The 278,584-nt window shown below is 39.2% G+C and overlaps 2 protein-coding genes across 7 annotated transcripts in view; both read left to right on the top strand.

Moving 5' to 3' along the window:
• The first annotated feature begins 109,286 nt into the window (after positions 1-109,286).
• Positions 109,287-224,165, top strand: pld2 (phospholipase D2). 3 transcript variants are annotated; one of them, XM_039747224.1, is made up of 25 exons: positions 109,288-109,869; positions 158,797-158,955; positions 173,705-173,832; positions 174,126-174,268; positions 175,038-175,131; positions 180,045-180,110; positions 180,211-180,269; positions 181,117-181,209; positions 181,376-181,528; positions 184,542-184,691; positions 184,891-184,974; positions 185,144-185,222; positions 190,369-190,479; positions 193,730-193,933; positions 197,156-197,297; positions 197,389-197,507; positions 197,917-198,030; positions 202,579-202,683; positions 202,790-202,878; positions 203,389-203,502; positions 211,672-211,721; positions 212,095-212,229; positions 214,817-214,970; positions 216,981-217,098; positions 221,282-224,165. In XM_039747224.1, exons 2-25 carry the CDS (start codon positions 158,835-158,837, stop codon positions 221,504-221,506), a joined length of 2,850 nt encoding a protein of 949 aa, XP_039603158.1. In that variant the 5' UTR covers positions 109,288-109,869; positions 158,797-158,834; the 3' UTR covers positions 221,507-224,165. The 3 variants fall into 3 exon arrangements, with proteins under 3 accessions (XP_039603160.1, XP_039603158.1, XP_039603159.1); XM_039747226.1 differs by lacking the exons at positions 216,981-217,098; positions 221,282-224,165 and having other exon boundaries at positions 109,287-109,869; positions 212,100-212,229; positions 214,817-214,918; XM_039747225.1 differs by lacking the exons at positions 109,288-109,869; positions 158,797-158,955; positions 173,705-173,832; positions 174,126-174,268 and adding an exon at positions 174,290-174,645.
• Positions 224,166-251,190: 27,025 nt separating this feature from the next.
• The window catches only part of mink1 (misshapen-like kinase 1), a 232,261-nt gene continuing 204,867 nt past the window's right edge, over positions 251,191-278,584 (top strand). For all 4 annotated transcript variants that reach the window (XM_039747227.1, XM_039747228.1, XM_039747229.1 and 1 more), the window contains exon 1: positions 251,191-251,783. In XM_039747227.1, coding sequence (XP_039603161.1) covers positions 251,727-251,783 — 57 coding nt within the window. In that variant the 5' untranslated portion in view covers positions 251,191-251,726. The remainder of the gene's footprint in view (positions 251,784-278,584) is intronic.

Consider the following 278,584-nt stretch of genomic DNA (forward strand, 5'->3'; position numbering starts at 1 on the left):
ATAAATTAAAGTCAGCGGCTCGTGCCACTGCCTCACGGCTCCAGTATCATGGGTTCGAATCCCAGGTAAGTCATGATCTGTGTGGAGTTGACATGTTTTTGTCTCACATGCCCCAAGGCTCACAGGTTTGGTTAACTATGGATGTGCACGAATGTACCTCACAGTTCACTTGCACCCTGCCCAGAGTGGGATACTGCCAAATGACCAGAGTGGTCAGGAAAGGCTCAGCGGCATGAGACCCTGAATTGGATGAGCAGGTTAGAAAATGGATACATGACAGCTAAAGGTTAGCAATTGAAAATTATGCACAAAAGAAGAGCAGTCACCTTTCTGGACTTTCAGCTTTAAAAGCTTAAAAAATGCAAAATTTGTAAAGAAAAAGAGAATGTTTCCCTGTTAATTGTGATTCTATCCACATTACCTATCAAAGACAGGTAATAGAATAAATTTAAAAATATTTCATATCTCTTGCCCTGTGTATACCTTGTGTACCTCGTGTGTCTGAACCTCTTTTGACTGGCATGCCATCTGTCGATCGTGTTCCTTTAAACCCTGCTTCTTAGACTCTGTCATTCTGAGATGCCTTGCTCAGCTCCTGTCCTGTTTTACACTTTCATCTTTGAAGGTGACTCTCAGCGTGCTTCCTGCACCTTTACTCCATCTCGTGTGTCTGTCACTTGCACTTCCTCTTTTGAGTACATCACCAAAGCCAAACTGACCAATCACAGCAAAGTCAAACTGACCAAGAAAATTTCTCAGAAGAACCAGAAAACATAGCGACCTTAGTGTTTTATTATATAATTGATTGCAAAAGCCAGGGCTGTTTCTGGGTATAGGCTGTCCAGGCAATGACCTAGGGCTCCCTCTAGTGGTCAGGACACATTACTGCAACACTCTGTAGAGATTCCTATCTTTATTTTGTTTAGAAAATTTTGTCCAGACTGGACCAGAGAACAAAGAAATGTTTATGTTGTGTGCCTCAGCAGCACCTGCTTTGTCTGTACTTTGCACAGCACAATCTAGTACAGGTAGTGTGCCAGGCATCTCGTGCGACCAGCTTCCTCGCTACCTGAGTGCCAAACACATGACAGTGACGTAGAGCCACTTCATCTTTGGCAGTTAGCTGCTGCCAGGAGCAGGAGTCAGGACTCTCCCTGTGTGGAGTTTGCAAGTTCTCCCCGTGTCTGCATGGGTTTCCTCCTGGTGCTCCGGTTTCCTCCCACAGTCCAAAGACATGCAGGTTAGGTGCATTGGCGATTCTAAATTGTCCCTAGTGGATATGTGTGTGTGTGTGTGTGTGTGTGCCCTGCGGTGGGCTGGCACCCTGCCTGGGGTTTGTTTCCTGCCTTGTGCCCTGTGTTGGCTGAGATTGGCTCCAGCAGACCCCCGTGACCCTGTAATTAAGATATAGCAGATTGGATAATGGATGGATGAAAGTTGAATAAATCGAACACTGCATTTGCATGAATAAAATGTAAAGTACCACTTCCCGTTAGTGGAAATAGCACAAAAGTTCATGGAAATCTATGTTTTGTACTTAATACTTGTATTGAAAATTTGGTTGACCGAAGTGAAAGCGTACTCAGGTTATAATGTTTACATTCACACAGACACATGCCCACCCACACGCTCACACATACCCACACACACAGACATAATTCCAAAAATGGTATTTTTGGACTCAGGGAAGTCTAAAACATCAAAATCGTAAAATGTAATTTTTGGAGGATTCCAATACTTTCCCTATACTTCGTATTTGAAAAATTCAGGGATGGTCTAAAATATCTAGATTCTTCAAAATCTCAATATCTAGTCTTTGGGCAATTACAATACTTTCCCTGTACGTTTTATACGAGAAAGTAAAAAAAGAGAGACTAACTATGTGAAAGGGTCAGTAACAGTTGGATGACTGCCACTACTGAGGCAAGCTAACTATCAGAGGTTTTCTAAGTTGAAGTGCCCAACCAGCAGCCCTGGCAAAGGCACACTATACTAAGGTTACGGGTCTAAACGTTGAGTCTGGATTTAAATTTGGAGACTGAGACATCCCTTATATTAGCCTGAAGAGCCTTTCATTGTTCTCTAGCTAAAGTCTTCATCTGCTGTGACATTTATTTTTTATCTTTGGAATTTCCTTCCATATCCCAGAGATGTACAAGTTAGGGAAATTGGTGACTCTAAACTTGCTTTGTGTGGATTTTGACTTCATTTTCTTTGTTTTCTTCTACTAGATTTTCTGAATACTAGCACTTGTTCCATCCCAAGACCACGGCACCTTATATTATGGCAGTAGGGATTACTGCTATAAAAAACCCCTCTGGTCCCAAATGGGACTAAAAGATGAGTAGTAATGCAGATGTGAGTGCTGATGCTAAGTAGCCAGTTGTCCTACAAATCTATCTGGAATTTCCAAGATCTTGCAACATTAATGTTGGTTTTCTCCAGATATTTTTGTTTCCTCACACATCCCAGTGAAATACATGCTAGCATAACGGAAACTCTTGGCCAAAGACTGAAATGTACACGAGTGTACCCTGTCCTTAGGATAATTGGCAATTCTGAATAGACCTTGTGAGATTGTCAGTGGGCCCCCAATCCAATGCTAGCCTCTGCCTTGTCAATGAGGCTCCCAGAGCATTAACTAGCTCCCTTCAACTCTTGACTGGAAAAGCGGATTGAATGGATGATAACTATTCGACCCCAGTTACACACCATTTGGGAAGGCTTTTGCCAGGGCTGTGTCTGACCTATTTGGTGCCCTAGGTAAGAAAAGCTGCCAACCACCTTACACCCCTTACACAAACACACACACACAATATATTATTACCACACACTTTAATCACTTACTTAATTAAAATTAAATAAATGTAAATAGAACTCTTTTGCATTTAAATTGCGTATGTACCAAAAAATAAAAAACTTACATAAAACAATAAAATAGAAGCACTTTCCATGTTAATAACTTATTTAACAGACTCTGCAAACTTTATTTAGAAAAAGGAAGCACAACAAATAAATAATATTAGAAACATGGTTGGTAAATGGAGGGACTTAACATTGCAAATAAAAGTCTTCTTAAAATCGGACACACATTTTGCAAAGTCATTTATAATATGATATAAATAAACTTTACTTTTATAATTATTGTTCAATATATTATTAATTTGATTTGATTTGTTGTTGATTTTTTTTTTAATGTACATAATATAAAAATATAATCATTCTCTTGCAGTTTACTCCTCAAATATCCATCCCCATTATGAGTATAAGAGAAAGTCTAGGGCAAACAACTCCCGATCTTTTAATAATGATATGTAATAAGACATCATAATGATGACATGTCATAATGATAAATGTTTGGCATAAAATGTGGCAACACCGTGCCATCATGTGATTTATGGACTCCTACATGTGACTAGAAGAGGAAAGTCAGGCCAGCTGAATTTTGATTTTGCTTTTGGTAAAAAATGACAGAACTACCAGAGGTTTAACTACATAACAAGCATTTTTTTAAATTTTCGCTACCATCATGAAAATCAGCCATATGTTCTTTTAACAAGATAACTGTTATTTGTCAGCAAAAGCGCATTAGTGTGTATTATATATGCATAAGGCTAAATGATACAAGGTTGGATACATATCTGCCAGTGCTTAGAATGTGTCAAATAGTGTAAGTATTTTAATAAAAAATATCTTCTACTAAAATGGCTGAACTATCTATCTGTCTCATATAGTGTCTTTCAATCCACTGTAATAGGAGTTGGCATTAAACTGAGGTTCTGGCAGGGATGGATGGTGTTTGTCTTTCCAGACAGGACTATAAAATGAGTGATGGCCATCTAAGACTGTATACTCTCCCATAAGTTAGGTGTCAACTTCCCTGGACTTGTGCTCCCAAACACCTATAGGGTATGTTGTGAACTATAGTTTCATTGGGCACTCCTGTTGGGTGCAATGGGTGCAACCAGAAGGAAATGTAAGAGAGAGTTATTCCTGCTTTGAGGTCCTTCCACGTGACCTGACAATGCTTCTGCAGTGCAATACTGTGGCACCCAAAGTACAACAACAACAATTTATTTCTTGTATAGCCCAAAGTTATACAAGGAATGCCTCAATGGGATTTAACAGGGCCTTTTTTTGAGGTCCACACCCACCTGATTTAACTCCGAAAGAAGACAAGGAAAAAAAAAACCCTTTTTGGGAGAAAAAGAGGAACCAGTGATACAAGACTAGCTCTTTAAAAATTGGTGTAGCAGAAGAAGTAATTATGTTTGATTTAAATAATTTGTTTAGGTTAGGAAAACACATCCAAATGTGTTTATAGAGTCACTCAATGCATGCCATGACCACTTGGAATGAAAGTGTGATTGTACTCAAACAGTGTAGGTGACTCAAGCTCTATCGTGGCCAACAAATGTGTGGGTTTTGCTTGAGCTGAGATTGAAAGCATGAATCTATCTATCTATCTATCTATCTATCTATCTATCTATCTATCTATCTATCTATCTATCTATCTATCTATCTATCTATCTATCTATCTATCTTTTTGTCTTCCAATTAGTGTGGTCTGAAGTGGGTGTTTCTGTGGTTTGGTGGTGGTCGGCTGGATGCTGCATATTATCTCTTATAAATTCTGCATTTCTTTTTTTCTTCATTTTCATTGTTTGTTAAGGTTACACAAAGATTTTGTGATCAGAGAGGACACAATAATAGCCAAGCCACTATGGCGGAACCTTAAAGTACACTGGTTTATCACCACAAACGAAGACATGCAGTAATGTTACTGGTTGAACCCGCCATTTCTGTTGAAATGTGTATCATGGAAGTCGAAAGGGCGGTGGGGTGTAAAAATGTGAGATTTGCTTCCAGAATGAATGAGGCAGTAGTGGTGTTCTTGGACAATGAAGCATTATGGCCCAGACTGATAGATCAGGGGCTTGTAATTAATGGCACTTTAAAATTTCTTTTGTTGTTATCGGCCACTGCTTGTAGAGTTATTATTTCAAATGTCCTACCTTTTCTTAGTAATAAAATTTCACTTTACAAACTGTGCAGATATGATGAAGTGATGTCAGACGTTGTTATGATTTCTCTTGAGTGTCAATCTCCCGACTTGAAGCACGTCATCTCGTTCAGGAGACAGCTTTATATGATTCTAAATGGCTCTAACGATGAGATTAACGTGGTGTTATGATTTAAAGTTGAAGGTTTGGAGTACGCGGTGTTTGAATCCTCTGAGAGCAAGAAATGTTTTAATTGTGGTAAAGTGGACCATATAGCTGTTGATTGCAAAAAAGACAATGTTTATTTATATGAAGATGAAGATAACAGTCGCTCTTTCTCTCCTAGGACATGAAGCAGAAGTGAAAATGGAAAATGGCCAACTGAAAGATGCAGCACATTGTTGAAGAACACCGGACACTTGAGAGTTGGATTCAGCAACTCCTAGCAGGTATGTATGATGTATTTGTTATTGGGGATTCAGTTGTACACAAGCTCAATATTTCTTGCCCGAAACAAATCTTTTGTTTCATGTTTGCCCGTTGCACAAGAGCAGTGTGCTGACAATCTTCAAGAAGCAACACAAAGACAGGGCTGTTGGACCCATCATACTACATGCCGGTGTAAGCGACATTTGATTTTGACAATCAGAAGGTCTAAAGATGGACTTCACACCAGTAATTGAAGCCATGATGGAGAGGACCCCGGCTGTGAGAATCATCATTTTAGGTCCCCTGCTTCTGGCTAGGAAGTTGGATGAATGTTATAGTTGACTGCTGGCCTTGAACAACTGGTTGAGTGGCTTTTGCAAAAAACAAAGCATCAGTTTTGTGGACAAATTATTTGTTAGTTTTGATTGTACTTTGGAGATCCATGATATTGTATATGGTGTACCACAAGGATCTATTCTGGGTCCACTGCTCTTTTCAATTTACATGCTTCCATTTGGTCAGATTAACTGAAAGCACAAGGTAAGCTACCATAATTATGCAGATGACACACAACTTTACTTATCTATAGCGCCTGATGACCCTGACGCTCTTGGCTCTCTGATCCAATGTCTTACTGAAACAGAAATCTTAGTGATTGGCAAATGTAGATATAGAGATGGTATTAGAAATAAACTTGATCTGTTAGGATTAAAAGTCAACATGGAGATAAAGAATTTAGGGGTAATCAATGACTCTAACCTAAACTTTAAATCGCATATTAAGCAAATTACAAGGACTGCTTTTTTCATTTAAGGAATATAGCAAACGTTAAACCTCTAATAACTTTACAAGACACTGAAAAATTAATTCACACTTTTGTTTTTAATCAGCTAGATCACTGTAATGCACTCCTAAAAGGACTATCTAAGAAGGACATCAATCAACGGCAATCAGTGCAGAATGCAGCAGCCAGGATCTTAACTAGGAAAACTAAATCTGAGCACATCTCACCAGTTTTAATATTGTTACATTAGTTACCCATGTTGTTCAGAATTGACTTTACAATGCTACTAATGAGTTTATAAAGCCTTAAATAATCTTGCTCCGTTCTATGTTCTGAAATTCCTGTCCCCCTACACCCCAAGTCATAACCTCAGATCTTCAAATGGAGGTCTGCTTATATTTCCAAGAGCCAGGCTTAAAGAAGTGGTGCTGTTATGCACATACAATCTGGAATACCAAAAGAAATTCACAAGGCTAATACTAAGGAATATTTAAAAAAACTGCTAAAACTCCATTATTTTAATTTTTCTTTTCCATAGACTATATCAGCCTAGACTTAGCATATTCCTCAGGGATCTGCAATCTGTACTAATCTCTACTATTCTTTGCTGTCTTTTCTGGTTCTTCTGTGGTGGTGACCTGTGCCACCACCACCACCACCTGATCAAGGCACCATGCAGTCTCTAAGGATGGCATGAAGGCGGGTATCTCAGCTGTCCACAAGACCAGCATCATCAAATCCTATCATGTGAAGCATGAAATCAAAAAGGACTGATATAAGAACTTTAATGTTAGGTAGAATGCCCAGTGGTGTCTGGGTGGTCGTTTTGGCCTTGGAACCCCTGCAGATTTTGTTTTGTTTTCTGCAGCCTAACTGGAATTTTTTTTTTTTTTTTTCTGTTTTCCTCTTCATCTGACCTTACCTTTTTTTAAACTTATTATTTAATATTATTGCATAATATTAATTATTTTTCCTTTCATTTACAGTAACTTTCTTTTTGTCATCTTGTAAAGCACTTTGAACCGCATTTTTTGTATGAAAATGTGCCACATAAATAAATGTTGTTGTTCTTGAAGAGAATGGTGTTCTGAATGACAGCGAGGGTGATTTGGGTAGTAAAGGCACTGAGGGGCGAATGGAGTCTGCTGGATCCTCTAAAACAATGACTGCTGATGAGGTTCAAATCAATTATCAAGTTAAAGAGAATGACAGTGTGGAGCTATGGCCGGCAATCCACGTGTGACTAGCACTCAGAGTAGAGTCACCTCCATCCTTAGTGAAGGGCAAACAGAAGAGACTTTGGAGGTACCAGCAACTGAAAGTGCTGACATCTGCAGCGATCAGGCAAACAGTGCAGTTCATTTGATTAAAAAAGAAATGAGCAGCAACAGTAGATATGGCAGAAGACACTCAAGAGTCGAGTCTTAACCTTAGATCCTCTAATGGTGGTCTGCTTATAATTCCATTATTTAGTGTTTTGTTTAATTTTTTGTAGCATTTTGTGATGTCTTTTTTTACAATACATTCATCTATTTATTAGTTTGGAATGTTGACGATTCAAAAATATAACATTATGTTTTCTTTTTATGATGATATGAAACAGTACAAAATATTTCAACAACATTTGGTTTGCCCTGGGATGCCACCATTTTGTGTGTGTTTGTTGTGGTGGTTGCTGTGGCACAGCTATGGGAGATGTCCAGGGTCAGGCTGTGCCTATCATTGGGGGTCATCTGCATACACTTCCAGGTGGATAAAAATGGTGTTGATGTGTGATTGTTGTGATGAAACTTTTTCCCTGGTTAATGAATTTGCTTATGGAATTTAGGTCTTTGACATTTGGTTTACATTACAACTTTTGATGACCAAATACTTAGACTTTTGGTTGTGACCTTGGCTTGAGTTTTGAACTGTTTCATCTTCTGATCCTCTTCAACAAAATTCTCACTGTCTCAGTACATGGCAATGTTACCTTAATAATAATAAAACTCATACATAATGTAAACTAATTAACTCCAGGCAAGCAACAATATGGGTTAATTAAAATGTATAATGTGGTGAAAGGTAGCAGTACAGTGGCACATGATGTCATTATGACCAGTCATTCCTTTGTGTCACTGTGTATGCATAACATAGCATGAACGTCAAAAACCTGCTTAATGCAATTTAGGACTGTCAAGCATGATTGACCACTTAATTACACACCACATCTGGATCTTATATTTATGTGCTTAGCCAACAGGAAAATATGGAGGCGCAATTAGTGTTGTGCCAATTATTCTTCTTTCTTCTTTGTCTATTTTTGACTATTGGATGTCACATCTAGACCCTAAACCCCTACGGGGGGAAAACAGGTAATTAGACACTAAACAATACATTAAAAAGAGAATGCCTACAGAAAAAATGCTACAAGAAACCTTCCTTAGGATGTGCCATCTCTGACATAGATAGATAGATAGATAGATAGGAAATGCACTACATCGTAAATAATACAGCTTCAGACATATGCAACTCTGACTAAGTAAATGAGCCTGTAAGTGCATAAGTGTAGAAATACTTTACCCACTGAACTTCACATTTGTATTTTGTGAGTTCATTTGGAGAAAAGTGTTAGATAATAAATACAAACAAATTAGCATCTGATGGGAGGAAAAAACTCAAGGTTTAATTATTTTTCTTAAAACAATTCTATGAAATTCTGCTTTCCCACAGTTGAAATTAAGTGTAAGATCCTGTTTACTGCCATGTGTACAGAGTACATTAAACTCTTTACATACATGTCTGACCAGCTTGCAATACATCACCACTCTGTGGCGACATGATCTGCAGGTATTATTAGTCAAATGCAAACTTTAATTATGACAATCTGTGTTTATTGCATGTTTAGCAGAGAAAATAGCCTGTTAAAAAGATATACAGTAATAGCTAAAATAATGTACAAGTGCAAAGCTATTCTTCTTGTGGCAGGGTGAAGTGAATGAAAAGGACCACATCCTGCCTCACTAATAGACTTCAATCGTTATCTTCTGAAAAAAACAGTGATGTTTTTGAGAACATGGTGTTTCACCTTCCCTGGTAGCTTTGCCCTCTAAGCAAGTGGTAAGAAAAGAACTATTGAACAGCAGCGCTTAGCATTGCTGCTTTTCAGGACCCACATCCTGGCCAAGAATATTGCACCGACCCTGTGTTTGTCTGGAGTTTGCACAGACTCTCAAAATGTCCATATAGGTTTTCTTCCAGTACTTCTGCTCCATCCACAGACTTAGAGGTTGGATTGACAAGCACTCCCAAATGTTCCTTATGTGAGAACGGCTTTGCGCATCAAGGACTGACAACCTCTCCAGGGCTGTTTGCTGCCTTGCGACCAATGTTGATGGAATAAAGTCCAGCCCCCCATAACTCTGAATTACACTAAGCAGGTATAATAATATTAAGTTATATACAGACAGGGCAGGCCAAGTACCAGATTACTTGTACTGTAGCATCCTGCCTCTAAATAATGCACAGAGCAGTGTTCCTCCATCAGACTAATAATTCCAGAGCCAAGAAATATTGAGCAACCATCAAGCAAGTTGAAAGATAACATGCAAAAGTACAAAATGAAAAAAAAAACATGTAAAGTATTTTTAACTTTATAAAAATAATAAAAATAATTTAAGTGTAAATAAATGATCACAGTAAGGTGACCAGAGAGTTTTCATGTTCTCCCTTTATCTGTGTGGGTTTCCTCTGGGTGCTCTGGTTTCCTCCCACAGTCCAAAGACTTGCAGGTTAAGTGAATTGGTGATTCTAAATTAGCCCTAGTTTGTAGTTGGTGTGTGTGTGTGTGGGGGCGAGTGGGGGTGTGGGTGTTCGCCTTATGATAGACTGGACCCTTGTCCAGGGTTTGTTCCTGTCTTGCACCCTTTGTTGACTGAAACAGGCTCCAGCACTTCCTGTGACCCTGTTTGGGACTAAACAGTTTAGAAAATGGCATGACTGATGGAATTGTAAAGTAATTGCATTAATATTTAATTAATTCAATATAAATTGTTTAAGTTAATTAATAGATTTACAAACAAAAAGTCATATTTAATACTGACAAAGTAATAATTATTGATATATAATATGTACATGAGGGTCAGTACCCAACTTGAGCCAAATGCTACCCGAGATAAGCACCAGCTCCCCGCAGGAGAAAACTAGAAAGCGAAAAGCAGTTTTACATCTGAAGGCCAGTGCAATGCAAGTCCTGTTGGATGCTGGACTTTTTAGATGATGGTTTGGAAGAGCCATCTGTCTATGGAGGCTACATCTGCAAGAGATGCCAGCTGATCCAGCACCTCAAGCTCAGGGTCGCTGAACTGGAGGAGGAATTGGCTGACCTGTGTTGTAATAGAGAATTGGTGGACTTGGCCCAGGTGTCCTTTAGAGAGATAGTCTGCACCCCCAAGGTGACGCTGGAGGAGATTCCAGACCAGACAGGTAGGAATAGGTAGGTCACGGTCACAAGGCATGCACACTGAAAGGCATGCGTAAAGGGTGCATACTGTCCGGGGGCATCAACCCCAGAATTAGAAGTGTCTAACCGTTATCATGTCTTTGCGGAGCTGGACGGCGACTCTGATAATTCCGAGGTGGTAGGCAGGGTTGAGGAGCCCCAGTGGGCCACCTCAAAACCAGTTCCCAAAAAGAGAGAGGTAGTGATAGGTGGTGACTCAATCATTGGGGGATTGAAGCGCAGGTGTGCTACAGAGAGAGAGAGTCTCACACGGTGTGTTACCTTCAGGGAGCACAGGTGGGAGATGTCCCTGGAAGGGTGGATAGGCTCTTGGCCAGAGCGGGGGTGGATCCAGTTGTCATTGTCCATGTTGGAACAAATGATATACATAAGGGTAGTCTGTCAGTTCTACGATCCAAATTCAAAGTGTTAGGTGCCAAGCTGAGGAGCAGAACTGACAAGGTAGTCTTCTCCGAAGTTCTGCCTGTCCAGGTAAGATTGAGGAGATTAGAAGGCTTAACGCGTGGCTCAAATCTTAGTACAGGGTAGAAGGGTATAGGTTTATGGAGCATTGGGACTCCTTTTGGAACAGATGGGAGCTGTTCCGCCATGACAGGTTACATCTGAACTGGAGGGGCACCAATGTATTGGAGAGGCGTATGTGTAGGCTAGTCGAGGATGGTTTAAACTGGGGAATGGGAGGGCAGGGAGTTTAGGACAGGCCAGATTTAGATCTATACATGGAAGAACAAACATGGAAATAAAAATGCATAGTAATGTAAATATCAAAAAGGCAAGTTTACAGGGGGATATTATAGTCATGGGGGACTTTAATTATCCAAACATTAACTGGGATAACCTTGCAGATGGAGTTTTTAGAAGTAATCAGCAACTGTTTTTTAACACAGCATGTTAAAGCACCAACACGAGGCGAAGCCTGTCTGGATTTAGTATTTTGTAATAATCAGGATAGAATTGAGGGTGTAGAGGTGATTGAACCACTAGGGTCACGTGACCATAATGTAATACAATTCTCAGTATTTTGTAAGAGTACAGATGCAAAGACTAAAATTGTTAAGTTGAGCTTTGGTAGGGCTAATTTTGAGCAGAGAGATAAAGTAATTGAATTGAGTATCTGAACAGAAGAATTTCTTGCAGACAGTATCAGGCAGGAAGAATAAACTCACTAATGCTTGCCCCCACACAGATCCAATAGAAGGTCCTCACCTCTTTTCTTTTGACTTGTTCTTTGCTGCTGCTACCAAGTTAGTGCAACATAAAAGCATGTGAAATCTTCAGTTTTTCCTGTTTGCATCACAGGCATAGCACTTTGGTTAACACCATTAAAGGGGTAGGCTCACATATTATACACACTTCACATACCGTTAGAAGTGAATTTCTGGGATCAGTGTGGCCTTCCATTTGAGCAGGAAATAGTAAACTTGAAACCCCTATTGTGTCTCTTATCACCATTACATCAATTAGACCTGACACTATATGTTTGGGCCTGCAAATCATCTACTCCAACTGTGTACCATCTAGTGGTCGGGTGGCATTGCCACCTTTTGCATATTGGGGTCTCTCTCTCTCTCTCTCTCTCCTCCCTCTCTCTCTCTCTCTCTCTATTTAGCCAGAGGACCAGGCAACCCATTATCAGCTCTTCTGCCTGTTGTCTAGCCTACTGGGAAAGCATTGCACACTTCCACTCAGCCTACATCCCTCACCCACACATGCTGCTGCCCTTGCCTCTTGCCCATCTGGGGTGCACAGCATACATAGTAAAAGTGCTGTTCCCTAGCATCCCCTGCATTCCACCACTGGAATTCAGTAGAACACTTCTGCTGACAGTCCAAAAGGACTTAATACTAAGTGGGCAAGGAAGTTGGCCTGTAAGAAGCAACCTCTGAAAAGTATTTAAAGGGTTATATTATGCTGATATTAAGTTGTATTACAACAATTGTTGATTACAAATGCAGGAACATTCTGCTCAATCTGTATAATGCACAAGTAAGACTGCAGTTGGAGTCTTGGGTGCAGTTCTGGGGCCTCATATATAACGCCGTGCGTAGAACTCGCACTATAACTTGGCGTAAGCACAAATGCCGAAATGTGTTTACGCACAGAAAAATCCAGATGCAGGAATCTGTGCGTACTCCAACTTCCACGTTCTTCCGCTACATAAATCCCGATCAGCGTGAAAACTAACGCCGCACGCCGCATTATGTAACGCCCCAAATCCTCCCAGAATTACGTCTATTTGAATATGCAAATCAATATAAATCGCCCTTAAGCGCAGCCTTCTGTGAAAAGACAATGGGTAAAGCACGGGGGAAAATATAAGAATTTCAGCGAATACCAAGTGGAAGCAAATGAAAAACATACTATTTGTTCAAATAAACCGTGGTATAATCAACAAAAGGAAGTTGATCGAGTGACATAGCGTGTTGGAGAAACACGAAAGCTCACATTCACAAATCGCACAGTGCCGGAAATAAAAAAGAAGTCACATATCAAAGTTGCCGTGAAAAGCCGAGTTGTAGCTCACTGTCTGAGTGTCATATGAAAGCTTATTAGGGTACAGAGAAAAAAGGCACACAGTGAGGAAAAAGCACGAAATGTCAACTTCAATCTCGACATTTCCACTTTAATCACGTAGTTTATTTTGTCATTAAAGTAGAACATCATAAACTTCATCTTAAAATCGTTTAATTAACCAGTTTCTCAAATCACATCGTAATTAAAGTAGCACGTTAAATGCTTTGTTTTGTATTTGATCTTCTATGTGCTCTATGTGTGTGAATCACTACTTGCTTCTTAAACCGACTCTTCCTCCAACTGGACACAGAATCCATTACATTCGTGATATTACAGTTCTCTGAATAACTAAAACACTGAGATGTATACGTGATGTCATTTTCATGATGATAGGAGTTAAAGCACATTATTAAACATGTTTCACTTCGATTAAATAATTTATTGCAGCAGTACAATCAGGGGCGGCTCTAGGCTTGTGGTGGCACTGGGCAGAGGAAGAATCGGTGGCTCCTTCGCCCGCCCGTCAGTAAGGTAGCTTATGCACAGTGGATGGCTATGTCCGTTGCAGACACTGGATAGGGGCCACTTGCTCATGACACAAGCATTTAACTTTTGCCGAAATTTGTCGCTGCGTTTTTAGCTGTGTTGTTATTTTCTCTTTCTGTTTTATATTCAATATATACTGGCGTAGCCGTCACTGCAGTCAGTGCTTTTCTTTTGCCAAGTAACCGATCGCCATACAATCAGCTCTGTAATAGAAGTTAAGCCATCTGTAAGCTTAGCGCCGATTTTTCAAAACGTTTAAAGAACATTGAAATATCTTCGTAGTACATGTTTAATTATTCTATCCTTAACGACACTCCCAGTGAAGAATATAGATTATTTAAATGAAGTTAAAGTTTTATCTGTATAATTTAATAAACATATTTTGCTGAATTTCACCTTATAAATGATATCGTTTCTGTTTCTGAACCGCGAGGTCCATACAGGAAAGGCTTTAAAACATTTTGCAGTGGCTGAGACAGCGTGTCCTTGAAGCTGTATACCGATAATTCCCTTTCCGATCAGCTGCTGCTGTGATTCACACTCAGATACAGTGATATAAATACTCTGAGTGGTGCAGTGAGAGAAATATTGAAAAAGATGATCCACTGTGGCAACTCCTAACAAGAGGAGCTGAAAGAAGAAGAAGAAGAATAAGAAGTGAGAGTAACAACGCTAAAGCAGTTATGGTATGTGGAATACTATGGCTGTTCCCTGGACCATTATATTGTTACAGGTTAATTACAATCAGATGCATTACACTACACAGGAACAGTAGCACTGCTTTGACGCTGGGTGCCGCCAGTCTGCAAACCCGAGCGGAGAACTTGCGTACGACAAGGTATGAGGTACCGTGGAAAAGTGCGTGGATTTACGGCAAGTGTAGGTTTTATACATCGCGATTTGAACGTGGAAAAGTTCTTACGCAACATTTCTGTGCGTACGCACCGTTTATACATGAGGCCACTGGTCACCACAATACAGTAGCAGTAGCCATAGAGAAGAACAACGAAGAGCATTTATGAGCTACAGAGGAGGACATACTGTGACAGGTTACAACAACAACAACAACAACATTTATTTATATAGCACATTTTCATACAAAAAAATGTAGTAAGAAAATAAAATAAGTCAACATTAATTAACATAGAATAAGTAAGGTCCGATGGCCAGGGTGGACAGAAAAAACAAACAAAAAAAAAACTCCAGACGGCTTAGGTTAGGGTTAGGTTAGGTTAGGCTTAGGTTAGGGGAATTAAATCTCATTTGCCTTCAACAGTCACCTATAGTGCCTATAAAAAGTATTCACTATTCACTAATATGAAAAGTATTCATATTTTTTTATTATACTAGCCATGATACCTGTAAAACTAGGCCATAGTCTGATGGCCTAAATGCTCAGTTTTGGCTTCATCTAACCATAGAACCATCTTGCAGAGTCTCTCATGTGCTTTCTGCCATTGATGTCATATGCATTTTTTTAAACTGTGGTTTTCTCCTCGCCGCTCTCCCTCAAAGCTGTGATTAATGAAGCAAAAGGGCAATAGATGTTATCTCTCCAATCTTGTCCACTGTACCTTGCAACTCCTTTAGAGTTCTCAGAGATTTCTTGGTGGCCTCCGTCACTAGCCTTCTTCTTGCATGATTACTCAGTTATGGACAGCCTGCTTTAGGTAGATTTACAGCTATGTCATACTCTTCAGTTCATTAAAGTTTGACTTAAGTAGACGGTAGTCTTCTTGTCTACATCCCTTGACTTGTGCTTTTCAATCACACCTACAGGGTCCTACAGGATCGATATGGTGCTTCAATGGTTGATGAGTGCTTCAATGTGGTGAAACAATTCATCAAACTTAAATGCTGACATACAAATGTATTTGTGGTGCTTCTCTTCATCTATTTCTTGCATAGGCAATACAAGCATTGCATGTTCCCCATCTTAATGATGCAATGAATTTTAAAGGTCTCACATACCATCTTCTGTGCTGTCATTTTTTTTGGCACCTACGCAACAGCATCAGACTGTACAGAAGCATATTTGAGCCATAGAGAAAAACAAAATAGGGACACAGTGATGAAAAAAATGGTCTATTTTGTGATTAAGGTGGAAATTTTGATTTTAATCTCATACTTTATTTTGTCATTAAAGTAGAACATCATAAACGTCATCTTAAAACCAACCCAGTTGTTAATCGCTATGTGCTTCTGGGGCTTACTCCTGCATTGACAACAGCGGCAGGCAGCGATTGCCTCATAGAACACATATAATTTATGATATTCCACCTCTCTGCAGTTAGAATCATTAGATTTATACTTGATGTCACTTTCATGAAGAAATGTGTTAAAGCATGTGTTTTATATTTTAAAGATAAGTCGTTAACTTCACTTAATTAATATTGTTAATAATTACACATGTGGAGGAGGCATGGTAGTGGAGCAGTAGTGCAGCTGCCTTACAGTAGAGATTCACACCCCTGGTGTTCCCTGCCTGGAGTTTGCATTTTTTCCTGGTGGGTTTCCACAATGTGTTCCGCTTTCCTTCTAAGGACATGCAGGTTTGGGGATATGGTGACTCTAAAATGATGCTAATTTGGACCCGTCCAAGGATTGTTTCTGCCTTGTGCCCAACACTTGCTGGAATGGGCACATCCCTGGATTGCTTGATGTAATCTATAATAATAATAATAATAATAATCCATCCATCCATCCATTTTCTAACCCGTTGAATCCGAATACAGGGTCACGGGGGTCTGCTGGAGCCAATCCCAGCCAACACAGGGCACAAGGCAGGAACCAATCCTGGGCAGGGTGCCAACCCACCGCAGGACATAATAATAATAATAATAATTATAATTCATTGCATTTATATAGCACTCTCTTCTCACTACTCAAAGCGCTACCACATGGGGAAGACCTGGGACGCAAACCCAAGATCTCTTTACTGCAAGGCAGTAGTGCTTCCTTTGCGCCACCTGTGTGGTTATAAGTCCATCCTTTTCAGAGATATTTTGGCAAGGTGCAAGGTGTTTTGGGCAATTCACAAAACAGTGAAGTGAAAAGTTGTTTGCTCACCATGATGATATCTCTGCCACCTGGTTGAATCCTCCAGATTTACATAAAGTACACACACAAGTATAAACAGTACACTGCTTGTGTAGCAGTGGTGTCCACAGGCGCACGCATTGCATCGTATGAAGTATAAACCTGGCCTAACACAGAGGAATTTCACCAAATAGTTATTTAGTAGAAGTGTGTCAAGAAACACCACTGGGGCTAAAATGTCAATATACATTTTGTCATACATATGCACCTAGGAACCATCTTCAGGGCACTGATGAGGTAAGCAATACCACTCCATGCCGAGAGGGGGTGCTGGTGCTAACTGCATCTTCGATTTCCCTGTAGTTCCAAGAAGACGCTCAATGAGGATTCCTAGCCTCGCCCACAGTGCCCAGAGATTGTTCTGCCCATTTTGCCTGGACACCATAAAAACAGGCAGTCCTTTATTTTTGACCAAGCAGTTATCGAGAACAGAGCTCCCATCGTTGCAATGTTTTTGCTGTTTGAAGCTGTCTTTGTTTTACAGCAAGAGCACATTTCTTTGTTAATTTTATTTGTGCTGATTAAATGGGGTAGCTCCAGCTACTACCTAAACAATTTCCCTGGCATCCCTTGCTCTGTTCATCTGGTCATACTTTATAATGTCTCTCTATGACACTCTTTTATCATTAGCAATGTCAGACATTTACCATTTTTTTGGAATTCTTGTGTGTTTGAGGAGAGTTATACAGTATTTGTTTGTTATAATATTTTTGAGCTTCTGTAAAAAGTTAAATTTTCCCCTTTGGACAAATACATTACTATCTATCTATCAATTCTAAAACAAACCTTCTTGAGCTCCTTTAAAACAAATTTGAATCTAAATCCAACTTTAAGTTCCTAAAGATGGCACCATTTTGGGACGGAACCCTAAAAATGAATCACTGCTTTATATTATTCCAGTCAGACATTCTGGTATCTGAGGGCAATCAAGTATCTGTGCTCACCAGCAGTGACAGGGTTAACAGAATGGTGACTTCCAAGGCAAATCAATTTGTCAATCAGTGGAAGTACCCAACTGTGACAGATGTGTCTATGAAGCTGGTGGACAGCTAACCAGCTGGGCAGCCCTGACGTCGCCAACAAAAAGCTCTGGAACATTCCAATATTTACGATTGAACTGACCCTCCTTTTTAATTGGAAATGACTCAGCCTTTAATTAAAGAGTATGAATTTATGCATTGTTTCAGTTAGTCTTGGTTTGGCTTTTTCTGTCCCTGTGTCTGTTATCACTGATATTAAGATGTATCACAATGGCCAACATTAAAGCATAAACCATAAGAGAAACTCTGGCAATCAAGCTACAGGCAACACTTGGAGACTCTGTTTACACCTTTCTATCTCTTAATGCCACTGTGGAGCTACAGTGGTCAAACAGGCTCAAGGGTGTGATCTAGCAGACCATAAAAGAGGATTGTAAAGCTGTAAACTACAGAGAAATGACAATAAACAGTGAGATGATACAATATTTATTGTCACACTTAATATAGAGACATGTCTTCTAACAGCTTTTGTTACAATGGTCAGGCCTAGGATAACCACAGTCCATCACAAACCAGTGTTGCAACGGAGTGATGGAGCTTATGCTGTAAGTGTAGGAGTGTACTGTTCAGCTTTTCTGATGTTTTAAAAGACAGCCTTACACTCCAAAATGTTAGCCTGGATTTTCATGAAGAACATAAATTTTTGAGACCTTCAACAAAATCCCCAGATTGAAGCCAAATCAACGTTTGTACCTGTCCCCGATGCGCGTTAGGTATAAGCAGTACAGAGACACATTCTAATTCACCCACAAATGTCATGATATTTTCAGGCAAGTTTGAAATGATTGTCAGAAAGTCTTGTGTTAGAGCATCTGTGTGGCAAGTAGTGAGAACAACATTGAGCAAGAGTCAATAAAATCATGAGAAAGAACCAGGAGGATTAGGTTCGAAGAACTATAAAACGCTTGAGAGAATGCTCTCCATGGCCTACTTGGACCCATAAAATGGAGAGGAAGCCGGTAGAACACTAACAAAATCACAAATCCTTACTTGAAAATTATCTTCCTGCTCCATTTTGACAAAGCCACATGTAAGGAAACAATCCCTTTTCATGTGTGTTTTGATTCCTCCAGGGAAAATATCTGAAATCTCATCTACAGTATAATTCACTGTATATTGTGGCATCACTGCATCGACAACACATCTGATCATGAGAAAGAATGATGTGTAATGTGAGCAGTACAGCAATTCTAGGATTTTAAATGTTGTGTAGTGGGAGTTTTCCCTTATTCTAATGGGGAAGGACCCTTAAGGCTTTACCCTGCACTACTGTCCTCACCTGGGATGTCATTTATAAAGCTTGCATATGGACAAAAATATGCCCAAAATGTGCCTATGGAACTTTCCACGTGAACGTTCAGATTTATAAAAAAAAAAATCTATATTTTTGGAAACTATGACACAACATTTTGGTGAAACTGGGAAATGATGACACCCTCGATAAAGTAGTAAAATACAGCCAAACCAGCTAAATGATTACTCATGCATATAATCTTCTTATATGATACGCTACTGTGGCTGTCCGTTTGTCTGTCCAGGATTTTAAATCACCTGTAGCTCACAAACCGTTTGACCTATTGACCTGAAATTTGGTACACATATGTATACTACGTGACATCTACTATCCACTTTCGGGGTGATGATTGACCTCCAAGGTTATTCCTCTTTTTATTGTTATTTTATTTTATTGCAGATTCAACTCTCGGCAGCAGGCAGCAGGGCCGCTGTGTGGCACATGCGTACAGGCGCCGTTTTCATCCCTACCACCTTCGCCGTCACTTCCCCTACCTCTTCGTATCTTAAATTATTCTTGAAGCAGATTGAAGACTTAAGTGCCAGCTTAAGTTAAAAATTAAAGAAAACATATTAAGTAATTGCAACACAAACACTGACTTAAGCAGTTTTAACGTGAAAAGATGATGACGAAAGAAGAGAAGAAGCGGGCTGCTAGGGTGAAGAAAAGAAGAGCTGAACAGGAAGCAGCAAGCACATCAACCTCTAAACAAACAAATGCTAATGTACAGTGGTGCCTCTGGTCACGACCATAATTTGTTCCAAAACTCTGGACGCGACCCGATTTGGTCATGACCCGAACGTAACTTCCCCATAAGATTGTATGTAAATACAATTAATCCATTCCAGACTGTACGAACTGCATGTAAATATATATATTTTAAGCACAAAAATAGTTAGTTATACCAATGCACAGTGTAATAGTTAACTAAATGTAAGAGCATTGAATAACACTGAGAAAACCATGATCAACAGAGAAAACTAACATTGTAAGAGTTAGCGCTAGACCTTTACGAACCACTCGCTGTAAACACTTTTTTATGAGTTTTAAGCAGAGGGAAAAAAAATGAAATGCCACTTCTCTTGCGAAACATTTCAAACCATCCTCTAGTGCTTTTAAATTCCTTACCTTCGCCACTCGAAGAAGGATTTTTTTTTCAGCAAATCGCCATGAACCCTCCTGGCTTTCTCGCATATGATCGCCTCACTTACGCTATCCCCTGCAAGTTGCTTCTCGTTCAACCACACTAGAAACAGTTTTTCCACCTCTTCCAGCACTTGAGGCCTCTGCTTGGTTAACATTGTAACTCCTTTTGCAACATCAGCTGCTTTGTTGGGCCCTGTATACGCAAACAAAAGAAAATGGGAAATAGAGAATAGGAGATCATTGGCGCGTACGAACGCGCATAAGAAAAGTGGCCGCCAATGTTTTTGTTTGCGTGTGGTCATGAACGGATGCAAAATTTTGGCAAATGTTTTGATCGTAACCCGATTTGTACGTGTTCAGAAGCGTTCGTGACCAGAGGTTCTACTGTACAGAGAAAGAGTATGAAAACTATGAATGCTCATATCAAGTGTATTCACTGAGTGTCATTGTGCAGTGTGCCGTTAATGGTAATTCATATTATCGAGTCGTCATTATAATGTGCATAATGCATAAATCATTCAAGATGAGATGAGAAAACATTGTGTCTCCGTTGGCCTGGTTCAACCTGTGATTCACTTATTTTACGGCAAAGTAGCTTTGGCAGACATGATGGCTGAACACTCAGTGTTTCATATAGCTTGTTCTATTCATTGTATCTGAAATCATGTCATTATATGTGCTAGGTGTTAATGGTTTCCCACTCTGATGCTGGAACCTTACACCGACCCCCAGTATGTGGAGAAGAGGCCCAATAATGCCTCACATGCTTTTGCATGCTTAGTTGAGAAGCACAACCAAATGCTCTTGATTGAAGGTGATGGGGTCATTATGCATCAGGAAGAAGCTGCTCTAGCAGCTAAAGAATGTCTACATCGTGATTGTATGAGGTTGACTAGCATCAAGGCGCAATCACAAATGCACATTTGCTAGATGATTGTGATTTATAAAGGTAAACTGTGTAGAAATTTGGCAAGTTTCATAAATCTGATTTTTTTTTTTAGTGTACATTTTTTCCTGGTTTTTGGTGTGTGTATATTTTCATGCTCCAATCCATGCAAAGTTTTCTAAATTAGGCCTGAGCAATTGAACCATCTCTTAGAGGAGAAAAATGTTAATTTCTTTTAAGAAAATTGCAGTGACTGTGATTAAAGAAATCAACTTTTCATGAAATAAAGACCATGCTGTTTTTAATTGTTTTTCATAACTGGTAGAGGTAAGAAAGCAACACTGAAATTGTAATTGTAAGACAGGCCAGAGTCTTCTTAAAACAGTTATGGAAGCAAAAATCAAATCCAGAAATCCTAAATAAAATAATTAATCTGTAATCCTTTAGATTAGCAGTGGCTCTGAGGCTAGGGGTCTGCGCCAGCAATCAGAAGGTTGCCAGTTAGAATCCTATAAATACCAGAAGTGATTCCACTCTGTTGGGCCCTTGACTAAGGCCCTTAACCTGGAATTGCTCCGTCCTGGGTGGTATGATGTTAGCCAGCATCCAGTTCTGCAAGCAGGTACTCCATCTTGGAGGGAAATCCTGCAGTTGGTGGCAGTGTTGGCACTCCAACAACTATAAAAAAAACCTCACACTGCTCCATTCTATTTCTACTGGTGTGCTGCTGATGTGTTGCATGGCACTTGGGTCCAACTTTGAGATCCTGAGGTGGTTCGTTGTGTGACGGGTGCGGCAACACGCTGTATCAGTACACGCTCCCAACCCCTACTCTCCTCTTTTAGATTTAAATTGTTTTCCCTTTATTTTTATATAAATAAGAAAGTGTTCATTAGTTTCCTTGGAAAACAAGTGACATAAAAACAAAGTGACACCATCAAGGAAGTGACAAAAAATGAATTGAATAAGTAAAATAATTTTCCTGACTTAAAAACTCAGTTTTTTTCAAATGGATGAAAAAGTACATTTGATCTGCAGAAGACCATAACAAAAAAGAAAAATTAGAGACAGAGATAATCTATAGTATTTCTAGTACAGAGTATGGATCCAGGGCAGGGACCACCTAGGCACGGGTCCTGGCTGCATTTATGCTATCATTACAATTGAGCCAGTGATTCTACTGCAGTTGAGTCTGCAGTGAAACTTAATGGCATGTCACATCACAAAACTTTTCATTATCATAATCGTAGTGAGATGGAGGCAGCCAGAGACAGTGTGCTCCCCTGAAGTCAGTCGCCTAATGTGACATTTCCAGAATCAGACAAGTTTGATTTTGTCTTTAGTCGTGGGGGTGGGCTCTGTGTGTACATGAGGCTGATAACCAATGAGTGCTCAACCAGAAGTACAATACATAGAATGCAGTGCTGAGGAAAAGGAATCTACATGTTTTGGACCTCACAAACAGAAGAAAAGGTCATATGTCTTATATCTGGTGGTTTATGTACCAAGAAAGAACAGAAAAAATGCATCTGAACCTATGAACCCTTCGTTATTGTCTAACAGAAAAACAAGTGTCCATGACTGTGCTGAAAGGACCATAAATGTGACACAGGCAGCAATTATTAGGCATTTAAATTGACACAGTCCAGCGACAAGATCACCAACTGCAGCTGATGTGTCTGACATGCCCCACAACTATCTAGCTATAAAAACGTTTTCCTCTTTAAACTTTAATCTGTGACACTATAGGGCGTTGTCGCTCCTCAAACCCCACAGACAAACGTCCAAGACAACAAGTAAAAGCACCAAGAATATTTTTCATTTCTTCTTTCTTTGATATTGTGCTACAGTGCACCACAATCAACCCCAATAAACAATAAATCAATAACCACAATAATCACAATATTCCTCCTCTCCCCCCAGCAGCTCTTTCACACTCCCTCCCAACTCCGGCTCTTCTGCTGGGTCTGCACCAGTCTTTTAAATAGTCCTTGACCCGGAACTGCTCCTGACCTTCTGTCCATGTGATTCAATAGCACTTCCAGGTCAGATGAAGACTTGTATTTTTCTTCAGCCCGGAGATACTTCTGTCTTTCCGTCTCCATGACTTGGGAGTACTTCCGAGCTATAGGGAAAATAAAAATCCCTGCATCTCCTTACAGTGTCACACGGTGGCACCCACAGTACCCAGCAGGGTTCTGAATTCTAACTACATTTCCCATTATGCCCTGCAGGAATCCGAGGAACCTCTATGCTGCAGGGAAGCCGCCATCTAGAAGCCTGAATGTGTTGGCCGTGATGAGCTGCCGGCCGTCCACCACAAATCTCATCTGTAACTTTGTAAACATGTTGACTACAATTACCATCAGGCAGGAGTGCATTGGGGATGATGGAATAGCACCTTGATCAATGGGCACAAAAATTAAATAGCAAAAGCATTTCATTGCCCCACTGGATTAAAGCTTTCATCTAAGAGTACATCTGTTTATCTGATTGGGGGTCGGATTTAGCCATGTTGCATTTCCAAAAGTCCGTTTTATCAGGACCCTTTTGTGACATATTTACTGGTCCAAAAGTTGTGTACAGTGTGACAAACCCTTAGGAAGATATATTCTTTTTTTGAAAAAAAAAAAAACAAACTTCTTTTTAGTAAGTGTTATGATTGCAGAACTGTGTGCAAAATACAATTTAGTTACACAAACAAACTGTAAGTGAATGATTATTGGATGCTTTACCCTTCACTATCTGCTACATTTTACATGGAGTAAGATATGGGCCTTGCCACAGTGGCGGTGCAGTGTGTGTTGGTCAAGCATGCAAATAGGAATGTCATTATAATGTGTATATGAGACACTAAATCTCAAAATCATTGATTACACTCTATGTTTTTACTATTCTGAGGAAATGAAAGAAAAATAATTATTTTATGGAGCTAAGCCATGATGAAACAGTGCGATTTCTTTCATTGCACATGCTGTGTCAGTCTTGTTTGGTAGATGGTAGAAAATAATGATCGGGGACTGAGTTTTCGAGTGAGTAAAAATAATTTGTAACTTTTACATTTCTTATTGGCAGAAATTTATTCAAATTCATTTTTTGATGAACCATTTCTAATTTTAAGCATTCATGCCAACACAGAGTTGTGATTTGTAGAAATTTTAAATCAACTTTGAATAGTGTTTATACAAGTACCGAATACTGCTATTGGTGTTGCATACTGTAACATGGGGTCTTACAGCAATCTCTGTGTACCTTGCTATGCCCCCATTCCCTTAATTAACCCCCAGCTGCCACACGCTGCAGATACTTTTAGCAGTCCAAGATTTTTAACAGAATATTCTTCAAACTGGATAACCTCAGTGATTCTTTGTGCTAAGCATTGACGTTAACGCTGAACCTCTCAGTTATCCAGTAGATATGTCATGAGGCAAAAAAGAACTTGGACCCTCTTCATTAACATTTCATATTTTTTTTATCTTAACAGCCTTCTTCAATTCAGTTCATGTAGTCTCATAAACATTTTACTACAGACAATGAATAAAGCATTTGCCCAGATTTCTGAATACAGAACAGCAGCCGTTTAATATTTACATTCATAAGCACACTTTCAGCCACTTTTTAAATGAATAGTAATAGAGAGATCCATAAATATTTGCAAAACGTAATTGAATTTAAGCTAACAGAAGGGCTGGCTAACAAGTTATTAGTTCGTCTGGCACAGTTCTTTGCAGCTGAGGCCATTTCAGCTTTGGCAGCACCAGTGTGAGCTGCAGGCCCTTTTGAGAGCTCGACAGCACAGATTTGACTTCCACATAGTCAAACAATGAAGAGCGAGGTGTTTGACCCATACCTACATAAGGATCAGTTAGGCACTTTAAAAAGTTGACAGCCTAGCCAGGCATGTCAAATTGCACCTTGGCACCTAAGAAAATGCCATGCACAGCACTATGAGATCACTCCTCTTGTCAGGTTACAATATTACCTGTGAATGCCCCAGGGTAGAATTTGCTAAATTTAAATTACAGGGTAGCAGAGTGTTTACTATTGCTCGTAGCTCCAGAGTTCATTAGCTAACTGCTGTGGCATCCTTCATTACCACATCTTTATTCTATTTATTCTTCCAGATAATAGAGAAAAGAAAATAAGGAGAGCTACACATTGGAGTTATGGTTTTTTATGGATCTAATAGACCAGGTTTCAGGCTCACACTTAGTCACTGGCTATGTACAACTTGTATCTTCTTTTGATATCTGGTGGAGCTTTCTTTTGGGCATTTGGATTTTCCTTTCATGTCCTAAAGATGTGCATTAGGTTAATTGACTACTAATAATGTCAATACAAAGAGTCTAAATGGCATACAGTATGCAGCTTATGAAATAGAAGAATGGACAGAAGTTGGCTCCTTGTAGGTGTCTGAATGAGTGTATCTTGTACTGTGATAACACAATCCAGGGTATTGGCTGCTGCCTTTCTCTGTTCATGCAGTTAGAGGCTCTGGCCTTGCAGCTCTGAATTAGAAGATCTGAGGATGGATGGAAAATCGCAATATTCAATGTCACCTTTCATGGGGACCAGAGTCTTTGAAAAACTAATATCAACACTGTATGGAGGTGAGCACAGGTGTAGGGGGAAAGGGGGCAGTTGGGGGGTTGTGGGGAGCTCAGTCTCAGATCTCACACATTAAAGCACTCGGCATGAAGCTTAGAAGCTGCACCTTGGACTACATTGGTAATTCTCTTATTCCTCTCCACTATGCAAGAAGATTCTTTGCAGCTTAGTAACCCAAACATTGCTAGTTCATGTTGGAGGGGTAACAATCAGCCAGTGGTTGCCAGAGTATGAATTCTTGGACTGAGAAATGCAACAACTTACATATCCTTCACGGGGGAAGCCTTTTGGAATATAGGAAATTAAGGAGTTTGACAAAACAGAGGAGACCATTTTGTCCGTCAAGCTTGTTTGTTTAGCCAAAACCTAAGTGGTCCCAATATCTCAATCAGCCACTTCTTCCCACAACTTTCTCAGTACTGTTTGGGTTAGGTGATATAGTCAGGATCCATCAATGATAGAACAATTTGGGAGGATATGGACCTGGGATTGGACATACAGACAGACAGACAGATAGATAGATAGATAGATAGATAGATAGATAGATAGATAGATAGATAGATAGATAGATAGATAGATAATGTGTGCACATGCGCATAGGAGAAGTTTAAGGGCTCTGGTGATGGTAATTCTAAATGATAGAATTTTATGTGTCCCTAGGAGGAATACTGACTTTCTCCAGAAGCTCTCTAAAAAAAGGAATACAATTTATTTTTATGTAGTGTCTTTTATGCTGCTTGAATGTTAATGCTATGGTGAACTCCAGTGGTCTCATTGATGGGGTGGACATGTATCTGAATTTTTACAGTCACAGCCAATCAACTATAAGATGATAGATAGATAGATACTTTATTAATCCCAAGGGGAAATTCACAGAATATTATAATATATAGTTTATAATATAAACATAGGAAGAGAAAACAGAGCAAGACATTGTGAGGTGTTGGGGTCTCCCCAAGATCCCCTTTTATTAACTGCAAAGCTAATAAAGTAATGAAGAAAGGGAGAAAAACAAAATAACAGTCTAGCCAATCAAGGCTACATTTAGATATTTTCTATAGTTCTTTTGCAGGCTGATGAGGACCCAGCAGTCATAGGTCCAAACTTGAATGCTGACTTCTGATTGTTCCAGTACTTACAGTATATGGATTTCTGGAAGCCTCTGGAGTTGTCTTCAGTGCTTCATATAGGACTCCTCCTCCATTCTAAACCTGGAAGAGGAAGAGCAGTTATTACATGCGCTGTCTAACAACTCTTTCCACTTTGTGTCCTACGTCCCCAACACAATCCCTCAATACACATTTGTGACAATACATATGCATATATATAAACTGCTCAAAAAAATTAAAGGAACACTTTGAAAACACATCAGATCTCAATGGGAAAAAGAAATCCTCCTGGATATCTATACTGATATAGACTGGGTAATGTGTTAGGAACGAAAGGATGCCACATCGTTTGATGGAAATGAAAATGATCAACCTACAGAGCCCTGAATTCAAAGACGCCCCAAAAATCAGAGTGAAAAAATTATGTGGCAGGCTAGTCCATTTTGCCAAAATTTAATTGCAGCAACTCAAAATTGTACGCAACACTTTGTATGGCCCCTGTGTTCTTGTATACATGCCTGACAACATCGGTGCATGCTTCTAATGAGATGACAGATGGTGTTGTGGGGGATCTCCTCCCAGATCTGGACCAGGGCATCACTGAACTCCTGGACAGTCTGAGGTGCAACCTGGTGGCATTGGATGGACCAAAACATAATGTCCCAGAGGTGTTCTATTGGATTTAGGTCAGGAAAGTGTGGTGGCCAGTCAATGGTATCAATTCCTTCATCCTCCAGGAACTGCCTGCATACTCTCACCACATGAGGCCAGGAATTGTCGTGCACCAGGAGCCACTGTACCAGCATAGGGTCTGACAATGGGTCCAAGGATTTCATCCTGATGCCTAATGGCAGCCAAGGTGCCTTTGTCAAGCCTGTAGCGGTCTGTGTGACCCTCCATGGATATGCCTCCCCAGACAATCATTAACCCACCACCAAACTGCTCATGTTGAATGATGTTACAGGCAGCAGAATGTTCTCCATGGCTTCTCCAGACCCTTTCACTTCTGTCACGTGCTCAGGGTGAACCTGCTCTCATCTGTAAAAAGCACAGGGCACCAGTGGTGCATCTGCCAATTCTGGTATTCTATGGCGAATGCCAATCAAGCTGCATGCTGCTGGGCAGTGAGCTCAGGGCCCATTAGAGGACATGGGGCCCTTGGGTCACCCTCATGAAGTCTTTCTGGTTGTTTGGTCAGAGACATTCACACCAGTGGCCTGCTGGAGGTCATTTTGTAGGGCTCTGGCAGTGCTCATCCTGTTCCTCCTTGCCCCAAGGAGCAGATACTGGTCCTGCTGACGGGTTATGGACCTTCTATGGCCCTCTCCAGCTCTCCTAGAGTAACTGCTTGTCTCCTAGAATCTCCTCCATGCCCTTGAGACTGTGCTGGGAGACACAGCAAACCTTCTGGCAATGACACGTATTGATGTGCCATCCTGGAGAAGTTGGACTACCTGTGCAACCTCTGTAGCGTCCAGGTATCACCTCGTGCTACCAGTAGTGACACTGACTGTAGCCAAATGCAAAACTAGTGAAGAAACAGTCAGAAAAGATGAGGAGGGAAAAATGTCAGTGGCCTCCACCTGTTAAACCATTCCTGTTTTGGGGGTCATCTCATTGTTGCCCCTCTAGTGCATCTGTTGTTAATTTCATTGACACCACAGCAGCTGAAACTGATTAACAACCCCCTCTGCTACTTAACTGACCAGATTAATATCCCATAAGTTTCATTGACTTTATGCTATACTCTGATTAAAAAGTGTTCCTTTAATTCTTTTGAGCAGTATATATATATAGGATATTTTTTATTAGAGAGGTCAACTGGCTCTTGATATATGGAAGTGATGCCCTGCTGTAATAATGATGACATTTGAACATTTGATTGTTCATCATCAGAAATCTGTCACATATTCTCTTCTTGGTCCACTACAGTTTGCTTATTGTGCCAGCAGGTCATTTGAGGAAGCAGCAAACATGGCACTCTACTACATCTGGCAGTACTTAGACACCTCAGCTACTTATGTCAGGATCCTGTTTGTGGATTTCAGTTCTGCATTTAATACAGTCATGCCAGTGCTTCTCCATAGCAAATATCACAGTATAAATGTGGACTATGTCACCTGTCTCAGGATCTCTGACCTTTTAAATAACAGAAATCAGACAGTGGAGATGGGTGATTATCAGTCAGGGCTCCTGGCCCTGAGCACAGGGTCCCTTCAAGGTTGTGTTCTGTCCCCTCTCTTTTTATTTCTGTACAGCAATGATGGCACATCAGGGTCCAACAATGATAGAGCAATTTTGGAGGATTTGGAGCTGGGATTGGACAGTCAGATAGATAGATAGATAGATAGATAGATAGATAGATAGATAGATAGATAGATAGATAGATAGATAGATAGATAGATAGATAGACAGTGCCACCATTAGTGAGCATTTCTGATCTCCAAGGCCTGGACACAACTGAAGCACCACAGTCATGGGTTCAGATAAAGTGCTTTAATTTACAGATGTACAGTACCGTAACATTAATTGGCTTCTTCTCACTTAGTTCAGCACCACACAGCCCAACAGACAGATAGTGTCACACACATGTTCTGGGAAGACAACTCCAGAGCTCATCTAAAGATAGTTACACTGTGAGTCGAGGGTCGGTGCTGTCACCAAATACTCCTATCATCTCTCCTGCATCATCGCTGGGTTTCAGTCCAGTGACCCCACCACTTCCACCACTCTGGCCTCTTAGCAGGCTCCACCTTCATCTTGCCTCAGCCTTTTTTATGACTTGCCTCTGAAAAATTGTTACAGTATTGTATTTTTTTGTATCAAACAGCTTTATTGCTTTTTAGCCAATTATTGTGCTTGGTGTGTGGGTGTGTTTGTGGGTGTCCTGCGGTGGGTTGGCACCCTGCCCAGGATTGGTTCCTGCCTTGTGCCCTGTGTTGGTTGGGATTGGCTTCAGCAGACCCCCGTGACCCTGTGTTCGGATTCAGCAGGTTGGAAAATGGATGGATGGATGGATACTGGGAAAACCAGCTGGTGACCCAACTTTTTATGATCTCTGTTTATTTGAATGGAATGGAATGGTGGCAGGGACAGAAGTAGCAGGCATGTGGTTTACTGTACAAAGACATACACATAAATGGGAAATGTGTAATGATAGATAGATAGATAGATAGATAGATAGATAGATAGATAGATAGATAGATAGATAGATAGATAGATAGATAGATAGATAGTCTGAACACTCTACAGAATGACAAAATGGAAAGAAAATTAAGAAAATGAAAATGCGTCTACATCCAACTCTTTTTCTATGTAGCCCCAACGCAAATCCTTGTTCAAGTTCATATTTATTGATATGTGTACAGAGTTTCGCGAAATGCTTATTTACATGTCTATGCAACATGCACCATAACATGTCACCACTCTCTTGGGCCACTGTCACTCCAAAGCAACAGACCAATTTCACACTTCCGGGTTCATAAACACAGACATGTTCACTTGCTGGGGTCTGGTATATCTGGATAGATTACAGCAATGTATGAAACTAAGTTTGAGAGTTTCTGTAGTGTTCCTTTTCATTCTAATTTGTAACATAAACAACCATAAAGGTGATAAGAAGAAATCGACTCACACAATAAGACGCAAAGAAGGTTCATGCTTCATGTTAATAGAGATAGTTGTTTTATATGTAGAATTTTACTGAGAGTGACTACCTTCCATCTGTACAACGTAAGAGTCTCAAAATTGGCATGGCACACGAAGCAAAGAGCTGACTGTGAGGTGATTTTCAGCATGTTGTTTCTGATTTGCCACTTGAAACACAAGAGATGGACATGGAGAAAGTGCGTGACATTGAATATGTTGACAGACCACGATTATACACATCCTTCTTCATCAGGTATGCTAATGTGTTTTGATATAATGATTTTTATTAAAACTCCACTGTACCACTTTGTGACTAACAAACAATCAGCAATCAACAGCTAATGTAAACCTAATACTTATATTCAATACTTGTACTCAGTAACAGAAATGATTTCTTATCATTTTGTGCACTAACTGTGTGCAACTGTACTATTCAATATTTGAACAACTTGGCAAATTTCATCACAATTTTATAAAGTGTGGCATGCAGAGGGCGTTCCTGCCGCTCAAACCCGACACAGACAGAAGCAAGACACAAGTTTAGCACACACCTTTTTATTTTTTTTTTACCTTTTTCCTTGTGGGAAACGCCTTCCCCATTTCCCACCTACTCAGCACAGTTTCAAAACATAAACACACAGCACATGCTTTTCTTTTTCTTTCTTACTTCTTCTTCCTCTTAATCCACCTCCACTCCTCCTGGCAAGCTTCATCTCCCCTCCTCTCAATTCTGGATGACAGATTCCTTATACAGGGCACACAGAAGTGCTCCAGGTGCTCGACGACCTTTTGCAGCAGCACTTCCGGGTGGCGCCCATGGAACCCAACAGGGCTGCAACAAACTCCATCTCCATTGGAACTCTGTGGGAGTCTGAGGCACCACTGCAGCCCAGTGGGGCTTCCATCTATTGCTCTGGGGAAGGCAATGCTCTGAATATGTTCTCTCCCTTGGTCTTTCCAGTATAGGAGCATCCCAGCTGGGTAAGGGGCAACAGATAGGCAATATATATTCATAATATTAAGAATAATTAAAATACTGATTGCGACTTTAAATTATTTAATGAAATTGTCTTTGGTTATTTTTTTAATTAGTATGTGTGAGTTCATTTTAAACATATAGAACGTTTGTTTTTAACAAGGTGCACTAGATGCTGCTGCCCTTAAACTACAGGACCTGCAGCAAATTATCAACAACCTGGAAACAGAACTGGCAAAACTGAGTATCACCATTGCAGATCAACAGATTTTGTGCGCCTGATGTGGACTTTCAGTTTTACACACGTATTCCTTCTGAGAGGGTCTTCAGAGTGTTTTGGCATGCAGTTGAACCATCTGCTACCAATATAGTGTATTGGTCAAAAGCACAGAAGAAAGGATTAACTGAAAGCCAACACAGCTCCAAGCCCAAACCGCAAGCTGCAGCTCATTGATGAGGTTTTTTTATGTTGTTGTCAGGTTGCAGCAGAACTGAAAGAGAATGTCCTGGCAGGAGTTTTTCAAAAAAGTATGTCTAGTGTTAGCTGTATTATTATCACATGGGCCAATTACCTTTACCTTGTCTTGGATTCAATGCCATTTTGGAAGACTAGAGAGCAGGTGCAAAATACAATGCCCACCACATTTCTGCAGTTTTGCCTCTAAGGTGAAGATGATAATAGATTTTACAGAGCTAAGATGTCAGAGGCCAACAGTGCTCTCAACAACAATCTGAGGCATTCTCTTCATACAACAACAACAACAACAACATTTATTTATATAGCACATTTTCATACAAAAAAATGTAGTTCAAAGTGCTTTACATAATGAAGAATAGAAAAATAAAAGACACAGTAAGACAATAAAATAAGTCAACATTAATTAACATAGAATAAGAGTAAGGTCCGATGGCCTGGGTGGACAGAAAAAACAAAAAAAAAAACTCCAGATGGCCGGAGAAAAAAAAAAAATCTGCAGGGATTCCAGACCATGAGACCGACCAAGAACACCACCACCTTCAAAGGAATGATTGGAGTTTCACAATGTGGAGCTATTACCTTTGTTTCTAAGTTGTACACAGGATCCATTTCTGATACAGAAATATTCAAACAATCAGGAATCCTGGACGTTCTAGAGCCTAGAATGTCAGACAAAGGGTTCACACTTGTGCATGACCTACTTGAATGTGAGCCAAACTAATCATTCCCTGATTCAGAACAGCACCTCAATTCAGCAGAGAAGAGGTAGATAGAGCAATAGTTATAGCTCACCTTTGGATCCTGGTAAAACGGGCAATCAAGAGAATGAAGGGAAACAGAGCAGTTCCTCTCACTCTGACAGGTACAATATGGAGCAACTGCTATTTGCTAGCTAACTTTCAAGGGCCACTTAATGTGAAAGGACACAAAGCTGCATGAGGACTCTCTTAAAGCTCCCGTTATACCAGGAGCCATAACACATCTAGATTTTTAAAGCATGTTAAATAAATTACACTTTTGACTGTCACTTTAATGTATTTCATTAAATATATGATATTCTTTACTGAAAATCTTGCCTCACTTTTTAAAATTTTGACAAAGTTAAAAGTGCTAATATCAGCCTCCACTTTAAAACCTTTCAAAACATGTTTAGCTAAATATCCTTTGAAATGGAATGTTTAATTTAACAGAATATTTTATTTTTTGTAAGAAAATACATTTGAAATTTACCACACAAAATATTTGTATTCAAATAATTATAGAAGCAGTCATGAGAAAAAAGTAATGGCACTAGAGTTTTGGCCCCGGATTCATCTTGATATTGTAGAAAAAGAAACAATCTTTTCAATGTTCTTAAGCAAATAGCTACAGCAAAGTTATTTATTTTTAAATATTCTTCCATGTAGACACCAAAGTAGTACAGGTTCAGCTGATCTTTCATTTTAGAGATCATGTCATCATCCCTCCAAAATCTCTTTACAGAGGCGTCTGTAATCAAGTCACACCAGCTCAGTCTGGTTATGGTCAGCTGACCCTGCACATGCCAGAAGTACTTATGAATTTTTTAAGTGTAGCTTGACCTTTGATAGGCTTTATGTGTGCTGCTTCAGAAACACACTCAACACCTGTATGTTTCATTTCATCAAGCCCAAAGTATGGATTTTCAGAAGGATCAAACACTTTTGCACCGAGGCTGTGTGGTAAAGTGAGGTCTGTGGCCTTTTGCCATTTTTAAATAAATAATCGCCACTCTTGCATCTTTGTGTAGGGTGGCATCATAATGAGCGGTTCCCATGTGCAATGCGGGAGTGGACTGCCCTGCACTTAGTGCACAGGTGTAGGATTGTAGGACCCTAATTGACGCCGGGAGCTGCTCATTACCATAGTTGTGTCACATCCCCAGTTTAAAAGGAAAGTGCAAGTGTGGGAAGGGAGGAATTAAGAAAGGAAAACAAGAAGAAAAAATTGAGATTAAAGGTGAGCGAGCAGAAAAGAGCAGGCTCGAGGGAAAGAAAGCAAGTGACTGGGAAGTGAGCCCCAAAAAGTAGTGCGTGACCGAAACTTGGGGGGCGGGGCAGTTGAAATGGGTCACTCCGGCTGAGCTGCAACGGGAGGGGGGTGACTGTGAGTTTAGACGGCTCACTGCAGATGACTGGGAAGGCAGTAGGGATTGAGGCTTGAGGTTTTGGAGGATAGCCCCAGTGTGAGTGCCCTGACCGCTGGGGAGCCAATTCGAGGTCGGGAGAGGGAGCCTTTCCATAGCCATGGGACGGCAGGTACCTGGACCTGAGGAAGGGCAGCTGTGTCTGCTATTAGGGCGACCCCTCTGCTGCAAGGCCCGCACGGGATAAGTCCAAATGGGGTGGTGTAATCAGCTAGCTTCAACAGTTTGCCAGAGGGATCACTGGAGGTGCCATCACTGATGTACACAAATACAAGGAGAGGGGGCAGAACACAACCTTGAGGGGACTCTGTCCTTAGGGCCAGGAGTCCTGACTTATACTCACCCATGTCTACTGTCTGGCTGTCCACATCAGCCTACAAAAGGGCTATAGAAAATATCTAAAATGTAGCCATGCTTGGCTAGACTGTCATGAGACCCCTGGAGTTCAGCATAGCATTAACATTAAAGAAACTACCAAGACATGTAGTTGAAGCAGAAACCCTGACAGCCATTAAGAAGTGTCAGATTGAGATATTGGGACCACTTGACAAAATGGTCTCCTCTGTTTTGTCCAACTCCTTAATTTCCTATATTCCAAAGGGCTTCCCCTGTGAAGAATATTTAAGTTGTTGCATTTCTCAGTCCAAAAATCCATACTCTGGCAACCACTGGCTGATTGTTACCCCTCCAATATGAACTAGCAATGTTTGGATTACTAAGCTGCAAAGAATCTTCTTGCATAGTGGAGTGGATTAAGAGAATTTCCATTATAGTCCAAGGTGCAGCTTCTAAGCTTCATACTGAGTGCTTTAATGTGTGAGATCTGAGGGTGAGCTCCCCCTACCCTCCAACTGCCCCCTTTCCCCCTATACCTGTGCTCACCTCCATGCAGTGTTGATATTAGTTTTTCAAAGACTCTGGTCCCCATGAAAGGTGACATTGAATATTACGATTCTCCATCCATCCTCAGACCTTCTAATTCAGAGTTGCAAGGCCAGAGGCTCTAACTGCATGAACAGAGAAAGGCAGCAGCCAATACCCTGGATTGTGTTATCACAGTACAAGGTACACTCATTCAGACACCTACATGGAGCCAACTTCTGTCCATTCGTCTATTTCATAAGCTGCATACTGTATGCCATTCAGACTCTTTATATGGACATTATTAGCAGAATATTAACCTAAAATGCGCATCTTTAGGATATGAAAGGAAAATCCAACTTCCCAAAAGAAAACAGTAACATTAAAGCAACATAAAAGACATGGTACATAAAAATACATTTTTAAAAGAGCTTCTGTAAAAAGGAAAGATTTCCCCCTAGGGGCAAATAAAGATCTATCTATCTATCTATCTATCTATCTATCTATCTATCTATCTATCTATCTATCTATCTATCTATCTATCTATCAGATGCAGCAGGAGTTTTCATTCCATCCACTCCTCAATCCTTTAGGATAAGTAGAGTGCATAAGGCAAATGTGGAACCAGCACACAAAACAGTGCAGAATTGATAAATATTATTGAAATAAATCATTCCACAATGTCTGGAATTTGCAAAGCCCCAGGGCCCTCATGTGTCATAGCTTGAACCTCAACAATGATTGTCAGCCACTGAATGCTTAGATTTGGATGAAGGCTAAAGTAGGAAATTTGCAGTATTAATTGTGTGTATATGCCCAAACTGCTTGATGACTAATCCCTTGGCACTAAAGGTCACTTCCTTTCAAAAATGAAACGCGCCTGCAGAGTTTACTAAATAGAGTGAATTGGATTACTGTCGCCATCCTGCGGAAATACAATTAGCAAGGACAACTTGCTCTCCTGTTGCTGATTCAAGATTCTAGAAAAAAAGGTGACACCGAGCACCTTCTGATTGTCTTATGTCTCTCCATCCCATGATTTTCTATTTCTTTTGATAGATTGTTACACTCTCTCTCCATGGACAGACTTTGGGAGTCAATATGCCTTGAAGCATGGCAAAGATGTAAACTGAGTTTCGTTTCATTATGCCTGAGGCTCTGAGGCTAGGGATCTGCACTGGCAATCGAAAGGTTGCCGGTTCGAATCCTGTAAATGCCAAAAGGGACTCTGCTCTGTTGGGCTCTTGAGCAAGGCCCTTAACCTGCAATTGCTGAGCGTTTTGAGTAGTGAGAAAAGCGCTATATAAATGCAAAGAATTACTGTATTATTATTACGCCCAACATAACAGGGACATTCTCTTTGGACTGCCTAGTCTTGTCCTTGGAGATGAACAAAGAGCCTTAGATTTCCTAAGCGATATCAGAACATGACACAATGCAGTCATAATCACACAGGATTCACAAAATGCTGCTGTCAGTTGACTTCACCTTAGCATATGGTGACAGAAAGGATCTGATGCATAATTTGTTACATGCCATGGCACGTGGGACCTCTGAAATGAATCAAGCATCCATTAATTGAAAGAAAATCTTCGATTCAAGTGTAATATTGAATTCTTTTTATGTTTTTGATAAAGCATGAAAATTGCTTTGGCTATTATAGGCAGCTAGAATGATGGGTCAGGAGATGGGGCTGTTAATGCCAGCCTGCATGAAAATGCACTGTTGTTCTTGTGAAATTTCTTGTGTTTAGCTGAGATTTGGCAATTTAGTTTATTAGATTAGATATTCAAGAGAAGTAATGTCCTGTACATGTGCACACTGTATACTTTAATTCATTCTTGTGTATGATGGCACTAGAGAGTGACAACGTGTTGCATGTTAGTGGGACAAACAAATATGAACTTTACTGTACTCTGTACACATAGCAATATTACTACTGCTGCTTATTTGACACTCTTGCTGTCCCACATCATTGGCTGCTCAATCTGTGATTCCACCATTTGTACCTAAGGCCAGGATCTTGGGGATTTAGGATCTGCTCCTACATTTTTTCACAGTATTTCAGTCACGCATTTTTCTTTGTTGAAGGTTTTGGCTTTGCCTTGTTTAATGCTAGCATCCTGCTTCAACTCTTATTGTAGGTTTTGTTTTCCAGTTTTTAGTTCTTATTTATACTGATATAACTACAATTATTAGTCAAATTATTTTATTAAAGCATATATACTATTGTCCCAGTGGCACAGTGGGTAGCACTGCCACCCCATTAAAAATGGCACCCAGCTATTACCCACCTGGAGTTGTAGTGTTCTTTCTGTGCTAGTTTTCCACTCACATCTAACAAATATTTGCTGGGTACCTTGATCGTTGGTTTCAAATTAATACTGGGCTGAGTGCATGAGGGGGCACTGTTATGTTCATTGCTGTTTCCTGCCCAGCACTTTATGATGTTGTGCCCAGTAGGGAGTGTTGCAGCACCGCAAACTCCAGACACAACCTCAAAGACACAATTACTGGCTCTATAAAAAGGTTTATTTTATCCAAAACCTTACCAAAGCCATTTCAATAGGGTTTCCACAACCAGCACTTCTCTTCTCTCTCTTTTGTTTCATCCTAGGTAAAGCAGAGCAGTCTCCTTTATATGGGACTGCAGCTAAGAATCTCTGACCATACTTGATTTTATTCTGATTTGCCCAGAGGTATATAATTCTTCAGTCTCTGCCTAGATCAACATGTCGATTGGTTAAACAAGGTACGTACCAATATGCTTTTCTTAACAATAGGTTAAGCACATTTTCATTGATTAAACAACTGTACTGTTGCTAACTCCTTCTTATTAAACAGTTTGTCCAGAGCAAATGGTCTGATTGGAACATCCTAAAAGACGCCGGTATTTTACAGCGCCCGAAATATATACATCGCGGGTCAGGTCGCCGCCACCGCCGGGGTGCGAATGAAAAGACAACCGGCAGCATTTGCTCAGGAATAAGCATTCCTTCTCATGGCCCTGGAAATACAAGTGTCAGTGTGCCAAATTTACATTGTGTGGAAATAAACCCTGATCACAGCTCTGTGCAAAAAGATGCCTCATTGACTAACATTGCTCTGTTTAACTCAAGATCTCTTAATGGCAAAGCATTGGTGCTGTCAGAACTCATCACTGACACCAAACTTGATATACTGTGTTTAACGGAGACTTGGCAAAAACCAAACAAATTGACGTCTCTCACGGAGGCGACTCCACCTAGTTTCACTTTCCATACAGAACCTCGCAGCTCTAGACAAGGAGGCAGGCTAGCGGTAATTATCAGAGCAGACTTAAATATCAAACGAATCCCAATTGACTGTCCACTGTCTTTTGAGTGCCTGGCTCTTAAACTAATAACGGAAACAGGTCCTGTCTCACTCATTGTTCTTTATCGTCCCCCAAAATACAATGCATCCTTCTTATCTGATCTGATTGAACTTTTAACCCACCTAAGCTCTTACTCTCAGAGAATTATCCTTCTTGGTGATTTCAACATCCATATTGACATTACTACATCTAAACTGAGAAATGAATTCCTATCCTTACTGGACTGTTTTGACTTGACACAACATGTTGATTTTCCCACCCACTCTGGTGGTCATATATTGGATCTGATCTGCACTTCTGGACTATCTGTTGCCAATATTTACAGCACTGATTTGGGACTCTCTGACCATAAAGCAGTATTTTTTACTGTCTCACTGCCTTTACCTCCTCTTACCTGTAAATGACAAATTTCTTACAGAAACCTTAAAAATATCTGTCCCTCTATCCTTTCTGGATCCATTTCTGATCTTTTACTGTCTGCACCTATTCCGTCAACACTAGATAGTCTTGTTGACCACTATAACTCAGCCCTTCATTCAGCATTAGATAAAACAGCTCCTTTAAAACATAAGGAGGTTTCCTTTAAACGTTCAGCTCCTTGGTATCTCAGAATTGCGATCTATGAAAGCAGCTGGCTGACGCCTTGAGAGAATGTCACATAAGACTGGCCTCACTGTGCACATCCAGGCTTTCTCTGACCACCAAAGAGCTTACAGAGAAGCACTAACTGCTGCTAAGAACACCCACTATGGCAGAATAATAGAAAGTGGCCACGATAACCCAAGGGTTTTGTTTTCTGTAGTTAATAAACTACTCGAACCTGCATCTGGCCCAACTACCTCTTCTACTGAAGTCTGTGAGGATTTCCTCCACTTTTCCGTAACAAAATTAAAGATCTAAATAATTCAACTAACATAAATACATCATCTGTTTATATCTCTCCCTGTTTTCCCACTCCATCCAGCTCCTTCTCTAAGTTCTCACCAGTCACATCTGCGTTTGTTAATAACCTGCTCTGTAAGATGAGGCCAACTACTTGTATACTGGACCCCATCCCCAGCACACTACTTAAATCCTGCCTTCATGCCATAATCCCGACTGTTACAACAATAATAAACTCATCCCTTGACACTGGCTCTGTGCGCTCACTTTTAAAATCGCTTCTGTAACCCCAATGTTAAAAAGTCTGGTCTTGATGCTGACAATCTTAACAATTTCCGCCTATTTCCCACTTACCTTTCCTGTCAAAAGCTCTTGAGCGTGTTGTAGCTTCCCAGCTCACCAATTACTTAACGTCTAATAATTTGATGGAACCCTTTCAGTCTGGTTTCAGGGTGCAGCACAGCTGTGAAACTGCTCTGCTACGGGTAACCAATGATTGCTTATGGCAGCAGACTCTGGACAAACCAGCATATTAATTCTGTTAGACCTCAGTGCAGCATTTGACACTGTCAGACATGACATTCTACTGTCAGAATGGAGAACATGCTGGGTATCTCTGGCACTGCCCTCCAGTGGTTCAAGTCCTATCTGACTGATAGGCAAGAGTTTGTTAGTCTTGGCAACAGCAGATCCAGCTCGCGCCAGTCACACAAGGAGTTCCTCAGGGCTCTGTCCTGGCCCTCTTCTCTTCTGTATTTATATGCTTCCCTTGGCCATATTATTGTAGCTATGGACTGGGCTATCATTTTATGCAGATGATACTCAACTCTACTTCAATGTTAAAAGTGGAACTTCATCAGAGCTTTCTCAGCTCACAACCTGCCTTAGTGAAATTAAAACCTGGATGGAGCAGAACTCTTTAAAATTAAACTGCAACAAAACTGAACTCCTGCAAATTGGGACTAAAATGCAACTTAATAAAATGAGCTCCTTCCCAGTCCATCTTGGTGGTGATCTCATCAGACCTGCCTCTACTGCAAAGAATCTTGGTGTCATTTTTGATTCCTCCCTTTCTTACTCCACCACATAAATCACATTAAGAAACTTTCTTACTTTCACCTCCGTAACATATCCCGCGTCCGCTCCTTCCTTTCCTTTTCTAATGCTGAGAAACTTGTCCATGCTTTTATCACATCCCGCATCGATTATTGTAACTCGCTGCTGGCAGGTGCCCCTTCTAATCTTATATCACAGCTCCAGCTTATTCAAAACTCAGCTGCAAGAGTCCTTACTCGAACCAGCAGCAGCGAGCACATCACACCCATCCTGCTCCGTCTTCACTGGCTCCCTGTGTCTTACAGAATCGAATATAAAATCCTACTAATAACCTACAAAGCCTTAAATAACCTCGCCAAACTACATCAGTGACCTTTTCCATCACAATGTGCCTGCCCACCCACTAAGGTCCTCTGATTCTGGCAATCTTGTTGTGCCCCACACTAATCTTCACTCCATGGGTGACAGGGCCTTCAGCTGTATAGCGCCCAGACTCTGGAATGACCTACCGAAATTAATCAGGTCAGCTGACTCCATGAATTCTTTTAAAAAACAACTTAAAACTCATCTGTTCAGGAAGGCTTTTAGCTCTATTTGACTTCATTCCCCTTCTCTCAGTTTACCTCTCGTTCAAGATGCTCATGTAACCTGTATGTGTGTGCTAGACCATCAGTTCTGTTGTCTGTTAGGCTTTCTCTGAGTTTACTGTCTTAATCTTCTTATTTATTTATTTGCTTTGTACTATGCTATATACTGTATACCCTGCCGTTCTTTCTTATATTCTGTAAGTGCCTTGAGCATGGGAAAGGCGCTATATAAATAAAATGTATTATTATTATTATTAACTATCAAGAAGTACAGATACCACTGCATGTTGACAAGAGACCAATGTCACCAGTGCATGTCAAATCTCAAAACTAGTAAAGACAAACTGTTATCACAGCGCTGTATGCTGATGAGACACCAACCTAAGCAACTTGATCTTCAAAGCAGGTGATTCTTTTACTAGACAGGAAAATGTCTGTCTCCTGTAGACAGCTATCAACAATAACCTGTAACAGGAAATTTGGCGCTTCACTTATCATCCCAGTCTCAATCAAATGCGAACTATTGCCCCTTTATCTGTAGGCTTTTACATTTGCTATTTACATTTTTTTTCCTAAAAGCAACACACATAAATGTCCTTTTTTTAAACACAGCTTTTTAGCCTGTTTTATCATGTAAGGCCCTGTGGTGACCCTATTTTCCCCTTTTATACTCTTGATTGTGTAGACCTTACTGTAATAAAATGTCTTAAATCCTATACAGTTAACACTCTGTGGTCAAGTACTTTAGCACATCCTCCCATCTTCCCTTCTATACCTGTAACCTCAGGCAATTAGACAGAGTAAATAAACAGGCAGGAGTTAAGTTACACACTTAATAACGTACTTTATCATTGATATAATATGCAAAAGTTATAATGAAGCAGAAAGTAATGTGAATACTTACAAACCACACCCTTGCAGCCTAAATAACAGTGCTTCTTGCGTCCATAGGCGGTTCTCAGCTTATTTTTAGTCTAGCTTGCTTTACTAATTCATGGCCATTATTGTAAATGGAGTATTGAAACAGGCCACATACATGTCTCAGTACAGCTATCTTCATCATGGTCTTCTTTTCATGTCCAGATGGTGAGAGAGAGAGAGAGTGCTAAAGGCAAGGTGACCAAGTTTAGACCATTCTTACCACAAAACACAAACCAATGGGCCGTTGTAGTACAGAATGGCCTCCAGTTCAAAACCGATCATAAACAGCCATACTTTAGACCAATAGAATTAATTTTCCTCTTGCTTTCTGACCATTTCCTGACCAGTTAAAAATGAAAGTGATCAGGTACAACATATACGCCAGTTGCTTTGTTTAGGCATAAAGGCCTTCCTGTGGTGGGTGGCTTATAGACTCTGCGTCCAAAAACAGTCAACCTTGACAAGCTGGTCTGATGCTCCATCCCCCTAATTTTACACCCTAAATATTAGGGTTTTCTTTAGGTGAACATTAACATTGTTCCGTGAATTTTTTTCTAATTGATGATGGTTTGATGCCAGGTTCTTAATAACTAAGATAAGATTAATTACTCTTGTTTTCTGTTTTTGGTTTAGAGCTGTTCACTTGTAATTATTAATTTTATAACCCTGTTGTGCAACACTTCTTTCAAAACAGTCCCAAGACTGATGTTAATTAGCTATGTTGACCTCTTTTGTAGGTTACTTGGATAAAAGCATCTTCTAAGTTAGTAAATCCATCCATCCATTATCCAACCCATAATATCCTAACGACAGGGTCACGGGGGTTTGCTGGAGCCAATCCCAGCCAACACAGGAAACAAACCCCAGACAGGGCGCCAACCCACTGCAGGGCACACACACCCACACACCAAGTACACACTAGGGACAATTTTGAATCACCAGTCCACCTAACCTGCATGTCTTTGGACTGTGGGAGGAAACCCATGCAGACATGGAGAGAACATGCAAACTCCACGCAGGGAGGACCCAGGAAGCGAACCCAGGTCTCCCTACTGCGAGGCAACAGCGCTACCCACTGTGCCACCCCAAGTTAATATAAATGGAAATTAACTACAGGTATTTCACAATTAATTCAGAACAAATAAGAGTTTGTCTTATAACCAAAATTTTGCCAAAAAAAGAAATTGGCTTAGACATGTACCTGTTTTAGATGTAGATGGCACATTTGACCTGAACTGATCTAAAGGAGCTGCCTATCAGGCTCCAAAACCTTTTAAGTGAACTTAAAGCCTCTTTTTTTATATTAATCCCAAAGGAAATTACTTGGTTTTTTGCATACCCCTTGGGTTTAGGGTGCAGGGTCAGCCATTGTACAGCTCCCCTGGAGCCATTGAAGGTTAAGGGCCTTGCTCAAGGGCCGAGAAGAGTAGGATCTCCTTTAGCAGTAACAGGGATTTGAACCGGCAACCATAGGGATACCAGCACAGATCCTTAGCCTCAGAGCCACCACTCCACCCCTTGGCTGTTAAATGGCAATAATGAAAGGTACATCAGTCAGAAGACTAATGAACTAGCACAGGCTTAAGTGTTCAAGATCTGCCATTAACCTTTAATATCAGGTCAGGTTGGGGAGCATGCACTGGTACAGTGTGTTACTGCACCCACCACACAATAAAACACCTCGAGATCCTGGTTGGCAAGTCCAGTCCTACCCTCCAGAAATGACCCTCTATCTGCTACAGCCAGGTGTCACATGGACAATCCCCTTGGCCTGGTCCGGCCACGCGGGACCTCAACTTTGAGAATTCTGTGTGCCAGTTCACCCTTATGGAATTGTGCCATATGGCCGTAGTGCCACAACTGAAGCTCCTTCACAGTACAGGTAATGTGCCTCATTTGGGACTTGGTGAGCAAAATCGACAAAGTCAAACCAGCGGTACCGAAGAAATTCTCTAAAGAGACACGGTACCGAAGGAGTCCAATCTTCATCTCAGATCATTGGATAGCATTGGTGTCTTGAAAGATATATAACAAGACAAGAAGCACCGGGACTCTAAAGACTTGGACCTTCGTCCTTTTGCAAAGATGTCGAGAGCACCACACACTCCTTTCCAGCCACCTCATGACCTCCCATGCTCTCCTTATCTGTCTACTAACTTCAGAGGAAGAATCACCAGAGACATGAATGAGGATTTGTAAATTCCAAACTTCTTGTTTGTGAATTAGAACTGTTTACTACTCAATGACTCTAAGTAGGTTACTCCAATTGTGCTCATACTCCTAGTCAAGTGAGACCTCAAGTGGCTGCAGGTTTTTGTTACAACCAGCTTTGGAATCAGCAAGTCATTTTACATCAAATTGATGAGTGTCATTTTTACATTTATAAGACAAATAAAATATTGATATGTTTTCTCTAGGTTTAAATTATCTACTTTGCTAATAATTTGCCTTTGTTGTGTGTAATTTAATCATTAGTGTAAATCTGATAATGACAATTAACAATGAGCAGATGCATGTTCTCCTGTGTCTGCGTGGGTTTCCTCCTACAGTCTAAAGACATGCATGATGGTGAATTGACGATGCTAAGTTGGCCCCAGTGTGTGTTTGTTGTGTGTGTGTGTATGTCTTCCCTGGGATGGACGTTCCCTGTACAGGGTTTGGTACTGCCTTGCTCCCCATGTTAGCTGAGATAGGCTCCAGCATCCCCTGTGACCACGGTCTGGATTAAGCCAGTTAGAAGATGACATGACTTGAAATTTAATTAAATGTATTCATGAATCTGCATATGGAAACAGCAGACACTGGGGCAAATGACACTGAATGCTAAAAGGCAACAACTACATCAGCGAACATCTTGAAAATCATGATGACATTGAAAATCTTAAAAACCAACATAAAATAAATGCTAAATTATCTCCATGTAACAAGCATAAATGCTTGGTACATTCTATAAAAAATGATCAAACTCACATTGAGTCCAAAACACAGAAACTAGAAAAAAGCAACTTGCCTAATTATGTCCAAATACAAACAGAAAATTGGCTGGAATAAAAACCTGGAGCCATATGGGGTCCCCACTGGGTTAACAAATATTGTTATGTTATTATTATTATTATTATTATTAGTGGAGTCCAAGCACCATCTAAAGGCGACAGAGGAGATTGCGGCATAATGAGGTTTGAACAGAATGGCAAATTACAAATGTGAAAGAAGAAAAATACTCTTCCATGTAATTCAGTTTATTTTTATACAGTACACCCTCTATTTTCTGTGTTCAGATTTACAAAAACAGCATGCAGAAATAAAAAAGACAAGTGTAATTAATCACATACTGTACATATTTTTTACCATTTTGCTGTCTTTCAGGTTTTGAAGGTTTGAAAATAGTGTGTGTGTGTGTTCTGTTAACTTCAGTAATAATCAGAGATTTTGGAAATTTCTTCCTACCAATCTACTCTGTTCGTGTTTTTCAACCGGATCTTTATCCAGTCCCCAAATCAGACTCCATTTCAGCTTTTATCTATGAGCAGGAGACAGACGTAGCTAGAGGGAACCGATAAAATGTCTTTTAAAAGCTCAACAGTTAGAAGGACAAGTTGAAAGTCATTCCATTCCTTAAATCTGTCAATGGCATTCATCTTTTGTGTCACCTCCTGGAAGGGGCCCTAGCAGTGACTTTCATTCTGTGCCATATATTATAAGTTTTAGATAGATAGAACTTTATTTGTCTGAAGGAGGAAATTTGGCTTTTTACAGCTCTTTAAATAATTAAATACATAAATAGGTCTCTCTATTATAAACAAAAATCTTGGGATGAGACGAGACTTTTCTTCCTGCGACGAGACGTGACCTTTTGAAGAGAGACAGAGAAGAGAGACAGAGCACTTTCACGTCCCACAAGATGATCAAGTCACGCCCTACTTACAACCATTTTCAAACAAGACCACGGTCATCTAATCTCTAATTTGGTCTGATCACACGCCAGAACAATTAAAAAGCAGGAAAATTAAAAAAGAAGCTAAAATTCTGACTCGACAGTCCCAGTCTCAGTGAGTCATTATAAAGGTGTGTTGCTGTTGGTATAAAGGATCCCCAGTTGTGTTTCTTGACACATTTCTGCTGAATAATTTGTTGGTTGAAAGTCCACAGTGTTAGTGTGTCAGAGAGAGGATGTGCGGCATTGCTCATAATGGCACTTGGTTTTGTTTTAATTCTCTTCTTTAGTACTACCTCCAGGGTGATAAATGTCAATGTTAGTAAAATTGTGACATTCGTTAGTCTTAGGACCCACCTAACCCTGTTCACTCTCATGACCTATATATTGACTGTGGCCATAAATTTTATCTTGCCTCATACAACCTTCCATAGTATGCCAGCCAGAGAGTGTTATTCTTAGAGAGGTAGCAGCACATCAACCAAGCACACATGTACAAAGTTTCACAGACCATCACAGGAGTAGAAACATAAGACTAAGAAATGTGAAAGCAGACATGACTCATGCATATGAGGCACTTGTAGGTTTATTGCAGCTACCATGATAGATAGGTCATCATTAATTCTTTTAGATGTTCTATAGAAAGCTTGCTGACTGTCATCATCACTGTGTGATGTGGTAAAGGGTCTAAAAAGCCATTGGAAAGTCATTTAAGAAAATCACAAAAGCTGACTTATCTGTAATTGGTTAGAATTTGGCATCTGTATTATAGGTTAGTGGTCAGTATGATAGAATGCAATAATTATTCAAGGCACAAAAAAAATGGAGGACATAAATTGTTTCTGAACATGATTGTGTGTTTGGGTTTACTGAAATCCTTAATGATGGGATAGGCTTTATTTACACAGCACTCTGACTTGATCTCTTTGACTGTTGGCAAGTCTACTGAGCAGCTATTGTAATTAATTATAAAGTATATAAGTCACACAGGATATTCTGTTATATTTATAGACTACCCCTTAAATCCTTACACATTTTTCATAGCAAAGCAATTTAAATATATAGGTCATATTTATTAGTGTGAAACATAATACATTTCATAAAAAATATATAAGCTTTTTTAACTAGATATAACGCTTGCAAAGTTACATTGACATCTTTCAAGACTCATTAAGAACAGATTAATATTAAGGATAATAATAGCATAATGAATAACGTTATTATAAACTATTAATAGCTGCTTATAATATCATTTTCTAACTGTCTTTGTCCAGACGAGGGTCACAGGGGGTACTGGAAACTATCTTAGCCCTCCACAAGATGCCAGTCCACCCCATAGCAAACACACACCATCACCAGTTCACCTAACCTTAATGATTTTGGAGAGTGGGAGGACCAGGAGCAAACCCACACAGTCACAGAGAGAACATGCAAGCTCCACACAGGGGAGACCCGGGACACAGACATGGGTCATACTGCAAGGTAGCAGCGCTACCACTGCACCATTGTGCCACTGTTGCTTATAATGGATATGTCAAATAAAGTGTTACTCATTTTTTCATTGCAGGCAGGCCACATGGAGTCACGGCTAAGACACTGTAATGTAGCCAATATTAAAGTATGTGACTTTGATCTGTAAAGTTTATTTCATTGTATCTGATTCATATGAACAGACACCAGGCACATTTAGGTAAGACAGCCGACATGAAAAAGACATGTGTCTCTCAAATAACACACAAGGCAGGGAATTGAGACGAGTCAAGTGTGACACAGTGCTGATGTGTCCATTTTCGGCCAGGATCATCAGGGTCGATAGCTATTTCAAGGGTTCCCAAGCAAGCAACCTCTTCATTCAGCAAACCAATTGTACCTATGTTTGGAGGTTGCATGTTTAAAGAGAAGGTATAAAAATCGAACAACTGTATGAAACTCCAGAACTCACCTACAGACGGATGGAAGACGTCGTTACCGCCCGTGCCCAGGACGCAATGCTTTCCCGTGCTCTCTGTCTAAGACTGGACAAGCACCGACCACCAGAAACCTCAACTGCATCATTCTTTCGTCAAATATAGCTCTCCGTTGACTATTGTTTCAAACTGAGTGTTACGTTGATAATAATCTGAAGCTAAATATAATCTCCCTTTAGTGTTACTGATTCTTTCTTCTTTTGAAATCACTGCCATACCACTAGTGAATTATACAATACTTTATTTTATATATTGTTATGTATATTAGTGGTATAGTAAAGGCTACAATCTCTAACGAACGTCTTTCTAGGGGCATGCGCCCCCTGGTGGATGCAGACACTGGATTTGATCTCTCCTGCATCGGAGTCAGTTTGCGTCACCGATCAAGTCACCTCAACTGCCCCTGCTAAAACTAAAAAAAAAAAATGTGTAAATAATTTTATGATTTCTAAGGATGCTATCTAAGATAAGGGTTGTTTGTATGTAGTTATAATCAAGCCAAATACAGTAGGTGCAAAACTTTAGCATGCAGCATTTACACTGTTGCACATTCACCAGGCATGTAGCACATATTGTAATGTCTACAATGTAACAACTTAAACTTCGCTATCTATAGAGCATAACTTCTATTTGTTTGCAGTTCATGTTGTAAATGAAGCAGAGAACAAGTCATTAAAAGCTGGAGCACTTAGGTGAACGCCTTAAATTGGATATTGTATATATATTAAAAAAATCGGATTAACTCGGATTAAACGTTTGATCTGTCATCTACGTTCTATTACAAATAAAATATTGACATTTGCGCTGGTATGGTACCTTGCAGTATGACCCATCTCCACATCATTGCATTCAGTTTTTATTCACAATTTGTTTAGTCTCCCAACTTTTTTGGAATCCGGTTTGTATTTATTTCTTTACATTTCTTTATCATCTTTACATTTACAACAAACTTTGACAATAATACCTGGCAATGCTGGGAAAGAGAACTACGGAGAAATGATGCCTCAGAGGAGAGGTTGTGATGGGAATGTAATGGTTAACAAACTTCCTTTTCAACCATGCAATCCAGGATTAAATCCAGACCTTTAACTTAATATGTAATCAAGCATTCCCCCCACTATTGTTGCGGCCTCTAAGTTGTTCTGGGTAGGACCATATTGTCACCAGAGCTGTTTATTGCAATTTGGGGTTTATTGCACCAGAAGGAAAAACTAAGAATATAGTATCATTGTATACAAAGAAGCTTTACATTATTACCAATATATATGCTTTAATGTGCAGCAAGTTAAAGGATAATAAAGTTTGCTAATATATATTCTATAATTGCTTGTTATCTTCCCACCTTTCCTTTTTCTCATCTGAGAAATACAGATAAATTCAGTTAGTAATACATATGTTTAAATTGATACATAAACATTTATATATGAGGAATAGGAATAATTTGACCCTATAAAATTAAATAATACTTTTTAATATTAATAAACAGTACTAATACTGGTTAGTACTGGTTAGTTTCACCAGATCAATGGAGTTGCAGTGGGTACTAGAGTGGAATCAAGCAATGCCAACATCTTTGTCAGTTGGGTAGAGAAGTGTTTATTTTCTTCCTACCTTGGCTTTGTACCAGACTGGTACAAAAATATTTCAACAATTGTGCTGGCCCCGGATCTTACTTCAGAAGCCAGTTACAAGAATTAATTAATAAATGTATTAGTTTCTGACCATCTCTCAGATTTACAGTTGATGTTTCCACCAGACCCCTGCCATTTTTAGTTATCAGTTTTTCTATCAGTTTTCCAGGATAATACAGTAAAACCTCTGTCAACAGGTCAACTGGCTCACAAAATTAACTTCTCTACAGCTCCTTCCATCCCTGGCATACTAAGTACGTCTCTATGGTTTCTCAGACTCGGCCACCTCTGCACATTCGCCTGATATCCATAGCGATCATTTACCATAATAAAGCTTGCCTTTCACTTCTGTTATTTCCCAGCATTTGCCATGACTAAATGGTTTTCCAAGTCCCATTTTATGAAAACTGAAATAGGTAGGCTCAATGAGCAAAGAAGAAATTAATTGCAAATGTTATTTATTTACTGCAGTGGGCTGGCACTCTGCCCGGGGTTTGTTTCCTGCCTTGTGCTCTGTGTTGGCTGGAATTGGCTCCAGCAAACCTCATTGACCCTGTAGTAAGGTTGGATGATGGATGGATGGATGAATGTTATTTATTTAGGTTATGTTTGTTCCCAACTTCAAATTGTCACTATGTGTGTGTAAGAGAAAGTGGTCCTTGTGATGAACTAGAGTCCTACCCAGGCCTGTTTTCACCCTTTTGGCCAATCCTAGTGAGATCACCTTTACCCCCCAAAACTGTGAAATGAACTGAGAAGGTTGTAGAACCCACATGCTGAACTCAGTCCTATGAAGGCTGCTGTCAATGCACAGTCCTCAAACACACCTGAATGTTACGCCATGTGTGTGTTTTCTAAGTTCTTTTTCTTAGCAGATGAACACTGACATAGCCCTACACTAATTTTAATACTCGTTTGGCCAGGTTCCTTCTTTTTTTCATTATAAAGCTGAACTCTAAAGATGTTTTTACTTGTACAGTACATTTGTTAGATTAAATGTATTTACTTACATACCATTGAAGACAATATGGGGGAAATTTCCATAGCTGCAATATGTGCTTGTGCAGATTTTTATTCTCTTACTTTAGTTTTTAGTCTTTTCTCAGTACTGTATTATACAACACATTGTAGGATTGATCTGGGAACTGAATTTCCTGATTTTTGTTGTGTTATATCTACTTTTAGTGTTATTTCTCCTTTCCTTTTTACTTGTTATGAATTTCCATTTGAGTTGTTTGTAAGTGTAATTATTATCTTGTAATTACCACCTTGTAGTCAATCATACTGTAATTGCTTTGCCATGTTTTCTGCTCTCTTGTTCACATGTTACTGATTTGTGTTTCTTAATGTTCATTTACATCATTTGCATATATCAGACTTCATTTACATCTTTGGTTGACATCTTAATTCAAAATTTTTGTTAAAAGTTTGTTACATGTCTTTTGGTTTCCCAATTGGAGCACAGGTAGGTCAATTGACTTACTCAGGTCACAGTGTCAGTAATAGGTTTTGAACTCACAATCTCAGGTTTTGTAGTCCAGCACCTTAACCGATAGACCACACTCAGTTTGTGCCACCTGATCCTGTGGATTTGATGGCATTTGAGGCCCAATTTAAGAGATCTTCGTGAGGTATTGAGTCCTGTCTTCTTTAAATTGCCTCCATTTCTCTTCCCTTTTTGTGAGTGTATTTGTTATCATTTGCTACAGCTTGGGTTGGTCTCTGTTTATAAAAACGTTTGCTTTGAGAATATTGGTTTTGGTTTAGATACTGGGATTTTCCCTCCATGATATTACTTTTATAGCAATACTCTATAAAGGATGTTTGATTGTGTTGAGACCTCCAATCTTGTGTTTTCTTTTGTGAATTGTTCTTTTATTTCTGCAAGTTTTATTTCTTTTTGTGGAGCCTTTTTTGTGCCTTGGGTATGACGTTAAACTGCATCTAGCCCTGCAAGCGGTCCTCTAACTTGCAGGAAAACTTGGGGGTTGGACTCCAGCCACTGTAAAAACTTCACGCAGTTCTGGAATGGAACACAGGACTCCTTTCTACTCTCTGCGGGAGCAGCTCTGGTGCAGTTGCCCATAGGAAGGCTGTTCGCATTTTGAAGGGGATGCGGGAAAGTCCTCAGGAGTCAAAACTGTCAACCTGTTGGGGAACAGAACTGGTGTGGTGCTGAGGCGTCACCCACTATGCAGCAGAACTTGGGTCCTAATTTGAGGCGGCCCATCCAGATAGGTAGGCGGATCATCTTGTCTCTCCAGCATGATGACCACATTCCTCTGCTGTTAGAGGAACTTTATAAACTCTGTATTTCAGTGGTGGCACTCTCTGAGGTGCACAGGCCTGGGACTGGCCAGATCTCTGTAGGTGGGTACAGGGTCTTTTATTGGTTTGGTCACTCTGGTGGCTGTCATATCCAGGGAGTAGCTTTTGCTGTGGCGGATTGGCTCCTTCTGTCCAATGTAACTCCTTTCAACAAGCGTATTATGAGGCTCAGGTTAAGCACTTAAGTCAAGCACTTGGTGCCACTGCCCTACTACCAAGTTGTTTTCCTGCCTATGGAAAAGTCATCTCTGTTAGAGGAGCACTGGAACCATCAAGTTCTTTCATCAGACTGGCTTGCCCAGCTCTGGCTCAGCTGTGGAATGGCCAGCACGGAGGAGGCAGCTTGTTGGCCAAGGTCTCCAGGACTCCAGGAGCCCAGAACAAATCTGAATCCTCTTATGTGATATAAACTACTACTAGCATTTTGCTCTGTACTTGTACTATTATGGTTGTACCATTGTATTTATATTCCTGGGATGACAATGATAGGTTGGCAATCTAGATCTGTGAAGAGGATTAGTTGTGTCCTGTTCAGTGGATTGTATTGTATTTACTCAATTTTTTGACACACCCAACCTACCTGGAAAAGGATTTCTCTCTGAACTGCCTTTCCCAAAATTTCTTCCATTTTCTTCTACACAGGTTTTATTGGGGGTTTCTTTTTGTCTTCTTAGGGAGTCAAGGCTGGGAGGCTGACAAAAAACAGAGCCTGTTAAAGCCCAATGTGGCACTCCTTATACAAAATAATAAATTGTTGCTGTTGTTGTTATCCATGATCTCTTGCTAACCTACATCTAAGAAGTCTACCATCAACGCATCCTGGCACTGAAGGTTCACATAAAGCGTAAAAGTGAATATCAGCAGAGTTTCTTTGCAGCCTTTGTCCATTTTTGAAAAGCATTCAACTTAGTTGATTGAGCTGCCCTGTGGAACATCCTGAGACTTCGCGGGATACTACCGATGTTGCTGGATATCTTGGCCGGCCTGTACAGTGGAGTGGAGGCAGGTTGAGTGGAGGCAGATCCTTTGTGTTTTCCCCAGTTGATTCTGGGGTTCATTGGGCTGTGTTTTTGCTTTCTTCAAACAGGTGGTGCAGTGGTAGCGCTCTGACTCTCAGTAAGGAAATCATGGTTTCACGTCCTGCACCATTCCTATGTGCAGAGCACTTTGAGTAGTGAGAAACACACTATACAAATGTAAAGAATTATTATGATTATACCCTGTTCAATGCTTACATGGACTGGGTTTTGGGCAAGGTTGTGAGGTTCAGGAGCTGTGGGGCATCTGTTGATGAAGAAAGATTCACTAATCACTCCCAACATCGTTGCAAAAGTACAAAGGTACTAGACTTTACAGTCCTGGGGCCTCATGTATAAAGCTGTGCGCAGAACTCACACTATAACATGGCGAAAGCATAAAGCGGCAATGTGCGTACACAAACTTCCACATTCTTCCGCTACATAAACCCCGATCAGTGTGAAAAGTAATGCATGTGCACGCGCCTGCTGTTCCACCCCAATTCCTACCAGAATTAGGCCTCTTTGAATATGTAAATCAATATAAATAGCCCTTAAGCTCAGCGTTCTGTGAAAAGACAATGGCAAAACCACAAGGAAAAATAGAACAATTTCAGCAAATACCAAGTGGAGGCAAGGAAAAACATACTATTTGTTGGTTTAAACGGTGTTATAAACAAGAAGAGGAAGTTGATCGACTGACATAGCGTGTCAGAGAAACACGAAAGCTCAAGTTCACAAAGTCGCACAGTGCCCGCAATAAAAAAGAAGTTGTCACATATCAAAGTTGCTGTGAAAAGGAGAGTCGTAGCCCACCATCTGAGTGTCATATGAAAGCTTATTAGGGTACAGAGAAAAAAAGGCACACAGTGGGGAAAAAGCACGAAATGTCAACTTTAATCTTGAAAATTTCACTTTAATCACGTGGTTTATTTTGTCATTAAAGTAGAACATCATAAACTTAATCTTAAAATCATTTAATTTACTAGTTTCTCAAATCCCACTGTAACTAAAGTAGCACGTTAAATGCTTTGTTTTGTATTTGATCTTCTATCTGCTCTATGTGTGTGAATCACTACGTGCTTCTTACACCGGCTTTCTCTACCTCCGACAGGACACAGAATCCATTACATTTCTGATATTACAGCTCTCTGAATAACTAAAATACTGAGATGTATATGTGATATCATTTTCATGATGATAGTAGTTAAAGCATGTTATTAAACATGGGAACACGGTGGTGCAGTGATTGCGCGCGACCTTCGATAAAATAATTTATTGCAGCAGTACTGTCTCTTTCAGATGTACTAACCCTACTAATTCCTGTCCTTCCTTTTCTTTTTCCACGTAACCAATCGCCACACAATCAGCTCTGTAATAGACGTTAAGCCATCTGTAAGCTTATAATGCCGATTCTTCAGAACTTTTAAGGAACATTGAAATATCTTCGTAGTACATGTTTAATTATTCTATCCTTCAAGCCAGTCCCAGTGAAGCACACAGTGCGAGGCATGCAGGAACAATCTGTGAATGGAGCACCAGATCCTTGCTAGCGTAGCAACACCATGTCCTTTAATTATTAACTATACAGTATAGATTATTTAAATGAAGTTAAAGTTTTATATGTATAATATAATAAACATATTTTGCTGCATTTCATCTTAAAAATGATATCGTCATCATATGTAAATACGCGCTTTATAAAGTGGCTCAGGTTGTGGAATATTATAACTGTATCGGAAGTTTACACTGAGGTAATTGTACTTATAAGTACAAACAGTTCTACAAGGAACACTTGATGGACTGATTGATTGCGTTTAGAGCTCTTGGGATGAAACTCTTTCTGAACCGCGAGGTCCGTACAGGAAAGGTTTTGAAGCATTTGCCATGTGAGAGCAGTTCAAATAGAAAGCATGGCTGAGGCAGCATGTGCTTGATGCTGTATACCGATAATTCTCTTTCCGATCAGCTCCTCCGAGTGGTGAAGTGAGAATAATATGGAAAAAGATAATCTGCTGTGGAAACCCCTAACGGGAGCAGCGGAAAGAAGAAGAAGAAGGTGCAGTGAGAGTAATAAAGCAGCTATGGTATTTAGAATAGTTTGACCATTCTGTGGACCATTATATCGTTACAGGTTAATTACAATCACATGCATTAAACTAATAAACAATATGTGGTTAATTTCAGTGTATTTATAAAGCCGCTTCAGGGATGAGGATCTGAAAAAGAAAGATAAACCACACAGGAACAGTAGCACTGCTTTGACATTGGGTGCCGTTAGTCTGCAAAACTGAGCAGAGAACTTGCGTATGACAGGGTATGAGGTACCGTGAAAATGTGCATGGCTTTACGCCAAGTTTAGGTTATATACATCGTGATTTGAACGTGGAAACTTTCGTACGCAACATTTTTGTGGGTATGCCGCGTTTATACATGAAGCCCCTGGTGCTTCCTGTTTTTCTATATGGTTTCGAGACATGGACTATATTCTGTGACCTGAGATGAAGATTGGACTCCTTTAGTACTGTGTCTCTTTGGAGAATCCTTGGATATTGCTAGTTGTCAAACAAGCAGTTGCTCAAGGAGTTCTGAATGAGGCACATGACCTGCAATGTGAAGGGAGCATCAGTTACAGCACTATGCCATTTGGCGTGATTCCCTGAGGGTGATCTGCCTCACAGGATCCTCATTGTTAAGGACCCGAGTGGCTGGAGAAGGCCAAGAGGATGCCCTCAGAAAACAGCTGGCTGTGGTAGATAAATGGTTATTTTCAGAGGGTGGGACTCGAATGCGTCTGCCTGGGAGGCTGCCAATTGAGATCTCGAGGTGTTTCAACCTGGCTTGACCTGACTTTTTTTTATCTTGACCATTGTTAATTTTACAGTTGTTATTTTTACAGTTTGCTGGCCTAATTTATTTCCTTCGGGATGCTTCCTTTTTTATTAATGAGCTCATTTATTGCACTTGTGCTTGATAATTAAGTAATAACTGAGCAAAAAAATGCTTACTTTGTAATATTCCACAGTCTTTTCCTTCCTTTTTAACACTTTGATCATAACAGTGCACAAGACTAGCTTTTTCTAGATTGTTTTACATTTGCCTCTATATTTTCTTGTTAAGGACTGACATTCCCCAGTCTCATTCACTGTCTTCATGCCAAACTGTCTACACTTGATCTACACTCCTGTGCCTCAGTGACTTAATTTTGCATGTAAAAAATAATTGTACAAAGTCAATGAAATCTATGAAGAAAAGCCAAACAATGACCAGCACTGAACCACAGCTTCACTGAAGATGACACCTTGTCATGGGTTCAACATATGAAACAGAAACCAAGTGCTATTGAAATGTCATGGGCAGGTGCAGAAATTTAATTTAAAAGGTTTGTGCAAATAAATAAGGAACAAGACTTTGCATTAAGAAAAGAGAGGCCAAGTATAAAGAACAACAGCTCTTAATTTCTTTGTCAGCTGTACTCAAAAGTTTAGGGGAGTGAATTAGTTACTTTCTTAGTAATGCATATATCTACCACTAGTGACCCATGATGTAATTTTTGAATTATTTGATGCAGCTTTGATTCAGTCTCTCAGATATACCTCATACTTTTCATCCATCTCAATTTAGCAGCAAAAAAATATGGAATGTCTTTATTGAGAAATCCAGGACTAACTATATGGTTAATGCTTATGTCACAACTGATGAACAGCTTATTCCATGTGGCATCTCAACATTTTATGTTATACAATGATTGGCCATGAAAGCAGTCAGCACTCCACTAGTCTGACTGAATCAGCAGTGAAGACATTAGTACCATTACAAATGCCTAACTAGCTGGTGCTTTGCTCCTAAAAAGAATCACACTTTGAGAACAGTGTGCAGAAACAAACCTGAAGTTCTGAACCTGAAGGAGCTCCAGGGTCAAGGCTGTTTGGTTTTTGCCAAAAGATGGCAATAGTGTCTTATGTGCCAAAGAAAAGCAAGGCAGTTGTTCTGCTGTCAACTCTACATGAAAAGAAGGAGACTGAAGTATATGGAAAACCTGTCATGATCATTGACTATAATAAGATAAAAGGTGCTGTGAACTGTGTAGACCAATTATGCCACAGCTACAGCACTCAAACAAAAATAAAGCGTTGGCCTTTGGCTTATTTTCTTGTCCAAACCTTGCAAGTATAAATGCACTTGCTATTTTCAAGGCAAAGTTTCCAGACTGGCAAACTACACTGACACACAAATGATGCATTTTCCTGGAGAACCTAGGCCTTTAGCTTCTGAGACCTAGTATTGAGGGAGACCTTTGACAAAACAACTCAATTAGACAACAAGTGCAAAAGATGCGACATACGCCCATCATCATCAGACTGCAGATGATCAATAAAAATTTGGTTTGCGGTTATTGTGTTGTGTTGGTTATAGTTATTGTTTATATATATATGTATATATATATATATGTGTGTGTGTGTGTGTGTGTGTAAATACCACATATATAAACTGTTTTTAGGCTAGGCTAGGAAAATATAAAAAATTTATACAGTAGTGCCTTGCACATCAAATGATTCAGTGTGCATTAAAGACACATTCAATAAATGTTTTTAGTGTCATGGCTATTTGTGGCTTAATTCTTTTGATTTATGATATATGCCGGGTCTCAAAAGCCCCAGATATGTAATAGTGCTTGGTAAATGACCCATGCACACAAGGATAAGCAGGTTTGACAGACATAATTTGTCTAATTATAAGTCAATCTCTGAACTCCCATTGTTTATTTTTAAAATTCCAGAAAAAGTAGTTGCACACTAGCTGAATGAATTATTACAACGAAATATGTTTTTCAGTCTGGTTTTAGGTCAGTATAATAGCACTGAGGAAGTATTAATCAAAGTAGTAAATAATTTACTACTAGCTAATGATTTGACTTTATTTCCTAGTTAGTTTTATGAGGTTTAAGTGCAGCTTTCAATATAGTTAATCACACCTTTCTTTTGGTCAGAATGGAAAATGGGCATCTGTGGTCAGGTTCTTGATTGTTTTAGATCACATTGAAGGAAAGGCTTCTGTTTGTTTTTGTTAATAATAACTGCCTAGGGAGGATTAAAACTCAGTATGGTGATTATCGATGGTGATTATTAGAATCTCTTCTTTTCTCTATATGGGAGTATCAACCAAAAAAATGGAGTACAATTCCCCACTGCTATGTGGATGATGCACAACTGGCATCTGTCTTTTAAGGCTGATGAACAATATTTATTTTCTAGAACTAATGATTGTATATTTCATATTAAATCTTGGTTTTACCAGATGTTCTCCTTCTCATTGTTGGTAAAATGTAGATATTATTGATTGGTTCTAAGAACATTAAAAGTAAATTCAGCAGTTTTACTGTTGGCCTTGATGGCTTTTCTGTTGTTTCAAACAACACTGTAGTACTAGGTTGTTGTACCGTGTTAGCCATTATGAATGTAGAGAAAAGCCAAGCAAAATGACACCTTTTATTGGCTAACTAAAAAGATTACAATATGCAAGCTTTCGAGGCAACTCAGGCCCCTTCTTCAGGCAAGATCTCTAGCCAAACAACACTGTTAAAAACTGAGATTTGTAAAATCGAGTATGTTGTCAGTAATGATGCTTTCATTTGTTTTAGACTTAATTACTGTAACGCACTGCTGAATGGATGCTCTACTAATGTACTTATAAGACTAAAAAAATTGCTAATGAATTTTAAGGCAGTTCCATTCCAGGCTCCTAGCTATTTAACACTTTAAACTCAGCCTCATTTTTGTCAGTTTCCTGCTACTTTGATTTAATTGGCTAAATCATCCTTCACTCAATATTCATGTTCTACCCCTCAAAATAAAGGTCAGACATTTCTCTTTTAAAATACTTTGAGAATACACAATTAATTATGTTATACACAAATGTGGTAGTAGAATAAGTTGCAAAATTAAGCAACATTTTACCAAAAGATACACTTTAAATCATATTCTTATTTCCATGCATTTTGGAATAAGCTTCCAAACACTATAAACGTGTCAGTGAATGTGTCGACGAAGACACGGGAAAAAATTGTTTTCAAATATCTACCAGTGATATGTCTAGTTTTACTGTTTTGAAGCAGTACTAAAAACAAGACTAAGCACTTAGGCATAGGGAAACCACAGATAGTCAGGACCTCAGTTTTACGTCTCATCTGAAGGATGGCGCCATATTTACACCATAGTGTCCCTATCACTGCACTGGAGCATTGGGTTCCACACAGACCACAGGGTGAGCACCCCCTGCTGGCCTCACCAACACCTCTTCCAGTAGCAACCCAGGCTTTTCCCTAGGTGGTCCCCCATCCTGACTGGGACTACAGTAAACATGCTTAGTTTCATTTATGATTGAAGACCAATGGCATTGTATCATTTTGAAGGGCAGATTACCGAGTATGGTGGCACAGTGGTAGCGCTGCTGCCTCGCAGTTAGGAGACCTGGGTTTGCTTCCCGGGTCCTCCCTGCATGGAGTTTGCATGTTCTCCCCATTTCTGTGTGGGTTTCCTCACACAGTCCAAAAACATGCAGGTTAGGTGCATCGGTGATTCAAAATTGTCCCTTGTGTGTGTGTGGCTGGCCCTGTGTTAGGATATAGCGGGCTGGATAATAGATGGATGGATTATAGAGAATATGTAGTTAGTAAATAAATCATATTGTGTATCCAAATTGCAACATGAATAGTTGCAAGTTGCAAAATTCTGAAATATAGAAAGTGGATTATGGTGTCATTTGAAAGATGAAGCACCCCTCTCATTTAGTAGATAACAGTATGTCCAGGTGGCATGGTGGCACAGTGGTAGCGCAGCTGCCTTGCAGTAAGGAGACCTGGGTTTGCTTCCTGGGTTCTCACTGCATGGAGTTTGCATGTTCTCCCCGTGTCTGTGTGGGTTTCCTCCCACGGTCCAAAGACATGCAGGTTAGGTGCATTGGCAATCCTAAATTGTCCCTAGTGTGTGCTTGGTGTGTGTGTGTGCGCTGTGGTAGGCTGGCACCCTGCCCAGGGTTTGTTCCTGCCTTGCGCCCTGTGCTGGCTGGGATTGGCTCCAGCAGACCCCCGTTACCCTGTGTTAGGATAAAGCGGGTTGTATGATGGATGGATAGATAGTATGTCCATCATATTGTCACAAATCGAGTAAGGACGTTCAAGAAAGCCATTAAGGGGCTTGCGGTCAGGTGTTGCTGTAACACAGCAATTTGGTCATCTTTGAGGGGAAAAAGAAAAACGTGGTAGCAGAGCTTGCAATACTGCATTTTTTTTTTTTTAATTTTTATTTATTAATTTTATTACAATCAATACATAGCAATCAAGTTTTTACAAAAAAAAAGAATTATGCTAAGAACAGATCGATCCCCACCCTTGAGAGAGAGAGCAAGCTAAACGGTGTAAAATTTAAGGCTTGTAAAAATACCTAAATTAATAAGTTCTCTGTGCTTCATGAACTTATTTTAAAATATTACTGATTAGATCCTGCCATGTTTTGAAAAAAGTCTGTACAGATCCTCTAACTGAGTATTTGATTTTTTCCAATTTTAAATAATACTGCATTTTAACAGCAAAATCTTATGCTTTAATTATAGCAATGAGGAAATTAATGATTTTATGCAGTTTTTTTAAAACTGTTGCATCATTGTTTGGTCCTCCTGCCAAATCCAAAACAATGGGGCTGAGTATAAAGGATGAATTAATTTAATAAGCTTTTATTAGCCTTCTCAGCCATTAAGATCACTGAGTGCTGGCCTGTTAATTGTGCCACAAGTAAAAAACAAATCTCATCTGGTGAAACAGCACTGGCACACAGAGCTGGAATAGCTTATCACCTTTGGCTCATAATGCTGAAACTGCTAGTTATCTTTTAATTAGTATTTTGTTTGCCTGTTTTCATCTTCAAAGCTGCCTTAAATAACATTAGTTATGAAATATGCTTGATAAATAACGATGCCTTGTCTTGCCTTGAATAAAATAATAAACTCATAAGTACAAGCAGTGAAGATACAGCTCCTACATTTGATGTAAAAGTGCATAATCAAGATGTAAATGTAAATCCTCAGGAGGTATTCCCAGAGGGGCAGCAATCCATTTATTTTCATTGCTTTTATTTTGTATTCTTGTGAATAAATCAGAAATAGACTAAATGAAAGGCTAGGGCTTTAATGTCCATGTTGTATTTAGTAAAAGAAAGCAAAAAAAAACTTGAAAATGTCAGCATTCATTGGCAAATTCAATGGCCCTTGTAGCCTGAGAATAGCTTCTGAAGGAGCTGAGGTTCGTCCTGTTTGCCAGGCTGCGTTCCCAATGAATGCCAAAATCATTGTGGGGAAGGAAATGGAAGTGGCAGATCTGGCAACGTCTGGGCCAGAAGTGATGCCAGTAGCCTTCTCCTCCACTCTAAAGTAAATGGAAACTGTATTACATCATGTCACATCATGTCACCTTCCCTGTATTTGTAGTTGACCCAACACCTGTAATACAATTCTGACGTTCTTGCATGTGACACTGTGTGTTGCTTCAGGTGCATACCCTTCCGTTATATAATAAATACACCTGTTTTTGTATTCCTTAGTTTCTTTTTTTCTGGTCTGACTCAAGGATGTGCATAGTGGTCACAATTTACTTATATATTGTATTTGGTAAAGACAGAAATTACATTTTTTTAAAGAGTATGTACATACTGTTGTACTAGGCTGTGTTTACCATGTGTGACAGCCCCTCCTTAAAAGTTTTGTACTTTCCTGCCTCCAAATCCTCTGTTCTATCTGTGCCCATATTTATGTTGTGCTCTTCGGTGTTAACCACAGACTAAATCTACCCTTGACTCTTCGCTTCTATCATTTTCTTTGAAGGACAGTGCAGAAAGAAAATAAATATTACAGGAAAAAACCCAAGGGCATCTTGGGGTGATGTTTACACTGCCTGTTAGGCATTCCACAGGGGAATTTAAATACTATTCCTGGACAAAGTGAACTCTGGCCAGAGCAGCTCAGTCAGTTATCACTATGACCTTGAAAAGGACAAATTGACACACAAGATGAGATCATCTAAGCCATGCACCTCCGCTTCAGAGCATAAACTCATAAGAAATACAGTACTTCAACCACAACTTCATATGAGGCAACAATAACTATACACTGGATGACAGTAGTAAGCATTTTATAGAAAGCAGAGCAGCTCCAAAAGTCCAGCACTTAAGCCAAAGCACAGTGCTGTTGCCTTGCATGATCCCCAATGCATCAGCCACTGCAGCAAATAAAGTATTCAAGCAATTAGAAGAACGCACCCCTGACGAACCCCAGAATCAACTGGGAAAAACACAGAGGTTCTCTGTCTCCACTCTGCTCAACACTCACAGTACCAGTGTATAGGCCGGCCATGATATCCAACAACTTTGAGGGGATCCTGCGAACCCTCAGGATGTCCCACAGGGCAGCTCAATCAACTGAATCAAACACTTTACAAAAATCGACAAAGGCTGCAAAGAAACTCTGCTGATATTCGCGTTTTCACTCAGTGCCAGGATGCGGTCGAAGGTAGACTTCTTAGGCATAAAACCAGACTGTTCTGGTCACTGGCAGGTGAGCAAGTGATCACGGATCCCATTGAGGACGACCCTAGCAAGGACCTTACCCGGCACCGAGAGCAGTGTTATCCCCCTGTAGTTGCTGCAATCCAGGTGATCACTCTTCCCTTTCCAGATAGGGACAAGTCCCATTTTCCAGTCAGTTGGAATGATGCCAGTCTCCCAAATGGAAGAAAAGATTGCTTGCAATGTCAGGAAAGTAGCCTTACCATCTGCCTGGAGAAGTTCACCCCAGATACCACAGATCCCTGCAGCCTTTCCTCCCCTCAGCTGGTTCACCACCTGTGCAATCTCAGTGAGATTGGGTGGTTCACAGCTAATTGGAGGATCAGCCTCAGGAACCGTGGACTCAGAGATATCCAACATCCTAGCTAAAGGATCAGCTTTGAACAACTGCTCAAAGCAGCCAGTCCAGCTGGCCACAACTGCAGTGTCAACCGTAAGGACCGTTTCATCAGCTGCCCTGACTACGACTCTCAGAGGAACAGATTCAGATGTGCGTAATGCTTCGATTCCTCCGTAAGCAGGATGTAGGTTGCTAGACCACAGTTGGTGTGTCACTTGCTCACAGACTCCTCTAACAAACGCCACTTTATCTGCCCTCAGAGACCTCACAGCCATCCTTCTCTGTTCCCGGTGCAGACCAGAGTTGCCATTGAGCCATGCGCTGCAACTCCTCTCGATGATATCCAGGGTGCCCTGCGAGATGAAACACCTCCTTCTGGGAACACTTTAACACCAACACAACCCTCAGCAACCTTGAGGATCTTTTCATAGAAGGTTTCCTACATCACATTAGGATTGGCAGTCACACCAAAATCTATAGGTTCCTCACACAAACTGCATGCAGACTCATTAGAAACAGCCTGGTCTTAAAGTCTGGTCAAGTCCAGGCTCATTTTTCCTAGTAGGTGGTAACCTACTGGACCTAAGCTGGATCCTAAGAGTAGCAACAAGTCTGTGGTCAGAATTCACAAACTGGGTACTTCTGTAGACCCTGCAGTTTTGCAAGAGCCTCCAGCATCTGCCCATGAGGATGTGATCGATCTCCTTCACCGCACCACCAGTATTGGAGTACCAAGTCCAACAATGCGGTTCTGGGTGCTGGAACCAGGATCCAGCGATTCGCAGCCCCTTACCTTTTTGTCAAGGAAGATGGAGCCACTTTCACCACGGTCACCAGACCCTTGGGGATGGAGATATACTCATAGCCAGCCCTGTCAGTGCCAGTGGTTGCATTGAAGTCACCCATGACCAGAGGAGTGTCACCTCGCAGGCACCCATCAACCACCGAGCAAAGCTGTGAATAAAATGTCTCCCTCGCCGAGACGTCACTCACCATGGTCGGAGTATACACTGAGACAACAGACAAGGCAACCAGGTAGTGGCGTAATCTGAGTCTCATAATACGCTCATTGAAAGGAGTGACATCGGACACCATCGGAAGAAGCCAATCCACTACAGCAACAACCACTCCCCAAGTATGACAGCCATCAGAGCAATAAGACCGATAAAAGGTGTATCCACCCACAGAGATCGGGCCAGTCCCCGGTCTGCGCACTTCAGAGAGTGCCACTGAAATGCGGAGTTTACACAGCTCCTACGACAGCAGAGAAAGATGATCATCTTACCGGAGAGACAAGACATTCCATGCGTATACCCTTATGGGCCACCTCAAAATGGGACCCAAGTGCTGCCGTGCAACGGGCAATGCCTCAGCACCACACCAGTTCCAATCCCCAACAGACCTGACCCCATTGGCTCTCCAACAGTTTCGACTCTTCCGGGGTGGGACTCCTGAGGGCTTTCCTCCATCCCCTTCATGATGTGAGAAGCCTTCTTATAGGCGGCTGCAGCAGAGCTACTTCCGCGGAGAGAAAAAAAGAGTCCTTTCTGTCGTCTCTGAGCTGTGTGAGGTTTTTTTACGGTGGCTGGAGTGCCAATCCTGCCACCAACCCCCATGATTTCCGTGCAAGTTGGAGGACCGCTTGCAGGGCTCGATGCAGTTTAACGTCATACCCAGGACGTATGTGACATAGGGAATAAATCCTGGCTACAACATAACAGAATTGCATCAGTGTCAAGTGATTTGTCAACAACAACATTCTATTCAAGTGAATAAGTGTATTAAAGTACAGTTTCTTTTTCGAAAAGGATTTCACACTACTGTACAAAGTGACAGTTAAGTTGTTAACAAAATGAGAAGTAAGCGGAATTATTTTTCACTCTGCTATCTATAATGTGTAGTTAAGAACAGATCAACTCAACTCAATTCTTCTTTTTGTAAAAACTTGATTGCTTTGTATGGATTGTAATAAAATTAATAAAAAAATTAAAAAAATATAATGTGTAAAGGTTTCGTTTACCAGAACATTTCAACTTTGATCTGTTGAATTACACCTTGATATCCAATAAGTGCACAGGATGCCAGCCGCTCATTGTAACTGACATCAGAGCACAAGAGCACCCTGGAATTTGGTTTCAGTGTGTGCTTCTGGATGAGTTGCTGTTGGGCTTAGTTGCAGTTGTGTGCTGTCACTTATACACAGATCCAAATTCCATAAGGGACCACTTGTACCTGATACATCTGCCTTGTACCCTGGAGATCAAGTATGTCAGGGGCTCATATTTTGAATATCATAAGATTTATACCCTTAGAAATTTATTGGGTCATTTACTTATGAAATATTATTATAGTTTTAATTTTGACTTGTGATTTGAGCCATTCTGGCAGCCCTATTGTAGATTACCATTGCTAGGACTGTCCTGGAGTGTGCATGTTCTCAGAGGTCATGGCCTGTCAGTTATGTCACAATGGGTGAAAAGGTCATCCAGAGGTATGCACCCCCATCTGACTAGACCAATTTCAAAAAACCTTCAAACCTTTTTTTAAAACAATTCAGTGTTTTGTGTCTTTGGTTTTTGAACTCTCTGAACTCCTTCTGACTGATTTGGTCTCACAATTATTGACTTAGGTTACAATTCTTCTCCTGGTTGTGACCCTCGCTATATTTATTTGACTACATCCTTGTCTCCCAGTCACCCTTTGAATGTTCGTGCCTGCTGGGCATAATAAAGTGAATAGCAACTATGAGACTGCCCAGAACTCCTCCTCTTACACAATGCAGATTCAAAAGTGTTGTTAATTTACCATTTTTACAAAATTAATACTTTTATATGCTTCACTATCACTAATCTAATGCTGTCACTGTCCATCTCTGAAGAACGGTTATGATTATAATATAACAAATTGCTTTTATTTTCACATGCTTTACAGTCTGAAATTCTGTATTCATCAATCTCTGCTTCCACTAATGCTGTTCCACCAGCCACCTTACATCACTAGCTGAAGTCCACTTTAAACAAGGATTGTCTCGAGTTATGGGGTGAGTGTGGCTAGTGGTGGACGAGTGATCCCAATGATAATTGAAAATGAGTTAAAGAGGACATAATCACATAGTCTACCACCTAAAATATTTAATTTTAAACAGAAAAAAAGAACAAATAGTGTGTTTTTTTCATACATCTTGATTATTCTTCAAGACCTTGTTTTCCCATGAGGGTCCTGGGCTGCAACCCAGTTGAGCTCATGCATAAGTTCAGCCGTGGGCAGAGTTGGAGGCTGTTCAGAAGTTTTGAGTTCAGCTACATTCTCGTCCTGTCTTTTTTGCTTCTTCCATTCTGTTGTGGATTGACAAACACAAGCCAGACACATCTCTTTTCTGTTTTCATGGTCCAAAACACCTGTTTTCCCTTTTTCCTTGTATCCATATTATATGCCTTGTGCCTTTTGAGTGCCTATTGGTTGTCAGCTCTTACAAATGCAGGGACCCACCATTATGACTTAAGACAAAATCAATCCTGGCTCATCACAGACATGGCTTCTAAGATGGACTTTTGTATTTTAAACAATGCTGCTGCTTTGCAGGAAGGAGATTGTGGATTCGCTTCCTGGGTCCTCCCTGAGTGAAGAGAGCTTTGAGTAGTGAGAAAAGCGCTATATAATGTAAGGAATTATTATTACTATTTTGCCTTGTTCTTTTCTTTCCTTGTTCAACTAATTTTAAATTCTTTTTAAAACAATTAGCCGATTGTTTGAATCTTTGGCTATTTAGAGCTATGACATATCACAGTACAAGTCTGGCAATCATGAGTGTGGCTGTGACTGTCCCTGAATTGCTAAGATTATGTTATTAATCCAATGACTGAAAAATGCTGGAAAAGTTGTGCGGTGTGACAAGTGTTATAAAAGGAGATTCCAGTCTTATGTTTCTGAGTCATGTTCCTAAGATCGACTTTCGTATTTTGCTGTTTAGTTGTCCTTGTTCATTTCTTTCCTTGTTCAATTAATTATAAGTTGTTTTTCATGTAATCAGCTAGTTGTTTGAATTTCAGGCTATTTAGCAATAATCATTTTGAGTTTCCCAAGTCCTATTCTTTTGGTTTCAGGTCCTGTTAGCTTGTTATGGCATGTTGTAAGAGTCAGTCTTAAAAAGTAATGTTTAAAGTTAAATTCATGTAAGTGTTTACTTAATTTCAGTAGAATATCAGTTCTTATAGCCACCTACAATGTGGTATAGTCTTTTACCCTCTGTAAGTTAACATGAAATAGAACATTAATTTATCTGTAAAACTGAGTGTTCACTAGGCCAGTTAGGAAATTGCCTCATTGCTATTAAATAAGTATGCGAATAAGTATGGCCGTTTTTAATATGAATTTTCCACATGTAATTTGACTGTATGACTAAACTTAGAGAGAAATGAAGCAAGATAAGTAAGCCTTAAACCAAACTTTCTTTAAACAAGAACTTTTCTTTTCTTTTCTTTGCAATACCAATTTTTTCTCTGTTGTTTGTGTGAAGGGTGGCACGGTGGCGCAGTGGTAGCGCTGCTGCCTCGCAGTTAGGAGCCCGGGTTTGCTTCCCGGGTCCTCCCTGCGTGGAGTTTGCATGTTCTCCCCGTGTCTGCGTGGGTTTCCTCCCACAATCCAAAGACATGCAGGTTAGGTGGATTGGCGATTCTAAATTGGGCGTGGTGTGTTTGTGTGTGTCCTGCGGTGGGTTGGCACCCTGCCCTGTGTTGGCTGGGATTGGCTCCAGCAGACCCCTGTGACCCTGTATTTGGATTCAGCGGGTTAGAAATGTTTGTGTGAACTGTTTTGATTTGCATTTTACTAAAACTTTTAAAACAAAGATACATTATTTGGTCTGTGGAATTATTTAAAAACATGTCAGACTATGGCCAGAACTGTCCTTTGAAGCAAACTAAAAGCTGCAGTCCTTTCGTAATTTTGGACGAACTGAGCTATACATGTCCTCCATCTTGTTTCTGAGTGCAGGTGCATCACAGGGCTGTGTGCTGAGCTGCCTCCTCTTCACCCATGACTGTGTCCCTGTTAACAAATCTAACTTGATCCTTAAATTTGTGGATGACACCACTGTGGTGGGCATAATTTCCAATAACAGTGAAATGGTTTACAGAGAGGCGGTTAAGCAGCTAGTGGCATTCAGCACAAATTATAATCTAACTCTAAGCCTCTCAAAAACCAAGGAACTGATGGTCTTGGACTTTAGGAAATCCAACAATTGTAAACCCACCTACCTCTACATTAACAGAGCTGAAGTAGAACAGATGTCTGGTGTTAAGTTCCTTGGCTCTTGCAATGCAGACAATCTAACATGGACAATTAATACCTCCTCTATGGCAAACAAGGCCTAACAATGCCCTCCTTTCCGAAGAAGACAGAAAAAGGCCCATCTGTCCTTTCAACTGCTTATCAATGTTTACCAAGGCATAGTAGAGAGCATCCCAAACTGTAAGGTTCGGCAGCTGCATGTTCACTGACCAAAAGACCATGCAAAGAATTGTGAAAACCACAGAATGATTAACATCCCACTTCCAGCTGTGACGTGTATCTGCACAAAGTGTCGCTTACGTAAAGGAATCCATATAACCCGTGATCCCACTCAATCCAGCTCTTACTGCTTTCACTGTTTCCTTCACAAAGGTGTTACAGGTGTCTCCAGGCCCAAGTTTCTAGACTCAGAACCAGCTTCTTTCCCAGGACTATGACATTGTTAAATTCTTAACCTCATGCTCTGAAATTCTAAACTGTCATTACACTACATGTTTTGACCAATATGAGGCATTGCAGAACACCAAACCCCACTTGTAACTACACAACAAAAGTCTCAGATTCAAATGACTTGGTTTTATTTGACAAACAAAGTGCAATTTGTTGTGTTATCCTTCTTTCTGCCTCCAATCCAACCAGGCAAGTGTTCTCCTCCTCCTCCTCTTCCTCTTCTGACTACCTAGGCACTGTGAAGAGCTGATTTTTAAACCCAACCTGGGAGTACTTCCAATGGCAAGCCATTGTCTCCTGGAAGCACATCTGGTTCAGGCAGAACCACCATGGAACAAGGCTTCACCTGCCGTCAGCATCCCCCTGGAGGCACCCACAGAACCCAACAAGGAGCCTTATAGAACCACAATTCCCAAGCTAACCTGCATGTGTCCAAGCACAAGCTCATCGAATGGGATGTTGCCACTCAGTGTACTAGGGGATGACCTGAGCATGGGAGGCAGTTTCTCACTGTCCCTCATTTCTTCTGGAATTGGTAACCATTTTGATTGGGACGCTCCTCATTTCAGGTTGTCCATCTACTATGCTGCTCTCCCATTTAGATAGATGATTTCAGTCCATTGGTGCTGAGACACCAGTCCCAGTGTACCACCTGCCACAGTCACCCTCTATGCCTGGGATAGGGAATGCCATGTCTGTCCTCTTGATCATTCATTATACTAGTTTCTCTGCCAGATAAGGGAATTTGGTCCACCTCAGCTGCAATGCCAGTCCACCCATTACAATGCACAGTTTTGCATGTTTTTTTTTTTTGTTGTTTCTTCTCTCATGATTGTCTACTTTGCCAGGTTCATACATTATAGTTTTCTTTTATATTTTACTAGCCAAAGTACGCAGCATTGCTGAGGAATATCTGTAGAATGGATTAAGAAAAGAAAGCAATGGTTTTATGTGTTTTTAAAATGGTGACCCTGTTGTTATTGCTAGCTATCCCATCTGTCATCCAAACTGCCTCTCTATTAATGTCTCTGCTGTTGTGAGTTGAGTTGTTTTTTTTAGGTCAGATTGGATTCCACAATTGCTGGAATTATTCTCTAGGTTGTAATCATGAATGCTGTCATGGCTGACTTGTCCTCTTAGTTCAAGGTCAATAGTTCATAGTCCTTAAGGTATGAAGAAAAGCTGAGAAAACAGGAGTTTAACTACAACCCTTCGATTCTCCATTGTGTGTGCTGCACTTCCAGTCTTGATCAAGCCTCACCCAGCACTGCCCTGCAAAAGTACACAATACTCCTTTTTATATTACAGTAGATAGACGCAGCATGTGGCATTGCCCATGTAACTAAAGTTAAGCTCTGGTCATTAAGTTAGCTGGTCTGGCATCAGTCTGTTTGGATGTTGCAGTCACTCTAAGCCAGCAGGTGGCACTTGTGTGCAAACTGTAACACACAGGGAAACAAAATCCCACTGGGACCCCAAGGGTCAAAATTTTGGGTTCCAAAGTAGTCTGTCTTGCCCATATAGTCTTACAGAGTAACAATGTAAAATTTGGTATAGACCAGTCAAAGGATGTAGGATTTTATATAATGAACATATATAAAATATATATATATATATTGTCACGCACAAGAACATGGGGAGCAGCTTAAGGACCCAACGTGCACCAAGACAAGTTTGTGCCAGGGGACGATGGCGGGGTACTAAACTCTCTTTTTTTTTCCTCAGACAGAACAAAGCACCGCCGCCGTAATTTCGCCCAGACAATTAAAGAACCGTATCGCTTCCAGGTTCCTTTTTTACCCTCTGGTCTCTGCTTGATGACATCAGTATCCATCCACCACCACAATTTTCCCAGCATTGCACTGTTTTCATTTCCGGTCTGACCCTATAAGTTGTCCATCTGCCAACTCTTTTTTGTCTGATGATTTTGTTTGAAAATATCTGGTCATTTGTTGCAGTATACTGGACTAAAAAACCCAACCCTTTGTGCTTGTGTTTGTGCTTTATTACATTGGCATAGTCAGCAGGATTGAGGCCCGAGAAAATGTCAGAAGGGGAAAACCTGAACGCAGTGCTCACAACTTTGGCTAACGAGCTCCAGGCTGTCAAGAGGGAGCAGGCAGCCATGAAGGCGGAGCTGGCGGAGACCCAAAGACGGCTGGCGGCAGCGGAAGCGGTAAAGCCAGAGCCCGCATGGCCTCCACCACCACCTATCGTCCCTCTCTCTGAGTCAGACGACATAGAGTCCTATTTGTTGGTTTTCGAGAGGACTGCCTCTTGGAACCAGTGGCCCAGGGCGGAATGGGCGTCCATACTGGCGCCGTACTTGAAGGGCCTTGCGCAGCAGGCCTATCACGATTTTCCTGAGGAGGAAGCCGCTAATTATGACCTCCTGAGGGCTGAAATCTTTAAGCACTATGGCGTAACCTCGGGCCAGCAGGTGAGGGAATGGCGGCAGTGGAAATTTTACCCGATCGCCTGGCTAGAGCCCAGGCGTTCGAGTTCTGGGGCAAGCTCAGGTGCTGGCTAAGGTCAGATGACAACCAGGCTCGCCAGGGGGTCGAGCAAGTAGCCTGTGAGGGGTTGGTAAATGCCATGCCGGACATACCTTTAAAGACATGAACGGCCTTCTGGAGTTCTTAGAGTGCGAACTGGTGGAAACCCAACTCAGGGCGTTGGAAAAGCCGGCTCACAGGATCCGACAGGGACGTATTGCCAGCCCAGAGCCCTCCTGTCACGCTGCAGAGGCTACGGTGAAGCTGAGAGACAGACTGCCCACCCCGCCGTGCTGTTTCAAGTGTGGTGAGGTGGGGCATATCCTCACCACCTGCCTCCTTAACATCGAACCGATGGACTGCAGCTGGGCCAAGGGAAATAGGTACTGTGCTCTGTTGAATCCTCTGACGGTCACAAATATGGGAGTGGCATTGATAAATGAGCTCGGTTGTGGCATTGTTTGACTCCGGGAGTAACATTACCATTGTTGCTCGCCGTTATGTTCTATCGCAACAGTGGGTGACTCAAAGAATGAGCATAACTTGTGTGCATGGGGAGACCAGGTCTTACAGGTCCGCAAAGTGCTTCATAACCTGGAAGAGGAATCCAAAACAACTGCTTGTCTCCGTGTTGCCCAAGCCGCCCTTTCTGGTTATACTGGGACAAGACAGGTCAGAAAGTAAAGCGGTAGTGCAGCGACCACTCCTAAGCCTAGGTTGGGTCTGATTATGGATGGTCAAGGGGCTCTCCCAGCTGCTCCCATGCTGTGCCCCTCGGTAACTATAGATGACATGGACGGTTAGGGGGAGCCCTCTTCAGGAACAGACCTCAAACCGGAAGTACAACCGGATGAGGTTCCAGGTTGGATGGATGCGTCCCCGGACTAGACACCTGATCCGCTCGCCGGCATGCACTATTTCAATCTACGCCGGCGACCTTTAAAAAAGAACAGTGGAATGATGATTCCCTGAAGTTTGCCCGGAATGACATTGTGTCCGTTGACGACATATCGTTGGTAGATTGCCCTCCTCCAGGACCCTATTTTGTCATGGAAAATGATCTGCTATATCAAGTTGCGGAACATGAAGGTGAGGTATGGAAGTTGTTGTTAGTCCCGCTGACTTACCTGCGAAAGTGCTGCAAGCTAGCCCATGCCCACCTCTTAGGGACCCACCTCAGGGCCAAGAAAACTTTGGAGTGAGTGAAGCTCCGGTTCTATTGGCCCGGGATCAATAAGGAGGTCTGACGTTTCTGCCAGTCTTGCCCAGTCTGTCAGCTACGTCAGATACCCAGGAGGGAGCATGCTCCTCTAATCCCAATTCCCCTTATCGATGTTCCCTTTGAGAGGATCGGTGTCGATATGGTAGGACCCATAGAACCTTCAGTGAGAGGCCATAAATACATATTAGTTATGGTCGATTACGCAACTTGGTATCCAGAAGCGGTTCCCCTGCGAGCCACTAATACAAATAAATATCGCGCAGGAATTAGTAGGGCTTTTTTCCGCGAGTGGGCATACCCAAAGAAGTCCTTACAGACCAAGGTATGCCCTTTACTTTGGATACGTTCAGGGAGGTTGCCAAGTTACAACGCATTAAGCATCTCAAAATGTAGGTCTAGCATCCTCAGACGGATGGGTTGTTCTAAAGATTAACAAGACCCTCAAACAGATGCTCCGCAAGGTAGTCAGCACGGACAGTAGGAACTGGGACCAACTTTTACCCTTAGTGCTTTTCGCTTACCAGGAGGTGCCACAAGCCTCCACAAGATTTTCCCCTTTTGAACTTCTGTGCGGATGCCAACCCCTGGGCATTTTGGATGTGCTAAAAGAAGGTTGGGAAGGGGAGGCACTTCCCTCAACCAACATCCTAGAGTATATCGCGCAGTTACACGATAGATTAGAGAAAATTCGACCTCTGCTTAAAGAACACATGTCTAGGGCTCAAGCAGCGCAGGTCCGGAATCACAACAGAAACACCTCCCTGCGCGAGTTTCAGCCAGGAGACCGTGTAATAGTGCTTGTGCCCACTTCTCACTCGAAATTGTTGGCCTATTGGTAAGGCCCATATGAGGTAAAAGAAAGAAAAGGGCTCATTGACTATTTGGTGAGTCAACCAAATCATCGGCCGAGTGAGCGGATATATCATATTAACTTATTGAAGCCGTGGACGGACAGGGAAGAGCGCCCTCTACCCAGCCCTACCCTTTCCCTTTTCTCAGAAAAAAACAAACTTAACCTTGGCCACAATTTGACTTACCTCCTGCGACAGGAGCTTGAAAGGGTTATCCTGTCTGTCCCAGAAGTGGTCAGTGAAGTATTGGGCCAGACCTTGCTGATTCAGCACGACATAGTGATGGACCCGGGGGTGGTAGTCAGGAAATGTCCCTATCATCTTCCGGAGGTGAAACGTGCTGAGGTGGAGCTAGAGGTTCAACAGATGTTGGACATGGACATCACAAAAGAAAGCCATAGTCCATGGTCCAGTCCCATCATCCTCGTATCTAAGCCTGATGGATTGTGGAGATTCTGTAACGACTTTAGATGTCTTAATCAGGTCTCCAAATTTGATGCCTACCCCATGCCCCGAGTAGAAGAGCTCCTCGAGAGGCTGGGGATGGCCGGTTACTTGACCACTCTTGACACGACGAAGAGATACTGGCAAGTTCCCTTAATGGCATCTGCAAGAGAAAAAAACGGCATTTAGCACCCCTAGTGGACACTGGCAATACAAGGTCCTTCCATTCGGGCTACATGGGGCACCAGCAACCTTCCAGCATCTGGTAGACAGAGTGCTAAGGCCCCACCAGTCCTATTGTGGCGCCTACCTCGATGACATTGTCATCTTTTCCGACACCTGGGAGGAGCATGTACTGCAGGTTTACGCCGTCTTTCTGATGCTAGCGAGGGCCAGGCTATGTATCAATCTCCAGAAATGTTACTTCGGATTGAACAAAGCCAAATATTTGGGACGGACCATGCTGCCCTCCAATGGATGGCCCTTCACAGGGACTCAAATCCTCGGGTCACTAGGTGGTTTTTGGACTTGCAGCCAAACAAGTTCACAGTCACTTATCGCCGAGGTAACCTTCAGGCCAATGCTGACGCTCTCTCAAGCATTCACAACCTCTCGGTTCAGGCCGCCCAACCGGATCGGTCTGGGCTGAAGGAGGTCATGTCATGCACAAGCGCATGGGAAGCTGCTCAAGGACCCAATGTGCACTGAGAAAAGTCATGCCAGGGAACAAAGGCGGGGTACTAACCTCTCTTTTTGTTTCCTCAGAAAGAACGAAGCACCGCTGACGTAATTTCGCCCGGACGACTAAAGAACCGCATCGCTTCCAGGTTCCTTTCTACCCTTTGGTTCCTGCTTGATGACGTCAGTACCCATCCCCCACCACGATTTCCCAGCATCGTACTATTTTCATTTCCGGTCCGGCCCTATAAGTTTTCCATCTGCCAACCCTTTTTTGTCTGATGATTTTGTTTGAAAATATCTGACCTTTTGTTGCAGTATACGGGACTAAAAACCCCAACCCTTTATGCTTGTGCTTTATTACTATATATCTTTCAGTTGTGAGAAGCAGATCATAGAATGGTTGAAATAGTTTTACTGTCAAATAATGCAAAGAGTACGCAACACGTGTTTCATCCTAATTCTGGGCTCATCAGGCATACACACTCACTGCACCCCCTCTCGGGAATTGAACCTTGGACGTCAGTGCTAGAGGCGAAGCTCCTTGTGTTGCACCACAGCGTGTGGTTCATTTATTTGACAGTATGTAAATAGGGGTAATTACATTCAAGGCATTCGTAGTCTGAATCACAATCTGATTGTATGGGTGGTTACCTACCAGGTAACGCTTGTGGTTTTACAGCAAGTCGACTAACATCTGTCACGGTGCCCTCTTTCAGTTGCAAGAAGCAGATCATAGAATGGTTGAAATAGTTTTACTGTAATGTAATTACCCCGATCTACATACTGTCAAATAAACGAACCACACACCGTGGCGCAATGCAAGAGGCTTTGCCTCTAGCGCTGACGTCTGAGGCTTGATTCCCGAGAGGGGGTGCAGTGAGTATGTACCCCTGATGAGCCCAGAATTAGGATGAAACACATGTTGTGTATTATTTGACAGTAAAACTATTTCAACCATATATAAATATATTAGTTTTTATTGTTTGGTGCTATCATTTTGGCTCTTTTCAGCACAAACTACTTTTCATTGTACATATGCTCAGGCTAAGTACAGTGACAATTGTAACGTTCAATTGAATTGCATTGAAATATTCCTTTTTACCTCATGTATTCTGGATTGTTTTCTCAGTTTTTAATGTAAGGGAGGCCCTGAAGCCAGACCCGGCCTGGTTGGCTTTGTCTCCTCCAGTACATTAGATGGCAGCCATCACAGGCTGGGATCCCTGCACGGATGCTCACAAGGCATGCCAAGTATTATAGTCCTGAGGGACAGCCCTTTTGGGTCCCGTGGGGTCTGCCAGAGGCAGCTATGGGATTTGGGAGTCTCTACTCCATAGCGCTCCAACCTCACCTGGATGTGCCTCAGAGCTGCAGCTTCCTATAACCATAAGTACTTCCAGGGATTGGATAAAAGGGGCTATAACTCAGTGAGCCAGAGTTGGGAGGAAGAAGGACAACACTTGCATGGAGACGTGATAAAGAGAGAGAGGGAAGACAGAGAAAAGTAGTGTTGTTTTGCTTGCTGGATGTATTTTACTTGTGGCTGTGGTGGGAAACACTTACCTGAAGAATTTCCCAAAATAAAACTCTTTTGTTCCTTTTATACTTGTGTCCAAGCTATTATGTCAGGTGTTTGGGGAGATGGAACGCCCCTTTTGTGCCCATACTAAATAATAGCTGATTATTGTGTGTGTGGACTTCTGTTTAGAGATTTTAATAATTCATGACTACCTCTAATTTTCAATGATTTATCCAGAGCTTACACCTTCAGGATTCTCTTGAACCATAGCCAGTGAAAGATGGACAGAATAATCTGCTTTCATTTGTCTACGTTTTCTGTTCTTTTGTTCTTAAATGAAAGCAGGAGTCACCAAAAATAAGACACAGGTTTTATGCCTGAAGGCAAATTACTCTGGAGCTCTTCTGGCTACCTGGTCCTTCAAGTATGACAGGGACAAAAAGCATAGTGTACATATTGGTCCTTGAGAGGTGATATTCCATGGTTGCCATTACAGTTTATGTGTATCCTCGCAACAACACAAGTGACTCTGTGTTGGGGCATATAGTATATACCAGTAGCAGTTGGACAACTTTGCTTTTTGCTTAAAAACCAGCTTGATGGACTAAATGGTCTCCTGTTGTTTGTCAAATTTCTAATGTTCTTATTTTTTTTATTTTGTGAGGGTAAGGGCACCTAGTGCCTGCACTTGTTGGTATTTATGTGTTTTACACAATTGTTTCCATTAAGTCTGAATGGGTATATCAAAGAGTACAGTCCCACATGTTCCAGCTGGTTTGCAAGTGACCACAGTGACCTACTAAAAACTGCAACTGAACAGAGCAGACAAGGCCATGCTGAACATATTTAATAATCTCCACTGCTGCTCCCCTCCCTTCTAAAGTCTGACTTGAGTGCTCACATTTTTTGAAAGATTGTGTACATGACTCAGCTGCAAAAACCACAAGCACTTACAAAACAGTCTGCATAGTTGTGATCCTCACCACAGAACCCTGCCTCTCTGGTTCACAGCTCAACTGTGATCTATTCTGTCACAAATCAGATGAAGAGTAAAAGAAAGTCAAAGAGATGGCAACAGTTTGACATTTGTCGAATAAACTGCTCATCTCTCCTGTTCTTGGAGCATGTTGTTGTAGATTTAATTTTAAATAGACACGTTTGCCATTTTTGTTCATTAATCTACATTCAATAACTTTGAGAAAGGTTTGCAAAATTATTAAAGTTAAACAACTTAAATCTCTCATTTATATAAGTATTCAAACCTTTTGTGTGGCACTCCAAAGGTGCTCAGGTGCATCATGTTTGCTTTAATTATCCTTGAGATGTTTCTAGAACTTGACTGGAGTAGAAAAGTGGCAAATAAAATTGATTGCACATTTGTGTAGAAAGACACACAACTACGCATAGAAGATCGCACGATTCAAACTGCATGTCAGTGATGTCCAAGGAACTCTCTGTAGACTTTCATGATCAAATTGTGATGAAGCACAAATCAGGGCAAGGGTATAAAGCCATTTCTAAAACTTTAGCTGTCCCCAGGACCACAGTGGCCTCAGTAATTGTGAAATGGTGGAATCTTGGAACCACCAGAGATCTTCCTTGAGTTTGCTCTCTGGCCAAACTGAATAACTGGACAAGAAGGGCTTTGGTCAGGGAGGTGACCAAGAACCTACTGATCACTCTAACAGGGCTTAATAAGTTCTTTGCTGAGAATGGAGAACCTGTCAGAAGGATGACCATATCAGCAGCACTCCATCAATCAAGTGTTTATGGTGGCGTGGCTAGATGGAAACCACTCTTGAGTAAAAGGAGTATGACAGACTGCTAGGATTTTGCCAAACATAATTTAAAGGACTCTGGTCTGATAAGGGAAAAAGGGAACTCTTTAGGCAGAATTCCAAGTACTATGTCTGGGGAAGACCAGGCACTGTTCATCATAGTTCATCCATCCCTACCATGAATTATAGTGATGGTAGCATCATGCAATGGGGCACTTCTCAGCATCAGGGACAGATAGACTGGTCAGAATTTAGCAAAGGATGAATGCAGCCAAATACAGAGATGTCTTTGAATCAAATCTGCTCCAAAGTGCATGAAGCCTCAGATTAGGGCGATGGTTCACCTTCAGTATAAAATGACTTAAAGTGTACAGCCAAGACAATCCTGAGGTGGCTTTGGGACAAGTCTCTAACTGTTATTGAGAGGCCCAGCCAATGTTCAGGTACAAACCCCATAGAACATCTGTGGAGACATCTGAAGATGTCAGTTTATAGATGCTTCCCATCCACTCAAACACTGCTTGAGAGGATCTGTCAGGAAGAATGGGATAAACTGCCCAAATCCAGGTGTGCAAAGCTTGTACAGGCTTCCCTCAAGAAAACTGAAAGCTGTGTTTGCTGCCAAAAGGGCTTCTACAAAGTCCCTAAAGAATAGGTTTGGTATTTTTCAAGTCTAAGTTTTTCCTTCACATAAAATTGTGTTCTGAAAAGTTTTTTATACATTTTAAAAATGTCTTGTCTATTTGTGCAGCTTACAATGGGATTAATGTATGCATGAGTCCATAGGTGAATTAAAAAATCTTAAAACGTACCAAATATGTCCTCTATGAAGCAGCAAAGTTTTCAATTTAGGGAAATGTCTTTCGCATTTATGAGGCATCCAAAAGGAAACTAGAAGTGTTTTTATTTTATCACAGATTCTTGGTCATATTTTTCTTGGGGTAGGAAAACATTTCCTTTTCGCTTGGCAGCTCACAGCTTCTGTCATGGGGGAAGTCAAAAACATTCAACAAGCCCCCTGTGCCAAGCTATAAGCTGCTTAATATCCTAGTTTTGTCCCTGTAATTCAATTTTTTCAACATTTATGTTCTGCAATGGGTTGTAATAACAGACAAATGCACGCTCATTTCATGATTATTTTTTTCTAACCAACACTTACTTTTCACCCATTACATTCTGAGCTATTGTTTTACAGAGCAAGATTCACAGAGTACTTTGCACTTTGTATGAAAACTATCAATGTGTAATTACACAGAGCGAATGCACAAAACTGCATACCGCAGATGCTGGCATAAAATGAGCTATGCATGCAATGACAGCAATGGCAGTGGTGATGGCTCTATTAGCTGTATCTTGCATGACAGATTACTAGTACAGTTTGCATATTTGGTAGAAAAATGCTGACTGAAATTATGCTCCTGATGCATAGCTGCAGACAAGGAACCCGGTGGAAAGACCCTGGGTGAATGGAATGAGGTGATAGTACGCGTCACTGCATGTAGGAAGCGACTTCTGAAATAATTAAATATGCTTCACTAATAGTGAAGGAATATAAATGATCATAAGGGTGCCTTTTCAGTTATTACTACCTAGTTGTCTACAGAACGGAGACATCAATTCACATCTGGGCATCAACACTGAGTGTACATAACTGCGCTTGGGGATGACTTTCTGAGCTGAATCCACAACCCTGGCCATGAAAGGTGCCACAGAAGAAGATGAGCGGTGGAGTAAAGTGCACAGTCTCCTTTTAAAATGTTTTGCTTTGTGCTTTTTCTCCTTCTTTAAATGATATCGATACACTGTTTTGCAATATGTGTGCAATATCACGACACGGGACAATACTTGATTTAATTTTTGGCTTAAAAAGTCAACATGCTTGGTATGTTTAATGGCTTTTTCATTCACCTATGGAGCCGTGAATCCATGAGCACCATTGTAAGCTGAAGGAACAGACAAGGAATTCTTTAAATTTATAAAAAATGCTTCACTTTATAAGGTCAGTTTATGTGGCAAAATACTATACTGTAAAATACAATTGTGAAGGAACAACTTCAACTTGAAAAATAACAAACGTATCCATTAATTAAGGGTCGGAATACTTAAATGAAGAAGATATTTCACTTTTGATTTTTAAAAAAATTGTAAACCTTACTGAAAATATGATTTCACTTTGTCATTATGGGTTATGGAGTATAGATTGATGGGCAGAAATGAAAAATATAACCATTTAAAATTAAATCTTCAACACAATAAAAGTGTGCACAACGTGAGTTGGTCTGAATACTTTCTGAATCCACTGTATATGTAGAAATTTGAACAGTTTATGCCCTTAGTAAGAGGAATTAAAAAGCACAAGGTACGTTTTGGTTTTCCATACTTTTAAGGGTGGAGTGGTGGCTCTGAGGCTAAGGGCCTGTGCTGGTATCCAGAAGACTGCCGGCTTGAATCCCAGTTACTGACAAAAAAGATCCTACTCTGCTGGGCCCTTGAGCAAGGCCCTTAACCTGTAATTGCTCCAGGAGCACTGTACAATGGCAGACCCTGTGCTCTGACCCCAAGGGGTATGTGAAAACTAACAAATTCCTAATACAAAGAAATTCTATTAGGTGAAATAAAGAACAAAAAAAAAAAAGTTGATGGCTCCTAAGAACTGACCCAGAATGGACCACCAGACCATCACAGACCACAATCCTGCCTACATTCATTTACTAATATGAGGCACCAGTTAACCTAACATGCATGTGTTTGGGATGTGGGAGAAAAAAACAAATGGATAAAATATTATGTCAGACTTTGTGTGAATATGCCCACCAAGCAGTTTACTGCACCTTCTCACTCTGTGTCAGGGTGATGGGAAACCAGAAGGAATCTTGAGCACAGCGCCACAAGAATCAGGCATGAATGGGTTGTTGCTTTATCACAGAAAGCACTCTGTCATACACTCACAGTGGACCAATTTAGTACCCTGCATGCAAACAAACACTTTAGGGCAAGAAATTAAAGTCTCTGACAATGCATGCAAATACAAGGAAGAAAAGGCAAACACAACAGGATTTTCCATGTAGCAACTGGACTAGGGTCCATTTCTGTGAGGTTACAAGGTTGCGTCTCCTTTGCTATGCAAAATTCTCTTGCTCAAACAGGCTGCTCACACATGCATCCTTTTTGCAAGGAAACACAAAGTATATGAGATTACCAGTGCTCATCCTGAAGGCCTACTGTTAAGATTAGCAGAAGTTCATGAGTTTGTGTAGTTATTTTAGCGTGGCATCATCTAATTGCCTGATAAACATTGCTGTCAATATTTGTATGCTGCTTGTTGATAAAATTAGTAAAAGAAATGACTGTCACTTCTGAATGATTGTTAACAAATAATATGGAATGGGGTCTTTATTCATTATTGGGGACAATATGAGAAACTGGGAGTGGAAATCCAATCAAGATGTGTCTCTGCCTTTAAAATTAGATGTTTGCATATACTGATGTTGACCAAATGTCACTGAACAGCTGCACTGAGGTGTCCATCTACTTCACTACTTAGAATTGTAAAACAGCATTTTTTTCCCCCCTGCCGAGTCATTTTATTTTACAGTCATTAACAGATAAATAACTAAAACTCAAAGGTAACACTCAAACATATAATTACCACATATCACATGACAGGTCATAACAATATCTTTATATATAATACCCTACCGTGGCTGATCATTTATCTGTCCAGGATTGTAAATCACCTGTAGCTCGCAAACCGTTTGAACTATTGACCTGAAATGTGGTACACCTATACTACATGATGTCTGCTATCCGCTTTTAGGGTGAAGATTGACCTCCAAGGTCATTCCTCTTTTTATTTTTATTTTATTTTATTGCAGAATCAACTCTTGGCAGTGGCCAGCAGGGCGGCCATGCGGAGCATGCGTACGGGAGCCATTCTCATCCCTACCACCTTTGCCATCACTTCCTCTACCTCTTCATATCTTAAATCATTCTAGCAGGAAAGATTGAAGACTAAAGTTCCACCTTAAATAAAAAATTAAAGAAAACGTACTAAGTAATTGCAACACAATCACTAGCCCTAATCAGTTTTAACGCAAAAAGATGCCGATGAAAGAAGAAGCAGACTGCTACGGTGGAGAAAAGAAGAGCTGCTCAGGAAGCAGCAAGCGCATCAACCTCTGAGCAAATGAACGCTAAACGTACAAAGAAAGAGTATGAAAACTATGAATGTTCAAGTCATGTGTAACGTGCAGTGCGCCAGTACTGGTGAGGAATAATTCACCAAGTATGTTAAGAAACAGTTATACTTTGGGATGCTTTAGAACTAATTTGGAGGATATTCTCCAGTAAAGACGTGAACAGACATTGACAAGCTGCATATGGTGTGAAAGCCTGCTCTGGACAAAATTGTTCTTGTTGTGCAGGAGTGGCCAACTCCAGTTGCTTGATTAGAAATCAATCCTCACCAATAACAGATCTTACTTAATTTTCTGGCTTGTTGGTGTTTTATCTCTACCATGTCATTTTATTCTTAAAGATTTTTTTTTCCTTTGTAACCATACATATATCATCCAAGTGATTTGAAACCTAAATCGGATCAGTAATTTTCTGTTCTTCACTTTCTTTTCAGTTTCCTTCTGAGTATTAAACCAAATAGAGAATGATGAATACATAAAGATGAAAATGGAGACAAGCTGGATGTAGAACTGCTGGTTCCTTTGTCACTTGCATTTTATTGCTAATAAGGAGCAGTTAAAACAATGAATACAGCTGTTTAGGACTAAAACAATCAATTAAGGGTTCAAAATCTTAACAAATGAGACAACTAACATGAACCACTTGAGCAATATGTGCGTCATCAGCAATGAATGATTTCTGATGAAGCAATTGGGTTGAAATAAAAACCTGAAGCCACTGCAGCCCTCCAGGACCAGCGTTGCTTAGCTCTGATTTAAAGAGTCTGAGTCTTAAATAGCAAATAAATTAAATGAAGTTAATTAGTAGTAAAACAGTCACTAATTGAGAAAATGGTTAAAATGAAAACCCGTAGACACTGTAGCTCTACCCTGGTATAGTGTTCTTAAACCATCCACAAACAGGAGATTTCATGCCCTCTGCCATTTCCCTAAGCAACACAAGGTGGTGTAATTGCTCTCATTATTTTCATTACTAAGTCTGATTCATCTCCTTTTTCTTGTGTGGCAAGTATGCTTATAATAAAGTATATCTATCTATCTATCTATCTATCTATCTATCTATCTATCTATCTATCTATCTATCTATCTATCTATCTATCTATCCCCTGTCTGACTCAACTTCCTTCTGGATTTCTTACACTCATCCATATCAAATTCCAGCACATGGAGTGCCAGTGAACACTTCCCTAAATAAGACAGTCCACGTAGGCCATCTTACAGCTCATATTTCAGAATGAGAGTGCTGCTTCTTCTCTCTTGTTAGTGGTGCTGTTTGAATTAAGCACAGACGTACAGAAATGAAGAAGCAGAGGCAGAGGGCTCTGCAGTAGTGCTGTACTACTATCTTCTGTCCCTGTTGAGAAAATCCTGTAAAGTCTAGTTTGCAGTACTGGGCAATCAAACTCTTTGAGTGATTATGTGCTTTTATGAAGTATGTTGACAAGTAACCACATCAAAAAGAGCTTTCACTGTTAAATCTGCATTTTAACTTAAATTCAAGTACAATAAATGACTAAATAAAGTTACCTGCTGAACTGTAAATGCCAAACTGAACAGGTTAGAAATTGTATGCATATGTGCATCTGTGGACTTAGTTAATGTCATTATAATAAAATCCCAAACCAGTAATATTCAAAGCCAGAAAATTACACACAGTCCAAAAGCCTTCTGGTTCTATGTTTTACTTTTTTATTTAAAGATAATAAACAGCCGTGCTTGGTCCTTGGAGTGTGCTGCTAGTCCTGGCCTCAAAGACATTTTTACTTTGTGCAACCACCATAATATATTGTCAATGGGGGAAGAGCAACAGATTTAGATTCATTAAAAATTTTGATTTCCAGTTTATGACAGATCTCAACATTTTAGGGTCCCTAGATACCAAAGGCAGCATGGTGGTGCAGTGAGTAGCGCTGCTGCCTTGCAGTTAGGAGACCCGGGTTTGCTTCCCAGGTCCTCCCTGCGTGGAGTTTGCATGTTCTCCCCGTGTCTACGTGGATTTCCTCCGGGTACTTTGACTTCCTGTAAAAATGCCTCTAAAACACTCTTTAGTCTTATTTTACCAGTGTTTTTTGAGATTAAACTTAATATTGATTTAAATAGAGCACACTGAAAATGCTCAAAAACTGTTGTGTGCAGGAGTTTTATAATCTGTTTGCTGCTAAAACACTTAGTTGTGAATAGTGTTACTGAAAATAAAGGCAAGAGGATTCAGAGCTTTCTAGTTAAGTGCTAAAGTGCTAGAAAAACACTTAGATGTAAACAGGTCCTTAGTGCCATATGCTACATGTTAGAATAATGGCTGAAGATTTTATTGCAGGGTAGACATAATTTTGTGGCAAAATCTGTTCTCATGCCATTTTACTCTGCTGTGTATAACTACCTGGAACACATTAAGTGCCATCATGGCAGAGCAGGAATTTACTGACATTCACTCTGGAGCGCCAGAGTCCTCCTATAACGTAAAAGCATGTAAAATTTGACAAAAAATTAACTTTGTTTTGGAGTAAGTGAGGGTGTTTGTAACATTTTTATGGGCTGGCACCTCTTGCAAGGCTGCTTTGTACACTTTGATGTTGGAATTGTCAACAGCTGACTGTATACTGAATAAATAGAACAGTAAGCGTGTCAGATGTTGCAAGGGTTTCAGGAATGCTTCATTTGTATTTGCAGGGGTAGACATGCTAAATTAAGCAATTTTAATGTGAAAATGGACATTTTCAAGAATTTTTTTTTGTTAATATGCTAAACACAATAGGGTTTTGCCAGACTGTCAATGGCCCAATTCATTGTTGTAACAACATAAAATAGATCTAATTATAATTTGCAAATAAACTGAAATACTAAATAGGTTGAAATACAAAATTGAATTATTACTCCATTAAATAAAATTATCTATAGGGGTGGGGGTTGATTTGTTTTCAATCCTGTTTTTTGTAAAAAATGATCTATTTGTATGGAATGATTACAATAAAATCAATAAAATAAAAAATAAATAAATAAAAATAAAATTATCTATGATTATTATATGGTATAGTTTTACTCGTGCCATTGCAGATTAAAACAAGGACGGTACGACATCTGGACTATAACTGTACATACAATACGTCATATGTAGGTATTTTGAGAAACTCAAGTATAATTATAGAAAACTATTTAGATCAGCTGGCATCTAATTATAATGTTACTTTGAAAGAAGTATTGCACAAAAGTAATTCAAGCACATTGAAACTCACCCTGATTTGATGGGACTACTCATGCTCTAAAACTAGACTGCTGAAAACTCAGTGGACAGCAACAAAGCTGCAAGTTTTCTGAAATTTATAGACAGAAAGCATTGAATGCCATGAAAAAGCTCTCTTTGTGGCCCACCTGGACTACTCTTGTAGATTAATAAATGATAACAGATGTAATACTCATGTACTATTTAAAACAGCTGATAAAAGTGTCAGTTATCACAATGTTTCTGAAAAAGTCAGTACAAGACTCAGATACGCTTGGACAATTTTTGAAAATATTTCAGATTTACCTTTACTTTCTAAAATATTTCACAAAGCAGTTGACATGCAGCTTCATTCTCACTTTACACACTACAATTTATTTAAAAAATTCCAGTATGGCTACTGCACAAGCCATAGTACAGAAATGGCATTAACACATGTTGTAAAGGTCATTATAATATCATCAGATAATGTAAAGTACACAGTAAATGTGTTGTTAGATTTAAGTGCAGCATTTGACACCACTGACCATTCTATTTTATTACATAAACTGAAAAATGGCATTAGACTCTTGGGCACAGCCCTAAAATGGTTTAGTTCTTATTTATCAAGTTGATTACAATACATCCAGAAATGTGCTGACAATACTCCCTATACTCAGAAGTTAAATATGGTGTCCTACAGGGTCAAAAAATCTATAATAAAATCAGACCTGACTTATACACCCGATCAAAAGTGCGACACTTACATTTTTTTTTTTGCATCTTCTTGCCTCCTCCAATCTTGCGTCAGTTTCACAGATGCATCGAATTTTGTTGCAGCAGAGCAGTTACCAATTTCTTTCGCTACTTCAATGACGTTTAATTTAATACCAGCTTCATATTTTCTTCTGATTAAATGCTCCATTGTAGATAAGAGATATTCTTATGATAAAGGTGTATGAAGGTGTGAGAATCAAAAAACACAAATCAGTGCAAACGTTGCTTTGGAATAGTTTGGGTATTACCACATGGTCACGTAGGCACAATAGAGATAGAGAGAGAGAGGTTAGGAGCATGCATTGATACAGCGTATTGCCGCACCCACATAGAAAAAAAAAGGCAGTGTGCTCCGTGGTTACTCTCTCAGGTGGGCGTTACCATACCATAATCCCTTGTACCAATAGCATTAGTTTTCCACATTCAACTTATACGACCAACATTATAAAATACCAGAAATTATACTGTAAAATTAAGTCCCGACTTATACGCGGGAGGACTTATCTCTGAATACAGAAAAATCAGAAATGTTATTTATTAGGGGGAAGTGATGCAAAAAAATATTCTGCCACTTTTACACTCAGTTGGTCTAAACATTGGTTTTACTGAGTTAGTATGCAAGGTGTTATTTGTACTTAGTTGTTATACCATCATGTCTTTTAAAACACCCATTCTAAACTTATCTAAAACCTGTTTTCTCTACCTTACAAATAAAGAAAAAAAGGAAAATGAAGAGAGTTTCTATATATGGAAGATACTAAGAAATTAATTCATGCATTTTTTCTATTTGGATTAATTCCTGCAATATATTATTTACTGGCAATTCATTCTTTATTCTTCTTTCAATTAATTCAAAATGCTGCTGCGAAAATCATTACACAAACTAGAAAGTACACTGTGTGGACCCAACCCGGACACAGACAGGCGGACATGTTGTTTTCATATTTACAAATATTGGTCACTCAGACCCAGTCCAAATAGTGCACAAAACCCCAATACTCAGTCCTGGCCTCACAATGCCTTTCTTCGGGCCGCCTCCACACCTCTCTCGTGCCTTGTCCTGCTTCCACCCGACTCCAGCTTTGAATGAAGGGAGACGGCCCCTTTTATCCTCTCCCAGACGAGCTCCAGGTCGCTCCCGGCATTCCCTCCTTGGCCATGCCCCAGTGTGGCGGAAGTGCCGGCTGTTCTCCCGGCAGCTCTCCGAGTGCCCTTTTAATTCTTCCCCCCAGCACTTCCTGGTGTGGCGGAAGTGCTGAGGGAACAGGTCCCCAAGGCATTGGGGTGCCTCCTGGCGGTGACCACGGGCCCCTGCAAGGTGGGGCTTCCATGCCCTTAACCCGTGGCCCCCAAAGCAACCAGGAAGGCGGCCCCCACATGATACAGGGTGGGCGCAGACCCACATCCGGTCCCTCACGGTGTCCCGGCCGGGTCGTTGCCCCTGGCATCCCTGACAACTGTCATAACTCCAGTTCTCAAGTCCTTACACTGGCTTCCAGCTAAACATAGAGCTGATTTTAAAAGTCCTCCTTCTTACATATAAAACCTTAAATGGCTAAGGTACTGCTTTCAAATACTACTTAAAAACCAAAGTACACATTAAGAAGTGAACATGTCAGCCTATTAAAGATTCCACAGATTAACAAGATAATGATGGGAGGTCAAGCTTTAAGTTATAGGGCCCCAAGGCTGTGGAAAGGTCTGCCTGCTTATATAACAGATGCCCTTTCAGACTCAGCTTTTAAATATAGACTTAAGACTCACTTAAGACTCACTACTTTAGTCTAGCATACCCTGACTAGAGCTGCTGATTAACTGAGCATACTACATCTTTGTTTGTTGTTCATTTATATAAGTAATGTAATAATTTTAAACCACTATTAACATCTATTCTATTGTTATTCTCAGTGTCCTGCTGTGACATTTAGCACCACTGCTCTACTATCAAACTGTTTTACTATCCATGGAAAAGACAACTGAAAGCATTGAAATAAACAAATGAAAAGATGTTGTCATCAGATTAGATGGCCCACCACAGACTGTACTGTAGAATTCCTAAAAGGGCGTGAGCAGCCCATTAACCAGGGTCTTCTAGGACTTTGACTGTATCTAACTTTATCTTTTATTTTCTTTCACATAAACGACTTTGGACCCCCAGAGGTTTATTTTCTTCTGAATGGAGTTTTTGTTTACCTCAATTCTCAATTATCAGCAGGGCCATAGTTCAACAGTCAATTAATGGCCAGATATTGTTAGGTTACAGTTATATTAATCACTTCCAAGCTAATTTGTTTTAACAAATTTAACATATCTGTGCCTTTACTTGTATTCATTATCTAGTTAGGAAATTTTAAAGTTTGTAATTGCATTCACCTGTGAACTTGTTACAGCATTCTAAGCCTTGCACTCAGGGAAGATTCCTAAACAAAAATAAACTGAATTAAATTGAATTCAATAAGCACATCTCTTCACAAAAGTGAAAGTCCCACTTTAGAGATGAAAGTATTTAATTTTCAGCTTTTATTTTGAGTTGGCATGTTTCTTTGTTAATTGTCAGGAGGAGAAGATTAACAGTGCAAAGATTACTTTACACACCTTTACTCAGTGTGTCTGAGTTTGTGCCCCATTCAAGGTTTGTTCCTTCTTTACACCTGATGCTACAGGTGATGCTTCAGCCCGCCATGTTATGTCAAGAAATAGATAAAGGAGTGAAGGTGGCAACCCTTTATAGTGTGCCATCAGTGTAAGTCAGGCAAATAATAATGGTGAAGGTGATGGGTGAATGGAAAGTAGGAGCCAGATCAGGATAAGAAAAGCAGGCCGCTATAAAAATAACAAAAAAGCAAATGAAATGATTGCACTACAGGGCTTATTGGGTTGGTCATTCTTTTACAAAATTACACTATACTAAGATTTGCATTCTGGGCACTGCTCTTGATAGGGCATTGTACAATTGTTTTAAATTTCCAGCTCTATGTACTATGTGTGGAGGTGGATGACTCACAAGGGCCCATTCTATACACACAATTGCATTTGGGGGCTGCACTAAGTGGGCTATTGTATATCACACATGGCGACACACTGTAATAATAATTACATTTAGGGAGCTGAAGTAGGGGAGCCTCTGATAACTCTGTTGAACACCTGCACCAAACTAAGAATTCTTATCAGATGGATCTTACTTGTTTTGTGTATTGTATTTACCCCATTTTTGTACACCCATTGCGTGCCCAACCTACCTGAATTGAAAGATTATTTTCCCAACATGTCTTTTGGGGAGTCTTTTCTTGTCGCCTTACGCAGTCAAGGTTGGGAAGCTGTGAAAAAAGGACATGTAAGCCCATTCAGGCATTCCTTATGTGAGTTTAAGCTATACAAAAAATAAATTGTTGTTGATGTCGTCTGCAGTAAAATGGGTATTGTATAACTCTTTAAAAGACTCATATTTTATCATAAATTATGCTTAGAGGCTACACAATTTGGACCACTCTATAACTCCTAAAGTTACAAACTATGCTTAGAATTATATTTATTTTAGGTTGTAGCCCGTTGTGCAACTTTTAATGATCCATACTGTGCGGTTACTATTTGCTGTTCTTCATTAGCATCACACTGACTGAATCACATCATTTCTTTGTCAAAACTCTTTGTGTTGGTACCCACTTTAAACAGATAGATAGATAGATAGATAGATAGATAGATAGATAGATAGATAGATAGATAGATAGATAGATAGATAGATAGATAGATAGATAGAAAACACTTTATTTGTCCTAACACTTCATAATCTCAAAGATATTTTGACTTTATCAAAATTTCTCGTGAGAAGTCAAGTAAAATGACACCATTTGTTGGCTAAACAAAAAAGATTACAATATGCAGGCTTTCGAGGCAACTCAGGCCCCTTCTTCGGTCAAGATATTTTGTCGAAATGTGAAAAATCTTTCCACATTATGCCAAATTTGTCTATCAGTATTAAATTAAATTCATCTGCCTTTTTTCTTTTACCATATTACTCACACGCAGATATGCAATGCTATAAACTCTCTCTGTTCCCTACCGCCAGAATGTCAGCAGTTTTGAGGAAACCTGCTAAACAACATTTGTGAAATATTTCAAACATCAAAGGCGTGAATCATTTCAAGTTCTGATCTACATGTGACCTCTCAAAAGTGAAATGTAAATGAAGAGCTAAAGGACAGAGCACATTGGCTGTGTTGGCATATTAAATAGTAACTTTAAAAATCTACAAGCTGCCTGTAGTTCTGCAGTTTCCAGGCTGGTTGGTGGTAATGATAAACACTTAAATCAATATTGTATGTCTTTCAGATTTGCTGTACAGTTTCACTATGACTTCAAATGATTCCTCTTTTTAGAGCATTATTTGAAATCTTTTATCAAATAGAAAAAGAAAATACTGACATTCAGGACCCAAACTGGCTGAGGCAGCAACAAAAAAAAAAACACTGGATGATTACTCTTTTTTTAGAATAAGTCTCTTCCTCTTGGTTCTTCTGATTAAAATGACAATTGTGAAGTTGGCAAATTTCTTAACAGAAACGATACTAATAATTCTCGAAGAACCTGACGGCTCACAGGTGAAAGCTGTGTTTAGTGCTGTACAGAATAGCTATAGCAGTTTTAATGATTATCTACTCTGCTATATTTGATGTTACTTGCCACTTTGAGTCGTCATTTCACTTTTAGGCTACCCTTTGTGTCCCTAACTTGAGGAATAGCAACAGAGACAACAGATTGGCTCTTTTGATATTTTAGGAATAATGTCTTTCTTTTTAACAAACCATCCATTTTCCAAAACTGTTTTTTTCTCTTCTGACATCAAAAAGAAACAAAGACTTTCCCATCATCATCAGAGACCAGGAAGAAACACTCCTGCACATGCACTAGCACTCCCTAGCTCACATCAGACCAATTTATGGTTACCAGTTACATTAGCTGAGAATCGGTAGGAGGAACATGGGGATAAGCAAACTAGAAAAAAATTAAACCAAAGACTTTGGAGCTGTGAGTGTCACTGCAGGGGTTTATTCCAGTGTTTCACCTTTTTCATGCCCTGAATATTTTTTAAATAACCTTACAAATGCAAGGAAAATGTGAAGATTAGACAAAGTGGGTTTCCTTTTGTGGTGTCATGATGGTGCTGTGGTCTTGCTGCTTGACATGTATTGCAACAACATGAAGCCTTTATTTTCTAGCAGCGTGTCAAAAAATGCAGTGACCTTCTGGTGTAATATAAAATCCAAAGTCAAAAGGAGAAGTGTTTTTTATGCAAGTTGTCAGAGGTCACTGAGTATACAAACCTGCTACATAATGGTGAAGCTGCCTTTGTGCGCATTGAAGAAATTAAACTGAAGGCCTCTGCAAATGGCTTGACTTTTTGATACTAAAAGAAAAACCTTGGACGTATTGCAACTGACTTGAGAGTAGGATAAAATAATTTGCACATTTTAAAATTTAAAATTTGTCTTAAGGGAATGAATTGGGATTTGACAGTGTGAGTCCTCCACTGTAAATCATTTCCTTGGATTTACAAGCTGTTAGGGGGGCAGAAAATAGCAATGCACAATGAGTACCATTTGGAATCTAAAGCTCAAATAAAAAGTAGTGCCTTTCTGAAGTGAGTATCTCACCAAACTACTTTATAATCTCAAATATAATAGTCCATACACATAATTAATATCCATATAAGAAATATAAGTTCAATTTAATTTTTAGTTTTAAAAGCTACTGTTTAATATGCTGACACAGCCAATATTCTCTTTCCATTAGCTCCTCATTTAAATTTAGCTCTTGAGACGTCACATGTAGATCAAAACTGGATCTGCAGACATTCTGGCAAGGAAAGTAGACAACAGAAAGAGTTTATAATGAAACTGCATATCTGTGAATCAGTAAAGTGGTAAAGGAAATAAGGAGGATACATTTTACTTAATACTGATAGATAAAGCAGATGTGACACAATGTCAAAAATTATTCACAGTTGAAGAAAAACATGAAACAGTCTGAAAATCTCCGAAAGTGTGAAGTACTTTCAAAGTCAGCAATAACACAAAGAATGTTGGGCAAAAAAGAAATGAATACATACATGACTAGGACAGCATGCTGCTAATAAAGAAGAGCAAATAGTAACAGCACAGTGTGAATCCTTAAGAGTTGCACATTAGGCAACAACCTCCTAAATGAAATTCTAAGCATAGTTTGGAACTTTAAGAGTCACAGAGCAAACTTATGAGACTTTTAATCAACATTTAAACAAATTCCAGAAATGAACACAATTTTACAAAATGGTATAAGCAGAATATATACAATATGATATGCATGTGAACCGACTTGTTGTAAAGAATGGGAGTAGGAGGGCAAAAATCATATAAGATGTAGATATAAATCCTGCAATGATATCCATCCATTATCCAACCCTATTTCCTAACTACAGGGTCACAGGAGCCAATCCCAGCCAACATAGGGCACAAGGCAGGAAACAAACCCCAGGCAGGGCGCCAGCCCACACACAGGACAATTTAGGATTATCAATGCTCCTAACCTGCATGTCTTTGGACTGTGGGAGGAAACCCACACAGTCATGGGGAGAACATGCAAACTCCATGCAAGGTGGACCTGGGAAGCGAACCCAGGTCTCTGAACTGCAAGGCAGCAGCACTACCCACCGTGCCACTATGCCACCTCCTGCAATAATATTCAAGATAATAATCCTCAAACTGGGATAGAATGGGAGATACAGACATGACAAAGCCAATTAAACAGGACTGTACCTTTCAACTGTAGCCTTGAAATGTGCTGCTAAAGACAGATTTAGTTCAAAGTATAAGCATCTCTCAGATAGGCTTAAATTAAAGCTTATGTAATAACCCTGCAAATCACATCCTATTTTTCAGCATCTTCAGTGACTTAAAGGTTATAATCTTCACATTCGTGCCTTCTCCTGCCACACTAAAAAAATCTCCATAGCTAAGAAAACTGACATCAACCATTCATTAGATAATAACATTTCATTATTTGAATACATTAGCAATGATAGGGTAAAGAGGAGCCATGGGTAAATGTAAGAAATAATTATTTTTTGATGTTAATAGACTAATCAATTTAGTTGAAGGGCTGAGATATACCAGTTTATGGGTCTGGGAAGTTAAATAAATAAAATATAAAAAGTGTCACACACATGAACATGGGAGATGGTTTACAGGCTCAAATAGTATTGTTTTTCAGCCAAACCAGGGATTGGCATAGTCATCTGATCCTTTTTCCTTTTGTCCCTCTGCAATCCAACCAAAGACCAGGCCTCTCAGTGACATCACTACCGGTCCACCGACAGGTGATGTCACTTCTGGTAGCATGTGATGATGTCACATGAACTACCTGCTACAACAGTTCCTGTTCCAGCCTGCTTGACATATTTATAGCCCAGACTCATCATGTTAGTCAGTTCTGTCTTGAACTTATATTTGTGAAGACGTATTTTTCATTTTTGTCTGCCTTTTTTCAAGTAAATGAGGTGGCTATCCCCAAACCTTTTTCTGTCTACTGTCGATTTTATTACAATGTATATATCTCACAATGCTATTATCACAATTATTTTAAGCCATCTTGCATGCTAATTGGTTAAATACCAAATTACCTGAACTCCTAAATTCTTGTATCAGTCAAGCATAATTTACTATGCATAATTTTTACAGAAATATTATATACAAAAAAACAAAACAATTTTTACATGTTTTCCACACTGTCATATATGAAATGTGTAATTTTCTGAGATACAGCTTTGGTAGTGACAATTCCATTAAAAGCATCTTTACACCCTGTCCATTGTGTGCAGATGTCCTGGGCAGTAAACTGTTTGAAGCCAGTATGTAGCTGTTATTCATATTTATAAGGCTTGCACCTGAATGATGAATTATTTTTTATTAATGTTGCAGATTCAGGAAAGATATTAGGAAAATGAAAGCCAATACCATGGAGTGGCATATGGCTTTGAAATACGCATGTGCCATTTTGATTCTCGGACACTTGCAATGTGCTGAACTATGTTATACCAAATTTGAAACTTTTAATAATAAAAATGATTAATTTTTATATTTAAAGGGTGTATAGGAATAAGGAACTGAATGTGTGTGTAATTCTTAAAGTTCATACCTAACTTTTTTGCATTTTTATTTCGTATTGTTAAAAAAAATGGTTATATGAAAATGCTGCTCTGATTAAAGTGCTGCCAGAGGCTATTGCATCATCGCCTCACCCCACATGCAAACCCTATCTTTGTCATTCTAATAGATGGGGCATCACAAACATTAACACTGCTTTTATGAAACCCATACCAAATGGCATCTAACAGAGATGTATGCATTGCATGGTGTGCTGCAAATGTTAACACTTAGGTCTGGGTTGATTACTTAGATTTCAACCCAGGTAGCACAGGGAGGTATCCTGATTCACTCAACATACACTGCAAGTTAGACATAGCAACTGAGTTAGCATTCTTGTGGTTTACAGTCTAATACAGTAGATTAAACAATAGGGTGTTTTTGGAAAGGTCAGGACTAAGGAATGCACAGACTAGAAGAATAACACTTAAAATCTACAATAAAGAATCAGCAACCAAAATAATAATTAGAAACAAGGATACCATGAGGTACTTACAGTATGACAAACTAAGTCAACTGCTGACTGCTGATGAAATGGTAAAGGTATACAGTAGCTATGGTAAAGTGAGGTCCTTAGTGTACAGGTTTAGGCTCGTCCGTGACCCTAATTGTTGCTTATTGCCCCAGCTGTGCCACGTCCCCATTTTAAAAGGGAAGTGCAAGTGTGAGAGGTAGGAATCGAGAAAAGAAAAAAGAAGAAAAGACGGAGGTTAAAAGGAGAAAGAAAGAGAGAGGACAGGAGGCAGAAGGAGCTGGTGCAAGCGAGCTGTAAGGAGCAGGCTTGAGGGGGAGAAGGCAGGCAGCTGGTGAGGAGAGCCCCTTGAGCAGCGTGATTGCCTGATGCTTGAGTGGGACTGAAGGAGTAATCCCTCTTGCTGACCAACTCAGGGAGCCAGAGCGATGTGCACTTAAAGTAGTGGCTAGACGTGGAAGATTGGGAAGGCAATAGGGGTCAAGGAAGCTTGGGAGAAGAGCTCCAATGTGAGTGCCATGGTTGTTGGGTTCCCAAGCCTAGGTCCGGAGAAAGAGCCAGGCTGTAGCCATAGGACGTCAGGGACCCAGACCTGTGAAAAGTGAGCTGCATATATCAGTAGGGCGACTCCTCTGCTGCAAGGCCCATATGGGATAAGCAGGGGAGCCACCAGTGAGGAAGAAGGTACCGGAATTTTTAGTTAAGACAGTTTCCTAAATTCCTCCCAGTTGATTTTAACCTCGTTTTTAATTGATTTATTTTTATTTTAACCTCCACCTCACCTTTGTTTTAATTAGATTATTTATTTATTGGCAGTATTGAAGCACTGCACCATTTATTTTTGGACACCTTGTTTTGAGAATTTCGTATTAATAAAAGCACTGATTCACTTTTACACCATCCCTTTGCTCCAAGTGTGGCTTGTCTTCATCTGAAACGCTCATCTTGGTGTCGGGTTCAAGAGGCTCCCAAAAGCAGAAGGGAGCAAGGAGCCGACACACACCATTACAACAGCTTGGCATCAAAGTTACTACAGTGATAGAAAATGTCACCAAGACATTTATTTTCTATTGAAAATTAATCAACCTCACATGTGCAAAATATCATACCAGTTACACAAACTATGAGTTAAAGTACACTAACTCAACAGAGGCACAGAAACGGGAGTGCATGCAGCTCTTCCACCTGACACCATCTTTCCAGTAAGTAGAAAATGACTGGGGAAATGATGTGCAATACACTAATCCATTAAGTGCAGTTGACTATGAGCACCAAAGTTATTTACCATGTTGAGCAAGCCAGTAATAAAGCAGGTATATCAATGGAAGTAAAAATGGTTTACTTTAACAAGCCTCTTATTCAACAGACTTCCACAAGGCAGGCAAGGGGTCATAAAAAACAGAAAAAGAAGCAGCAGTAAGAAGAAGCAGTACATTATAGTGGCCAAATCCCCAGATTCAGACAGAGCAAAAAGCTTAACAGTATCTAATAACAGACAAATACAAGAAATGAAGGCTAATAGGTCAATAGGTCAAAGGTCAATGAGCATTAAAGACTAAAGTAAGTAACACAAACCACTAAATACGAGTACTCAGATGGGCTGATGCAGAGGTATGAACCACAGTTTCTGAGCAAAGCTCCATTCAGACACACCCTTTTTAGGTTTTTTGCCTCTGTATGATGGCACTGCTTTCTATTATACTGTATGTTGCAAAGTTAGCATAGATCAGGGATCATGAGGTATACAAAAGGGAGGCTATGGACAAAGCCTAAGCCAATCCCAAACATTAAGGGTGGACTCAGGTAGATCATAATACTTTCTTTGATACTATACATGGAGAAACTAAATGTTTATAATAATAATAACAATAGGAAAAGTAAAAATGAAAAATAATGTATAAAGTAAGTATTGTCCTGTTCAAAGATAACTGTTACTCAAGTGTCATAGGACAGTTTGTTTAAAAGAGTATCAGAGATCAGATAGCACTTCATTTTTGGAGTAAGTAGAAAATAGGCAAGTCATTTGCAAAGGTAGGTAGAAGCAAACATTAAACTTGAGCTACACTAAACTTGAAGCCACAGAGCCAATCCAAACCAGAATCTGAATCTAAGATATTTTTGTTACTTGAGCTAAAGCCTCTCATTAAAGTCCAAGTGCTGTTTAATGTGCTTGGGCATTTTTTATTACAGCATTTCTCAACCTTATTTGTGACCCGAGTTTTCATAACAGTTGTAATCCTTTTTTGAAAGGAGTCCACTAATACCAATTTGTTCTTTTTTAATTAATGATATATCATAGATGCATATTTTATTATACCTACTTAACTTTTGCCAACATTTACCTAACTCTATATTTATTTTTCTAGTATCAGAATGTAGTTTAAGTTAATTTGTTTTGGTTTCAATAGATGTATTTTTCATATTTTCGATTCTTGTTTTCTTTTTTTCACATCTTCAAGCCCCCTTTTTGTTACTTCACGCCCCCCTAGGGGAGCCCGTCCCACAGTTTGAGAGCTGTTGTGAGACTGTTTTATTATGTGACCTTTACTGTTGTGTTACCGGCAGGGCATTTTTCTGATGTTTATGTTATTTTTAATTAGTATTTTTTATATTTTAATGTGATTTTTGTTAGGTTTGTTTAGGATTTAACATTTCTGTACTGTTTCTTTAAATGTTGTGATGCCATTCCATGTGGTTTGTGGATGGAACCTCAAGAGGCAGGTCCAGCCTGCCTGCACTACTGCTACTATATAAATGTTATGTGGCTTGAGAGTCCCAAATCACATAAGTCCTGAAAAGTTACAAAAAATGCCAACTAGAGGGGGAAATCCCATAAAAAACCAGCTGGTAACACAGTGGGCTACATAGAATCTTTATGAAATAAAATATTTATTTTACAAAAATGTTTTAACTCAGAAGAGCATAAAAGGCATACAATACCTGCAAAAGGCCTTTCCAAAAACCACCAAAACCTCAAAACAGAATCCAGAAAATTGTCAGAAAACAGAGCAAAAAAATCAGGAATCCAGAAATAAATATCAAAACATCACAAGAATCCTCAGCACACTCTAGTGGATTCAAGATGAACCACCAGGTAACTTCACCCCTATAAGGCTAAGGTCATTCCCTGGCAGCGATGGCACACAAGGCAAAAGCATTATACACATAACAAAAATCATATAAACATAAGTAAAAATAATACAAACAAAAAAATTTAAAATGAACAAAGAAGATATAAAATAAAAATGTGAGCACCAGCCAGGAGAGGGACCCTAACTGAAATACATCAATAAGTCAGCCAGAAAGAGAACCCAGTACTGGAGCATTGAGTTTACACAGGAGAGTGTGAGATTATGACTATTGTTTTCTTTTTTGGACTTTTTTTATTTTGATATATGTTATTAAACTGTCTTTTTGCATGACCTTTGGATTTTGGAGCATGTTTTAGAGTCTTGCTCAAGGGCCCAATGGAGTAGGATCCCTTCTGGTAGTAATGAAATTTGAACCAGCAACCTTTCAGACACTGTTTTCTGTGAAATTTCTGCTTTTATTCTTGGATTATTGCTTTTGAATAGTGGATTGGACTTACATGACTTTTTAGGTATATTCATTTTGCAGTATTAATCATTTTGCTAATGAACTCTAAATTTGTAAAGATTCATGTTTGCCCTTTTTCTTACAGACAAGAGTTTTAATGGTTTATCTTCCTTGTTGAGCATTTCAGATATTTGTAGTATTTTTAGGATTGTAGAGTATAAGCCAAAGACTTTATTACAAAGTGGTGCCTTTTTGTACTCCTGTTATTAGGACCGCTCCCACATTGTTAGGGATGTATCTTTGAAAGTTATGACACATTGCTTACGATGCAACAGAATAAAAAAGTTACTTTTTGCTCACTTCTCTATCGAAGATCATGGATTCCTAAAAGTTTTATTTTGAAAATCTCTTTTTGATCTTTTGGTTTTGGTTGCTGTGCTTTTGATTTTCCGGTATTTGACCCTTTTCTGTTCTTTAGCTTCATCTTTTCTTCCAGTTACTTAATAAATATGAACATGCTTCCAGCATGTCCTAACAACCAAAATATCTGCACCTATGAAAAGAAACACAGAAAACAGAGATGAGTTGACATCACCAACATAATAATAAAAAAACTAAGAAAATGTCCTAACATGCTGCAGACAATACACAACCATAATTAAAACCTTACTAATACATTCCTGACTCAGATACAGAAGATTAATGCATTGAGGTAGAACTTTTAGCCTTAAAGATAGATGCAAGGAGATGCATACAAGCAGTAAAACACAGGTTCTGCTATTTTTCAGTTTGCTTCCTTTATAAATGATTGTATTAGGTCAATTATCATATGTTAAAAGTTTTAGGTAGCTTTCTCTGAGCTATACAGTTCCTACACCACAACTGCAAATTTAAGTGACACCCCTGCACTCGGTTTGTGTGAATGTTGCAAATTTTTAGGCTTTTTCAAGTTAATGATTGCTTTAAAAGTTCACTATCTGAAGGCTGGCTGATTGAATTTTTGTGCAGCAGTCTAACTATTGTAAGGCAAAGACTAAAGCTTCAAAAGCCATGTTAACCAATATCAGGCATTGAATGCGGAAAAAAACAGCCGTCCAATATGCAACCAGTTTCTTTCTGCAGGTAAAACACAAGAGCTTTGTTATCAGGTGGAAAATGATTGCATTTAATTTTAAGATTAAAACAAAGAGAGAAATTATGAATACTTTCCTGGGTTGCCTCAATTATGGTCTGACAGATTGGTGTAAGAAAGTTTGTTATGTCTGCAATTTTATAATTCACTGCAATATCCTTCTGCTATAGGTCTTACAACATTTTTAAAGCATGTTAATGAAAACAAGAAGTAACCAGTGCCAACATTTAAAGTCAATAACCTACTTACATTGAATATTAAATATTCTTTTCAGTAATCACTTTAGAATTCCCCTTAGCCAGTAAAGTAAAAAAAATACATAGACATAATCAAATAATAATGTAAAATAAAGCAATATGAAAAAGTAAATAAATAAAGATGCACAGAGGACTTGCGGTGATTAAAAATGGATAGCAATTACTTTGACTACTTTAAGAAAACTGCTAGACAAGGATACAACTGTTGAAGGGCTGCCCTATACTGAAAACTAAAATGCTTCCATGAAGAGTTGCTTCATGGTGATCAATTGAGCTAATAACCAAAAGACAAACTCAAATCAAAAATTAACAGTTGTGACGTGCAGCCTCGGCCATTACCCAGCCGGGATGGCACCTGGATGGAAGGACCAGGGGAGACAGCATCTGTGAGGCACTACCTCCCCTGGGATGCTAGAGGGCAGCCCTCCTGGATGGATGGGATGTGGCACCACAAATTCCGTAGGGTATGCTGGGCCTTGGAGTTTGGTGCTGCCCTGTTGGGTTCTGAGGGGGCAGCCATGGGAAGCAGCAGAACCATTGAATGGATTTCTACCACACCTGGGAATGATTCCGGGTAATCCTGATGAACCACCTGGAGCACTCGCAGGTGCTGAATAAAAGGGGCCACCTCACTCCATTCAAGGAGTCAGAGTCGGGAGGAGGTGGGCAAAGCTTGCTGGGAGAGGAGTGGAGGCGGCAGAGAAAGAGAGCAGGAAGAAGAGGACTGAGCATTTTCTGCTTTCTGATTGATGTACTGTATTGAGATGGGGAGCGAAGGAAAAGCACTCCTCTGGGAAATAAACGTGTTGCTTTGGACCTGTGCCTCTGAGCCTGTCTGCCCCCGGTATTCCACACAGTCTGTTTTTAACTAGGTGGATACCAAAATGTTCTGTTAATTCTTCCTTGCTATGCAGCGCTCTTGTTCTTAACAATCACACTGTTTTCCTTTGTTATCATGCAAAGTTAAGATGCTGCACTGTCAGCTTTCATAATGGTAGCAGGTTATGTAGCCAAAAATATACATGAATAGCATTTAAACAAAATGGAAGAGGTATTGACATTACAAAAGTAGCAATAAAATAAATAATAATTTTAATTGCAATATTAATTAATAATAATAACGTTCAGTCCAGTAATTAACTTGATCCTGACAAAATTTTGATTCAGACCCATCACATACCAAGTAGTAAAATTCAGTAGGCATCTGGACATACAGTATCTTGTTCTGTATTTATGAGAGACTGTTGACACTGAGATTTGGTTTGTCTTTTCATTATTGAAATTTGTTTGGTTACCATTAACAAGTACCAATTTTTCCTGCTCAGACCACACAGTAGAAGAAAAAGAACAACCCAAAGTAGGTTCTCAAAGAGGAAACAGCATACTGTAAATTGAAAGATTTTCTGTCTGCTAACTCCTCTGGACACCAATGTATCAAAGCAAGTCAAGCCTTCTCACATGAGGCATTGGCCGTGCCCTCTGATATGCCCCACAGTAACATGCCAGAAGCAGTACCAATCTCTTTCATAACGATGTTCTACAATATTCCAGAAAATAAAAATCAAGTAGCACTATGGGCCATGTCATGTCATTTTCTAACCCACTGAATCCAGACCAGGGTAGTGGTGGGTGTTGGAGCCTATTGCAGCTAGCATAGGGAGAAAGACTGGAACAAACCCTTAATAGGGCACCAGCCCATTACATGTAAGCATTATACTTGATTCCGTTATATTTAGTATTCTTAGCTATGTTGCATTAAGAAAAACAGTTGAAAAGAAAGAGGGTAATTAAGATAAACATAGTAAAAGTAAGGCTTAACTAAATAGTAATGATACTAATAATAAAATAAATTACTGAAACATTGACATAAATATTATAAGTATATTCATAATAAAGGTGTAATAATCTTCTTATATAATACGTTACCATGGATGTTTGTTTGTATGTCCAGGATTTTAAATCACCTGTAACTCACAAACCGTTTGACCGGTTGACCTGAAATTTGGTACACATATACTACGTGACGTCTACTATTCGCTATCGGGGTGATGCTTTTTATTACTCTTTTTATTTTTATTTTATTTTAATATAGAATCAACTCTCTGCAACGCGCAGCAGGGCGGCCGTGCGGCGCATGTGTATGGACGTCGTTCTCATTCCCTACCACCTTCGCTAACCTTTCTTGAGGCAGATTAAAGACTAAAGTGAAAAATTAAAGAAAATGTACTAAGTAATTGCAACACAAAAACTAACTTAATCAGTTTTAACGCGAAAAGATGCCGACGAAAGAAGAGAAGCAGCGTGCCGTTAGGGTGGAGAAAAGAAGAACTGCTCAGGAAGCAGCAAGCACATCAACCTCTGAGCAAATGAATGCTAAACGTACAGAGAAAGAGTCTGAAAACCAGGAATGCTCAAGTCAAGTGTATTCAGTGCACGTTATCGTGCAGTACGCCGTTACTGGTAATAGCATAAAAATTGAAAAGACCTGCAGACATGTATTTAGCAATGTATTTTTTTTATAATATGCATAGGTGTATAATCTGTACATGCCCTGACCCTTCAATGTTTGCCTGTACAGTATGGTTTTTACGTGACAGTATTACACACCCTTGTTTATTAGATACCACCACTCCCTGATAAATTACGTGCAGCAAATACTTGTAGGTGTACTTCCCTACAATAGTCAAGTCAAAGGTGCAGCCCTGCTTTGTGCCATTCAGTAACAGTGTGCGATTTCACTGCTGGAATCCTACTGTAAAAGCAAATAAATGTATGTGTAGTCATCAGCAAATACCTAACATATCCTCTCCCTTGCACACTTTGATAGTAACTAACAAAAAAGCTGGCTCACAATCTATCTTAGACAGATAACACACACTGCATGACCACCTAGTTTCTGCCTGGTACTTGAACTCCACTATGTCACTGCCATGGAATCCAGATTCATTCAGGGCTTTACTGTCCATTGCTCAGATGTATTTACTATGCAGAGATATAATCGACTCTGACCAACAACTGAACTGCTGACTCCAGCTGAGAGTTTAAACAAACAATACAAGCACTTCACTGATGACTGCATATAGTCTGATACTGTGATGCTGCCTTGTCTGCACTCTACAGTAACTTTTCCGACATATGGTACAAGTGCCACATTATAAAATAAACCCTGATTTACAAAATACTGCTACTGGAGTCCTTTCAGATACAAAACCCAAAGACAATAGCACTTTGGTTCATTTCTGAATCTTCTTTGACACCATATTGTGCATCTTCAAAACTCAGAAGAATCTTGTCAGTCTGTGTAACAAGCTAAAAGACTTGAACATCTCTGAGCTGAAGACTCGTTCTGCTTTCTATGACCCACTTTCTTGAAATGTCTCCACAAATCAGTCTTCACCTTATTTTCTGTACATTTTAAATGGTTCTTAAATTTTTAGGTCAAGGAGATTCCAATTATATTATACCAGAATCAAGTGATCCTGCAGGCTAATTTAGAGACAACATCTTGCCTACAATGCCGATTCCCATCATTGAGTTGGAAATCAGTGTTCCCAGGGAAAAACCTACAAAGACAACACTGAAATAATTTGAAAACTGCACCCAGATAGGTTGGTAATTGAGCCCATGTCCCTGGAGTTGGTGGTAATAGCTTCTGAACCAATACAAAATTCCTATCCTGATATTTTCATTCTCAAGCTGCTTCATCACTTGAGTCTTCTTGTGTTGTATATCTCTTTTGCTCTTATTTTGCTGAAACGCTGACTTTGCACTCTCTAAGTAATTACTTTTTCTAAATTGTTTTGTCTTGCCTAAATCTTCTTGTATTCTGAGTGTTATGCTTTTAGACACTGTAGACCTCACTACAATCCAGGTACTAGATATAAAGTCTTTATAAAACTGAACATCTGCTAGTGTCTCGTTATTTTTTTCATTTTTTGTCCAATTCTGACACCCCAGTGGCGATTAATTATCATACTTTTCTGTCTATACCAACATCTTTCAATATCCATCCCATACCATCCATTGTGTTTTATGCATCATTTTATTTCATTTTTTCAGGTTTCTGTGGCTTATCTAAGAAACCTTATTTTTCAATTATATGACCAAAAAAATTGAATTCTACAGATTATTACAGTAGACAATTATGTCCAATGTGATCAAAAAGTGAAAAATGTCTTGCAGCAATCTTTTCAAGTACCATAGTTCAAAGTATAATGTTTGTTAGTTATGCTTTCTAAAAAACTGTTCTGTTATTGGAAAGACCATTGATTTAACTCATATTAAGTCTACTATAAAGGTAGCATTTGTGGATGTCTTCATCCAATCTTGATACTCATAGTTGGTCGGATCTTCATATGTATTATGTCATTGACTATCCTTTCATGCTCAACACCTCCTGTTAATTCTGTTATCTTTATTTTGAGTATTTGACAAGTGTTTTCTTTTTCTTTCATATTCCTCATACTGTGCTTTAAAAAAATCTTTCTCACTTTTGGTTTGAATCCTACCTGGCTGGTAGAAAATTCTTTGTCAGTTGTGGTAATCACATCTCAAAGACACATGATATCCGATATGGTGTTCCACAAGGCTCTATCCTGGGTCCGCTGCTCTTCTCAATCTACATGCTTCCGTTAGGTCAGATTATCTCAGGTTACAACGTGAGTTACCACAGCTATGCTGATGACACACAGCTGTACTTATCTATAGCACCTGATGACTCCGACTCTTTCGATACACTAACACAATGTCTTACTGGTATTTCTGAATGGATGAAAAGTAATTTTCTCAAACTAAATAAAGAGAAAACTGAAATTTTAGTAATTGGCAATAATGGATTCAATGAGTTTATCAGAAATAAACTTGATGCATTAGGATTAAAAGTTAAGACGGAAGTAAAAAACTTAGGGGTAACTGTTGACTGTAATCTGAATTTTAAATCGCATATTAATCAGATCACTAAGACAGCATTTTTTCACTTAAGAAACATAGCAAAAGTTAGACCTCTTATATAATTGAAAGATGCTGAGAAATTAATTCATGCTTTTCTTTTCAGTAGACTAGATTACTGTAACGCACTCCTCTCAGGACTACCCAAAAAAGACATAAATCACTTGCAACGAGTGCAGAATGCAGCTGCTAGAATCCTAACCAGGAAAAGAAAATCCAAACACATTTCTCCAGTTTTGATGTCACTACACTGGTTGCCTGTGTCATTCAGGATTGACTTTAAAATACTGCTTATGGTTTATAAAACCTTGAGTAATCTCGCTCCATCTTATATATCGGAATGTCTGACACCTTATATTCCAAATCGTAACCTTAGATCTTCAAATGAGTGTCTCCTTATAATTCCAAAAGCTAAACTTAAAAGAAGTGGTGAGGCGGCCTTCTGCTGTTATGCACCTAAAATCTGGAATAGCCTGCCAATAGGAATTCGCCAGGCAAATACAGTGGAGCACTTTAAAACACTGCTGAAAACACATTACTTTAACATGGCCTTTTTATAACTTCACTTTAACTTAATACTGATACTCTGTATGTTCAATTCTTCATAATAACTATTCACAGTGGCTCCAAAATCCATACTGACCCCTACTCTCTTCTGTTTCTTTTCCGGTTTTTTGTGGTGGCGGCCTGCACCACCACCACCTACTCAAAGCATCATGATGCACCAACATTGATGGACTGAAAACCAGAAGTCTACGTGACCATCATCATCAGGTCCTTCCATGAAAACCGTGGTCTGGAACCCCTACAGATTTTATTTTTTTTTTCTCCAGTCTTTGGAGTTTTTTTTTTGTTTTTTCTGTCCACCCTGGCCATCGGACCTTACTTATTCTATGCTAATTAATGTTGACTTATTTTTATTTTTTATTGTGTCTTCTATTTTTCTGTTCATTTTGTAAAGCACTTTGAGCTGCATTTTTTTGTATGGAAATGTGCTATATAAATAAATGTTGATTGATTGATTGACTTTTAGTAATTAGAGTGGTGCCATTTGCATGTCTCAGCTTATTATTAACTTATGCTTGACTCTGATTCAAGATTCAAACATTTTCCAAGCCAGCCTTCCTTGTGATATATTTGTTGCAAAAGTTAAACAGTAAAACAAATTTGTACCACCCCTGCTACAAATCAATGTCCTCCTAATCTTGTAGAGAATACAAGTGATTTAAACCCTAATGGCTTTTTATTGGCGTGAAAGGTGGATATCAACATTCTACTCTTTACACAGATTCACTCCATATTTTTTTCTTTTACAATAAATACGGTTACAAAATACACCTTTGGAACACAGCTTATTTATTGTAATTTTGTATATATATATATTGTGACAGATAGGGGTCGCTGTCGTCCCCTTGAACCCTCAGACTAGACACCAGACACCAGGTAAAAGTCCAATTATTATTTTTATTTGGACAAATACGTACACAAAGCACCCTCCTCTCCACAATACTCATAAATTACAATACACAATACAGTAATCAATAATCCTCCACTCCCAAACGCGTTGCCACCCTGCCACCCAGCTCAGCTCAACTCTGGGATCTCCCACAGTCCTTTATATAGTCTGTGACCTGGAAATGCTTCTGAACCCTTGTCCATGTGACTTCCTAGCACTTCTGGTTCAGATGAAAAGTCTTCTTTTCATCCCGGAAGTATGTCATCCCTCCTGTCGCTGTGACTAAGACGTACTTCTGGGTTATAGGGCATGTAACAGTCCTTGGGCCTCCCTGCAGCGTCCTCTAGGGGCCCCTGTGATATCCAGCAGGTCTGTGGATGAAAACTCCATTATCCATAATTCGTCTGCTGGAATTTACCTCCATGCTGGAGGCCTGGGGGTATTGGCCAAGATGACTGGCTGGCCATAGTCCACAATATATATATATTGTGACCAGTGTCGCTGCCAAAATGTGGTGAACGTCGCTCATGTGCAGTTCAGTAGTTCCCCTGCTCTATTTTTCCTTCCTCATAGCACCACCAGCTGCATGCTCTTACAATTTTCAATGCAAGCTGTCTCTCTGTTAAACAGCAAACCTATGGCAAAGAAACAGCTGCCTTGCAGACGTTCCCTCTCAAACAGTATTTCAATGAGAAACAAACACACTCCGACCCATCCCTCTTTGTGGGATAATAATCCCTTTCTGAATAAAGTCTTGTGCCTGTACCTGCCAGTTCAGTAATAAGGATTTTGTAACTTGGAAACCTGAGGCAATCTGTGCAACTCTGTGATCCAAACTTGACAATCTACTCTATATATATAAAATCCTAAGCTTAAAAGTGCAATGCTTTTATGTGATGTTTTTATGTTACTTTTTTTTGTCACTCTTTAAATCTGGCTTATTTTAAAACCTACATATATATGTTTGGTATTATTCTTCTTAGAATTTATCAAACTTTAATGTGATGTTGTTTGATTTTTGAATTCTTATTCTGTTTTTAAATTATAAACTAAAAAATATCAAGAACTCATGTCCCACGAAACAAGGCTTAACCAAGACTGCCAAGAGATTTAACCACGCCCGGGGCCAGAAATAAAAGACAAAGAGTAGACAGCTGCTGTACAGGCTTTTACATTTTCGAAGCACTGCACGAAGTGCAGATCATGTAGCATGGCAGCAGCAGCAGCAGCAAGCCAGCAGCTGATCGAGCAAAGAGGAGGTAAAAAAAAAACCTGTATTTGTATCCCATTGTATCTCCATTTAAGAGGGGGCTTTGGAGGAGCGACTGGGTCTCCTTGGGGTGTGTTTAGCCCCCCTCCTAACAATGTGAGTGGCAGACTGGCTGCAACTGGGGATCGGGCGCCAGGGGGCTTGCCCACCTAGTATATACATACTCATACACACACACACACACACACACACACACACATATATATATATATATATTGTAAGCCACTAGGGGGCGTACTGCCACCCTAACCCCCGACACAGACAGGCAGTACACATCTTCAACTCACTACCCGCATTTATTTATAATCAAAACTGCACAAAACACCAGCACCACACCAATATACAGTTCATTCCCTTCCTTGCTGCCAATCCATCCGCCTCCACTCTTCCTCAGGCTTTGCCCACTCCTTCCTCCTGAATCTGGCTCTCTTATGAACTGAGGTGGCTCCTTTTTATACCTTACTGACATTGGCCGACGAAGGAGCCACCGATTCTTCCTCTGCCCAGTGCCACCACAAGCCTAGAGCCCCTGAGTACTGCTGCAATAAATTATTTCATCGAAGGTCACACACAATCACTGCGCCGTGAAACCCATGTTTAATAACGTGCTTTAACTCCTAACATCATGAAAATTATATCACGTATACATCTCAGTATTTTAGTTATTCAGAGAGCTGTAATATCACGAATGTAATGGATTCTGTGTCCAGTCGGAGGAAGAGAGCCAGTGTAAGAAGCAAGTAGTGATTCACACACATAGAGCACATAGAAGATCAAATACAAAACAAAGCATTTAACGTGCTACTTTAATTATGATGTGATTTGAGAAACTGGTTAATTAAACGATTTTAAGATGAAGTTTATGATGTTCTATTTTAATGACAAAATAAACTACGTGATTAAAGTGGAAATGTCGAGATTGAAGTTGACATTTCATGCTTTTTCCCCACTGTGTGCCTTTTTTTTCTATACCCTAATAAGCTTTCATATGACACTCAGACAGTGGGCTTACAACTCGGCTTTTCATGGCGACTTTGATATGTGACTTCTTTTTTATTTCCGCCACTGTGCGATTTTGTGAACGTGAGCTTTCAAGTTTCTCCAACACGCTATGTCACTCGATCAGCTTCCTTTTGTTGATTATATCACGTTTATTTGAACAAATAGTATGTTTTTCCTTTGCCTCCACTTGGTATTCGCTGAAATTCTTATATTTTCCCCCGTGCTTTTCCCATTGCCTTTTCACAGAAGGCTGAGCTTAAGGCGATTTATATTGATTTGCATATTCAAAGAGGCGTAATTCTGGGAGGAGTTGGGGCGTTACATAAAGTGCACGAGCGTTACTTTTCACGCTGACCGGGATTTATGTAGCGGAAGAACGTGGAAGTTGGAGTACGCACAGATTCCTGCATCTGGATTTTTCTGTGCTTTTGTGCTTACGTCATGTTATAGTGCGAGTTCTATGCACGGCGTTATACATGAGGCCCCAGGTGAAGTCAGGGGGTACAGCTTTGAATTTTTGTCTTTTGCATGGAAGAGTATTTTCTCAATAAGTAATTTTACTTGCTTAATAATTTTAATAATCAAAAGCTATAAACAAAAGATATCAGAAACATTCAATACATATAAACCTGCCAAGATGCACATTTTGATTTCTACAGTTACTGTATGTGTGGTAGGTGCTATAACTTTTATCAAAGCAGTCATCTAATACTTCAGCAGCGTAAATTGATTAGGCATAATATTGAATTTTGGTGCCAATGAAGTGTAGTGGGAAATACTGCTGCCACACCACTTCAAGGACATTGGGTTTAAATCTGCACCAGTTAAAAACATTTGTAAGTCTGAACACTTTCCCTTGATCTGTGTACTTTTTCCCTCCTACATTCCAAACAGTGAGTGTGTGTATATGTATTAAGTGTGTCCTAAGAGGAACTGCTGAGTTTATGGCTGGCTCCCATCTTTCAACCAAGGCTCAAGAATTGCATTAAGCAGAATCAATAACTTATGGACGTTTTAGTTTAAAATCTTACTGGACAGATGACATTACTAATTTAGAGTTGCACCCCTTACCATCCCTAATACAATATAGCACAGTTTTGTGGTTCATTATCATTCACATTGCGTCAGTGCACTTTATCTGTAAGCCGCAATTCAAAAAAGAGGTTTCAATCAGGCTTTTGGCTTACTTTCAAGATGTGCAGATTTATGTTTCTCTGTGTAGCTTTCAAAGCAAAAGGCCGCCCATTAGTAAATGAGGAACAGAAGAATGAAGAAACATAAAGAAACAAAAAAGAGAAGCGAGTGAAAGAGAGAGAGAGAGAGAGAGAGAGAAAGGGAGACGCGTACAGAATGAGTAACAGAGACAGAGAGAGAGAGAGAGAGAGAGAGAGAGAGAGAGAGAGAGAGAGAGAGAGAGATATTACTTTGACTAAACAGAAAGATCCGCCCCGTGCTTTCCGTCGGAAAAGCTTGGTAAGGCTGGGCAAACCTTGCCCAAATATGATTTGGCACCCTGCCCCTGGTCGCCCCACCCACTGCGAGACGCAGTAAAGGCCTCTTTTTTATCTCCTACGGCACGTTTTTGGCATACTTTCTCAGCAACAGCAAGTTTCGCATTTCAGTTCTGGATGATGTTTCATTTCTCTTGTTGTTCTACTCCTTTGGGACCTTTCCACAAACCTTTCTGACTGGGCTCCTCGGCGAGAGTGACGCCGTTACTTTTAGGAGAAATACGGTGGGCGGGATCCGGAGGTGATCGAATTGTGCTTGGTTGTCAGACAGGCCGCCGGCACTGTACATGTCCACGTTGTCCTTCTTTAATCAACCAGGCGTTTATTCTGCACATATCTATGAGACATAACAAAAGCAACTTTGGGAAATATACTTAAGAGAAGCACACCCTTCATTCAGACAGTCCTACTTTTCTCATCTCTCAGGTGGACAGAGGCCAAGAGCCGGACACTTTACAGGCACTTCAACTTCAGTTTCATCTCCGTGCTGGTAAGTAAAGCATCGGACAGTTGGATGTTCTCCGCGTGACAGCACGGTGTTACGAATAAAATAGACGCGAGAGATGTAAAAAAACACGCAAACTACCGAGCTAAAGTTACTTTGTCGAAAACGCTGGGAATGTCAAGCATTTTAGACCTGCGTGACGAATAGACTGTGTGGTGGCACCTTTTTGCGATTCAGTTGTTTTCATTGCCCATGTAGTTTACACCGTATTTCTTGGACCATCGTTACCATATCTGACAGAGACACTGCCATTGTGTCGTTTCACGTGTCTGTCCTGCTTCGAGACGCCCCTTTGCTGTCACCTCACGGCACCGGTACGGCAAACTGCCAGAGTTGACTAAATTGGCGTGGCGCAGTAAAACTGATGTTTTCGGGACTGTTAATGATCAAAAACAAAACAGTGGTGTTTTATATATATATATTTTAATTTTAATCGCGAACATGAAAGTTAGTGTTCTCCTTTTTTCTTTACTCAGGTACACATTATAAAGCCACGAAGTCTAACGCACATACAGTTTCCAGGCGCCTGCTTCTGTGTATATACAGTAACTACTGTTACAGTGGTTAGCTTTTCAAGGTTTAGATACCTGATAGAGTTTAAGTTTTCTACCAAAGCGTATCGTTTCTTTGAAGCATTTTTCTGTAGTGAACACCATTCCCAGGTGTTTTACAAATAAAAAGATGTAGTACAATTGGTCTTTTTTTACTTACAGTCGGGATATTGGCAATCAAGTAATTTACTCAGGGTCACACAGCAAGTGTTAAATGTGAAATTAACTGACATCCTTGGTGTTTAAAGCCTAAAGCCTGAGCCTCTAGACCACACTGCCTTTTCATTTTCTGACTCATCTTAAAGATGTGCATCTTGGATTCATTAACATCTGGTCCATTGTGAGTGTGAGTGAACATGAAGGTGTACAGTATGACTGAATGGGGTGTGAAGCGACCTCATTGCATAAAACGTCAATGCAAAAATTAAAAGAAAAAAATAAAACTTGAAACAGTAGTTCTGATTTTATTTAGCCAAAAAAAGCCAAATTTAAGCACAATTTATTTGACAGTTCTTACAATAAGCTAAATAATCATAAATACAAATTTATTGATAAATCAATGCATCTCACAATAAGGAAAACAAAATTTAATGGCTTGATGTAAAAACTTTTCAGATGCATACATTTACTTTTCTGCATCCTATCTGTCTTGCCTTTGTACTCAGTGCTCAAACCTTTGTGGCCCAAGTGAATTGGAAAATGGATGTATGAATAAATATAAATGCTGAGAGCAGTACTGAATTGGTGACACTATTTGAATGTTTAGACTGTAGAGGCAGGAAGAGAAAGGAGGCTGGCTGGTGTCAGAGGATTACTTGTCACATACGTTCATGTTGAAGGTCATTTTAAACCAGACATCAGTCAAGGTTTAGTAAGATGAAAGTTTTTGTGGTCATTATATTTTATCCGTGGCAATAGCAAGACAGCAGAATGTTCTGTTTATATACAGGAATTGTTTCTTCTGAATAATCTAACAGCAGCTGATACTGAAATAGTTAAAAGGATCGGTAATGAAGACTTAAACCCTGTAGTTTGTGTCTATGTTCCCACAAGCAGCAGCTGTGTTTTTGTGGTGTTTGATCTGTTTGCAGCATTAGCAAACATTCAGGATTTGATGACATCAAGGCATGTTGCAATCTTATTCATAACTTAAGTGGTTTTAGCGTGCTTGTCTTGTATTCAGTTCAACAAGCATTTTCTTTAAACTCTTCTCTAGTCATTTAGAAGTAAGTCAAGCTAAAGAGTATTTCAGGATTTACAAGCCTAAGGTTCCTTGTGAAGCTCTTTTGTATCATTCCAGATGCGTTCAATTCAAGCAGTTTTTCCTGGAAATATGTATTTTTTCCAAATGTGAACAATGAACCTTTTTGGAAAAAGAGTTATTTATGGAATCTCTGTAGAACTGGCCATTTTGGTCATATCTTCATTAGCAGATTTAGGTTTGTGAATTCATGATTGCCACATGTACAGAGTACAGTGAAATTCTCACTTGCGTATGCTAATCAACTTTCCAGCATGTTTCCACTCTGGCGAAATGATTAGTGAGTAAATCTATGCATTTCTGTCTTACTTAACTTCATCTCAGAACACATTTGTCACATACTGGTCTCAGGAAGAAATTAGAACTTTATGACTAAGGAAAAAAACAAGAAAGGCTGAAGTGGTGGCTTAGATTAGTAACTTGACATTGCTATCCATTCATCCATTATCCAACCCGCTATAGGATAAGTTAAAAAGTGTGTGTTTCCAGAAAGAAATTTCCACAATGTCATTTTTCCAGTTAAAATGCTATTATAGGAAATTGAGAGGCAAAGAAAATAGGTGGTGTTAAACATTATTGTGCTGTGCCAGTAGAAATAAACTGTAGCACACCAGAGTTACAGTCACAGAAAAGTGTAATGTTTTGTATTATTGAGCAGAAAATGTATGTTGTAATAAGTCTATGTGATAGCCATAGTTGTGAAAACTATCAATTAATTTAAAGTCATAAAGCAAATAATAATTATAGTGAGAAAATTAAACAAAAAATTAAATCTGATGCCCATTTCAGTCTAGTTTGACCAGGCAGACTGTGCGATATAGTTGTTAAGGTACTTGACTGTATGCCTGACTGTTCAGTCTCAAGTGTATCACTTAATATTGCCACTCCTGCAACTATAAAAATATGAAACCAATTTTTCTATTGTTGTGAATTGTTCACTTATTTCATTGAACACATGAAGCAAATAAATACAGTACATGTAAATAAATAAAATCCCTATTAAGGGGAGGAAGAATAACTTTAGCAGAATTATAATATTAGATAATTTTTTGAAAAAGAATTGGAAACATTTACTTTGTCAGGGATGCCAGGGGCAACGACCCGGCCGGGACGCCGTGAGGGACCGGAAGAGGGTCAAAGCCCACCCTGGATCACGTTGGGGCCGCCTTCCTGGTTGCTCTGGGGGCCACGGGTACAGGGCATGGAAGCTCCACCCTGTAGGGGCCCCAGTGCCTTGGGGACCTGTTACCCCAGCACTTCCGCCACACCAGGAAGTGCTGGGGGGAAGATTTAGGACGGCACCCGGAGAGCTGCCGGAAGGACAGCCAGCACTTCTGCCACGCTGGGGCGTGGCCAAGGGAGGAATGCCGGGAACACCTGGTGCTCATCCGGGGACTGCATAAAAGGGGCCATCTCCCTTCATTCAGCGCTAGAGTCGGGTGGAAGGAGGACAAGGCAGAAGAGGTGTGGAGGCGGCCCGAAGTAGGCATTTGTGGCCAGGACTGAGAGATTGGTGGGGTTTGTGCACGGGACTGGGTCTTAGTGACCATCGTTATTGTAAATATTGTAAATAATAAACGTATGGTGGTGATTAAGAACATGTCCGCCTGTCTGTGTCTGTGTTGGCTCCACAACTTGTAATAATTGTATGTATCCATAAGTCTTGAAATCATGACATTGTCTTTATCTAGTTTACATAGGAAAGATGCAGGTACTTCCTGCAAGTACTCTGGTATTGACAGAGATGGAGATAATGATCTTTTTGCAGGCTGTGTGGCCTAATGGCTAAATAGCTGAACTGAACAAACCAATGCTGCATGTTCAAAACCAAATTACGGACGTACTGGGTGACCCCGGCAAAGTCACTTTGTCACTTTGAGTTCTAATAATTGTTTGAAAATGTAGCTCAGTATAAACTGTTGCAAAACCTGCTGTATGGTAATAAAGACAACTAGCTAACCCGCGGCGTACCATACGCCGCATAATCAGGCCGGTTTTTAAATGATTTTTAAGCACAGGGAGAAAATTAACATTTGTAATAAATCAGCAAGAAAAGCAACATTGTAACAATGCACGAAACAAACCAACACACAATCGTCCGTGACTGAAAACTGGCGGATCCCCATTGCGCCTTCTCCTGCCAGACGGAAGGATGCGAGTGCACTGCACTCAGGTGCAGAGTGTGGAACGGCAGAAGAGGAGAAGGACGTCCACTCAGCTCCCTCCGTTATGCTAGTCTGCTGATTTCTTGTTCAATATGCACTGCCCTTTCATGTGCCCACCTCCAACTCGTCACTTGAGTTGTTGTCGTCTTTACACAGTCAATTTGCACCTGTGACTCACATAGACTTTTCATTGCTCTGTGCGGTTTTGGCTGCTTTTCTATATATAATCCACCAAGACACCCGACCACGGTAGTAGCAAGGTAGGAGGGGGGTGTGTACAAAGGGTAGGGACGCAACCAGTGGGAGCGTATGAGTCGCACTTAGTGGGAATTCCACGGTTTGCAGCCCGAATGGGGTTCAACGGCTTACCCACGCCTCTCTGCGCCTGGTAGACACACGGTCAATCTCATGCATAATTATTTATTGAATGCTAAACACTTCTGGAAAGACACGGTTGTCTAAAACGGGTTGGTGTGAGAATACAACAGTAAGTGAATGAAAAGATGGAACTCTGGAGAGAGCAAAATATAACACAATAGTGAACAAACAAATAGCATAACAAACGCCGCATAATTATTTATTGATGGTTGAACACTTCCGGAAAGACACAGTTGTCTAAAAAGGGAGAGTTTGAGGATACAACAGAAAGTGAATGAAAAGATGGAACTCTGGAGAGAGCAACATATAATTGTCCATGAGTGAAGAAGACGCATGTTTGTTGCGGATGCTAATTGCTTATGTAGTGTGTAAAACAGTTTGCTATGGTGCATGCGGTCGTGCGTCGTAACCGAAAACTCGGTTTTTAAAGACTGCTTACTTCATTGTGTTTTAACCTCAGTTGTAAAAGATTGTTTTAAGGATCCCATGGGATACCCCTCGCAAACTGTTTTACACGCTGCATATGGCGACTCACCTCCACGAGAAACATGCCTCTATGAAAAGTCAAGGTGGCTCGGAGGTACATGAGGCCTCTACGACAGACGAATATAAATGACGCCGTTCTTTCTGTGTCGTCGCGTCCGAGTTGGTGGGTGTGGCTCTGCGAGCTGTTGTCGTATCCAATGGTCTTGGAGTTGGTGGGCGTGGCTCCTCCCTGCGTGCGCCATAGGTGTCTTACTTGTCGGCGACTTAGTGTATCCACGCCCCTTCCGGCGTGCTTTCCATGGGTGTTTTGCCTTAGCGAATTATATATATAGATAATAGATTCTGTGTAGCTAATAGTTAGATAAAGGTATATGTTTACATTCATCCATCCATTTTGTAATCTACTCATCCAGTTTAGTGCTTACTCTATCAACCTTGTATGGGGCACGGTACTAGTCCATTAAGGGGTACATACAGTTAAGATAACACATAAACATTTGTGATGCTAAAATCTCATGCTTAAACCCACTTAATCCAGTTCAGGGAATTAGGGAGCTGGAAACGGGGCAACATAGAACCAACTGTGCATGGGGTGCCTATTCATGCCAGTACCCTTGATGCAAGTTTACTTTACATGCTAGTCTTTAGGACGTGCAAGGGAAACTAGTGTATCAGACGAAGGCACATGAACAACAACAACAATATTTATTTATATAGCACATTTTCATACAAATAATGTAGCTCAAAGTGCTTTACATGATGAAGAAAAGAGAAAAAATAAAGAATGTGAAACCTCCATATAAACATTTCCTAGACTAAGCTAACCAGTGTACAACCTATATATTTTTAGAACAAAATATTGATAAATGAAAAAACAGATGTCTTTTTCAGAAAGGTATTATAACTCGCTGTATTTACCTACAGAGGACCAGTATACAGCTGGTGCAATGGAGCCTCATTAGCCATCCATTCACTCACTTTACAGCCATGTTAATTATTCCAGTGGGTATCACTATTGTTGACTGATTACTGATATAATTTCCAGTGCACGCTACACATCTATTTACATAGCACCATTATCCTATTGCTTTTAATCTAATTTGCACTTCCACAATTACTAATCTAAATGTATTTCTGATAATAAAATATTGGCCAAAGTTAGTGGTAGCTGGTGACATTTTTTTTAAAGAGGCATAATAGAATGGCAGACGGAAGATGCAACACCCACCCACTAAAGAAAATGATTTTATTCTAGTTGACTTTTTTGCTTCACACGAAATCGATCATTGGAGCTAGAATAACAATTAAGTTAAAATGCAATTAGGGTAAGCTGAACAGTCTTCTACAGCAAGCTCTGTCTTATGTTTGCATTTCTATATTGAGCCAATGTCTTTGACCTTGGTGTGACCCTGTCATCCCTCTGTTTTTTTCCCCTACTTCTTCCTTAAAGAGTCATATGACACTTTTGTTGTTGGTTACAAGAGCACATCTCCTGCTTTGAGTTTTAAGTGTGGGGAGTCAACAGAAGAGTATTTGTTATTGGGTCAAGGGTAGATTAAGCTCTAATTACCTGTATGTCTGGCTGTAGCTTTTACGGCTAAAAACAGAGTTAATTCCGCAGTGTATGGTATATCCTTGATCCTTCTGCACACAGCATGCTTAATTATTCAAATATATGCTCTGGGAATCATGTCCATATGTCAGACATTGAATGCTATATGTGCTGCATCTGCAATACAAGTGTTAGCAGACTTTCTAAAATTCCCAGTAATATGTCATATTTTACTTTGTGCCTCACAGCTGTAGGAAACAGGGTTGGAATAACAGCCTGAGCACTGTTTGTTTGGAATTTGTACCTTCTTCCTGTTTTTGTGATGCTTTTCATAGAAAATTCAGGTGTTTTCCTCTGTCCCAAAAATGTGCTCAGTACATTAATTGGAAAGTATAAATTGGCAAAGAATAAGTGGGTATATGCGTATGTGCTTGAGATGTGCTTGTTTGTACCTGTGGATGAAATTGGCACCCTCCTGCCAACTACTCAAAATTTGATCGTGTAGAATAGAAAATGAATGGGTAGATGAATGGAGTTATTGCAAATGGGATGTACTGTAGGCGTTGGGCCATTGACTTAGTACCCTCTGTGAATGAGATGTCTCAGGTATTAATATTACCAGTTTAGATGATTCTCACACCTAAGGTGCAACTTAATGACCAAATGGTTAGCATTTTCTCTGTACCACTGGTTAGCATTTTCTCTGTGCTGGCATGGTATTTGTCAGGGTATTGCCTTTTCCTACTGCATCCCAAAGATTTACAAGTCAGTCCTACATTTTAGCCCATTGTGTGGGTGACAGTGTCGGTGTGGCTTGAGAAGGACTGAAGTTCCACTAGCTATTGCTTTCTTCTTTGCAGCCATTGTCGGGTTAATTTTCAGATTTCTTTGACACTGTAAAAAGGAAAATATAAAAATGATTGAAAGAATGAAACAACCATGTGTTCATTGTGTGTATGCAGGTAAAGTCTGAATAATGATTGTTTATATATCAGCCTGCCTTAATTTAAGGCAATTTTAAATGAAGATTTCCACCCATTTGTTAATTTTCTAAGTTGTTTAATCCAATTCATGGTTATGGAAAGGCAGAACTTAAACTTGCCAGTCCAATGTATAGAGTCAGTCCGTTGCATGGTGCACTCTTTTGCAATGTGGCAATTTGGAGTTGCCAGTTAGTTTAACACGTTTGTCATTAGTACAGTATGTTGCAGGTACAACCTGTATAAACACTGGAATCTGGAGCTTTTAGATATCAGCACTAACCACTGTGCCACCATATCACCTCAGCCTAGATGTTAAGAGCTACAATCAAATAAAGTGCATCATTATTTATTGAATAAATAAACATTATTTAATCAATATACTTAAGGCTATTGAAAGTCAGAAATTATAAACAAGAAAAGACCACTGTAATCCATCAAAATAATTTGACTTTGCTGATTGATCCAGCTAAATTATATTTTCTGGTTGACTTAGTATGTTTGTTTCATTTTCTCAAAAATAATTACAACAAAGATCAATATTATTTCAATTATTTTCCTGTTTATTTACTTCTTACATATGCCTATCATTTCTCTTGAGACAGTTGTAGAAAAAGGCAGGATTTTAAGATGATTATGGTTGTGTCCCTTCATAATTCCTATTGCTAACATTAAGTTCTCTCTCTTTCCAAAATGTAATTAAATAATATGTGTATTCAAACCAACAGCATTTCTCCCTAATATACTTGAATATTCATAGACAGAGTGATTACGGCATGTGTGGTACATCATACCTATGTTCTTATGTCACCTATCAGGTTGTATTTCTCATATAACTCCTATTAAGAAAGCATGACAAAAGGAAACAATTAAGAGTATAACTTCCTTTAATGGCAGATTTAAACAATTTGTAATACTTTAACTCCAACAGAATTTAAATATCACCCTTTCATCTTTCATCCCATGGTAGTTTTTAAAAAATGCATGGACCAAGCCTTTTCCAAATCACCATCCATCATTCATTGGCTGTCTTTGACACCATGTGACACTGTATTGGAAAAAGCAAACTTGTAAAATAAAAGAATGAACAAATAGGTATATATTACTGGTTTTATTCTTCATAAGTCAGTAGTCTAATAGGTTTGTGATACCACAGTATTCTATAAGACATAGGCTAATTAAAATAGACTACACGTAATTTCCTTATTGAACCTACAGAAAATGTACATTTTTTCTTCTTTTCTGTCAAGCATTTGGTATGCCATTTCAGAATTTGGACATAAGTAAATAGCACCATCCAGAGACTATTCTAACCTGTATCATTATATTGGAGTGGCAGATCTGATGGAGGTCAAGATATGTCAATTCTGACCAGAGTGCTAAAGACACAGGCCTCATTGAGCTTGTAGGTCGTGTGAAGGTTTGTAATACAAACAAGTAAAAATTAGAAGCTATGATATCATATACGTCAGAGAGCTGCTGATTAATCTGGCAGGTTTTGCACTATTTCCCTTTATTATTGTGCATGGACAAAACTTGAAATTAAGTTCTTCTGTTTTAGCTATTTTACCTACAGTTTGCAGTAATGTTACTCTGATGGAAATGAACGTGAAAAGAGCACTATAAATGACAATGTTATGATTTATAAGGTGCTTGCTGCTAACTTCACATATGAAGGGCTGTATTCTATACAGAACATGGACCTTTGTGCTGGTTTGCCAGCTGGACCCAGTTCTTAGATTGATCACTGCCTAACTGATTATATAGAGAGCCAGCAATGTCTTCAGATCAGATAAGCTAGTCCTCACTGGAGCTCCATTTTGTAGAAAAGTTCAACTGTATTTTACTTTCTGTGAATTCATTATCCTTTGTTCACCAATTTCCTAGTTTCCAAGTAGGAAAGATTTAATTGTATACAATTTTTTTCTGCAGACTTTGAACTAGTAAGTTAATTTTATTTTATTCAAACCAGGAAACAACCTTGAATTGTTAGCAGTTCATATCAGGATCAGCTTCCACATACACACATATTCAGTATGTTATACTCATATAGGGCCATTTTGGAATTGCCAATTAACATAACACAGGATGCCTGGTGGAAAATACATGGAAACTGTGCAGACTCCAAATGAACAATTGACAGGTGACAGATTCAAAAATGCCCTATGAGGCAGCAGTGCTAAACGTTGTGCCGTCATACCACATTGGTTTAAAGTAAATAGATAAAAGTATAGTCAGCAATTTTCCAACCTGCTATATCCTAACACAGGGTCACGTGGGTCTGCTGGAGCCAATCCCAGCCAACACAGGGTACAAGGCAGGAACAAACCCCGGGCAGGACACGAGCTCACTGCAGGGCACACACACACACACACCAAGCACACACTATGGACAATTTAGGACACCAATGCACCTAACCTCCTTGTCTTTGGACTCTGGGAGGAAACCCACGCAGACACGGGGTGAACATGCAAACTCCATGAGGGAGGACCGTGGAAGTGAGCCCAGGTCTCCTTACTGCGAGGCAGCAGCGCTACCACTGCACCACCATGCCGCCCGATAAACAGACATGATAATTTGAAGTATATTATTATTACACATGGGGAAGCTGAAAAGAACTTACTGCAGTTGAGTTAGGATCAATAGAGTTTGAAAAGAAGTGTCAAAATACAGAATAACATTATAAGTGAAGCTAAGTAAAATGCAAGCCACAAATATATAAGATGGTTCATGCTTTAATTTGGACCACTATTGAAGGTTCATTAATGATCTATACAAGGAAATAAAATAAAAATTATGAATGGTGCATTTGTTAAGAATCATGAAGTGCTGCACAAGACAATCAGGCAATCAAGACAATTCCTGTATTGCATTATGTGTACATAAACAAACATCACAAAGCATCCGTCCATTTTCGTAACCAACTTTGTCCAATACGCTGTCTTGGTAGTTTTATAAATTAATAGGCTTTAAGTTTATGTATCAGAATTCCTAGTGAACATTTTTTAAAAACACAACAGAATGTTCTTCACACCATATGTACAGAAATAGCAATTACATTCTGTACAACCATCTGCACAGCCTGCCTAAGCTGTAGGGATACAATATACACTCACTGAGCAAATTCTTGGGAGCACTAGTAATACTGGATAAGCCCATCTTTTCCTCTCAAAGCAGCCTCAATTCTGTATGACATGGATTTCACAAGATGTTGGAAACATTCCTTTGAGACTCTGGTCCATGTTGAATGATTGCATCATGCAATTTCTGCAGATTAATCAGCAGCACCTTCATGTTGCAAATCTCCCATTCTACCACAGCCCAAAGATGTTCTATTGGATGAAGATCTGGTGACAGGAAAGACCACTGAAGTCCGTGAGCTCTTTTTCATGTTCTTGAAACAAGTTTGAGACAAATTTTACTTTGTGAAATTGTGCATTATCTTGCTGGAAATAGACATTAGAAAATGGATAAATTTTGGCCTTGAAGGAATGCACATGTTTAGCAACAGTACTGGATTCATGCTGTAGACACCTACCACCTGTGTGCCTCAGCAGAAATCGAGATTCATTAGACCAGGCTATGTTTTCATCTGTCCAGTTATCAGGGACCTGTGCACACTGTCTTGATGTCCGATTGTGTTGTACATTCTGAGATGCTTTTCTGCTCACCACAGATGCACAGAGTGTTTGTTTATAGTGGTTATCCGAATTACTGTAGCCTTTGTCAGTTTGATCTAGTCAGGCCATTCGCCTCTGACTTCGCTCAGAACTGCCACTCACGGAACGTTTTTTGTTTATCGCACCATTCTGACTAAACTCTAAAGACTGTTGTGTTTGAAAATCTAAATAACAGAAGGTCACCGATTACAGAAATACTTAAACCAGTCCATATGATACCAACTGTCTTGCCACGTTCAAAATCGCTGAGATCACATTTTATCCCCATTCTGGTGTTTGATATAAGCATTAATGAAGACTTCTGACCTGCATCTGCATGATTTTATGCACTGTACTGCTGCTACAGGATGATTAGATAAATGCATGAATAAGCAGGTGTACAGGTGTTCCTAATAATTTGTTCTATGATTGTATACAGTATATATGCAGATATCAGCCAGGGCAGAATAAACACTCCTCAGCCTTCATGTGAAGTAGGAAAGAATTCACAAAATGACCCCAAGGATAGCTGTAGGTTTTTATGGAATTCGATACAAGTGTTAGTGTTCTTGGGTGCAGGACTCCACCCTGTTCTTTGATGTTGTATTCTTCTGAGTGGAGTCTGGTTAACTTAGAGCAGCTATTTTGGAATATAGAAATGTCATTTTACATTAGTATAACTCACACTGAACTATGGCTTTGGTGAGTTTGCTAAACCGGTATGAAATATGCCATGAAACATACCCTTGTAAATTATGGGGTCATTATGGGAGCCAATTTAGACACTCAAATAGAAATGTGAAGCCACTTGTCTGAAACCACGACCAGAACGCCTAGAACTAGTTATAGTAGATCATTTTTGACCTCATATACTGTGCATTGTAAGATGAGTATAAAGAGCAATAAAGGTGAAGGGCAGTTGTGTGTTTTTTGTTGTTAAGGGTTGAAGTTGTGAGGTGTTTGATTACCAGTACTAATTTTTTTTTTGTTTTTTTGTATATACTGCAATTTATGACAGTCTCTCCTAAGATTTACAACTAGCTCACTAGCTGGAACATCAGATTTTGAAAATCAGAATGATGTTTCTAATTCTCTAAAACCTCTCTTTTAGGTGATTATGTGTTTTCACCAGTGAAGCGTGGTTAAACATTCTTAGCTTAATAATTTATGTTACCTCTTTTTATTATTTAACATACATTTGGGGTAGCATTGTGGTACAGTGGTTAGTGCTGTTGGCCAGAAATTTTAATATTTTCATTCTGAGTTAAAAGCCAAGGTATTACATATATGGAGTTTGCCCCCTTCCTCATGTCAGTTTGAAATTTTCTCCATGTTCTTATGTTTTCTCCCACAACTCAGATGTGTATGTGTTAGTTTAATTGGCTGCTCTAATTTGGTCGAAAGTGAGTGGGTAGCAGTAGTAGGCGTAGTATTGTCACAAGTACAGTACAGTGAAAATCTTACTTGTATGTCTGACCAACAAGCAACATGTTATGAATGAGTATGCCTTGTGACTGAAATCCCATTTAGTTTTCTGCCCTGAGTATATTGCTGTCGGAATAGGGTTTTGCTACCTGAAATTTTAAACTGTTCTGGTAATAGAAAAATAAATGACAGATAATTTAATAGATGACAAATAGATAATTTTATTCACAGTGACTTAAAAATTTTAATTGGAGAAGTGGTTTCTTATTTCTGTTTGTGGAGTGCTGGTAGTTTCATTCTCATCATGAAACAGAAATAGGGGATTTAACAGGCAGCTTAGGTTTATAGCTCAACACAAGGACAAATTGTGATATGATATATATGATCATTAACATACCCAGTGCCCTCTAACACATTTTTTTATTTATATAGCACATTGATAGCACTTTCACTGAAAGGGACAGAAACTGTGTTTTCTAGCCCATAGCCATAGCCATTTTATGAACATACTCCAAGAAATGTGCAATTTTCATGTGGTTTCCTTGAAAACCGTTTTGTTAACTACCGGTAATCTTTTCCAGCAAAGGGTTGGAGAAAGGCAGAGCTTATCCCAGCAACATTGGGTACAGGCCAGAAAACCAGTCCTGGGCTGGGTGCCATTCCATCACAGGTTCCACCCATTTCCATAGTTACCAGTCAACTAAACCTGCACAAAACAGTAACTACGCCTGTAACAATGCTCATCGTAGTGCCACTGCGGACAATCATCCATTGAAATCCAGTGAAGGAAAGTGAAACAAACAAGGCAATATAATTTTTGTATGTGCTTTACTATAACTTATGTCACTAGGAAAGCAATGAGTTCATAAAAAGGAAGAATTAAAGTATTTGAAAATGCATCACTGAAGAAACAAAGTAAGATTTGTGGTTTTGTCCTGCAGACAGGTTGTCACTGGCAACATTCTTATTTAGAAACAAGTTTAAAAATTACTTTCTGTGAAATGTGTGCATCAGCCCTCTCCCAGGCACTGATAAAGAATTGTTACCCTTTTGTATGAGTGCTGTCCCTGTTTGGCTACTTATGATGATGATGGCAGCAGCCAAGTTAGTGTTGCTGGAATGCTGAGGCCATTAGGGCTTTGAGACTAGGTTATTGAAAGCCGTACATCTACTTTCTTTTGTATTAGCTTGTTAACTTGTTTTTATTGTTGTGCAGCTGGACCTGTCATTTTGTGTTGGAATCTAATGTAATAGGCTGATTATATGGGGCTCCACATAGCATTATTTAACTTTGTAACTGTGTTTCCCCAAATAGGGTTATGTTAGCTCTAAGTGAGATTCCAAAGAAAAGCTAGGAAGAAATATATGACTTTGCTTTAAGGACTCATTCATTAGTGTGATTTGTACTGTGGCTGAAATCGCTTGCCAATAAGTGGAGAACATGTAAACTTCATAAACTAAGCTGGAGGGGTCATGGGCTAATTGAAGATTATTTCTATGTAACCCTCTTTATTTGCCTCTCTCAGAATGCCTTGCTTATTCTAAATAGTCTTACTTTTATATAGCATCTTTCATCTGCTGTTACCTAAAGTTTAGGTACCCTGGATCATGTCCTCAATTGCTACCCAAATATCCTGGGTGTTGGTTGGTATTGGTGGTGCAATAATCAGGTTCTGATAGCAGTACTTGAGTTTATCTGCAGCGTCATCATCCAGAGCAAGAACTATCACTTAATAAGGCATTCCAGCACCTTTGTGAGAACAGGGGAGATGCCACAGCCTTAGTCCTAAAAGCCTAGTGGGACAACTAAGAACTGGCAGCTAAAGAAGGACTTAGTGAAAAAGCTCAAATTACCAGAAAACATCTCTGTGACCACACTCAGTACAGATATCAGTCTTGTGATGTCGGAAGTCCTGAAACACTTGATTACCCCAGGTAATATCACTGATATTGTGTCCAAGTGCTTTTAAGGATTTATGTAAGAACAGAATTACTTGCACATAGTAAGAGTAGTGTGATAATGTTAGTTTGTGTAGTTATTCAAATGACTCATACATATTGTCAATCTGAAGGTCTCTAAAGGTGATGATGGTCATGTGTGGGGGTTATTAGCATTAACCTTTGGTCTTAAGTATCTCCTATGAAGGTACCATTTTTCTGAGAGAGTAATAAATCATAATTAAATTGATGATAATTAATAATGTCAGCACCATATAAAAATCATACAGAGAAGAGTTTGAGCAAGATTTCCTTTATGGCTAGCCAAGCAGGTACAGTTTTATTCATTCCTGCCTTCCTTGATGATCTTAAAAGTATTTATTATGTATTCACAGTTCCATAATAATATTGGAAGTTATGTAGTGCTCTAGTATGTAGTATTTCTGTATTTGCAAAATTATCTTTTAGATGTGTTGTTTTAATTTTGCTTTCCAGATTTTGTTTTTTTTATTTATTAAAACAGTTTTTAAGCATGCTTATCTGAATTTCACACGAGAGCTGGATTTGGTCTTACTAACATATGTGTCTAACCATAAAGTCCCTTGCTATAAACTCAAAAGTTTTTTCCAACCTAACCAAGATTATTAGGAGTTGTAATTGCTTATTCATGTTACGTTAGAATATTGTGTCAATGTAAAACATGTAACTACAGTGGTGTGAAAAACTGTTTGTCCCCTTCCTGATTTCTTATTCTTTTGCATGTTTGTCACACAAAATGTTTCTGATCATCAAACACATTTAACCATTAGTCAAATATAACACAAGTAAACACAAAATGCAGTTTTTAAATGATGGTTTTATTATTTAGGGAGAAAAAATCCAAACCTACATGGCCCTGTGTGAAAACGTAATTGCCCCCTTGTTAAAAAATAACTTAACCCCTTATCAAGCGGGGTCATTTTTGCTAAATCGCTTGTAATTTGACCTCTCCAAATTAGAATCATTGCTGTTATTGAACTATCTGGAGTATAAACACGTTTGGTCTCTTTGTAAAGGTAGCATTCTCTAGTTTCACCCTTAGGAGTCAGAATCACTGTAGGTGTGACTGATCAAAAGTTATGCACATTAGAACTCACAGAAAAAATTAATTTTTTTGTTCTCGCCTAAGTTTTTTGTGAAAATAAAGGCCTCTATAGCTGCAGTAGGTAGGTGGGGACAGAAACACACTATGTACCAACAGAATAACTTGTTGACTACTCACATTTCAAATTTGAAAAGAATACCTGTAAAAATGACATTTTACAGCAGTGTTTATGTGGGCATGTCCATGACCATGACCTATGGTTTATCCATTATCCACATTTTGGAACGTATGGAAAAAGTGTAATAACTTTTGAATGCTTCAACCCACATATATCAATGAGGGCTCTACTGAAAGCTTACACCTAAAGGAATCTATATCTACATACAGTGTCATTCTATTAGTTATGGAAATTCATATTCCATAATAAAACAATAAAAAATACACATTTCAATATAAAATAGTCAAAACAAGTCTTATGGGCTAAAAATATATATATATATTTTATTTTTTACTTTTTTTTTAATAAAATGCACACAAACTATATACATTTTTTTACAAACTGTTACAACACAGCTCAGCGTTTTTCCACGTGCCACTGATTGTAGCAATCCCACCAGGCAGAAAGCACAAGGGCGTGTCACATGTCGCTCTCTGCCATTAGACGTCTCCTGGTACGATCGATCACTGTCACGCCGCGTACATGCCTCTATTACTTAATCGAGAGTGTATTTACATTTATCTGTACTTTTATCCATATTTAAAATGCGAAAAAACTAGGTGAAATCACAATAAACAACCACGCACCAACTCTGCAGACTGGCACAAATGCCAGCTTCGCGCAGCTCCGATCGGTTTTGTTTACAAGTTGGTATGGCAAGTTACATATCGGCATGCTCAGCTGCTCATTGGCTGTACGTTTGGAGTGTCACTCACAGCGTCCAATCAAACTGGTAGATTCTACCAGGGTTTGGAGTTGTGCGTCATCGTTCAGCTGTCTGTGACACTCATTGGCTATACGAGGTGCCAGTCACCCCCAGACCCATCGTAATTGGCCAACTTAGGTGTCAATCAGAAGCTAACACTTCCGTGTAACATGCTTTAGCATGGTTATTGCCGACAGAAACAAATTACGCCTGATATGACCAATAGAAATGAAAAAATGTCGGAGCTAGTCTCGAGTTAAAAAACGTTTTCTGGAGTTTTTGTCCCTTTGAGGATCTATCGTGTGTTAGCTGCCTGACACAGAGAAGTAGACCAAAAGCACCTCAAAAGCTAGACATCATGCCAAGATCCAAAGAAATTCAGGAAAAAATGAGAACAGAAGTAATTGAGATCTATCAGTCTGGTAAAGGTTATAAAGCCATTTCTAAAGCTTTGGGACTCCAGCGAACCACAGTGAGAGCCATTATCCACAAGTGGCAAAAACATGGAACAGTGGTGAACCTTCCCAGGAGTGGCCGGTCACCAAAATTACCCCAAGAGCGCAGAGACGACTCATCCGAGAGGTCACAAAAGACCCCAGGACAACGTCTAAAGAACCGCAGGCCTCACTTGCCTCAATTAAGGTCAGTGTTCACGACTCCACCATAAGAAAGAGACTGGGCAAAAACGGCCAGCATGGCAGATTTCCAAGACGCAAACCACTGTTAAGCAAAAAGAACATTAGGGCTCGTCTCAATTTTGCTAAGAAACATCTCAATGATTGCCAAGACTTTTGGGAAAATACCTTGTAGACTGATGAGACAAAAGTTGAACTTTTTGGAAGGCAAATGTCCTGTTACATCTGGCGTAAAAGGAACACAGCATTTCAGAAAAAGAACATCATACCAACAGTAAAATATGGTGGTAGTAGTGTGATGGTCTGGGGTTGTTTTGCTGCTTCAGGACCTGGAAGGCTTGCTGTGATAGATGGAACCATGAATTCTACTGTCTACCAAAAATCCTGAAGGAGAATGTCCGCCATCTGTTCATCAACTCAAGCTGAAGCGATCTTGGGTGCTGCAACAGGACAATGACCCAAAACACACCAGCAAATCCACCTCTGAATGGCTGAAGAAAAACAAAATGAAGACTTTGGAGTGGCCTAGTCAAAGTCCTGACCTGAATTGAGATGCTACGGCATGACCTTAAAAAGGCGGTTCATGCTAGAAAACCCTCAAATAAAGCTGAATTACAACAATTCTGCAAAGATGAGTGGGCCAAAATTCCTCCAGAGCGCTGTAAAAGACTCATTCCAAGTTATTGCAAACGCTTGATTGCAGTTATTGCTGCTAAGGGTGGCCCAACCAGTTATTAGGTTCAGGGGGCAGTTACTTTTTCACACAGGGCCATGTAGGTTTGGATTTTTTTTTCTCCCTAAATAATAAAAACCATCATTTAAAAACTGCATTTTGTGTTTACTTGTGTTACATTTGACTAATGGTTAAATGTGTTTGATGATCAGAAACATTTTGTGTGACAAAGATGCAAAAGAACAAGAAATCAGGAAGGGGGCAAATAGTTTTTCACACCACTGTATATTCATAGTTTCCTCAGTTCAGTTATCTTGTATTTGTAATTAATCATTTCCACATATTTTTTAAAATTGCCTGTCTTTCTAAATCATTTTTGCTTCATCCTGATTGTTTACTATCCTCTCCGTTTTGGCATCTTCTGAAAGCTTACTTAACTACATTTAAACCTGTAGTATTAGTTTAGGTACAGATTCCTGAAGGACACCACTGATGATCTTGCTGGGACTATCTAATGGTATTTGTACATTTGGTATCCTGTTGTTTTATCCAGTTCACAGTCCAGATGCCAAATACTGTAGGTACTATTTCTTACAACAGAAACATATTGCTGGCTTTTGAAAAATCTAAAATATTTATCATGCTTTTCTTTTGTGCACTAGTATAGTTTCCTGTTTAAGAAGTCTTTAATTTCTTTTACAGTATAACACTCTTTAAAATCAATTTTGGCTGTTAACTTACAATGCTGTCTTCAAATATTTGGTCTTCTAGTTTAATTCCAATAACTCCCTTATGTGAAAGAATTAAGGACTATTGGACTCTAAATACTTGCACTAATTTTGTCTCTATTTCTGTGGACTAGAATAATGCTTCCATCTTTCCTCTCATCAGGCACTTGCAACATATAAAGTGATTGCTGGAATATGTTTATTAAAAGATAAAACTTGCTATGGGAACTGTGCACTTTCTCTCATTTCCCAAACCTCCCAGAAGGAAGTGCCATCCTACTTTATGTGCTGTTAGCCTATTTGTGGTGCAAAACCAAGTTTTAAAAGATTGCGACTGAGGAACTGAGATTTAGTGCACATTAGGTGTGTCCTGTTCTTAACTGAGATTTGAATATATTTGAATTTGTACAACATTTTGAATATTTAAAATTTACATTCTAATTTGCATACAGCATAATTACATTTTTGGTTGTGTTAGCATTGTGATTAATGAAAAGGACAGCTATTTCCTTTTGTCTGAAGGACCAATTCCAAGTTGGTGGTTTGGGGCTCTCTAATTTTTAAACGTTATTTGACAGGAAGGGTGCCACCTGAAAGCCAATGTATACTTTATTTGGAGATAAGGTTCAGGTGCTCCATGTGCACAAACTGACATAATCAGTCTGAAGCAGAGAAGCATGTACTTCATGCTATTGCTTCCAACCTATTATAGTACACAGTGTGGCTTACAGAAACTTTGCACATATAAACCCCTAACCAATAATCAGATCCATTATATTCATATAATAATCTATTTTTGTTGCTTCCAGCTACTTGTCTCACTAGTGGTCAGAGAATGCATTGTCAGTCTATCTGTTGTAAGTGGAAGCACTGTGAATCTGTGAAGAAATGGTTAATTATTAACTTTATTGAAAGTTTTCATAATTTTCTCATTATTTAACAGGTAATTTATATATACAACAGGCATTGTAACTTATACATTTAAGTTAGGGTTAGGGTTAGCAGGAAATTATAAAGTTCACTAAAACAAAGCAAATATTTAAACTACAATGCTGTGGATGGAGATCACATGGCACAATGAGATTGAAGGCACTTTAGGATTTGGAATTCTAACAGCCTACATTTTTCAACACATTCAGTTTTATACTTTTCACTGCTGAATATCCTATTTGAGTGTTCTTAGACTTCACTACCTACTCTGAAGTAGAGGATACGTAGCCGTTAGAACCCATTCAGAAGCCTTTGACTTGCCATATTTCAGCTTATGTATTTGTAGGAAGTGTGAGAGAGGTCCAGGTGGTTTTGATTACCATAATGCTGCTCCACTATGAACAAAACTGTACCTTTCAATACTTTTTTCATTTCTGTTGGGTATAATAATCGCTGATTTCTTTTTGCCCATGGAATATTTAGAACGTTTTAGGCCTAAATTCTGTGATTCACCATTCATTCTGTCTTAGTCTTCTTGACTGCTGATGAATTGATATCTAAAGATTTAAAAACTTGTTTAAAGCAAGTGCAGAACATTTTGAATAGACTCTGACAGCATAACTTTTAGTCAAATTAGAGAAATTTTAATTTCTCAAAGAACAGATCATATTTCTAGGATACGAAATCTGGCCTACAGGTTTAACTATGGACAATGCCAAAATCAAGGCCAATATAGATTGGTCCCCTCTCTCTATCATCAAGCAAGTTCAAAGGTTCATGGTATTTTCAAATTAGTACAGGAGATTTATAATGGATTTCAGTTCAGTTATTGCCCCCATCACCTCCCCTACAATGACTTTTTTTGAACTAAAGAAGCTAATGAATTGGAGCCATAATTTCTCCTGCAGTGAATAACCTTTGTGTTCAGTCCTGGAAGCCAAGGTGAGTGTGTGCAATCTGACAGAATACAAACAGGTTGTTTATATGTTCATGTTTAGTCACCCATGCGTATGGTAGAACCTTTCTTTATTAAAGCCTCATTTTAGGTGGGTAGGCTTCCAAAATGATGCTCAGGAATACACTGCAGTTTGTGAGGTGCACTGCAGAGCTAAATCCCAGTCTATTGTCCCATTTGGGCTTCCCGTTCTTTTTCGTCCTTGAGTGCACATTTTGATCAATTTTTATAACTGATCAAACACCATCTGTGGAGTGTAATACAATAAAAGTCATAGTGGATCAATTTTCTAAATATACTTATTTCTGTTCTCTGAAAGGACTTAATTCAACTAAAGTCCTCACAGATGTATTCCTGGATAAAACTATCAAGTTTGCATTAATTTACTTCTTCCATCATGTTTGACTGGGGCCACACTTCATGCCCTGATTTTGGAATGTGTTCTGTTCCCAGTTTGGGTGCACTGTTAACCTCACGTCTGGTTATCACCCAGAGGCTAAGAGACAAACCGAGAGAATAAACCAGGATTTGGAAACGTACCAAAGATACAATATGTAAGGAATCCCAGTAAGGGCAATTGGGTTGAATTGGTGTCTCTAGTAAAATTCCCAAGAAATGTTTTAATGCACTCATCTTTATGCAGGTCACCCTTTGAATGTCTTTATGGGTTTCAGCCTTGCTTACTGGAGCCATCCTCGTTCCCCTCAGCCTTATACAGTTCAACTTAAGAAAAAGTGGAACCCTTAGGCTAAAGTCTAACAAAAAAAAAAAGCAGGTCTCTTAGCCAGAGAGTTCACCAATCAAAGACAGAAACTGGCCTCTATTTATAATAGTGGGTCAAAAAGTTTGGATAGCTATGAGAGACATTGGATGGTGAATGCCCTCATCACAATTCATTGTCCTGTACAGTATTTTATGAGGAAACTTATGGATGTTGTTTCTTATGCTTTGCCACTACAGGCATGTTTTAAAATCCATTCAACTTTCCATGTTTCTCGTCTCAGACGTGTTCACTGTTGTCCTTACTGCAGTCCTTCCACTCATTTCCTGGCATGAGGATGAAGTTGGCTATTAATTCAAAAGCTACTTATTCGGATTTTCTGTTCCACCTTAAAATTAGCGATATTGGACATATTTTGCTAAAAAAAAGTGGTACGGATGAGTTTGAGATTAGTGATATTTTGGATTCACGTAGACATGAATCTTATGTGGAATATCTACTGAACTGGAAAGGTTATGGACATGAAGACAGGTGTTGGGTGTGCTACACTGCATTATATGCTTCTCAGTTATTGAACCAGCGACCATGCCACTGAGAGGGGGTTATGTCAGTGTCTCCTGTTCTTTGCATCTGTTGAGGGTTTTATACCCTAAGGAATCCATTGATTTAATTTACTTTTGAATTGCTTTTTATTTTTGATTTATGCCATTATTTTGGCGCCATTTCGATGGCACTATTTTTGGTTCCTGTTGTTAGGCAACATAAAGGTCATCTAGGGATATCCTTACTCATCCAACTATGCGGGTTCCAAAACTCTTCAAACCTTTTTTGAAACTTTTCTTAGTTTTATTTCTCTAGTTTTTGAAGTCTCAGCAATCCTTCTGACTTAATTGTCTTTCTTGCCTTCCAGTCACCCTCTTAAATCTCTCGCCTGCTGGAGTAACAATAGGATTTCAATCAAGACTAAGATCAAGATTCTATCCCTAATAGTTTCCAAGTAATCAAATGACAGATGAACAGACATTAACACATATATAAGTGTGTGTGCGTATGTCTGTGTGTTGAAAAAGAGCTGTGTGATACTCCGCCAAATAGACTGTCGAGGGACTGATTGCAGAGCAAAGGTAGAATTTTATAGCTAAGGTAAAGGAAGAGACGGGTCATCTGGGGGAGAAGTGAAAGTGAGGTTGTCAAGAAATGTGGTCTGAAGCCGGAAGAGGAACAGGACTAGGTCTTACTAGTCCTGTAAGAATGGGGGAAGAGGCATTAGCACACCTGATTACCCCCTGTACCTGTGTTTCAGCATTAGCTAGACCCCTCTGCTGCCTCCCATGTGCAAATGTACATTTGTTTCTTTTTATATATTGTGTATATTATGTGTGTCCTTATGATTCGTAGTTTTCAGCAATCCTATCAGTGGAGAGCGTGCTAGCCTAAAAATTTGATTTTTTAGTTCCAAGTTCACGAAGATGAAGTCCAGGAAAATATTCTTTTAATTTCAGTTATTTGTTTTTTACACTGGTAAGGAACTTAAATTAAACATATCATTGTTATTATGTACTTTTTTTTTTAAATCAGACTGCCTTCAAGCAGTTAACTTATTTGTAAATATACTTAGTCATAAACTGCAAAGTCAAATTTACGCTAATTTATCTTAAATCTGTAGTATACTGCTAGCTTTCTTTGGCATCATTTATCAAGAACTATGAAATTCAAAACAAATACAGTATACTGTATATATTTAGTCCATGGTGGTGCAATGTTAATGCTGCTGCCATACAATAACGAGACCAGGATTTGGGTACCAGGTCCTCCCTATGTGGAGCTTTCATTTTCCCCCCAAGTCTGTGCGGCTGTTCTACAGGTGTACTAGTTTCCTCCCACTGTCCAAAGACATGCAAGTTTGACAATGCTGTGTTTGCCCTGTGATGAACTGGCACCCTGTCCAGGGTTTGTTTCTGCCTTGTGGTCTATGCTACCTAGAATAGGCCCCAGCACCCCCTGCAACCCTGGTATGGATTAAGCCAGTTAGAAGATGAAATGACTTGACATTTAATCCACATTAAATGCATTCATGAATGTGAATATTGAAATCAGTTTTAACATCTATTTAAACAAGCATATTATAAACAAAATGTTACATAGGTGAAACAAATTTAAAGTTGAAAATAGCAGTAATCCTACATTTCTACATTTTAACAGAAAAAGTCATATAATTCTTATGGGGGTGCCTTTTATAGCTTCAACTAGTACATCAAAAATAACTTTAAATAAAGTTGGCCCATACAAGGCTTCTTTTCTCTCATTTATACTTGTTTTTGCTTAACTTTCTGTGTAGCTGTGGACTTACGTTTTTAGGATAAATTATTAAAATGTTCACTCAGGGAGTGTTTTTCCCACTCAAACTGTTCCCTTTGTAACATATTTAAACATATCCATTTAATAAATAGTTTTTGTCTTATAACTCTATAACCCCTTGATCAATTCAGTAAGCCATACATAATCATAAATGGTAATGAAAAGCATTAAGTTAAAATTTAAAGCGTTAGGGTTGACTTAAATGCAATGCTGTTGTAAAGGGCAGCGATTTAGATCCATTCCACCTTCTGGGGCTAAGCCTAGTAAACTCTTAGCCCAATGTCTCCTAATGGTGACTACATCAAGTGCTACCACTAATAACACAAAGCAAATTAATAAGCAGTTTTTAAATTGTTCTGTCGGTTTTTCTGCAGTGTCCAATACATCCCCACAAACTACTATTTTTTTTCTAGACTACTGGAATATATCCTGCCACTCTGAAGAGGAAGCTTTGCATTTGGGCACCCTTACAACAGTGGAAGACTCAAAGGAAGCTCCATGATTCATGAATAGGCCTGTGGGATGAATGGCATTCCCCTAGTACTTATATCAAACCTTTGGAATGCAATTTTCTCTTTCTATCTTTCATTTGCTTAACTCCTCCATTTCCTTTTGTTATTGTAACCCTCTGCTGTTAAACTTGTTAAAACCCAGCTGAGTACCAGAGTTTCAGACCATTGTCCTTAACAAATTCAGATGCTAAACCCTTTGATGAAACTTTGTCTCATCAACTGCAATCTGTTAATTGTAAACTGGTACACTCAAATAAGTATGGTTAGATCTGCTTCTGTTTAGCCCTGGATAATCACCCTGGACCCTTTCATTGATGCAGCCTCTTCCTCCACACCCTGCAGCATTGTTTTAAGTGAATGCTGAAAAATAATTTGATGATAGATCCTTGGCATTCCTTAGGTGGGATTTGGACAGGATGGCCCTTATTACAAAGTTTGTGGGCATGTTTAAAATATCAAACTCCTGTATCTCAGTAGTATTGTACACAAATTCAGACGCCTCTCAACCCCTTCTCACTAAGAAGGGTATTCTGACAGAACAGTCCACTGTCCCCTCTACTTTGGCTGAGGCTATCAGCACATCAAAGAAATTCACCTCTATTTCACTGCATAATATGAACATCACAATCTCTCTTTATGATGCATCTGTCTGTATTTAGGCAAGACTCCTAAGGATCCCCTACTTGTTTTCAAAACATTTCAAATTATATCAGTAATTAAAATTAACTAGTAACACTTAGTTCTCTGGTAATCGAAGTAAGGTGGTGCATAAGTCTCTCACAAAACATAGCACCCCGGATCATAATGCCAAGATTGCTGCAATGCTTTTCACTGTCATCCTTTGTTGCTGCATCTCCTTTCCCAAAAGACATATCTTGTGATTGACAGACCCAAAAGCCATTAATATGGTGTAGGAAGCCTGTTCCTCCAACTCTTTAATTGTATATGACTTTCCGTCAGATGCTTCTGTGCTGTTTCCCATGGCACATGTCCAGGTTGGTGATTACCCTGAGGCACACAGTATATCCGTGCAACTGCCTGCTTAGGGAAGGACCCAAAGCCATAGTGCATGCCTGCGTCACAAGCTGTAGATTGAGACCAAAGTCAAGCCTCATGGGTCAGGGTGCATGTGTTTTGTATGTCAGACACACAAACCTTAGCATTTTATATATAGATTTCTTTTTTTTTTATTTTATTAATTTTATTGCAATCATTCCATACAAATCAATCAATTTATACAAAAAGTAGGATTAAGAACAGGTCGACCCCCACCCCGAGAGAGAGAGCAAGGCCAACGGAGTAAAATTTAAGGCTTGTAAACATACCTAAATTGATAAGTTTGATAAGCCAATAGAAATGAATGGAGAATAAAAAGAAATGCAGAAATAATTGCTTCCTCTGTGCTTTAAGAGCTTACTCTAAAATATTACTGATTCGATCCTGCGTGTTTTGAAAAAAATCTGTACAGATCCTCTAACTGAGTATTTATTTTTTTCCTATTTCAAATAGTATAAAACATTGGTTTCCCACTGACTTAAAAGAGGTGAGTTAGGATTCTTCCAGTTTAGCAAAATCAGTCTGCCTGCCAAAAGTGTAGTGAATGCAATCACAGTTTATTTGTCCTTCTCTGCTTTAAACCCATCTGGAAGAACCCCAAACACAGCTGTTAATGGGTTAGGAGGGATTGTGACACCAAGGCTGTCTGAAAGGTAATTAAAAATTTTGGTCCAGAATGATGTTAATTTGGTGGGGGCCAAGAATATGTGCCCCAGTGAGGCTGGGACTTGATTGCAGCGTTCGCAGGTTGGATCTTGCCCTGGAAACATTTTGGAGAGTTTTAGGCAAGATAGATGTGCTCAATATAAAATTTTGAGTTGAATAATTGTATGCTTTGCGCATATGGAGCTTGAGTGAATTCTCTGCATTTCTACTTTCCACTCCTTTTCAGATATATTGATTGAGAGATCTTTTTCCCATTGTCCTCTTGGATCTTTGAAAGAGAGGGACTGTAAAATAATTTTATATATTGCAGAGATGGTGTCTGAGTCCTTGAGATTGAGCAATATTTTTTCCAGCATGGACAAGGGTGCAAGATAAGGAAAATCAGGCAGGTTCAGTTTAACAAAGTTCCTAATCTGAAGGTAGTGAAAGAAATGTGTGGCTGGAATGTTAAATTTGGAATGTAATTGTTGATAGGATGCAAAGACGTTGTCTATAAAAAGATCTATAAGCAAGTTAATTCCAAATTTTTTCCAGATATTGAAAACTGTGTATGTTTACGAAGGTTGAAAGAGGTGGTTCTCTTGCAGAGATGCCACAGATAAAAGCTTCTCCATCTTAAAATGCTTTCTATATTGGTTCCATTTTCTGAGTGAGTGAAGCACAATTGGGTTATTAGTACTGTATATTGCCGATAACTTGTATTTATTATGACACAGAGCAGGGAATATAAAGAAGTACTGCAGGATTTTACTTCTATTGCGGACCAGGGGCCTCATGTATAACGCCGTGTGTAGAACTCGCACTATAACATGACGTAAGCACAAAAGCAGAAATGTGCTTACGCACAGAAAATCCAGATGCAGGAATCTGTGCGCATCCAACTTCCACGTTCTTCCACTACATAAATCCCGATCAGCATGAAAACTAACGCTCGTGCACGCGCTTTATGTAACGCCCCAACTCCTCCCAGAATTAAGCCTCTTTGAATATGCAAATCAATATAAATCACCCTTAAGCGCAGCCTTCTGTGAAAAGACAATGGGAAAAGCACGGGGGAAAATATAAGAATTTCAGCGAATACCAAGTGGAGGCAAAGTAAAAACATACTATTTGTTCAAATAAACCGTGATATAATCAACAAAAGGAAGTTGATCGAGTGACATAGCGTGTTGGAGAAACTTAAATGCTCACGTTCACAAAATCGCACAGTGCCGGAAATAAAAAAGAAGTCACATATCAAAGTCGCCGTGAAAAGCCGAGTTGTAAGCCCACTGTCTGAGTGTCATATGAAAGCTTATTAGGGTACAGAGAAAAAAGGTACACAGTGGGGTGATTGTACTTATAAGTACACACAGTTATACAAGGTGCAATTGATTGAATGCATTTAAAGTTCTTGGGATGAAACTGTTTCTGAACCGCGAGGTACGTACAGGAAAGGCTTTTAAAATGTTTTGCAGTGGCTGAGACAGCGTGTCCTTGAAGCTGTATATCGATAATTCCCTTTCCGATCAGCTGCTGCTGTGATTCACACTCAGATACAGTGATATAAATACTCCGAGTGGTGCAGTGAGAGAAATATGGAAAAAGATGATCCGCTGTGGCAACTCCTAACGGGAGGAGTTGAAAGAAGAAGAAGAAGAAGTGAGAGTAACAACGCTAAAGCAGTTATGGTATTTGGAATACTATGGCTATTCCCTGGACCATTATATTGTTACAAGTTAATTACAATCAGATGCATTACACTAATAGACAATATGGTTAGTTTCAGTGTATTTATAAAGCCGCGTCAGGAAAATAAGGTGTAACCACACAGGAACAGTAGCACTGCTTTGACGCTGGGTGCCGCCAGTCTGCAAAACCGAGCGAAGAAACTGCATACGACAAGGCATGAGGTACCGTGGAAAAGTGCGTGGCTTTACGCCAAGTGTAGGTTTTATGCATCGCTATTTGAACGTGGAAAAGTTCTTATGCAACATTTCTGTGCGTACGCACCGTTTATACATGAGGCCCCAGGCCTGTGTATGTTCATCTATTTGTGTCCAGGATTTTATAGCTTGTATGTTTGCTGCCCAGTAATAAAACTGGAAGTTAGGTAGAGCCATGCCACCTTCTGCCTTTTGTCTTTGTAGGGTCGCTCTTTGGATACGTGGATGTTTTGAGTTCCAAATAAATGAGGTTATTGTTGAATCTAATTGCTTAAAAAATGATTTATTGATGTATATTGGAATGTTTTGAAATAAAAAGGGAGCTTAGGAAGAATATTCATCTTAACAGTGTTAATTCTTCCAGCCAGAGTAAGATGAAGGGTTGACCATCTATGCAAGTATTGCTTAATTTTTTTCATGCAGACGGCAAACTTTACTTGATAAAGAGCTTTATGTCTACTTGTGATGTTTACCCTAGGTATTTAAACTGTTCTGCAATGATAAAAGGTAGGGTGTCTAATCTAATATTATATGCTTGAGAATTCACTGGAAAGAGTACACTTTTATTCAGATTAATTCTGAGACCAGAGATCTTTTGAAATTCTGTGAGTGCTGTTAAGACTGCAGGCACAGAATTTTGTGGGTCTGATATATACAGTACCATATCATCTGCATATAGAGAAATTTTCTGTTCCAGTCCTTCTCTGATAATCCCCTTTATCTGATCAGTATTTCGACAGTGTATTGCCAGTGGTTCAATGGCGATTGCAAACAGCAGCGTGACAAGGGCATCCTTGTCTGGTACCACGCTCTAGTTTAAAGTAGTCTGAACAAATGTTGTTGATACAAACTGAAGCTTCTGGATTGGTATACAGTAATTTGATCCATGCACAAATGTTCGGGCCAAACCCAAATTTCTCCAATGTAGTAAAAAGGTATTTCCATTCAATCATGTCAAATGCTTTTTCTGCATCCAATGATAATAATATTTCTGGGGTGTTTGACTTAGTTGGTGAGTATATTACATTAAACAGTCGTGAAAGATTTGAAGATAAGTGTCGACACTTGATAAATCCAGTTTGATCTTGTGATATTACCGAGGGAGCACTTTCTCCATCCTTCTAGCTATGATTTTGAGAGTATTTTAACGTCATTATTCAAAGTGAAATTGGTCTGTATGATGCACATTGTAATAAGTCCTTATTTTGTTTAGGAAAAATGGTGATTAATGCTTGGCGAAAAGTTTGAGGAAGAGTTTGATTGTCTCTGGCTTCTGTAAATGTTGCTAATAGGAGGGGAGCTAGCTGAGGAGAATTTCTTATAAAATTCTGCAGGGTAGCCATCAGGGCCTGCTGCTTTCCGCCTTGAAGTGACTTTATAGCATCTAGTAATTCTGATAAGCCAGAGGTTTATCAGTTCCTCCACACTAAAAGTATCTATTTGTGGTATCAGAAATGCATTAGATTGTGTGTTGTCTTCTTTAAACTGAGTAGAATATAAGGATTTATAGTAGTCTCTAAATGTGTGCATTATATTTTTGTGGTCCATGATTTTGTCTCCGTTCGTGTTGGTGATTACTGGGATTGCATTGCAGACTTCTTGCTTGTGAATTTGTTGAGCTAAAAGCTTATTAGCTTTCTCTCCATGTTCATAGTAATGATGTCTGGATTTATAAATTAGTTGTTCAGTTTCTTTAGTTGTCAAGAGGTTTAGTTCTGAATGCAGAGCCTGCCTTTTCCTATGTAGAGCCTCGCTTGGAAGCCTGGCATGTTCTTCATCTATTCTAGTAATTTCGCTTTTAGCTCTGCTACTTTCTTGGTTTCTAATTTATTTCTGTGGGAAAGATATGAGATAATCTGTCCTCTTAAGAAGGCCTTAAGAGTTTCCCAGAGTATTCCTGCAGAAATCTCTGAGGATGTATTTGTCTCTAGGAAGAAACTGATTTGTTTGGATATAAATTCTGTACAATTCTCCTCTGCTAATAGAAGCGGATTGAGACGCCATCTGCGAAATGAGTGTGTGGGATATAGTGACTTTAGCTCCAAGATCAGAGGTGCATGGTCAGAAATAACAGTAGCATCGTATTTGCAAGATTTAATCGTAGGCAAGAAATTATTATCTATAAAGAAATAATCAATTCTTGAGTAGCAATGATGTACTGGTGAGTAGAAAGAATATGTTCTTGAGTTTGGGTTTGAAAACATCCAGGGGTCTGATAAGTTGTGATCAGTTATAAATTTTGTAATTATCTTTGCAGTGTTAGATGTCGTCCCCCCTGTGATAGAAGTCCAATCTAAGAGTGGATTTAAAACACAATTAAAGTCCCCAGCCATTATAATTTTATGAGTGTTCACATTGGGAATGGATGCAAATAAATTTTGTATAAATTCCTTATCATCAACATTAGGTGCATAAGCATTTATCAAAATCATTTTACAGTTAGATAAGTCTCCCATGACCATCACATATCTCCCTTCAGGATCCAATACTACATCTGATGCTACAAATGAGACTGTTCTATGTATGAGAATTCCCACACCTCTAGTTTTCTTTGTAAAGCTAGAATGGAACATTTGGCCAGTCCAGTCCTTTTGCAGCGGAACTGATCCTTGCTTAGTAAGTAAGTCTCCTGTAAAAATACTATTTTAGTGTTTAAACCTGTTAGATGAGAGAGTACTTTCTTTCTTTTAATTCGTGATTCAGGCCTTTAACATTCCAGCTCACAAAGTTAACTGTCCCATCATGGAGACATTGATTCTGAATTTTTGATGACATTTTGTATTCTTAACTGTAAGTGAGACAGCCTTAACCTTAATTTCCTATTTCCCCAAAAGTTATTGCCATGCAGCCTATTGTTATGTTAGTAGTTACAATTATAAAGATTAAAAGGATAGATTAGATATAGATAGTCTGCTCTCTTTCTCTTCCCCCTTAACCCTCCCACCCTCCCATTTACCTCCCCATGTGAGGCTGGACCTCACTTCACACAGTCCCGGTCCTCTGACATACCCAGAGACAGAGCACGTCGAAAGCAAAACAAGCCCCCACGCAGTGGCGTTTTAGGATTAAAAATAGAGATATCTATTGCCAATATAGTCTAAATACTATATGCCTAAAATATAATCATTGACAAACTATGAACCTAAAATGAATATAATCTTCAGCAATCCTAATGTATTACGATAATAAACCAGGATAATAAACCCGGGGAATGGTGTTAGAAAGTGGTCCAGAATAAGCATAGTAAGTCTTAATGCAGTAATAACAATAACAATAAACCAAGGGTATGATTTTAAACAGTCTCCTTTAGGGTAGAGAAAAAATAAATAAATAAGATAAAAAAAATAAAAACAAAAAAAAATTGAAATTAAAAAAAAGAAAAGAAATTAAGCAGAAACGTCTATAACTGTAATTGAAACATAAACAGATAGCGTCCAAGTAATAAAGAGGATATATAATTATAAAATCCTGTATCTTTACAAATAGATCAGACAGTAGGTTATATATCCTTGCCATGTCATAACAGGCTACGACTCACTATTGTGTTTCAGAATAGTGTCGGGATCAGCTTTCTTAATAATTGACCTTGCAATTCCACTTTCAGTTTGGCAGGATACAAGAGGCTGTATTTGATATTGGCTTGCCGTAACCGCTGTTTGATGTTATAGAAGGCTGCACGTTTAACAGCTGTTGCTGGAGAGAAATCAGGGAAGATACAGATCTGGTTATTTTCATATATAATCTCTTGCTTGTGTCTGAGGAGTGCCATCACCTCTAGCTTAAATAATAATCTCTCGAAGCAAATAATAAAAGATCTAGGTCTAACGGTATTTGATCCGCGTATGCCATAAGCCGCTGCTATCTCAGAATCTGCTTTAAAGTCCTCTCCAGTTATTTTAGAAAATAGTTCAGCTGCGAATTTCACTGGGTTTGGACTTTCTCGATTCTCAGGTAGACCTTTGATTCTAATATTATTCCTTCTGCTTCCATCTTCCAAAGCAGCAAGTCTGTCTCCGAGTTTTTTGCATTCGGAGTTGGCAGTTGTTGCTTTTTCTTCAGCACTGGCAGCCAGATTTTCGGCTGTTTCAGTCTGAGTTGTCAATGTCTCCTTGACATCCTCCAGTTGTTTAGCAAGTGTGCTCAGTTTAAGCGAGGTTTCCTGAATGTGCTCTTCAAATTTACCCAGCACCTGTCGCAACTCCTGATGCAGCTCCAGTCGCAGCTTCTCATTTGCCTTTTCCCTTGCCTTCTCATTTGCCTTCTCGCTTTTCTTTATATCTTTCTTTATCTCTTTCATAAGCTTAGCGATCATCACCTTCAGTTCAGACAGATCAATTCTGCTTTTGTGCACCATAGGTGAGGCAGCGGGCTCTATTGTAGCCGGTGTTCCCAGTGTTCCCGGCTTGCGTCTAGTAATTGAAAGCGCGTACTGCAAGGCCTTTTCCTGTTTCAGATGATCTTCTCCAATCAGCGAGCAATCGTTACCTGCATCGCTCACACTCGTACATTCGCTCCCCATTTCGCTCTCAGCCGGAGACGATGTAGCAGACTATGGTCCCGAGGAGTCTGGGCTTTCGCCCATCTGATCCAGGTCAGTCTCTGAAAGGCCGTACCTTGAGCTTGAACTTGGGCTTGCCGATCTGAGTTTGAATGTAGCTTTAGTTTTCATTTCTTTCATTTCTTTCTGAACCCCTTTCTTGTTGGCCATGTTAATATACACTCACCTAAAGGATTATTAGGAACACCTGTTCAATTTCTCATTAATGCAATTATCTAATCAACCAATCACATGGCAGTTGCTTCAATGCATTTTGGGGTGTGGTCCTGGTCAAGACAGTCTGCCATTTTTATAATGTTTAGACATTTGGACATTGACATATGAGACTACTACTTCAAATTTCCATCATGTCTTTATTAATATCAAGTCAATGATCCAATCATGTTTGAATAGTCCTTTATTTTTTTCAGTCCCACCTAGCCATTGTCAAGATGAATGCTTTTCCCAGATGAAGGTATGTAGGTTCAGTCATTCCCTTGGATCCTCTTCCTCCTTCTTCTCCTTCTTCCTGATCACAGGTTCGGTCTCTGACGATTTATTTTGAAAGACAAGAGACCCAAACTCCTGTTCTAATTCAGGACTGGTGTTATGCAGGTGTCTTACTTCCAAGTCAGGAATTGTATCAGTGGCCTTTGTGCTATATCTTTCTATAGTGGATAAGCTCTTCTATCACTTTATAGTGGATAAGCTCTTCTATCACTTCTGCATGGCTGTCTGTGCCAGTTGGAATTAGAAAAAATATAACCTTCACCACAGGCTGATTATAGCATATTCTGTCATAATATGGTGTAAAACAGACAGGCAGTTAGGCTGTATAGCCAAATGGTACATTTGCCCATACTTAGTAACCATGCATTATGAATACCCCTGCCTTCCGTTTGGTTTCAGCATCATTCAGTTGGGTGATCCATTTAGTTGTTTCCAAAATCATTCCATAATTTTCAATCTCTATTTCAAGTTCTTTCCTGTACTTTTCTTTTTGCAACTTTGTTCAGCATTAAGCGCCTGTGAGGTTTCAGTCACATCTCCCCTACTAAGTTATTCCTTTACAAGCTCTTTCTCTCCTTTCAGAAACCATGTTTGTATTATTTCTCCTTGTAACATAGATTCTTCTTTAAATCATTTCTCTTCTGTCAGCGGTCTGGGATTTCTACCTTACCTTCACTTTTTTGATGGGATATCATTTTCAGAAATTATAAATGTTTCTCAAAGAAAACTAAACAGCAGTTTAATCAGTTTAAACATGTGTATAGGATTTTCTGACTTTTTGCAGACATTACTCAATGGGACTTTACTTGGTTTCCTCTATGCAATCATTGCCCCATTGCTGTTCCCAGCATAAGTTTTGGTCTTGTTCATGTTATGATATGGAGTCTTTCAGCAAAGGCAAAATATGTGAGGCCTTCAAAGGAAGCCAAAGAGCAGGTTAGAAACGTACTGTGTTTGCCCTGCAGAGGTAATCTTGACTTCAGAAAGACCCTTAATGCACCTACTGGCTTTAGCTGAAACAGGCGAAAAAAATGGGGTCTGGAAAAAACAACTATAATTTTTGCAAAACTAAACCAAAAGCCCTAGAAGGAGGAGGGCCCCTTTCAACCTCTGGGTCCTCCAAAAAAAAAGACAACGAAGAATCTTTATAAATCAGATTTTTCAACTAAAAGAGATGGCAATAAAACACAAAAGCTCAACAGAGCAAAATTTGAGACAAAAAGGGCAATCCACAACAAACAAGTCCTAATTCACTGTCCAAAGAGAAATTCTGAGAAAATGAGGCAATAAATAAATAAAAAACAGTAATTCCAAACAGCAAAAGTGATACTTAGAAATACCCAACCATAAATGAATAATTCCCACTCACAGGCCTTTACAGTCAATTAAAACTGCCTGAGGGAGGACCCAGTAGCTGTGATGTCAGGGTGGTCTCGCCTCTTGGTGCTCCACCCACAAACAACAACAATGTATTTCTTGTATAGCCCACAATCACACAAGGAATGCCTCAATGGGCTTTAACAAGTCCTGTTTTTGACAGCCTCACAGTCTTGACTCTCTAAGAAGACAAGAAAAAACTCCCAAAAACCTTCTAGGGGAAAAAATAAAAATCGAAGCAATCCTGGGAAAGGCAACTTAGAGAAAGAACCCCTTCCAGGTAGGTTGTGTGTGCAATGGCTGTTAGCAGTAGAATCCCTAAAGCTTATGAAAAAAGTTGTAATCCCAGGGCACCTTAAAATCCTTTGCACCTCTCCATCAGCATCTTTGTTTTGCAAATGTGTCAATCAGCACAAGCAGCCTGCTATTCCATCCCCCCATCGACGCAGCTGAAGTTCTCTCAGCTCAAGGCTGTTTATCTGGGTGTGAGGTGCCTGGAGTTGTACTGTATATACTGTTATTTGGAACACATACACTTCATGTTTGTTCCGTGTCTACAATGATCTGTGTAAATGTAGGATGACAGGAAATGCAAGGCAAGAAATGTTGAACACATAACTAAAACAAAATTTTTTTTCATGTTATAATAATGAAAAAATGCTGATGTGAAATGTGTAATTTGTGAAGACTGAAGTCCAAATATCAAATAAACACTTTCAGAAAAGGTATAACAAAACAAGTACGCCTTTATTCAAAAATATAACTGAAGATAAAGAAATTATTCAATTTACATGTTGCTGAAAATATATAAAAACTGAAGCCCAAATAGCAGATGTATGGCTGGTATAGAGGTAAGAACAACTACCTCTGAATCAAGAGATTCCGGGTCTTCCCCACATTTTCCATTTTGAGTAGTGAGCAAAAAGAACAATGAAGGGAACTACATTGAAAGGAGCATTACAGAATCATCACATAACATATTAATCAGCAAAAATAGCATTTATACATGGAAAATACCTTAATTTGAACATAAATAACAATAAATCATGAAATACATATAACTTCATCAATATATATATAACTTCAACATAAGTCTTCCTGTTCTTGCTTTCTTCTTTAAAATTTCTTGCTCATTTTCTTTGATGTTATCAGTTATAATTCATCATTTAGCACAGATTATTAATTTCCTAATTTCTGGCCTCCCTATGCAGTGTAGGTTCACCTGCATGGCCACAGCAGTTCCTTGCTTCCGCATGAAAGACTCAGCCTAATCACTTTGAAGAATTGCTTGCCCTCTTTTTATAAATTAATCTATCTAGAACTATCTGTAACCCAAATAACAAGAACTCAGTGACTTTCTTCAGAATTCCTGCTTACCTGGAAAAATCCTTTATTAGCATACGTTTGTGATGCAGTGGTGAGTGTGGCATTGTGGTGAGCTGGAATCATCGCTGCTGCAAGACTTTTGATGTGGAAAGGAGGTGCTGGGCACTGTTGTTTTGTTATTTCATATCATATCTATGCACATGTGTTTCTGCCTTACACTAATATGAACCTGATTACAAAAATATTAACGTAAAACACCAAAAAACTTACATTCTGTGTGGAGGCAATTCACCTTTTTTAAATAACTTGAACTAATATATAGTTCATCAATATAGCAGTTTTAATGGAGAAATTATTAAGGAACAGTTGGTAGGTTGACAAGCATTTCTGATCAGTTCATCAAAGACACTTTCATTTTATAGATTATGTAACTTGAAGAAGAAAATGAAAAAAAACACTTCTCTAAAATCTCCAGCAGGAAAGACACTACTCATTTCTGAAAAATTATCAGCTAATCAAGGGACTTAAATGTTTACAGCATAGCCTTTCTCTGACCTTACATCCTCTTCTATTCTTAGCAGACATCTGTGTAAGCACATTTAACATTAGCAGTTCCAGAAAGCATTGCATACTTTCTTGTCATGACTTTAGTCAGCTTTTAACCAAATGCAGGTAGGTTCAACATCTTGCAATAATGAGAAAAAACATTTTTTCTTCCACAGCTGTCTCCCACACCAAACAGGTTTAATTTTTGTCTTAAGTTATAAGGAGGGGCTGTGTGTGTGTGAAAACTGACAACCAATGTGCGCTCACCCCGTAGTACAATATGTAGAATGCAGCTGCAAGGAATAAGTAACACGGAGGTATTGGACTGCACAAACAGAATAGATGCTCATCTGTCTGATACTTTATATCTGACTGAGATTGTTGCTGATTTCACCATACCTGGAAAATATTTGTACAGGCACTGGCGCTGCCAGGAACCACATTAATTGCGTATTAAGATGTGGTGAGCTCAAAGTACCTTGGAAATATCGAAAGTGCAGTGGAAAGTCAGAATGGAATTGTATAATTTTCCGTCCTCTGTGATTCTTAGTCATGTAATCTGACATCCTCAATGTGGTAAGATCCAGCAACTGTCATCAAGTTTGATATCTCCTCTGACTACTAATCATGTAAAGTTCTACCGGCTTAACTTATATTAGGGATCTTCTTGCCATCAAGAAAGGCAATCATATGATTTAAAGAGGAAAATATATAAAATATACAAGCTGAAGTGACCTTTCTGGAGGTATTATTGAAATAGTAAACTAATCTATAATAGAGAAACATTCTGTGCAAATTCAGTTTTAAGATAGGAGTTATAAAATTTGCCAATGCTTTTCAATTGAAGAGTTTGGAATTTCTAAAACAGATCTCTATTCAAGATATCAACAAAAATTAAACTACCATGAAAAATTACATTGAAGAATGAGTTTAGCAAATTTCAACAAAAGTGGTTCACTGGGAATCTAATTGTTTCATGCTGACAGTAGGACTGCAACTAATGATTATTTTGGTAGTCGACTAATCGTTCAATTTTTTTTATCGATTAGTCATGATTATTTCATGCCTGACTATTTTGATGCCTGAGACCTGTGGTTGCACATCCTGTTCTGGGCTCCAGTGCATGTCTTACCTCATCTGGTCACGTCTGTCCACCTGTGAACGTCACGCAGATGTCTCTGCATTGACACGATTAAAATTAATAATAATCAAATTAAAATAACAACCACTGAAACATATGAATTTAAAAATAATCAGATGTTTTGATATTAGTGTGACCATTACAATAAAAAAGAAATACATTTAAACAATACAAACTAAAGTGCACATAGTCTTTAAACAAAAAAAGTGCATTTAACTTAACCAAAAATGGCCACTGGTATGTCTTAAAGTTCAAAAGTTTAAATAAAGCTTCAATTCAAATAAAATAAAACAATAATGTACAGTTTATAAAAGATTCAATTCATATATGCCTGATTGCAGTGCAGGAACGTGAGCATTTTGACATGCTCTGGTGTGAGACTGGCTCTCTTCTTTGAGACAATGTGCACAGCTGCTGAGAAGAGACGCTCAGAGGGAGTAGAGGTAGCAGGAATACACAAGAATGATTTTGCAGACAGAGAAGGATGTTTTAATCATCACACTCTGAAGGAAAAGTGTTGTAGTTTATCACATCATGTACTATATTATGAAAAAATAAAAAAATAATGGACTAAAATATGTAACAAACTAATTACTGATATACTACAAAACACACCATACCCAACGTTAGTTAGAGATGGTTTACTATTCATATGAACTCAAATATTACACGAAAAAAGAAAAAAAAAAACTAGGACGGCTTTGCTACTCCTATTCACTCGTTTACTATAGCTCCAAACACGTTAGCAAACATAACTGAAAGTATATTCACTTAACCCTTAAACCGAATGCAATTTGCCAGCATGCCGGAGCCGAGTATATTCGAAAAAGTACATTCTTTGAATGCCACAACCGGCTAGAGTCGGTTTCCAGTGCAATTTGGAAGCACACCGGAGCCGAGTATATGCGGTGACATACATTCGGCGACATACATTCGTTGAACTCCGCAACCGGCTAAAGTTGTTTCTCAGTGCAATTTGCCAGCATGCCAGAGCCGAGTATATTCGGCGATATATATTCATTGAATGCTGCAACCGGCTGTAGTCGTGTCTCAGTGCAATTTGCCAGCATGCAGGGGGCGAGTATATTTGGCAACGTACATTCATTGAACCCCTCAACCGGCTTTATTTGCTTTACAGTGCAATTTGGCAGCGTGCCGGAGCTGATCAGTCACTGCCGTACATTCATTGAGCAGCCAGCTCATGAGCACTGCTGGCCACGGCAGAATTGCAGCACCACTGTCTCTGGGATTGAGCCGCTGCACTAGACGAGCCTGCAAGCATCAGCGCTTACCTCTGTGTGTTTGCATGCAACCAGTTCAAGCGCAGTTGGCTTGGTGATTTACGGAATTTCATCAATGGCTTCAGTTGCACCTTGAACATATAATAATAGATTGTTGCAGTAGTTTTTTATTTTATAGTTTTTACAGTTCATTTGCAGTGTGTAAATTGGTTAGTGTTGCAGTAATTGTGATGCTCTTTGCATGAAAAAAAATATGTGTTCCATTTTTTTCACATTTTCTTTGTGAATTGTGGCGTTTACTTAAAAAGTCCAGGAGTGCATTAACCCCCAAGTATGTGTCGGTTTAAGGGTTAACTATCATTGTCGAAATCTTGATATACACATTATAGTAGAAACATCAATGTTAACACGTGACACTAACTTTAACTGCTAAAACTTACCTCTCAAGAGACGGTGGCATCACAGCTCCAGGATGCTTGCGTTTCAGATGCTCATGCGGTGGTGCTGCCATGAAAAGAAAGCTCTGCTTTGCATAATCTGCATTCAACATTTTTTTCCTTTTTGGTGAAGTGCTCCCTCACTTTAGAAAGTTTCTGTCTCAATTTTTTTCCATCTCCGTTCCCCTCTTCTATCCGACTCAGCATTGCAACCATGTTTATTTTCATTCATTGGTAGTCTTGACAAACAATAACAAACGATACTGCCCCCAGACGTTCATGTAGTGCATTGCAGTTACAAAAACCAATGTGGTTCTTTGTGACTGGAGCCTCTATTGAAGGTTCTGTTTATGATGCGTCGACGATTTTTTCTAGTCGACGTCGTCGATTACGTTGACTAATCGTTGCAGCCCTAGCTGACAGACAGACATGCCAATTGCAGTAACTGCATTTGTATCATGTATGAACACACCTAAAAAGCAGGCTGCATACTTTTGCAAAACAAGGTGAAACTTAAGGTGTTCCAGCATTGCAACTTTTTTCGTATGCTTCAGGGATTCTAGTGTTAAGGAAAAAATAGAGTAAGTCATGACACGAACATGTTTTTTTTTAGTGAAAAGTCAACATGGGTTTAGACAAGAAGGATTTTGTTTAACTAATATGCCTGATTGATAAAAAAATAACTTTGATATTGAATGGCACTGTAGATTCTTTAAGACGGGTGCAAACTTGGCTTAAATACAGTAAGCAAAAGTTTATGATGCAGGGAACTTTTCACAATTTGGTGACACTAAAAGTTGTGTTCTTCAGGGATTAGTGTTGCTCTTTTTATATATATGTGTTTATATATGCATGTATGTAATATCTATTTATATAATTCACTAAGGCAAGACAACCATGGAAAGCACGCCGGAAGGGGCGTGGATTCACTGAGCCGCCGACAAGACACCGATGGCGCACGCAGGAAGGAGCCACGCCCACCAACTCCAAGACCATTGGATAAAACGATAACTCGCAGAGCCACGCCCACCAACTCAGACACGACGACACAGAAGAAACGGCGTCATTTATATTCGTCTGTCGTAGAGGCCACATGCACCTGCATGTTGACTGTTCATAGAGGCATGTTTCTCGCGGAGGTAAATCACCATATGCAGCGTGTAAAACGGTTTGCGAGGGGTATCCCATGGGATCTTTAAAACAATCCTTTACAAATGAGGTTAAAACACAATGAAGTAAGCAGTCTTTAAAAACCGAGTTTTCGGTTACGACACACGACTGCATGCACCATAGCAAACTGTTTTACACGCTACATACAGCAATTCGTATCCGCGACAAACATGCGTCTTCTTAGATGCTCCTGCAGAAATACGGAAGACGTTTCCCTGCCCTTCCCTACTCCTTTTTCACTGGCCCGCTTCTACCCTCGCTCTCTAGGCATTCACACTGCCTGCCCATGTGCCCGGATGCAAAAACTCACCGACCACCCAGTTAGCCCCTTTCGTCTGTGCTAGGAGTCCACATGCACGCCTAAGCCACGTTGACTGTTCATTATTCTTTTCGGTTTCGACACCCGACCGCGTCCACCATGAAAAACCATGCGAAAGGAACAACAAAGCCCCGCCCAGAAACTCTACCCCTCCTCCCACGTGCTCAGGAACGCACCTCAGACCACTGCCCGCCAAATCAAACAGCTCATCAAACACATACTCGCTCACTTTGGTCTGTGCTGCGGTCCAAACCCAGCTGTGAGCCACATTGACTATTCTTTTGCCCTCCATGGCTACCGCTTCAAATGTATTTCATGGAAACAACACTTCTTTCAATGTTATAGAAATTTCTGCTTCAGGTAACTGTTTCTGTCAGTTGGGTTTTTTGGAGAAATGTCATTGACAAAACTGTTACTCTCAAACTTCGTAACATGGCTGTTAGCTTTGTTTGCCAACATTGGGATAACTTCGGTGACGTGGTGTCTGTTGTTCTTAGTCACAGAGGCATTGTTATACAGTCTGCAGTCAACAATACGCTGATTACATGAATACGTCTGGAGTCTATGGTGGCGAGGCAGAAATTGTGGCAATGTCCCAAATCCTTCCAGCTACTATAAGCATTTACTTCCAAGAACGTCCTCATGCCTCTCCTCGAGTTTACAATCAGGCCCAGCGTCTCTTCATATCCCTGCTCTTTAGCGGTACTTTGGATCATGTGCATTACGAGGTTCTCATGCCTCTCAAATACCCATGTGATTACCTTCTGGTGACATCTTTTGACTCTGTCGGTATGTGCACACAGCGTGCACACCCACTTGCTTGCCACACTAATGTGACGTCACCTGCCCTCTCTCCTCTTCCTGAAAAACATTTAAAGACACCCCCTGAACACACGCATTCCACACAGGACTTTCAATGCACCTTTTGTTCCAAAAGCTTCAGAGTGCACAGATATCTGAACGCACATTTGAAAAAACACAACACTAACCGAATGATGCAATGTGAACATTGCCAACAATGCTTCAAGACAACTAGCGCTCTCAAAAAACACTTACGAACTCATTCCACTCTCACCTTCAATTGCACATTTTGTAACGAGGACTTCACAGGTGAGATGGATCTCCACAACCATATGCAGATCCATTCAACTCAAAGATTTGTATGCAAAATTTGCGACAAACACTTTCACGCACGCAGATACCTCACTAACCATCTCAAAACACATTCCCTGGTGAATTCTTTTCAGTGTCAACACTGCTCCAAAACCTTCACATGCCAGAAATATCTCAAAGCAAATTTACACACCACTCCACTGAACGAACGCATTCCAAAAAGATCTTTGAATGCACGATTTGTTCAAAAACGTTCCGAGTGCAGAGATTTCTCAACATGCATTTAAAAACACACTCCACTGAACGAATTATGCAATGTGAACATTGCCAGCAATGCTTCGACACAACTCATTCCAATTCCCTTCAGTGTCAACACAGCACTAAATCGTTCATGCACAAACATCGCATTCACTTTTCTGCAGCTTTTCAAGAAGATACCGCCTTTCATGTCCAAGAACATAACATTGGCCTACCTACCGCACTATGTGCTTCTTGCAATGCTTTTCATTGGCCAGCAGAGGTCAACAAATCCGGACATTACACTAAGTGTTGTCATGCCGGCAAAGTGTCTTTGCCACCGCTATCTAAGCCCCCTCTTTTATTGGAAGACCTCTTGACTGGCAAGAACCCGCTGTCCCGAAATTACTGTGATCATATCAGGGAATAAAACTCTACTTTAGTTTTCGCGTCAATGGGCGCACACATCGCTCAACCATCTGGACAAGGACCGTATGCTTTCAGAATCCACGGTCAAATTTATTACCAGGGGCCTCATGTATAACGCCGTGCGTAGAACTCGCACTATAACATGGCGTAAGCACAAAGGCTGAAATGTGCTTACGCACAGAAAAATCCTGATGCAGGAATCTGTGCGTACTCCAACTTCCACGTTCTTCCGCTACATAAATCCCGATCAGAGTGAAAACTAACGCTCGTGCACGCCGCATTATGTAACGCCCAAATCCTCCCAGAATTACGCCTATTTGAATATGCAAATCAATATAAATCGCCCTTAAGCTCAGCCTTCTGTGAAAAGACAATGGGAAAAGCACGGGGGAAAATATAAAAATTTCAGCGAATACCAAGTGGAGGCAAAGGAAAAAAAAAAGAAGTCACATATCAAAGTCGCCGTGGAAAGCCCAGTTGTAAGCCCACTGTCTGAGTGTCATATGAAAGCTTATTAGGGTACAGAGAAAAAAGGCACACGGTGGGAAAAAAAGCACGAAATGTCAACTTCGATCTCAACATTTCCACTTTAATCACAAAGTTTATTTTGTCATTAAAGTACATCATAAACTTTATCTTAAAATCGTTTAATTAACCAGTTTCTCAAATCACATCGTAATTAAAGTAGCACGTTAAATGCTTTGTTTTGTATTTGATTTTCAATGTGCTCTATGTGTGTGAATCACTACTTGCTTCTTAAACCGACTCTCTTCCTCCAACTGGACACAGAGTCCATTACAATTCATGATATTACAGCTCTCTGAATAACTAAAATACTGAGATGTATACGTGATGTCATTTTCATGATGGTAGGAGTTAAAGCACGTTATTAAACATGTTTCACTTCGATGAAATAATTTATTGCAGCAGTACTCAGGGGCGGCTCTAAGCTTGTGGTGGCACTGGGCAGAGGAAGAATCGGTGGCTCCTTCGCCGCCAATGTCATGCACGGTGGATGGCCACGTCCGTTGCAGACACTGCATAGCCGCCTCGTGCTCATGACACAAGCATTTAACTTTTGCCGAAATTTGTCACTGCGTTTTTTGCTGTGTTGTTATTTTCTCTTTCTGCTTTATATTCAACATATATTGGCGTAGCTGTCACTGTAGTCAGTGCTTTTCTTTCCCCAAGTAACCGATCGCCATACAATCAGCTCTGTAATAGACGTTAAGCCATCTGTAAGCTTAGCGCCGATTCTTCAAAACGTTTAAAGAACATTGAAATATATTCGTAGTACATGTTTAATTATTCTATCCTTAACGACACTCCCAGTGAAGAATATAGATTATTTAAATGAAGTTAAAGTTTTATCTGTATAATTTAACAAACATATTTTGCTGCATTTCACCTTAAAAATTATATCGTCATCATATGTAAATAAGCGCTTTATAAAGTGGCTCAGGTTGTGTAATATTATAACTGTAGTATAAGTACACACAGTTCTACAAGGAGCACTTGATTGACTGCATTTAAAGTTCTTGGGATGAAACTGTTTCTGAACCGCGAGGTCCGTACAGGAAAGGCTTTAAAACGTTTTGCAGTGGCCGAGACAGCGTGTGTTTGAAGCTGTATACCGGTAACTCTCTTTCCGATCAGCTGCTACAACAACAACAACAACAACAACATTTATTTATATAGCACATTTTCATACAAACAGTAGCTCAAAGTGCTTTACATATTAAAGAATAGAAAAATGAAAGACATAATTATAAAAAATAAATCAACATTAACATCGAATAAGAGTAAGGTTCAATGGCCAGGGGACAGAAAAACAAAAAACTCCAGACGGCTGGAGAAAAAATAAAATCTGTAGGGATTCCAGACCATGAGACCGCCCAGTCCCCTCTGGGCATTCTACCTAACATAAATGAAACAGTCCTCTTTGGATTTAGGGTTCTCACGGAAGGGCTTGATGATGATGATGGTCACGTAGACTTCTTCCTTTTAATCCGTCCATCATTGTTGGAGCATCATGAAGCTTTGAGTAGGTGGAGGTGGCGCAGGCCACCACCACAAAGAAACCGGAAAAGAAACAGAAAAGAGAGTAGGGGTCAGTACCGATTTTAGAGCCACCATGAATAGTTGTTATGATGAATTGAACATACAGAGTATCAGGATTAAGTTAAATTACGATTAAAATGAAGTTATAAAAGGCCATGTTAAAGTAATGTGTTTTCAGCAGTGTTTTAAAGTGCTCTACTGTATCAGCCTGGCGAATTCCTATTGGCAGGCTATTCCAGATTTTAGGTGCATAACAGCAGAAGGCCGCCTCACCACTTCTTTTAAGTTTTGTTCTTGGAATTCTAAAGGAGACACTCATTTGAGGATCTGAGGTTACGATTTGGAATATAAGGTGTCAGACATTCCGATATATAAGATGGGGCGAGATTATTCAAGGCTTTATAAACCATAAGCAGAATTTTAAAGTCAATTCTGAATGACACAGGTAACCAGTGTAGTGACATCAAAACTGGAGAAATGTGTTCGGATTTTCTTTTCCTAGTTAGGATTCTAGCAGCTGCATTCTGCACTAGTTGCAAACGATTTATATCTTTTTTGGGTAGTCCTGAGAGGAGTGCGTTACAGTAATCTAGTCGACTGAAAACAAACGCGTGAACTAATTTCTCAGCATCTTTCAGTGATAAAGAGGTCTAACTTTACTTATGTTTCTTAAGTGAAAAAATGCTGTCCTAATGATCTGATTAATATGTGATTTAAAATTCAGATTACAGTCAACAATCACCCCTAAGCTTTTTACCTCCGTCTTGACTTTTAATCCTAATGTATCCAGTTTATTTCTAATAGCTTCATTGTATCCATTATTGCTGATCACTAAAATTTCAGTTTTCTTTATTTAACTTGAGAAAATTACTATTCATCCATTCTGAGATACAAGTCAGACATTGTGTTAGTGAATCAATAGAATCGGGGTCATCAGGTGCTATTGATAAGTACAGCTGTGTGTCATCAGCATAGCTGTGGTAGCTCACGTTGTGCCCTGAGATAATCTGACCTAACGGAAGCATGTAGATTGAGAATAACAGCGGACCCAGGATAGAGCCTTGCTGCTTGCTGCTGTGATTCACACTCAGATACAGTGATATAAATACTCCAAGTGGTGCAGTTAGAGTAATATGGAAAAAGATGATCCGCTGTGGCAACTCCTAACGGGAGGAGCTGAAAGAAGAAGAAGAAAAATAAGAAGAAGAGGAAGATGCAGTGAGATTAACAACGCTAAAGCAGTTATGGTATTTGGAATACTATGGCTGTTCCCTGGACCAATATATTGTTACAAGTTAATTACAATCAGATGCATTACACTAATAAACAATATGCGGTTAGTTTCGGTGTATTTATAAAGCCGTGTCAGGAAAATAATGAGTAATCACACAGGAAAAGTACCATTGCTTTGACGCTGGGTGCCGCCAGTCTGCAAAACCGAGCGGAGAACTTGCATACGATAAGGCATGAGGTACGGTGGAAAAGTGCGTGGCTTTACGCCAAGTGTAGGTTTTATACATCACGATTTGAACGTGGAAAAGTTCTTACGCAACATTTCTGTGCGTACGCACCATTTATACATGAGGCCCCAGGTCTCTCCTTTATATAACAATCCTGACACGTCACCACAATACGGTCAGTTATATATCTTCGATTCTGCTGAGGCTACCAGTCAACGTTTGCAAAAGGAATGTAAGAGCGCTTGCAGTGACATTTCGTTGCTTCAACTAGACAACATGATACGCCAGGTTAATCCCTTCGCAAAGTCTTACATGCAAATGCATGACATTATCACTCACGGTTACTCTGTTACTGCTGTACGAATGGTGTTCATGGAAAATCCAGGTCTGGATATGAGAAGGTATAACGCCCCGTCCTGTCAAACTGATGTTGCTGCTTTGTAGGTGAAGACGGATAACCTCCTGCACAACGCGACATTTGCATATATCCAAGGGGAGATGCTTGCAAGCGTATCTCTGTTCTCAATATGAACTGTGACCCCATGGTTTTTCCACTGCTATTCCCTTTCGGAGATCCAGGCTGGCACATACAATTAACCCATGTTGAGTAAAAGCGAACCGCGAAAAAACACGAGTCACACAGCTCCAATTTTATGCTTTGATCTTCATTTAGTGTCTTGCATTCCAGTGGCAAACTCTTCCAGCAATACATCGTCGACGCATCTGTCAGAACAGAAGGCTCGCGTCTACATTTCCTTCGCTCACATCAACAAGATTGGTCCGCCAGTTTTCAGTCACGGACGATTGTGTGTTGGTTCGTTCCGTGCATTTTTAAAATGTTGCATTTCTTGCTGATTTATTACATTACCGATTTTTCAAATGTTAATTTTCTCCCTGTGCTTAAAAATCATTAAAAAACCGGCCTGATTATGCGGCGTATGGTACGCCGTGGGTTGGCTAGTATCATTTTAAAATGGAAAAACAAAGATCAAGTTTTGGGGCTTTGATTGGATACGCTGTTTAATGTCCTGTTGGAAAAATAAAGAAATGTGAAAAAATGGATGCCTGTTATTAATCCTGTTGTTCCTTTGAGTGGATTGCATGAGAAAAGAAAGCTTTTAAGGTGGAACTCCATCCTCTTTAAAAGATTGTCCAAACGAAGAATTCTGGGTAGGCAGTGATTTAAATACAGTGGCAAGTGGAAGAAGTGGTTTGTGATGTTAATACTGGCAGTGATATCAGTCATCTTCTCACAATTTGTCCTCTACTATACAGGACATGGAAACCATCTTAATAGCAGCGTTTCACACTGTCTCTCCCACCCACAAACACAAGACATTCTTCACACTTGTACATATAACTGTATATTTTTATATAAATAAAAAGTTCTTGATATGAACATAAGTACGGATAGAAATGACCGTTTTCCTTTAAAGGTGTATTTCTGTGTTGTATGTGTTGTCACTGAAATATAAAAGAAGTAACAATTTTACGATACATAAATAAATAAGCAACAAAAATATTTTGTGACACATTTAATTATTTATGTTTACATATTTTATTATTTTTATTTATGGTCAAAATTCATAATGCAGTTTTTTATTTAGTTCTGTGTAAAGTAATCTTCCATAGGTAGACAGCAAAACTTCAGAAACTTTAGAAACTGACTTAATATCATTTTGGAGAAATCAGGTTAATAGGCTTGATAAATATTGTTGTGCTGAATGGCCTGTTCTTATAAACATTGTTTTTTCAATAATATTCTAATTATAAAGATGGTGAAGGAAGAAAAACAAGCAGACTGAAATATACAGATGTAATAAAGACCAGTGTCTTTATTGTATGTCTTTTAGTTATTATGCCTTGAAAGGACTAGTCAGTGATTCTACTTCCCATTAGAGTTTGTCACTAATACGGTATAATAATGGAAGGAAATCTGTGCTGGTAACATTAGCAAATGCAACTTTCTACTCATTTATCACAGTCTGATTTTCCTGTCGCCCTCACTGGCCTTTTCCATGTGTGACCATCTCTTTTCAGAGTTTATGAATGTTTGCATTTACTAAGCATTGTGGTTGTTCTTCTTAATCTGCTGTCAGTATTTCCAGTCAATTGCAGGTTCCTTGACAGTCCCAAGTGTCTGTTGAATTGCCACATCACTGTGAATTATGCTATGAACCCACCTGCTTTCCCTCAGCATTCTTATGGTTATTATCCTGTGTAAGCTGAGTCTTACAGTACCTCAGCTGTGAATGAATGGAATTTCTCTCTGGCACAACAAGCATGTGACTGCAATTTGGAACGTTTCTTTGACAACCAGGTACAGAACACAAAAGGGTCGACTCTTCATAGCTCATGTGTCAGCATTCTCTGGAGAGTGAGCCTGTGAGTAGTATGTAGTAAGTTTACTCTGGATTGTTATGGGGAAGGTGAGTGTGCAGCTGTGTGTACTTGTCTCTCACCTACAGTACCTTCAGCTGTAACAGTCAGCAGCAAGTCTTCTGTGAAGAGTGTTGCTGGCATACCATGTGCATGTGACCATCCTTTCTACTATGTGGCTGTTTGTGGCCAGTATATCTGTGTGTGTGTCAAAGGAATTGTGACACACTGTCTTTTAGTACATCACAGTGCTCCAGTTTCTATGTGTTACAACTGATGTAGGTTCAGCTTTATAACTTCTGCGATCGTTTTATCTTGTACTCTTCAGGAGGTGCTGTGCAGCCCTGTGTGTTTATTTTTTACGTGTGCTCTTCCTCCTAGAGAAATTTTGTATTTTGAAAGCTTTCAAGATACTGTACTGTTCAGAAGTTCTGTAGCAGCATCGGCATTGTACCAAATCAGCCATTACATCTTTAAAAATGAGAGGTAGCTGCTCAAGTGTACTGGAGTAGGCTTGCCCGAGGCTCCGCCTGGAAGTTTCCAGGTTGCTTGGTGTGGAAGATGCATTTGCATAAGTGTAGAGTTGCAAGGTGAAGATCAGCTTACTCCTGGGTTTTTCTTTTTTTTTACGACTTTACAGAGGCAAAGCAGTCATGGCATCCAGCTTCCTCACTCCATTTTTTTCTATTTTATTAAAATGCCTCATGTTTTGCTATTAATGAGAATAGCAAGCTTTTTATCAGAATCTACTGCTGTTTTGTACGTGTGTGTGCCTGGAAGGCAGGCTGTGTTTTCTGTTGCTTTTTGAGATCAGCTGGCGGTGTGTTATGAATTAACTCAGTGGGAATTACAGATGCACCATCTGATCTATGTGAACTGTAAGCTATCATGTCTTTAGCTAAACACCACAAAATCCCTTAAGTATTCTAATGCACAAGCCTCACTAGTTCTCTTCATAATAATCCTGAGGGAAGTGGGCAGCATGATTATAATTTTCTAAACATGCTATAAGTTTCTACTTGAAACAACTCTAAAGTGAGACCTCTAACAGGCTTTTTTTTATTCCAGTCTGCTCAAATCATTTGGTAAATCTTCAGTGGGGTGCCATGGCTGCCTCCCTGGAAGAAGAGGTGGAGGCAGTTCATGTAACCAACCTTGATAGACCGAAGTACACTGAAGAAGACTCTTTGTGTGAGGATGAGTTGGATCGTCTCAGAGAGGCCACAGGTATGTAGAAACAGAATGTGGGTGTCTATTCTGAAGGATGTTATATTTAGTTAACTCTTGAATTGCCCAGCAAAATTTGACATGCTAAGTAAATTCCCAAATGCTGAATTCTTTATTACCTTGGGGGAATTTGAAGTCCTGAAGTTCCTATACATTATCAGTCATATCCAATAATTAGTTCCACAACTTTAATAGAGGGTATTAGAAATAAAAGTATTTATTATGTGTATTAAATTGTTTTAGTTGCGGTGGGTTGGCACCCTGCCCGGGATTGGTTCCTGCCTTGTGCCCTGTGTTGGATGGAAATTGTTTTAGTGTCTTTAATATTCATGTTGCTCATTTCTGCAGCTAAATAGTTGTTGAGTAATAATGTAGTACTTTTCTACCTAGGCAGTTAGTTTTACAACTAACTAACTAGCATGTATCATTTTCTTGCTAAACAATTCCTTAACAGTCATCAGCTGGTTATTGCATTTTAAAATGAATTGAAACTGTTCATCATTTCCTGAGTAGTTTATTTTAGAATCGCACATCTGTCATCATCTGGCTAACTGGAATTGTAAACTTCATCTTTGTTTATAGAACAAAGTCATTAGTTTTATTATTGTTATTGCTGTATTATTATTATTATTATTAATTTTTTTCTGACATCGTTATGCAGTTTACAAGTTCTGGATACATTACTGTGATTCCTAAATATTGTCAACATTTGGAGCACAGGGTGAGGGTCAATGAGGAACTGAACTGGCCACCTTGGGGCTTTAAGTCCTGTGCTTTAGCCCATACACCACTCTGCCTGCCCATGTGTTTAGAGTTACAGATCCCCCCCTGCTGGCTAAGCAGTTCCTGAACAGCATTTGCATCACTGCCATCGGAAATAAGTTCTTAAGAAGTGTACCTGTTGTAACTTGCTCAGTTTCATTGTTAACTGTTGTAACCTCATTTTTCAGATTTAAAATGGACAATGTTTTGTAGTTTCCCCATAGGACTTCCCCACAGAGATTTTGTTAGCCAAAGAAGGGAATCACACCTCTAAGGGAAGAGCAGTCTACAATGCCATTTAACGTCAAAATTAATTTTTATCAATCAGGAACAAAAATATGAAACTTATATAAAATGGGAATTCATACAATAGTAAGTGCTTTTAGGAGGATGCCATTTTAGCTTTGATGGAGTGAGTAGAAGAGATTAATACATTTCTATAATTCATTATTGTCACCTTACAGTACACACATACTGTATATTATTGTGAATGAATGCAGTGACATTAAATCAATATATGCAATAAAAGAGACAGAAAAACTGGCAAAGATCAATCATGATATACAATATGTTTCAATTTTTGCTAGTTAAGGCACAGAACAAATTAAAAGTTATTAGATGCCAACCTAATTTTATGTCCAAAAACAACCAGAACCTGAAATTAAGTGTTGTGAAAATGTCATTGACTAGTATATGTTAGTGGCAGAGGGTCTGGGATAAATTGTTGTTCAGTGTTCTTAAACATAGCATTTTTGAAAGTATACCCAATAGAGTATTATCCAATAATTAGCAATTGAAAAATATATGTTAATACAAAATGACTAATACTAGTATAATATTAGTATAACCTTATGAAAAGAGAAAAGCAACTGAAATAAATTCCCCATCTAGCTATAAATATTGGTTAAAACACAGTAATTCGTTAAAATTATATAAATAATTAAGAACTGGGACAAGAACTGATTTATTGTATTGGGAATAAAAATGGTACACAATGAGTAAGAAAATCAGGAGCTTGCTGCAATTGTTCCTGTAAATTTGGGATTGTAAATTCAGGGTCCAGAGATTAGGAGTTCAAACCACTGAAGCCTGCCACCTCATGATGCCACTGTCCATTTTTTAATCCACCATAAGTATATATCACTTACGGAAGCACCACCTTTATCATGTTATTGATTAGTTCAAAAACACATCTAGCTTCAGGCTGATAACATCAGTTCTTTACAACAATAATCTGCAAATAATATTGTTCAATCAATTAAATCTTACATAGTATATGTTCACGATTGCTTTTCCCTAACATTTATTTCCAGAAGTGACGTTTTGTAGTCTTTTAGTTAACTTACCTAAAGCAGCAGAAGAAGGGCACTTCTTTGTGAGCTGTTTGCACACATGCAGTCTGCCCAGTGACTGACTCAATTCCATTGGGAATCCGTGTGGCAGTCAGATGAGTAAAAGATTAAAATATGCAAAATGTACACGTTAAATAAACCATTCCCAAGGTAAAATTGATACTGTAAACTAAATCCTAGTTAAAATCAAGCTTCATACAGTTAAATCTGATCAGGATATTACAAAAAATTGAACTGTCTCAACAAAGTTCTTTAAAGAATAAGTGCTTCATGTCTCAACAAAATTAGTCCATGGGGGGATGAGTTGTTTCATACCAAAAGACAGACAGATAAACAGATAAGAATGACTTTTGCAATAGGCGCTTTACGCATTATATGCAAATACACCGAAAAATGCAATCAGAACAACTGAGGATGTAAACCACTAGCCATGAAATCAATTTGTATGGGTCTACCAGGCAACATATTACTGGCAACTGTGCTATAAAAGAGTAAATCACAGAGGTGTTTGTCTATTCTCTGAGTTTTGTATCTTTTTCTGGCCATATACATTTCTTTTTTAGCTGGTGCATATGTTGACATTGCTGTGAGTTTACAATCACAGGGCAGCTGATTGTCTATTTTGAATAAAACTGATGTGATTGGTGATTAAACATAGCATACTTGTGTAGAGCTACTAAGGCACAGAAGATACAACAAAGAGCACAGTGCACTGTCTGAATAAGATACTGTAATGAAAATGAGTCAAAGGAAGTTGCTTAACCAAAAGACAGCAGGTGATCATATCATTTGATTTGATATACTATATTAATCCCCATGGGGAAATTGTGTTTTCGCCTGACCTTTGGGGGTTAGCGCAGGGTCAGTCATTGTACAGCGCCCATGGAGGATTCTCAGGTTAAGGGCTTTGTTCATAATAGAATACGCGTTTATTTTTTAGTTTTTAATTTTTAAATGTGTTTCTGTACTGTGGAAATGTTTTGTGATTCAACCCTTGCTTGTGCTGATGCATTTACATTAAAATGTATTTATTTAGGTGAAGAGATTACCTTTCAAATAACAACCTCATGACGACAAATATTTTAATCACTATTCAATAGGCTCTGTATGAAAAAGAAATCCATGATGATAATTCAAGTAACATTTAAAAGCATAAAGTAAAGATCATTACATTCACAAGTGAAAAAGTAATGATGGTTACTGCGTAACACTTACTGATAAAAATTATGTTTGAAGCTATACAATCCAGTTACTGTAGAAATCTTTATTCTATCGGGGTGACTTGGACTTAAATTTGTATTGTGATTATTTTGAACAAAATAAACAGTATTCGATATATTTCCATCTTTTCTCAAAACAACTCTTAAGACCGAAGATCGCTACCATATACACCATAAACTTGTTATGTTTTCTCTCAGTAATAATATGAAATAATAGCAAAGGAAACTGATCCCTCCTGACTGCAAATTGAACAATTTCATGGATAGCTCATTATGGCCAAGCAACAGGGGCAAAGTCAATATAAACACGCATAAAAAGAGTTCTGGAGACTTTACAGATTTTGTTTATTGTTCAGAAGAAGTTTTGTAAAAATCAGTTAAAGTGCTGGCCTGTTGCATATTGATTTTTATTAAATATTTAATCTAACTGAAAATTAATGTTTTGCCCAGCTCTAGTCTATAATAGAATGGTAAGGATGTAAGATGACAGAGGAAGTATTATAAAATATTACTCTTGTGTAGTCCACATTAACAGCTGTCATAAATTGTATAAATTTATTACAGAACATTCATGACATAGACCATGCACTTATGTGCATGTCTATATGATGTCAGACTGATTTCTGTTTCTCCTGTTGTTATAAGCAGAGGTCTTGGGCATGATCACAGCATGCACTGTATATGGTGGTGTAAAACCCAAGGTTTGCATATAGAGAAGCAAGTACAAAATTGTTTTTTGATTTGTGAAAAGAGTCACAGAGAAGACTGCAGATGCTCATTGTATGCTTCCTGTGTTATGAGCTTTTTTATTTAAAGAGTAGTGTTGCTAATTGAGATGAAATATTCTAGTATTCTGAGACATTAGTACATGTCTACTGTGTAAATGGCATTTAAAAGGGCCTTTTACCTACTTAAGTGTAGAAAAATATTAGGTAGCATACTGTAAAACAATGAAAACTATTAATGCTGTTTGATTAAACTGAAATGCAAAACAAAACTCAATGAAGCAAATAATTACTTTATTATTAATAATAATAGCAATAGTGATATTAAATCTGAAGATGTATTGAAATTTCAAAAACAATGCATCGACAAACAAGCAGCAATACTAAATGCATTCAGCTGATTTGTTCTCTGCTCCAGAATGTCTGAACCTATTAAGTTACTTTCAACAAATTATTTTGTGCATCCAAAGTCAGCCAGGTGTACTGCACAGTTGTTAAATTTGCCTCCAATATTAGAATTGTCTTTTTTAGACTTTATAGGAAAGTTCTTGCACATTTAGCGGGTTGAATAATGGATGGATGGTTTTAAATGACAAATTTACAGTGCCATTTTGAAAATACCATTTCTTTAATCAAGCAAGTAATTCAGTAGCAAACTACTCTGCTTTGAGCATCCATAAAAAGAGCAAAACTGATAAGTAAAAGAAATCTTTTGTCAGAGAAGAACAGTTTCATTGTTCTGGGATTGTCTCATTCTGCGCAAAAATATAAGGAGATAGGGCTATCTCATCATCATCTGTCACAAGGCAGAAATCAACCCTGCAGTAACTGAAGTGGTGTCATGATGCTTAACCGCATAATCATGTTTAACTCACAAGTTCAGATGGTCTGAATTGACTACATGTATTAGTTATTTTACCAACATTGTTTATAAGCACTTTTGTACCACTACATTCACAAGTGAATATATCTCTGTTCATTAAAATTTTAACATTAAGCAATTGTAATCAGTCAGTCAGTCATTGTCCAACTCGCTATCCCCTAACACAGGGTCACGGGGGTGTGCTGGAGCCAATCCCAGCCAGCACAGGGCACAAGGTAGGAACAAATCCCGGGCACAGCGCCAGCTAACTGCAGGGCACACACCCACACACACACACACATCAATCACACACTAACCTGCATGTCTTTGGACTCTGGGAGGAAACCAGAGAGGAAACCCATGCAGACACGGGGAGAACATGCAAACTCCACGCAGGGAGGACCTGGGAAGCGAACCCAGGTCTTACTGCGGGGCAGCAGCGCTACCACTGTGCCTCCATGCTGCCCTAATTGTAATTATTACTGTTTAATTAAAAATGTGTTCATATTTTGAATAATGTTAAACTTTTAGTATTTTAAAACTCAGTCTTCATTTCAAAAATAGAATGTTTCATTTTACATTTTGCTATACATTTCTTCACCACACATTTTGACTTCTAAGCAGTGAAGATAGTATGTATGACACCGTCATGGTAAATATTGTTTTTATAAACTCACTAAAGCAGTCCCTGTTAAGTAAAGTTTATATTTTAATTAATTGTCTTATTGGACAAAACAACAATGAAAAAAATCCTTCTTTTCTAAATAGTCTCACATTTTAGTTTATACTGCATCACTACTTGGGTTAAGGTTCCAGGAATTAATTAATTAAATAATAACTGTTATAATATAATGCATAAAGCACCTACAGTAATAGCCATGTCTATCTGCCTCTCTGCCTGTCATTCCATCTGTTTCTGCATAAAACAACTCATCTCTCACTGGACCAAATTTGCTGAAGTTTGGCAACCTTATTCTTCAAGGACTAAGTATGACTTAAATTATGGATCCCCTGTATAAGTTAGTCAAAATTCAGGAAGTGAATGGAAGAGGAAAGGTTTATTATGTAAGGGTTGCCACCTAACTGTCCAATTTTCAAACCGAATTTGCCACTAACTAAAGAACAAAGTTTTGTTTTCTCCCCCGTCGGACACCGCAAGTTGACGGTGCACCCGTATTTAACCCAGAAATAACAGGCTTTACCCCTGATTTGACCTGTGGTCACGCAAAAGATTCCAGCAATCAGAGAGCGTGAAGTGCAGAGGCACTGAGGAACTATGAGTTGAGGATGGATCAAGAGACACATCAGTCACTGTTCCATGCATGCATGGTCATGTGGTACATAACTGCAGAAAAAGGAAACATAAAACAAATATTAAATTAAAAACATCACAAATTACAGTATAACAACTACAGCTTGCATTGTACTGAAGGAGTTGTAATCAAGTTGGGGTTATAGTTTATTTGTGCCCGAAGAGCTGATTTTGCATTTTTGTATCTTGAGACTAAATTCAAATCTCATTTTTGGTAAACCCATTATACAATAAATCAGTTCCTTTCCAAGTTCTTAGTTATTTGAGTAGTCAGTTATTTTCTAATCTGCTTAGTCCGAAACAGGGTCATGGGGGTCTGCTGGAGCCTAACTTAGCTAGCATAGGGCACAAGGCAGGAACAAACCCTGGACAGAGCCCAGTCCATTGAAGGGCAGACACACACACACATACACAGACATGCATCCACCAGCCACACACTAGTGCCAATTTTATCATCTCCATTATATGTATCTTGCATGTCTTTCAACTGTGGGAGGAAACTGGAGAAATCCCATGCAGACACAGGGAAAACATGCAAATTACACGCAGGAAGGATCCGTGACGTGAATCCTTACTGTGAGGAAGCAGCGCTACGGTTATTTCAATTTAAATTTTTTTATGAATTATTGGGTTTTTACTAATGTTATTAGCTCGACAGCGAACTTAGTGCAGTTGCTTTTCTCCTACATGGAGTAATGTTCATTGTGATTTTATGATAGCATTGGTAATTTTGTATGTACAGGCAGTCCCCGGGTTACGTAGGAGATAGGGACTGTAGGTTTGTGCTTAAATTGAATTTGTATGCAAGTCAGAACAGGTACATTATTTTAATAAATGCTATTGTTGACTGACTGTAACCAAGTGCTCTGCCAATGAATGATGGAGTTTCACCTCTCTCTGACTTTTTTTATTATTTCTACTTTATTTTCAATGGTGATGGTTTTTCTTTTCTTTACTGTATCTCCAGCACTTGCATCAGATTTTTGTTTCAGAGACATTATTGAAGGGTGAAGACAAAAGGTTAAGATGAGCTCTTCTGCACAGCACTGTACACACTATCACAGCAGGAAGGCACCAGACGTCAACACATCTGATGTACTGACAAGAGACAACTTCCTGTTATGTACATAACTGTACAAGCAGGCTTGCTATTGAGAATGAATGGGGGCGGCTAGGGGCGGTTTATCACCAGCCCACCTCACAGTCACCTCCACTACAGTATGCTGTCTGCAACATCCACCCAACGAGAACAAACGGTGCGGCCAAAGGCGTGTAGTGAATCGCCCACCACTGCCCCCATTCAACAGGCAGCCATCCGAGGCACTACAATGCTACCCCCCGCCACCCTGTTCACCCTCAATGGCCTCCATTCAGCCACAACCAGGTCACCGCTTGCAGCATCACCAGAGAATGAACAGGGCAGCCATGTGTGGCGGGCGGGCAGTGAAACCACTTGCTGCCGGGAGCCACCGGAGGGACACTACACTGCGCAAGATCGCCATGCCTTTGCCCATCCACCGCTTGCAGCGTCCCCAGGCCGAAGTTGACAGAGCAGCAGTTACTGAGGCGCGTGCAGTGTAGCTGCGGCCCCGTTCATAAGTCATAGGTCAGATGTCCGTAACCTGGGGACTACCTGTATAGTTTTATTTCTTTTGGTAATTTCACTTTATTGTTGATATGTTTGCAAGTGGTGTGGTATTGTTATTAAAGTTGAGAAAGAGGAGATTACACTAAATACTTGTTGAGGTGGTTATTGGGGTATTTATTTTTTGGAGATAATTTTTTGTTATTTAAAACAAAAACTTTCATATTTTTAAATAAAAGAATTCCATTACATAATAATACAGTATATCTCTGATGCTGCTATTTATTAACATACCAGCTTACTTGCTCTCCATCCTGGTCTGAAGCAGCTGACAATTTAACTTGAGATTTCTACTGAAATTTGAATCTCTGTTGGGTACTTCTTTTAAAAAAAGAAATGTGAACTGCATTTTGTCACAGACCTTTCACAACAGTGCAGCAATCAATGTCACTTTTATATCACTTGAATTGGACTTGGCTATTGTGCCATCCCAAGTGTATTTGTGCTGTGTTGGTAACTATATAATATTGTAAAATGCTGTTCAAAAGCATGCACTTAATGCACTCCACTAATTTCATGTAATTACATATATTATATGAAATATTGTTACAAAAAATGTAATAAACAAAAGTGTGATAACTAAAAAGTAAAGCAAAGTTCACCAATTTTCAAATGAGTTAAATACAGTAAGTAACCTAAATGCATGTCAATGGTATGTCATGTGTAACATGTTATTTATCATTAAAGACCTAGAAAGTGGTTTGGTTTATCATAACAGCAAAACAAAAGAGTGTTCCTTATGCATGCATATCTTAATTCACTGCCTATGAAAGTGTCCATTTCCTTTTTCCCTATTTCATATGTTGTTATTATATTATATTAGTGGAATAAATTAGTGTTTTTGGCATTGGTTCACAGAAAAAGACTCATTAATGTCAAAGTCAAAACAGATCTCTAAAAAATGGTCTAAATTAATTACAAGTATTAAATGAAATTATTTGTTTTGTAAGTAATCAGTATTTACTAGATGCACCTTTGGCCTCCATGACAGCCTTGAGTCAATGTGATCGGGCATCTATAACTTTGCACATCTGGACATTGCCATTTGTCTTTATTCTTCTTTGCAAAACTATTAGAGGTCTGTGTGATACCCTGATGCCTGCAATCATACCCTGATGCCCATAATCATGTACACCACTCCTTTTGGGACATCCAGTAGTTTGTAACTGAGGATGGATTAGGGAAAGTAAGAATGCAATCAACCAGATTTAAGGCACCAAAAAGTGCAAAGGTGTATATTTATTTCAAAACAAGTGTCACTGTGCATCAATCAGAAAGGCATAAATCGGTCAATGGTAAACAGAGTCACCAGGAGTTCAATAAAAGTATTCAACAAATAAATAAGTAAGTAAAACAGATAAAACCAGTTGGAAAAGCAGAAATCCCTTTTTCTGAGAGCAGCAAGCCTCTCAGCAACACACCATTGCACTCAGTCTGTGGTTGGAGCCCCATCATCTCCTTCACTTCAAGACAGAAAATGCCACTAGCTCCTTTTTTATCCTTCCATCCTCTTTCCAGTTGCCACAGGTTCTCAAGACAGCAGTTCATCTTTGATGCCATAACTTCCCCTCTGCTTACTGTTAGCAGACTCGACTGCGCCCCCAAATTTGGACTCCTGGGCTCACTCTCTCTCTGTCACCTCTAGTCAGTACTCAAAGAAATCTCTCCCAAGTTTGCCGTCTCCCTAGCTGTTAGAAGGTTTGACCCTGCTCTCGCAGAAGGCATACCACACTGTAAAGGAGACATGACCGTTTGGTCCCTTCCTTTCTCTCTCTCCTTCTTATCCAGTTTCTTCAGCCAGTCCTGATCACCATTCCAATGTATAATCTTATCATTTTTTTCTTTCTTTCTTTGCTTCCTCCATTTTGTCCATTTTCTCCTGCCACCAACCACCTTAACAGAAGCGTGTCAATTAACACTACAACTAGGCAATTGCTCATTTAGCGAGTCTGAACGTGCATACGTCGTATTATCATACTAATCTAAAATTGTGCTGGTTTGGTTATTAATTAAGGTAAGCAGTAAAACCTATTAAAACTGTTAAAATCCTTAATCATTGACACGGCATGTCACAGTGTCAGGTTGTATGGGGATCATGAGTGAACACCCTGTTTCAAATCCAGCCACAAATCCTCAATTGGTTTGAGATCTGTACTCAGAGTTGGCCACTCCAAGACATTAACTTTGTTGTTACTAAGCCATTTCTATTTAGCTTTGGCTTTATGCTTGGGGCCATAGTCTTGCTTACAAATCTTCTCTTGCAGACTGTATGAGATTTTTCTCCAGGATTTCCCAATATTTTGCTACATTTATTTTACCGTTTACACTCACAAGCCTTTCAGGACTTGCTGAAGAGAAGCACCCCCATCATCATGATACTGCCACCACTATACTTGGGATGTTGTGCTTTTGATAATGTGCAATATTTGACTTACTCCAAACATGGAGTTAGTCTGAAGACCAGAAAGATCAGTTTTAGCCTTATCAAACCATAAAACCTTCTTACAAATGATTTTAGTTTTCTTTGTTCCTTCAGCTGAGATATCATGCATTTATTAAAGTATCTTTTTCTTTGCCACACTCCCATAAAGCTGTGACTGGTAAAGCACCTGGGCAACAGTTGGCTGTGCATCTCTCCAGTGTTTGTCCACTGTAGCTTCTGACTGTTTAAGGATTCTTATAGATCTCTTGGTGGCCTCCCTCACTGGTTGTCTTCTTGCACAATCATTCAATTTTTGTGAATGTTCTGCCATATACTCTTTCCTTTTCCTAATAACAAATTTAACCGAACTTGAGGGGATATGACTTGTGATTTCATTGTATAAGTTAGGCTAACATACTGACTCCCTACCAATTGGATCTTCCAGGTAAGGTGCATTTATTCTACAATCAGTTGACGTCTCTTGACTAGTAGCAACTCATAATGGGACTTTTCAAACCAGTTGGCCAGACCAGTGATAATTTAGGTGTGTCTAATTAAAATGAGTTACAGCAGGGAAAATAAGTATTGGTTAGCTTGTTATATTCATCAGTTAAACCTACAATCAGACCCTTTTACGATGTCGTGTTTTTTATTACTATTTTATTTTATTTTTTTTATTCCATTACTCTTCACTTTCATCTACAAATGTGCTCAAAACATTATTTCTAAGTGCTTCTCATGTACTCTAAAAAGAATGTTTTGCATCTGATTCTCACCCAAGCACTCTTAAACCTGAGATCCTCAAGGGTTGTTTAATGCTAAGATGTTCTATTTAAAGCAAATTGAAAATTAATAATTGTGATTTCCTTTTTTGTTTGCAGTGCTTTAAAACCCCAACTTTAAACAGTCTCCTCAGCCAATATACCTTGTCCTCCATCTTACATGGATGCTGGTTTGACACATAATACCTAAAACCATGAGATGTAATTAAAAATATTAAGGCCACCTTTATTAAAACATTGCTGTCTCTGTAAAGAAGTAGACAAATTGTGTAGACCCTGACTTGATACTGTGACAATCCCATTTTTCTTGGGTTAATCCATAAGTGCTGACAAGTATTTTATTCTGAATGCTGTGATATAAATGGTACCTTATCAATGCCCGTAGGATATTTCCAAAATAATAAAATATGTCCGCCTTCAACCTGACTACCTTTTGCCTGCTCTTTTACTTTGCTATTCTCACCCTGTCACTGTCTTAATAACTAACAGGTATTCCTCCTGATCTTAAACCCATCTGCTTGTGTCTGTTTGGCAGCAAGACACATCACAATAAGTTTGGACAGCAGGACTCCAGCCAAGTGCTGCATATGGGACCCAAGCAACAGTGTCTTATTTGCTACATGATTTGGAAATGCTAGAGTAAAAAATGTTATTAATAACTAGCCATGCCCCGCGGCTCTGTCCGCGTATTAGTGAAAAAGGACAGTGAGGAGGGCCCTGCCCAGCTCCCCACTTCTGACGTCTCACTTCCCCCTCCCCTTAGCCCACAGCCTCTGTCTTGGATTATATAGTGCTCCTGCAAACAAACTATGATTCTTACTGTGATGAGAGAAGTTGAAAATCAATCATAATGTTAAAGCAAATTATAGAAAAAAACCCAATCTAAATCCGTTAAGTAGTTCTTTCTTTCACTAGCTAAATGGAAGTAAGGAACACGCCCTGAGGCTGGCGCGTGAGTGAGAAGGGCCCCTCGGCCCACTGCATCTCTCTCGGATTCACACAATTCAATCTATACCGCAAACGAACTATGATACATAGCACAATGAGAAAAGTCGCAAAATCAGCCAGAATGTTCAAGCAAATTATAGAAAAAAACCTGATCTAAATCTGTTAAGTAGTTCTCTCGTGAAAGTGGACAGACAGACAGACAAAAGTTGGATTTTATATATATATATATATACTGTATATATATATATAGATATTAATATATATATATAGAGAGAGAGAGAGAGATGTAGCAAAACTTGATGCCAGTGTGTGTGACTCATGGATTTCAGCTTTTTTTTGTGGCTACCTTTATGGTTCACTGAACTAAGAAGAACTTTCTTTCATACCCGGGTGTGAGTACTAGACTTTAAAAAAGATGGCAGTTCAGATGCTTGAGATTTGATGGCTGATGTATTTAAATAACAATTGCCCAGAGTACCACTCGGATTCTTTTTTTTTTTATTTGTTTGTTTTTGCTGTGGCCACCAGTGCAAAGTATAAAGTAAAAATAAGCACATACAAACATTAATGTAATGTCACAATTCATTAACCTAAATTCAGATTTATTCAAATATTTACTTATTTTTATTTTTAGTTTGAATATTAAAACCTTATTTTTTGGCTAATTTGTTAAAGAGTATGCAGCTCTTGTGACCTACTGATATTATTACTGTTATTATTGTTACTTGACTGACACCTTCCTTCAAGACAGCCTAAAACATCTGAGATAGAATTGATTCTATTTAATTTATTTTTCAAATTGGAGCACAAATAGATAAAGTGACTTACTGATTGTCACACAGAGTCAGTGGTGGGATTTGAACACAAAAATTCAGGGTTTGAAGCTTCAGGTCTAAAGCCTTTACCACTACATCACATTGCCTGAAGATAATAAGATATTAAATGATATTAGCCCCTTGGTTAAAAAAAAACATAAGAAAACATAGTACTTCTGATACAACTGATTAAACCATGGCATTATAACAGAGGCTCGTTGTCTTACAAAATATCTCTGGACAAACAGTGTAATACAGCTAGTATTATGCAAAGTAAAATCTGAAAACTTCAAAGGGGTGAACACTTTTTATAGATACTTATATGCCTGTTAGGTAATTGCTACACCTTCCTAAATCCATCCATCCATCCATTTTCCAACCTGCTGAATCCGAGCACAGGGTCACGGAGGTCTGCTGGAGCCAATCCCAGCCAACACAGGGCACAAGGCAGGAACCAATCCTGGGCAGGGAGCCAACCCACCGCAGCCTTCCTAAATATACATCCTTAAAATAATAGAAAATGACAGGTCATTTTGTGATGAAGTAAACACTTGCTTTCTCCAAAAACAGTGCTTAGTTGCACGTTTGTTTGTTTTGTAATCTAACATATTATTGCGTTTTGCTTTGTAGTTTGTGCTGTTACTATTGCACTACTGTACAGTACTATTGTATTGTATTCCTGAGTTAACAGTGTTCAATTGGCCATCCAGCTCTGTGAAGGGGATTATTTGTGTTCTGTTTTGTGTAAGTGTTTGCCCCATTTTTGGCAGCCATTCCACATGCAAAACCTACCTGGAAATGGTCTCTCTCTGAATTCCCTTCCCCATGACTTCTTCCATTTTTTTCCCCACGAGGTGATTTTTTTGTGAGTTTTTTTTCTTGTCTTCATAGGGAGTCAAGACTTGGAGCCTGTCAAAAAACAACCCATTGCAGCACTCCTTGTGCAATTGTGGACTTCACAATGAATACATTTTTGTTGTTGCACTCCATGGGAATTTCCCATTCAGTTTGGCTTTACCCAGTTTTGCCACTGGTATACTTTGTGTTAAGTCATAACATCACAGCAAAAAGACAGTGGAAAGTTTGGCAACACCTGTTGATATCAGTACATAGTAGTATAGCTGGAGAATGAGCCTTCAATTATATATGGAACTCTGAACAGTGAAGCTGAACTAGCTGTCCCACCATGCCAAATCTCTTGTCCCTTTTTTGGACTCTGTATATAACTATGATTTTTACTGAATCTCTGCTTGGCTTGTCTCTTATCGTCTTTTGGAGTGAGGGCACCATCTGAAAGTAAATGTTTGTCTACGTGACTAAAATTAAGTCAACTCCTCTGTAGTCATGTGTATCATGAACCCTACAAACTAGCCTACACATTTTATGCATCCCCACTCATGATAAACTTTGCCTCGGTTGTTTTGTTTTGTACCTGGAGGGTATCAGTGTCTCATTTGTACTAAAAGGCAATTGACAGACAAATGCAAATAAATATATTCAAAATTTCCTCAGTTTATTTAAGTAGCTATGCCCTGTTAAACTGTAGGGAAATCATTTTGCTGTTTAGGAAAATTATGAAATCCTACTGCCAGATTGACTTTTTTCCATTTACAAGAAAATACTATCTACATACAATGGAATGTGGCAAACACTTGGGTTGGAATATCAGCGCCATCTTGTGTGCATATTGTATTTGACAATTAGTTATTCTTTTTGCAGATAATCTCATGCTCAATATGTGATTATATTGCAGTACATTTTGCAGAGATAGGCTTAATTATATATTGTGCCAGCATTGGTAGTTGGCAACATTTATGCCTGCTTATTTAAAGATCATAGTAAAGCACTTTTCTACATGGCCATCTGCTGAAAACAATAACTCACTTCTGTTCTTTTTTCCACAGATGACCGGCCATTTTTAGTGATTTATCATCTAAAGAATTTCAGGGACAAGAACATCCCCATTTTCCTGAAAGGGACACCAATCAGCTGTCGAGTTGAAAGTACAGAAAGGCATACCACACGATCTAAGGTTAGCACCCCTTTCTGCTCTACACAGAGCAGCATAATGTCGCTGGAGAAACAGAAAAGCCATTTTGCCTGGTTTCAAGCCTCTGGTATATTGGTGACCGGCTAAGTGAAAGTAGCTAATCGTTTTTAAAATAAGTTTAGAATCATTTTTAGGTCAAAACTTTCTTTTATTTCAGATTTTATTCCTCTCTGTGCTCCATTCCTCAATATATTTACTTCTGCTCTCACAAGCTTGTGATTTGACTGCAGTTATTTAGAATTCTTTTTATAACATTCTCTCCTTTTTTCTCTTAGGTCAAAATCTGCACACTTTACACTGTGCGACTTACACATGGTCAGTTTACTTGGACAGTAAAAAAGAAGTATAAGCACTTCCAGGAACTTCACAGAGATGTACAGGCTCAGAAGATGCTGATGACATTTTTGCCCTTGGGGCGGTATGACCATTTTGACTCAATTATTACCTTTTAATCTTATTTTATACAGATCTTGTTTCCACTCACTGAGAATAAAAACAGATGAAAAACTCATTATGGAAACGTCTTCTCCAATCGATTACTCCATGAGGACCACTTTTCCATCTCATGATTTCTCCTCAAGGATTTCTTGTTCATTCTTACTCTCTTTGAGGCCCTCTTCCTTCATGTTCCTCACCCCAAGAGGACATTTTCATTTTGTCCTGTCTCTATAGGAACTTCATTTTTGCACAACTTTATGATGTTTCTATTAAGACTTTTTTTTCTCCTTCACCTCTTAATCTCTTCATGAGGGGTTCTAATCTCTCTCCATATGGAACGCTACTATCCTTTACATTGTAAGTACTGTGTGTTGATTCTGTTCTTTATTTTTACACTTCCCTGAGTTATTTCACTAATGGATCCTTATATTCTGTTTGTTGATCTGTCTCTGGATCAAGTCTCCCCTCTTTTTCTGAAGATAGTGTGATCCTATAGTCTTCAACATGTTATTTTTTTATTTTACATTTCTCAAATTCTCTGCCGTTCCTCTGCTCTTTGCCCTGCCTCTTCAAAATGAGGAGTTAGCCATATTCTAGTTCATATACATAGTTCCAACTAATCTAAATTACTCTCTTTACCGCCACTTTAAAACAATGTAGTAATCAAGTGCTTTTAAATATTTTTACTTGAGTTATTTTGTTTCCAAAATATCTCTTCAGATATATAAAGACCTGGTATTATTTTGTAGGTTTGCCATTCAGAGACAACAGCTAGAAGCACTTGGTGGAGACATGCCGACACTTCATGGGGCAGACAGGAACCGTCGGGCATCCAGCAAACCAGTGAGTTTCATATCCTTGGCACTACAGTTTTTAAAGTTGGACAAAAACAACTGCACTTTTATTCATTCATAATGCTTTCGGCTGACACTCCTTAAGTTGATATTATGTCTGTTTTCTCAAAATTCAGTATACATTAGCAATACCTCACATATATGTGCTCATTGACATTTAAGACAACTGTTTAACATTACTGGAGTTTATCTTTTTCTATCTGTTGAGAATGTCACTACACCTTCTACCCAGGTTATATTAGTGACCTTAGACTGAGGGATCTAAATGTTAAACCACAAAACATTGGGGCAGATTCAATTTGAAAATGGATCCTGCTAATCTAGGTTCTCCTCCCCTCCTGTCCATCTCCTTTTGACTGCCTTGTCAGTGAAGCAACCATTCCCAAAATGAAGTAAAACAAGGTTATGTATATAGTTTCAAAGGGATGTACCCTGCCTAAGGTCCCTCAGTTAGTAATGTCACTCTGGCCTATTTGGAAGGTAGGCTTGGGTGGTACTTTTGAACACTTTTTCTGGCCATCTTTGGTTTTTTGACCTTGTAACTGTGAAGTCATTATTCAACCTGACTCTGTCTAAAGTGTGAGAAACTCTGTGCAAAAATAGCATAAGCACAGAAGTGTTTAAACAATGTAAGATAGTCATAATAATCATCATCATAATAACAACATAACTTTCTGCCAGAGGTACTATGTATTAAAGTTGTAGTCAGTTTTTTTTACCATATACTATATATACTGTAAAGTTTATGTACTTTCATTTGAAATTTCTACTTTTAATATTTTGCATGTATATGCCTTACAATTCACAAAGAAATATTAACACTTCTTGCGTAACAGCATGCATGTCAATATAAAGTTAGTTACTTTCTTGTCTTCATATCATTTCTCCTCTACATATTTGTTGACACACAGTAGACCACAGCCAGTTTTTCACATTTGATTTAATTTGATACAACTAAATACTGCTTCACTAAAAATCTTTGTTTGGAAAACACCCCAGTACTCAGATGTTCCTAGGAAATGAAAGACATACCACTGTTATCTTTTTTTATTGAAATTATTATGCAGGCTGAGAGGGCTTCCCAAACTTTTTCATATGACTGTAAATACAAAAAGGTTGTCTTTGAAAATGTAGTGATGTGTGGAGGAGTCCTCTGTTGATCCAGTCATAGTGAAAATGTAAAGGTGATCCCTAAAACAGGTTGTGTATCACAACATAGCATGGCGGTAGGAGATATTTTAATCAGAGACATAAAGAAAAGTATGAGGAATCATGAACCAAAGATGAAGATTTGGATGTTGAAGAAGGACAGTGTTAGAAGCAAATTTGCTGAAATTCTGGTAACAAGAGTGAATGAGACACATGCAGGAAGCATCCTGAGAAGAAAAAGAAATTGCATTATTCTTTGTGGACCTAGAAAAGTTGTCTGAAAGGGTCCCTTGAGAGGTGGTAAGGTGGCCGAGTGGTTAGAATCTGGTGCTGAAGTACAACATTAGTAAAAAGTGAAACGGAATAAAAGGAGAAATACTGAAATAGAAAGCTAGCTTAGAAGTGAAAGGCCTCATGGTAAATACAGAAATGATCAAGGGGTTGTTGGTTGGAGGCAAAAGAACAGGAGATGGATCCATGGCCATGTGACATTTGCAGCCGAGGTTAAGGGAGAAACTCATTTTAAAGTGTGGGTTGTTGGAATTTATGCAAAGATGGAGTTGTATGAAGAGTAGTTTACAGACAGAAAGTGCCAATTTTGTTTGTAGAAATTGTATGAGAAGGGTATAGAATGCTGACATACTAAGTGAAAATGTAAATATTAACATTGGAGTTGTTTTGAAGAAAGTACAAAGAGTGTGCTGTTGTTCAGGTGACATGTTGAATGCAGACAGAGCTATAGGAAGAACTGTTAATAGTGAATATGAGAAACTCCTAAAATAAATTCTAGGGCCTGTTCCCCATTCTCTCTTCTCAAGGAGCCTCATTGGCATTTGTAGCTGTGTTTACCCAAAATGATCATAGTTCTGTAATTTTTAGTTCTGGATTCTGGTAATAGTGTGACACATATTCAAATAATTCCATAGACCAAATATCTTTGTTTTTAAAAGATTGATAAAAGCAAAACAGTTCACACAAAAATAGAGAAAAAGTTGCTGTTGCAAAATAAAGAAAAGACCATGTTCAAATAAAACTCTGTTTAAGACTTTTACCTTGTTTCATTTTTCTAAGTTTGATCATACAGTCAAAAACCATTTGTAAACGGTCAGAAAACTTTATGCGATCCCATTTACAAACTGCAAATCAGTCTATCAGTCCATTCTAGCAATGAGACTAATTATAGACAGGCTTAAATGACACTCTGTATTACAGGTATAGCCAGGAAGGTTCTATTTCACATTAACCAGAGGAGGTAAAGGCTATAGCTATGAGAGTAACTTCTATTCTGTTCAAATTAAGCAATCACTTATATGAGTTTTACTTGGCTTTTACACCATTGAAGCGAAAGGTTTATAAAAGTTATGTTAGGAGTAGTAAGCTCTATTGGAGTGAGACATGGGTAAGGTGGCACATGAACCAAAGCTGGAAATGCAAGAGATGAAAGTAATTAAATTATTATCTAGAGTGCCATTCAGTGAAAGAAGGTAAAAACTAATTTAAAAGAAAGACTTTTTATGGAGGAGATATGGGGAGAATCAGACTAAGGTGGTTTAAGTATGTGGAGCAAAATGCAGAAAGTGGATGAAAAAGTAAACAAAGATGGGGGTGGAGGGAAGGGTACCCATTATCACCTGTATAGCACTATCTCTGAGATTTTCACTTTGTAAAAGGAAGAATCACACTTGCTGATCATGCCACTGCTGTAGAGAGAGGCAAAATGATGCATGTTGGTCAGACATGCAAGTAAGAATTTCACTGTACTCTGTATACATAACAAAAGACTTCAACCTTAATTTGACTCAGCCCAAATGTTGGTCTTCTCATGAATTGCCCCGATGAAGCATTTTTGTTTTTGCCTGCTTCCATTGCCCTACTGCTCATGTCACCTTGATAATAAGCATGGAAAATAGTTTGTAACTTTTCAGTGATCCCTGTAAAAAAGTGACATTGGTCTGCATTGTGAAGAACAGCTATCAAATCTGTGTCTGCCCTCTTCCCATAGACCTTGATTGACAGAGGTTACATTAAAGTTGGTAGTGCTGAACAGTCCATGTTTAGTTAATTAGTGTACAAAGTTATTAGCTTGTTTTTTAAATGTATGTTATAAAAGGTATTTTGTGTATTGTTTACTTTCAATACTAAGGACAAGTGCAAAAAATAATTTAATTTCTCTGTGAAATATGGCAGTAAATCAGGTAACTAATTATTATTTTTTTTTTTTATTAATTTTATTGCAATCAAGATTTTACAAAAAGAAAAATTGAGTTAAGAACAGATCGATCCCCACCCCTGAGAGAGAGAGCAAGCCAAATAACGTTAAATTTAAGGCTTGTAAACATACCTAATTTAAAAAAAAATTTTCTCTGTGCTTTATGAACTTATTTTAAAATATTACTGATTAGATCCTGCCATGTTTTGAAAAAGGTCTGTACAGATCCTCTAACTGAGTATTTGATTTTTTCCAATTTCAAATAATATAACACATCGGTTTCCCATTGACTTAAAAGAGGAGAGTTTGGATTCTTCCAGTTTATCAGAATGAGTCTGCGTGCCAACAGTGTAGTGAATGCAATCACAATTTGTTTGTCCTTCTCCACTTTAAACCCCTCTGGAAGAACCCTAAACACAGCTGTTAATGGGTTAGGAGGGATTGTGAGTCCAAGGCTGTCTGAGAGGTAATTAAAAATTTTTGTCCAGAATAATGTTAATTTGGTGCAGGCCCAGAACATGTGACCTGTTGAGGCTGGGACTTGGTTGCAACGTTCGCAGGTTGGATCATGTCCTGGAAACAGTTTGGAGAGTTTTAGTCGAGACAGATGTGCTCGATATATAATTTTGAGTTGTATAATTGTATGCTTTGCGCATATGGAGCTTGAGTGAATTCTCTGCATTGCTAATTACAAAAATGCTTTTGGGACAATTCAGATAATGGGAGAGTGGAAACTGACAGAACAAAATACAAAATAACAAGGATCCAAGTACATATGACATTTTCTGAAGCTGACTAAAGTTCTGTTTCCACCATGTGGCACCTTGTATCACATTGCTTTACTAACTCACAGTCACACCACTGGAAAAACAGCAGCTGTGATACCATACACTTGGTGTGGTGATAGGCTAACTCAATAATTTTCACCTTTACTTGGATGTAGAGCATCCTCCTTTTGTAGGTCTTTCCTGTTTTCAGAAAATGTTCATATAGCTAAATTTAGAAAACAAAAGAATATCTGTAAAATGATCAAGCTTACTGTATTATAGACTTTTATTTGATGCGTTCTGAGTCTTTTGCAATTGGTTCTCATGCTAATTGCCCCTGTGACCACTACAATGTCTTGCTAACTTTACCTGTAAATTCTTGATTCTTGATTCACAATTATGCCAGCTAAGAAATTATAACAGCTCTTGATCTGGAAAATTGCCTGCTGGACTTTTTGGGATACTTTGATTTTTTACACTTGTTCTTAAAATGTCTTTTTAACAGTAAATTTTTGTGATAAACTAAAAAGGGGCCATTGGTACAACAGTATGTTTCTCACACAGCGAATAATTATCTCCATTTTGTATGGTAATGTAAGAAGGATACCTGTTCAGATAGAGTAATATTATATTGTTTATTCTTCTTTCTGTTTTTATGCCTAGAGTTGTAGTATTTCAGAATCAGCACTCTACCCAGTTGTTTTAAAACATGGCAAGTGTTTTATTATCTATACCCTACACAAGATCCATCTCCTGTTGCTGTTCTTTTTCCTGTAGAAACATCTGGAAGTTTACCTAAATGAACTCCTAGAGAACAGCTTCTGTAGGACTTTCAGTGGCATGGTAAGGTGCTTAGTTTAAAATGACCACATGAGGTTGGCTGCTGTTAGAGACAGGTCCGACAATAAGTAACCACTGCAGTGATTTTTTTTTTCATTTGCAGATGGAATTTCTAGATGTCAGCCCATTGTCTTTCATCAAGGACCTTGGACCAAAAGGATTGTAAGTTTTTTTGTGCAAGAGGCCACTGTTGAACCACCTTAAACCAGCATTTTCCAGTGTTGCATTTCTGGATTGAAAAATGAATTCAGATGACTCTGCTTTAATTAGTTGTTTTCTCAAACTGAAAAACATAGCTATAGGAATGTCCTGTACACCTGTTGTAATAGACAGCATTGGCTGGCTGGCATCCTGGCCAGGATGGGTGGTTACTTACCTGGCATGGAGGCCTTTTTATTCGAAGGGTGTAGGTGGACAGGCATCCTGACCAGGTTGGTTAGTGGTACCTTTCCTGGTCAGGAGGCCATTATAATGGATGGACAGGAGAGACTTCATTCTTCCTGGGCCATGTGCTTCCCCAGTACATTGGGTGGCGACATCTCACTGACATGAATCCCATTCAGACACCTGCAGGGCTGCATGGGCATTGTAGTTTTGATGGGCAGCCTCAGGTGCCACTGGGGAGAGATGCTGGAGGCAGGATCTCTTGTCACAGAGTGCTTCCTGGGCACAATGTGATTGCACCAGAAGTACTCCAGGGTCCGGTATAAAGGAGGCTGCTCCACTTCTCCTTGGGAGTTGGAGTCAGAGTCGGGTGGGAGAGGACAAAGCTCGCTTGGGAGGAGTGGAAGTAAAAAAAAAAAAAAGAGTGAGACAGAGAAATAGTATTTTGCCACTATTACAAAAAAGCCTTTTGTATGTTATTTTATTTAATAAAACATGTATTTGCACCTGGGACTTGTTTTTGTGAGGTTGAATCTGAGGTTTGGGGTGTTTTAACTCCACTAGAGGTCACGCTGTCTGTCCTCCATCAGTGTGAAACCATTGCTCACAAGTTTTTTATTTGCAGGGAAGGTTTTATCCTGAAACGGTCGGGGGGCCACCGCATCCAAGGATTGAATTGCATTGGACACCATCAGTTCTGCTATCGCTGGTCACGCAGGTGAGAAGCATAGCCGTAAGAGCTTTGTAATCTCCTCCTTTTGAAGTTTTATTTAAAAAATGCATAGCTTCTCCCTCATCCTGTAGGTCTGTTAAAATATTGCTCATTTCTCTGGAGTATCATCTGGGCCCTGAGCTAAAGAAGCCTGTACTACTTGCTTTTACAGATGGCTTGTTGTAAAGGACTCCTTCTTGCTGTATATGAAGCCTGAGGCAGGAATCATTTCCTTTGTGCTTCTGTTTGACCCAGAACTCAAAGTTCAGGTGGGCCGACGTTTCACTGAAACCAAATATGGGGTCTGCATCCAGAACTTTGCCAGGTATGTAACTGTCATCTGCAGCACTGTAACTAATGCAAAGAAGCCCTAAAGCTGATACAGTTATCTTAAAGATAAGAAGAAAGATATTGGAAAAGCCCTACTGCCATAACACCTTCCTGACCAGGGTCACTGTAGCTGCATCTTTTCCATGTTCCCAAAATCAAGCAGCTACTGAGTTGGTAAGGTAGAATCCAGCGCGAGTCCTACGGGTTTAGTGAAAATTTTAAAATGATCAAATTATAGAAATTCAGAAAAACGGTATTACACAGAATAAAAGGTAAAAAAGGAAAAAAGATTTCTGTTTCTTTACAATCTTAGCTTTCTTGTGTTAAACCTCAGATACTTTCTATAATTAAAGGTTGTTTTACTTTCTGTACTAGGTTGTAAAGGTTGTGTTTTTTCTCAATGGCAAACTTACCTAGACTTCACTTAGTACAGTACATTATGTATGTATGGTTTGAAACTGCACTCCATGCCTTACCAGCTGCAAGGTAGATCATAAACTGGAGCTAGTCTGTAGTCAGAGGAACAGAAAATAATTAGAATATTACATTTATAATTTAGCTTGTGGGTGTTTTGATAGAACCTCCCATTGACTATGCACTAATATATAGAGAAACATTTAACATAACTAAGAAAATATTTCTGTCAATTTAACATAACTTAAATAACAGACAAATGGCTCTTACAGCCACCAACATGAATACCTGAAATAAAATTCTGCTTTATAGTCTGAGCAGGAATACCAGTGTGCCACAGATAGATACATACATATACAAGGGTAAAGGAAATTTGAGAATTATTGCAAAGGGTAGAAAATGAAACAATGCAGCATGTTTGCGTTGCCCAAAGAAATCTCAATATGACGTGTTCTTCAACAATACATCAGCGGCGCATCCATGTTAATTTGACCTTGACTTCAACTAGTCTAATGGCAGAATGGTGTGCTGTGCACATTCAAACTACCCATAAGCCATCATAAACGTGTTGTGCTGCATCATCTTCTATTTGTGGTGGTTACTGTATCATTTTCAAATTGCCTTTACTTTTTGATTTTCCCTCATATAATTTAAAATGTGTGAAAGAGCACAGTGGGTGAACATAAGGATTCAGTCTGAACCTGAAAAGGGGAGTCTACAGTGTTGATTTTGTAAGTGGCCAAGGAATTCGCACTTGTTGATTGGCAGTATTAACAAGTTAGGTGAAGTGGCTTTATTGTTATTTACAGTGTTGCAGCATAAAACTAAGGAACAAGATGCAGCATATTGATAAACATAGGACAAGTATAAGACAAGTGAAGAATTACACTATAAATAGATAATAGGTTAATGAAAAATTAATAGGTAATAACAAGTGATGAAAATTTGATCCGTCAGTTTCACCTAGCAAATCAAGCAACAGTCAGAACAGTGGAATATAGTGCCTGCAACATCATAACTCATTTAACCAGTCAATAATGCATTATTTGCTTTGCCATTGGTTGGTTGATCTGGAGGTAAACTATCAGTTATTCCCTTCTTGACAACAATGCTACCACCCATACTAAATGGAAGTCAGGGCCTGTTCTGTGAAACTGTGGATTCAGAGTATTGCCACAGCCACCCCATTCTCCAGGCCTACTCCAATATGACTAGCACCTGCTTCCCAGTCTGAAGGGTTACCATTATGGAACACACTAAGGGAGTTATGAAGAAGGCAAATCAGATGCATAGGAGTGGTGGCAAAATCAAGGGAAAAGTTTTATTTGGGTAGCACTGAAAATGGACATAAATGTTATAATTCAAATTTGTGGAAGTTTTTACTGATGTTTATCTTTTTAGGACAAGCACAAACTGTTTTGATCACATTCATATGTTTATTTATCTGAGTGAGAGAAAATTTTAATTATGCATTTTAAAAATTAAACAAATTGAAAAAAGCTTCAACATTAAAATATATTTTTCAGTGTGACTCTTTCTTTTACATTTTTTGTTTCCTTTTTCTGTAACTCCTGTATACTTTAGCAGTTTCCTTTGATAACCATTGCTCCTTTAACCCTACCATCTTCCTTTAAAAGGAGCCTTGGGAAAAGACTAATTATAGTTTCTACGTCCCCTGTTTGAATAGTAAAGACAGAATAAAGATGCAACTTAAATAATTCAATTCATTTATAAGGTATTATATGGGGATATTGTCATTGTAGTGATCCAAGGTAACCTGAAAGTGGCTGAATGGTATTGAACATGCAATATGTAGAAGGTTACTCAGATAGGGGTTGGATGGCTATGTGGCTTTTATCCATCATACTTTGACTTGAAACTTTAAATGACAGAAAAAGTCTCACAGACTCAAGGTTTTATTTTGAAATATTTATCAGCCTGGTGATTTTAGCTTTCTCTGTTACTACTTGACCTTTAACACCATATGCATGAGGCATAGTTTATCATTTATTTTTTGCTTTTTTATTATTTATGTGTGAATGATTTGATATTGACAACATGGTGACACCGTCATTAGCACTGCTCTCTCATGGCTCCAGAGTCTAGCTTTCAGTTCAAGCTTCAAGGAGTTTACATACTCTCCCCATATTTGCATGGGTTTTGCTTTATGTACTCTGGTATTTCCCTTACATTCAAAGCAATTTCTGTGTTAAGTTCATTACTGACCGTAAATGCCCTCTCTATGTCAGTATTGTTTACCCTGTAATAGGCTGGTGCGTAGTCCTGGAGTTCAGTCCTACGGGCAGAATCTGTCCTGCCAGGATAGGCACCAGCTTTCTTCAAACCTGAACTGGATTAGCAGTTTGAAAACAGAAAAATGGTTAATCTGATGTGCTGCTTTACATTTGACAAGCTTTTATAAAAGGCGGCATGTAATAAATAATTACGTTTTCAGTCAGAGTAAGAGTACCCAAAAATAAACTCTTGATATTAACTCTCCTGCTTCTTGGATAAGAAATAATGGCCACTGTTGTCTGCACAGTTTTAGATATATTTTTAAGCTCATTCTAAGAGGAGTTTTTTTCTCGTTGCAGAACTCTGATCATTAAGTGCAGCAGTTACCGACAAGCCCAGTGGTGGAGCTACGAAATCCAGGGTTTGGCAAAACAGTATTCTAAGGATTTCCTCCAGACACATCGTTTTGGTTCATATGTACCAATACGCCACAACTCATTGTGCAAATGGTAACTGGAATTAAATAACAGTTGTCAGAATCAAATGATTTTTAACCCTACCTATTGCAATTTTGTTATGATGATACCGGTTAGGAAAATTAGCACTGACTGACTGATACATAATCAGACTAGGAGAGCTATCCCTATTTAAATAGGCTTTAGAGCTGAAAAGTACAGTAATCAGACAGTGCAAATATCTTCTATTTAGGTATGTAAATGGATGTGGCTATTTTGCCGATGTGGCGGAGGCCTTGGAGCAAGCTAAGGAGGAGATCTTCATTACGGACTGGTGGTGAGTAAATTAACTTGGAGAGACTAGGAGATTCCTGGTTTCCAGCCTTTCTTTTATCAATCTGAATGTGAAAGTTGTAGTTTATTGTGATTCTGACAGCTCAGTGGACAAGTAAACAGCCATTATCTGTCACCAGGTAATAATGTCTCAATGTCTCTTTTTAATGCAGGTTAAGTCCAGAAATTTTTTTGAAAAGGCCTGCAAATGATGACTATTGGCGGCTGGATAAGATCCTCCATCGTAAAGCGGTAGGTTTAAAACTTGGTCCAGCAGCAATCAAATTAAATGAAGTGAGTTTTTGACCCTGCAGTCAGTGAAGGGAGTGACCAGCCCTCAAAGAGAAGAGGACTGAAGAGGGGAGGAGGCCCTTAAAGAGGTATACTGTACTATATTTGGCCCCAATAAGGAAACAAATGGTTCTCACACAAAGGGTATGTCAGTATTGTAAATTTAAACAGATTGACTCACAAGATACATTTACCATCATTAAAGTTAAGCTGCAACAAAACTGAAGTCATGCTAATTGGCACCAAAGCTCAGCTTAAGAAAATGAGCTCCTTTTCAATCACTCTTTCTGAATTTTGATGTTATTTTGATTGCTCTTTTGCCTGTTCTACCCATATAAATCACTTAAGAAACTTTCTTACTTTCACCTCTGCAACATATCCTGTGTTTGCTAATTCCTTTCCTTTACTAATGCTGAGACAGGTGTCTATGCTTTTAGTACATCCTGCATCGACTACTGTACCCTCCCTACTGACAGGTCCATTCATCCATCCATTATCCAACCCGCTATATCCTAACTACAGGGACACAGGGGTCTGCTGGAGCCAATCCCAGCCAACATAGGGCACAAGGCAGGAAACAAAACCCCGGGCAGGGCGCCAGCATACTGCAGGGCACACACACACCAAGGACAATTTAGGATCGCCAATGCACCTAACCTGCATGTCTTTGGACTGTGGGAGGAAACTGGAAAACCCAGAGGAAACCCATGCAGAGTCCACGCAGGGGAGGACCCAGGAAGCGAACCCAGGTCTTCTTACTGCGAGGCAGCAGCGCTACCACTGCACCTCCGTGCCGCCCTCCTACTGACATGTGCCCCTTCTAATTCGCTATCTCAGCTCCAGCTGGTTCAAAATTCTCCTGCAAGAGTCCTCACATAGTCCCACAACAATGAGTACATAACACCCATCCTGCCCTGCGTTCACTGGCTGCCCATGTCTTCATAGCATTAAATATAAAATTCTATTATCTATATACTGTATATAATTCACTAAGGCAAGACACCCATGGAAAGCACGCCGGAAGGGGCGTGGATTCACTAAGCCGCCGACAAGTAAGATACCTATGGCGCACGCAGGGAGGAGCCACGGCCACCAACTCCAAGACCATTAGATACGACGACAACTCGCAGAGCCACGCCCACCAACTTGGCAATCTTTTCATTCTACTGTTGTATTCTCACACCACCCGTTTTAGACAACCGTGTCTTTCCAGAAGTGTTTAGCATTCAATAAATAATTATGCACGACATTGAGCGTGTGTCTACCCGGCGTGGGTAAGCCGTTGAACCCAATTCAGGCTGCAAACCGTGGAATTCCCACTAAGTGCGACTCATACGCTCCCACTGGTTGCGTCCCAACCCTTTGTACACACCCCCCCCCCACCTCGCTACTACCATGGTCGGGTGTGTTTGTGGATTTAATATAGAAAAGCAGCCAAAACCACACAGAGCAATGAAAAGTCTACGTCAGTCACAGGTACATCTGGACTGTGTAAAGACGACGACTCAAGTGACAAGTTGGAGGTGGGCACATGAGCGGGCAGTGCATACTGAACGAGAAATCAGCAGACTAGCATGATGGACGGAGCTGAATGGACATCCTTCTCCTCTCCTCCCGTTCTAGACTCCGCGCCGTGCACCCCCATCCCTCTGTCTGGCAGGAGAAGGCGCGAGGACAGTCCGCCAGTTATCAGTCACGGATGATTGTGTGTTGGTTTGTTACGTGCATTGTTACAATGTTGCTTTTCTTGCTGATTTATTACATTACCGATTTTTCAAATGTTAATTTTCTCCCTGTGCTTAAAAATCATTAAAAAACCGGCCTGATTATGCGGCGTATGGTACGCCGCGGGTTGGCTAGTTAACTTATAATGCTTCAAATGTCCTGAGATCAGCTGACTCAATTTATTCTTTTGAAAATACAATAGAAACCCATTTGTTCAGGGAGACATGTAACTTCCTCTGATATTCTGGCCATTTTTTCAGCTTCCTGTCTTTGTCCAGGTACACTGAATGGTTTGCATTTGTATCACAAATTATGTTTTTTATTCAAGGTTTTCTTGTAGTATTTTGTATATTTTGTATTTTATTCTGGTTTATTGTATCTCATTCTAATTCGGTGCTTTATGTTTCCTGTATTTATCTTTATTTAGTGTTTTATACTGATATTATTTGAATCCAATTTTATATATGTCCTATTTTCCATTTAGAACTTCTGTGAAATGCTTTGAGAATGGTAAAGGAGCCATTATAATCAAAATTTATTATTAATAATACAGTGGAACCTTGGTTCACGAACGTCTTGGAACATATACAAATCGGTTTACGTCCAAAAAGTTCGCCAAACTTTTGCATCTGTTCACGACCACAGACTCGGTATCTGAACAAGCCAGTTTCCCTTTCAGTTTGTGTGCGCCGATGATTTCACATGTTTTCAGTCTCTTGCTGTGCATTCCCTGTGCAGCGAGCAAGAGAGAGAGAGAGAGAGACACACAAACACACACGCGAGAGAGAGCGAGACGGCTGGACGCATTAGGCTGAGAAGGCAGTTAAAAATGCACCAGGCTTGTTTTTAAAGAGACAGCAGAGAGAGCATTGTTTTAACCTTGTTGTATTTAATGAAGGCTTTTTTTCTATTGGATTTTAACCTCCACTTCACTTCTGTTTACAGCGATCGGTTCGTAGCGTGCATTGTTGCAATGGTACTTTTCTTGGTGGTTTATTAAATAACGGATTTTTCAAATGTTCATTTTTTTCCCTGTGCTTAAAACTCATTAAAAAAAAGTGTTTTTAGCGAGCGGTTCGTAGCACTATAGTGCAGACTCTTGCAGTGTTAGTTTTCTCTGTTGTTCAAGGTTTTCTCAGTGTTATTCAATGTTATTACATTTAGTTTACTATTACACTGTGCATTCTATGGTATTATTAACTATATTTGTGCTTAAAAATCTTTAAAAAAATATATTTATGTACAGTTTGTACGGTCTGTAACGGATTAATTGTATTTACATACAATCCTATGGGGGAATTACTTCAGTTCACGACCAAATCGGTTTACGACCAGAGCTTTGGAACAAATTATGGTCATGAACTGAGGTTCCACTGTATTATTAAATGTTTTCTAAAAATACTGAGATAATAGGAAATAAAGTCCACAAGTAGTACCAATGATGAATTTGTCTCACTGTCCCTTTTGAAAAAGAAAAGGCAAAACTTGGTGTACCCCATGCTTACTTAGCAAATTTCATGCAAGAACTGAAACCTCAGTGATTGCTTCATAATATAACCGAGTATTCACATTGGGCTGTTTGTGATACTTTTAAAAGTATACGTGTTCTGCATAACGTAATGGAAGTCTGTTTACCAGAAACCCTTTAAGACTAACCAAAAAGTAGCAATGAGATGTTTAATGTTTGGTGACAAAAATCAAAGTTAATCTACAGCAAGTGACTCCCTTCTAGTTTGCCCTTCTCCTTTTGTTATACTGTAATGGTTGTGAAATTAAATGTAAGTGATATAAACAATTCTGAATACAATGTATCTGTATTTTTCTTGATCTAAATAAATTCACTTATGACTTTGCTATTTTGTCCTTAATAATCACATTGGTTTAGCCATCTGAAGCCCCTGAATACTTTTGTGTAATTATCCAGCCAGTAGTTCCCAGTACTGCACTTCAGTGTTCTATTTGAACCAGTTTTGTAGCACTTTCAGTCAGTGTTCCAGGCTGCTAACACCCTGAGAGTCTTGCATCCCCATCAGTATGCTTCCTACAATGCTTACAGAGGCATGCCTCACTGTTGGCCTGTACTAATTATGAAAGCAGAACAGGTAACCACTAATTTGTTACTCTTGTTAATATCCCCCAGGCCACTAGATTTCACTGGTGGTTAGATTCATCGGACTATTGGGGAGGATAGACAGCCTGGCCCTCCCCAATCACACTCTGTGTTATGAGAAGTCTTCAAGGAAAGCTAGTGCTGGTAAGGGGAGCTCCTGAGGGGTACTTAAAGACCTTTGAACTCTTACCATGTAACCTAGAAGCCTTTGAGATGGCTTACCTGGAAGGGTTTCCTGACCAGGCTTAGAAGGCCCCTGCTGTGAGTATACATGGGGCCCTGGAGTTGGGAGGAAGCCACTGCTAAGTGGCTAGACAAGTAAAAGAGGCTAGATGTGAACTAGTATGTGAGAGGTAAATATCAGGGTCAGAAGGCTTAGGTTTATTGTTTATTTGTAGCCCTTATGGGTTTCTGAGATCATTTTCTGACTGCTTTGGTAATACAATTGTTTTCTTTTGTTAATTCTGTTCTTTTTGGTCATTATTTGGGTTCAAGAATGAAGCATGAGTGCCCCCTATAGTCCACACTATTTAAATGTGGTTAAAAACAAATATTGTTTTTTGCGAATGACTTTAATGTTTGGAGTTTTTCCTTTGCTATACACCTGGCAAACTGTTCTGGAGGTGACTTCCAGCTAGATAAAATTAGTTTTTATTTTTGTGGGTGCAGTTAATTTAGTCTTTTCTGAGTTACAAATATTTTTGATGTCTCCTGCCAAACTAAGTGGCAGTTTGAGCTAATCCAACAATTCTGTTTCAGTTGTGGGAAAAGATTATGGAAAGGAGCCTGTCTTTGGTTTTCTGGTTACATGATTAGGGATATCAGCAGTAGCCAGACCACAGCAAATCAGGAAAGATGAACAGAATATGAAATGTGCAGTATTACCCTGGATAGTTAATTGCAAGTAAAAGGAAAGAAAGAATTCAAAAAATGAGTAAATTAAAGCAGTAGAGGAGACAGCAGAGACAGATTTAGAAGGGATTACACAGGGAGCTTAAACGCTTTATACAAGAATAATATATTGTTAAGTATAAGTGCCAGTTTCTGAATGCAATAGAAGCAATGTGATTCCTAACTTTAGATTTTAACATGTAAGCTGAAAGATCTTTACAGATGGACCATCTAAAAGTCTCAGTAAGACATCTTTTAGTTCATCTTTATATCTTAAGAAGTTCCTTTTGTCTGACCCCCTCCTTTTTTCTGTTGTTTTTACTGTGACTGTGCACTGTGAAAGTATTCATAACGTGTCCATTCATTTGACTGTCATTGCAGGAGCAAGGTGTCAAGGTCTGCATTCTTCTTTTCAAGGAGGTGGAGCTGGCCCTTGGCATCAACAGTGGATATAGTAAAAAGACTCTCATGTCCCTTCATCATAACATTAAGGTACCACACCAGATTCACACATCCATCCATCTATATTTCAAACAATACAATACAGTATACTTATTTTTGTATAATACTTTTCAATGAGTGCAGGGACAGAACACAGTGAACAAATTCTCAGGTATAAAACAAGTAAGTATTATACAGAATTAGGACATATAAGTATATGAATTTGTTAAAATACACAGAAAACATTCAGAAAGTAATTAACCTAAACAGAAGCCAACAGCTTATCCAGACCAGTGTGGCTTATACAACCCCTTTTCCAAAAAAGTTGGGACACTGTGTAAAATGTAAATTAGAATTGAATATGGTGATTTACAATTAATGTAAATCTTGTTTAACTGAAAATTGTACAAAGACAACATATTAGATGTTGAAACAGAGATTTTTTTGTTTATTTTGATTCTGATGCCAGCAACACATTTCACAAAAGTTGGGACAGGGCATATTTACCACTATGTTGCATCACATTTTCTTTTAACAACAGTTTCTAAACATTTGGGAACTGAGGGGACCTATTGCGGTTGTTTTGGAAGTGAAATGTCCCATTCTTGCCTGATGCATAATGTCAGCTGTTCAACAGTTTGGAGTCTTGTTTGTCATATTTTTTGTTTCATAATGTGCTAAATGTTTCCAGTGGATGACAGGTCTGGACTATAGGCAGGCCAGTTTGGTTCCCAGACTCTTTTACTATAGAACCATACTGTTGTAATATGTGCAGAATGGAGTTTGGGATTTGTCTTGCTGAATTAAGCAAGGCCTAACATGAAAAAGACATTGTCTGGATATCAGCTTATGTTGCTCCAAAACCCATATGTATAATTCAGCATTAATGTTGCCTTCACAGATGTGCAAGCTACTCGCACCATGTGCATTAATGCACTCCCATACCATCACAGACATTCGCTTAAGAACTGTGTGCTGATAACATACCAGATGGTTCCTCTCCTCTTTAACTTAGAAGACATGCTGTCCATGATTTCCAAAAAGAAATTCAAATTTTAATTCATCAGACTACAGGACTGTTTTCCACTTTGCCTCAATCCATCATCAATGAGCTTGGGCTTAGTTTCTTCTTTGCATGGTAGAGTTTTAACTTGCATTTGTGGATGCAGCAATGGGCTGCATTCACAGACGGTGGTTTTCAGAAGTGTTCCTGAGCCCATACACTGATTTTCTCCACAGAATTTTGTCTGCTTTTAATGCAGTGTCACTTGGTGGGCCCTAAGATCACATCCAACCAATACTGTTTTTTTGCTTTGTCTTACATGTGCATATATTTCTCCAGATACTCTTAATATTTTAATGATATTATGTACCTTAGATGATGAAATTTTTTGCAGTTTTATTTTGAGGACCATTATTCTAAAATTGTTGCAGTACCGTAGATCCCGTTATATAAGCCGAGAATTTCTTCCTAGATTTTTGGCTTGGAGTTTGGGGGTCGGTTTATACAACGAGTATCGTTTCAGATTCAAGATTTCCAGCGCAATGCCGGTTTTGCCAATGAATACGGAAGTAAATAATGACGAAACCACAGAGCCATCTTTCAGATGAAGAAGTAACTTTGCATGCCGGTACTTTAAATTAAATAAAGAATTTATTCAAAAAAGTGTTTTAGTTGTTGATTTTATTAATAAAATTTATAATAAATTATCAGGAAGTTTAAAATGAAATATTTTGTTTTGATTTACGATCAACATCTTGCGTTACGAAACGGATGCGGTCACGTGTATCCGCTTGCGTGACTGTAAACAAACAACCGAGAGCGTTAGTAGCGTCAGTCGGAGCTCAGATACATGTGTTTGTGGATGTCATTTCCGTCATTGCAGTGATTTACCTATATATATAATTCATTAAGACCATGCAAGCAAGACACATAATTGCTAAGGAAGGAAGAGAAGGTAAAAGTAAGCGATCGCAATCGAAACGAAGATGGACATTGTGTGGAAATATCTCCTCCTTACTGCAGCCCAAAGATGTCAAATTAAATGGTGAGTACAGTATGAAATTGTTTCTAGAATAGAATGCCTTTTATTGTCACTATACGCATCTACAATGAGATTAAAAGCAGCACCTTCAGTGCAGAAAAAAGTTCTGTATAGGGCTTGTATGGTTGTTTTTTAGCTTTAGCGTAACGCCGGATCTGCGGCCCCGCTTCTGCTTTCTTTCCCTCCTCTGTCTGTGTCGTCTCCTAGACACGACAACAATCCACGGAGAGCTCGCTGGTTTCGCTATGTTGTCTGGGATGTTGTGCGTGTGATGAAAAACACTCAAAACAGATGTTTGGCTCTGGACAATGATGTCTATAAGGTTCTGAATGGTGCAGCGGATGTTCGCCAAACCGATCGTGCACAAACAAGGACAAAAAAAAAGTACAAAAACAACAAAAAAGTGCACTGAAAAGGAGAGCCCTGAGCCGCTGCGACCATACGCGCCACCATGCTCCTAGCTTAATCGAAGTAGACTAGGCACTTTTTATAACTTTTTAGTTAGTACATTAGAAAAATTATTGGTGTTTTGGTAAATTATGCTCATTATATTATATATCAAAAATGCCGGCAGTCTCAAATTCTCGCCAATAAACATTATAAATATACCTGAAGAGACACTTTTAAGGAAATTTAGAAAATTTTGCTTGGAGAAGGGGGTCGGCTTAAATACCGGTCATCGGCAAATACATGTAATTTAGTAGGTAGAGAAGGGGTTCGGCTAATATACCGGGTCGGCCTGTATTCCGGGATCTACGGTACTTTCCAATGCAGTATTTCACAGAGTAGTGAAAAGCTCCCCATCTTTACGTCTCAGAGACTCTGCCTCTCTGTGATCCTTATTTTTTATACCCATTCATGTTACTGACCTGTTGCCAATTAACCTAATTAGTTGTGAGATGTTTCACCAGGTGTTCTAATTTAGTATTTCACAAATTTTCCAGTCTTTTGTTGACCCGTCCCAACTTTTTTAAAACATGATGCTGCCGTCGAATTCAAAAAGAGCACATATTTTTCATAAAACAATAAAATGTCTCATTTTCAATGATTTGCAAATCTTCGCATTCTGTTTTTATTTGCAGTTTACTCCCCATGCCAACTTTTTTTGAAATGCAGTTGTATTTTGCAGTACTTTTGTTTTTAATATTATTTTTTTTAAATGAACATCTATGTAGATTATATATCAACATTCAGCTGGTAGGTTTGACTTCTATAGCATGCTTTCCTCTCATAACTCCTGGATTTCTTCTTGGCAGGTGATGCGTCATCCTGATCATGTATCCTCTATTGTCTTCCTCTGGGCGCACCATGAAAAGATGGTTGTCATAGATCAGTCGGTTGCTTTTCTGGGTGGCATTGATCTAGCGTATGGAAGATGGGATAATCATCACTACAGGTTGACAGACATTGGGAACAAAACAAGCAATGAACAAACTATCAAGGACCCAGAGGCTGAGCAGGTAATGCAGAGCAAATACAGGAATGTTCTTCTTCAGTTCTGTTCTTCTACTTACTATATGTACACAAATGAGATTCATTTTTCAGTCTGCTCTTTCACTTAAAGGAGTTCTTTTTCCTGATTTTTTACTAACACTCAAAAATATATTTAGAATATTTCAAAGAGATAGTATTGAGCTTGGATTTTATGTTTTTTTTTTAATATTTTGTAAAGGGATTTGGCCATATTTTCAGATATAAGCATTGAAGTATGAATGAACGAAAAGGCCTAGAGATATGTGATTTGTTAATCTATTTGGAGCACAAAATGAGCGTTAAATGAATATGCCAATGGGAAAATATTAAAACACCTCAATGGGGTTGATCAGTTCAGTTAAAATGGTATTAATGCCTGTGGTGAAACCTGGTAGGGGCCGATGACTGTGCGCAAGTCTTTAGTTAAAAACAGTGTGCTCAGGTGCAGGGAAGGGTGTAGGTGCGTGTGGTAGTGTAGCTGAGTGGCCCAAGGGTAATGATAAGGAAATTGGCTGATCACACATATTCACATGCAGATGTGGGCAGTTCAGCTGGATTCCTCTTTGTCGTTCTGGGAATCATAATTTAGACATTTACACCAACATTAGAGCCTGGGAAGAAAGCCAAATAAAGGGAAAAAACAAAAGGAGAAAAAAGTGAAAAAGAGATTTTAGAGGTTAAAAGGAAAGGAAAAGAAAAGAAGAGTGAGGATCTGCAGTGAGGTTCTGTAGAGAAAACTGCTTTTTTATTGGAGTATTTGTTTATTTATTGAGGTCTTGCACTGCACTTTGTTCTGGACACAGATTGAATGGGAAATAAAAAGCACTTTGCACATTTGCACATATCTTGTTGTAATGTGTCCTCATTCAACCTAGTTCATCTTTGTTTCACGACCATTGATTCAAGGATGAGTAAGCCATTTGTGGGCAACCTGGACATCACAGTGCCCAATTCTGTAAATACAGCGTCTATAAATACTGTAAGTATTCATCCATTTTGAAAGTTATAAAAGAAAAAAATAGACAGTTTGCCAGAAGTCACATGGGAAACTTTGAAGTCAGCTGAAAGAAGGTTCTATAGTCTGATGAGGCATAAATTTAGCTTTTTTTGGCTAACATGATCCCAACTGTGAACTATGGTGGTGGCAGCATTATGCTGTGGAGATGCTTTTCTGCAGCAGGCCCCAGATTGCTTGCAAGGGTATAGGGTAAAGTGACTGCAGCAAAATACAGGGAAATCTTGAAAGAAAACCTGATACAGTCTGCAAGAAACCTGTGCCTTGGGAGATTAGTTTTTCAGCAAAGCAATGACCCCAAGCATAAAGCCATAGCTACACAGGAATAGCTTAAGAAGAACAGTGTTATTGTCCGGGAATGTCAAGATTTCAATCCAACAGAGGATTTCTGGCTAGACCTGAACAAGGCTAATTACCTACGACCCCCATGTAACCTAACAGAGGTTGAGCAGTTTTGAAAAGAAGAATGGGAAAAAAGTGAAGTGTCCAGATATGCAAAGCTGATAGAAAGTGCCTCTGCACGCACACTCAAGGCTGTCATTACTTCCAAAGGTGCATCTAATAAATACTGACTTCTAGGGTTTTTTCGCCATCAATTATGTTATATTTTATATGTGTATTTAATGTAGATCACTTTGCAGAAATCTATTTTCACTTTGACATTAAAGAGTCTTGTTGTGTTGATCAATGTCAAAAAAGCCAAATTAAATCCAGTGTTATTCAATCTGGGTCAAAAATGTTTTAATTAGATATGGTGTTTCAGGTGGTGAATACTTTTTATAGAATTCATGCTTCAGTTTTTGCGATGCTTTAATCATAATCTACATGCAATTGTTTTCCCGGCCAAAAGTTTCTACCGATAACTACCATCCCATCCATCAATTATCCATCCATCCATCCATTATCCAACCTGCTATATCCTAACTACAGGGTCACAGGGGTCTGCTGGAGCCAATCCCAGCCAACACAGGGTGCAAGGCAGGTAACAAACCCCGGGCAGGGTGCCAGCCCACTGCAGGGTGCACACACACACCCACACACCAAGCACACACTAGGGACAATTTAGAATCGCCAATGCACCTAACCTGCATGTCTTTGAACTGTGGAAGGAAACCGGAGTACCTGGAGGAAACCCACCCAGACATGGGGAGAACATGCAAACTCCATGCAGGGAGGACCCAGAAAGCGATCTCCTAACTGCGAGGCAGCAGCGCTACCACTGTGCCGCCCGCCGATAACTACAACATCATAAAACAACATGCATAGGGGAAACTATGGATAGCTTAAAATGACATCAATTCACAGTTTGACCCTGTAAATACCTAGAATATGTTTAAAATTTTTAGATGAATGTTTTATAAACAGGTAAATCAAAAAGGGAATGTTTGGGGTAAAAGGGTGCAACATACCAGATAAATATCCCATTCCAATTTCCAGTGTGCTAGTTATAGTTTCATTATTTGAGAATTCTTTACTGCAGGATCTGAACATCTTGGAAGGAAGGAAATGTGAACTCTGCTTTGTTTCAGGGTATTCCAAAAAAAATTCAACCCTACCCAAATCCCCTTGAGGTTAATTTTCTCCAGGAATGCTGTTGACTGGAATTTGTGTTTTCCTCTTCCTCCTCCTTCATTGTAATATGGCCAAATCTTTGTTATGATGGTAGTGACCTTATGTGCATCATCATAATAGGTTTACTTTGTATTTAATGTAAATGGTGTATGTGTTCTTGTGTATAAATGTTGTATGTTAGTAATATGCTGTTAGTGCATTATAGACATGATTAGTGCCCATGGTCTGAGTATGTACCCATGAAGGGCATTAAACAGAAATAAGTTAAAATTGGAAAAATCAGGTCATCTGTCAATGAGCTAGATGATAATTTGGTAATTCAGCAAGACAAACATACTAAAAAATATGCAGCAAAATCAATAAAGAGAAGAAACATTTTGGAGGAAGTGAAGAAGTATACTTTCACATATACTTTTATGAGAGATTATTTTTTCACATAGAAACACAGCTATTGGTTCACTCAAATAGCTTTTTACTTTTATTTAGATTTGGGTAAAGTTCTAGTAACACAGTCAAAAACATGTAAAGATTAAAAAAAGTCAACTATAATTGTCAGCCATCTCTGCTATTCATTGTACATGTGAACTTGTTTTCTTAAAAGGCATCTTCTTTTCATCTTTAGAACTCTGAGTCAGTACCAGATAAACAGCTTGACTCCATTGTTGACCTACACTATCTAAGGGACAATAACAAATTGTGGCTCGGCAAAGACTACTGCAACTTTATTGCGAAAGACTGGGTGCAGCTGGATAAGCCATTTGAAGGTACCCATAAATCATGGGCTCCTGGGCATGGCAAGTCCTGATCAACTCACATTGTTTATTTATTTGTTCCTCTGCTATCTGTTGAAAATAGATTTCATTGACCGCTACAAAACTCCTAGAATGCCTTGGAGAGATATTGGAGCAGTAGTACATGGCAAGGCAGCTCGTGACCTAGCTCGACATTTTATTCAGCGCTGGAACTTTACCAAGGTTAGTGAAGAAGACAATGATTACTAAGGGAAAGACTAATTTTGTTTGCACTTAAGAAAACTGACCGAAGAACATTATGTTCATGAGTTCTTAAGAAACTGATAGTCTACATAATGGAAAGTCACATAGTTTGAAATGTGGTTTTGCAGTTATACAGTATATCTAACTGTAATCTGAAAAGATTAGTTAGACAAGTGGTTCTAACATCTGACACGATCAGGAAATGTTTTTAATATTTATCTGTGTGGTGCAGGTGTGTATTTAACCTGACAAGACCAGGCCTGTGTGCCTGTAATCTGAGCAAACCAGACCTTTGTAAAGTCTGAAGCAATAAGACATGATTACCAGACCAGATCAAAACAATTACATGATTGCACTGCTTGCTTACTCACTGTTGAATTCTTTTCAGATTTTTAAGAATAAATACAAAGATACATTTTACCCATGCTTGCTACCCAAGTCTCTCAGAACTGCCTCAGAGTTACCTTTCAAAGTGTCTGGAGCAACGTCTGCACATGTCCAGGTAATACTTGTATTGTTTCAAGTCTTAATTTGCAAATACATATAGGAAAAGGTTCTTCATTAAAAATGAACTCTGTGGAGATGTGTAGGTAAGCCCTGGTTCAATGCTGTTATAGCATCATCAATCATTTGGTGATTTTAAGTTGCAGATGGGAGAAGTGTTAAACAGGCCAGGCACAGGATGTCAGTGTGAAAAGGGATTATTGCCTGTAAAGGCATAAAGTATATAATGCTAGCAAACGAAACCACAGAGATCATGGCATCATTTTCCAAAATGTAAGACATTGTGTTAAAGTGTCTCACATCCTTCAAGTCCAAGATTCTGAACTGTATTAGCACCATTACCTCAAGAAAGCAAAACTCTGCTGCAGAGCAGGATGTCATTCCTTCATTCTCCACCAGAGAGTACCCATCTCCTGTTAAAAAGGCTTCCCTGAAAATATGTCCCCATAGTTACTTGTATCCATTTTAGTAAACCGTCTGTAGTGTCATACATCAGCACTACCAAATGTCAGGTGACAGTCATAACCTTATTTCTGTTATATGTCTCCTTTTAAGGCCATTCATTGCCCATTGGTTATCTCCTGAAACTGATTCAAGCATAATTGATCTTATATAAGATTCTTTTCACAAAAAATAATTTTAGCATAGCTAATAGCACTGAAAGCACATATGTGCAGTACTTAGTGCTTCTTTTTCACATCTCCATGGACCAGGGTTCAAATCTCAGCAAGGCAAAATCTCACTCAGTGTGGATGTTTCACGCTCACCTATTATTTGTTGGTTAAGTTTGAGTATGTCAGTATTCTCCTTCATTCCAAAGATGAACTAGTGTCCCAAAATTAGTGAGAGTGCTAATGTGCCCTACAATGGATTGTTATCCTATGAGGGTCTGGCACCTGCCTTATACCCAATGGTACTGAACATACTCCAGCTCCCTGCCTCATTGTATTAGAGTAATCGTGTTTAAAAATGAATACATTAATTGATAGTACTGTTTAATTTTTTAACATTCAGATCTGTTATTTTTTGAGTATCTTCTTATATAATACGCTACCATGGCTGTCCGTTTGTCTGTCCAGGATTTTAAATCACCTGTAGCTCATAAACTTCCATCCATCCATCCTCTTCCGCTTATCCGAGGTCGGGTCGCGGGGCAGCAGCAAGCAGAGGCCCAGACTTCCCTCTCCCGGCCACTTCTTCCAGCTCTTCGGGAGAATCCCAAAGGCGTTCCCAGGCCAGCCGGAGACATAGTCCCTCCAGCGTGTCCTGGGTCTTCCCGGGGCCTCCTCCCGGTTGGGCGTGCCGGAACACCTCACCAGGGAGGCGTCCAGGAGGCATCCTGATCAGATGCCGAGCCACCTCATCTGACTCCTCTCGATGCGGAGGAGCAGCGGCTCTACTCTGAGCCCCTCCCGGATGACTGAGCTTCTCACCCTATCTTTAAGGGAAAGCCCAGACACCCTGCGGAGGAAACTCATTTCAGCGCTTGTATTGCGATCTCGTTCTTTGGTCACTACCCATAGCTCATGACCATAGGTGAGGGTAGGGCGTAGATCGACTGGTAAATTGAGAGCTTTGCCTTACGGCTCAGCTCCTTTTCACCACGACAGACCGATGCAGAGCCGCATCACTGCGGATGCCGCACCGATCCGCCTGTCGATCTCACGCTCCATTCTTCCCTCACTCGTGAACAAGACCCGAGATACTTGAACTCCTCCACTTGGGGCAGGATCTCTCCCCAACCCTGAGAGGGCACTCCACCCTTTTCGGCTGAGGACCATGCTCTCGGATTTGGAGGTGCTGATTCTCATCCCAGCCGCTTCACACTCAGCTGCGAACCGATCCAGAGAGCTGAAGATCACGGCCTGATGAAGCAAACAGGACAACATCATCTGCAAAAGCAGTGACCCAATCCTGAGTCCACCAAACGGACCCCTTCAACACCCTGGCTGCGCCTAGAAATTCTGTCCATAAAGTTATGAACAGAATGGTGACAAAGGGCAGCCCTGGCGAGTCCAACTCTCACTGGAAGCGGGCTCGACTTACTGCGGCAATGCGGACCAAGCTCTGACACGGTTGTACAGAGACCGAACAGCTCTTATCAGGGGTCCGGTACCCCATACTCCCGGAGCACCCCACAGGATTCCCGAGGGACACGGTCGAATGCCTTTTCCAAGTCCACAAAACACATGTAGACCGGTCGGGCAAACTCCCATGCACCCTCAGGACTCTGCTAAGGGTGAAGAGCTGGTCCACTGTTCGCGACCAGGGCCGAAAACCACACTGTTCCTCCTGAATCCGAGGTTGACTATCCGGCGGACCCTCCTCTCCAGAACCCCGAATAGACTTTTCCAGGGAGGCTGAGGTGTGATCCCTCTATAGTTGGAACACACCCTCCGGTCCCCTTTTAAAGAGGGACCACCACCCGTCTGCCAATCCAGAGGCACTGTCCCGATGTCCATGCGATGTTGCAGAGGCGTGTCAACCAAGACAGTCCTACAACATCCAGAGCCTTAAGGAACTCGGTATCTCATCCACCCGGGGCCCTGCCACCAAGGAGTTTTGACCACCTCGGTGACTTCAGTCCCAGAGATGGGAGAGCCCACCTCAGAGTCCCCAGGCTCTGCTTCCTCGTGGAAGGCATGTTAGTGGGATTGAGGAGGTCTTGAAGTACTCCTCCCACCGACCCTAGCGTCAGTGAGGTCAGCAGCGCACCATCCCACCATATACGGTGTTGACACTGCACTGCTTCCCCTCCTGAGGCGCGGACGGTGGACCAGAATCTCCTCGAAGCCGTCCGAAAGTGTTCTCCATGGCCTCTCCAAACTCCTCCCATGCCCGAGTTTTGCCTCAGCAACAACGAAGCAGCGTTCGCTTGGCCTGCGGTACCTATCAGCTGCCTCCAGAGACCCACAGGACAAAAAGTCCTATAGGACTCCTTCTTCAGCTTGCGGCATCCCTCACGCGGTGTCCACCAGCGGGTGGGGATTGCCGCCACGACAGGCACCGACCACCTTGCGGCCACAGCTCCGGTCAGCCGCCTCAACAATAGAGGCGGAACATGGCCCATTGGACTCAATGTCCCCACCTCCCTCGGGGCGTGGTTGAAGTTCTGCGGAGGTGGGAGTTGAAGCTACTTCTGACAGGGGACTCTGCCAGCCGTTCCCAGCAGACCCTCACAACACGTTTGGGCCTACCAGGTCTGACGGCATCTTCCCCACCATGAAGCCAACTCACCACCAGGTGGTGATCAGTTGACAGCTCCGCCCCTCTCTTCACCCGAGTGTCCAAGACATATGGCGCAAGTCCGGCGACACGACCACAAAGTCGATCATCGACCTGAGGCCTAGGGTGTCCTGGTGCCAAGTGCACATATGAACACCCTTATGCTTGAACATGGTGTTGTTATGGACAATCCGTGGCGAGCACAGAAGTCAATAACAAAACACCGCTCGGGTTCAGATCGGGGCCATTCCTCCCAATCACGCCCTTCCAGGTCTCACTGTCATTGCCCGTGAGCATTGAAGTCTCCCAGCAAAGCGAGGGAATCCCAGAAGGTATGCCCTCTAGCAACCCCTCAGAGACTCCAAAAGGGTGGATACTCCAAACTGCTGTTGGCATACGCACAAACAACAGTCAGGACCCTTCCCCACCCGAAGGCGGAGGGAGGCCACCCTCTCGTCCACGGGGTAAACCCCAATGCACAGGCTCAGTGGGGGCAATAAGTATGCCCACACCTGCTCGGCCTCTCACGGGGCAACTCCAGAGTGGTAGAGAGTCCAGCCCCTCTCAAGGAGATTGGTTCCAGAGTCCAAGCTGTGCGTCGAGGTGAGTCCGACTATATCTAGCGGAACCTCTCGACCTCGCGCACTAGCTCAGGCTCCTTCCCCTTCAGAGGTGACATTCCCGTCCCAAGAGCCAGTTTCTGTAGCCGAGGATCAGACCGCCAAGGTCCCCCCTCGCCACCACCCAACTCACACTGCACCCAACCTCCTTGGCCCCTCCCATAGGTGGTGAGCCCATGGGATTAGCTTACATATTACAAGTACACAAGAAGTGTTTCATATGTGTTCATTTGTAGTACTGACAGTGGTATTGATTAAACTGGCAACTTTATAGTTTACTGTTCCTAAACTGATTTAATGAATGTGTTTGGCTTTAACTGCTGTCAAAGCAGAACTGTCACTTGCACTCAAATGCATTCTATGTACAGGTTGCTTTGACAGAGGCGTCTGCTGACGAAATAATAATATCTTAAAGTTTCAATGCCAGGATTGCTAGGTTCTCTTTCCCAATAAATTATTAATCTCTTCATGTAATCATTTAATTAAAATTAAAGAAAAGGTTGATGAGTGACTCTTAAAACTATGGTAGAAATGAAAAAGAAGGTGATGAAATAAAAGTTCAAATGTGGACATTGTACATTTAATGTAACATACACTATTTAAGTGTAACTTCTTACAGGGATGGTCTCCTAGCTCGAGTAGCAGAAAACACGAAATGCATTTGGCTAGTTAGGCACTTTCTCTTTCTCATCCTGGTACAGATCCTCCGTTCAGTGGACCGCTGGTCAGCAGGTACATGTGAGTCCTCTATTGAGAAGGCTTATGTTGAGACCATTGAAAACAGCCAGCACTACATATACATTGAGGTAAGAGAGGGACAATGTCCATCAGTGGGGGACTGCTGAAAGTAATGCAGGGGTGGATCCAGCCAACCTGTGTGCAAGATTGGCAATGTCTTATTTACCCTTACAGAACCAGTTCTTCATCAGCTGTGCAGATGGCAAAAATGTATACAATGGGATTGGAGATGCTATAGTAAAAAGGATCCTGCAAGCTCACAGGTAGGGCCTGAAGGGGGGCACATGGGAATGTAGTTGTGAAAATGCGAGAGTGAGAGAGAGACTAGACTGTGTGTAAGAATGTTACAAAGTGTCTACAGTAGTTCGTCAAGGTGTTTGGGACTCAGTGATGTTTTCATAATGTAATTTTTTCTTTATTAATTGTAAGACAATCTGTGATGATATGAACAATGGTATTTAAAGATGAAACATCTTTAGATGTAAGGGTGTGTATGAGAGCATACGTATTTCTCAATGTGATAAAATGAGCGTATAAAACTGTAATTAACAAACAATGAAATGTGCCCTCTCCAGTTTAGTACCTAACAATTTATAGCCAAGTTCATTCTGCCAAAACAATGTGCCAACAAAGACAGTCTGGTAGAGATGTAGCAGCCAGAGTGAAGTAGTGTGCTAAGAGGTGACAAGCTATAAAGATGGATTATCCAGTAGTCCAACCATTTTTTGAATTTCTTTTTCCCATCTCGCTAAATGTTATTTTACTTGCCACAGTGAGAACAAGACATTCCGTGTGTTTGTTGTGGTTCCTCTGCTACCTGGCTTTGAAGGAGACATCACCACTGGAGGTGGAAAGTCCATACAGGCCATCTTGCACTTCACCTACAGGTACTTGAACTCTTGGGCTTGATGACATTTACAACACCAGTTTACCTCCACTATTGCTCCTTAAGATTTAAGTAGCTCTGACTATTCATAATACTGTATACTGTAATACTGAGAACCTGTTCTTGTTCTTTACTAAAGATCTTCGAAACCACAGCGTTTGCTGGAATTTTTCTGTCTCCCAGTATTTCTTTTGCACTTTGAAATGGTCCTTTGTTGTAGTTTCAGGAAGCAATGTCTGTTTCACTGCTGGTGCCTAATTCTGTTTGTTTGTATTTTGTTTCTTGAGACTCTTTTGTCTTTTATTATTTTTAACCCTGTTGTTGTCTTCCCTAAAGCCATTCAATGTTTCTGTTTTCTAGCACTTCTCCAATTTCCTCTTCTTGATCTTTGTACTGTCAACCTGTATCTACAGGAGTGTTTTTTCTTCATGAACTCTTTTACTCTGGCAACCCACTCTACATTATTAGTTGATTGCAAAAATAAAAATGAAGGTATTATGATGTTACAATTGAAATGCAAAAAGCAGTTAACTAGTGAAGCAAATTCTAAAGCCAGGCCACATTTAGAACTTGTACTTTTACAAAAGCAGTTCTTGTGTCATAATTAATTATGGGCAACTGACATACAGTATGTATCCTACCACCTCCTTGTCCTTTTGGGCTTATTTATTGGTAAATTTGGCTGAACTGGATTCAAATCATAAGCATGCTAATAATAGTAGGAAAGACCTCAAGTTTGCAAAGTTGCATTTTAAATTTTACAACCAGAAATTCGACTGTTTGTGAGTAACCATAGGCCAAAGATGAATTTGGAAACTGCAGATAGCTATGAGCTATATGAAGACACGTTGTGGACTCCAGGTCCTGGAGTGCGTCCTGGATATTTTCATTTTCATTTATGTTATAGTTGAGTTTAATTTATATATTTATTTGCCATTTTGTAGGTAAGTGCAAGATGAAGTAGCCCAAATTGTCTCTTTTTTACAACTACTAGTTGCCTAACTCAGAATAGTTTTATTTGATGTTATTTTTCCTATTAGCCTTTTGTTCTGATTTTTTGGATTCCTTTTTAATTCTGCTTGATACCATACTTACCAAGTGCATCTCAGTTTATAAACAAGTAACTTGTAGCTTCAACAATGGAAAGTGTATTCCACATGCACAGAATAATTTGCTAGAAGCAACCACAATGTGTGACAGTGTTGTCCCCTTCAATTAAAGGCTTGGACTGCAACAGAACTGGTATTGTGGCAGTGTAAACCTCCACACTGTCAATGTGTATTGTAAATATTATAATTGTTTCCAGTGGCAGTTGCAGGCCCCAGTACTTGTTCCTTTTTGTCCCTGTTTTTCTGCTCATGTCTGTGCTACTTCTTTTTAGTGCCTTATTTTAAGATGACTAAGTTCAGGATGGGATAGCTGCATTAGCATAAATATAGGCTTACACTTAGAATCATTGCAGAACCTACAGAATTACAGTTGTAAATTCAAATACACAACACTAGAACAAGAGTTATAGCAGTGAAAACAAATACCTTTTCTTCAGGCTGCTTTCAGAGGCTATTTAAGGTTTCTCTCTCTCTTTGTTCCAAATGCTTTTCTTATGTCTTCAATAATGTTGGTCTGTCTTGGACAGCTTGCATGGGGGAAAAGGAACGGAGTTAAGTGTGTTTGGCACTGCCAAGAACTACAGCCTGCTGCTCTTTCGTTGCCATTCTTTTTTTTTTTGCTTTTACTTCTTTGTTTGTGTACTTTAATATTGCTGACTAGAGGAAGAGTGTAAAAGTCCATGAAAGAAGAACAATTAATTCCTGCAGTGAGAAAGCGTCTCCATGTTTTTAGCTTTGTTTTTATTTATTGTTATATTTTAGAGCCATGATCCAGACAGTGCTTCACAGTGCTTAATGTGCACTATTTAAAGGGTTCTAAAAGAGATGACAGTTGGGTTTCCTGTTTTTTGTTATGTTTAATTTGGCACAAACAGTGCCACAAAAAGAGCTTTGCCTGGGAAATTCCCTAAGACAGTGCGTCTCAGTTATAATGCCATTGGTTAATCTGGTGTATCAGCAGTAATATGTAATTAAGTGCTTTTCTGTAAACAATATTATATGTACTTTTTTTACCAAGAGCTGAAATTATTGGCTCGCAGTGTGGTGAAGTAGTTAAGCCTTTGGACCTGAGACTTCAGATCCTGAGTTTGTAGGTTCAAATCCTTCTACTGAAACTGTGTGACTATGAATAAGTCACTTCTCTTGCCTGAGTGGCAATTGGAAAAGCAAAAGAAATATAACCAGCTGCATCTCGAATATTGTAAATCACCTTGGATAAAGGCATCAGTCAAATAATAAGTATTAAGCATATAACTAGGTCACTGTAGTTGCTTACTCTTGCTTTTACTCTTACTCAATTCTCCATGAGTAAAACATTCCTGCATTTAATCAGTTTCTGCATTTCCTAGTGATATGGCTTTTGTCATCACAATTTTAGAGGAAAGTGAATTCTTTTGAATTGAAACAGGTAATCATTACAAATAATGTGAGTTTTGAATATATATTATTATCAACATTGTTTACAGTGTTTATTTGTTAACACCATTCTTTTCACATTTTTCATCAGTTGTATTCCCCATATGCGAATGTAAATGCAAAGCACTGCTTAAAGTGGATATACAGCGCATAAGAGCTAGTACCCTATGAGTCACACTTATATATTAATATGAAGAGCATTGAGCAGTAGCTTTGGGCATGACAGCACAATTTCAGTGGCTTCCACATTAGAAATTCAAGCGGCACTACCTAAAACTGACGTTGGGGTAATGCACGATTATAAAATGGGGTGTTTGGGGGGGAGTCTCCCTTGGAGTTTGCAGTATCATGATCGAAGAGACGTTTTGGGGGTGCAGTTTGGGCAGCCATGTAGTTTTCAGCTAAGTACAGTAATCCCTCCTCGATCGCGGGGGTTGCGTTCCAGAACCCCCCGCGATAGATGAAAATCCGTGAAGTTGAAACCATATGTTTGTGTAGTTATTTTTATATATTTTAAGCCCTTATAAACTCTCCCACACTGTTAACATTATTAGAGCCCTCTAGACATGAAATAACACCCTTTAGTCAAAAGTTTAAACTGTGCTCCATGACAAGACAGAGATGACAGTTCTTTCTCACAATTAAAAGAATGCAAATAGATCTTCTTCTCTTCAGGAGCAGAGAATTTCAGAGAGAGAGAGAGAGAGCACTCGCAAAGAAAAACAAACAATCAATAAATCAAAACGTGTGCTTTTAAGTTTGCCGTGGCATTTTTTAGAGGAGCGTCAGTATCTTCTAAGCAAACAGCCCCTCTGCTCACATCACCTCCGTCAGGCGCAGAGAACGTCCGAGAGAGAGAGAGCGAGATTAAAGCAAACCATCAAAAAATGTGCTTTTGGAAGCGGCATTTCTTAGAGGTGTGTCCGTATCCACAAGGTAAACAGCTTCTGTGCAAACAGCACCTCTGCTCACAGCCCCTCCGTCAGGCGCAGAGAATGTCAGAGGGGGTGAGATAGAGGCAGAGACAAGCAAACAATCAAGCTCAGCGGGGCGCATATCTTATAGCATTGAGGAGTTTTATTTAATATGTAATACATGCTCTGATTGGGTAGCTTCTAAGCCATCCGCCAATAGCTTCCCTTGTATGAAATCAACTGGGCAAACAAACTGAGGAAGCATGTACCATAAATTAAAAGACCCATTGTCTGCAGAAATCGGCGACAAATCCGTGATATATATTTAGATATGCTTACATTTAAAATCCGCGATAGAGTGAAGCCGCGAAAGTCGAAGCGCGATATAGCGAGGGATTACTGTAACCCAGGGCTGGTGGCTGATGGAGCGCAATGGATAATCAGGATGAGAGCTGGTATGCATAGAGTGCTGGTAGTTGACAGCGACAAAATAGTGCTTGCTAACCATTGAGCTTTGCATCTTCTTTGAGTATTGTCAAAGTTTCTCTTTCAATTTCATAAATTGATCACATCTTTTTTTTCCTGTCTAGTACACTTCCCCATCTTCAGTTGGCCATCCAACCTATTTTTTATTGATGCTATTCACGTGGCCTGTCTCAGAGAAGTGCAGAGCATGTAAGGTTATATAATAACGATAAATATTGCCAAATAAATAATTCATCAAAAAATAAGAAAACATGTCAGCTAATTTTATTTTTTCTATTACTTCATCAAATTTTGTTCAAATCCGTCAAAAGTATTTTTGTGATTTTGGGATATTTAGTTTTTCTGTTGTAGGGGTGTGTTTTACTCCTAAATATTGATATATATTGAAATGTCGTTTTTTAGTGCATAGCTTCTGAACAACTTGCATCATCCTGCCAAATTTCAACTTTTTAACTAAATGAGTAAGATTGTTATTGCTGATGAGTGACTGAGTGAGTGAGTAAACTTTGCCTTATGTAATGCACTCACGCACTGATTTTTTCCAGCTGCTGTGATATATTCCTGTTTTTGAATTTTTTGATTATTCATTTAAGCAGCCTTTCGGTTACCCTCTTTTTCAGAATAATTCACTTATGTCAGTGGAGAATTGGTGGTTCCTTAAATGGCTCCTGAGAAAGTTGAACATATCCAAAACATGACATTATCACTGCCATTCGTAGTAGAGAGGTCTTGCTTCGAAATGCAGTGTTAACTTTCCTTCAGACATAATGAGCCCATATAGACCAAAAGAAACACTTCTCAAAGATCATCATGGTTCATTGTGGCAAACCTGTGATGAGCATTCATAGTTCTTCTTACTGAGCTGTTATTCACTCATTTTTACCCAATGGTTGTCTAGTAGTGGAGTCAAAACAGTCTGTGTTAGAAATGTAGGAAACCAGCATGTCCTTGTAGTTTAATTCTGGCGTTCCCCATGGCTTCATTAAAAGATTTGCACCAAATTATTAGAGAGTGATTCTCACAGAACAACCACTCCAGAGCAGACCAATTATTATGCCAAATCTTCTCCATTAGAGCTGTGATTGCATTTTAAAGGTGACCCACAGCCTGATAAACTGTTTTATAATTCTTTCCAGGTGAATGCACATCAACAATGTTTACAGTAATTTATTTTGATCATGGTAGGATGTGCCTATAGAATCTGTATGTTCAACTTCACACCTTATTGTCTATAAAAATACTGATGTAGTTTAGGTGTGCAGCTATATTGAAGTTTACACAAGAGAATGAAATTTGCCTTACAAACTAAAAATTTTAGATTGTGTGTATTTAACCCTAGCTACACTGTACATTCATCTAAAAGAGCACTGGAAGTTTTAACAAAAATTACTGTGGAACCCAACCAACTCTCCTAAAGTTAAAATTGATACCTATTTAAAATTAATAGTTACTATCAAAGAAAATATGACATCATGGTAATAAAAAGCAATAAACAGTCTTTAGAGTGTTTGAGAACACAAATGGCTCTTCTCCATACTACCTTTAGTCTCTGATTGTTTTGTATTTTCCTCCAAACAGTATCTGTCTTACTAGTGTACTTCCACTTGTCAAATATGTTAAAAATAAACGATATTTCTCAATTTCTTGCACCCAGTTTGTGGAATAAACTTTCTGTGACTGTCTAAACTGCTTCCAGTCTATTGTCATGTAACATGACTCCTCATGAAGACAAAACTTTTTACAAATAAATAACCTTGGAAAGTTTAGACTTTTTATCTTTCTGCATTTTACATTTACTGTTGTTGTGATTCAGTCAACTGTCAGATATGTCTGGGTTTGTTTAGGCTTCTATTTTTAATCTAGCTTTGTTCTAATTATAGTATTAAGCTTCTAGTTGTTATACAGGTATGAATAAGCAAAAAAAACAACTTCATTCTAATCATTAGGAACAAATTTTGTCAGATGAGACTTATAGCAGAAATGATTGTTTCCCAGAGTATTAAAAAGGCTAACCCCCTTTAATTGGTCTTAATTCACTAGGATGATTTAATTTTACTGTGGTGGGCTGGCGCCCTGCCCGGGGTTTGTTTCCTGCCTTGTGCCCTGTGTTGGCTGGGATTTGCTCCAGCAGACCCCCGTGACCCTGTAATTAGGATATAGTGGGTTGGATAATGGATAGATGGATTTAATTTTAGCATAACAGAGGGCGGCATGGTGGCGTAGTTGTAGCACTGCTGCCTCGCAGTTAGGAGACCTGGGTTCGCTTCCCAGGTCCTCCCTGCATGGAATTTGTATGTTCTCCCCGTGTCTGCGTGGGTTGTCTCCGGGTGCACCGGTTTCCATCCAAAGACATGCAGGTTAGATGCATTTGCAATCCTAAATTGTCCCTAGTGTGTGCTTGGTGTGTGTGCCCTGCGGTGGGCTGGCACCTTGCCCGGGGTTTGTTTCCTGCCTTGCGCCCTGTGTTGGCTGGGATTGACTCCCGTGACCCTGTAGTTAGGATATAGCAGGTTGGATAATGGATGGATAACAAACAGATGAAAGAAGCATATTAGTGTCATTTTATTCCTGTTTGTCCTTTATAGGTGTGGCACTCTGGACAAACTCAGGAAACAGACAACGCATTTAAAATGTCTTCTGAGCTTTACTGCCCAAGGAACTAAGCAACTGCTTTTTATTGCCTACGACTAGTAATGTTGCTTTCTGACCATTTTGTTAAGCATAGAAAAATATTTCAGTCAAATGAAAAGAAAATGGACAGAAAGCATATTTACAGTATAAAATTGCTAGAAAGTATTTTAAGTCTGGATATTCTTTACTTAGTGCTGTGTTACAAGATTAACCAGCTTTTATGGCATTGCATGCCTGACCTGGATTGTCAGTAGTCATGGTATAACTCGTGTTACAGAGGCATTTCATATTGGGTATAGGGCTCAGCAATGGCTAACGCAGCTCCAAGTCTCAGACTTTGTGTCTGATGTTGTGCCTGTTACTGTTTGCTAGGGCAGTCTTGCTTTAAAAACAAATTTTCCATGTTCGTATACAGTTCCTGAAGTTGCTGTGTTGATGTGACCTACTCTGCATGTCATTGTATAGGTCCTTAATGTCAATTCTATTATTTTCTAGATTGTAATCTTCATATGTCATACAACTTTAATCCTATTATCAAGTATCCAGCATCCATCTTACAGAGAGTGAGCAGCCTAATAACACATGCAAGTATTTATGGAATCTGCTCAGGCTTACTGAATCAGATAAGAGGCTTGCCTCTCATGCACTGTGCTGGCTGCTAACCCCCCAGAAGGCAAAGAAAGAGGGGGGCTACTCTCCTCCAACCAGGAAACTTGTTACAAATGTTCTTAGTTAAATACTTTGTGGCATTTGCTTTAAAATTTGTGAACTTAAGAAACATAAGAGAGTAGGAAATGAAAATGTGAGACACTGTCATGCTATTAAATCCAAATCATTACAACCACACAAGGAGAGACATGTAAGAGATAGAATTCAGGGCAATAAATGTTCAGTTTAATTACAAGATTAATCATTTCTTAACAATGTTAATGATAACTTGAGTTTGGGGGCATTTTTCTAACAGTGCTACCGGCCGTTAGCTCCTTCTCTTTAACAGAGTTGCCTGGAAGACTTAATTACCAGACAGTCATGTGGAAAGGGAGGTGTGCACATCAAAGCTAGGCTTATCCTTCCATCTACACTCAATCACTATGCTGTAAGCTTTGGCATGTCTATCATGTCCTTATTTCTGACTTTTTCAATTGTGAAACTTTAATATACTCCTGATTCTGCCTATGCTTAATGTTTTTCTTTCTGATTTTACTTGTCCTTTACTTCTAATCATTTGCCTGTTTCTTTACAATGCGTCTGCCTTTTGCGAAAAAAAAAACAAAAACTGTTTGAATTGTATTTTATTGGCTTTGAATTTGCTGCTTTTTCGCAATGGCACCTATTACTGCTGTTTTGGAATCCATACACTCAACCCTTTCTTCGATATCCATTGTTATTTGCTTGCACTGTTTGCTGTTTCAAAATCATTCACCTTTGTGTGTGGTGCCAGGAAGGAAGATGAACTATACCCAGAGGCAGCAGTGCAGAGATTTTAGAATCAACATGTTTGGCATTCAATAAAAGCCATTTATCTGGTGTCTGACCTTCTTGATATCGTCAACCATTACTAAAAGACAAAGTGTTTTTTGTTTAATTAAAAAAATGAAAAATTATGTCTTTCAGAACAATGTGCAGAGGTGACTCTTCAATCTTGACACGCCTTAAACTACAAAGTAAGTGGCTTAATTTCTGTCAAATAAGTTATCTTAAATAGTGTTCTAGATATAGTGCACATTAGCTCTTATGTCGTCCTATAGTGGATGTGACCCAGTGTAACTGGAATGTTGTACCTTTCCTTTTCTCTAGTATGACTGAACTGGACTTTTTGACCAACTTATAGGTGATGGATTTTAATCAAAACAAAAAAAAATGTAACAATCAGCATACATCTCAGCTTCTGAATGGCTTATATACTCACCTCCCACCAATATGATAATATATATAAATAAAAAAAAAACATAATTGTGTGGCCTATTACTTCACATGTCTTGCTTTACTGTAAACCTTGTCATGTGTGATGCAAAGACTAAAATGTCTCTTTTTCAGTGCAGGGTCGGTGGAAGGATTACATTTCATTTTGTGGGCTCCGTACACATGCCCAGCTCCAAGGGACACTAGTCTCCGAGCTCATCTACGTTCACAGCAAGATGCTTATTGCCGATGACAGAAGGTTCATTATAGGTGAGCATGCTAGGGATGATTTATTCTTTGTTGGTAACTCGGGTTCCTGGATCACCCTTGGTGCATTTAATACTGTATTTCTGCAAGAGTGTCCTCAGTGGGCTTGCATAGTAATTAATATTCTTATTGGTACTGTAGTTACTGTCAAATTAGTAAATACAACAAGCAAATGTATTTTAGGAGACTACACTAAATTTCCATGGTTCAGGAAACAGAATGCATAAAGTTTTCAGGAAATGATGCATTGAATCGCAATGTCCACCTGCTGCTGTATATACAGACACCAAGATTAAAACAAACTCAACTACATACACTTCCACATCTGTGTATTAACCATGATTGAACCCTAGAGCTTATTCTGCCTTTTCACTTCCACCTGCGTTGATCCTCACACTATCAGCCATACTCAAACTTATAACAGTCCACCCCTGACATATTCCAATGACTTAATAGCTGAAATCCTGCTACTTATTTCTTAATAAACTGCTATACCTATAAATTTTTCTTAATATGCTAAACAGTTTTTACAAAACATAAAATAAATTGCACATGCATTGAGTTTAACATTCATGTTAATTTATGATTCCTGTCTTACGGAGATAGATCACGCCACATACTTTTGCAGCAGGATTCAGAAATGCATACAAATGTATCCACGATGATCCATAGGCACAACGACTGAAATTCACTAACACATTACATTATCTGTGTATGCACAGCAATATTTTCAAATGCCACATCTCCATAAATTATTACTTGGCTGACACCGTTATCTTAGAAGACGTATGACATTTGAGAGATACATCTGGTTACAGTTCTTTTGTTTTTTTTCTAGTTGGAGCACAGGCAGGTGACATACATTGCTCATGGTCACACAGTGTACATAATTTGACCCCATGACCTCAAGGTTTGAAGTCCAAGGCCCAAAGTCTAAGCCATTACACCCCACTTTCCCATTTACTCTATAATATGTCAAAGTTCTTATACCACTCACATGACTTTTCGAAGTGTGCCTGCACCATACTCATGCCAAAATAATCAGTGTGTGCAAAACCAGGAATTGCTAATAAGTATTTGGGGACGGGTTTAGCTCTTCTAACCAATCAGAGTAGTTTGTTCAACTTAAGAATATGAATGGGTTTTGTTTACTACATTGCTCAATATTATAGCTAGGCTTTTTAGATTTTATTATAGTATATTAAATGTGTTTACTTTAAGGGACAGTGGGATGTGCTGGGATATGTTTATTTTCTATAAACACAAATACATCCTTTCATGTATTCAAATGTCCTGTTTCAAACATTGTTTGGATAAAATTGCAGTGCAGTAAATGTGGTTAAAAGTCAAGTTAATGACACAAGAACATTATCAAGACATGTAAACACACAAATACAGAGTATGCATTATATGGAGATAAAGCTTCACCATCCTGCATTCAGCCCTACATGTTTTTGGATTGGGTTCTGTATGTAACAATCACATTTCTCACCTGTAAATCCATCCATCCATTATCCAACCCGCTATATCCTAACAACAGTGTCATATCCTAACTACTGGAGCCAATCCCAGCCAACACAGGGTGCAAGGCAGGAAACAAACCCCGGGCAGGGTGCCAGCCCACCGCAGGACACACACACCAAGCACACACTTAGGGACAATTTAGGATTGCGAATGCACCTAACCTGCATGTCTTTGGACTGTGGGAGGAAACCCACGCAGACACGGGGAGAACATGCAAACTCCACAAAGGGAGGACCCGGGAAGCGAACCCGGGACTCCTAACTGCGAGGCAGCAGCGCTACCCACCGCGCCACCATGCCGCCACTCACCTGTAAATCATATTGGAAATTTTTGTGGAAATCCTTACTAACTACATGCTAACTACACTTTAAACAAAATCGAACAGTCAGTTGATTTTCAAAATCCGGATAAATTCATGTTAGTTATTTTTCAGGAGCAGCTGTCTCCAAAGAAATATTTTCACACTATATTTCTTAAAAGATCATCAGAATTCATGCTGAGACTTGCACACTATAGTTATATCCGATCACTCATTCTGATATCACACACACAGAGTCCATCCCACAGCCCACACTCACTGTAACATAGGGCTAGTTTAAAGTTGGAACTCAACATGCATTTTTTAGGATTGGAAGAAAGATCACAGTACATGGAGAGAAGCCCATAAACATAACAGGAAAATTAAGTCGGATATTTTACATTAACATAAGGATGTGCTCATCTGTAGTTTAGGTTTCTAGGATGCATTGGATTACCGTCTGCCTAACAGATCCAATGGTGTGCCCTGGCAATCCATGAACTTTTTAGAGCATCAGGGAGTCTTCACACTCTCTTTCTTCGCAGTAAATGCTTCTTTGTTAATTTTTTGGCAACATCCAGCCTTCCCTGCAGGAGTCAGCTTGACCTACTTCTGTAAGATTTTCATTGCCTGCTTGTTGCCTTTTGATATGTATGCAATGAAAATGTTGCCTGCTAACATTCTGCTTTTATTGTAAGTCCAAGGAGTGCATCTTTGGAGCATTTTTTAAACCTGTTCTACTGTTAAGGTTTGTCCTCTTTTGTCCAGGTTCTGCTAACATCAATGACCGCAGTATGCTGGGTAACAGAGATAGTGAGCTTGCAGTCATGGTGGAGGATTCTGAAATGGTGGAGTCAGTAATGGATGGGCAGGAGTATCAAGCAGGTCGCATGGCACTGGCACTGAGACTGGAATGTTTCAGGTACCACAGGGACTCTTTATATTTGACAGCACAGGTAGTAATGTAGGTAATATATACATATAAATATATGTATACTGTATATGTGTATATATGTATATATATATAATATTATAGTCAATGATCAGGGATAGTCTTAATAAAAAGGAAAACAGTGGGTGGATTTTAACATGTACTTAAGTGTAAATGATGCATATGTTTAGTTATGCTATATATTTTGACAATATACTGTATACTGGATTTTATATCTTTTTATGGTCTTGTGAGTTAATATTACAAAATGAGATCTTGTTTTAGATTGATTGGTTCTAGAGGTTTGAGAATTAAGAATTATCTGGAAATAATGTTTTATAAATGTCATTGCCTCCCTGCGACCAATACAACATTTAACTCAATGCATTTCTATAATATGTTACATGTGAACATTTGCTAATCATACCTGAGGTTTGTATAATACAACTATGGCTGAATAAAATATACAAAGACAATATTTCTTTTACTTAATTCAGTTTGCTTTGACATACCCACTTCTCACTCGAAATATTTACAAATATAATTTATCCAAAACAAGTAAGTATATTTAGGATTATATTATATTTTTGTGAAGTTATACCCGTCTTTCAAGTATTATGCTATGCTATAATAAATTAATTGAAAATAAGCAATGAATGAACCAGCTTGCCCAAAGATTTTGCATTAAAATCATGATTTATTTCTGCAATATTTTTTAAAATGGAGCAAGCAGATGTTAAGCTGTGTAGAAATATAAAAGCTAAAGATTAAATATGTCCCAGAGCTGACACCTAAATTTATTTTGGATTGGATTTAGCCAAATTAAAGTTCAAGAGTTTTTTTTATTACTTTTGTTTTGGACAAATTTAAGAGCATGTAATTTTCATTAAGGTCACTACTGCCTTATGGATCTAGTGTTTTGGGTTCAAATCCTGTGCCCAATCTCTATCAATGTGGAGTTTGCACATTCTCCAATGTTTCCCTCTAGGTATTCTGGTTTTGCCCCCTCATTCCCAAAAATGTGTTGGTTAAGTTCATTTGTAATTTCAAATTTTCAGTGAGTATGTGAGCTGGTCCATCCCTTGCACCCAATAAATCTGACACAGGCCCTATCCACTTGTGACCTTGAATTGGAATAAGCAGGTTTATGAATGTTATGTTACATTAATTTTCAATCACTTATTGTCAATCATTGGCATAACTGAAGATGTATCATTTAGTTTAAATAATAAATGCAACTGAGTGTCATGAGCATACAAATGTTAGTTATGATTTACAAATTACATCACTAACTAAGGGTGAATTAAAGAAAAACACTTCTTTGTTAACTCTTGTTCCTACAGACAGCTGTCTTGGAGATACTGGAACAGCTCTGTAGGTTTTTTTTCTTTTTAAGTTTTTATTTACCCATTCATGCACAGTTTTTTCTTGTTGTTTGTATTTCTACATTTTTATATTGCAGTGACACTGACTGCTGCAAGGAAACATTGTTATAGAGCATTGTGTGAGATCACTGCTTAGGCATGCTAGCAAACTCATGGCAATAACTCACCAATATAATTAGCACAAGACTTACATAAATTATTTCTATCTATTTTTTCTTTTTTGAAGAGCACATTTTTTTACTTGCTCTGACAACACTAATAAATTTGAATTCCTTATACACTAATAACATTAACTTTCAGTACAGTGGTAGTGCACTTGAGGACTCTTTTTTGTAAAATGTTTGTTTTTTTGTGTTTGTTTTCTTATTTACCTGTAAAATTTGAACTGTAAAGCAAATTACACCTTTATGTCTATACCAGCTTCCACAAAGTTCTTCTAGTAGTTATTTGAGCTGTATGTTTTTATGGTGGGTCACACTTTGGTCTGAATCTCATTACATTATGTTTACAAGACCACATTGTACCCATTTGTAGTCTTCTGGTGTTGGTAAAGACCAGCTGTCATTTTGACCCATTTCTTCTCTTCCCACTTCACTCTCCTGTATTTCCTCTGCAGAGTGCTATTGGGTTCTGACAGTGACCCCAGTATTGACATTCAGGATCCTGTGAGTGAGAGTTTCTTCCAAGAGGTATGGCAGAAGACAGCTGCCTCCAATGCTTCCATCTATGACAAGGTAAGGCTGTATGTAGAGTATGACAGAGATTTGACACTGGGTAAACTTAAAATAATATAAGAGTGCATCAGATACATTCATTTACCACTATCAGATGCCATTCCATATTCAAAAGTGGTTGAAAATACCTCAAAAAACAATTTGACGCAAGATATCTTTGCATACCCTATGATGCCTGAAATAGCTAAGCCCTTTCCTTCAAAAAATATTTTTTTTACTTCATTGGGTGGTTTTTTTGGCTCACTCACAAAATGTTGTGAAGAAAAGCATGCAGTGACAAATATGTACAGAAAAAATATGGATAGTGAGAAATTCATTCAATAATGTTTAAACATTTATGGTAAACCCTTGATAAAAATTCCTCAATTATACATGCAGCACATATATGCAGTAAATATTATTTCAATCATGAATTGTAACTTTAAGACTAAAATGACTTTTATTTACTGAAAATATATTGAAATAAAGAAAATGTGGCAAAACAATATACTGTATACATAAAATACGAAAAACACTATATGCAAATGGTGAGAAAACGACATGAAAGTAAAAGGATAACTGTACTATGTAATTTACAGTGCCACATTATGTGCAGTCCCTTGCAAAAAGACTAACAGCTGCACCGGCTGATATGTCAGTATTTACTGTTGCAGGTGATGATTATGCCGAACATGTGTAGCTCTGGTGATAAGGCATCAACAACTTCTTCGAAAGTAACAAACATGTCATTACAAGACACAAAACCTAATGTCAATGTCAACTTTATTTATATAGCACATTTAAAACAACATAGGAATGCTGTGGCCAAAGTGCTTTACAATAATAGAATTAAAGAAAGACATACAATTAACTTGAATAACATAAATAGAAATAAAATAAATGAACATAAATAAAATAAATAGTAAATAGAAGTAATGTTACATAATCACAATGAGGAAACCATCAGTGTTACTGAAGGTCACGGAATGCAAGTGAATAGAAATGAGTCTTTAATCTCGTTTTGAACAGTTCAATTGTAGACGACTCCTTTATGTGATGAGGTAAAGAGTTCCACAGGCGAGGAGCAGCAGCTGCAAAAGCCCTGTCCCCCTTAGTTTTACACTTGGTACAAGGGACAACAAGAGACAACTGGCCAGAAGATCTAAGCACTCTGGATGGCTGGTGTAAAACACACAATTCGGATAAATAGGCAGGAGCAAGCCCATGTAATGATTTAAAAACAAGCAACAAGATTTTAAAATCAATTCAAAAACTGACAGACAGCCAGTATAAAGAAGCTAATATTAGAAAAACAGAATCAGACTTTCTTGCCCCAACCAGAAAGCGATTCTGGACCAACTGTAACCTGCGTATCATGGATTTGCTAATCCCAGAATACAGCGAGTTGCAGTAATCAAGGTGAGAAAAAATAAAAGCATGAGTAGCTTTCTCAAGATCCCTAGAAGACAAAAAAGGCTTGATCTTACCTAATAGACGAAGCTGGAAAAAGCAACTCTTGACTACAGAATTAACTTGTTTCTCAAAAGAGAGGTTACTGTCAAAGATAACACCAAGATTTCGGACTTGAGGTTTGCAAAAGACAGAGAAAGAGCCGAGAAGTCCAAGACCAATTTGGGCTTTAGCTGATTGACCCACTATAAGTACCTCCGTTTTATTTTGATTCAGATCAAGAAAATGATTAGCCAGCCAGGATCCTAGTTCAGAAAGACAGTTGTGCAGTTGATTTATTGCAGAGTTGCAGACGGGAATATAAACCTGGGTATCATCAGCATAGCAGTGAAAAGAAATGTTACATTTCCTAAAAATAGCTCAAATAGGGTGAAGGTATATAGAGAATAAGATAGGACCCAAAATGGATCCCTGAGGAACACCATATTTAAGAGTAGACAAAAAAGAGGAATTTAAAGTCACTGAAAAGTGTCTACCAGTTAGATATGACCTGTACCAGTTAAGAGCAGCCCCTTTAAGCCCAACAGCAATATCTCATGGTCAATAGTGTCAAAGGCGGCAGTCAGGTCCAGGAGGACAAGGACTGCAGTGCCACCTGAGTGAGTAATAATAGAGATATCATTGAATACTTTAAGGAGGGCCATCTCAACACCATTATAACGCCTAAAGCCAGATTGATAGATCTCAAATAAATTATTGGAGTTAAGGTGATGAACCAATTGATTATAAATAATTCTTTCTAATATTTTAGCCAGAAATGGCAATTTAATGTGCAAATGAACCATTTAATTGTTCTTGTACATGCTCATTGAATTCAATTTCTGCACTGTTCTTAACAGCAACTGTCCGAGATGGAGCTAGCAATCCACTAGCTGTGCTGTTTGGTAAACAATTTTGCAGACATTTTGACAAACATGAATTGTAAATACCTCACAGAAAAGGCGAAGTGATACCTTGAATGTGAGCACAATTGCCACTGTGTTTGTCTTTTCTTCACACATTTGTCACTATTCACTTTTAGCTAGGATTATTATAGCATACACAAATGAGCTTATAGTGATCAACTTCTGATCTCTCTGAGTTCCAAGAAAAAGGATTGTATTGCTGCTGTATTGGTGTAGGATGACATATTATTGGCTAGTTCAAATCACTGCCATAAAATAGAAGCATAAACTAATTTTACTTTACATTTTCAATTGGTGACAGAAACATCCTGATGCCTGACAGATGAAAACTAAATACTTCAGGTGTTCATTTAATACTCCTGGTACATCTGTAAGTGGACGGAGTACTTGTACAAAACTGTATACCAGGCGGTGAACAGAAAAGTAGCCTGCAAACCACAGAGTAACTGCTGAAATGACCTCTGTGACATACCTGTGTGTTATGATAATCTCTGGATTGACTTATGAGAACTCATTACCATACAATTCACAATATCAGCAACAATCTCTGAGGTCTTGGTTTCAGTGTTTTGGTTAAAGAACCAGAAAGTACTCCAGTGTTTCATTAATTACTGAGCTGTACGTTTCCACATGTCAACTTAAAGTAGCTCATACAAACAAATATGCTACTCCATTGAATATGGCATATCTGCAAGCCTTCTGCAAGCACACAGATAATGGAATTAACAAAAGGAAAATAACATGTATAGGGATTTCCTGCTAGCTGCACCAGTACTGTGCTCCCTCCCACACTCAGAGATACTTTTTTTTGCTATCCCTTGTGTAATACTGCTTATATACCATCTATATAATGAGTGTGTGTATGCATATATATGTTTATGTTTATTTATATAGACAGGGTATCTTTTAAATTTTAATATTCTGTCAATTTTCACAACTATCTGCCAATTGAGCATTAAATGTCTTGATTACAGCTTAGAATGTTGCTGCATGATTTTATGCCAAGGTCAACAGCTGAATGTCTGCTTCCTCACTTGTAACTGTAGGCAAAGGCTAAAGTGCCACCCTCTGCCACTCAGCCCACACCACAGACCAATGTAAGAGCTTTTTGTGTGACTCAGTTTCACAACAGTTCCACTTATCTTATTTAGTCAGATGCCATGATTTTTGTTTCCTGTTGGTCAAATGGTGAAATCTGAAACTTAACCCTCAATTCAGAATAGCCCTTTGGATGTGAAGAATAGAAGATGACTAATAAGGCTACAGAGCTCTTTCAAAGAGTGATGGCTACATGGGTTTTGACTCACTTGAATCAAATAGTTACGGTGAAGCAGAGTAGAACGTTTTTTTAGTTAACTCACCCCTTAACATGACAAAGAGCAATCAGTAACCACACTAAGCTCCTAGGAAAGATGTGAAACGGAATAAATCATTACAGTAAGGATAGCCTTATAACTTTAAAATTACAAACTGATGAAACTGTAATAAACAGTGACAACATTAAAAGCCAGTGTTAGCAAAATTAGAAACCAGTCACAATTGAAAACCAAGCTGATCAGCAAGAGTCAGAATCTGATGACAGTGGAGACCCCAATCAGATAAAACAGAAATGAGTTAAATAAGGGAAGTTGCATGATGAATACTGAGAGGAGCCCTTGACAAATGCAGCAGAGGAAATGTTAACCCATACTCTTTTTCTCTGGTGATAATACGAAAATCAGGTAAATTAGTATCCTCCAGGTGTAAAAGATTAGCTACTATGCAATGAAAAAGGAATAAAATGATAAAATTAGCTGGTTAAACCTTTTCCTGTTTTATTTGTTGTTCAGGTGTTTAGATGTCTTCCCACCAACAGTGTTCACAATATCCGGACTCTGAAGGAGTATGCTGCTGTGGACAAGATGGCTGAAAGTGACCCTGACAAAGCCAGCAGTGAGCTGGAACAAGTCAGGGGTTATTTGGTCCATTATCCTCTCCACTTCTTGTGTGAGGAGAATTTGCTGCCCCCACTGAACAGCAGAGAAGGAATGATCCCTGTGGAGGTTTGGACGTAGCCTAAAAGGATGTGCACAGACTCTCTACTGGAATCAGTGGAACATTTTTCTATTTGCACTTGACTAGAAAATCATTGAAACTGCAGTATTCTTAGTATACAATTATCATTTTAGAGCTTCCTTCCAGCTAGCATTAGATGACTTGTGAGGGTGTGTGCCCTCTTAATAACTTTGGTGCTATAGCAGATAATGGAATACTTATTGATTCTTCTTCCTGGACGTTAGCTAACTCTCAGAGTGCTGTAGACTTGACTTGCCACAAATGTATGGGTGAGTAAATTAAAATTCAGCCAGGCCACTTAGACACTAACTCTAGTCAGCAATGACCAGAAGCTGCAATAAACACGTAAAATTAATATTTTCCACAACCCATGTTATCTGTGACTTCATGCCTATTAAGATGTAGTTAAATTATAAAAATTCTCTCTGTGTTATTGAACATGCATACTGTACATGCATGGCTTCTTGGTCTGTAGCCAGTGATAATCGGCAAAATGGATCCTGATAGCAGAGAGCCTGGAAAATGTCTGAGGAGCACAATTGGGTTCCACATACATCCCGTCAAAGCCGTCTGTGCTCTAACCCTACATACATAAGCAACCATATCTGTAAAGGGCATCACAAAGCACAGATTTTGGTTCATAATCAGTTTTGATGAAGCCAATGAATTTTGTTAAAAGCTTCATGCTGTTTCTTCCCATTGATATCTCAGGGCAATGAGCCAGTGGCCTCTGGTGCTGCCACCTGTAAGTCATTTGAATCCCTACCCAGCTACCGAACTGGACAAGGTCTACAATCTGTTCTTAGCTTTTCCACTTGTCTAACTGGAAAGGTTATTTTTTTACTAGTGCATATGACTCATCCTGATTTGTGTTCTGCAGTACTAGGCATCAATCTGTCACTTATCCCACACCCCCACCCCCCTAACTTCCCACCACTTCCACCACCGCTCTCAGATAAAAGACAGCTTGCAGCACACACCCGCAAGTGCCAATGATGCAGCTCTCTGAGGCAGTATTCAGATCAGCGGCGGTGCCTCTGTTGTTATGGAGACAGGTAGAGAGGCCTCCACAGGCTGTACAGGGCTGCGTAATAATTATAATTACAACTGGATGTGACAATCAAGAGCCCTTGCTGCATTGTTTCACATGTTGTTATGGAAACGGGCCTTTTTTTTTTTTGGGTTCCTGTTATGTAAGGCCAGGTTCATCACTGCACTGTGTTCTGTTTTTTCTGAAGTTGAAGGAAGAGCTCCCACGCATGTGGGGGAACACAAGAAGGGTAGGAGTCTTTTTTACTATTAAAGGCGAAGGACTGCAATGAAGCAGACACACTCCTCTGCTCTGTCTGGGATAAACAACAGCCTACCTGCACCTGCCTGTGAAGTCCACACATGTGTCAGAGTGAGGTGCTCTTTCCGGGTGCCATTAGAGCAGGGGTTTGCGAGCATTAAAAATGGTGTAACAACAGCCTTGGTGAACTTAATGAATGAAGTGCCTCCTATAGACTTAGACAGTTCACCCACTCTGAAATACCTTTTAAGCTAATTTACTTATTCTTTCAGGTGGGGCAGTACCTGAATATGGTTGGTGCTACATGCTCAATTCAGTTAGGTCTCTCCAGCAAATGTTGGATGAGTTTTTTTATTTTTACCTTGACTGGATTTTTAATTAGGAGCTGGTATAAAGAAATATTTAGTTTTGCTAAAACTAAATACAATAATAAATATATACAAAGAATGAGGACTATCATTGGTTTTCTTTGAAGTGCTTCATATTTTCCAGATTTTTCAGCTATAACAGATTGTCATGACATTTTAACAGACTATACCAAGGCTCTGCAGCAGTGTTCACAGTCTGCAGTGTCATCTTAAGCATTATCACCAGCTGCCTCTGCTTTTTAGTTTGGTCAGTCATTAGGATTTCTGGGCAAAATGGTGGTGTAGTTGTTAGTGCTGCTGCTTCTTGGTTCAGCTCCCAGCTTTATCATGTTCTTGTGTGAAGTTTTCTTTGTTCTCCTCTTGCTTCTCTTTTTGTTTTTCTCATCATCTCTTAATTAAACTGCTAACAATGAGTGTGGTCTACTGTTCTGAAATAGACTGGACCCTCATTGTGTTTCTTACCCGCTTTAACCCTGGTGGGTTGTGGCTCTGTGTAAATACTTAATTAGATTTTAATTACCTTTACTATTCCATACTTTTCTTATTGAAATCTATTTCCTTCATCTTTTTCGGAACCACCCAGTAAAAACATCATTGTGCAAATCTATTGCATTGCTTTCAGTGTTAAAATCTGAGCCAGACCAAAAATGCTCAGACAGATAACATGTAAGTTATCAACTGTTATATAACAGTTCACTGATCATCCAAATATTTGCTGAACCTTTTTATTCCAATTACAGGATTGTGGGAAAGAGGAGCTTTTCCTGGCAGCATGGGGTAAATTTAGTCGCCAGTTAACCTTTTACATGTGGCTTTTGGATGCTGAAGTAAACCAGAATCACTGGAGAACATGTGGGCAATGTTAATGCCACACCGATGGTGATTTGGCTGGAATTGTGAAACTACTGCACTAATCACTATCCGGCTTGTTTGTCCTCATTAATAATCCATCAAAAAGAGATAAACCCTGGTAGATAACCTTATTTCAGAACACACACACACACTAAAAAAGAATCAAAGCAAGGTTTTGTTCAGCTGGTCAGTTTTTACTTTATATAGCACTTTTCACAGCATCCCACAACCCTGCATCAGATAAGTGGGTTAGAAAATGGGGGATGGTAGAACATGACACAGTGTCCCCCAACTCCCCTTTCACTTCCAAGATGAAGTACACCTTCAGTTTCATACTCACACAGCCAGCCACTATCCACTTTCAAGTGATGGATATAAAGATAGATAGATAGATGAAGCCAGTTTACGTTTTCTCTAAGACTCCGGATTCCTCCCATATTGCAGAGACATGCAGGTTTGTTGAATTACACTGAGTTGTGCCAATAAGCGTGAGTGTGCTCAGCAATGAACTGGCATGGCATCAAGGTGTTGTATTCTGCTTGCATCCAATATGCCCATGATAACTAACAGCTTCCTGCAGCCCTGAAGTGGAGAAGCAGGTAAGAAAATGGATGTAGGGATGAGTTGACACAACTGGTTATGACGTATAAGTCATATTAAAATGCCTGAGGTCACCATGTATGCTGATGAACTGGAGTCTTAGACCTCCCAAAAAAACCAAAAGCTACATGTCTCTATGATCTGCTTCAGAATCACACCACAGTTTATGGCTTTCGGAGTCTCAGTGTGACCTATGGGTTTCGGCAACTAAAGCTGGACTATTTACTTTTCCATGCCAGTAAGCATCTTTGGGATCTTCAACTACACATCATCTTATTGAGCGTTTGTCATAAGCCTGAGCCAGCCTCATATCCAACAAATGCACCTGTTACCTGAAGATTTCCATTGTAGGTACTTACATCACAGGGTGTTTATTCCATGTAGATAATTTTAAAGTGTGCAGTGCCAGAAACTGCTAAATAATAATAAAAATTCAAAATGCTAATGGCACAGTGGCTTCACATTATTTAGACAACTGTTTGATTCACACTTAGGATGCTGTTTGCGTGTTTCCCCCATGTCCACATTGGCCTCCTTCCCCAGCCCAGAACCATGCATTTAGCCCTGTATGAATGGGAATTCCTTGTTATTGGCTTGCATCCCAGTCAGGCCAGGTCTTCGTAGAACTTCTTCTGCTCTGTATTTGTAAATAGGTGCAGAAAATAAATGAATAAAAAATAATACTTGAAAGATAAGGGGCCTTCATTCTGCACCTTCCATATTGAGCACAATCCGAAATGTTGGCACAATGCGCTTTGACAATGATGACTCTAAAGACTTACAAACTGAGGTTGATCACCACCACCTTAAAGCAACACATTCTGGAGTACCCAGTGAGCCCAAGGCCTTAAGAAGTTTTAAGTCTGATTTCATAGGCCCTTGACTACACAGCCAGAGAGTTTTTTGTGATTTTCATCACCAAGAAGCCCACAATAAGGACAGTATGCTTTCAAAAATCCAATACAGACCAACCCTGATTCTTGTATGAGCCCAGGAATGGGCCTCAGCCCAGGAAGCCTGACCGCAACTTCTAGGCCTGCCAGGTCTAAAATCGGGCTTAATGCTGTTAAATAATAAAAGTCTGAAAAATAGAGAACCCTCTGATCCAACACAAAACAAGACCAGGAAGTAACAACAGCAAAAAATTAACAGTCTGCCATGCTATGTTTGTTGTGGACCTGAAGCCAAGAAATCTAGTGAGTCAGTTATCTTTTCCTTTATTGTGGTTTTATCATTGTTAAAAATTATTCAGCAGTACCCTCATGTTTTCTCTTTGAACACTGCCATGTCGGGGACTGGTTGCTAGGATGCCATTTTGATGTGAGACGGTTTTTGAGGTCACACATCACGACTTTACTAGTGTGAAAGCTAACCTCACATGTACCTAATTTGTCCAAGATTGGATTCCTGAAAGAGGAAAGTTTGTATCCTTTCATATTGTTAGTGTTTGATTCTGCTGGTTGCAACATTTTTTTCTGTCCTGTCTCATGTTTCTTGGCTCTAGCTACATGTATCCTTTTTCTCTTATGATTTAACATTCTTTTTATCTGACTACAATTCTATCTACATGTACTGTGCTTAGTTATTTAATTATCATCTTCCCGGTTACGATCTCTGCATGCATCCTGACTTCTCCCTGCAAGCTTCCGATTCTGTTTTCTGTGTGCAGTAAACTGGTGTTGTCTTGTGCCAGCAGTACACAATCCAAATCAGAATCACAAGAAAATACCTTAAGAGTCTGCTTAAGTACTGCTGGGGCTGAAACTTACATAATTCAATGGCCTGCCTCCTTAGGCTCCAACAACAAAAACACTTATTTATATAGCATATTTTCATACAATAATCTAGCTGAAGGTGCTTTACAAGCTAACAAAAGCAAAGTTACAAGAAAAGAATAACAATTAAGATTAGGCAATAATATTAAAGAATAAGTAACAATAAAACAAGGTCAGGTCAGATGGCCTGGAGGACAGAATAAAAAAATGTCAGGCTTGAGATAAAAACAAAATCTGCAGGGGCTCCAAAGCCAAATAGACCACTGAGCCCCACTGACCATTCTACCTAACATAAACATTTCTAAATCAGGTCTTTTTGTTTTCATGCTTCAAACAATGAAGTTGGTCTAATGGACAGCTATGACACTTGCCTTCATTCCATCATTTCAGGGGACTGTATGGTGCCTTGATCAGGTCGTTGTGGAGTAGATTATCATCACAAAAGAACTGGAAAAGACATCCACATCCATTCAATTCCACCCGATGGAGTAAACGTTAACATTATACAAAGTTATTCTCTGTTATACCTGCATTTTATCACATTTTAATTTAATATTTTTTTTATCAGTATGCTGCTGCTTGAGTATGTGAATTTCCCCTTGGGATTAATAAAGTATCTATCTATCTATCTATCTATCTATCTATCTATCTATCTATCTATCTATCTATCTATCTATCTATCTATCTATCTATCAGGGAATAGTAGAGATTAGTACAGGTGTGAATCCCTGAAGAATATGACAATTCTATGCCCATATAGGCTATCAGGAAATACAACTAAAATGTAGGTACAACAAGGCCAAATTAAAATAATGGGGTTTTAGAAGTTTTTGAAAATGATCCACATTATTAGCCTGGAGAATTTAATTTGGTAAAGTATTCCAGATTTTAGGTGCATAACAGCAAAAGGCCGCCTCACCATTTCTTTAAGCCTGGCTCTTGGAATTATAAACAGACCTCCATTTGAGGATCTACAGTTACCACTTGGGGTATGCGGGGATGGGCATTCCAAAATACAGGATGGAGCGAGATTATTTAAGGCTTTGTAATCCATTCTTAGTATTTTAAAGACAATTCTGAACAACACAGGTAACCAGTGTAAAGAATAGGTTTCATTAACAACAAGAATCAGCACCTAATTAATGAGATTTGCTCAGATTTTCTTTTCCTAGTTAAGATTCTGGCTGCTGCATTCTGCACTAATGGCAGCCAATTAATGTCTTTCTTAGGTAGTCCTGTTAGTGCATTACAGTAATCTTGTCGACTAAAAACAAAAATGTGAACTAAATTTTCAGCGTTTTGTAAAGTTAGAAGAGGTCTAACTTTTACTATATTCCACAAGTGAAAAAATGCAGTCCTCGTAGTCTGGTTAATGTGTGATGTAATGTTTAGGTCAGAGTCAAAGTTTACTCCTAAATTCTTTATCTCTACCTTGATTTTTAAACCTAAGGGAACAAGTTTATTTCTAATAACCTTGCTATGTCCATGTTTGCCAATCACTAAGATTTCTGTTTTGTCCTTATTTCATTTGAGAGAGATTCTATTCATCCAATCAGAAATACTGCAAAGAAATTCCATCGGAGAACCAAGAGCATCAGAGTCATCAGGCGCTATTGATAAATAAAGGTGTGTGTCATTTGCATAACTGTGGTATCTTAACTTGTGCTTTGAGATAATCTGACCTAATGGAAGCATGTAAATTGAAAAGAGCAGTGGACCCAGAATAGATCCTTGTGGTACACCATATACAATATCATGGATCTCAGAAGTACAATCAACACAACTCACAGGAGGCAGGGCAGAAACAAATAACACTGCATACTGTAGAAACACAAAAGAAAAGAAAAATGTACAATTACCAATATACAAAGACAGAATTAATAACATAAAATGCAAGGTGATATTTCACTAAAAACACAAAAGATACATAAATAAGAAATAAACTTGACCCAGGGCAACTCTGGGTGTACCATAACACCAGTCAACTACTACTTACCTTAATTTATAACAGCTACATTTGACCCCGACTGGCAGAAATCTTAATGTAATTTTTTTTAGAATGGCTTTATCTCTTTCCATACCCTTAATTTTCTGCTCTCACAAGCAAATGAAAATAAAACAAGATGATATTATAATGCTTTTTAAGGTGTAACAAATGAGATGCTTCAATAATAAGATGATCTTGTCATTAAGAATGTGTTGGACTTCTGCATAGTTTGTTTTGTTTCCTAACATCTTTAACTTTTATTGTTGCTGTGATTACATCGTTGCATTGTCATTTTTTGGGGCTGTTTTTTCTGTGGACAGAGTCATGTTGCTTGTAGTAATAATCTTGTTGTTCATGTGCAACTCAACCTTGCCATTATGAAAAACTGCCACACATAAAGAGATGAAACTGAACATTAGGACTGTCTGATTATAATGATTAAAACAAATAGTAATTTTAGGAAATTGTTCATTATTAGGAATCTCATGTTTGTTTTTTCACTTCTAACACCGGTAAATGTTTTGGTTTGGATGATAGGTTCTTCAATTACACTAGCAGTTTCCTGCCACTTCACTGACTATTCTTTTCCTTGTTCCACTGATAAAGATGGTAGTTCATCTCTGCCTGTAATAAATTGAAATCTAGAATTTGATCCATTGAGTCGATTCAATCTGGCCACTTTGAGCATAACGCATGCTATGACAAAGTGAAGGTAGTCAAAGGTTTTATTTGAGCAAACGTTAAACATGTTTAAGGTTAAAACAAAACTGTTACATAATTAAGTAATGCACAGTGTGTCTGAGTAATTTACATGTCGCTTTTCTCAGATATAATGACTGTCACCTTATGGGTGACGATAGTCCCTGGAGCTCTCTTTGAGAAGCATTACTCTAAAATTAAGTTTAAGTAAGCAAGGCTTCACAACATTCTGTGTAGCACAGTGAGCCCTGAGTTTGATTCTCAGCTCAGACGTGTTACATGTTTGCACTGTGTCTACAACATATGGGTTATTTTGCTTTCCTCCCACAATCTAAAAGTGAGGTAGGATAATTGGCAGCTCCAGTCTGGCCCCATGTGTATGATTGTTTTTGTGCTGTACAGTGCTGGACTGTTGCAACATCCAGATTTGGTTCTTGTCTTGCACCTAAAACTGCACAAACAGGCACTGGCAGTACCTTGACTTGGATATAGTGGGTCCAATGATGGATGGATGAATGAACTCAGTCACAATTTGTTGATATCCACTAGGTTTTCTTTATATGAGGGGTCCCCAGCTCCGGTCATTGAGGGACCAGGAGCTGCAGGTTTTCATTCTAACCCTTTTCTTAATTGGTAACCAATTCTTGCTTTTAATTAACTCCTTTTCCTTTCATTTTAATTGGGACTCCTGCTGTACATGCTAGTATGCTGATTTTCAAACCAGAGATTAAGGATTGTACTGGAAGAGTGAGTGTATGTAAAATTGTGAAGCATGGCCTCCACTGTACAGTAGCTCTGTGTGACAGGCAGAAAGTGAGCACTGCACTCCATCACAATATATTGGTGAGCACCCAGTTATTTTGTAATGCTATTCAGAGGATTAGTGTTACTAGCCTGACCCAAAGTTTAACCAACATTTAGGCATAACACCAGTCCCTCTGTTATTTGTTGTCCTGCCATTTTCATTAGAAGATGGCATTAGGATCAGTGCTAAGAGCCACAGACTGGGACATCATGGGTTAGCAGTAAACCCATATCCATAAAATTGCTGGTTACTGTAAAATTTAAATTTAAAAAGATGTGAAAGGGATCTTGAAGATGTTTGTTCAGACAGAATCTTTTATATATATGGAGGCATGCAGCCCATCCAAACAGAACTGCAAGGCAAAACAAGATATACAAGACGTCCACTGCCCCAAACAGGGTGACACAGTTGCTTCACAGCTCAACAGTAAATCCTTAGTCTGCATTATGTGGCATTCAAAAATGAATAGATGACATCTAGTCCACGAGAGTCTCCTCCAGCTCTCTTCACAGCTGTGTTTTGCTCACTCATAAATTACAGTTCAGGGTTGTCTTCACAGGAGTTCAGTATGCCAAGATGGAGATATGCCTAGTATAATCCCTTTGGTAAGGATATTATTACATGAGTGATGGGTTAAACCAAAAACACTGCCCTAAATTACTTGTGACTTGGGGGACTTTGCATCAAAGGTCAGTTATCATTCCCAAATGAAAGGAGCAAATCCTTCCAAGTCCAAGCAGGGCCAACACCCACTGTGGCTCATTCACCTCCAAATGTTTTTAGCTTTTCAGTCTCAATCTCAATCTGTGCCAGTGAGCCATTGCTCCATCTCCCCATTGACCCTGTCAATCACACTAATTGATATGGTGCCCTCCATGTTTGGGACAAAGACACATTTTTCCTTGATCTATGCCTATGCTTCACAGTTTAAATGTATAAATCAAACAATTCAGATGTGATTAAAGTGCACATTGCAGACTTTCATTTAAGGGGAATTTCACACATTTAATTCGCACACTTTTTCTGCAATGATCCCCACATTTCAGGGTACCGTAATGTTTGGGACACAGCAATGGCAGGTCTATTAAAGCCGTCATATTTAGAACTTTGTAGCATATCCCTTGCATGCAATAACTGCTGAGGATCTTCTCTGCTGATGATCTGCAAAGCTTCTAATTCAGCCATCTTCAGCTCCCCTGCTTGTTGTGGTAGCTGGTCCCCTTAGATTTTTTCTTCAGCATATGGAAGGGATGCTCAATTGGATTTAAATCGGGTGACTGGCTTGGCCATTCAAGAAGTTTCCATTTTTTAGCTTTGAAGAACCCCAGTGTTGCGTTAACAATTTGTTTGGGATCATATCTTGTTCTCGGATGAAGTACCATCCAATGAGTTTGAAGGCATTTTCTGGAACTTGAGCAGATCAGATGTTTTTATACTCCTCAGAATTCATTGTGTGACTGCCGTCACTAGTTCCATCACCAATGAAGTTGAGTGTGCCAATGCCTGTGGCAGTCATACATGTCCAAGTTATAAGACCTCCACTACCATGTTTAACAGATCAGGTGGTCCACTTTAGATCTTGGGCAGTTCCTTTTTGTGTCCACACTTGAATACAGCTTCATCTTTGTCTTGTATGTCCACAAGATCTTCTTCCAGAACTTTTCAGGCTCTTTTAACTCTTTCAGGACTAATGTCGACTTTTGTCAAAAGGAGGAGTTGACAATGGTAATCAACTGTAAACTGTGACAAAACCAGCCGTTATGTTTTAGTTGGACTCTCGTTGCTAGAAGGAAAGTTGGCTTCATTGGTTTGGCCGAAATTTCCTGCGCTCGTAAGAGTAGTAAGGTGGAAACCTGAGCAAAAATGGCACTGACATAATGGTGAGAGATCAAAGCGAATGCGTAAAGCAAAATACTCTGTGGACGAAGTTTTGCCTGTTATCTCTGAACTGGACTATGACTTGCTGGATTACGATTTTGATACAAGTGATCGAAAACGAATATGAGGTTCTAGCTTCAGCTGACTGGTCCCCACCTAATTGTGGTGCTGAACAGGTTCATGTAGCTGACACGCCTATGGCAATGTTTGCCAGGAGGACTGCCACTTAACAATGATAAGAGGTAGAAACCAGATTGCAATGCACAGCGACCAGTGAAGACAGCCTGGTACCAAGACTGCCGTACATTCTTGCGAAACTGGCAGCCACAGCATGCAACAGCCGACGTTTTATGTTGATTTCTATGTGAAACCATTGCTTTTCAGAAACTATGTTTTTTGGAAAAAATATTCAGCCCTCAAAGAGTTAAGTAGTTTTTCACAAAAAAAAACTTTAACCTGACCATCCTGTTTTTGTGGCTAACTAGTGGTTTGCATCTTTCAGTGTGGCCTCAGTACTTCTGTTCATGAAGGCTTCTGCAGATAGTCATCTCTCACACATCCACATCTGCCTGTGTTTCTGGTCAGTCAGATTGGGGCTTTTTCTTTACCATAGTGAGAATTCTTCTGTCCTCAACAGTGCAGGTCTTCCTTGGCCTGCCAGTCCCTTTGCAAGTACTGAGCTCACCAATGTGTGCTCTTTCTTCTTAATGATACTCCAAACAGTTGATTTAGGTCATCCTAAGGTGTTACTGATGTCTCTAATGGTTTTATTCTTGTTTTTCAGCCTCATAATAGCTTTTTGACTTTCATTGGCACAGCTGTTGTCCTCATGTTGAACAATGGCAACTCCAGACTCCAAAGGTTACGGTGCCCTGAAATGGGGGGGGACCTTATAGAAAAAGTTTTGTCACTTCTACATGGTGACACTTAAAATATATGCAAAAACCTTTAAATGAAAGTCTGTGAGGCATAAATCAAGATAAAAAATTGTCTTTGTCCCAAATACGATGGACGGCACAGTGTTTTACATATGAGACGCTACTGTAAAAGGCTTGCCAGAATATTGTAAAAACCCAAAGATCCCAGAGCTGTGCCTGTCTTTTAGCTGCTGTGTAGAACTGTGAATGTTAAATACGACCTCTGGTGCACTCGTATCCCATCAAGGGTTGATTCCAGCCTTGTACATTATGCTGCCTGGGAGGGCTCTGTCTTGCTATGACCCTTTAATTCAGCAAGTGAATACAAAAATGGACCAACAGGAAAAGAAAAAGTCCTAAAAGGAGCCTTCAAATGTCTTTTCATGAAATTAAGATAAGGATACTGACCTTAATGGACAGGTAGAGCTGACAGGCAGCATAGGAGGGTCATCGCAAGTGTGGCATGAACCAAAGATTTCATGCAAGATTTAAAAATGGGTAGTTCTCAAGTGTGACATGAACACTATGATTGATGGAGGCTTCCAGATGAAGGGTTCCCAGTGTAAGAGGATTAGAGTTGAGAGAAAGAAGGCAGTCCTCTGAGGATCTCAGGTATCTCACGTCTCAGCTAATGGTAGGTAGTTTTGTAATCTGCATTTTGAGATTTTTCAGGTAAGGAACACAGACGCGTCAAGGCAAGGTTTGTTACACTCACTAATCATGATGCAGGAGAGTGGTGACGTGTTGCAAATTGAGTCAAACACACAAGTAAGAGCAGTAGAGGTGAGAATAATGACCTGCAATCCTACATCATGTGTGTGCAACCCCCAGTTCCACATATTAAATGGTACATCATGAACTCTCGCCCTGTATGCTAGACACCCTCTAATCCTCTTCATGGAATGGTGCATCATGTGGGAGTGACCAATCACGTGCTCCGTGCCCCACCAACTCCACATTCATTGCTTTACTCCACCGGATCACACAAGAAGGCTAAAGCTGCTTTGACGACGCGGCAGCAGCCAACCTCAGACTAACCCAAAAGCATCATTTACAAAGGCCTAAATCCACCCAGGATCGGATTGCTGGCATAAAAGCTGCTTTAAAGACTCACTGACCTGCTCTTATTGAGGCTTATGAAGCCTTGTGTGCTTCAACAGGGGCTGCATGGAACTGTGCACAGTAAAAGCAATTTTACTCTTTTAAATGTACGCCAAGCACTTCCATCCTTACACCCACACACACATACATACAGAAACACAGAGGACAAAGCAGTACACAATGTAAAATAATGAATGTCACCTGACCTGCATTATGTTCCATAGAAAAATCCTCTCTCTGTCCACAGAGGCCAGCTGCCTTATGTGCCAGCCAAATCCCCACCCTCCACTGACTCATGGAAGGAATCAGACAAGGAGTCTGTTCACATCCACCCATGGCAATGTGCGATTGGGACAGGGGTTAGCAATGTACACTCAGGTCCAGAAGTATTTTCAAGTGGATTTGTGGCTCTAATTAAGGTGTTTAATAAAAACATTGTATGAGCTTGTATCAAAAGACAGCCATTTTTATACACGAACCCCCATTTTCAGGGGCTCAGTAGTAACATAATCACAAATATAATGATCATTTTCAATACTTGGTTCAAAATCCTTTGCAGTCAATGAAGTCTGGAACCCATGGCCATCTCCAAGTGCTGGCTTTCGCAGTATGTTTTGGCTCATTGTCCATCTGTCCTATATTGTCCTATCAGTTTTGTAACATTTGGCTGAATCTTAGCAGACAACATAGTCCTATACTGGGGTGGGCAGTTTCCCAAGAGGCCACACAAGAAACTGGGACTGTTTTGAAGGGCCAGACCAATAGGTTGAGCTTATTTCTACTCCACATTAATTTTATCTCTTTATAAAAGCACTATTTTGTATGGTTTTGATAAGCTGCTACTGGTAAGAGTAGATGTTATGATTAGACTATGAAAATGTGGAGCAGGCATAATAATAACACCAACATTACATCAAAATTTAATCAATATTCACCAGAACTATTTTGAAAATATCCATGTTTTTACAGTATTTCAAAGACCAACATTAAATGAACTTTATACAAAAAATTAATAAGTGCTCTTGAAATTCTTTGTAGTCTGATTACCTTGTTTACTGTGTTTCAGTTAATTGTATTGTTCAGTGAGAGAAATCTAGTCTGACTTGGGCTTACACTGATGTCAGGTTGAATGTATGCGAAGGGCAGCTGACAGAAGATCGTCAGAGAGAATCTTTATCTGGATTTGTTACGTTTGTTCACATGTGTAGGTAGATCCAAAGAGATCTAACATCTTCTGAGCATGCCTCTTCATGTGTGGAAAGTTCCACCTTTGAGAGTAGAATAAAATTTAAGCAGTGATATGGAATTAAAGTGCACTGCCAGTCGTGTATCAGACTGCAGGTTGATGAGGTCGAGCTGAACATCACTGGGCACGTTATCCACAATGCAAATGATGGGAGAGGAAATCATGTGCATTTCACTCTCTACTGTTCTGAAGTCTTCAAATGGTGTTTGAAACTCTTCATGCAGTGCTCCTAACATGGATGAGTATCTGTGGAGGTGATCAGCTGACGGTGTGGCTTCTTTCAGTTTTGGCATATGGGTAAGAATGTTGCTCTCCAAATGGCGTGAAAGAATCTGCAGTGTTCTCATGAAAGCCTTAATCAGGCTGTACATTTCATGTGCAAAGAGTCCCTTTCCTTACAGTTTGGTATTTAGTTTATTCATTAATGCAGTCACATCAATAGCAAATGCAAGATCTGTCAGCCAGTTGGCATCTGAGAGCTCTGGGATGTCCTTGACTTCCTTCTCACACAAATCTCTTCTCTCAGGTCCCATACTCTTGTAAGCACTTTGCCCAAGCTATTGAGCCATCTGACAGTTGTTTAGTAGCCTCTCCCGCCATATTTAGTTTCATGCTACTCCAAAAGTGCAACAAATGGTCTCTGATTCAATGCTTTTGCCCCGATGAAGTTAATTATTTTAGTTATAATATCAAAAACCAGGTTCATTTCTAGCAGTGACTTATGCAACACTTTCTGCTCTGTTCTGGGTTCATTTCACTCATTTCATCTTCCATCCACTTTCAAAGTCCGACATTTTTCCCTGTCAGATTTGGACAACCATCAGTTGTAACATCCCTTTTAGTCCCAGCTTGTCAAAGCATGTATTCACTTCCGTGAACGAATTGCTCCCCGTCGTCGTCGTCACCCTTTTCATTGACTGTGTTGCTGCCAGCTCTTCTGTTATCTCAGTTGTTAGTTATCCCACAAACAAAGATGAGTAACTGGGCTGTGTCGCAACATCACAGCTCTCGTCCAGAGCCAAGGAGAAAAAGTCAAAATTGTCCGCTTTGTTTTTGCAGCTGAAGCTCCAGAGTTCCTATGATGTCCCCAATCCTTCTCTGTACAGTAGGCCTGGAGAGTGGTGCCTCTTTAATAAGACTTAATGTTTATTGCAATTTTGTGGGATATCACAAAGCTGCTCTCGACTGCTCTATCCCTGGATGTGGAAAGCTTGGTAAAAAGTCCTTGTTGCTTTTGCAGCTAAGCTAGCAAAATTTCATGTAACCGCATCCACTCTACATCAGTCAAGTTCTTATATTTTTATGTGTGTTTACTCTCATAATGGCAATTCAAATTGTAATCTTTAAACACAGTGATCTGTTCTCCACAAACGAAGCACACGGCTTTACCTTGGACTTCATTAAATAAATACTTAGGAGTCTAAGTCTTGCTAAAAACTCTTTTTTTAACGTGAGCTTACATTTTTGAGGCCTAACAGCTAACTCACATTTCTTGTAGATGTCAGTTCACCAACACATTACAGTGAAGGTGCAAACACTTGCACGCACAAATGAACGTATGTAAAAAAATTACCTTCAAATTAAAAAACAATTATTATTATTATATTTGATTCCCAATTTCCCATTGACCTAACACGGGCTTGTCTGGAACAGTCATATAATGCCCAGGTCTGCCATGTGAACTTCAGAAATTATTCTGCAACTGTTTTCAGCAGTCATATCATCAATAAACACTGTCGACAGACTTCCATTGGCAGTCACACATGTCCATGTCTTAACACTGCCTCCACCATGTTTCACATGTGAACGCTGGCCCCGGCACAGACAGACGGACAGCATATTTTCACCACACACCATTTATTTATATACACTATGTACAAGTTCGTGCTCACGTGCACCCCCAGTGCCTTCTCGCACCGATTTCCCCAAAGTCCAGGCCCACAGTCCTTTGTGCCTTCCTGGCCGCCTCCAGTCCTTCCTCTTGCTCAGTCCACTTCCTCCCGACTTCCACCAATCACTTGAGGGAGGCGGCCCCTTATATAATGCCCCCGGATGAGCCCCAGGTGTTCCCAGTATCCACTCCTTGGCCACGCCCCAGCGTGGCGGAAGTGTCGGCTGTCCTCCTGGCAGCTCTCCGGGCGCCACATAAAGTCTTCCCCCCGGCACTTCCTGGTGTGGCGGAAGTGCCGGGCTCCCGGGATAATTAGGCACTGGGGCGCCGCCTGGCGGTGGCCACGGGTCCCTACAGGGCTGGGCTTCCAAGCCCTGTACCCGAGGCCCCCTGCATAACCAGGACGGACGCCCCACTCGGTCTGGAGGAGGCACACGCCCTCCTTCGGTCCTCCAAGGCGTCCCGGCCGGGCTCCAGCCTCAGCTGAGGACCGTACGGGATAAACCGGCATCGGGGCGCCGCCTGGCGGTGACCACGGGCCCCTACAGGGTAGGGCTTCCATGCCCTCGACCCGTGGCTCCCAACAGAACCAGGACGGACGCCCCCTCGCGGTCTGGAGGAGGCACAAGCCCTCCTCACGTCCTCCCAGGTGTCCCGGCCAGGCTCCAGCCCCGGCCGGCGACCACACGGGATAAACCGGCATCGGGGCGCCGCCTGGCGGTGGCCACAGGCCCCTGCAGGGCTGGGCTTCCAAGCCCTCCACCCGTGGTCCCCAACAGAACCAGGACGGACGCCCCCTCGCGGTCTGGAGGAGGCACAAGCCACACAGAAGAAGTGGTATGCTACAGATCATGAGTCATTCCTTCTCTTCTCCATACTCTTTTCTAGCCATCATTCTGGTACATGTTGATTTAATTTCCAAACTAAATTGTTTTTTTTTTATATTGTCTGGCAAAGTCTTTCCTATGCCTGGGGATTACCAGTGTTTTGCTCCTTGTGGTACACCCTCTGTCTTTACTTTCATGACGTCTTCTGTTGATTGTAGACAATGATAGGCCTACCTCCCAGAGACTGTTCTTGGTTTGACTAAATGTCTTGAATTGTTTTTTTCTTCATCAAAGACAGGCTTCTGCAATCATCTAGCACAGTTGTCCTCCATGGTTGCCTCAGGCCTTGTGGTGTTGCTTAGCTCACCAGTGTGTTCTTTCTCTTTACGAATGTACCAGAATGTACCAGATGGTTGATTTGACCACTCCTGGTGTTTCTGCTATCTTTCTAAAGGGTTTGTTTTGATTTCTCAGCCTAATGATGGCCTGTTTTCACTTGAATGGACATACTGAGAGTTCACAGTGACAGCTTCCAAATGCAAATTCCACAATTACAATCACCTCCAGACCTTCTACCTGTTAATGAAATAATGAGGGATCTGCTCCCACCTGGCTATGGAACAGCTCGTCAATAAATGTCCAAATTCTTTTGAGCCCCTGAAAATGGGGGAGCATGTATAAAAATGGCTGTCATTCCTAAATTGCTCATACAATATTTTTGGTAAAACCTTAAATTAAAGCTGAAAGTTTACACTTCACTTATTTCTTCATTTCAAATCCATTGTAGTGGCATGCAGAGCCAAAATTATGAAAATTGTGCCACTGCCCAAATACTTACGGACCTGACTATATTGACAGATGGAAATCACTGGCAGGTCTGTGCATAGAATCAAAATCCATTGTAGGCTTTGGGTGGTCTAAGATAGGACCCATGCTGAGATTGTACACTACAGTACAAAATAAATAACCACACACAGATACTTACAACTTAAGGACTTAATAAGAAAGGCAGGAAATGGGGTCAGTGCCTTCCTGATGTCTGGTCCCACTTCTCTTGGTTAAGCCAGTTGATCCCCAATTTGGCTTTGGATCAGTTTATCTTTTTTTGGAAACAGTACTCTACAGCATAGTGGTAAATGCCAGGCTCAGGATTGATAGCCCAAATTCACTCCACTGTGTCCTATACTTGTATCCGATAGGCTTGAGGTGGACTTCTACTCCAAATTTTTTGCTCAGATTCATTCCAAGGAGAAATTTATCATTTTACAGAAGCTCAAGGAATATTATAACAAACATCAACCCCCTCATACACCCAAACAGAATTGCAAAAAAAAAAAACAAAAGAAGAAAAACTTCTGAGTTGGCTGAACATAAGAGAGCAGTCACACTTTGAAGGCGTATCATTGTTGGTATAAAAGAGCCTCAGTGATGTTTCTTGACACACTTTTGTTGAATAATTTGTTGGCTAAAAGTCCTCAATGCAAATGTGTCATAGAGGGGATGTGCAGCATTGTTAGTAGGAGCCATCGTTCTCACCTCACCTACTTCCTCCAGCGGTCGAGGGAACATCCCATAACTGAGCCTACCCTCTTAAATAGATTGTTGATTTGGTGGGTGTCTATTTAAGTGATGTTTTCAGCCCGACACATCACAAAACAGGAACCCACAGTGGCTAAAAAAAGAGTCTGCTCTGCCCTTTCTTATATAGTTCCTCTGTGTTACAAGACCAATCCAGCCTGTCACTAATTTGGACCCCCAAGTACTTGTAGGAATGGACCACCTCTACATCCACACCCTGAATAGTGACTGGACTTAGAGGTTCTTTGTTGCAATGAAACTCAATACTGTAACTAGTTCCTTGTTTTTACTGATGTTAACTTGCAGACTTTTCTTTCTGCACAAAGAAACAAAGTTCTTCACTGAGTCATGTGCTTAATCTCATCTCCCATCCCTTGTCAATACACACCATTAGTGTTAAATGATTAGATTGAGTTGTGGTGAATGAGGAGGCCACAGCAGCAGTGATGATTCCACTGTCACTTCATCTGTCTTTCATATCCTTGGGAGAATGAACGTTGTCCTGCTGAAAGTCCATTTATGGGTACGTTGCTACCATCAAGGGATGCGCCTCGTTGGTAAATGATGATCTGAAATCATTTGGTATTCAGATTGTTTTCATATCAAAGGCCTCGTTGCCAGGAAACACACCCCTTCCCAGACCACAGCATCGCCACAGCCAAGGTGCATTGTTGACACTTGGCAGGATAGAATCACAAACTCATTTTTTCCATATCCTGATCCTCTCATCACCAAGATTCCTCATGCCAGGTGACATTCTTCCTAGTCTGCAACATTCATGTTTACTTTTTATTATTATTATTATTAATTTTATTTAAAGAAAATAACATTCCATATAATCAAGTTGAACTTAACAAAGCAGAATTCAACCCCCAACAGAGAGAAAGAGAGGAGAGCCAACAGGAAAGACAAAACTTTAAAAACAGCAAAGGAGGGAAAATGCCCTTTTCCCTGATATACATGCTTATTCTAACATTTTATTAATTAGATCTTGCCATATTTTAAGAAATGTTTTGAACATATCCTTTAAGGATCTACTATTTCAAATAGTATAGAAGATCAGTTACTCACTGACTTATAACAGGTGGGCTGAGATTCTTCCAGGTAAGCAAGATAAGTCTACATGCTAGTAGTGTGGTGTAGGCAATTATAATCAATTTGTCCTTCTCCACTTGAAGCTCACCTGGGAGTCCACCAAACACAGCCATTAATGGGTTAGGTGTGATTGTGACACCAGGGCGGTCTGATAGGCGTTCAAAGATGTTTGTCCAGAATGATGTTAATTTGGTGCAGGCCCAAAACATGTGGCCCAGTGAGGCTGGAGCTCGATTGCAACATTTGCAGGTAGGATCTTGCCCTGGAAACATTCTGGACAATTTTAAATGAAACCAATGTGATGAAAAAGTTTAAGTTCAATGATTGAATGCTTTGAACATATGGAGCTAGAGTGTACTCTATGTATGTCTGCCTTCCACTCTTTCTCTGAGATGTTAAGTGAAAAATCCTTTGCCCACCATACCCTGGGATCTTTGTAAAGAATAGAGTTTTAAGCGGTTTTTATATGTTCTCGAGATGCTGTCTGAGTCTTCAAGACTGATAAGTATTTCTTCTAAAATAGAAATGGGTGGGAGGTGTGATAAAAATGGGCAAGTTCCATTTAGCAAAGTTTCTAATTTGAAAGTTCAGTTCTGAGCTGTGGTGGACCATAGCCTATGCTGATAGCACTGGGCACAAGGCAGAAACCAGGCAAGGCCAGGTCATCAGCCCATTGTAAGTCCTGCTCATGTACACACTCACACATAAGGGCCAACTGGGATTTGCCATTTAACCTAGTGGGCATGCCTTTAGAAAAACTGAGATGCCAAGGGTAAACTCATGTAGACACAATTATGTAAATAATAAACATAAAAAAATAAAGAAAAAAACATTTTTAAAAGATTAAACGAAAGGAACAGATTGCTGAAACATAACTAATACTAGAAAAATATACAGACTTCAATTGGACATGTTTATTATTTTACGTGATTTTTTTTATTCATTCTATATTAAGAATATTTTGGTGTTAAATGTTACATATATGCAGGGTGTTCAAGCATTGTTGTGCAGAGGAGCAAAGCCAGCTGATGATTTTTTTTCCAAGGTCAGAAATAAAGAAAAAACAAGCAAAGGGTCAAACCTGGAGGACGCATTAAGACAGATGAAGTAGAAAGCAGTTCAAAGTCTTAAAGAAGGTTGCAACAGAATCCCGACCGCTAGGTCTACATGCAAAACAAAACTAACTGTCCCAAAGATGATTCAAAAGCTTGAACTATCCAACAAGAAATACAGACAAGAAATTAGTTCACTTTATTTGTACATCACATCCTTTGACACTAAATTTAAAATGGTTTTGCGGTAAACAAACAATAAACTGGTAACAAAGATTAACTTTTTATTTTCAAAACTAAATATGAAGCTAACATCCAATTTAGAATCTACATGAATAAAATTTTTTAACTAACCAAAAATATACATGTATAACATGTTGTTGTCTGCATATTGATAGGCTCTTCCTGAGATAACCCTCTCCATTTATCTGGGCTTGGGACTGACATGAAGAAATACACTGGTTTGTGCTCCCCACGCCCCCCATGCCCATGGCTGGGTTTGGGCCAGAGGGAGTTGCATTGTGTCTTTATGTACTTGGAGAAAGCATATGATAGAGTGTCTTGTGAAGAGTTTTAGTATTTTATGAGGAAGTTGGGAGTGGCAGCAGAGAAGTACAGTATGTAAGAGTGGTACAGGATATGTACATGGGAAGTGTGACACTGGTGAGGGCTACGGTAGGAGTGACGGGTGCATTCAACCTTGATGGTGGGATTACATCAGGGACAAGAATACAGAGAGTACAGAGCAGATTGAGGAGAATCTAGAGAGGTGTAGATATGCTGTAGAGAGGAATAGGACCAAGACAGAATACATGTGTGTAAATGAGAGGGAGGTCAGAGGAATGGTGAGGATGCAGGGAGTAGAGTTGGCAAAGCTGGATGAGTTTGAAAACTTGGGATCAACAGTACAGAGTAACAGGGAGTATGGAAAAGAGGTGAAGAAGAGAGTGCAGGCAGGGTGAAGTGGGTGCAGAAGAGTGTCAGGAGTGGTTTGTGACAGACGGGTATCAGCAAGAGTGAAATGGAAGGTCTACAGGATGGTAGTGAGACCAGCTATGTTATATGGGTTGGTGATGGTGGCACTGACCAGAAAGCAGGAGACAGAGGTGGAGGTGGCAGAGATAAAATGTTAAGATTTGCACTGGGTGTGACAATGATGGGCAGGATTAGAAATGAGTACATAAGAGGGTCAGCTCAGGTTGGACGGTGGGGAGACAAAGTCAGAGAGGTGAGATTGCATTAGTTTGGATATGTGGAGAGGAGGGATGCTGGGTATATTGGGAGAAGGATGTTAATGCTGAAGCTGCCAGGTAAGAAGAACAGAGGAAGGTTTATGGATCTGGTGAGAGAAGACATGCAGGTGGTAAGTGTGACAGAGCAAGATGCAGAAGAGAGGAAAATATGAAAATTAATGATCTGCTGTGATGACCCCTAACGGGAGCAGCAGAAAGACAAAAAGAATGCATGTATAACATAACCATATTACAATGAATGGCTCAGAGTGGTTATAATCTACACTAAAAATCCTAGTGATGGGACACCTGAAACTCAAGATTTTTTACCAGTGTTCCCAGGCTTCTTTAAGATAACCCAACAGACACTGGCCTTCTGGATATGGCATTCAACCAGTGTTTCTTGCACAGTGGGTGGGTCACTGACATGTCGGTGATGGGTCGCTATGTGATTGTGCAGTACATTTAGTCAAGTTCACCCAAGTGCAAATTCCGGGCCGAGTGATGTACCACTCTATCTTTACTGTACTATTTGTTTACGGTAGTATGTGAAACAATGCTGTTGATGCCATATCGTTTCTGTGTTATGAAAACAGAATAAATACCTCCCACAACACCATCTCCCGTTGTGAAACAATCAAACTGAGATGACTGACAAGCAAAGACAGATGTGAGAAAGGAAGACAGGAGGGAATGATAGACAAGCTTGTGATCTGGAGGGACTGCAGCTCTTGTTTGAAATGTCAAAAAGAAATTAATGGGTGAGGCAAAAGAATGAGACGTGATGAAGGGTGAGTGAATAGGGTGGGGGCATATTTAGTGCCATGCTAGTGTTGTATACTAAAAGTAGTTTCAGTGGTCATGGGCAACTTGCTGGTATTTCATTATGTGTTTGCTGTTATGGCTTACATCAACTGTAATTCTGTATATAGAAGTGCAAACAGATAGAACATTAACTTCAGTGTGCTTCAATGAGGAAGAATTCCTTCTCATGGCACTGTTTTTTAGTGGGTCAGTAAATTTTAATCTACTGGTAGTGTGAAGGATGTGTTTGAACCATTAAGAACTGTAAGATCAACAAAAAATATGTTTGCCGAATTGGTCAAGAGTTATCCTATCTCCTGTATAAACAAATACTGCATACATTTTTAGGAATAATTTAGCTACTTTTGTGTTTTGTTTATTAAATTGTTAAGTGTTGAAGTAGTTGTGAACTCATTTAGGAAAATATATAATAAGTAATAAGTAATATTAATAGTGGGCCTAATTGGAAAAACATTTTAAAAAAATTATTATTTATTTTGTGACTACTTTATTCCTTATATGGTGCCATGAGTCACATGACTAAGTGAAGTGGTCATTCATACTGTCCTTTCAAGAATCATCTCAGACTTGAGTTGCACCCCAGGAATTTATTTCTGTAGGCTTTACTAAAGTGCACATTAAGCATTCATAATGGCAGTGGTGTACTTCAGAATTCTCTTCCCTGCTTTAAATGATAATGATTGTTTTATTAACAATATGTTTGCTTTCCACTTTTCTTTTTTGGTAATGATCATGTGACATAGATTCTTGAAAAGAGGCAAAAACAGTTAAGATTTTATTACAAGGGTAAATCAAAAAGTAAATGCAATTTGAAAATTACACGCAAACTGTATAGGATAGAGGCTGACGTAATGCAACACGTTTATCATGGTTTGTGGATAGTTTGAACACTCACAGCACAGAGCTCTGCCATTAATCTAGTTGAAGCTAAGGTAAAACATATATTGTGGTACAAAATCTGGCAATAGAAAAAGGTTTGGGGATGGCCACCCCATATACTGAAAAAATCAGCTGAAGAAAAGTAACACATCTTTACGTTCAGAGTTCACAACTGAACTCACTAACAGGTTCTATGAATATGGTGAATGGGAGGAATATGTGGAGTCAGGGCAGCCGGAACAGGAACTGATGTGGAAGGAAGGTGGATTCTGGGTACTGGCAATGACATGGTTTGCTGGAAGTGATGTCAATAGTGGGTGGATCGGTGGTGATGTCATTGACAGGCAGGGCCTTCAGCTGAACTACAGAGGAACAAGAGGAGAGGAGATCATGTGAGAACTTCAACCCCTGATCTGACGGACAAATAACACAGCATGAGCCTGTAAACTGCCCCCCTTGCACACATGTGTGACAACATGGAGGCGGGACAGCATCATTGTCAAACATGTGCCATAATGAGATTTTTTTAAGGAGCTGAAACCTTCTGAAATTCCCAGAAGTACAGTAGGCTATTTGGGTAGCCATCTTATTCAAACTTTACAGTACTCCAAGTCATCATGCGCTGTGGCATGGCAGAACCATGGCTGATATCCAAATATGCAGCAACAGTGGCCATCATGATCTGTCTGTCTTCTCTGATGAAGGCATTTTCCCTGTTGATGTGGGCTTGTGTGTGCATGATGTTGATTGTCAACCAGATTGAGCTTTGTTGGTTATACCTTTCTACCCATTCATAAACATTTTGTTGAGTGATGATGTTTTCACTTCTGTACTGAGCCAACATTCTCTGGTGAATTTTAGCAGGATTCACTCCCTCACCACAGCGCATCATTTAACAATTATGCAATCCTGCAGTTGAGCGTCAATGTTCATTTGACATTAGCTTCAACTAGACTAATTGCGAACATGTTACATCACAACAGCTTCTATGTGTTGTGGTTACTACATAATTTTCAAATTGCCTTTACGTTTTGATGTACCCTCATAAATGGCCTATTATTTGCCTATTTACAGCTCCGCTGTCACTATGATAATAGTTTCTTGGGTCACAGTATGGTACTGATTTTCTTTCTTGGTCTCTCAGACTTAAAAGTATCAAAACCCCTGAATTAGACTGTAAACTGTTAACCTCAAAACTGCCAGTTTAGTGTCCCCACTAACTCACTGTCTCCCTTCAACTCATGTTGTTCTAAATACAGAGCTATGGAAAGAATTGTACTAACTGTGACTTTTGAGTCCCTTTGCAAAACTGTGCATGGTGCAGCTGGTTAGGCAGACTATGTCAGAAGGGATAATGTGTGAAATTTCCAGACAGCAAAGTCAAGATGCTGTCATTTGATTCTATGGAAAATCTTTTTAAAAATTCTTGGCATGTAGATAGGTTCCAATCCACCAAAAAATCCTTATTTGACATATTATAATAAAATATAATGATGGGAAGAAAGCAGCATTTCTTGTACTGTATGATATAATTTGCTTTAAGTGAGTTGTCCTCCCCCATTCATGTGAGTGTGCCTGCATGCCTCACCAGAGTGCAGGCTTTTCAGAATGGCAAGGTGTTTCAGACTTCAACGCTGGTTTCCATGGCAATGCATAGAGGAACATAGCATATTCTACAAACAAGAAGAGACCATTCCATCAATCACACTTGTGTGCTTACATAATGGCTAAGTCCTCCCAAGACCTCATGCAACTAACTGTTTTATAAAAGCAGTCAGTGCAACGAATTAAGTGGAGCCAGCCAGCATGCTATTAAAGTGAATATTAAATATGTGCCAGTGATTGTGCACTTAATAAATCCATACTCACTGCCAGTGAAGCTTTTGCCCATGTTACCAGTAAAATGTTGGGAGGGAGGGAAGGAGGGAGTACAATTGGGTCCCTTTGCCTCACCTACTTTTAGTTTTGCATAAGAGGATATTATTACTCCTTCTATGGGCTCAAATTTGTTATCCACGTAACATTCCAAAAACCACCAAGTCAAGATTTCAGCTGTTCACTTCATTTCAGGGTCCTCATTCATGAAGCCTGCATACACACAAAAAGAGTCTCACAACTTCCCACGCAAACATTGGGTCTTATAAAAGAGAACTCTTTGGGGAAACGTGTATATTTAACACTAGAATTACCAGAGCCTACGTAAAAACTCGTAATTCCGTCCCACCTTAAATTGCTTCATAAATCACTTCACACCTCTCCGCCAGCGTCCTTTGTCTTCTAAATGTGCTGATAAAGAGAAGCTAGGAGCAGCCGGCTATTCCATCCCCCCACCAATTTAGAACGTGCACGAACTTCTCCCATCTCATGCCTTGATTGAGTATCTGGGAGTGAATTGGAGTTTTAGAGTGGAAATAATAGATCGTTATTTGGAACACACGCATTTCATGTCTGTTCCGTTTCTACAGTAATCTGTGTACACACATTGTTAAAACAGAAACGTTTTTTATACTCTAGTAGTAGTTGACAAAATGTAGGCATAAACTATATAATGTATGAAGCCTGAAGTCCAAATAACAAACATTTTCACAAAAGGTTCAAATATAACACAATTGCACTTTTATTCAAAAATATATAGTTTATGCCTACATTTTGTCATCTACTACTAGAATATAAAAAACGTTTCTGTTTTAACATTGTGTTGACACAGATTACTGTAGAAACGGAACAGACATGAAATGCGCGTGTTCCAAATAACGATCTATTATTTCCACTCTAAAACTCCACTTCACTCCCAGATACTCAATCAAGGCATGAGCTGAGAGAAGTTTGTGCACGTTCTAAGTCGGTGGGAGGATGGAATAGCTGGCTGCTTTTAGCTCCTCTTTATCAGCACATTTAGAGGACAAAGGATGCTGGCAGGGAGGTGTGAGGGGATTTAAGAAGCAATTTAAGGTGGGACGGAATTACGAGTTTTTTTGTAGGCTCTGGTAATTCTAGTGTTAAGGCCATTCTGACCCATGCACACGCAACCTTTCAGAGAAAATGGGAAATGATGGCACCCTTAAACAAGTAGGCAAATGCAGCCAATCCATCTAAATGTCAAGTCGCACACATAATTCACATCACAGACCTGTTAGCCATTATTATAAAATGCATTGATGTGACAAATATATTAAAGTTCAAATGTGATGAATATGATGTATTTTAGTTCCCTTTTAAGAGAACCAATGCTGTGTATTTGCACAGAAGTACATTTTTGTTTTTTTCATCAGTTTAGACTACCTGTTGTCTCTTCTCAGGGAACAGGCTGACAGGTCAGGAATATCTTAGTGAAGCTTCATTCTGTCTTACCTGCTGTGCTGGAATGACTAAGTCCTTCCAAGACTTCGGCCTTCAACCAACTGGTGAAGTGCTGCATTCAATTTTCATGTGTTGTAGGTGCATATATACATATAACATAACAAGGCAGTTTACACTAGTGTCTGTTTACCTAACATAATCAGAGCACTTTAATGCACTCGTAAAGGCACCTAGCTAGAATGAAGCTGCTTTTGTTAACTATAACCAGTTACATTCCATTAATGCACAAGTCATCTGTGATGCCAAGATGAGACTGAGAATCATCAGGACTGCTCTGGCATAAGGCTGCATAAAAAGGCATCTCCAATTACAGTACAGATGCTATTCACAGATCAAAATCAGAGAGATCAGGAGAGGGGAAGGTTCCTTGCCCAAACACTATGCCCCAGGTGGATGGATGGACATCCTGGCCAAGAGAGAGGAGGGTTCCTTGCCTCTGGTGGATGGACATATGTCCGACCAGATATACTTACAATACCTTCCCTGTCTCTAGGGGCTGTTTATTCCCCCAGGAAGCTAGATGGCAGCAGCCCTGGATATCGATACCAGTTCAGACACCAGAAGGGACTGCCAGGAATTGTAGTTCGGTAGCACAGTCCTGCTAGGGTCCATGGGTGCCACAAGAGGGCAATGCAGGAAGTTACATTCCCTACTATTTGGGACTTTTGTATGACCCAGAAGTGCTTCCAACAAGCGAAGCCCTGGCACTAGAATTACTCCCTGGTCCTCAATAAAAGGAACACACTACTTTGTCCAGGTGAGTTGGAGCTGGGAGGAAGGAAGGCAACACTCAACTAGAGGATTGGCAGTGTGGAGAGAAAAGAGAGAGAGGCACCGTGTACATTCTTTGTACAAGGTATTTTGTAATGAACACCCTTTGCTTTGAAACCAGAACTGTGTTTTGTGTGTTTCTGTTTAGGGTTTGGAGCTCTGTGGTGCCTCAAGCCTTCACACTGTATTTATGATACAAGGTAAGAATAAGTACAAGGAGCAACAGAAAATACAAAACAAGACCATTTGAGCATATAATCTTTAGCCCCTTCTTGCCTGCCTAAAAAGGATCTCACAGATGTGCCTTATTCCGACCAAACCTGTAACAGAAAACTCCCTTTTCTGTCACCTTCTAAGCTTCTTTCACCTCCTCTGACGCCTCTCATTCACTCTTCAGTTAAACTATTACATTCTGTAAGCTCCTGACTCTCTAATGGCCTGAGGAGCTTATAATATTTAATATTTCAAACAGAAATAGAATTTTGTGTTTACCAAATAAAGTACATACACTCCCAATAAAGAAAAGAAGTTAAGTTAAAGAAGTGCAAGCTCAAGCCAGTAAAGGACATTATAAAAGAAGCACCCAAGCAATGGCATCAGGAGAGTGGGGTAATAAAGGCTGTAGTCCCCTGATATATAGCACCCACCCACTGATCTTTTTTGGTGATGTATAAGATTAATATATTTAAGCCCCTGATCTTTTTGTCTGTCTTATTTCATTCAGCCCCTGATCGTTGCATGAAAGGCTGTCCAATTTTAAATGGTTAATAGTCAATTGCAAAGTTTCACAAGACCCTGATCAACCACACTCTTTTCTCACATTCCATCTCTTTGACCAGCCAATGAATCTTCATCCAAACTCTTTTTCTGTCTCCAGATCCAATCAATTTTTTGAACCAAATTTCCCCCTGGGGACAAATAAACTTCTATCTATCTATCTATCTATCTATCTATCTATCTATCTATCTATCTATCTATCTATCTGTCTGTCTGTCTGTCTGTCTGTCTGTCTGTCTGTATGTATGTCTGTCTGAGGTGACTTTAAAACTTTCTCCTGTGGTCCCTCCTGAATGAGGCCCTGAAATGTCTATACTTTTTTTTGGACTAACAGTATCCCAAGCTTAAACTTTTGTCTACTGGCCTTTAGTATCCTTACACTCTTGAACCCAGCTCAGCCTTGAATGTGACATACTGTATTTGCAAGGTATTTAGAACATTAGAAAAACTTTTGACAAACACAAGCCATTTAGAATAAGAGGGCTTCCAGTCCTATCCACTGAATTCCTCCAAATTGACTTCAAGTTGAATTTTAAATGTCCTTATAGTCCAGCTGTCCACCACACTACTTGGTCATTTATTCTATTTGTTTATAGTTCTCTGTGTGAAAAAGAAATTCCAAACGTTTGTGTGGACTGTACCCTTAACAAGTTTCCCATTGTGCCTCTGTTCTTGATTAACTCAGCCTGGATCCACTGTACTGATTCCTTTCATAATTTTAAACACTTCAATCACATCGCCTCTTAGTCATGTCAGTTCTTTTTTCATTTATGGTTCCTCCAAATGGCCTATCCTCTAAAATCTAAAATCCCAGAGGTTCACTGAGTATTCACTTAGTATCTCTGTCTTGCTTTGATGGTCTTACTTGGCCCCCTTCACTGTTTCAGGGGCTCCTACATCTCAACATTCATGTACAATAAATCTGCATGTACTTTTGCTCTCTTAAGCTACTGATTTTGCTTTACCTTGTCCTGGGCCAATCTACTGCCAATTTTCTTCCTGGCAGTCATCCATTATATAGTATAAACATTTAATAATAAAAGAAGTCCATTCAACATTAGAGACAACTTTGGAAATGGTCCACCAGACAGTATAGTATATAGTATACACATTTGCTAAAATACAGCAGTTCATTCAACATCAGAGACAAACAAGTATGAGGATTATAAATTATTTATGAATTGGAATGTATAATTGTGAAATGATTAATAGCTAACAAAACAATAGTAGCCATTGAATGTATTACTTGACTTGGAAGATGCAAGATGGTGTGCAATCTCTATTCAGTTTACCAGATGTGTTATGTTATAACATGGGCACGAATGTCAGTCTTGATCTTCATCCTGAGAGCTACATTGTTTATTTATTCTCTAAAAAGTGATTCTTGATAGTAAGCACTAAATAACAGTACATTTAGTGATACTTCCTCTTTTGCTATTTGTTTATTGTGTGCTACATTTTGAAATTTCAAGTATCTTCACCACTGGGCTTTGCTCACTCTACACCCATGCCAAACACCTCTGGAATGCCTGGAACAGCTGTTATTTTTTTAACAAGGAATTCAGAAGATGTCATTACAAAAGAGGAGGTGCTATCTTTAAGAGCTACTCCATACCGCTCAAACTAGTGCTGAAGTCTAACTTGAATGCGGTAGCAGTGAGGGGAAATGACACAAATGCGGTATAAAACAGAAAAGCTAAGGGTTTAGAAGCAACTCTGGAGATGGTGTGCAGATTAAGCAGAAATTGTTAAAGTGTGGTCTGCCTATATGAGCGAGGGAGGGTAATAGAAAGGCAGAGTGGGAGAAAGGGCGGGGCTAAATTGGGGGCGGGGTTACACCTGCTAAACTGTGTGCACGTGGCCACTCGTGAGCGCGCACAGGCTCCTCTTCTCTCTACCTGGTGGAGGTGGGTGTGAAGAGAGATTGAGTCAGACATTGAAAGGGAGGGGGTGACCATAACATTTTTGTCCCTGTTGCGCTTACCGTAGCTGCAAACAATCCAGGAAGACGCTTAAGGACTGTGTGAGGCATCGAGCGTTGGAGGAGAAAAAAAAAAATCGTTTTCACCGAAACGAAAAGAAATTTGGAACTGGAAGTGTGAGGATCTTATCCAACCGAAGGTTGTGCTCGTTTTCACTCTGCACAGCCGAGTAGATCTGTCGAGGAGAGGCAAGAAAAATAATGGGAGGTGGGGGCGAAAGTTAAAAAGAGCGAAGCCGCAGTCCGGGTCTAGTAGGCGCCGAGCTGCTTACCTCCTCTTGCCGGCCTCACTCGAGGTCGGGGCTGCGGGGGGTGAAGACGACTCGGCTGCGGCAAGCTTTAGCTGCGGGACTTGTTTCTGTTTGCAGGACTGCTTTGAAATTTTCCCACGCCCTAATTTTGGATGACTGTACTATTTAAGATATTTTAAAGATGTCGGATACCGCCCCAGCCCGCTGCTTAGATGATATCGACTTGGCTGCTTTAAGGGTAAGTGGTTTTAAGAGGTGTTTACATGCGAGCTAGTAAGTGCGTGTGTGGGTGGGACTGTCGGTTTTTGCCTTTTTTTTTTTTTAATGGAAACTTGCGGGATTCCTCGCTGTGATTTGCGAAGGGTGCATGCAGCCAACATACGGAGATAGCCTAGGGAAGAAGAGGAACGTCCCTGGAAGCAGCCGGTCTCCTGAGTTTGGCCTTCAGTGAAGCCACCAGCTCTGACGGCGTTTAAGCTGCTGCCCCCGATTCCAAGCCGAGAGCCTCGCCGCTCCGCCTCACGTGACCTCGCGGTGTTTATCGGCTTCAAGCCGTGCAGCTCGCAGTGTTTCCGCCGTTTGAAGGAGTGGAGGGGCTCTCTGGCATACCTACGGGGTCGCTACTAAAATGTGCCATTATTGTGCTATCGACAGATTCAATTTTTCAACAATTCGGACAATTTTATTCATTTTATGTGACACAGGTGCCTGGTCATCGGAGAAGCCAAACAGTCTGCTGGAGTTCGGTTGCCACTGACTCTGTTAACTGTAACCTTTCACTAATTGAAATTCTGATTTTTGGGCTGGTTTGCAGTTTCTCTCTCGGAAAGCATCAAAGGACAGGACAGGTTGTTCATTTCAAGTGCACCCACGCCTCGAATACCCTCCCCACCTCCTCTTTTCAGGAGTTGCAGTGCAGAGTGACAGTAACAACCCCCCATAAATGTAATCGTAATCAAAATGCGAGAGAATGTGTTGCGCACGAAACGCAGCTGATTCGCCATTAATACAAATGATAGCAATGTCGAGTACTCAGCTGTTTGTTAGCAGTGAGATCATCTATAGCTGTTAACTCTTTCAGGGGACAAATGTTCAGTTGTCATCTTAAAAAAAAAAATTCTGCGCATGAAATGCCAAATTGCTCCCGCTGTATCTATCAAACCTAAAAAAAGTTGATCGAGTAGACCCCATCAGTACGTAAATTTATAACCCCACATTTTCATTGTTAGTATACTGTCAATCACAATTTTATATAAGCATGCTGAAAGTAGATTAGCGACCCGGTTTAGGGGAGTGCATGACCATTAAAGTCACATTTATTTTGGGTAATATTTAGTTTTTTTTTATCGTTTAGGTCCATTTGGGCTCTAATTGTGATTGTTTGTATGCATATGCATAGAGAGACATTAATGTTATGGTGTTGGATTTTATGTTGTATAGATTGACTCTACATGGATTCTGAAAATTTTCACACTTATTTGGCTGTCAGCTTTATCTAAGGCGACTCAACATCTGACAGATGCAACTGGTTACATTTGCTTTGCTTTTTCCAGTTGCTGCACAGGCAGGTGAAGTGACATTCCTATGTTCAGACAGTGTTAGTGGTGGGATTTGAACCCACAATCGGTGTGTTTGAAGTCTAAAGCCGTTTTTGTTGCCTCATAGAAGAGAGCAGAAAACTTTCCAGTGTCACCTTAACATAATTTATGTAATTTGCAGTTCAAGTTTGAGAGAAACTCAGGCATGGAATCTCTTTTGCTTTAATTGTATTGCAAGTAGAAACAAGAATCCTGTTTTGAGAGTGCAGCTGGTGGTGGGTGGCATTGAAAGTATAAAGAACAATGTACTGTTGAATTATTATTTTTTTTTTTTGAGTAAACTGAAGTAGGTTAATGTAAATTTGAAAGTTTTGACATAAAGTCCAAGAGTACAAAACAAATTGAGTGTTCAGTGTTAATATAGATATTCTAATCAGTGGAGCATTCTGAAGAAACCAAGTAGAAATATTTCCAGATTTGAGTTCAGATTGCCTTTAGTGTCCTGAAGGTGGAAGCAAAAGTTAACAATGTGCATTATGCATGTGATTATTTTTAAAAGAACAGTGAAAGATTGTTGATCTTGCAATTGTTTTTAAATGATGGATTTGCTTTAAGTCATAAATTATGCTTGTATTTTGTGAGGACAATTCTAAAGTTCAGTTTTCAACTTGGTACCTCATACGACAGGACCTGACCAATTTATGGATGTGATTTTCATTTGGACCTGCTCTGAAATTTGGGTTTCCTCAGTCTTGGAGAACCATTTTGCTTACAAGTCGCATCATGTCCTGTTGCTGTGCCATTTGTTCCATAAAGGAATGTACTTTTTTTTTTTTTTTTCCTGTCGTGAATTCCACATTCCACCATTAGGCACCATGCTGTGAGGCCTATTAGCACCACTTGTCTTGGTTGTGGCACATGTGCCTTCACCTGTCTGCCTTAAGTATCTGTTTGGGTGTTGCTTGTCTTGAATGTTTCTTTGCTTCATAGAAACCTTGCACCATTTGTCCAAAATTATCCTGCTAAGTTTAGATTTGGTACTCGTTGATTTAGGACTTTTTGCACTTGTCTGCTTTTTCTGGGAGGTTGTAATGTAATGGCATATGGAGCTTAATTGGTCATGATTTTGATCCATTGTTGGTTATTGTCAAACATAGCTTTGTCACCATCTTCACAGTTACACAATGTCTGTACTCCCACTCACTGTACACATAAGCAGCTTGAGAGAACAGGTGTGACGTATCGTGCCTTTACTTACAAAGCAGCAGTTGATTGTGCCCGTAATGTGATTCCTTTTTGTATAATGCTTTGTTTCTGGTTCATGGCGTTTTACATTTTAGATACTCTTGCTTTTAAGTAAGTTTGGCTTATTTACATTTAACAGTAATGATTGAGGAAGGAGGAGTAAATGGTAGTGAACCTTATTTATAAATTGACACTGTAAAAACAAACAGGACAGAGGTAGTGGCATTTGATTTGTTCTGGAGAGTAGAATCATTCAGTAAGTGGTTTAAAGGTGATTGATAGAAGTCCTAGAAACCTGTTTGTACCAACTTTTTTTTTAATTAATCTGAACATTACTTATTTGGAAGCTTGGAATCAAGGATATTGATTATAAAATAATTACATAATTGTCAAACTCACTTAATTCAGTTCAGTGTGATGGGTGGCCGTAGCCTATCCTGATAGTATCCTGTACAAGGTAGCAGTTAACCATGTGTGCTGTGCTGGACGAATGAAGGGTATTCATAGGTGTACTTCTCTACACACCATGGTCAAGCATGAAATTCAAACTTCGGTAGCAACACTAACCATTTTGACATCATTCTGTGCAGGTGGCTTACAGTGCATGTCAAAAAGTATACACACTTCTATTAAATTTCAGTTTTGTTAATATAATGGCTCTTATATTGTGTGTGTCAGGAGGCTTTGTTTTTTTGAGTTTCTATAAAGGTTTTTATTTTCCTTTGGCAACAAAAAGTATTATTTCTAAAGTTATGTCAGATATTTTCATCTTCAATAGGATTTTAAGTAATGTGCAGTAATGTAAGTGAAAAGCAAATGGGACCTTTTCATTGGTAGTTGGTGTTAGGACTCATTTCGTCATATGTAATAGATGACTTTTGAATGGAACTCTTAGGACTAATTTTTTCTATGTGGACCAAAAATTGAGAATCGAATGCTTCATGTTAAAATATGTATTTAATTTATATATAACTGAATTTGGGTTAATAACCTGTTCATTACTCTCTGTAGTATAACTTTTGCATGGAAACCAATAAACTTAGTTATGTTTTTGCAGAAAACAATTGTTTGTTAAAAGACCTGTTAAATCAGATTAGCAAAACCCATGAGCATTGTTCGCTTCACAATAGATGCAGTTCAGGTGGTAATAAATTGTCAAATCTTTTTTTCCTTACTTAAATTTATTTCAGTTGAAACTAGATTTCCATTTCATGTGAGAGTAACCCCAGTGAGCATTCTTTATTTACCTTACAACTTCAAACACTGAGCACTATTAATTCAACTAGCTATTTTGCACGTTACCCATTTATTTTGAGCAGGATTTATGAGATGTCTCCACAAAGTAATTTATCTATGTAATTCAGAGGGTAAAACATGTTGTAAACCATATCTAAGTTGGAAAAAATATGCAGTATTGTTTTACCTTTGCATAAATTGAAAACCAGAAGGGTGATAGAATTAGTCGATCATTTCCCCAGAATCTATACTGAATATTCAAGATTGTTTGCTGTGCTCTTTGTATAAAAGGCTGTCATTGTGAACAGAATTCCATTTAATGACTATGAAGGAATTCTGTTTAATGACCATAAATGAAGTGTATCACACATTCGTTAAGTCATGTCATTCTTATTATGAATGTTGAGTAAAGACTGTCAAGATGCTAGCCTGTCTATTATATGAGAAACTAATTTGTAATGAAAATTCAGAATTTAGTGATGCAGTTGGTACAAAAGTTGCCAGGTCAGGTTGAGGAACATGCACTGATACAGCACATTGCTGCACCCACCACATGCCGAAACGGCTCGGGAACCTGGTTGGGAGCCCCCCAGGCAGACACACGGTCCAGTTACACTGTCCAGAAATTGCCATCTATCTGCTGTAGCCAGGTGTTACCTGGGCATTCCCTTGGCCTGCTCAAGCTGCTCAGGTCTTCAACAGTGAGGATCCTGCAAGCCGGATCACCCTCAGGGAATCGCGTCACATGGTTGTAGTGTCATAACTGACGCTCTCTCACAATGCAGGGAATGTGTCTCATTTGGGACTCCATGAGCATCCACTCATACAACACAAAGTCAAACCAGCAGTACTGAAGGATTCTCTGAAGAGACACAGTACCGAAGGAGTCAAGTCTTCATCTTGGGTCACTGGATAGCGTTCATATGTCACAACCATATAGCAAAACGGGAAGCACCAGAACTCTAGTGCCACTTGCCCCTTTTCAACGACCTCATGATAACCCCCATTCCCCCCGCTCTCCCAGTCCATCTACTGACTTCATAGGAAGAGGCACTAGTCTCTTGAGAGCCCCTATCGGAGCCTCCATAGACTCTGCGAACATCACAGCATCATCAGCAAAGTCAAGTTCAGTGAATCTCTCTTCACCAGCAAATGTCCCACAGCCGCTAAACCCTACCACCCAGCCCAACACCCAGTTCTAGCAAGCATTGAACAGCAAGAACACACACCTGACGAACCCCACAATCAACTGGGGAAAAATGTGGTGGTTCTGCCTCCACTCTGCACAGCACTCGCAGTACCATTGTACAGGCCAGCCATAATATCCAGCAACTTTAAAGGGAGCCTATGAAGTTTCAGGATCTCTTACAGGGCAGTTCAATCAACCGAGTCGAACCCTTTACCAAAATTGACAAAGGCTGCAAATAAATTCTGACCAATTTTCTTGCAATTAGAATATGAGAGAGTGCTTCCTTCTGTTGGTTTTTCCAAGATCAATTTAGATTTGTTAAAAATAACACATTGCTGTCAAAGTTTTGAATCTAATAAGTATACAACTTCCATAACCCACCCTCTCTTTCTGCTGTAGAGATTATCCTTATCTGTATATTGTAGCTCTAATTGGAAATGGAATGCATATTTAGATCAACTGCAGTTTTTCATTTAGATTTTCAGGTAATGAATGCCAGTCAAGGGTTGTATTTTTTTTTTTTTTCCTTAGTTTGTGCAGCATCTAAAATCTATCCATATGTGACTGGGATCAGCTATTTTAGTTCATATGTTTTGTGAATGCCCTCTGCTTTAAACTTACTATAATTTAAATATTTGTGTGCTTAGCAGATAGTCTTGTTCTCAGTAGTCCTGTGCCAATACAGAGCTAACTTTCTCACTGTGGTAACACATGTCCTTTTTAGGTAAATCTGCTTACTACTTGGCAAAATGTAAATGAAGAATCAGAGCAACCTGCATTAAAATGTTAATTTAAAAAATGAACACTTTTTAACATTTTAACAAATCAAAGGAGATTCACTTCCTAAGTTTTAGTGCTGTTCTAAAAAGTGTTTTTGGTACAATTGCCTTGATAAAAAGATGCTGCCTTTTTAGGGTCTTTGGCGAAGAATAACAAAAAAGAATGATCTTGAAGATTAAGATTATTTCAAAATGTAACTTCTCCAGTTTGACTTCATACCCAATAGTAAAGGAGAGCCAAATAACTTAAGGGGCTATTTGCTGGTGTTACTTCAAAAAATTAATTTCTCAAATGCAAGCAATTTGTGGACATATTTATAGGCTGCTGTTGGTGGTGCAATGATTTAAACTATGTAAACCAAAATTTTAACTGTTTAAATGAAAATCATATTGTAAATAAAAAGAATTTGCTTAACGAGTCTGTTTAAAGAAAAACATTTTAAATGCAACACTACCTTGCTTGCAACACCCCACCAGATAATGTCTATGTAATCATCTGCTATTGTTTTATGTATTTATTTTTATTTGATAGGTTATGGATTTTGCAGATAACTAATCAGTTTATCCCTTAATTCAAAGTAATTCTTAATCTTCTTCTGGCACAGTTTATAGAAACATCTAATGGGATATTGCTGCTTATTTGTCATTTATGACATCTTATTCTGCTCTGGTAACACTTATTTTGCTCGGATAAATCTGAAACCCAACTACCATACCACAATGGGAAAAGGATGGCCTATTTAACTTAAAATTAGAATAAATTAAATTCTATTTTTTTAGGAACAGTTCTCAGTCCTTTAAAATTTGTCAGGAATTTTTACTGTTTTTGTCAGTTAACAGGGCAATGCTGTACTATTGCTAATGTTTTTGATATTTAAGGTTTTGAGTAATTGTATCATCCTTTTTTACTCTCCTCCCCTTCTTTGGTCTCCAAAGATTATCTGACCTTAAGTTGTTGCTTGTGCTATTTTATAAAGAATTTACAAAAAATCAGAAAATAAAAATTATAGTTGTTAAGAAGTTAAAGCAAATGAATGCTAGAATATGAAAATCCTACAAACAATTGACAAGCTTAAGTACTGTCAGTGTTCATAGCCCCACAGTATTGAGATGATTGAAACAGTCTTTTAAATTTAATCAGACTTCTTTTCTTTTTCATACACCTGCGCTCATGATACAACAGATTTTTCTTTTTGAAAGTGTTTACAAAACAATTAAAACAGATTGACACTGTTGTGGATGTAGGTATGTACATTGTTTGCAAGAAAACAAATATGGCCCCAGTCTGTGTTTGTTCCTTTAAATGCTTAATGCACAGATACCTTTTAGTGTATGCATGTGTGTATATTTAAAAAAAAAAAAAAATTACCCATCTCTGCAGTCAGCCTATCACATGAGCAACCTCTGCAGAGTTGCCAGAAGTTGAGGACGTCTGGCATTTTGGGTTATTTGTTCTAAGGGCACAATAGCCATTTAGACCATAGAGTAAAGCAATGTGCCTCTCCCATCTCCACCTGTTTTTCTTTTTCTCTGGATGCACACTAACCTATTTCAATGGATTGCCCAGCTTAGTTTAATACAAATTAAGTACAGTTATTACTGGCAGATGGTGTGGTGCAGTTAATAAGAGATTACTAAAGCTTCTTACTTAAACATGTGGGCTTTCATTTAAGCAAACATTTAAGATGATGTTCTTTGTAGCATTGCTGATAATTATCATGCACCATTTGTGAGTTTCTTTATTACTTGAATTAATATCATGCATTGCCTGTACCTTTTCACAGATGGTGCACCACAGTCATCAGCACTGCAGCACGATTTCCCTTGTCACATGTTGTCCAAAAGATTGACACATTTTTTTATAGGAATGTGATGTCAACTGTGTTTAGTTTATATTTGAGTTATTGTAAAACTGAATTGCAGTACTTGAATTTTTTTTATGTCAATAGTACCTTGCACAGTATATTTATTTTGTTAATTCTTATTAAAAGAATTGATATAATGGATATTGGGCAAAAAAGACAATTTTAAATATTTGTGGCTAAATCACATTCATTTTGGTATTGTAGTTTGGATCAGGACAGTTAATACTTCAAAGAAGCAAATGCCATGCTTGCACATGTAATACTGAAGACATTTTCTGTAAGTGTATGGAACTGCAACAGTTAAATGTTTATTAGAGGCAACATGAAAGCTTTTATTTAACAACCTCAAGGAATGCTAAAACTTTTGTGAAATATATTGGCCTTTCTGCCAACATTGACCGTAATACATTTTTAGCCAATTAGTAGAATACACTTTTGCATAATAGGGCTTAAAATGTTTTGGTGAATGTATTTATGTGAAGGCAAAATTGTATCTGATATGTGGTTGAACTTTGGAAGACGATCTCAACAAAGCCATACACCACATCCATAAGTAAGACTTTTTGTGTGCTTTGAGTTTAAACACCTCATTAAACTGCTTCCAAAGACTGTAAGGCAAGTTGATTTTTCTGGTGAAATAAATGTGATTTTAATTAAATTTTTGATTTAACAAGCCCTTGTTTATTTAAATAATTGTCTACTTATGCTATGCTGTTTCAGTTAACCACATGGCAATAGTGGTAATTTTACTCTGAATTTTGAAATTTTAGTTTGCTCATGACATTATATTAATTTAAGTTGGTGTTTGTAGCAATTTAGGTTTTGCTTTAGTTTTTTTTTTTTTTTTTAAAGTTAAAAAATATCACTATTGCACTTTTCTGAACGTAATAAATGTTTAGTCGGTTCAAAAGTGTGGGTTTTGTTGTAAATAACACAGCAAAAAAATCTTTTTGATAGTTCATGTTGTCAGCATTCCATTTAAGTAGCAATTGTCTTTTTTTTATTTAAAGTAAATGCGTAAATGTTTAAAATTTTAAAATTAAGGTAGTTTATATAAGATTGTAAGTAAATGACTTATTTTAAGTCTGTCAACATAGTTATCATATATAAATAGTTATGACTTAACCAGGAGGCATTGGAACAAACAAATTTCAATTAGCATATTGGATCTGTGTACACATCAAGCTGGAGTTACTGTGTTTGAATGCCAGTGTCTTTAAATGTAAACCTACAATACACCTGGGCATATCTGTCCATCTTTCTACCGCTTATAAACCTGTGACTGACAGCGGCACTTCTCCAACTTGTATCAAAAGTGTGTATGTATTTTTGGTTGTATTTTTAAATTGTATGTACACATTTCTATTGTTTAGCTTTTGTAAACAGAGTCTTCATGACATCACTGTATTTTTAGAAGCAGTGGACAGGTGACTGCATGTGCATGTTTACTAATGGATAGGCCTGTAAAAGTGAAAAGCACGCAAAGATGCATGAACATGAGGAGATCTATGTTAACCACATAATCACACCGTTGTCTGCCTGTTCCAAATAAGAAGGAACAACTGTATTCCATGGGGCACAAATATCTTCATAACAGGTGATCTACATTATGGGCAGATGAATTTCAAATGTTTTAGTGTCTTCCTTGTGTTTTGATATGTAGTTGCACCATATTCAGCCCTTCGTTCATTATTCTGGCACAAATAGAACCAGTCTCGTGTTAAAAATTTGCTAGTTGAATACACGCCTGCTGCGCCATATACTTAGGAGTATTTTTATGTGCGTCTCCAAGTCTGATGTCATCTTCACCGCACATCCTTTACTCCCAGGATGCATGTGTGATGTGTTTAAACCGGCCTCTATGCGACTTGCAGGGAGAGCCCTTACCACCACATGCTAATGGCATAGCTGTTCAACAATTTAAAAAATGGCCTTTTGCATTTATTGCAATATAATTAGTTTAATGTTTTCCAAGATTTAATTTGCCACTGGCAAACTAAGTAGAAATGATAATCGCCAAAACCTATTGTTGATCTCATTTGTGATCTATTTAATTGCACCTTTTGATTTAATATTTTTGTGGTATCTGGAGTCATATGTCATATATACGTGTGTGTGTGTGGTGTGTTTGTTTTTAATTTCGAAGCATCAGTTGGAAACTACCATACTGATTATCCTCATAATAAAAACTTCTCTTATGTCGCCACTTAATCTTTGAAGTCTATATCTTTACTAGAACTTTGAATTGATAGTGACTTATCAATTTAATTTGATTCTCAACTTGTACCTGACAATATTCGATGCAATTCAAAATAGCATCTGTGCCTTTTTCAAAAAAAGGTATTTTTTTGTTAAGCCTGCTTCCATAAACTAATCCTCAATTGACTGCAGTAAAAGGGTTTTCAAGCGGAGGTGCCACAGAAGCCCTTCTGTGGTTGACGTATTTAAAAATTGTAGCCACAATTTAAAGAGAGTCTTCACCTCATGTAGTGGGTTTTTTTTTTTTATATAAACCTCCTTAGTGTTTGACCTGAATGTCACTTGGGCTGTATAGATGCGTTAGACCCAAGGTTTATTCAGCAGCGTTAGTGCCGAGTTTTGCTTGTGAAATGATATAGGCATGTCTTGTGTAGGCGACAGGCCTGAGTGATACCCAGGTGGCGATGCAGACGTCTTCTCCTAAGATCATAATGGCATCTCGTAAGAAACTTTTTCAGAAGGCTAGGTGTTGCATGCTCTCATTCAACATACATCTTATACTAGAAGATTTATCACCTGCTAGGTTCCTGAAAATTGATTTTTCAATGTGATGATTCAAAAAATTAAACTGACATGAAAGGATCAATAAAAATCACTATCGATTTACTCTAATGGCTCAAATCCTTACATGTTTCTGCTTTTTTTTTTTTTTAATTTCTTTAGTTCATACTCTGCAGTCCTGGAATTGGACTAGTGGGACTTCTCTGGATAGTTGTAGCAGTACTATGTGTGTTTGTAATATTTAGACTAAAAAAGCAAAATGTCAGTTTGCTTTCAACTAGTATGTAAGATTATCCATGATGTGTCCCATTTCTTAAAAATCCAGCAAATGAGGGAGCTTGGTTTGAACTTTGAGTTTGTACATTGCCAGTAAAAAGAATACTATTAAAGGATAGTAATGTAATGAACTACAGATTTTCAAAAAGCAGCTTTATATGCAATTACATGAAGCCATACATTGCCAAGTTAACTTGTAACAACAAATGGTTGACTATTGGTTTGCATCAATATGCATTTCTTTACATCTGCTGTATTTCTGTCCCATGTTGTTGAAGAGAGTCTTGGAAAGGTGTCGGGAGATTTGTAAAATACCATCAGTCTTTTAGGTTTGATCATGGGTGTAACATTCTTTAGTTTTCCCACATGTCCTTGGTGTAATAGCACACATGTATGAAAAACAGCACTGTCAAGCTTTTTAGAGACTGATTCTGTAAAACGCATAACATCACATTGCATTAATTTATATGTACTGTAGTTTATTTTTAAAGTGACACTGATGTGAATATCCAGATATGTAATGTCATCAGATGTTCTGATCAGACCAAACTCCTCAACAGAAATGAGTTTACTTTTTGGTTGTGAAATGTGCAATATATGTTTGTGTATTAATATGTATGTATTTAAAAAAATGATTACTATTCAAAGACATAACTTTAAAATGTGCTTTACGCCACTCAAGTGTAAACACACTGATCTGCGTTGTTTTTATTCAAATAGTGCACTGCCACAGACCCCTAATTTACTTCACTACATACACATGTTCAGAACTGTACTTGGGCATTAAAGTGGTTTGATTATAGCTTGCCACTGCTACTTTTTCAGCTGCTTTAAAGACCACCTCTCTCACTCTATTTTATTTTATGTTTTGTAAATTTTGAGAATTTTTTATATAAAAAAAAAAACTCTAACCTATCCCAAATTGCACCTTGCCTCCCATTAGTTTTACAGTAGTCATGCAGTAGGTACTCTGTTGGTATCATACTGTACTCCCCTCAGTGCTTTTTCAGCACTAAATTGGACACACTGTGTATGGTAATGACTGAGCCTTAATTGGAGCCCTAATTGTGAAACAAGATTTATCAAGTGAGAGTCTAAATCTCAATTTCTAAAGCGTGCTTTGTAGAATACCTCCCGGGTCCATTTGTAATGATTTGTTTATTACTCGGTTGTCTGCCATTTCACATGGTTTGGTTTCATTTACAGTCCTTTAAATTAGAATGTAAAACATTTCCTGTATAATACAAATCATACATTTTGGTATTTAATTGTTAATGTATATTTTTCTTAACAGCCTAAAACCAAGGCATTAAACTGCTATTTATTCAGGAAAATTGTTTTTCCATGTCTCCTAAATGAAATTATTAGAAAAGTATCTATGCCCTTTGACTGTTTTATTTTCTAATGAAAGCAGATTTGGAAATAAATATTGAAAGATGTAATAGCCCATGAATTATTTTGAAATGCAGTAAATGCCAACATTAAGCATTTTTAACACCAGTGGCAACAAAAAGATCTTGTTAAGATCAAGTTATACCTTATACATACTGAAGAAAGAATATGAAACTAAAACTAAAGCATAGTAGATGCGGCATTCGAATATAGTAATTATCAGGACAAAAGTGGGAAGGGCAAAATCCCAGAAGAAAATTCCTTCTCCTAAACCTCCGGTGTGTTGTGTACTTAATGGCAGCAAGAGGCGATTATATTAACCATTGTCATGTAAATCTGTTACAAATGCTGCTTTTTGTAAATAGGCAATACGCAGAGCTCTTTGTGACGTGATGTACTGTATCCATGACAATCTACTCTTGTAAGCCAGGAGTCTTTCATTGATGCGGACATCATGGTCCGGAATGTAAATGCTCTAAAAGTGTACTATAATGGCCTGGTAGATCTCCCAAATTTTCTTCAGTTTGGGTGCTGGGTGGGTATTCTCATCAAAGTGTTCATTCTTGGTCAAAGTGCAGATATTTCATAATTAGTGAAAAACCTACACTCAGATATAGTTTCTCCAACATGCTGGTCCAGCTGTCAGTGTTTTTTCGCTTCTAATGGTTACACAAGATGCATCTGTACAGTTTGCCTGAGGAACATTTGGGACTAACGCTTTTAGCATGGTTTTCGTAGGCCGAGTTATTCTTGGGTCTAACACTAACTAACAAGTTTAAACAGTAACTGTTTACGTTTTAGTAACAAATTAGCAAAAATGTAGCCATAAGTGGCCCAAATGTGCATATAATTAATGAAAAAATCTCAATATAATAATTGCAGCTTAATTATGAAAAAGTAAGGGGTGGTCAAAAAAATGAAATATAAGAAAAAATAAATATAGTTGGCAGTGAATTTTGCTTTAGTAAAATACAAGCTGCTTGCAGCAGCAAAAAAGTGTGGCTAAAACCACCCCCCCTCCCCCACACACACACATTGTACACGCCAGTGTCTACCTATTACTATCGCTACTGTACATGGTATACTGTGAGATATGCACATAGAAACAACTCTCCCTTTTGCTAGCATGTACTGTTTTTCCCCAGCAATCATGTGTCATGCCACATTTTGAAATCCGTGTCGGTTACATATCTTAAGCTTTAATAGTGTTTTGTAGCTTTTTCTCTTTTTTTTTTTTTATTATTAAACTACTATACATTATTATGGCCAGTAAACGTGTGTGGTGTTGGAATTGTCACAAAGATTTAAATTAAATGTTTACAAAATTGCAAAAGTGCTTCAAGTATTGCTTCAATTTATGGAGTAGAAGAACAACAGTGAACAATATGAAGCATAATGGCGGCCAAACTGAAAAATGTATTGAAAATGGAAACCACAGACCATAATGTTACTCTGTGTTATTATTAATGTTCCTCTGCGTTGTAATTTAAATTGTTATATTATGTTTTGTTTTTTAATTTAAAGGATAAAATAAAGGTCTGAATTCCTTAAAGCAGCATTTCTTGCCATTTGTCAAATTGCTTCCCTGGTTACTTTTTCCCCTGTTTATTATACGTCTTTAACATTAAAATCTAAAATATCAATTGTGTCTCATTCTCTGATAAAACAAGCTTTCATTTGCTGCTGTTTGTTTACACTGTAGGAAGTTTACTGCAAAAGGAAAAAAAGACACACACTGGGTTAACTACCGTAAAACTTGCTATAAAGGAGCACTACAACTTAATTACCATAAAGCTTATTAAAATGGGGCAGAAAATATTGTTTTTTGTGATCAGCCTTTTTACCAATCACAGTCTTCCCAACCCCAGATTGACGGCTAATCCGAGCATCCCTAATTATTACAGTAAAAATGCAAAATCATATAAATGTAAAGACTTTTAATGATTGCTCTGTCGGGATGTTTTTTTTTTTAATTAAAATTTAAAAAATCTTGGCATATATTGCATATTTTAATCATAAACTTAAAGACAGTACACTGCCTAAACGGTCCAACTCATTTTCAAACACATCAGGCCAGTGGGAGCTATATTAGCCTTGCAGTACTGTTGTTTTTATTTTTTCCCCTTCATCTGGACAGGGCAGTTTTTGAATGTGGTGTTACCAACACATCAGATCAACTTACAGAGTTATACCTCATCTGTCACGGACTACATTAACAAATGCATTTATAATGTAACTGTCTCAGACCATCAGAAGATGTGCAAATCAAAATCTGTGGGTGACATTGGAGGCATGTGCCTTGTTAAAAGCCCAATAAGGTTGCTTTTAGATCAGGTGATGATTTAGCCCTCAGGGCTGCCCTTCCTATCCTATCTCTGTTAAGTCAGATTCTGGGAAGACAATCGACAGCCACTATTGGGACACCAGAGACACAAAGTCGTATGTGGTAGGTAATCCAGGCCATTCCAGATTATAAGATCACAACGTTCGTCTGCAGTGGTGATGCATTCCTTCTAGATGTTCCAAATAAGTTCTATGTGTGATTTGATGCTTTGAACTACATACCTGTAAGGAAGTCCATCCCTCCTCAGAAAGAAGTACTATGCTTGTTCACTGTTGACGTGAGAAGAACTTTGTAGAATGTAAACCCTTGCAGAGCTACTGGACCAGACAACATACCTTGCCGAATGCTTGGCGAATGTGCCAACATGTTGAAGGATATCTTTACAAACATGTTCTATATTTTCTTGGGGCAAGCATTCATCCCAAAGCACTATAAAACCACTACCATCATATCTGTGCCAAAGAAGTCCCCTGTCTGTTGCTTCAGTAACTATTGCCCTATAACTCTCACATCTGTTCTTTGAGAGGGAGCCTTTGGACTACTCATCCAGACTTCCCACATCACATGACCCTATCCAGTTTGCCTATTGCCTGAACTGTTCCAATGAAAATGCCATATCATCTACTCTTCATCTGGTCTTGTCCCATCTGGACAAAAGAGACACTTGTACAAGAATACATTTCATTCTCTTCAGTTCATCTGTCAAGTCCATCATTCCTCACAAACTTATAAAGAAGTTGGGTCTGCTAGGCTACTACACTCCAGGACTGCACTCTCAGACCACTTCTGTTCACTCAACTGACTCACAATTGCACAGCTGCCTACTGCTCTAACACCAAGTTTGCGGATGACACAACAGTGGTGGGGCTTATCAGCAATGAGGATGAGTCGGCTTATAGAAATGAGATACAGTGCATTTGTCTTAACTCTTCCAGGGCAGATGTCGATTTTTGTTGAAATTCAGGGATAGTGGATGGTAATCAGCTGTAAACATTCGCAAAACTTACCATTAAGTTTTAGTTCGACTCTCTCTTTGCTAGAAGGAAAGTTAGCTTTGTTGATCTGCACTTGATTCCTTGCGCATGTATGAGTAGCACAGAGCAAACAACTTCTAAAATAGCATCATCATCTGATGAGAGACCAAAGCAAATGTGCTAAGCAAAATACATCATAGATTACGTTTTGTGTATTATCACTAAATCGGACTCTGATTTTGATGCAAATGATTTGGAGATGAAGAACGAAAACAAAAGTGAGGTACCAGTATCAGCTGATCGGTCCCCAGCTGATCGTGGTGCTGGACATGTGCATGTAGCTGATGCACCTACAGCAACCTTCACCTGGGAGGACCACCCCTTACAATGACAAGAGGTACCAACCAGATTGGGTAACACTGACTGCCATCACTGCCAACCTTACATGTGAATACAGCCAGGTAGCCGGCCCTCCATGCATTTCTGCTGGTTATCAAGCTAGCACCACACAACCGCTGCTGTCTGAGATGTCATACAGGCGTCCACATCAGACACAGCAGCAGACTTTTTATAAGTTAGTTAATGTATGAAACCATTGCTTTGTGTGCTTTTCAGAAAACCAGTTTTTTTTTTTGGAAAAAAAAATTCAACCTTCAGAGTTAATGTGAACAAGATTAAAGAGATGATTGTTGATTTAAGGAAGGCCCTTGCAGTCTAAACATCACTGCAGATCGAGTGTTCTGCTTTGGAATTGGTCAAGAGATCACCAAATATTTTGGTTGTGCATTTTACAGTTGACCTTCGTTCAGTTAACACCATCTCCATAGCCAAGAAGGTACAGCAACTTCTCAATTTCTTTTGGCAGCTGAAGAAGGCAAGCCTACCTCCTGCATTCTCTCCGCATTCTGCGGGGGCACTATTGAAACCGTTTGGACCAGCCGGATCACTTTCTGGTTTGGGAATTGCAGTGTCTCTGACCATAACAGTGTGTATTCACTTACCTATTTATAGTATAGTACAGTTCTTTACCTATTTTGCATTTGTCCTGGTTTTATGTATGTTGCACCTTGGTCCTCGGGAACATTCTTTTGTGCCACTGTGTGCTACAATACTGTGTATGGATGGTTTGACAATAAAGCCACTTCGCTTGACTAGATGGACAAAAATTTCTTCAGAAGTAGTAGCTACTGAAGAATGAATTAAATTATCTGACAAAGTATGAACAAATGGTTGGGAGAGATAGTAACCAATAGGAGACCGGAGATGATTTTGAGGCCAGAATGACCAGGTCAAAGTGGGTAATTTAGCCAGATCATCTTGAAGTATCCCTTCTCTTTTTGATATATGTCTAGGGATCGTTTTATGACCACAAAGAGTAAGGACCTTGGTTTTATGTCTTGTCTTAAAGATGGCAATTTTTGTAGAATAGACTCTCCATCGCTGCGTTGGGGTATTTTTTTTTTATCCACACACAGACCACAGGGCAAGCATGCACTGATGGCTTCACCAACACTACTTCCAGCAGCAACCAAAACTTTTTCTGAATAGTCTCGCATCCAAATACTGGCCTTGCCCAAACATGCTTAGCTTCAGGTGGATAACCTGTTCTGAAATGCAAGTGGTATGGCTGCTGGCTGCATTATGAAGTCCTTAAACAGCAGATGTACAAATCCTTTTCTTATGTGCATATTTGTAAACATTTCTGTGTTGCAAATCTGTATAGTGCAGCAATTTTCTGTGTTGCATCCGTTCCTGCAACAGAACAAATAGTTGCGAGACCTTGCATTAAAAAATCTCTCACTTAGGTTTGAAACATTAAAAAAAAATGTCTGACAACACCCTTGTAGAATGCTGTCTTGCATATGTATATTTAACTCTTTCAGGAACATTTTTTTTTTCTGTTCTGGCCCAAGACTGAATATTTTTCCAAAAAACTAAATTTTCTGAAAAGTGCACAAAGTAATGGCTTCACACATAAATCAACCAAAAATTATGTTCCGTGATCCTCTACACGATGTGAATTCACAAGCCTATTACACAGCATAGCCCTGCAAGGTATGGTAACGTTTAGAAGCAGTCAGTGGCGTGCATTGCCACATTACACTGCTTGCAGTATGTGTTAAACTGGTGCTGTTGTTTCAGGCATCTGTTGTTGCATATTGTGGCCCCTATGGCAGCTGATAGTGACCTTCCTCGATCAGCTGCCTTTGTGCACCCTGCATTAGCCATGTTCGTGTAGCCAGCAGCAACTGAGCATCCGGTGGTGACAGTGGTCACAGTATGTAGCAACAGGTGTCTGAAGCAGCAGCACCAGTGTAACACATAATGGAAGCAGCATTCTGCTAGAAAATAGAGCTCCACTATACTTTAACAGGAGGGTTATTGTTGACGTTTACTGTTAATTATTGCACTCTACTCTCGGATGTTGACATCTCCCTAAATTCTATGTGTTGCTATAAGTCAATACCCACCCTGAAAGAGTTAAATGCGCTTTTTTTTTTTTTGTCTTTCTCTGATTGCTTTTATTGTTTTAAGATAGCAATTTTCAAGTATTTTTCTAAAAAGTTATCTTAAATTATCTCCTATAAATATGACTCTTTGTAAAGTGAACAGATTGTATGGCCACGTGTAATTCTTGTCCAGTCCAAAGTTGTATGAAATATTTGTGAATGCATTTTAGGTTTAATTTACAGTTTTCCATTTTAATTGATTTATAGTTGTACCTTCTTTGTTTGATAAAATTGCAAATATATTGGTAGGAATGTGCCTTTTAAGGTCAACATTGTGGCATACTTGTTTTCATCTTCATGCCTAGTTGTTATTCATCTGTAATAAATGTATGGAATTTTCTCCTGCATCCCGAAAACTTGCAAGTTAGGTTTCTTGGTGAGCTAGTTTGCCCTGTAATACCTTGGACAGTATCTAAGGTTAATGCCTTGCATCTCCTGCAGCCAGGAAAGGCACCAGGTGTTCTGAATACGAGTGGATTATTACTGTAACTCCTGTTTTATCTCTTTTTAATTGTTACAATATGCACTATTTTATAGATTTTCTACACTTCCCTCTTTAGATGCTGTCGTTCACTGTACTGCTATAAACATTACAATATTTCCAATGCACTGAACAACTAACTAATATTCAGCTAGGGAACTATTACAAAGACACTTGGTGGCTAGTCCTGAACTTGCTAAGCATGCCTGAATACAGTGCTGTTGAGATACTGCATAAGGTTCACTGTGATTTACCAGTTCTTTTTTTCTTATATTAACTTTAGTGTGTGATATACTGTATTTTGGTAGTTTGTGGCGTGACCAGTTTTGATTATTGAAAGTAGAATGCTTAGTGCAGCTTCAGGTTTCCCAAATTATCTAGTCAGGCTAAAGCACATTGCAAGTTTTTTTTTTTTTTTGTTTAATTTATTTCCCTAGGTGATCACTGCTAATAACTGTGAAAAATATGATTACTACAACAAGCATAATCTATTGACAAGTAACTGCATGTTTACCATTGTGGTGGTGTTAACAAAACTGATCATGTGAATATTTCTGAATAGTTGTATTGATGTGCCAAGTTTTATGTATTCTTCTTAAAGGAAGGTGCTTTTTTTGTAAAATTGAAATGAAATAAAATTGTTGTAAGCAGAGCTGTAAAAAGTGCTCAAATTATACTTGAGAAGTCAAAAGTACTTTGCCAAATTTCATTGAAGTAAGAAGTATTCCAGTTGAAAATTCTTGGGTAAAAGTATCTGCTTTCGAAAGTACTCGCTTACCAAAAGTAAAAACATTTTATATCAATGAGAATTGCAAGGCTTTGTATAGGGGACATAATGCATTTAGTTTATACAACACACCCTCAATATTTTTTCTTCAGAAATGCTGCTGCTTCTTCTTTCGGCTGCTGCCATTAAGGGTCACCACAGCGGATCATCTTCCATATCTTTCTGTCCTCTGCATCTTGTTCTGTTACACCCATCACCTGCATGTCCTATCTCACCACATCCATAAACCTTCTCTTAGGCCTTCCTCTTTTTCTCTTCCCTGGAAGCTCTATCCTTAGCATCCTTCTCCCAATATACTCAGCATCTCTCTTCTGCAATGTCCAAACCAATGCAATCTTGCCTCTCTGACTTTGTCTTCCAACTGTCCAACTTTTGAGCCGACCCCCTAATGTACTCATTTCTAATCCTGTTCGTCCTTGTCATACCCAATGCAAATCGTAGCATCTGTAACTCTACTACCTCCAGCTCTGTCTCCTGCTTTCTGGTCAGTGCCACAGTCTCCAACCCATATAACATAGCTTGTCTCACTACCGTCCTGTAGACCTTCCCTTTCACTCTTGCTGATACCCGTCTGTCAAAAATTATTCCTAACAATCTTCTCCACCCATTCCACCCTGCCTGCACTCTCTTTTTCACCTCTCTTCCACAATCCCCATTACTCTGTATTGTTGATCCCAAGTATTTAAACTCACCTTTGCCAACTGTACTTCCTGCATCCTCACCATTCTACTGACCTCCCTCTCATTTACACACATGTATTCTGTCTTGTTTCTACTGACCTTCATTCCTCTGCTCTCCAGAGCATATCTCCACTTCTCCAGGGTCTCTTCAACCTGCTCCCTACTATCACTACATCACAATGTCATCCGCAAACATCCTAGTCCACGGGGACTTCTGTCTAATCTCATTTGTCAACCTGTCCATCACCATTGCAAATGAGAGAGGGCTCGGAGCTGATCCCTGATATAATCCCATCTCCACGCTGAATGCATCCGTCGCTCCTACCGCAGACCTCACCACTGTCACACTTCCCTCGTACATATCCTGTACAACTCTTACGTACTTCTCTGCCACTCCCGTCTTCCTCATACAATACCACAGCTCCTCTCGAGGCACCCTGTCATATGCTTTCTCCAAGTCCACAAAGATGCAATGCAACTCCTTCCGACCTTCTCTAAACTTCTTCATCAACATCCTCATAGCAAACATTGCATCTGTGCAGCTCTTCCTTGGCATGAAACCATACTGCTGCTCACGAATCATCACCTCATTTCTTCACCTAGCTTCCACTACTCATTCCCATAACTTCATGCTATGGCTCATCAATTTTATTACCCTGTAGTTACTGCAGTCCTGCACATCCCCCTTATTCTTGAATATCGCCATCAGTACACTTTTTCTCCAATCCCCAGGCCTCCTCACACTTTCCAAGATTCCATTAAACAAGCTAGTTAAAAACTCCACTGCCATCTCTCCTAAACACCTCCATTCTTCCATGGGTATGTCATCTGGACCAACAGCCTTTCCATTTTTCTTCTTACTTATAGTTGTCCTTACTTCCTCCTTGCTAATCCGTTGCACTTCCTGATTTGCTATCTCCACATCATCCAACCTCTTCTCTCTTGTTCATTCATCTGCCTCTCAAAGTACTCTTTCCATTTGCTCAACACACCCTCCTCGCTTGTGAGTATGTTTCCATCTTTATTCTTTATCACTCTAACCTGTTGCACATCTTTCCCAGCTCGGTCTCTCTGTCTAGCCAGTCAGTACAGGTCCTTTTCTCCCTCTTTAGTGTCCAACATCTCATACAACTCATCATACGCCTTTTCCTTCTCCTTCCTCTCTCTTCACCTTGCACCTTATCTCCTTGTACTCTTGTCTACTTTCTGCATCTCTCTGACTTTCCCACTTCTTCTTTGCCATCTTCTTCCTCTGTATACTCTCCTGTATTTCCTTATTCCACCACCAGGTTTCCTTTTCCTCCTTCCTCTTTCCAGATGTCACTCCAAGCACCCTTCTTGCTGTCACCCTTACTACATCTGCTGTAGTTTCCCAGCTGTCTGGTAACTCTTCACTGCCACCCAGTGCCTGTCTCGCCTCCTCCCTAAACTCAACCTTGCAATCTTCCTTTTTCAACTTCCACCATTTGATCCTTGGCTCTTCCCTCACTCTCTTCCTCTTCCTGATCTCCAACGTCATCTTACAAACCACAATCCTATGCTGCCTAACTACACTTTCCCCTGCCACCACTTTGCAGTCTTCAATCTCCTTCAGATCAGTTCTTCTGAATAGGATGTAATCTACCTGTGTGCATCTTCCTCCACTCTTGTACGTCACCCTATGTTCCTCCCTCTTCTTAAAATACGTATTCACCACAGCCATGTCCATCCTTTTGACAAAATGCACTATCCTCTGACCTTCTTCATTCCTCTCCTTGACACCATACCTACCCATCACCACCTCATCTCCACTGTTTCCTTCACCAATATGCCCATTGAAATCCGCTCCTATCACCACTTTCTGACCCTTGGGTACACTGTTCATCACTTCATCTAACTCACTCCAAAAATCTTTTTTCTCATCCATTGCACACCCAACTTGCGGTGCGTATGCACTCACAACATTCATCATCACACCGCCAATTTCCAGCTTCATAGTCATTACTCTGCCTGAAACTCTTTTCACCTCCAAAACACTCTTTGACATACTGTTCCTTCAGAATAACTCCTACTCCATTTCTCCTCCCATCCACACTATGATAGAACAATTTAAATCCATCTCCCTTACTTACTCCCCTTCCATTTAGTCTCTTTCATGCACACCATATCAACAGATAAAATATATCTACTAACTCTCTCCCCTTACCAGTCATACTGCCAACATTCAAAGTTCCTACCCTCCGTTCGACTCTCTTTACTTTCCTCCTCTCCTTCTGCCTCCGGACACGTCTTTCCCCCTCTTCTTCTCCTTCTTATTCTTCGGCCAACAGTAGCCCAGTTTCTGCCAGCACCCTTTTGGCTCGACTGATCCGGTATGGAAATTTGTATTGTTGTCCGCATATTGATTTGGCAAAATTTTACACTGGATGCCCTTCCTGACATAACCCTCCCCATTTATCCGGACTTGGGACCGGCATGAAGAAATACACTGGTTTGTGTCTCCCCTGTGGCTGGGTTATTTTTCCTTCAGAAATGCACTACAGAATAATAAATCATGCAAATGCAGTCATGACTTTGACTGTGGTTATGTACTGATCAATGTCATGATGATGACCTGAAATGTGGTAATAGTGAGTGTGAATATGACCTACAGTGAGCCTCTCCAATTGTAATATCTGGCAGCAGTAGGTGAGGTACCTCTACTCCAGAGAGAAGAATAAAAATACAAGAAAAAATTAAATTTAAATAAATATAAATATGAATAGAGCAATTTCAGAAGATTTCTTAGAAGAAAGCTGAAGTTTTCTTTGTTCAATTTGGTACCTAAATTTATCTTTACATGAGTGCTTCAGCAGGTAATTTTAAACTGTAGAATTGACCACAATTAAACTTGGGGCATATTAACTGTCCAGCATAATCAGGTGTGTGCCGGTTGGTTGGTTGTTTCATATTCATATTTTATTGCACTACTATAGACAATCTGAGGCTTCCATTTTAAAATCTATTAACTTAGTTTGGTATTTAATTTTGCATGAGGCATTCCACTTGTTTCTTCCTATATACTGTAAATGTAAGTGGGTGAAATATTTGTTCAGCTCACTTGCTATTTCCTTCTCTTTTGCTACGATTTCTTCACTTGTGTCTCTAAGGTTTCTTAAATTCTTTCTTTTTTTGTATTTCTCTTGATGTTTTGAATGCTGTTTTTAACTTGCATTAATAATACACTAATTCAAAATGCAGATCTATCTTTTAGATATGAAAGATGACACAAAATAAAATGCTGTATATGTATGCATGATACTAGGCAGGTGCAGGGATTTCTTTCTGAAGCACCAATCCCGAGGAATGTAAATCCACTGAAATACTGGAATAACTGGAGTCGGTTTCCTACCATTGCCAAAGTAGCATGCAAGTTCCTGTCGGCCTCCTGTGCTAGCATGGACAGCAAGAGATTATTCAGTTTGGCTTCTAATGTAATCAACAAAAAGAGAAACGGAATTTCCTGCGACAAGGCAGTGGTGCTCTTGTTTAAGAAAAACCTCCCCATCATGCTTAAATAGAAATGAATGATAAGCCTCCAGAAAAAAGTTATTTATTTCTTTACCGCTGTATGCTTTTCTGATTTTTAAAGTTATGGATTGGTTAGATTTATTCCATCAAAAAGAAAGAAAAATTGCATTACGTGGTATTTAATACTGTAGACTGTAAAACAAAGGATCAGATAGCCAGCCAAATGTGGTTGAGCAGAAGTCATTTTAATGGTTGTAAATCTGCCAAAGTTGTTATTCTTAAGTGATATTGCTTATTTCATTGTCATTGTACATTTTACCATTTTTTTTCAGTTTTAATTTTTTTGTTTGATGAATTTGTTGTATTTCTTCCATCAAAAAGAAAGAGCAAAGTGTTATTTAAAGTCACAACCTGCAAAACTGTTTCCCATATAACCAACAGGTAGCCAGCCAAATGTGGCAGATATTATTTGTTTTTAATGATTGAATGTGGTGTGCAAAATTGTTATACAAATAAATGTTAACTTTGTCTGTAATTCTTGTCCAGACAGATCAAGTCTCATTTTCCTCTGTTTCTTATATATATCGGCATCAGCAGATAAGTACAGTACATAGCCATTATTGGATATTGGCATTGGCCCAAAATCCCATATCGGTGCATCCATAACAAAAATACATATCTTTGTTTGATACCCCTTTTGTTTAAATAGGAAGGGAGAGAAAGACCTTTGTTTCACTCCCTTCACCTTGTGCAGGCCCATAGATCTCTCTGGAACATAGAATCTGATTTCTCTAGTTAACCAGCAACTTTTACAGCCAGGCTCGCTCTATTTTCAGTAATTGGGTTTGTAAGAATTTGCCACAATAGCTTGTACATACAGATATTCTTTGCACAATAAATAACTTGTGGTTCCAAGATATTTTTGCTGTAAAATCTTGTTGGCACAATATTAAAAAGACACTGCTTTTTGTGACTTCAGGGGCTCCTTTATAAGACAGTTTTAAGAAGAGGACAAAACACTTAAATTCATCTTCAAATTTTAAGAAAAAAATTTGAAAGATGAGTTTTCTTTTGTTACTGTTTTCAAATATGTCTGTGGGGAAAGTGTACATTCGGTTTTCATGTTTCAACAGTAAGCAGAAAACATGGGAATGACCTACCAAATTAGAAGTGGAATGCATGTATTTGCACTTTTATTTCTGATTGACATATAGCATTCTATTAGCTGTGTCTGAGCAATGCTAAACTATAACCTAAGTTGACAACACACCTGCTAGGTGTCTGTTATGAATTTCTAATAGAATACTTTTTACTATTAAACTATTTGACGTAAAATGTAGAGGGGGTAAAAGTAGTCCTAAATTAAAAGTAAAAATAGCTGAAGAATGTACTTTAATAAAGTAACAAAGTAGGTACACTTATTTACACATTTTATGAAACCATATTTATTGAATATTTGATCTCTTTACTTCTGTAAAGGTGGAGTGGTGGTTCTGAGGCTAGTGATCTCCTTCAAATCCCCTAAATACCAGAAGTGGCTCTACACTGATGGGCCCTTCAGCAAGGCCCTTAACCTGCAATTGCTTCATCCTGGGAGTGACATTAATCCGTATCCAGCCCTGCAAGCAGGTCCTCCAACTTGCAAGGACAACTTGGGGTTTGGGGCAGGATTGGCACTCTTGCCACTGTGTTTATATAAAAAAACACTCGCTGTTCCAGTGTGTTGCTTAGGTGTCACCTGCTGCACTTGAGTCCCAGTCCAGGTGCTTTGTCATGTAGTGCTACCTAACTTAAATTTTTATAAATTATTGGTTAGTTGAATCCTGTTTTTAATCAACTGCTAATTCAAAAATGTTTAAGTTTACAGAAAAAGTGAGTATTGCATACATGAATACAGATCAAAGCAGCTAAAGTGACATTTCTTTGTACATCAAGCATTAAGTAATAAGATTTAGTGTAGGTTTTGTCACATGTGTAATGATAGGGTAAAACTTGAAGTTGACTGTGATTCATGGATAAAGTCATCTGCTAAATAAATTAATGACCCCACAGTCTTTTTGAGGTGCTTCCAAGTTCATGTGGGCTCCATATACAGAGCAAAATACAGCTGAACAACAAAATGTCATTGGATTTTTGAAGAAAAAATGTAATAGAAACAAGGCAGGCTAAGCCCAATGGTGTTTAAAAAAAAAAAAAAATAAATAAATAAATAAAAAAGCTGAAAGAACTGACTTAAGAGATGGGGGAGATACCTCTGGAACATTCTAAGCCTCATTCAGTTGCACTAGAAAGATCTTACCATGATGAGATAGAAGAGTTCTATAACCAACCATTTTAGGCTTTTAACCTCCTTCGTGTTAGACCTGAACATCACTCAGGCAATGGTATAGATGCGTCTCGCGTTTTACCCAAGGTTTTTTTCAGGCTGTTAAAGTGCCAGAAGTGTTAGACTTTGAGCTTTACCAGGGGAATGTTGTAGGCAGGTCTTTTCCTATTCTCATATTGGTGTCTCGAAAGAAACTCCTCTCATCAGCAGTGAATCTGGCAGTCTGCAGGCAGTGAAAATGAAATGGTCAGTGAAATCGAAAGTGACACTCGCATTACACACACGTGCAGTGTGCTGTTCATCATTATTATTATTTTTTGTATGATACTATCCACACTTATGACTTTGAACTTTTAGTGCTTTGCTTATTTTACAGTAGAAAAGATGAGTTTTAATAATGTCATTTTTCAAGCCAAAAGTGCAATGCTTTTTACGTTTTTGAGAAAAAATGTAATGCTAAAGATATTAATCAAATATCACAAAAAGACGTTACTGTGATACATGCAAAAATTGGGGTGGATGATTATTCTAATTAGAGGGTACAGTATTTGTGGACCATACTGTAATACTGAGAATGATTTTTGAAGTCTGACCTTTGGCTCCCACAAGGTGGACATGGTACAATGTAGAGGGAGGATATTGCAGCCATGTTGACTATATTCACAATGTCCTTCTGGTTACGTGTCGAGATGCTCGCCAGGCTACAGTTCAAAGTAGTCCAGTTAGACTTTAAAGTTGGGGATATACTTAACGCTACGCAACTTGTGTGCTTGCAAATGTTGCTTGTTGCTACACAGTGTACTGTCTATACAGTGTTCTTTGTTAATCTGGAGCTTTCCAGCAGGTGGCAGTGAGAGACATCACAGTGAGAACATGTCCGATTCAACTGTGTTGCAAGTCGAGGGAATAAAGATGTTAAAAATAAAAATGTTCCTTTCTGATTCTGTTGCAAAGGTGCATGGACAACAAAAATGAAAATCCTTGCCTAAACTTTTTGCTAGTACTGCAACTCATTTATGCATCACATTAATTTCTGAAGAAGTGTTTGGAGGACACATCAAAAGAATGCTGGGAACTTGTGGCAGCCATGAGGTGTGTGCGTAAGCATTCTGAGTATGAAGTATAAACGTGGCTTAAGACAGAAACGTTTGCATCACTGTTCGTGCTT

The sequence above is a fragment of the Polypterus senegalus genome, chromosome 3, assembly GCF_016835505.1.
Source record: "Polypterus senegalus isolate Bchr_013 chromosome 3, ASM1683550v1, whole genome shotgun sequence".
NCBI lineage: Eukaryota > Metazoa > Chordata > Cladistia > Polypteriformes > Polypteridae > Polypterus > Polypterus senegalus.

Excerpts from the sequence above, each read along its gene's own strand:
- pld2 (XM_039747224.1), top strand. The coding sequence starts at position 158,835 with ATGGCTGCCTCCCTGGAAGAAGAGGTGGAGGCAGTTCATGTAACCAAC. Across the intron at positions 180,270-181,116 it reads GACCTTGGACCAAAAGGATT|GGAAGGTTTTATCCTGAAAC; the intron begins GTAAGTTTTTTT and ends TTTTATTTGCAG. Across the intron at positions 212,230-214,816 it reads TGACAGAAGGTTCATTATAG|GTTCTGCTAACATCAATGAC; the intron begins GTGAGCATGCTA and ends TCTTTTGTCCAG.